The sequence below is a fragment of the Rhinatrema bivittatum genome, chromosome 8 (genome assembly GCF_901001135.1).
Source record: "Rhinatrema bivittatum chromosome 8, aRhiBiv1.1, whole genome shotgun sequence".
In the NCBI taxonomy this organism is placed as follows: domain Eukaryota; kingdom Metazoa; phylum Chordata; class Amphibia; order Gymnophiona; family Rhinatrematidae; genus Rhinatrema; species Rhinatrema bivittatum.
In genome coordinates, this window is record NC_042622.1 from 273,054,115 (window position 1) to 273,341,744 (window position 287,630).

The 287,630-nt window shown below is 45.0% G+C and overlaps 1 protein-coding gene and 1 long non-coding RNA gene across 3 annotated transcripts; one reads left to right on the forward strand and one right to left on the reverse strand.

Moving 5' to 3' along the window:
• Positions 1 to 3,980: 3,980 nt before the first annotated feature.
• On the reverse strand, positions 3,981 to 202,641 carry MLLT1 (MLLT1 super elongation complex subunit). Of its 2 annotated transcripts, none has more exons than XM_029610916.1 (12): positions 202,502 to 202,641; positions 167,223 to 167,403; positions 139,201 to 139,283; positions 122,849 to 122,992; positions 102,768 to 102,893; positions 97,123 to 97,668; positions 75,469 to 75,550; positions 38,776 to 38,887; positions 38,252 to 38,351; positions 30,185 to 30,256; positions 29,916 to 29,987; positions 3,981 to 6,466 (listed from the first exon to the last, which is right to left on the reverse strand). In XM_029610916.1, exons 1-12 carry the CDS (start codon positions 202,511 to 202,513, stop codon positions 6,338 to 6,340), a joined length of 1,659 nt encoding a protein of 552 aa, XP_029466776.1. In that variant the 5' UTR covers positions 202,514 to 202,641; the 3' UTR covers positions 3,981 to 6,337. The 2 variants fall into 2 exon arrangements, with proteins under 2 accessions (XP_029466776.1, XP_029466775.1); XM_029610915.1 differs by having other exon boundaries at positions 75,469 to 75,559.
• Positions 202,642 to 203,151: 510 nt separating this feature from the next.
• Positions 203,152 to 223,518, forward strand: LOC115096709. Its single transcript, XR_003858129.1, has 3 exons — positions 203,152 to 203,204; positions 219,812 to 219,902; positions 223,392 to 223,518. It is a non-coding gene; the product is annotated as an uncharacterized LOC115096709 (long non-coding RNA).
• Positions 223,519 to 287,630: the final 64,112 nt, after the last annotated feature.

Consider the following 287,630-nt stretch of genomic DNA (forward strand, 5'->3'; position numbering starts at 1 on the left):
ATCCCCAGCAGGTGGTGTATTAGTGTTCTAGGGCTTGGTATAATATTTGCATTGCTTCCATGCCATAGATAAGGCTGCTGTTGTTTTGAGTTTTGAGGGGTAGGCATTCTTTCTTGAAGGATTTGGCAGTTACCGAGGTGTGTGTGGAAGAGGAGAACAGAGTGTGCATAAAAGTCTGGGGAGTAAGAGAGGAATGAGATTTGTATGTTTGTGAGAATGAGCATGTGTGAAAGAGTAAATATCCAAAGAAACAAACCGGAAACCGATCCAATATTGCAAATAGCGACCACACGAAGAAGTTCGGTAAACACCAAGGAGTTTATTAATATTTCGTAGTAAAATGGTTAGATTACGAATATACAAATTGAAACTTTAGAATTGAAATTGAATACTATCTTATTTTTTCTTATTTGGATACATTTCTGATTCTGTAAATGAATGTATCAAATTCTCATATCAAATTTTTGAAAATTTTTTTTTTCAGATTTGTAAATTCAAAAATGATCAAGAATGAAAAAAGAAACATATCAAACCCCTGTTTTATGCTTTAATAGCTCAAAGATACACAAACTACATGATTATTAATCGATTCTATACTCTTACCAACCCCTGTTCTTTCATAATATGACCACCAGTTTACTTTCTCTCTCAATCATAGGCAAAGTCTGAATCAATTCTGTACCTTTCGTCTGACCATAACTATTAATTTGATGGGTACCATTTATGTGTTTTCCTTTGTTTAGTCTTATCCAGTACTGTTTGCATAAGTTTTGATTTTTTAAATCTTATTATGTTTATACATTTGCATATTTGTTTCATTTGTGTCTATGTAACCCCTGAAGCAGCTCAATAGAGCGAAACGGCCTGAGTCGGGCTTTTTACTATGAAATATTAATAAACTCTTTGGGGTTTACTGATCTTCTTCTTCTTGAAAGAGTGAATATGCAAGTGTGTATATACGAGTGTGTGCAGCTGCTGCCAATGTTCCCTCTAAGGATTGGGGTGCTGTGTGCATAAAATTGATAAGACTTTTTGCAGCAAGTAATTTAGTGCTCAAGGTAATGAAACCAAAATTTTTTGCTCACCAGCATACAGCAACCCAATCCTTAGAGGGATCATTGCCGACCACCACCAAACATATGACCAGCCAGGTCAGGAATTTCAGGTCACAGGAGTGCAATGGCTCAGAGAGCTTTCATTAGCCAGGACAGTACCCATGCTGATGTCGTAAGATAACTAGAAGCCCAATAGAAGGCTTCAAAAGAAGTAGACTCGGCATAAAACAGACTATCAAAAGCTATACAGAGGTCTATCTTCTACATACCCATGAAAGGCACCAACTGCACTGAGATGAGTTTAATAAGTTGGCCCTGAGGCTAGACTCAGATAAATGTATGGAATAGGAGAAAGGATCTAGGGACTTTTGTTCACACAAGGCAAACTTTCTCCATTTAAGTTCATAGGACTTTCTAGTAGCATCCTCTCTTGGAACATCCTATCAGGTCAAGTGGTTGCAAATTCAACCTCAATATCCAGGGAGTGAGCCAGGGACCTGATGTAGGGATGGCAGAAACTGCCTTATTCCTGAGTGATGCCAGCTGGGGAAATACGCAGTCTGATAGACTTCTCCCTGAGTAACAGGAACCAAATCTGTCTTGGAGAAAATAGGATTTTGAGTATCATGATCCTGTCCTTTCAGCTTCATGATTAGTGGGATCAGAGAATAAGCAGACAGTAAAACCTGGCCATAACTAAAGGCAAAAGTGTTTGAGGCTAGGTTGCTCTGTGTCCATTTCCTACATCGGAAGAACGAAGCCTTCCTGTTATGAGGGGACTCAAAACAGATCCACTGCGGGCATGCACCACTTGTGGAATATCGGATTTGCTACCTCCACCCAGGCCCAGGGACCATTTGTGGGCTTTCCAAGAACAGACTCAACCTGTCCACCAGAACATTCTCATGTATAACACGTGGCCCTGAGAGAGAGAGAGTAACCAGTAGGATCCCATGCCTCCCTGTTTGTTGTCCATTTGGACCAGGACAAACAGAGATTTGGCTAGCCAATCTCTGAAAGCCTTTAGAGCATATTAGGACACTCTTAGCTTTAGGAAGTTTATTTGATGAAGCTTTTCCGAAGCAGATCAAAGACCCTGGGTGCAGAGCCCATCTACTTGAGCTCCAAATCCCAAGTTGGACGCATCCATGTTGAGGGCAATTTAGATTGGAAACATTTGAAAGGGTATACTCACGGACAGATTGGAGCAGTCGTGCGACATGAATGCTGTTGCGCAGACTGAATGGATGCAGGGGTATAGTGGCATGTTGGGCATGCTCAGCAAGGCACACAATTCTAGCTCTATTTAATGTCGCCCACATGTAAGGATTACCATCTTGCTTGTCTTCTGAGAACACAGGAATACTGTTGGGATCACATTTTAACAAGGATTAAAAATGTGGTCTCCTGAAACACTTGCAAATAGAATCCAAAAATAAGAAGTCCCTTCAATGCTCCTTTGCTCCCACAGGGAAGAGGGTGTGCGCCAATAAGTGTTATTAGTTTAGGCGGTAGATTTACAGATTCTTGAAGGGTTATCAATGACCAAACAGGTTTTAAACACCATCAGAACTTCCAAAATGAAAAAAATCCTGAAGTCTTACCTTATCAGGAGAACGAGTTTTCTTCTAACATCTCCACATTTCAGTATATACTGTTTCCACATCAGGTGGTCTAACTTTCTTGCTGGCCAGTGCTCTTGGCTATCAAAGACATCGATGAGAATATGGCTGCAGCCAAATCTATTTGCCCCATGGTAAGATTAATAGTGCAACTGCCAGCAGCACTGCCACTCTCAACTCTTGTATGTACCAATGTGTAGGTACAGGACCAGCAAATAAACAGTTACCGATGTTTGCAATGGCACAGGTTTTTGCCACTTCCATGAAGAGTCTATTGTAGAAAACAGTTCTGACTATAGTGAATTTGGATTCTGGGAAACTTACAGAAACGGGGTCCTCTGAAAACCCCCACCCTGCCAATGTACGTTTAACATCTGCAAGGGAGAAGCATGAGGAGACATCTTCTCAAGAATCTCACAGAAGAGGTGGCAGGGTGTTTTTTTTACCTGTATACATCAAGGTGGCCATGAACTCAATGGCTCTCTTCTATATCTTGTAGTAGGGAAGAGGAACAAAGTACTTTGAAACAGCAAGATAAAAGCAGCCAGATCAATCCTCTGGGGAACCACAGGGATCCTGGGCACCTAAAACTGGAAGCCTGACATTTGGAAGGCACCCGCAAGAAAAGAAAAACACGAGCAACGATAAGCAAAATTAAAAACTCATTCCTAAGGTAGTCAAGCTAAATCTAAAAAAAATAAATAAATAAAATAAAAAAATATAGCCTCCCAAATGAGGTTATAATAGGGATCTGAGAAAGAGCAGCTCAACAAGCAAGCCTAGGTGTCAGTCAAACTGACAGTGGTGATATAGTACAAAGGATATTCCTATTTGAAGGTTTTGAATGCTCAAGCTGGAAACTCATGAGAAAAAAGTCACCTGCAAAAAACCAGACTTAAAATGTGCACATTTCGGTGACTGCGACTACCAAGCTTCCAAGCAATAGCAAAGGTCTTGATCAAGTTGTTACAGCACCTGCAGGTTTTTTCCTACGCTGTGCTGCAGCCAGGCCGTGGCACAGTCACTCTCTGATGACTAACTGGCATCGGGGTCACTGTGACCCAATTTCTGAAATAGCAAATCCAAAACATGCAACCACATGTATTACAAGGTCGGGACAGATCAAACAAAATGGAACAGAAATCCAGGTTAATGTAACCCAGCTTAAGTGAGTTCTTTGCTACAAGTACTGCAAATTCTCAACTGTTATCACATCACCAAGATGAAGCAAAAGAGCAATCAATTTAACACTGAAAAAGACATTTGAATACTAGAATTTAAAATTTGTTTGTATGAGTTTGTGTTTGTATTTTTTTTTATTTGTTTATATATATATATTTATTTTTTTTTTACACTTTCTTCAGTTCAAAACTTGGAACTGAATTAACACAGAAGCTAAAGAAAATCATGTATGTGTTTCATTTAGCAAGGTTTTCCATCTTCCCCCGTTGGCAGCACTATGCTAGCAAATTTGGCAAAAACTATTTTTCTCATTTTTATATATTTAAATAAAGCCAAATTTGATTTTTTTTTTTTTTTTTTTAAAAAGCTGAATTTGAGAAAGGAAGTAGCAATATTTAAAAACTGCAGTAGTGGCAGGCTATAAATAAAACAGTGCTTTCAAAACAGTTAACCACAAGAGCACATATTAGTGTTTGTGGCTCCTTGACCTCTACTTGAAAGTATTTGCTAAAATCTGACTGGTGAAGTAAGTCACTAAACATTATGCTTTTGGGTCATCTGTGTGTGCCTGCCCACTGACCTTAGCTTGTATACTGACACTGGTTTTGCTTTGAACCGATGTAGTAAGGCCATGGGCTGCTATGTGGGAGGTTCAGGGTCATGATCCGAGCTTGGGTAGAAGAAGGTTGAATGTTCCCAGATGAGGCTTTGGGAGACTATCCTGGCCAGGGGTCACAGTCCGACATCCTAGGGAGGTTTGGATTTGTGCCTGTGCTCAAGCCAAACTTTGAGAGGGAGCCCCGAATTTATAGCCCCAGGTATTAGGCATCTTCATCAAGGAAGAAGTGGGGGAGGCATCCTGGATAAAGGCCTCATGATTGTAAGAGGTGGTGTCTTGGTCTGCGGTCCCTCTACAAGCCTCAAGTGGTGGGGGCAGAGGGGTCAGGTCAGATCACTTCCCCATTTAAAGCAAGAGAGTACAGACTGAAGAATGTGAGGAGAAAATAAAAATTGGAATTGTTTGCACTACAAGAAATAGTTTATGGTGGGTCCCCCAAGCTGTGATCCTTCTTGCTATGGACATTGAGCAATAAAGAACGTTTGATGTCACAAGATGTCCCACAGCTTGAGATTCATAGGGGCTTTTCCCATCAGGTCATGAAATGAAAGTATGTACACAGTAAACACTACCAGGAAGTCAAAGAGCAAGCACAGATACCTCACCCCCAGAGTGAGCAGAATGACAGTACCCTTCTTCCTACGCCTTTCATGAGGTTTCTCAGGTATGTCCACTTAAAACTATTTTAAAATACAGTATACATATAACAATCACCTGCTTTCTACTTTCCCTTAGTGTATCGCCACTATTATAGGGGCTACAGGGGAAAATTTAAGAACAGGTAAATTCAGGGGAAAAAAAAAAAAGACAGGTTTTGGCAAAGGTATTCAAACACTGAGGAATAAAAGCCATAACAGGCAACCCATCCCATAGAAAAAAATGCTTTGACTATCACTGCTCACCTTTCTACCCTCCCCCAACAGCATTAAAAAAAATGAAACAAATGTCCCCTGCACTCAGAGTCTTCAGCCCAACAAGGCCCTCTCTCATACATAAAACAGTACATACATATATATAATATATATATATAAAATATACAGCTTACAGTTTTATAGTCCTATTACAGTTTAAAGCAGATGGGGATAAAAAGATGAGCTAGGGCTTGCACGGCAAAGGAGTCCATTCAATTCCCCAGCTGATTCTTGAGGTACCTTCAAGGTTCCTGGCAACTAGCAGCTCAGTCCCAGACTTTGCTGCCATGCAGTATAAGGCCTTTAGCGCCCTGAAGGAGGAAGAGTGCCCTCGAGAGATCATATTGTACCAGGAAGCCACTGTGCTGTCTCCATTCTCTTCCGATTGGCAACTGGAGTTGAAATGCGTTCAAGAGAGGGGTTGATTTTTTCACCCTCTAGAAAAAAAAAAAAAAAAAGCTACTCTGCTTACAGGTCACAGAAAAAAGAAAAAGAACCAGCGGGTTTGTTGAGGGGAAACCGCTGCTGCTTGGACTCCCTTACCGTCAGCAAGAGGTGTCGCCAGAACTCCCTGCACAAAGAGCTCAGTAAAAAGAGGAGTGATCTCCAACGCAGAAAGCCACTTCTTAAAACAAAAGTCGCTTCTGGCATCACTCAGTCTCTCTTCTGCTCGTACCTTCCTGTTTTGGTTTGCGGGAACATAAAAAGAGAAGACAGACTAACTTGAGCAAGATGAGAACTGTTCTGAAGCCGATGAAGAACGTGTGCATTCGCCGAGCACAGCTCTTCTCTAAGGCAGTGTCTTTTGGGTGAATTAGGAGTTTAAAAAAAAGGAGGAAGGAGAGGGAAAAAAAGGCCTAGTTCCATGGGTTGGTTTCCCCGATACCTGGACACAGGATTTTTGGGTCTCAAAAGCAAAAAAAACACACACTCCATTTAGGCCATGGGTCATGTTGCCACCGCTTCCAGGTAACTCTGCAGTTTACGGACGGTCGTTTCATCCAAGGAGAAAAGGTCAAAGTCAAAGGTTGTGTTGGTAACATTAAAGTGACCCGTTTCCTCAATGAGGTTTACAATCTGGAAGAACAAGGACAACTATCAATAACATAACACAGACCACAACATTTAGGAGGTATAATGTTTGCTATGGAAACAAGCCACTTGTTTCAGTTTTATTATGAAATGTACTGATTAGTTTCAGAAGATTACCCCTTCCTCCCTGCTTTTTGACTCGGCTCTCTGTTGTGCTCCATCTACCTCCTCGCCCCACTGCTCAACCCAAAATACTTAGCCACATTCTCAAAAATCTGCCAACAGCAAGACAGCTCAAACACACACAGATGTGGCGAGGCACCAGTCAGATGGATACTAAAACTCAGTATTTAAGCAGAATTAGGCAGCTAAACACAGACAAAGGGGAACAGCTTAGAGGTGTGGCCCTGCCACTGTACACAACTGATTCATTCCCGTGTCACCTGATATCTAACATTCTCGCTCACTGCTGCACCAAGTATTTAGGTTTAATCCTTTAGTTCATATTCTGCTTGTCAAACACTTCAGAGAGGATTCCATTCAGATACTGTTGGTTTTTCCCTATTCCTAGAGGGCTTACAATCTAACAGGCCAATATAGAGCGTTGCGCTCGGCCGAGCGCACCGTTAGCCCCCGTCTGGACGTGTTTTCTACGCACTATTATTACCCCTTATACAGTAAGGGGAAATCGTGCAAGGAAAACACGTGTCCAACCCCCCAAAAACTAATAGCGTGCTCAACATACAAATGCATGTTGATGGCCCTATTAGTTATTCCCGCGCCATACAGAAAGTAAAATGTGCAGCCAAGCCTCACATTTTACTTTCAGATATTAATGCCTGCCCAAAGGCAGAAGTTAATTTCGGTCGGCACTGGGAAAGTGCACAGAAAAGCAGAAAAAAAATGCTTTTCTGTGCACCCTCCAACTTAATATCATAGCGATATTAAGTCGGAGGCCCCCCCAAAAAAATCAGCCCATGGCTCACGAGTTGGAAGACAGACGCCCAGTTTTACCGGAGTCTGTTTTCTGAACCCGTGGCTGTCAGCGGGTTCGACAACCGACATCGGTAAAATTAAGCGTCGGTTGTCGGACCCACTGACAGCCGTCGCTTCTGCCAATAAGGAGGCCTAGGGAAGTGCTAGTGTCCCTAGCGCCTCCCTATTACTGCGGGCCCTCACCTCGAAGTGCCGGCTCTCCCGCGCATTTTACTGCATTGGCCTGTTTGCTTGTACTTGAAGCAGAGGAAGGTGACGTGACTTGTCCAAGGTCACAAGAAGTGTCAGTGAGAGATCTGAACCCTGGCTTTCCTGCTGCTCTAACCAGCACCCCCTCCACCCCAGTAACCAATCTGAATATCAGACAATTTCAGTTGCCCTACATGAATCAAAACTTTGCACAAGCTTACGCTCAAAACCTATGTGCTTCAATACCTTCTAGGTGCCCAACAGTTTGCCCGCAGCACTTTTATATTAATTCTTTTCTGTTGGTGAGGGGGCATAGGGAGAAGGAAGATAAATATATTCTGGAAGCTAGAATATGTACAATGAGACACCATTAGTGCATCATGAAGCTCTAACCAATGGTAAGACAGCTCAATGTCTACTCATATCACAATGTGCTACAGCTGCACAGAAATTTCAACTCACAGTTCGATGGAAAACAGAAAACAGATTTTTGTGCAAATTGGAAAAAAAAACAACATATGGACAAATTTAACTTACCTGATAATTTCCTTTCCTTGAATTCTGCTAAACCAGTCCAGACATGTGGATTTACTCCCCCTACTAACAGTAACAGAGGACATCTTTTTCTGTGACATCACCACTGGATATTACCATGGTGCAGCTCCAGCAAAAACCAGTATTATTCCAAAGTCATAAAGGATAAAAAATTGACTGAAAAATAAACCGTAGAACATGAACTACAACAAAAAAGTATCTTCCAAAGTTATTTTGGTTAATAAGGAACAAGAAAAGGTAAAACAACAAGTGAACCTTGGGTGGTCCTCTAGACAAGATCAATTTCTGTAAGAGATACACAAATTGCACAGGCCCAACTTTCCAAGAGGGTCCTGGACTGGTGTAGCAGAATTCCAGGAAAAGGAAATTAAATGCAATCCCAGGCGACAACAAGGCTTCGACATCAGAGACCACCACATAACGAGTCAATATATGTGCTCCCCTAAAAGCACTATCGGAACAGACACCTCTCACCGAGAACAAATTAGTCGGGCACTGGGTGGGAAATACAGCAGAACCACCACAAACCAGATGACCCTTCCAGTCTCAGAACCATTAATCAGATCTTAGTTGTCTCACACTCCATAAGGGATATTCAAGGATCCCACAACATGACCTCCCCAAACCAACTAAAGAATAGCCCATCAACCATCAAGCCACAACACATCAGGAAAAGAAACCTAGTAAATATACCAAAGACAATGTAAAAAACATGATTCTTCTATTTCTACTCATTAACACTCAACCGTTAACAAAAAAATTTGCGCTAATCTCAGATATATTGCATGACCAAAAACCAGACTTTATTGTAATCACCAAAACCTGGTTTAAAAAAACTGACACTAACAAACCAAATGTCCAATGACCTATATATCTTCTCCATACCCAGGGCAGCACATTGAGGAGGCGGACTAATACTAATAATAAAAAAAAATTTGCTATGAAATTAATTCCACACACACTCCCTCTACAGTATGAAGTAGCTCTGTTCGGCTCATCCGAGCTACAAATCTACCTAGTCTACTGCCCTCCTGGAAAACAATATTTCTGCTCTCATTGAATTCTCTCTCTCAACATCAACATTGAGGAAACCCGCAATTATCCTAGGAGACTTCACCCTTCACACGAGATCCCTCCATCCCACACAAGCCAAACTCTCACTGATTGAAAATGACCCAACCCATAAATCAGGTCACACCCTCGACTTAGTTTTTACTAATAATCGCTTTCTCAACAACCCAAAAATATTCTGCTCCCAGTACCATGGTCCGATCACTATCTACTTCACTGCCTGACTACTCTTGATACTAAAAACAGGCCAGATGAACCTAACACTCCCAGCTTCAAATATAGACCACCATTCCCTATAGATACACTACAACAAGAACTTGAAGCACATCTAATATTGACCTTTCAAATATCAACAATGCCTCTCAATCTTGGCTCCAAATCACGTCCGAAGTCGCTAATTCTATTAACCCTGAAAAACCTAAATGAATGGACAACACTAGAACTCCTATCCATGGTACAACAAACAACTGAGAGATACCAAACACATACTGAGAAGAAAAGAAAAAGCATGGCGCAAAAAAAAAAAAAAAAAGCCCCTTAACATTAGCAAACTATCACATCTATTTAGCATACTATAAAAATGTTAAATCAAAACGAGTCTACAGCAAAAAAAAAATCAAATGTTTTCACACAATCCAAAAACACTATTCAATATTGTGAATAATCTAATAGCTGATAACCCCACAACCAACACAAACAACAATCTGAGCCAAGACCTGACTAAATTTTTCAAAAATAAAATTAACAAAATAACCGAAAAGTTAAACAAAACCCCTCAACAATAAGTTAACTTAATCAGCAGAGACGTAACACCATGGACAACATTTGAAACTGTTTCAACAATCGAAATTGAAAGCCTCATCAAGTCCTTAAATCCAGCTAATCACGAACTTGACAAGATCCCAGCAAGCACCTTAAAAGAAATAACACAGACCATTTCACCAGTCATCACATAGAAACATAGAAATGACGGCAGAAGAAGACCAAACGGCCCATCCAGTCTGCCCAGCAAGCTTCACACATTTTTTCTCATACTTATCTGTTTCTCTTAGCTCTTTGGTTCTATTTCCCTTCCACCCCCACCATTAATGTAGAGAGAAGTGATGGAGCTGCATCCAAGTGAAATATCAAGCTTGATTAGTTAGGGGTAGTAGGGGAAGTAACCGCCACAATAAGCAAGCTACACCCATGCTTATTTGTTTTACCCAGACTATGTTATTCAGCCCTTATTGGTTGTTTTTCTTCTCCCCTGCCGTTGAAGCAGGGAGCTATGCTGGATATGCGTGAAGTATCAGTTTTTCTTCTCCCCTGCCGTTAAAGCAGAGAGCTATGCTGGAAATGCATTGAAAGTGAAGTATCAGGCTTATTTGGTTTGGGGTAGTAACCGCCGTAACAAGCCAGCTACTCCCCGCTTTGTGAGTGCGAATCCTTTTTTCCGCATTTCCTCTTGCTGTTGTAGCTTAGAGCGAAGTTGGAGTCACAGTAACCATGTGTATGTTTATTGAATAAGGGTATTATCTCCAGGCAGTAGCCGTCATTCTGGCGAGCCACCCACTCTTTATTGACGGCCTCTTGATTTTATGGATCCACAGTGTTTATCCCATGCCCCTTTGAAGTCCTTCACAGTTCTGGTCTTCACCACTTCCTCCGGAAGGGCATTCCAGGCATCCACCACCCTCTCCGTGAAGAAATACTTCCTGACATTGGTTCTGAATCTTCCTCCCTGGAGCTTCAAATCGTGACCCCTGGTTCTGCTGATTTTTTTCCTACGGAAAAGGTTTGTCGTTGTCTTTGGATCATTAAAACCTTTCAAGTATCTGAAAGTCTGTATCATATCACCTCTGCTCCTCCTTTCCTCCAGGGTGTACATATTTAGATTCTTCAATCTCTCCTCATAAGTCATTTGATGAAGACCTTCCACATTTTTGGTCGCCCTTCTCTGGACCGCCTCCATCTTGTCTCTGTCTCTTCGGAGATACTGTCTCCAGAACTGAACACAATACTCCAGGTGAGGTCTCACCAAGGACCTGTACAAGGGGATAATCACTTCCAATTTTCTTACTCGATATTCCTCTCTATGCAGCCCAGTATTCTTCTGGCTTTAGCTATCGCCTTGTCACATTGTTTCGCCGACTTCAGATTAGACACCATATCACAAATATCATCAATAAATCTCTAGGAGGAGGAGTACTACCAGACATCCTAAAAATGGCCATAATTAAACCCATCATTAAAAAAAAGAATCTAGATCCAGCAGACCTAAATAACTACCGCCCCATCTCTAACCTATCCTTTCTCACTGAACTAACCGAAAAAGTAGTTCTCAAACAACTTAATGACCCCTTAGACAGGAACAATATTCTCTACCCAACGCAACATGGATTCCGGAAACACTTCAGCATGGAGACTACTTCTCACCCTATCCAACAACTCTGAAAGGTTCTTCTCATCTTACTCGACTTATCTGCAGCATTTGACACAGTCAATCACAAGTCTTATATTTAGACTATCCGAAATAGGTCTCACTAGTACAACTTTGAACTAGTTCACCTCATTTTTTCACAACAGATCGTTCCAGGTTAACATTAACAACTCCAAATCTGCAACAATTTCACTAGAAACTGGTGACCCACAAGGATCAACCTTATCAGCTACCCTTTTTAACATATACCTTCTCCCGCTATGCTAACTACTCTCTGGTCTCGGCATCACCTACTTTATGTATGCAGACGACATTCAATTAATCATTCCAATCACAGACTCAGTAGAAAAAGCACCCAAACTCACTGACATGTATCTGAATGCCATAAACCAACTACTAACTCACCTAAGACTCTGTCTTAACATGGATAAAACCAAATATATTCTACTCGAAAGAAAATCAATAATCAATCCAAATAATTCCACTCAAATCAACAATTCAATTATTAAACTAGGTGATAAAGTGAAGGACCTTGGTATATGGATAGATCCAGAACTGAACTTTAGAAAACACATTTCTATGAAAATAAAAGAAGGCTTCAAACTACTAATACTCAAATGCTTAAAACCACTCCTAAAACAAGACTTCAGAACCATACTACAATCTTTAATTTTTAAGAGTTTTGATTACTGTAACTCTTTACTATTAGGCCTACCCAAATCCACTACATGACCACTCCAAAATGCAGCAGCCAGAATTCTAACAGGTCTTAAAAAAATGGACCACATCACACCTCTCCTAAAAGCACTGCACTGGTTACCCATTAACAAAAGGATCGAGTTAAAAGTTCTCTCCATACTACACAAAACAATATACGGCAAGGAAATCGAATGGCTAAATGCAGTAATCCGTATCCACACACCAGAACGTAACATGAGATCAGCGAATAAGGCCTTGTTATCAATACCCCCAGTCGCATCAGCCAGACTTACTACAGTATGGGAGAGAGCAATTTCATTAGCTTGCCCGAACCTGTGGACACAAAACAAACTTTTCAGAAAACTCCTCAACATGGCTATTCGAACAAACATATAGAGATGGCATTGGATAAGCTGCATCCACAACTCCATCACCCACTTCATCAAATCACTCTGCTGCCCATGACCACCCTCTTATAAGCATAAATTGAACTAATAATTAACCACCTGACTAACTAATCCTCAACTCCGTTTAATCTTATGTTCTAAGTACCCTCCTGTTAATTCGTTCAATTATCTAACATGTTTAATCTTAAGCTTGACTTTCTCATGTTATTATGTATTATCTTTCTACAGTTCAATGTATTAAGAATGTTATTTCAGTAAGTTACCTGTTCCTATCTTACTGACTAATCTTATGTTTTTATGTTACCTGTAAACCGTTGTGAAGGCTAGCACCAAACAACGGTATATAAAAATCCAAATATATACAAATCAACAAATAAGTTACATTTCTCCTTCCCTATCTTGTTACACACCAGTACAGACAAGTGCAAAGTATCCAAGCTCAATTAATCTGGGAGGAAAGAACTTAAGGCAGACTTGAGAACAGCAGCTCCAAAAGCATCCTGTCCTGCATGTACATCTAGTCTGTAATGCTTATTGAATGTGCACAAACATGACCAGGTGGACACTTTGAAAATATCTACTGGGGAAAGATGTCAACTCTATGCAGGAAGATACTTGAGTTCTTGTTGAGAGAGCCCGAAGGACTTCTGCCTGATGGCCTTTAAACAGGCAAGCTGAAGCAACTGTTTCTTTAATCCACCTAGCCCAAAGAAGCCTTGTAAGCTGCTTCACCTTTACATGACCTGTAAACAATACAATTTTAAATTTCTGGAACAAATTGGTAACTTCCAAAGATCTAATAATCACGTGGACATCCAACAACTGGTGAGTTCTATTTATTCCATGAAATGCTCCTGCGAGAATACTGAGAGAAATTGATTGGTTTAAGTGAAACTAAGAACACTTTCAGTTAAAAGAAAGGGACTAGATGAAGAGAAACACAACCTGAGGGAAAAACAAGAAAGATCTCTACACAACAAAGCTTACAACTGAGATCCATCTGGTAGAACACAGTCTACCAGTAGACTACGTACAGATCATTTAGAGAAGCTCTTTTAAGAGGTTTGAATAGAGAACCTGCTGAAGGGAAGGATCTTGGAAAACATGAGAAGGGATCTAGCAAAGCTTGAGGAATGGTCCAGAGTTTGGCAGTTAAGAATTAATTCTAAAGAAGGGCGGAGTAATGCATTTAGGCTGTAAAAACCCAAGGGAGAGGTACAGTATGGGAGGTGAAATTCTTACAAGCACAAAAGAATGGGATCTGGGGACCTGGGGCCAAACAGGTGGATAAGACAATGACAAAACCCAGAAAGATACATAGCTACATAGGGAGAGGAACGGTCAGCAGAAAAGGAGGCAACATTGCCCCTGTATAGGTACTTGGTGAGACCGCATTTGGAATAGTATGTACAATTCTGGAGACCACATCTTCAAAAGGATATAAACCAGCTGGAATCTGTCCAGAGGGTAGCTACTAAAATGATCAGTGGTTTTCATTCTTAATTGTACACAGTATTCAAGGTGTGGCCTCACCATGGAGCGATACAGAGGCATTATGACATTTTCCGTTCTATTAACCATTCCCTTCCTAATAATTCTTAACATACTGATTGCTTTTTTGACTGCTGCAGCACACTGACCCGACGATTTTAAAGTATTATCCACTATGATGTCTAGATCTTTTTCCTGGGTGGTAGCTCCTAATATGGAACCTAACATTGTTAGGTTCCTAATATGGAACCTAACATTGTTAGGTTCCATATTAGGTTCCATATTAGGTTCCGTTATGGAGACTGCACCTTCATAAAGGATATAAACTGGTTGGAGTTGGTCCAGAGAATGGCTACTAAAATGGTCAGAGGTCTTCATTCTAACACATATGGGGATAGACACAGATCTAAACATGTATACCTAGAAGAAAGGCAAAACAGGGGAGATTTGATAGAGATATTTAAATATATCAAAGGTTTCCATGCACAGGAGACAGACCTTTCATTGAAAGGAGACTCTAGAATGAGGGGGTAGGTGGGGGGAAGTTGGAGGACTAAACTAAGAACATATTTCTTTACAAAGAGGATAATTGATGCACAGAACAGCCTCCCTTTAGACGTGGTAGAAACAAGAACAGTATCTGAATTGAAGAAAGCATGGGTTAAGAACATAAGAACATAAGAAAATGCCATACTGGGTCAGACCAAGGGTCCATCAAGCCCAGCATCCTGTTTCCAACAGTGGCCAATCCAGGCCATAAGAACCTGGCAAGTACCCAAAAACTAAGTCTATTCCATGTAACCATTGCTAATGGCAGTGGCTATTCTCTAAGTGAACTTAATAGCAGGTAATGGACTTCTCCTCCAAGGTTAAACACAGGGAACCTCTGAGGAGGTGGTAGGGATTGTAAAGCTCAATTAGTTGGTGTGGATGGACAGACTAGATAGGTCATTATAGTATTTTTCTGCTGGCATGTTTCTATGAAAAACGGGAGATGCAAAGATCAGTCACTCCCTTGAAGTCAAGATTGGGCCTGAAGGATCCGTGCTTTATTTGAACCACAAAGTAAATGCAATACTGACTGTGATAGGCTTCAAGTAAAACTAGACCCACTGCTTTCAAGAGTTAAAACAAAAAACTTTTCTTTTTGATAGTAGCCTGAACTACCACCTTTCTGACAGGAGAAACCATAAAGGCATCAGAAACTGGAATAGCAAGTTCTAGGGCATAGCTGTTTGACTCGCATTCGAAACCCACTTATCAGAAGGTATGTGGGTTCATGTCTGGTAAAAAAGCTGAAGACAACCACCCACAGGTATCTGCAAGGACAGGTCCTGCCAGCTTTCATTGTGAAGAATGGGAGATCCCCACAGAACCAAGTGACTCTCCCCCCTTCTGGACTTTTTGGCTCCCCGAAAGGACCAATTTCATCCTTTAAACCTGAACTGGGAAGATGACTGCTTCCCTGGTCTATACTTCCTGGAATCCCTAAATTAACCATGGCCTCTCGTCTTTAAAGGCTTGCCAGAGAATAAAATTCACCAAGCCTCGACCAGCTTGTCTAGATCACTACCAAAAATTATTTTCCTTTAAAGGAAGGATATTTCATCTTTGCAAAAGAGACTAAAACTGAAGAAAACCTGGGCCACTTTGCTGTTGCATGTGCCACCTGGGAGAAAAAAAAAAAATCACCAAAACTAGGTAGCAACACCTGCAAGACAATATTATCTTGAGTCAGAAATGGAGCGTCCCAAGCGTGCAGAGTAGGAGAAGACTGTAGGGGTAAGCCAGTGACTCTAAAGAGATTGTGAAATTGAACCAAACCTTAGCAACAGAGTCTGAACTAAAGTGCAAAACTAAGCAACACCAAAGATGGAGTTCCAGTCACATGATGGTCCTGCAGTTTTGATGACAGAGAACTGGACAAAGTAGAAGCTGCCATTGTTCTTCATATCAGCATCTGTCTTCACTTTATATTTCTGCTGAACACGAACTGCTAAGCCATGAAGCAAGCAATGCTCAAGAGACATTTTCTAATGCACCTCAAGTCACATCAGAAATCCACCAATCCTATGCCAATGGATTGCAACATCCAATCAAGATCAATATTCGGACCCTACACATATGCATGAAGTTCTGTAGCAAGAAAAGTCTGACTTTAGACCGACTCTTTCTATCCCATAGCTGCCGTTCACGTAAGCTTCATAACCATAAATCTGGCATCTGAGTCTTTTCACGATGCTCAGCTTTGCTACATTAACTGTGGAGAACTTCCCTTAACCCTGGCAAGCCCATCCATCTCTGACTGTCCCTGCCTGAATAACTTACAGAGGTATCTGAATTTTGTTTCGAAACTATAGCATTAACCTGTCATTTACCTGCCAGCGGTACAGCTGGCTGCACTCCATCTTGACAAGAGGATTCCTGATTCTCCAGAAGAGCAACTACTGCAGCAAAGGGTGAAAAAATGGCCTTACTACTTTAGGTGGGGTAATTTAATTGGCATTGCATTTGACGAGTGCAAGTTAACAGCTAAATTTGTGGGTTTTCATAACTTTTGTGACAACAGTACTTTGCTCTGTTAAACCAGAAATTTAAAACAATGTCTACCATATAAACCATTGTATGCTTCTGCAGCTACAATAAAATGTATTCTCAACCTCAAGAAAGGTGTATATGTTCTGCTTTCTTTACATGAACATGGACCTTATTTTACCTGAATTAATGTCACATTTATCAGGGGTGGGCAAACATTTTGAAACAGAGCCATATTACTGGTGCTCACTGGAACTGGGGGCCGGGGTCCTCTTGGAACTCCATGAGTGGAGGGATTCAGTAGCAAATATACCCCACAGTGAGAGGACCAAAGCAGCAACCATACCAATAAAGAGAATAATTCAAAACAGTTAACGAATAGATCAAATATTTTCAAAATATATTTCAAAACAGACACAAATACCCAATAATTAAAACCAATGAGAAATTACTACTTACCTGATAAGGTGGATAGATGGATTCAGGACAAGTGGGTTATGCACCTCTACCAGCAGATGGAAACTGAGCAAGCTGATGTCACAGCAGGACTATATGTACTGTGACATCAGCTTGCCAGCATTCTCTGTACTCAACCAACAAGAAACACTGAACTCGGGCAAGAACATATGCATACTAGTCTAGGGACTGGATGAACACTTAGCAGTAATCTCCTGGAAGATGTAACCATACAGGAGGACACATCACACAATCATCCAGCAGCCAACGGCAGGAAGCTGAAGCCATTTATCCACTTTAAGGAAAAGGAAGTTATCAGGTAAGTAGTAATTTCTCATTTCCTAGCATATGGATAGATGGATTCAGGACCAGTGGGATGTTCCCAAGCTGCTCCCAAATAGGGTGGGAGGTTGCCCACAGTCCAGACAACATTAGAACATAAGAAATTGCCATGCTGGGTCAGACCAAGGGTCCATCAAGCCCAGCATCCTGTTTCCAACAGTGGCCAATCCAGGCCATAAGAACCTGGCAATTACCCAAACACTAAGAAGATCCCATGCTACTGATGCAATTAATAGCAGTGGCTATTCCCTAAGTAAACTTGATTAATAGCCGTTAATGGACTTCTCCTCCAAGAACTTATCCAAACCTTTTTTGAACCCAGCTACACTAACTGCACTAACCACATCCTCTGGCAACAAATTCCAGAGCTGTATTGTGCATTGAGTGAAAAAGAATTTTCTCCGATTAATCTTAAATGTGCCCCATGCTAACTTCATGGAATGTCCCCTAGTCCTTCTATTATTCGAAAGTGTAAATAACAGATTCACATCTACTCTTTCAAGACATCTCATGATCTTAAAGACCTCTATCATATCCCCCCTCAGCCGTCTCTTCTCCTAGCTGAACAGCCCTAACCTCTTCAGCCTTTCCTCATAGGGGAGCTGTTCCAGCCCCTTTATTTTGGTTGCCCTTCTCTGTACCTTCTCCATCGCAAATATATCTTTTTTGAGATGCAGCGACCAGAATTGTACACAGTATTCAAGGTGTTGTCTCACCAAGAAGCGATAGAGGCATTATGACATTTTCCGTTCTATTAACCATTCCCTTCCTAATAATTCCTAACATTCTGCTTGCTTTTTTGACTGCTGCAGCACACTGAACCTACAATTTCAATGTATTATCCACTATGATGCCTAGATCTTTTTCCTGGGTGGTAGCTCCTATTATGGAACCTAACATCATGTAACTACAGCATGGGTTATTTTTTCCCTATATGCATCACCTTGCACTTGTCCACATTAAATTTCATCTGCCATTTGGGTGCCCAATCTTCCAGTCTTGCAAGGTCCTCCTGTAATGTATCACAGTCCACTTATGATTTAACTAATTCTGAATAATTGTGTCATCCGCAAATTTGATAACCTCACTCGTCGTATTCTTTTCCAGATCATATATATATGATCTGGAAAAGCACCGGTCCAAGTACAGATCCCTGAGGCATGTGCAAAAGCTGCATCCTCCCGGATGCCTGGAAAAGGTATTTAAGAAGGACCATGTCACAGCTCGGCAAATGTCGACCGGAAACAATCTAACCTCTACCCTTGACATTGCTTGAGCCCTAGCGGAATGAGCCCTAGCGGAATGAGCCCTAGCCTGACTAGGCAAGGCTTTTCAGCCACCACATATATGTGGTCGTGACCAGCTCCTTAATCCAGCGAGCTATTGTAGCTCGTGAAGATGGTGCACCATGTTTTCTTCCACTATGAAGGACAAACAGGCAATCCGTCTTTCGAAAAGGTTTAGAAACCTCCAGATACCTCACGTCTCAACCTCCAAGGGTTGCAACAGGCAATATTCTTCCACATCTCTTTCCTTATTGAAGGACGGCAAGTGAAAATCCGAAACCACTTTAGGCAAGAATGAAGGAACAGTCACAGCTGTTCCTGAAGTCATCCAAAGGAACGGTTCCTGGCAAGACAAGGCCTGCAGCTCAGAAACTTGACATGTAGAACAAATCACCACCAGAAATACTGTTTTCAAGGTCAGTAACCGCAAGGAAAGGCTATGCAAAGGCTGAAACACAGGACCCACCAAGAAATCCAACACCATATTAAGACTCCACAAGGGTACCGATAACCGCAAGGGAGGACGAGGATGTTTCCCTCCACTTAAGAAATGGGCCACATCTGGATGAGCCGATAAGGATTCACTATTCACCTAGCCCCTGAAACAGGCAAGAGTTGCTACCTGTACCTTCAAGGAATTAAGGGCCAACCCTTTATTCAACCCATCCTGCAAAAATTCCAAAAACTGAAAAAGGAAGTACTCCTCGATCTTCACATCAAGCCTCAGACACACGCCAAACCCACACATAGGCTAAGGAAGTGAAGAATTTTTGTGATGGTAGCAAGGTGGCAATCACTGCAGTAGAATATCCATGCTTCAGCAAGCGAGTCTTCAAGGGCCATACTGTAAGATAAAACAGTCAAATCTTTTTGAAGGACAGGTCCATGCTGCAACAGATTCCTGTGCACCGGAAGGCGCGGGGGGAGATGTCTACCAGGAGCCTTCGCAGATCTGCATACCATGGTCTCCTGGGCCACCACCAAAAGCACCATCCCTCAGACTCGACACTCCAAACCATTCTGCCCAACTATGGGCCACAGGGGAAAGGCATAAAGCTACATGTCATCCAGCCAGACCTGCATGAGAGCATTGATACCCAAGGACTTCAGATCGCTCCTGTGACTGAAGAATCTAGGTACCTTTACATTGCGAGAAGTCACCAGCAGGTCTAGAAACAGAAGGCCCCAGCGATCCACTATCAGCTGAAATGCCTTATCCGACAATACCCATTCTCCTGGGTCCAGACTCTCCCTGCTGAGAAAGCTTGCTTTTACATTGTCTTTTCCTGCAATGTGCAAAGCTGAGATCTCCTGAAGATGTACTTCCGCCCATTCTATAAATTGATCTATTTCCTGCGACACGTGCTAGCTCTTGGTTCCTCCCTGCTGATTGATGTAAACCACAGTAGTTGCGCTGTCCGACATTATCTGGACTGCATGACCCTGCAGCCTGCCACTGAACTGCAAGCATGCCAACCAAGCTGCCCGGGCTTCCAGTCGACTGATGTTCCAGAGAGAATCTTCTGTTTTCCAGCGCCGTTGCGCAGTTAGTTCTGACAACTAGCTCCTCAACCCTGAAGGCTCACATCTGTCGTGAGTACCAACCAGTCCAGCAACGTCAGGGAAACTCCCTTTCTCAGATGAGCCACTTGGCAACCACCACTGGAGGTGAGAGCAGACTTCCATCGGCCAGTGGAGCCAAATCGAATAGTTCAGAAACTGCGGGTTCCAACGAGAGTGGAGGGAGCGCTGAGAATGCATATGCGCTCTCGCCACAGCACCACTTACAGGGTTGCCACCAAAGTACGTGCAGATAGGACCACATCGTCTGGCATATAGTATTCATCAAGAGACATCTGTGTTAATTTCTGAATACGAGCTTCTGGCAGGAAAACCTTGCCCTGCTTTGTGTCAAACAGAATACCCAGATACTCCAATGACTGAGATGGCTGAAGACTGCTCTTGGCTAGGTTCACCACCTAACCAAGCTCCTATAACAGATCAGCTTTCGGGTCACCATGCAGCTCTTTTCTGGAGACTTGGCCCAAATCAGCCAGTCATCCAAATATGGGTGTACCAGAATTCCATCCTCTCTCAACTCTGCTGCCGCCACCACCATAATCTTGGAAAAAGTTCTGGGAATGGTGGCCAGACCAAAAGGCACCCCAATACTGCAAAATGCAGAGAACATTGGTATTCCAATCAGATGGGAATATGGAGGTATGTCTCTGACAGATCCAAGGTGGTGAGAATTTCCCGCCTAAACGGCCATCATCTCTGAACGCAAAGTTTCCATGTGAAAATGAGTCACCCGCAAATGACTGTTGACCCCTTTGAGATCCAGGATGGGGCAAAAGGAGCCCTCCTTCTTGAGCACAACAAAATAAATAGAATATTGACCCGTATTGTCTTGAGATGGGGGTACTGGAACCACAGCCCTCAGACCGAGGAGCCTTGACAGAGTTCACGCCACTGCCTGCTTCTTCTGCGGTAAGTGGCAGGGAGACATTATGAACACATCCCGAGGAAGACTGCGAAACTCCAGCACATATCCTTCTCGTATCGCCTCCAGGACCCACTGATCAGATATGATTTTTACCCACCTCTGTTAAGGCAGAGATATCCCCCTGTCTCCTGTTCCTGGGGTGGGTCGGCACACCTTCATTGGGAGGCTCGGTAGGTTCCACTACCTAAGCCCATGCCCCACTTACGCTGTCTGGGATGAAAGGACAAACCTACCGAGAGGAGAGTCCTCTGAAAGGTCACCCCTCTAGGGACAAAACCCCTTGGAACCCTAGAGAACCTCTCATACCAAAGGGGCATGGAAACTGCTTCTTATTCTCTGGCAACAGATGAACCAGTGATTCACCCCGCTTACTCGCCAGTTTCTCCAACTCGCTCCCAAATAAGAGCGAGCCTTTAAAAGGCAATTTCTTAAGATTAGCTTTGGAGTCCTCATCGGCAGACCAATTTTTCAGCCATAACAGACTCCTGGCCGCTATTATTGAAGCCACTCCTCTGGCCAAGGTGCAGACCAAATCACAGCCCGCATCTGCAGAAATGGCAGCTGCAGGCTCCACACCAGAGTCATCAACCTCCTGATAGAGAAGCAAACAAAAGCAAGCCACCAGGGAACAACAAGAAGCTATCTGCAAGGTCACTGCCACTGCTTCAAATGCTTGCTTAAGGATGGCCTCAATCCTCCTATCATGCACATTCTTCAAGGCTGCTCCTCCCTACACAGGGATTTGTCCATTTAGAGACAGCACAGACAAGCGCATCCATTTTCTGAAAATGCAGATGCTCTCGCACCACTGGATCCAGGGGGTACAAGCCTTCCAAGTTCTGGCCCCCTCTGAAATTTGCCTCCGGGGTGTCCATAACAGGAAAAAAAAACTCCAAGAGGCTTTATGCAAAGAAACCAAAATGGGATTTTTCTTTGGCTCAGACATGGAATCTGCCCCAGGTACTCCCAGCGTCTTCAACATCTGGGAATTCAAGGCAGGCAGTTCATCTCTGTGAAAGAACTGCAACATAGTCCTATACGGTTCCAGACCCGAAGGAATTTCCCCATCCTCCAGAGTCAGGATCTGCCTCATCATCAGTGCCATCAGGATTCCTATCGGGAGTACCTGCAGTCAATTGAGGTGCACTTTGGCACTTAACAGTAGTACCGGAAGAGGGAGAGGCCACCACCTGAGAATCTGACAGGATTGGACAGGGCTGAGAACTGCACCTGAAGAAAGGATTGAAAAAAATTCTACCTAAGAAAAGGCAGAAGAATCCATTCCAATTTCAGAAGGCACTTGTGCAGCGCCTACTGAGCTGCAGTCCCCTGCTGAGGAACCAGTCAAGGGAGTTCCAAAGTCAGGCACCCCTCCTGCTATTAAGTTGACTTAGAGAATAGCCACTGCCATTAGCAGTGGTAACATGGACTTAGTTTTTGGGTACTTGCCAGGTTCTTATGGCCTGGATTGGCCACTGTTGGAAACAGGATGCTGGGTTTGATGGACCCTTGGTCTGACCCAGTATGGCATTTTCTTATGTTCTTATGTCCTTAACCAGCCATCATCAGGCAGGGAAAAACCAGGCTTAGTAAAATCAGGAACTAATTCTCCTTGAGCCTCTAACAAGCGTCAGCACAAGTTAGAGGGCACTCCAGGCTGAGATGCCAGAACATGACAGCCAGCACAGAGGGAAAAGCGCTAAGGTTTCTTAGCCACAGGCACCATTAGTTTGTCAGTATGCTTAACAGGCAACTAAGATGTGCATCCAGGTGAAGTCACGCTAAAAAATTTAGGGGCACAAAATGTAGGCATCCCAAGGCTATGCACAAAAAAACTAAGCACACTGTCACCATGCCAGTTCTGAGTGCACAACCAATATGTTCCAGAATGTATGCACAGGCAATGCGCCCAGAAGAAACTGGGCGCATAATTCAGACACACAGCCGGACGCACTTGCAGATACCGACGGTCCTGCAGAAGGCAGCTGAACGTGCAGAAAGCGCATGCGAAAATGCTGCTGTGGCTTACAAACCACAGGGCCTAGCCTACACTGCCAGCCTTGTCCAGGGTCCCTTAATCCCCACGGGAGCGGGAATGAACGTCGGAACGGTGCGCCAAAGACTGAGACTGGAGGTAGTCCTACAACAACCCCTCTAGTCTGTCTGACTTTTTTTTTCTCTAACTTACCTGAGCTCAGCCTTTCCCAGCCGAGTACAGAGATTGTCTCCATCTGCAGGGAGGAGAGGGCCTATACCATCACCGCCGTGCTCGGCTTCCTGCACCCACTGCCTTTAAGCTGTATGATCAGCTAAGTCCATGCCAGGTGAATATCCAGCCACCGGACCAAGGCACTCATCTGAGGGACCACTGAAAACCACCTCAGGAATTCTCAACTGAGGGAGGGACCATTAGGCATCACCGCAGGAGAGCAGGGCAACTCAAAGCTCCTATTAAATCTCCTCTAAATTTTGAAGCAATCTTCAGCAGGGACATGCACGTCCATCTACTGGAGACAGAATCCTGGCAGGCTGATGTCACAGCAGGACTTTATATACTGTGATGTCAGCTTGCTCAGTCTCCACGTGCTGGTACATAACCCAATGGTCCTGGATCCATCTATCCACAAGCAAGGAAATAAGGATTTAAAATATTCCCCACTCAATACCAGGGAACTGAATTTCCAGATGCCCCGAGATTGTCATGAATTAGCAGGCAGCGATGAATTTGGGGGGGGGGGGGGGGGGGGGGGGGGGTTGTTGTTGCATAAACACAGGCGCTCATGCTCTCTCTCACCTACCCCCACACATGCATGCTCTCAGCCACCCATCCAACCACACCTTCTTTCACTCACTTTTCTCTCCGCTTGAAGCTGCAGCAGTCTCTGTATTCAGCCCACGCAGCCTACAGAATATTTTGAGCCATGGGGGACCCAACTGACCTTGAGAGAGAGCCATGCCATGCTGCTCTTCCTAACATAAGGCCCAGCTGCCAAGCTGCTGCTCCTCTTTCCCGACTCTGGCAGGCTGCGATGCTCCTCCTCAACTCTGGTGGAGCTGCAATGCTTCTCGTCAAAATCCCGCTGGTCATGCTGTGGATTTTGGCAGGGCTGCGCTGCTCTGCCTATGCTAGATTTGCCGCTGAGAGGAGAACGTCACCGCTAGCCGCTGACACCCAGCTCGATGTTATCAACAAAGGCCTGCAATAACAGGCGGCAGTGGGCTGGAGACAAATGGGCAAATGGACTTGGCAGGAGGGCCAGAAAAGGCCTGTCACTGGGATGGGTTTGGCCCGCAACTTTAGCTTGCCCACCCGAGACAAACCATTTAAGATTAAAATTCCTTACAAGATGGCAGCAAAAAGAAATTCTGGACTTCAAAATAGCAGCCATTCCCGCTGAAATGGCCAAAGCTGAGATAAATTGAGAAAAACTGTTGCAGTGCTTAAGGCTAACACCAAGGACTCATCATCGGTGCCGGCCAAAATAGGTTTTTGTTTTTGAGGTGTCCTCCTGTAAAATTTAGTCTGACAAACTGAACAGGATAGGCCAGCAATGCTGCTACAGCACCGGCTCACAAGCTGAATAGCACCAACCATGTTCTCTAGACATCACCCGTAGTTTAAAAAAATACACCCCAGACTACAGGAGGGAGAGGATCTCAAACACCCTGAAATTACAACCCCCAGTCCCAGGGAGGGGGGGGGGGGAACTTACCCCTTTCCAGAGGATTAAATCAGCAATTGTCAATCGGGCCAATACAGAAAAACCCGTGGGAGAGCCGGCGAGCGCCCAGGCCACTCTCCTAGTGCACTATTCAGTGTAAAAAAAAAAATATATATATGCTAATGAGGGCCTAGGTAAAAGGAGGGCCTAGGTAAAAGAAGGCACTAGGGACACTAGAGCGCCCCTAGCGCCTGTTTTTTGACAGAAACGGCAGCTGTCAGCGGGTTTGACAGCCGACGCTCAATTTACCGGTGTCGGTTCTCGAACCCGCTGACAGCCACAGGTTCAGAAAAGGACGCAGACTAAACTGAGCGTCCGTCTTCCAACCCGCAGGCCGATTTTTAATTTTTTATTTTTGGGGTGTTCAGAAAAGCAGTTTTTACTGCTTTTCTATACACTTTCCCAGTGCCGGACGAAATTAAAATGTGAGGCTTGGCAGCACATTTTGCTTTCTGGATCGCGCGGGAATAACTAATAGTCCCATCAATATGCATTTGCATGTGGCGGGCGCTATTAGTTTCCGGGAGGGGGGGGGGGGGTTGGCTGTGCGTTTTCGACGCGCTATTACCCCTTACTGTATAAGAGGTAAAAAAATAGCGCGTCGAAAACGTGCGGCCAAACGTGGGCTAACAGTGCACTCCACCAGAGCGCACTTTACTGTATTGGCCCGAATGAAAGCTGCTCAGCACACTTAAGCATTTATTAATTTTAAGAGAAAAATTAGAGAGGCAGGGAGGGTGAAAATTTTCTCTCCTTTATCCTTCAAAAGGTATAAACAGATATCTCACCCTCTCAACTCTACCTCTGGGGCTGCTAGGAGGCTCATGGAAGGGCTCGCTGAACTAGTGATGAAAGCCAACAGTTTGGCCCATAGAGCTGGAAAAACACAACTCTACATAACCCACCAGGCAGAAAATAAAGCCAAATCTAGGAGACAATTTCCTGCTGCACCAAAAATGTACATCCTGCCATTTGCTGAAGACAGAATACCGACTTTTACTGGAGCTGCACAGCACGGAAGCAACCACAGAAAAAGGCAGGGGGAATGAACCTACTTCACCTGGAGCAGGATAAGAAAACGTCATTTTGCCCAAGGACATTTTATATATAAAAAAAAAACCATGACAAGTTTGTTTTCGGATAAAATCAGTTCATTGGGCACCGACTCGTACAACCACTATGCTTCCATGTTAACCTGTATTCCACCTATATACATACCAGAGATCTGGGTTTGATTCCCAAGCCTGTCAGCTAGTTCAGAGGCAGTGCTTGCATTAGGACACCTTTTAAGTAGACTCAAGGCACAGGTTTTGGCCTCATACCAAAGACCATCTCTGTAATGATTGGGCTACAAAGCAAGCAATGGAGAAGTTACTTGCCCGATACTTTCATTTTCCTTAGGGTAGACAGATGGACTCTGAACCAGTGGGTTTATGCTCCCCTGCCAGCAGATGGAGACTGAGAAAGCCGACGTCACAGTAAATATAACCCTGCAGTGACCCCCAGCCTGCCAGTATTTCCTTCAAAAGCAACTGAACAGATTAGCAAAAAACCTGATTAAAATGATTAAAAACAGGTAGCCAGAACTGTACTCAACCAACATGAAACACTGAACTCACGTAAAACTCTAGGTACCCCAAGCTAGGGACTGGATGAACCCTTACCAGTAATCCCTGGGAACCCAGAGTTCCACAGGAAGACTGACACTCAAGCGGCAGCCGAGGGCAGGAAGCGGAGTCCATCTGTCTACACTAAGGAAAACAAAACTATCAGGTAAGTGATTTCTCCATTTCCTAGCGTGTAGACAGATGGAAACAGGACCAATGGGATGTACCAAAGCTACTCCCCAACAGGGTGGGAGGCTGACATGGTCCAGTCAATGCAAGTGCAAAGGCTGCATCCTCCCAGGCCTGCACATCCAGATAATAAAACCTGGAAAAAAAGTGTGTAAGGAGGACCACATCGCAGCTCAGCAGATATCAATGGGAGACAACAAAATAACCTCCGCTCGTGACACTGCCTGAGCCCTAACCTGGAGTAGGCAATGGCTTTTCAGCGTCCCTTTTCAAGGATCACAAGCAGATTGTGATACATTACAGGAGGACCTTGTGAGACTGGAAGATTGGGCATCCAAATGGCAGATGAAATTTAATGTGGATAAGTGCAAGGTGATGCATATAGGGAAAAATAACCCTTGCTGTAGTTACATGATGTTAGGTTCCATATTAGGAGCTACTACCCAGGAAAAAGATCTAGGCATCATAGTGGATAATACTTTAAAATCGTCAGCTCAGTGTGCTGCGGCAGTCAAAAAAGCAAACAGATTGTTGGGAATTATTAGAAAGGGAATGGTGAATAAAACGGAAAATGTCATAATGCCTCTGTATCGCTCCATGGTGAGACCGCACCTTGAATACTGTGTACAATTCTGGTCGCCGCATCTCAAAAAAGATATAATTGCGATGGAGAAGGTACAGAGAAGGGCAACCAAAATGATAAGGGAAATGGAACAACTCCCCTATGAGGAAAGACTAAAGAGGTTAGGACTTTTCAGCTTGGAGAAGAGACGGCTGAGGGGGGATATGATAGAGTTGTTTAAAATCATGAGAGGTCTAGAACGGGTAGATGTGAATCGGTTATTTACACTTTTGAATAATAGAAGGACTAGGGGGCACTCCATGAAGTTAGCAAGTAGCACATTTAAAACTAATCGGAGAAAATTCTCACACAATGCGCAATTAAGCTCGGGAATTTGTTGCTAGAGAATGTGGTTAGTGCAGACTCAACCTCCTGAGAGAAGCAGTCAAGAACACGCCACTAGGGCACAAAAGGAAGCAATCTGTAAAGTCATAACCACTGCCTTAAAGGCTTGCTTAAGAATAGCCTCAATCCTTCTATCATGTACATCCTTCAAGGCCGTTCCTTCCACTAAGGGAATAGTCATCCACTTAGTCACGGCACGTACCAGAGCATCTACTTTGGGAAACGCAAATGCTCTCTCACAGCCAGTTCCAGGGGGTGCAACAGGCCTTCCAATGTCTGACTCCCTTTGAAATTTGCCTCTGGAGTGTCCCATTCTAGATCAATCAATTCCTCGATGGCAACCATCACTGGGAAAACTCAAGAGACTTTACATAAGGAAACCAGCTCCAACATGGCATTCGAACCAGAGACAGAGGTTCATCTCTATGAAAGAACTAACATGGTTTGATACGGTTCCAGTCCTGGAGGAAATTTCCCCATCTTCCAGGGAATCAGGATCATCCTCATCAGTGCCATCCAGATTCCTGTTGGGAACATCTGCAGGGAGCCGAGGCAAGCTTTGGCGCTTAAGCATAGGACTGGAAGAGGGAGGAGCCACTGGCTGAGGGTCCAACTGGACAGGCATGGGGGAAGCGGACGACTGTGCCTGAAGAAAAGCTTGTAAGCCTTGAAAAAAATTCCACCCAAGAAAAAGCAGCTGGACCCAGAACAAGCCCAGAAAGAACTGCAGCTAGTACCACAGAACTGCCCTCTCCTGCAGAGGAGTCAGTCAAGGGAGGAGAGAGGTCTGGCATCCCTCCAAGTCAAGGCCATGACCAACCCAATATCAGAATGGGAGGCACCTAGCTTAGCAAAATCCAAGAAAGTCAACTCTCCCTGAGCAGCTCTGACAGGTTATAAGCAGGTCAGGCTGAGAAGCCCTAATACAACAAGCAACACAAATAGGAAGTTTTTAGCCTTCTTGTTTACCAGCACCATCACCAGTAATCGTGCATTTGAACGGCTCGTGTTCAAAAAAGCTATGCTCATAAAAAATAAGCGCCACAGGAGGAAGCGCAGTAAGGCGCACGCACAACTTGTGTGCTTAGCTAAGATTGCGAACAGTCTAAAACTTGTACGTGCAAAAGGCGCACCCAAAACTGAGCGCACAACACATGCGCAAAGCCAATGCACTGCGCACTCCAACAGTCTGTAGAGGGCAGCAGAGGATGCAAAGGAGTGTGCGAAAAATGCCGCCACAGCCTACCATGCGGTGTGCAAGAAAAAAAGCTCAACTGTGAGGCCTAGCCCACTAGGGGCCACTCACCCCACCAGGCTGCCCAGGTCCCCAACCCCAATGGGAGCGGGAGCGATTGCTGGGACGGTGCGCCAAGCATGGAGATCGGAGGAAGTCCTGAAACCCCTCTGTTTCAAAAGTAAAACTTCTCTTTTCTTTTTTAAACCTTACCTGAGCTCAGCGCTTACCGGCTAAGTACAGAGAAGGTCTCCAGCTGCAGGGCGCGAAGGCATCTGCACTCTGCCTCCTGCACCCATTGCCTTTCAGCTGAACTAGCAGCTAAGTCCACCCCAGGAAACCCAGCTACCGACCAAGGCACAGGGACCATGGAAATCACCTCAGGAATTCTCAGCTGGGGGCGGGACCTTTTGCTATCACTGCAGGAGAGCGGGGGTTTTTTTTCCCCTGAATTTAGATTTGAAAATTCTCCTTCCAAAAAGCTTGAAGCAATCCCCATAGGGAGATGCACATCCACCATCTGCTGGAGACAGAGAATACTGGCAGGTTAGGGTCACTGCAGAGTTATATATAATGTGATATCAGCTTGCTCCATCTCCATCTGCTGGCAGGGGAGCATAAACCCATTGGTCCTGAGTCCATCTATCTACATGCTAGAAAAAGAGGGTTAAAAAAAACGTGACACTACACCAGGGTAGCACCGAGTAAAGGCTCATGGCGCTGTAGCCCAGCAGAAACCAGTTCTCAGAGCTGGAAGCCCAAATGAGCAGGAGGAAAGGTCAACAAAACAAAAAAAAAAGAAGAAGAAAATGCATTCTACCTGCTGTAACACATTGCGTTCTCGGAGTGCCATTAATCGTCTGTGCAGTTCCACCAGCTCATCTGTGTACGCCTAAGAAGAGTGCAGACATTTCAATGATCTGGCAATGCTGAAGGCTCACATCAACTAATATCTACTTCCACTTAACATTATCAGTAAATATATGAAAGCTCCCCTGGTGCTAAAGGGCTTACTCTTATCACTCACCCCCTTCTGGTGCTAGAGTGTTATAACCTGTATAGCCTGGCTCCTCCTGTCTTAGTCTTTACCTTGTCATAGGTTCCCTTCTTTAGGATTTTCTCTGGCTTGCTACAAGGTTCAGGACTTTTCCTTCCAGCGGTCTGCAACAGGGAGGAAATGCATTCACTTACAATCATAAAAATCACACAGTCATACCTATTCAAGTCAGTCCTTCTAAACTCTGCCCCTCAAGGCATCCAGACAGGTTATGAAAACAGCAATTGATATTCCAGAAATGTGTGTATGCATTAGTGTTCACATGTTGGTTAGCATGAAAAGCAGGACCATTTAGGAGTCTTGAGCAACAGTGAGCGACTTCAGACAGGACCAGAAAGCTGACAAGACTGAGAAAGCTGTTGTCGGCAGACTCCTGGTCTACATATTTTGCATATAGATTTCCCTCAAAGCACACGCTACATGGCTGAAAGTCATTCTGTGAATTGTGATACTGGGCAATCACTTACTTCTTTGCAACAATTACAATGGGTTGTATGGCTCTGCGGACATAGTCATTGAAAATCAGCTTCTAATCCAGTGAGATCTTAAGGAAGAATGTAATGTGAGCTCCATCAGAAGCATCCGTAAAGAAGCAACAAGAAAGTCTCATCCATAGAAAACAACACAGTCAACCAGGAAGTGCCAGGTGGGACAGAGCCAGAGCCCAAAACCACTTTTTCACCAATTACCTTACAGTACTGCTGAAATACTTCGAAGTTTAAGTCAGTTTCTGGTCTGATCACTATTTTCAGCACGTAAAGAGGCTGATGCAATAAAGTACGTGCTTGGAGTTAAACCCGCTAAAACATTAAAATGTGCGTACGGCACAGGCCAAACGCACATTTTAAGTCAGGAAAGGAGAGGGGGGACTGTCTGACAGACTATCCCATAAGTGCCAGCCGCCAGATAGATACTGATTTACCCATCTGGCTAGCAGTGGGAAGCAGCCGCCAGATAGATACTGATTTACCCTACCCATCTGGCTAGCAGCGGGAAGCAGCCGCCAGATAGATACTGATTTACCCATCTGGCTAGCAGCGGGAAGCAGCCGCCAGATAGATACTGATTTACCCATCTGGCTAGCAGCGGGAAGCAGCCGCCAGATAGATACTGATTTACCCATCTGGCTAGCAGTGGGAAGCAGCCGCCAGATAGATACTGATTTACCCTACCCATCTGGCTAGCAGTGGGAAGCAGCCGCCAGATAGATACTGATTTACCCATCTGGCTAGCAGCGGGAAGCAGCCGCCAGATAGATACTGATTTACCCTACCCATCTGGCTAGCAGTGGGAAGCAGCCGCCAGATAGATACTGATTTACCCTACCCATCTGGCTAGCAGTGGGAAGCAGCCGCCAGATAGATACTGATTTACCCATCTGGCTAGCAGTGGGAAGCAGCCGCCAGATAGATACTGATTTACCCATCTGGCTAGCAGCGGGAAGCAGCCGCCAGATAGATACTGATTTACCCATCTGGCTAGCAGTGGGAAGCAGCCGCCAGATAGATACTGATTTACCCTACCCATCTGGCTAGCAGTGGGAAGCAGCCGCCAGATAGATACTGATTTACCCATCGCAGTGGGAAGCAGCCGCCAGATAGATACTGATTTACCCATCGCAGTGGGAAGCAGCCGCCAGATAGATACTGATTTACCCATCTGGCTAGCAGCGGGAAGCAGCCGCCAGATAGATACTGATTTACCCATCTGGCTAGCAGCGGGAAGCAGCCGCCAGATAGATACTGATTTACCCATCTAGCTAGCAGCGGGAAGCAGCCGCCAGATAGATACTGATTTACCCATCTAGCTAGCAGCGGGAAGCAGCCGCCAGATAGATACTGATTTACCCATCTGGCTAGCAGTGGGAAGCAGCCGCCAGATAGATACTGATTTACCCTACCCATCTGGCTAGCAGTGGGAAGCAGCCGCCAGATAGATACTGATTTACCCATCTGGCTAGCAGCGGGAAGCAGCCGCCAGATAGATACTGATTTACCCATCTGGCTAGCAGTGGGAAGCAGCCGCCAGATAGATACTGATTTACCCTACCCATCTGGCTAGCAGTGGGAAGCAGCCGCCAGATAGATACTGATTTACCCATCTGGCTAGCAGCGGGAAGCAGCCGCCAGATAGATACTGATTTACCCATCTAGTTAGCAGCGGGAAGCAGCCGCCAGATAGATACTGATTTACCCATCTAGCTAGCAGCGGGAAGCAGCCGCCAGATATATACTGATTTACCCATCTGGCTAGCAGTGGGAAGCAGCCGCCAGATAGATACTGATTTACCCATCTGGCTAGCAGTGGGAAGCAGCCGCCAGATAGATACTGATTTACCCTACCCATCTGGCTAGCAGTGGGAAGCAGCCGCCAGATAGATACTGATTTACCCTACCCATCTGGCTAGCAGTGGGAAGCAGCCGCCAGATAGATACTGATTTACCCATCTAGCTAGCAGCGGGAAGCAGCCGCCAGATAGATACTGATTTACCCATCTAGCTAGCAGCGGGAAGCAGCCGCCAGATAGATACTGATTTACCCATCTAGCTAGCAGCGGGAAGCAGCTGCCAGATAGCCTATCTGGTGCAGGTCACTTCTTTTTAGCTAGATAAGTGGTAGTGACCAGCGCCAGATAGCAGGATAAGTCAACCTATCTGGCAGATGCTTCCTGCTATCAGATAGACAAGTCTGTATTTATCCAGCTAAGTGGTGGCTGCCGTCACTTACCTGTATAATCAGTACTTGTGCAGTTAAGTGCCAGCAGCCGCCAGCACTTATCCAGATGTCAGGAACTATCTGGTTAAGTGGCAGCAGCTGCTGGCACTTAAAAAGAAAAATCAGAAGCCTGTAAGAGAGTGCAGTGGCCAGATGCAGTTTCTCTGCATTAAGTAGTACTACTTAATACTCTCGTTTTCACGGGGATTTCCATGCAAAGGCGCCAAGCAATACTCCCATTAAGGAACACACATTTTCTGCATGCAAAACTTCTTGCTGCATTGGGAGTAAGCTTTGGGCCCAGGAAACGCCTGCTCAAGTGCAGGCAAAAAGGTGCCTTCCACTGAACATCAGCCTGTAAGATACTTTTAACAGAGCCAGCAGCCAAGTTTCTGGACCATTCACAGGAACCTACTCAGAAGCTGTTACAGGGTTGAAAAATCACACACAGTTCCAAATGTTTAGGCATCAGAAGTTATATGCTGGGCCGATTTGGTTGACTTGTGTCCAATTTCAGAGGAACGCTGCAGAATCTAAACCTCAGTGTTGCCAAGACTACACCTTCTGAAAAAAATATTCTTCTTCCAGCTCAGAAACTGTTTTCCCACAATGAGATGGGTTATGAAAAAAACAATTTCCCCATAAATCCATAGAAGAGCACAGGCAGCACCAGATACACACGCACACACACGATATGATAGTAGGTAATACCCATTAGGCACATCTAGTCTGCCCAATTTCCCAGTGCAATGCCACAAATCCCAGTTAATCTTGGCTTTCCCCTCATTTATTTTAACTGTGCTTATCATTACCATTTTTGACTCTACCACTTCCCAAGGGAGGCTCTATCCCATGTATCCGCCCTCCCTTCCAATGAACATATTTTCTGATGGTGCTCCCAAGTCTGAGCCTCATATTGTAACTCTTGTTCTAAAGCATTCTATCCTCTAAAGGACTGCTTCTTGTGTATTTATACCTTCTGAGGAATTTGAATGTCTCTAATATTACTCAGTCTCTCCTCTTAGGTATATATACTCAGGACCTTAAGTCTTATCTCTCATAGCTTTTGGTGCAGATCCTGCACCATGTTGGTAGCCTCTTTCTGGTTTATGTCATCCCTTATATATCGTTTCAGAGGTATAGCCTCCAGAATTAAAGAGTTGGCCACCTCCCCGGTAAGCACAACCATGGCCAGCTCCCTCGCCAGATGCGACCGCGATACCAGCAGGCCCCGACTCCACTTCCACGGCAGGCCCTCCCTCACGGCACGCACCAACCCGACCTACCTCCATGCTAGGCCGCGCCAGGAAGCCAGCCCCCTGGCCTGCAGGAGGAAGGATCCCAGACTGGAAACCCGCCCACCAACGCACCCTAGGCAGCGACGAGGGACCCGAACACTTTAAAAGAAAAGCGGGCGCGCCTCTGGCGCCGCGCGCCTAAGGAGCACAACAAAGGGGCATGCCCCTTGGCGCGTCCCACTAGAAAACATCAAGAAATCACAACCCGACTGAAACTAGACTAGCTAACTCCCTCAAGTCAGCTATAATACCAATCTTTACGAACAAACCCACCAGATGTAACTCCATCACATCCACTTCAGCACACAAATAAATCCCCCAAATCTGAAAGCTGAAAGAAAACCACACACAACGCCAACTCCATTTCATACAAAGATGGCCTCAACTCCCAACACAAGCCCTCTGAAAAGACACAGATACCTGATCAATATCCCCCTCAAGAAATCTATAAAAAACATGATCTCAATTTCTTCCTCATAAACGCTCAGGCCCTAACCAAAAAATTCATGCTCATATCAGACATACAAGAGAAAAAAAACCCCGACTTCATCGCTGTAACCGAACCCTGGTTTATAAATACCGACCATGTAATCACAAACCAACTAATCAACAATGCATACGACCTATTCTCAATTCCCCGGAAATCCCGCAGAGGAGGTGGATTACTATTAATCATAAAAAAATATTTGACAACGAAACCGATTCCACAATCACTCCCGCAACAATATGAAGTAACCATCTTAGACTCAGAAAATCTGCAAATTTGCTTAGTATACTCCCCTCCCAAACTTCTGGACAACAAAATATCCCCTCTCTTAGAATTCTTAACAAACATCAGTATGAAGAAACCCATAATTTTACTTGGAGATTTCAACCTCCACATGGATTCCACTCCCCAATCTCAAAAAACTGCCAAGTCACGCTTGATGTGCTATCCACTTTAAATCTCAACCAACAGGTGAACAACCCAACACACAAAGCGGGTCACACACTGGATCTGATATTCACGAACCACCTTTTCTCAGATACATCAATATCATATACTCCAGTCCCATGGTCTAATCACTATCTCCTACACTGCAAGACACAAGCAAACAACAACACGACTAAAACAAACGAATCATTCTCCTTCAAATATCCACCACCCCAAATATCAACCTAACATTCTCCAGCAAGAACTCTGAAAACAACTAATAAATCTGGATCTCTCCAACATAAACGCCATACAATCATGGTTCCAACTGTCAACGGACACTGCCAACAACATAAACCCGGAAAGAAAAAACCAGATAAAGAACAAAAGAGATAAAAACAACCCCTGGTTCAACACTCAGCTAAGAGAGACAAAATCCACCCTAAGGAAAAAAGAAAAAGAATGGCAAAAAAATAAATGCCCCTTGACACTGGAAAGGTACTGCACACAACTCACTACATATAAAAAAAATGATTAACACCAAACAAGACTACTATAGTAAAAAAATCAAACACTCCACTAACAACTCCAAATCCCTATACAACACAGTAAACAACAATCCCACATCACAAACCAAAAATTTAACCCAAGACCTTGCTCTGTTTTTCAAAAACAAAATCAGCAAAATAATAGGAAACATCAATAAATCCACTATCCTAGATGACCAGATAACCGTCAAACATATAATACCATGGTCTAATTTCAATCCAATATCCAATACTGAAACAGAGAAACTTTTAAGAAAACTCAACCCAGCCCGTCATGAGCTAGACACAATCCCAACACGTGATCTAAAGGAAATAGCACAAGCCATTGCTCCAACCACCGCGGCAATCATAAATAAATCTCTCAAAGGTGAGCTACCAGACAAATTAAAAACTGCAACAATCAAACCAATAATAAAAAAAAAAAGAACCTCAATCCAGATGATTTAAACTACCGCCCAATCTCAAATCTACCTCTCCTCGCTAAAATGACGGAGAAAGCGGCCTTGAAGCAACTCAACGAACATCTCGAAACCAACAACATCTTACAACCTGCCCAACACGGTTTCAGGAAAAATCACAGCTCTGAAACCCTACTACTCAACCTATCAAACACTATAATAAGAGGATTTGACAACATAAGATACATCCTCATACTACTAGACCTCTCCGCTGCATCTGACACGGTGGATCACAAAAGCCGAATCTCCAGACTAGCCAATATCGGTCTCTACGGCAAAACTCTCGATTGGTTTACATCCTTCCTCAAAAACAGATACTTCAAAGTCAACATCAACAACCACTCCTCAGAAGCCATTCCTCTTGAAACCGGAGTACCCCAAGGGTCCGCACCTTTGGCCACACTCTTCAATATATACCTACTACCCCTCTGCCAACTCCTGACAATTCTTGGTGTCACATACTACATATACGCAGACGATATCCAATTATTTATACCAGTAACTACCACCATCGAAGATACAATGAAACTCTGCCTCCTACCTCAAAAACCATAAGAAACATGCTAAACCACATGAAGCTATGTCTAAACATGAACAAGACCAATTGTATATGGCTACAGAGAAAAAAAATCAGGATTAAACATGAACCACTCCATACAATCGACAACACATACATCAAACTAAAGGACAACGTGAAAGACCTCGGAATATGGGTAGACCCAGAACTCAACTACAAAAAGGCACATCACAATGAAAATCAAAGAAAGCTTCCACAAACTACAAATCCTTAAACAACTAAAACCACTACTGTACCACCACGATTTCAGAGCCGTTTTACAATCACTTATATTCACCAGCTTCGACTATTGCAACTCACTTCTGACAGGACTGCCCAAAACGACCTTACGACCACTCCAATTACTGCAGAACGCCTCAGCCAGAATCCTCACTGGTCAGAAAATCTGACCACATCACCCCTGTGCTAAACAATCTTCGCTGGTTATCTGTAGAAAAAAGAATAGAATACAAAACCCTAACCATCTTACACAACACAATATACAACAATGAAAGCACTTCCCCAAACATTATACAGAAACACAGATCCCAACGCAATACAAGGACCACCAGCAAATTACAACTAGACATACCATCAATCTCAATCGTCAAACTATCCAACGTTAGAAACAGAGCCATCTCCATAGCAGGACTTAAACTCTGGAATTCATTACCAGAGGACCTAAGTTCACAAAACACCAAAACATTTAAAAAAGAACTCAAAACATGGCTCTTCAGGCAAGCCTTCAAAGATGGAATCGGTTAAATACACACACCATAAATAACCCAAGACAGTTAAATAAGTTTACTGATAATTATAAGACTGATGACTGTAAACTCTTTACTACTATTTAAATGTTGGATATATAATGTTAGTTTTTTACTTTGCATCGATTCATGAAGTTGGCTATAAACAACTTGCTTCCGGTGTCACAACCCGACTATATTTATTACCTTACCTGTTACACTGTTTTACCTGCTGTTCCTTAACTTGTAATATGTTATATCAGTTGTTTCTCAACTTGTAAGGTGTTGTTCTACCTGTAAACCGGAGTGAAGGCCGCTAGCTAAACCTCGGTATATAAAAGCTTATAAATAAATAACAAACAATATTCTAGGTAAGGTCTCACCCACGGCTTATAGACAGGTATTATAGACATCCTTTTTCTACTGGTTATACCTCTCCCTATGCACCTTAGCATCCCTCCAGCTCTGGTCACCATTTAGTCTCACCGATTCCTTACCTCTATATATCAACCACGACTGATGTTTCTTGGTTATGCACATGAGAATTTGCTCCACCACAAAACAGGTATAACATGGGCAGCAGCAGTGAACGTTCTCACACTGGCCTGCCAGAGTGCCTCAACCCAGACCATAAAATTCAACCCCTATGCCTCATTAATCTTTGGCATCTCTGTTGAGAATGAAAGTGCCAGTTTGGCTTTAGGGAGACCAACATTTGGTCACTAGTAACCTGAGCTGGATTTGAATCTGTGACCTGGAAGTAAAAAGGCTCTATAACCTAGTGCCTTGAGTCCTCCAGTCACCCAACAAGGAAGACTCTGTTACAAGGACAAGAAAACTGAAATTTTTCCTGCAGATGCTGCACCTTGTTGTTTGCCAGGGGCACTTTTGGAGGCAGAGGTGGCTCTCGACTAGGCTGACAGGAATCTTCGCTGCTGTCACTCTCACTGTCACTGAGGCTCAATCTGAAATAAAAAAAAGGAACTGGGAGATTAAGGATCACTACAGAGGAAAAACCTGGGAAAAAATAATCTCTTTAGATTAGCTGCCTGTGGTTACACTGACTGCCTTGGCTCACTAATTAAAGTGCTGTCATGACTCAATATCAGTACAGAGAAGGAAAACTTTGATTAATGCTTTAGAATAGCTGTTTGACTCCTTGCTCAGATCTCAGGTTAAAATCATGTTGGGCCAGCTCTACCCTGCTCAGCTTCAGAGATCTGATGACATCCAGTTTATATGATGCATTAGTTTATGTGAATCAGTTCAGGGCTAATGGACAAGTGCTCCGCTTGCTGCACTTAATACTAGTCTAATTGTTCATTTACAAGAGCCTTACTGGACTCTCAGATCACGGGTGCTTACAGCGGGATGAGTTTGTACAGTTACCTAGCATCTCTGCTGACTGGATTGGTTTTCACTCTTGCCTCTTCTCCCGAAGAGCTGTCATCATCATCTGATTCCTCTGACTGCAGATCCTCCACCATGGAACGCAGGGGACCTGGGAAGAGGAAGAGTGAAATCGAAGTACACCCAACACAAATTTAACACTCAGATTTAAGGAGTGGGACAAAATCCCTGTTTGTTCCATTTTTTTTTTCCATATAGCTGTGTGTGCAAGTGCAGCAATATACATTTTTGCTTGTCACCAATTTTATGTCTTGTTCTGAATTTGCCGCTTAAAAAAAAAAAGCGGTAAGAAAATGCCTTAAGGAATCTGTGTGGATCTGTCTGCATGTGTGTTGCATGATAGTGAAAACTACACAAGCTTTTGTAAAAGCCTAAAATCTGGCACAAATGCAATGACTCATTAAATACTTGCCATTATGCTTTATTTTTTAAATACAAATTTTTTTGGAATGTGAAACAAAATGTGAACAGAGAGTTGTATAATTACCCTGTAGGATTCTTAGTGTTCTGTTTCTTATTATTTCCGCACCATCCTTATATCTGGCCTTCAAATACATTTATCTGATATATTTTTCATAGTCCATAACTAACTCCAGTAGCTAGGAATTCCCAGTGCTACCCATGTACAGTAAAAGGGGTCCCCCTTTCCCAGCAGATTGCACTAGCTTTTCACATGATCTCAAAGCCACTACATAGAGGTGGTGCAGAATTCTCATGGCAGAGCACGTTTGGGGAGGAAATCTTCCTCTAGCTACCTGTCCCTAAATGTAAAAGGACAGAAGGAAGACAAGACAAACAGACCTGTGCCCTAGACAGAAAAATCAATCGATGCAACTTCTAGGAAACAAAGAGGCCCAACTTCCCAGGAAGGTCCTGGACTGGTGTAGCAGGATTCATGGAAAGAAAATTAACAGGCAAAAATTTACCCTTCCATTTCATCCTGCTACACCAGTCCAGTCCTTCCAGGTGGGAAGTACCAAAGCCCCACACTAAGAAGGGAGGGAGGAACTAAGGACTGCCCTGTGAACTCCAGCTCTAAAAGCTGTGTCCTCCTTAGCAAAAACATGTAATATGTAGTGTTTCATAAAGGAATGCAGGGATGACGCATACTATTGTCTTCCAAATATCCTCTGGTGCCACTGCAATCACTTCCATCCAAGAAGCAGATTGTGCTTTAGGGGCCTGCTGGCCCTTGAGAAAATAGCAGAGTTGCTTGCCTTAACAGGTGTTCTCCCAGGACAGCAGGATGTAGTCCTCAGCTATGGGTGACGTCATCAGGCGGAGCCCTGTTACAGAACACTTTTGGCACACTGAGCCTGCCATGATCCCTGTGTCCACAGGGGTCTCCCTTCAGTCTTGTTTGTAGCAAAAAGCGCGAGTGAAAAAATAAAATAAACATAAGCGGACCCAACTCCGCGGGGTGACGGGTGGCTTTCGTGAGGACATCATCCTGCTGGCCTGGGAGAACACCTGTTACAGGTAAGCAACTGCTTTCTCCCAGGACAAGCAGGATGATAGTCCTCACATGTGGGTGATTAGCAAGCTACAGGCTGACTCATATTACAACAGGCCAATAGCAGACATCTCGTGCAGCAGGCACAATAATTGGGATGCTATTGGCAATGATGAGGCAGCCTGAAATCACAGCAGGTGGTTGGGGATTTTACTGGACCAAAGTTTTGCAAGATAGATTGGCCAAAGGCAGAGTCTTGACGGACTTCCTTATCTAAGCAGTAGAGGGCTGCGAATGTGTGAGAGCGCTCCATGTCGCAGCCTAGCAGATGTCGGCAATTGGTACTGAACGATAGTGTGCTACCGATGTTGCCATGGCCCTTACAAAATGTGCCTGCACTCACTCACCCCTGGAGAGGAAGGCCTGCTTCCTCGTAGCAGAATTCGATACAGTCTGCTCTCCAGTTGGAGAGAGTTTGCTTCCCACTGGCATTCGCAGCTTGTCTTTGTCAAAGAAGGAAAAAGGTGGGTGGATTTCCTATGGAGTGCAGTGCCTTCTAGATAGAATGAAAGTGCACGCTTACAGTCCAAGGTGAGCAAACCCCTCTCGCCCTGGTGAGAGTGAGGCCTTGGGAAAGAGTGGGCAGACTATAGACTGAGTAAGGGGAGAGGCTGTGTCCACCTCAGGAAGAAATTTAGGGTGAGTATGGAGGACCACTCGGTCATGGAGGAACCTAGTGTCGGGTGAGTATGTAACAAGGGCTTGTAGCTCACTGACCCTTTTAGCAGCGGTGATGACTACAAGGAAAAGAATTTTCCATGTTAGAATTTTAATGTTATAGGAATGCAAAGGCTCGAACGGGGAACGCATGAGCCTTGTAAGCACTACATTTAGGCCCCATTCCCTAACCAGTGATCGTAGAGGAGGCTTAAGTTGTAGAAAACACTTAAGCCAATTCATAAGGGGTTGAGCCATTAACAGGGCATCCCCTACTCCCTGGTGGTACTCTGAGATGGACCTGAGGTGTACCCATGCGGAGGGTGTCTGGGGACCAGAATCTGAAAGGTATCCTAGATAGCCTAATAGAGATGGAATGGGGCAGGAAAAAGGGGCCAATACCTTTTTGTGCACGCCATTTGGTAAATCTTGCCGATTTCGAATGGTAAGATTTACGTGTAGAAGGTTTTCGTGAAGCTACCAGTACCAGAGAATATCAGTGAGTCTGTGTTATGAGGCTGACCTGTGGGCAGGCGAATTGATTCCTGGAGTGATAGGTTGAGAAGTATGGGGAAGCATACTTGTCGAGGCCAGTATGGGATTATGAGAATCATTGAAAATCTGTCCTGCAGTAGCTTCATGAGAGTTTTGGCTATGAGCGGTATTGGAAGGGGCAAACAAAGGCGCCCATGGCTAACGCATTTCGATGCTTTTGTAGGGAGCAGAATCTGTCCACTCTGTGGTTCGATTCTGACGTAAGAGGTCGATGGTTGGTTGACCTCAGCACTAGAAGACTTTGCTCGCTACACATGGATTCAGAGACCACTTGTGGGAATGGAGACATCGATTGAGATGGTCTGTTAGTATGTTCAGTATGCATGTTAGATAAGTGTGAAGGATTTAAAGGGGCATGGGATAAACACTATGGATCCATAAAGTCTTGAGGATGTGAATGAAGAGAAGAGGCATGGGGGTGGCTTGCGGGAATGTCGGCTACTACCTGGTGATTAATACCTTTACTCAATAACCATACACACGGTTAATGCGACTCCAACATTGCTCTATGCTTCAATGGCAAGAGGAAATGTGAGAAAAAGGATTTACATTCACAAATAAGCGTGGGAGTAGCTTGCTTGTTGCGGCGGTTACTATCCCAAACCAAATAAGCCTGATACTTCGCTTTCAATGCATATCCAGCATAGCTCTCTGCTTCAATGGCAGGGGGAAATGAAGGTAAGAGGATTTACAGTCAGACAACTATCAACAAGGACTGAATTGCATAGTCTGGGTAAGTAAATAAGTGTGGGAGTAGCTTGCTTATTGCGGCAATTACTACCCCTAACCAATTAGGCTTGATACTTCACTTTGATGCAGCTCCAGCACTGCTCTCTACATCAATGGCGGGGATGGAAGGAAAATAGAACAAAAAAGTTACCAATAAGGGCCCTGACCACAGCGGTCAGAGTAACAGATAAGTATGAGAAAAATGCTTGCAGGGCAGACTGGATGGGCCATTTGTTCTTCTGCCGCCATTTCTATGTTTCTATGTAAGTGGCCCGGAGATGCATGGAGTATGCAAGGGCCCAGGACCAGAACTGCGTGGCTTCCTGGCAGAGCAGATAAGAGCCTGTGTGTGTCCCTGTTAGTGGCAATGTGGTGCTCGAACAATGTCGTCTGTCTGTATCCACAAAGTTTTGTGTGAGAGGTAGTGTTTGAAGGCATAAAGGGCATAATGCATGACTCAAAGCTCCAGGAGGTTGATCTGAGACTTTTCATGGAGTGGAGTAGACGCATTTTGGGTTTGGAGGGTGTTGATACGAGCTCTCCAACCCAAGTTGGATGAGAGTGGCCAAGATCATCTGAGGATTTGGTACTGGATCGGTGATATGGATCAGAGACGAAAGCAGTTGAACGGCTTAGAGCCACTGAAATTTTAAAATCCACCGAGTTTTTCTCATGGCTATCTGGTCATAGGAGTGATGTGGATCATGGAAACCATGTGGCCCAGCAATGAAAGAATTGATGGGCTGAGGCTATGTTGCATGCGCGCAGAGATGTGGACAATTTGATAGGATGTCTGCACGGTTGTTGGGCAGGAAGGCCGTTGTGACTGTAGTGCTCAGATCTGCTCCATATGGAATTTATGATAGTTGATCAGAAATCCCAGCCAAATTTAGTAGATTTATAGTGAGTCTTAAGAGAATTTAGAGTTCCTTGTTTGGATTGACTCCTTATTAGGCAGTCGTCCAGGTAAGGAAACGCATGAATGCTGTTCTTTGTTGATGAGCAGCAGTCACTGCCAGGCATTTGGTGAAATACACAAGTTGTCGAAGCTAGTTCGAATGGCAGAACTTGGTATTGAAAATGTTGTTGACTCACTATGAAGTGTATAGAAAGTCCAGAGAATAGAGGCAACCCCCTTGTTGTAGTAAGGGAAGCATGGTGTCGAGACACACCATTCTGAACTTTTCTTTCTGAAGAAATTTGTTGAGATTTCTGAGGTCCAGGATGGGCAGAGGTCACCTGTTTTCTCTGAAAGTAGGAAATAGCGGGATTAAAATCCTCTGCCTTGTTGCATCCGGGGAACAGTATCCAGAGCCCTGGGTCCTCCATGGGATGGCCATTCTGCTATCTTGCAAGGTTGAAAAATCCAGAAGCCTGCCCAACTGGCGGAGCTGGTGTGATCTGGATAACAGTTGGTTTCACGCAGGAGCATGAACGGTAAAAGATCCTTCTATCATCCCTCTTTGCTGTGCAAGAAGCGTAGAGAGCTGTCGCAGGGTCTTGCGGTGGTCTTGCAATTGAGCCACTGTCTGCTGGATCTTGTGCACGAAGAGATTATCTGCGGTGCATGGCAGATCAGCTAGTTTATCTTGGACTTCTGGCCGTAAATCAGGGGCCGTAAGCCAGGTTACCATCTAGTACAGAGTCCTGTTGCTGGCAACAGGAGGACGTTTCAAAGGAATCACATGTTGCTCAAATTTCATGTGGATGGCAGAGAGGTTCCCTTGGTGTTGTGTCAAACATAGCTGGTAAATAGCAATATGTAACACCAATATGGTTCTTGGAAGATGTTACGACCTAGAACCTCCTGAAAACATCTGGTCCTTTTTACTGACCAGGTCGAAAGGGATGGTTTCAGACAAGTTTTTTACTTAGGTCTCGAAGGGATCATTGCTAAAGTGGGATTAGAGTGCCCATCACCCTTCGAGGATCCCGGGATAGGTATAGGGGTCCGTGGAGGCTCGGAAGGACAAGTCGGCGATGACTTCGGCTGTCGTTGGTAGGTGCCACAACGGTGCGAATATCAATGGCTCCAGTGTTAGTAGATTTCGGAAGGCATAGAGGACAACCTGATGGACGAGGACGTCCAACTCCTCCCTGGAAGCTGGTATAGGTAGCGCAGCTACAGGGGAAGACAGGCTAGGCGTTACTGGCACTTCCACATGAATCTGTGGTGGCTCAGTACCCAGCACCGGTGTCTGTAGGGAACGCCTCGGGTGCAGAAGAGCATAGAGACTCGTACCCGGGCCCGTTTCGCAACTGGCTCAATGGACATTAATGCCAGTGCGGTATCAGTGCCGGCACCGAACGCGGAATCACATCAGTGCCGGCGACGATGTTTCCCTTGGTGCTCAGCCCGGTCATTTTCCAATACAGAAGATGCTGCCACCGATGTCCACAATGGTGTCTGTAACAGACGGTTACCATGGTAGTAATGTTTCCCCTCGGTGCTCGGCCCGGTCATTCCCCAGCAGCGAGGAAGATGTCCTCGTTGTCCTGGGTGGCACTGGTGACGGACGGTCACCGTGCCTCTACTGCTCCTGGTATTGTTTCTCGCCCAAGGCTTGCACGGGGCTCTGGTTTAGAACCCGGAATATGGAGCATTTTCTTCAGTCGACTTCCTCGACGGGGCATCAAATGAGGCCCTGGCGGCATAGACTGCGACCGCAATGGGAACCGTGGACATCCCAATCCCTCTAGCCCCAATGGACCCGGTGGGAGATCGCAGCAACGACACTCGCAGGCATCGTGGGGTGGACTGAGGGTGATAGACATAGGGAGAAAGAGGGCCACAATTCGGTTGGTAACCCGGGGGAACCAATAGTGAGGTGACAGGAACCGACCGGAGAACAGGGTATAGTACTCACTGAGCTTCGATGAAATGTAAGTGAAGGGAGACCCGTGTAGGGAAATCATTTGTGAAGTAAAACTTCAAGTGTTTCCGTAAGGAAAAGTTGTGAGAAAAATTTCAGAGCTCCTAATCGCGAGGTAAACTGCAGCGTGGAAAAAGACTGAAGGGAGACCCCTGTGGACACAGGGATCATGGCATGCTCAGTGTGCCAGTCAAAGTTTCTAGAAACTTTGACAAAAGTGTTCCGTAATAGGGCTCCGCCTGATGACGTCACCCATATGTGAGGACTACCATCTTGTTTGTCCTGGGAGAAATGCTGATACAATCGTGTCTGATCCAGCTAACCAAGGTAACTTTGGAGGCTGGAGAACCTTACAGAAAGAATTAGTTACCACTAAGTACCAGCTTTGCACCCAAGCATCCAGGTATCTGAGCAACTTGCTACCACTGCTACACTTTTCTTTCGATAAAGCTGGCAAGGAAACAGACCGATTAATATGGAATGCAGACATGACCTTCAGAAGGAAGGAAGGTACAGGCCAGAAGACACAAAGTTGGAAGCAATGATGAGAAAGGAGTCTCTACAGGACAAAGACTGAATTTCTGAAATACAGTGAGCTGTATAGCTAGTTACTAGAAATGCCACTTTCGAGGAAAGAAATTTTTTTTCAGGGGATCAAAGGGAGGCAACATCAATGCCTTAAGATCAACTGATTAAGGTTCCACTGAGGAACAAATGCCTAAAGGGAGGCCGCAGTCTTTTTACTGAAATACATCTGGGTGAGCTTCTTCTGAAATGCCTCTAATAGTAGATTGCCGCAACCTGAACCATCCAAGAATTCAAGGCTAAACCCTTATCAAAACCTTTCTGAAGGCAGACCAAAATACAACACCAACAAGTCTTATGAACTTTAAGCAAAGTAGAAATTAGCAAGGAAGACCCCTTTTTCCCGCAAACATTTCTTAAAAGCCAAGCAGTAAAAAGGAATGGAAATGGGTCTTCCATAATGATGTGACTCTGTACCAACAACCCCAGAGCATCTGGGAGCCAAAGAGGATTGTCGATCTGAAATATTACCAGATCTGCATACCAGTGTCTCAGAGGCTAATCTGGAACACTACTATAACACTATTGTTCTCAAACTCTATCCTGTGTAAAAACCTGCTTGAGGAAAAATCTTTTTCGTTTCACAGGGCACACGAATATTTAAACATACATCGTTTCTATGATTCAAAAACAAATAAGTGACAAACTTACAGAAATATGTATCGTAAACATGCAACATACCCTCAAATTCCAATCCTATCCTCCCCCTTTCTGATATCCCTCCCCTGCCACTCTACAGAGGGCATACAGGTTTCATATAGTTTGAAGAATTTATCATCATACTACAAAGTTGAGCAGTCAATGAGTTAAGAAATGGACGCCAGATCTTCAAAAACTGTTGCCTATGTTTAACAGCACTTTTCAGCACAGTCATTTTTTCCATTATCAACAGGTTGTTTATTTGATTTTGCCACAGCTCTAACATAGGGGAGACTCTGCCACTAGCCATTGCAACATTTAAAAAAAAATGTATTAACTGTATGGCAAGATTTCCACACAAACAATGAAATTCCTTTTCTTTAGGTTAGATAGATGAATCCAGAACCACTGGGTTATAAACATCTACCAGCTGACAGATGGAACAAAGCTGACATCACAATACATATTCCTCCTGCAGTGACATCAGTCTGCCAGTATTCTCGGCAAGCACAAACTATGGACAGACTAACAAAATCTCATTCAACAAGAAACACTGAACTCAAAGAACGTATTAACACTCATCTAGGGACTGGATTAAAACTTATCAGTAACCCCTGGAACACAGCCACACAGGACCACAGCACAATTATTCAGCAGCCAAAGGCAAGAAGCTGGATTCATCTGTCAATCTTAAAGAAAAGGAAATTATCAGGTTAGTAGTAATTTCTCATTTCTTAGTGTCTACAGATAAATCCAGAACCAGTGGAATGTACCCAAGCTACTCCTGAATAAGGCGGGAGGCTGCCCGCAATCCAGTCAACCCTGCATGTACTAAAACTGGGTTCTCCTGGACCTATTCATCCAGATAATACCTGGAAAAGATGTTTAAGGAGGACCATGGTGCAGCTTGGCAAATGTTGATGGGCAATAGTCTAAACTCTGCCCATGATACTCCCTGAGCCCGAGTGGAATGAGCCCTAACCTGACTAGGCAACAAATGCTCAGCATCCACATACGCAGCTGTGACTACCTCCTTAATCCAGTGAGCTATTGTAGCACACGATGCTGGCTCACCCTGTTTACCTCTCCCATCAAGGACAAAACAGGAGATCTGTCTTCTTGAGAGGTTTAGAAACCTCCAGATAACTCACGATATGTCTCAAGATCCAAGGATCACAACAAGCGATATTCTTCTGCATCTCTCTATCCAAAGACTGCAGGAAAATGGACAGATTCAAGTGAAAATCTGAGACCACTTTTGGCAAATAGGAAGGAACAGTACGCAGCTGTGTTGCCCCTGGAGTCACTCTCGAAGGAACAGCTCCTGGCAAGACTAGGCCTGCAGCTCTGATATTCTACACGCAGAACAAATCACCACAAGAAACACGATTTTCAAGATCAGTAATCGCAAGGAAAGGTTAGACATTGGACAAAACGTAGGGCCCGCTAAGAAATCCAAAACCAGATTGAGACGCCACGAGTGCACCAGTAATCGCAAGGGAGGATGATGTTTCACTCCTTTCAAGAAATGGGCCACATCTGGATGAGCCAACAAGAGTCCACTATTGACATTAATGTTGAAATAGGCAAGAGCAGCTACCTGTATCTTTAATGAATTAAGGGCCAATCCTTTATTCAAACCATCCTGCAAAGATTCCAAAGTGAGTGGGATTTTAACCGAAAGAGGGGAAACCCCTCATCTTCACAACAAGCCTCAAACACTAGTCAACTTGCACATAGGCTAAGGAAGTGGAGAACTCTGCCATCTTGCTATGAGCTAGAATCACCGCAGTATAATATGCATGCTTCAAGAAGTACGCCCTCTCAAGGGCCATACCATAAGACAAAATAGAGTCGGATCTTCAAGAACAGGCCCCTGCCACAACAGATCACCTTGCGCGAGACCTGGAGGCTCTCTTCCAGACTCTTGGCCCGAATCATCCAAATATGGATGAACCAGGATCCCATCCTCTCTTAACTCTGCCGCCACCACTACCATAACCTTATAAAAAGTTCTGGGCGCAGTGGGAAAACCAAAAGGGAAGCGCTCAAGATTGATGCCCCAAAACCACGAATCACAGAAATAGTTGACGCTCTAGTCAGATGGGAATATGCAGGTATGCCTTGGACAAATCCAAAGATGTCAGGAACTTCCCTGAGTGTACTGCCATTATCACTGAACGCAAGGTTTTCATGTGAAAATGAGTCACATACAAATGACTGTTGACTTCATTGAGATCCAGGAAGGGACGAAACGAGCCTTCCTTCTTGGGTACAATGAAATAAATGGAATACCAGCCCATATTTTCTTGAGATGTGGGAACTGGAACCATAGCCTTCAGGCTGCAGAGTCTGGACAATGTACACTCCACTGCCTGTCTCTTCTGCAGAGAGACACCATGAACATGTCTCGAGGAATGTTGCAAAACTCCAGTGCATAGCCATCTCATTATCACCTCCAGAACTCACTGGTCTGTATTGATCTCGACCCACTTCTGATAAAGGTGGTGATCTATCTCCTGTTCTCTGAAGTGGGTTGACACACCTTTATTGGGAGGCTCGGGGTGCTCCACTTCCCAAGCCTGCTGCTCCCTGTCTGGGCCAAAAGGACTGAGATCTACCCAAAGGTAGAGTACTCTGAAAGGCTGCTCTCCCCTAGTACAACCTCTCGAGCTGAAGGAATACGGCGCTTGTTTTTTATTCACTGCCAATCAAGGAACTGGGGACTCACCCCACTTACTAGCCATTTTCTCCAGCTCACTCACAAACAAGCGTGAGCCTTTAAAAGGCAACGTCGTAAGATTAGACGTCAAGGTTGAATCAGCCAACCAATTTCTCAGCCATAGCTGACTTAGCCACAACTACTGAAGCCACTCCTCTGGCTGAAGTGCAGACCAAATCACAGCTCACATCTGCCAAAAAGGTTGTTACTGGTTCCATCACTGCCCTGGAATTTATACCAGACTCACTGACCACTTGAGAGGGCAGCAAACAAGAGCAAGCCACCAGGGAACAAGAAATAGTTATCTGCAAGGCCATTGCCTCAAAGGCCTGCTTAAGGATAACCTCAATTCTTCTATCCTGCGCATCTTTCAAAGACACTTTCCCTTCAACAGGAATAGTTGTCCACTTGGTAATGGCACAGACAAATGCATCCACCTTTGTAAAACGCAATTGCTCTCTCGCAACCAGATCCAGGGGGTACAGACCATCCAAGATTTGTCCCCCTTTAAAATCTGCTTCCGGGGCGCCCCACCGAAGATCAATTCTTGTTTAGCCTCCATAATAATAGGATGGAAAAATGATGCTTTATGCAAGGAAATCAGAATGAGATTTTTCTTGGGTTCAGCCATGGATTCAGCCAGGTAATCCCAGTATCTTCAATGTCTAGGAAATGAGATCTAGTAAATCATCTCTATAAAAAGAATCTTAACATAGTTCTATAAGGTTCCAATCCCGGAGGAATCTCCCCCATCTTCCAGGGAGTAAGGATCGGTCTCATCTACGCCATCTGGACCCCTATCTCGCAGACTGTCACTGCAGGAGTATATGTACTGTGATGTCATCTTTGCTCTGTCTCCATCTGCTGGTAGAGATGCATAACCCACTGGTTCTAGATTCATCTGTCTAGACGCTAAGAACCAAGTATTTATCAAACATTATAATCATCCAATCATCAAGCAACTCCACTGCAGTTTAGCGACACCATGGCTTCTGCCCAAGTTGAAATATGAAAAAACCTACTTCCAGATTTACTGTATCACTGAACAGGTCCATAAATAATGTACTAGCATACCTGCCATAGATCCACATTTAGGACAGTTCTCATTCAGAATTATCCAAAAACAGTTTTGCCCTTAGTGGGGAATAATACAGTCTATGCATAATCTTAAATTGCATTTCTCGCAGATTGGCACTGGCCAAAAGGCCGCACATACCCTCTATAGAAAACCTTGGATCATCCTCTAAGGTCAAGCCCAAATCCTTATTAATGGATCTACATGACATTTGCATACCATAGTGCGATACATACAGGATCCCTGACTTTGGGGCAGATCACACAATTTTTTGTCCAAATTTCCGTGCCTGAAAAGCATGTGTGACTGTATCAAGGATTCAATATGACAATTGCAAATATGCAAAAAATTCTTTATTATCTAAGTCATATTTTTCTTTTAATGTTTGAAAAATAAGGACCCCTTGTCTGGTGTCCAACAGCATTTGACCAACCATCATGAGTCTTCTCTTCCCATTTATTTATTTATTTATTTAATGGTTTCTTATATACCGAGGCACGTTTGCAAAACATCACCTCGGTTCACAATGTAACATAACTTAGCAAAAAGCTTTACAATAATAATAATAATAATAATAATAATAATAATAACTTAGGAACAAGCTTTACAATAATAACAATAACATTAACATTAATAATAACATTCCCATGTAGAAAAAGTGTTCTAATCCAGGTGTGAAATTTACATTTCCCTTAATAGGTAAAAATACAGATAACATTGGCAGGGGACCATATTTACATATTACCCATCGCCAAGCTCTCATAATAGGTATATAAGTGACTGCCACAACAATAAAGATACGTCCACATATTTTCCATGAAGGAGGTATGTCACTGCTGAATGAGATATTAAACTTTCCTAACAATAGATCAGTCACAGTACCTGTTCCACATAACCAATCTCTAAAAGTACAAAGCAAACAAGCCACGTCATACTGTCATATGTCTGGAAGATTTATGACCCCATCTTCCAGATGCCTTTGAAGCCATGTAATACTCATACAGGCTTTTTTGTTTTGCCAAATTTTTATCCCCAAATAAGCAAAAATCTCTATTTGCCCATTACAAGAGGAAAGGGCCTCTCCAATTAGTTTGCAACTGCTCAGTTATATCCAATGCTGATGGCCTTCCCAAATGTATCTGGAGACCTGATATTGATGCAAAATCCTGCAGGATCTGCATCAGTCTTATAAAAGAATCTCTCTGATGAAAGTTCCACCAACAGATCAGCAGCAAAAAGTGCCACCTTGACCTCTACTGTCCCTCACTTAATTCCCACTATCATTTCATCTGCTAACAGATGCCTGGCAAGAGGCTCCATGACTAAAATAAAAACTGAGAAAGGGGCAGCCTTGGTGCATACCTTGTTCAAGAGGGAAAAACTCAGAAATCAGACCACTGGCTACAATTGTTCCTTTGGGAGAAGCATACAAGATTTTCAACACTGCTACATAATCTTCACCAAACCCATATCTCTAATACAGTAAACAAATATTCCCATGAGAAGTGGTCCAATGCATTTTCTATATCAAGTGACCAGTAGAGGATCAGTATTGTTCTGGAAACTGCATGCCAAACTTGCCAATAACCTCCACACATTTATGGCTGCCATAAAGCCTTTAACAGACCCTACCTGTTCCAGGGAAATTAATTTAGGTAATAAACCCAGCAACCTGTTAGCTAGGACCTTAGCATATATTTTCACATCCATATTAAGGAGAGCTATGGGTCTGTAAAAGGCAGGTAATTCAAAGTTCTTGCCTTTTTTGGAATGACAGTTATAAAAGCTTCTGTCATTGAACTCGGCAAGGTCCCTGGTTTAATACTTTCAACAAAGAGCAATTCTAACAGACCAATGCCTGTAATTGCAGAATCTTGAGAAACTTTGCCGTAAAACCATCAGGGCCTGGAGTTTTGAGATTCAGAAGATTTTTAATGACAGAATTTCCTCTCTAGTAACAGGTTGGCTACGTTTTTCCTGCTGAGCTTCCCCCACTTTAGGAAAATGGAGTCCACCACAAAAGGATGGTTGATCCAGTGTTGTGTATTTCTTTAGAGCAGTGGTTCTCAACCAGTGTATCGCGACACACCAGTGTGTCGCCAAGCACACGCAGGTGTGTCGCCACACTTCCCGGTCCCCTGCTGACCCAGCTGCTCCCCCTACCCAAGCAAGACAGGTCCTACACCCGGGCTTAAAACGCTGAAAGCCCAGGCGGAATGCAGGAGTGCTGGAGTCAGCGGTATCGGCATGGTCTCTTCTTCGCGCCTCCCGGAAGAGAAAGTGATCAGCGGGTGCGTGCACAGGAAGAAGAGACCAGGCTAGTGCAGGCAGCGTCGGCCCGAGAAAAAGAGGAGAACGTAGTCAACCCCTGCAGCCGATGGGACTCCTTGCTCCGCGAGAGCTGAAAAATGAAGTAGGTTGCTGCTGCCTTTAGGGTTAGAAGTGGAAGAGGCTGCTGCTAGTTTGGGGGAGGGGGGGGGGAAGTGAGTGAATGAGCAAGCATGTGTGTTTGAGATCCTGTGTGAGTGAGAGCATGTATGTGAATGATTGAGAGCCTGTACATGTGAAAGAAAGTATGTGTGTGATTGAGAGCTAGTTTAGGTGAGGGAGTATGTGATTGAGAGCATATGTTTGTAAGTATATGAATGAGTGTGTGAGAGAAAAGGACAGCATGTATATGTGTGATTGAAAGTGTGTGTGTGTGTGTGTGTGTAAACCTGAAAAGAGACAGCATGTATGTAAATGTGTAATTAAGAGCCTATACAAGTGAGAGAGAAAAAGCATGTGTATATGTGAGCGATTGTGAGCCAGTGTGAGAGAGAGAAGAAAGTTCCAAGCAAACCATCCCTCCCTCTTGCTAATTCAAAACAATCTCAGGGCACCTGGATATCAAACGTTCCCAGGTATGCAGAGCAAAACTTTTTTTGTATCATTTTTCATTACTGAGTCTTTGTGTCTGCTATTTTGAAATATTTTATTGATATCTAGAAATTTTTGATATGTTTTTAATTATTGGATATTCCATTCATCCGCTGTTTTTAAATAATCTGTTCTTTTTGTTAGGATGGTTTTACTGCTACTGATTTTATATTTCTTGATTTGTTTTATAAGGATGGGGGATGTTTCTTTTTTTCCTTTGTTGCACTGCATACAGAGACTCTGGCTTGTGGCGGTTTCCAATTCAGTTTGTGTCTGCGTACTTCTAATTATGCGTTTTGGTCTCTTTATTCTTTGTTAGGTGAGGGTCTGCGCATGTGACTAAGGTTAGATTCTTTGCTGGCATGTAGTTTCTGTGTAGGGCTCTATAGCAGCCTGGCTTGGTGTCTTAAGGCCTGGTGTAATATTTTCAGTGTTGCCTTTTCTTAGGTAAGGTGGTTACTGTTAGGTGCTGGAAATTGGTGCTGTTTTGGTGTGGGATGTTTACCGTTTATGCAATTTCTGTTCAGACAGAATATGTATCTTTTCCTTGTATCATTAACAATAAAAATAATACTGGACCTTTATTTTTTATTTCCGCCGTAAATTGTAATGAGTAGTGTGTCACACATGTGAGTGTGGTCTGTTAGGGATGGGAAAAAGGCTGAGAACCACTGCTTTAGAGTACAGCTGGATATAAAACTGATGATATAATAAGGTGTTGGTAGTTTGTTGGTGTATTAAGATATTCATTTGCCCTTGTAGGCTAAAGAAGTGTGCTCAGCCAGTTTCTGTCTGGCTTGTTCCAAGAATCTCTGCAGGTTAACTCACTTATTTGCTTTTTTTTTTTTGTGACTCGCATAGGAAATTGTCACCATGCAGTACAGCTTTTGCCATCTCCAACTATAACTGTGGGGTGTCAAGGTGCTGCACATTATATCATGCATAACCTGCCCATTTTTCCTGTAGAAAAATTACTCATCTTCAACCAAATATGCCGGAAAGCACTATCTATACGTCCTGTCCCATCTACTGAAAGTGTAATCCATCAGTATCGGAGAATGATTAGATATAGCGAAAGGCCCAATAGTAACAGATTGAACAATGGCTAATATACATTCCGACACCAGAAGATAGTCTAATCTGCTCTGGCACAAATGTGCTCTAGACACGTGTGAATTCTTTAGTTCCTGGGTTCAGGAGGCACCAGGTATCCACAAGGCCCACGTGCTCACACAGAAAAGGGATCCCTCTGTTAAGGCCTAGCTCTTTTCCTCACTACACTGTCTATTCAGGAGATTATCAGCTGTACAATTAAAATCTCCTCCCATACTTAACAAAAGCTCTAAGTCTTTCATTACTGAGATAAGAGTGGGAGGGAAAAAAGAGATCTATGATCATACACATTAGGAGCATAAGTCTATCAAATTCCCATGTGCTCCCCAAATATTTTACCTACCCCAAAAATATATCTACCATTAATATCTTATCACCTTTTCTTACATAGAAACATAGAAATGATGGCAGAAGAAGACCAAACGGCCCATCCAGTCTGCCCAGCAAGCTTCGCACTTTTTTTTCCTCATACTTATCTGTTTCTCTTGGCTCTTAGTTCTGTAACTGCCAAAGATTTATGCAACAGGATAACTGCTCCGGCTTCCCTAGGGATTGGAGCTTATGTAGCATAACATTCCCCAACCCATTCTCTCCAATTTACTATGCTCCCCTTCCGATAAGTGGGTTTCCTGTAACAATGCTATGCCAGTATCCTGTTTATGCAAGGCGTTTAATATTTTTTTCTGGTTAATTGGAGATCCTATGCCAGCAACATTCCAAGTGATTATTTTATTAGCCATCAAGCTAAAAAACCATCAAGCTGTGTTCCCCAGCTTAAAACACACCTCCTCCAGTTTAATGAGACTGTTTCAACCATGTTAAACCTGCCCTATTCCTTCCCTCCCCACAACACCCCAAACCATTCCCATCTCCTCCTTTCACCATAACCTTCCTCAACTGCCTGTACAAGGACCCCTGACCATGCAGAAACCACATACATCACAGCAATCGGGTGCCACCCTCCATTCACTACCCCCCCCCCCCCCCCCCACTCAAACATCCACACCACAGTTCCAAATTCAAGTTTTCCCTTCCTCCAAAAGAAAACATTTTCCTCACAATAGAACAAAAGAAAAAAACATGTCAGAATATTTAACTACTGAAGGGCTGAGAAAACGTTGGGAAACCACCAACACATCAGTCTACGTGATAACTCGCAAACACATTGACTAATCCAGGGCTCCGTCCACAATCTCAATAGAATGCCAATATTGTAGTGATGATCTGTCATATCATCCAACAGCAGGAATAACTTTTTCCAACTGAGCAGGATACTGGGATTGCACCTTCACTGATCAAGGTTCCGCCAACACAACGAGACAGGTCTTTTGGTGCGAAGTCTTCTCTTCCTGTGGAACTTAGTACTGTAAGCATACAGAGCCCATTGGGAAACAATAATGCAAACTCCTCCTGAGAATATGGAAATGCTAAGAATATGGAGCGAAGCACAGTAAAATTCTCTGTACTGCTGAAAAATTGCTCCTGGATTTGCAGCATTCGCAGAGTAAAACCCTTTTTCACTGGAAAGGGAGCATAGCTGGGAAAGATAACGAAGCATACCTTTGTCACCAGATAGGAACAAAATGACCGTTTCATGCCTTTTAGCCATCACTAAAGATAAACACCTGGGCTCCTTCATATTTTAACTCTGCCAGGCTTCAAAAAGCTTTCAAAATTCTCTCATTAAAGTTCCAATACCCGTGCCATAACAGGCCTTGTCCTATCAGTCGCATCTCCTTGAGATCCCACCTGATGCATATGCTCAAAGCATATCACTGGTAGAGTATTTTCCAACTGCAGCACAGATATCAGCCAAGTGTGCAATAACTGAGTCAACCCAGAATCAGATACATTTTCTGTAATGCCAATCTATTTTAAATTTCTGCAGCTGAGATTCTCCAAATTGTCAATCTTGTCCTGAACCATGATGAGACAGCACTCCAGACCTGCCACTTGTAGTTTCAAGGTCTGCACTTTGATATCGACTTCATGTACACCGCTTCGATTTCTGAGAAACATCGGGCAAATTCAGATAGTTTTGCATCGATCACTTTTACTGAGACATTTAGTGGTTCCAGCTTACCTTAACATCCATAGTTACACCTGCAGCAGACGTAAAGTCTCGTATAACCTCCATTGAATCAGTGTCAGGCTGTTCTGGAGCAGGAGATGTCATTTTACCATCGAATGGTTTGTATTTTGTCGCCTCGCTATCTTTTCTGTTAAAATCCTATTTTTTGGAACCTTCAACAAACCATCCTAACTTTTTGGCACATCAAGTCCAGCGATTTTTCCAATATTAATGCAGCAACATGGGGTGGCACCTACAGTCGATCAGACTCATCAGTGCAGCTCAGAAACCTGCTTAGAATTATCAGAGACCAAGAAGGGAAGACAAAAAGAAGCTCCATTACTGGCTATGGCTGAACTACAGCATCTATGGCCCCAGATCTGCGCTCCCTGTGAAGGCTGAAAAACCAATGAACTCTGGCGTTCCTGCACACCACCATTAGGTCCCACGTGTGGCAGACCCCACTTGGACACTTTCTGCTGAAAAACAAACTCCTGGCTTAGCCCCATTCACAGGATCCAGAAGATTCCTACTCAGATAATTGGCTTGAACAATCTCCTGTCCCACAACACAAGCCGCTGACAAGAGCTACAGATTCCGCCCTGACCAAGGAAAAAGAAGATTCACCATCTCTAGCACTAAGACTTTTGGTGCTACTTTGCCTATTCACATATGCCACTGCTGTCTGTTAACACTCTGATCCCTTTCCCTCTGAGCAAGGGGAGAAAGTGATTATAGAGCCAATTTGACCGCCCTGGTTTCCAGTTTGTTGATGGATCAAGTGTTATCCTCCTGAGTCCATAGGCCCTGAACCACTTGACCCAGACAATAAGCCACCCAGCTTAAGAGACTTGCATTTGTTGTGACCAAAATCCAGGAGTCATCGAGAGACTAACCTCTCGTAAAAGGCAGAGGGACCATCCATTCATGAAGACTGTTCTTCAGACACTGGCAAAGGAAGCTGGACCTTATAATCCTGGACTGAGGTAGCCGAGACAGAGGCCTCATGTGAGCTCTGGCCTATGGAACTAGGTCCAGGGTGGCTGCCATGGAACAGAGAAACTGAAGATAATCCCAAGCTCTCAGGGATGCAAAAGCAGCAAATTTCCGCACCTGCTGAATCAGTTTGACCACCCTGTCCTGCAGAGACAAACATGGCCTGACAGTCGAAATGTGCTCACAGATAATCCAGAGACAGACATGAGCGAAACTTGCTCTTCACAAAGTTAACCATCCAACCTAAGTCTTCTAAAACTTTGACCACTCTTTCAGACGCTTGAACTCCTTCCTGGAAAGACATGGCCCTGATAAACCAATAGTCCAGATAAGGATGAACCTGCCCCCTTCTAGTCTCAGGAATGCTGCCCTTTCCGAAGGGATGGGCTCCACCTTAACTAGGTTGGAACCAAGATGCTGGCGCTAACCTTTAAAAAGGACATTGCGGGAGACCAGGCTGCTGGGCCCCCCTTCCAGGACCGGAACAGCCCTGCCATACCCGGACTTGAGTGGGAGGAGCCGCGAGCATTTACATCGCCGCGGCGGCGTTCGGAGAGCGGAGACCAGGCTGCTGGGCCCCCCTTCCAGGACCGGAACAGCCCTGCCATACCCGGACGTGAGTGGGAGGAGCCGCGAGCATTTACATCGCAGCGGCAGCGGCGCACCACCGCCGCCGGCGCGCCACCAAAGCCGTGCGCACCTAAGGGGTGCGCACCTAAGGGGAGCGCACCTAAGGGGTGCGCACCTAAGGGGTGCGCACCTAAGGGGTGCGCACCTAAGGGGTGCGCACCTAAGGGGTGCGCACCTAAGGGGTGCGCACCTAAGGGGTGCGCACCTAAGGGGTGCGCACGGCTTTGTCCGGCTTAGTCCGGACTAGACGGACTAGAGGAAGGAACCATAACATCTTGGACTCTATGACTGAGAACATAGGAAAATAGGTACCAATTTAAAACTTTCTGCTTACTGGTTCTTGGAAAATTTCTAAAAAGTTTCGAGTATGCCTGCGAAAAGAAAAGGGAGGGTAAGGGTTTTTCCCTCAGAACCCTTACCTCCCCTTCTACAACTAGAAATAGATCGTTTTATGACACAGCTACAAAAGGAGGAACCCAATGAATCCTTTAGAGGCCTCTCGGAGGGAGAACGAGGGGCCCCTCAGGAAGAGGCATCCCTCAGTCCTGACTACCGACCGTCTCCATTCCAACGTGGAACAAACGGAGGAGCTGCAACTTTACCCACCGAAGAGGTGGAATTAAAGGATGCAATTGAGGGAGCAAGCCCCGTTTTGAATTCAGGAATGAGAGGAGTTGAGGGAATATCTCCCATAGTAGGAGAGACCTCAACAAGTGTTGAAAGAGCACAACTAAGATCCCTCCAACCTGATACTCCCGAGGAAATACGCCCAATTACACCTAGGCCGGAAACGGTCACTTTGGGGGCCATCTGGGACTTGGTGAGTGGCTTGAATGCCACCGTGAACAGACTCGAAGGGAAAATTGATAACGTCTCCTCTAATCTACAACAGGTTTCTAATACACAAACCCAAGTAATCGGACTTACTGCTAGAGTTGATGAAATAGAGAGGAATGTAAATACTGTTCAATCTGTTAGTAATAAGATGATTAGAGATTATTTAATTTGTTCTAAACGCCTAGAAATGCTTGAAAATAATGCTAGACATTTAAATGTAAGGATTATAAATTTCCCAAAAATCATAGGTGAAACTGTATATGTTTCCTTAAAGAGATTTTTGACTGAGATACTTGGTTTCTTGGAAAGTGATATTCCCTCTGTTAATTCTTGTTTCTTTGTAAAGAAAAGATCTTCAGACCCGGTAGTAACTATTCCAGAGAACCTTACAGGCTTTCTGGAAGATTCTACTTTACAAGTTCTTGATAGAAACACCTTGATAGTATCATTTATAACCACCAGTGATATTGCTAAATTAATGAAGAGTTACTTTCAAAAATTTCCGGTTTCATATATGGGACAAAATGTAAAAATTTTTCCAGACCTTGCACCAATTACTCGCAGTAAACGCCGAGAATTCCTGGTTTTAAAGCCCAGAGTTACAGCCCTGGGTTTTTCTTTTCTTTTAAAATACCCATGTCGTTGTATAATTAAGAGGGGGAATGAGCTTTTTAGTTTTACTTTGGTTGAACAATTGAGCCAGTTCATTGTGGCTAGAGAACCAATTACCTCTTCCCCAGTAATACCCTAAGAAGCCAGGCAAATATAATTAAAACTGTGAAGTGGTACCTATTTCTAGAAAAATTTCACCTTTCTATTTTCTCCATTTATCCGCCCTAATGATTCTCAGGTGTAGTATTTAATACTCCTAAGGAAAAATTTCAACTAATTAATAATGATGGAAATTTCAACAAAAGATTGAGTTATATGAACTATTTGTATTTTTTTTTTCTTTTTTTCTTTTTTGTTGAAATGAAGAATTTACATTACATATCAAATGATTTGAGTGTAAATTACTATGTTAATAAATGAAAATTATAAATAAAGAAGTTAAAAAGGACATTGCTCTAGTTTAAAAGCTGTTCTAAGGGGAAAGCAGATGGCCTCAGCAGCGCATGGTTCGGAGGGAGGTATCTTCAAAGGATACTGAAGACACATTAGAATTAAGGCATCCCGACAGTGAGGTTCCATTAAAAAGAAAAGTAATCCAAATGACTGTAATTAAAAACTACCAGGAGCTAAAAGATTCCAATTTATCCCTATCAATTAGAAAGCAGAATGAAAATACAAACAAAACACTTTGAAATGTTTGTATGCTAATGCCAGAAGTCTAAGTAGTAAGATGGAAGAATTTTGTGAAGAAAACTTCAAGTTTTTCCATGACGAAAAATAGTGAGAAAATTCTCAGAGCTCCTAACTGCGAGGCAAACTGAAGCACGGGGGGGGGGGGGGAAGAGACTGAAGGGAGACCCCTGTGGCTACAGGGATTATGGTATGCTGGGCATGCTCAGTATATGCCAGAAAAAAGTTCTAGCAACTTTGACAGAAAGGTTTTCCGTGAAAGGGCTCCGTCTGCTGATGTCACCCACATGTGAGGACTACCATTCTGCTTGTCCTGGGAGAAGGCAAAACAATTACCGGCATGGTTAAAAGGTGTGGTGAAAGGCTATTTTAGCCAAAAGATTTCCATTCAAAAACTGGAAGGATCCAACAGAAGAAAATAGGATAAAGCATAAGCACTGGCAAGTTAAATGTAAGACATTGATAAGACAGGATAAGAAAGAATTTGAAAAGAAGTTGGCAGGAGAGGTAAAAACTCACAGTAAAAACTGTTTTAAATATATCCGAAGCAGAAAGCCTGTGAGGGAGTCCGTTGGACCGTTAGATGATCGAGGGGTTAAAGGGGCACTTAGAGAAGATAAGGCCATCGTGGAAAAATTAAATGATTTCTTTGCTTCGGTGTTTACTGAAGAGGATGTTGGGGAGGTACACGTACTGGAGAAGGTTTTCATGGGTAATGATTCAGATGGACTGAATCAAATCATGGTGAACCTAGAAGATGTGGTAGACCTGATTGACAAACTGAAGAGTAGTAAATCACCTGGACCAGATGGTATACACCCCAGAGTTCTGAAGGAACTAAAAAATGAAATTTCAGACCTATTAGTAAAAATTTGTAACCTATCATTAAAATCATCCATTGTACCTGAAGACTGGCTAATGTAATCCCAATATTTAAAAAAGGCTCCAGGGAAACTACAGACAGGTTAGCCTGACTTCAGTGCCAGGGACAAATAGTGGAAAGTGTTCTAAATATCAAAATCACAGAACATTTAGAAAGACATGGTTTAATGGAACAAAGTCAGCATGGCTTTACCCAGGGCAAGTCTTGCCTCACAAATCTGCTACACTTTTTTGAAAGAGTTAATAAACATGTGGATAAAGGTGAACCGGTAGATGTAGTATACTTGGATTTTCAGAAGGCGTTTGACAAAGTTCCTCATGAGAGGCCTCTAAGAAAAGTGAAAAGTAATGAGATAGGTGGCGATGACGTTTCATGGATTACAAACTGGTTTAAAAACACAGAGGAAACAGTAGGATTAAATGGACAATTTTCTCAGTGGATTGCCTCAAGAATCTGTACTAGGACCCATGCTTTTCAATATATTTATAAATGATCTGGAAAGGAATACGATGAGTGAGGCAATCAAATTTGCAGATACAAAATTGTTCAGAGTAGTTAAATCACAAGCAGATTGTGATAAATTGCAGGAGGACCTTGTGAGACTGGAAAATTGGGCATCCAAATGGCAGATGAAGTTTAATGTGGATAAGTGCAAGGTGTTGCATATAGGGAAAAATAACCCATGCTATAGTTACACAATGTTAGGTTACATATTAGGAGCTACCACCCAGGAAAACGATCTAGGCATCATAGTGGATAATACTTCGAAATAGTCGGCTCAGTGTGCTGCGGCAGTCAAAAAAAGCAAGCAATGTTAGAAATTATTAGGAAGGGAACGGTGAATAAAATGGATATCGTCTTAATGCTTCTCTATCGCTCCATGGCGAGACCGCACCTTGAATACTTGTACAATTCTGGTCACAGCATCTCAAGAAAGATATAGTTGCAATGGAGAAGATACAGAGAAGGGTGACCAAAATGATAAAGAGATGGAACTGCTCCCCTGTGAGGAAAGACTAACGAGGTTAGGAATGTTCAGCTTGGAGAAGGGGGGATATGATAGAGGTCTTTAACGGGTAAATGTGAATCTGTTATTTACTCTTTCAGATAATAGAAGGACTAGGGGGTACTCAATGAAGTTAGCATGTAGCACATTTAAAACTAATTGGAGAAAATTCTCACTCAACACAGAATTAAACTCTGGAATTTATTGCCAGGGGGTGTGGTTAGTGCAGCTGGGTTTAAAAAAAGGTTTGGATAAGTTCTTGGAGGAGAAGTCTATTACCTGCTATAAATCAAGTTGACTTAGAAAATAGCCACTGCTATTACTAGCATCATTAGCGAGGGATATACTTAGTGTTTGGGTACTTGCCAGGTACTTTTAGCCTGGATGCTGGGCATGATGGACTCTTGGTCTGACCCAGTATGGCAATTTCTTATGTTCTAACCATTACCTTGGTAAGGTTTGAGGAGCTGTTGCCAACCCAAAGGAGAGCACCCTGAACTGGAAATGTTCCTACAGAATACAAAATAAACCAAAGGTACTTTTGATCTTCTTTCCTAATGTGAATATGAAAATAAGGCTCTGCGAAGTCTAAGGATGATAAATACTCCCCATTTCGGATCATCATGGAGCAAACAGTCTCCATTTTGAAATTAGAAATTTGGTGACTTCCGTTTACTCCCTTCAGATCAAGAATAGGCCTGAAGGCTCCATCTTTGTTTGGGGACCACAAAATAGATTAAATAATAGCCTAAACCATTCTTGGGAAAGGGAACATAAAATACCTCCGACAAAAACTGAAGCCTCACTAGAGTTTCTTGGACTATCTTGTCAGTCAGTAAAGCCAAGGGAGAGATCATAAGGGTATCACGAATGGGTACAACGAACTACATCTAACACCCACTATTCGGATGTTATCTGGGCCCACTACTAGCAAAGCTACTGAAAATGCCTGCCTACCAGAACCTGGAAGATCTATAGTGTGAACAAGTCTAGTCCTCAGGGAGTTTCTGCGGCTTAGGATCCCCAGATTCTGAATTGCTCCAAATGCTCGTAAAATATAAGCGTGCCCAAATGAGAATCAGACCAAGAATCCACAGCACAATTATGAAGTCAATCTTCTGGACACCTCGACTGAAGCCATTTACTGCAAACAAATCCAAAGATGATCATATAAGACATCAGCCAAATGCTACCACAAACTCCATCCTAGGTCACATCTTCACCTTCCGGGAGCTGCTGAATCCAGTGAAAACATACCCAAACCACAAAGCTACCACAAATAGAAATTTAGACTGCTAGGGCAGTCAAAAGGAGCTCATACTTTCTATCCTGAGGATCTTTAAGCAAAGTACTGCCTTCTACTAGGATAGTAACAGCAGTAACCAGAGCATGCATCCACAGAATCTGAAACAGTCGCTGAATCATCATGGAAGGAAGAGGATACAACTTAAGATTTTTAACCCCCTTAAAACAACTTTCTGGGGTCTCCCATTCAGCTAACACTATCTCCTCAACCTCTGAATGCAAAGGGATAGCTTATGTGGACAAGCAGGATGTTAGTCCTCACACATGGATGAATCCCTAGCTACAGGCTGTCCCCTAACATAAAAAGGGGACCAACAAAAACTCAAAATAGGTGCCAATGAGCACAAGGGTTTTGTTGGTAACAAGGGGCACAGCCTGAACACAAACAGACCCTAGGTGGGAACAGAGTAGGGCTCTACACCTCAAACAAGTTCTGAAGGACAGATTAGCCAAACTTACTATCGCATCAGCCATCCCTATCCAAGCAATAGTGAGATGTGAATGCATGAAGAGAACTCCACATCGCAGCCTTGCAGATCTCCACCATGGGGACTGCTCACAAGTGAGCAACTGAAACCCCCATAACTCAGAGTGAGCCTTGACATGGGCCTCAAGATACAGTCCCACCTGGGCATAACAGAAGAAGATGCAGTCTGCAAGTCAATTACAGCATATTTGGCAACAGCAATGCCCAACTTATTCCTGTCAAAAGAAAAAAGTTGGGTGGACTGCTATGGGCTTCTGTCCGCTCCAGATAGAAGGCTAAGGCTCTTTTGCAGTCTAAGCTGTGCAAGGCTTGTTCATCTTGGTGCGAATGGGGCCTGGGAAAGAATGTTGGTAGTATGATGGACTGGTTAAGATGGAAGTCAGTCACCACCTTAGGCAGGAACTTAGGGTGCATATGCAAGACCACCCTGTCATGAAAGAACTTAGTTTAAGATGGATAAGTCACTAAGGCCTGGAGCTTGCTGACCCTGAGTGCTGAAGTGACCACTATCAAAAATAAGACCTTCCAGGTCAGGTACTTCAGGTCACAGAAGCAGTGTGGTTCAAAAGGAGCTTTCATCAGGTAATACCACACTGAGGTCCCAAGACAAGAGGCGGCCTTAGGGGAGGGCTTCAACTGAATCAGGCCCCACAAGAAGCATACAACTATAGGCTGTACAGAGATAGTTTAGATGGTGCTCCCATGGTGGTATGCGCCAGTTGCAATCAGATGAACTAACTTGAGTTGGTCAAGGAAGCCTCAGATAAGCGTAGAAGGTAATCAGTTTTTGTATGGGTCAGGAGAAAGTATCTAGGGCCTTCTGCTCACACCACATGGAAAACCTCCACTTCAGTCCATAGGACTTTCTAGAAGCCACCAGGACCAGACACACATCCTCAGATCACTTGGTTGCAGAATCTACCTCTCAATATCCAGGCTGCGAGCAACAGGGCCTGAAGGTTGGGATGTCGCAACCTGCTTAGATTCTGCGTGATTAGATCTGGGGAAGTCCCCAGACTGATCTGTCTCTGCATGGATAACTGGTAGGAGTGGAAACCAGACCTGTCTTGGCCAGTGAGGGGGTATGAGGATCATTTCTTTATTTCAAACTTTTCTATACCTACGTTCAAGTGAATATCACATCGGTTTACAATAACTTTAGGAAATAAGAAACTACATGTAAAGAAAGGGAGCTAAGAAAGGGAGCTAGAACTGAGGAGAGAAAGGGCTGGAGTAGCAAAGTCGGGTGCATGCAAAGTATGGTAACAAAATCGAGTGTTAACACTTGTTTACGCTGAAAATTGTCCTTAGTCCCTTTGTCCTTGCAAAGCTTCAAGACAGTCTTCACTACCAGTGGAGTCAGGATACACATACAGAAGACCCATGCCCCAATGTCAGGCGAGGGCATCTGAGGCTGGTTTGTTGCGTGCCTGTACAGGGAATAGAACTGAGGAGACTTCCTGTTCCAAGGCGCTGCAAATACATCCACCTCTGGTTTTTTGACCCCACAGACCATTCATGAGATCTCACATCTGTCTTAACATATTCTCCATACCAGCCAGGTACATGGCCCTGAGCACTATTCCAAGAGAGGGCCCAGGTCCATATCTGAACCCTTTCCTGACATAGGAGGTCCAATCCTGTATGTGGTATGTCAAGGAGGGATATATCTATATATCTATCTCTCTATCTATCTATCCCTCCTTGACATACCACATCGCTACTTGGTAGTCAGTTTGATTCAGGACAACTTTGTTGGACAGCCAATCTCTGAAAGCCCACAGCACATACCTGATTGTCCGGTGCTCCAGGAAACTGATTTGGCAACAATGTTCCTGGGTAGAACAGATACCCCGTGTGCTGATCCCATCTACATGAACTCCCTAACTAATGGTGGATGAATCCATGGTTAGGACAATTATAGTAGGGAGCCTTTGAAAAGAGATACCCCGTTCCAGATTTGAAATTACTTGCCACCAGGACAAAGTCCTGAGGGGCAAGGTGACTCAGATGTGGTCCTGGAGGCTCTGCATGGAATGACACCACTGCAACCTTGGGGTCAACTGGCTCTTTCGTATGTATAAGTGTGCCAAGGGAGTGACGTGAACCGTTTTGGCCATGTGGCCCAACAACCTCAACATGTGCAAAGCTGACACCTGCTGGCTTTGTTGAATTTTTGCCGCATTTGTAGATAAAGTTGATAGCCCTTTGTCGGGGCAGAAAGGCCTTAGTCTGACGCTTGTCAAGCAGGGCTCCTATGAAGTCCAATTGAAGTGACTGACGGAGATTGAACTTTGGGTAGTTTATGATGAACATTAGTGACTTCAACATCTGGACAGTCAAGTGCATGGACCCGACAGCCCCTACCCGATTCACCCACAGTCTTGCCATTCTCCAGGCACAGACAGTCCATGCCATTTCAAAAATGTCATAGGTCATGCGGAGGAACATGTCCTGCTGAGGCAACTGCTTGACCACTTCCTGTACTTGCTTTCAGATGTCCAGAGAGTACTAGTTCATGCAGAGCTGGTAGGAAGCTATGCAGGCAATAAGCATATCTCCCTGAAAAACCTGCCTCCCAAGAGCACCCATCCCTCTGTGATCCTTCCCTGGGGGTGCTGAGGTATGGATCCTGGAATGCTTTGCTCTTTTGACAGCAGACTAGCACCACTGATTGGTGGGGCAACTGTCGTTTGTCGAAGCCGAGAGCCTTCTTGTTCACGGGAGGCACTGTGAGGGGGTGTTCCCACATCCTCAACAGCAGCTCCTTAAGGATCTCATACTGGGACTGCCACAATTTCCTTAAGAGGCTCTACAAATTAGAGGATTTCAAGCATTTTGTGCCTGGCATCCTGCTCAGTCAATAACTGAATGGGGATGGCCTCAGCCATCAAACTAACAAAACCTGCAAAGGAGAGGCCCTCAGGCAGGGACTTTGTTCACTCCCCCGGAGGAGAGGGGGTCCAAGGGGAGACCAGAGGCATCGGATACCTCTGTCGAGTCATCCCCCAGGGGCCATAAGTATCCTCATCCCCATTGTCTCTGACCATGGATGGGAGTGGCACTCTGCCTTCGTCTAGCGGTTCAGGCACAAACTGAACTGGATAGGGGGCTGCAAGCCTCTGTTTCAGCTGGCTTGAGTGGAGCTTCCTCCTCCGAGAAACCGGTCATGACATCATCAGTATGGGGATGTGTCTGTGCCCCAACGGGCATTGATGCCATCCCAGGAACAAACACCAACTGGATCGGTAACATGCTGATGAGCCAGTGTAGAGACTAACAGCGGCTCCAAAAGCAAAGTTCCAAGCATTGGTGCCATGGCACAGATGCTCTGCATCACCTCTCTCAATCGCCAGTTGCACTCACCTCTCACGTTCCTCCTCAAACAATGCTGATGCCAGAACCAACTGGGACAGAGGAAATGTGACCAGATTCTCTTTGGAACAGAGAGGAGAATCGTTGGCTGGCACCAGGACCAATGGAGTCTATGGCACACCCTCAGCATCGATAGAGGACCATCTTTCCAATCCATGGGGTTGCTTCTGGGACATCACAGCATGAGCTGGCGATCCCCGTGCCCAGCACAGTTTGACAACAACTGATGTTGCTGCTTCTTTTGCTTTCCTCGTTGCTCAATAGTTCATCCCTGGTGCAGAGGCAGATGACCAGGAACCCAATTGTCCTCAGCCTGGAGGAGTTAGATGGTTGGTCTCTGGCACCATCGAAGGGAACAGACGGCTCCGCCTATGTCGATGACTCCGTAGACTCTATGCTGATGCCTCCAATACAGATGGCACGGGCTTCTCAGACCTGAAGAGGTGCTCAATCAGATGCTCCCAAATGACCTCCATGACTATCTATCATGGAGGTCCATGATAGATAGTCATTGTGCACGGGGGCATCGCGTAAAAACAACGGGACAAAAAAAGGATGCAATGTTAAAATCGATGGTGACAGGTGTCAATGGCCAGCGGGCATTGACTGTATCGCTGCCCTAGGAGAGTCTAGACGAAATTTACCAGAATCAGCAAAAACTATCTAGGGAGCTAGAGGGGAGGAACTGAAGGGGACCTGGCACAGACTGTACGAGCCAGAGAAGAAATATATAAATAAAGGGGAAAAAAAGTGAAGTTTTCCACCACAGGCCAAGTAGGCTCAAAAGGGTGAGGCTAACTCAACTGTGAAGTTGCAGGCTCTGTGGAAAACAAAAGACTGAAGGGGACCGCGTGTGGACGCATGCTATAATGTATACTGAGTGTGCTCAATGAGTGCTACAATGCATGCTGAGCATGCTCAATGAGTCAAATTTCTAGAAACTGACATTTTCTGTGCCAGGCATCATCTGATGATGTCACCCAGAGGTGAGGACTACCATCCTGTTTGTCTTCTGAGAAGACTGGATCATTCTGTGCAGCACCACACCTTAAGTAGTGGTGATGTCATGTGAAAATCCAGTGTACTCTGTCTCCATCCTCTGGTACAGGGAAATAATCCACCTCTAGGGGCACTAAGGGAAGATAATGCCATCGCAGAAAGACTAAATTCATTCTTTGCTTTGGTGTTTACTGAGGAGGATGTTGGGAAGATACCCTTTTTCAAGGGTGACGATTCAGATGAACTGACCCAAATCACAATGAACCTGGAAGATGTAGTAGGCCAGATTGATAAAGTTAGAAGTAGAAAATCACCTGGACCAGATTGGTTTACATCCCAGGGTTATGAAAGAAGTAAAAAATGAAATTTCAAAGCTATTACAAGTAATTTGTAACCTATCATTAAAGTAATCTGTTGTATCTAAGGCTAGAAGGTTGAAAACGTAATGCTGATATATAAAAAAGGCTCCAAAGGTGATCTGAGAAACTACAGACCAGTGAGCCTGACGTCAGTGCCAGGAAAAATAGTGGAAACTATTATAAAGAATAAAATCACAGAATGTATAGACAGACATGATTTAATGGGACACAGCCAAGATGGATTTACCAAAGGGAAGTCTTGCCTCACAAATCTGCTCATTTTTTTTTTTTGAAGGCATGAATAAACATGTGGATAAAATTGAACTGGTAGATGTGTTTTTGGATTTTCAGAAGGAGACTGACGAAGTCCCTCATGAGAGGCTTCTAAGAAAACTAAAAAGTTATGGGATCGGAGATGTCCTTTTGTGAATTGTAAACTGTTTAAAAGACAGGAAAGAGTAGGATTAAATGGTCTGTTTTCACAGTGGAAAAAGGTAAACAGTGGAGTGCCTCAGGGATCTGTAATTAGACAGGTGCTGTATAGTTATAAATGATCTGGAAAGAGGCATAACAAGTGAGGTGATCAAATTTGCAGATGACAAGATTATTCAGAGCAGTTAAATCACAAGTAGATTGTGATAAATTGCAGTAGGACCTTGTGAGACTGGAAGATTGGGTTTCCATATGCCAGATGAAATGTAATGTGGACAAGTGCAAGATGATGCATATAGGGAAAAATTACCCAAGCTGTAGTTAAAGTTCTGAGCGTCATAGTTGATATTACATTGAAATAATCAGCTCAGTGTGCTGTGGCGGTCAAAAAAAATAAGCAAACAAGGTTAGGAATTAAGAAGGGAATGGCAAATGGAGACTGTCATAATACCTCTATCGCTCAATAGTTAGACTGCATCTTGAACACTGTGCAATTCTGGTTGCTGCATCTCAAAAAAAGATATAGTTGCACTGGAGAAAGTACAGAGAAGGGAAACCAAAATGATAAAGGGAATGGAATGGCTCCCCTATGAGGATTAGAGCCATTCAGCTTGGAGAAGAGATGACTGAGGGGATATGACAGAGGTCTATAAAATCATGAGGAGTAGAACAGGTAAATGTGAAACCATTATTTACTCTTTCAGATAATGAGCTTTCTCCTGCACTCAGCCCTCCGTTGGACCCTCTCCTCCTCCTCCACCTCGTGGCTGTTAACCCCTCCCCCAGCTGGAAGCCTGCCCTGCAACTAACGAATCCACCTCTAAATCTCTGTGCTGGATGTTAAGTCTCATATTGATGACATCATTGATGTGCGACAAAGAAAAGTGTCAACTATAAAAGGCAAACTAGGCTAGGCGTCACGCGCCGAGCGTCACGCGTCGAAGGAGCGCGACAAAGGGGCCTGCCCCTTTGAGCGCCCCTTCCAGCAGCCCTTCAGACAGCCCAGCAGACCGTCGCTATTGCTCCTTTACAGCAGACCCATGTCTCAATAAGGTTGTAAGTTGCAAGTTTCCTTTTATCTTTCCCTCTATTAAGGATACCAATGTAACTCGCATGACTAGCCACATACTAGGCTAGTTACACAGCACTGCTACATTGCGCTTCATACGCAGGTAGATCCCACCTACCTGTACACCCTACACAGCCCCATCGACTTCGCTAATCAGCAAATGACTAGAATAAGATAGGATGTGACTATCCAAGTAGGCAATTATCACACCAAGAATAATATACCACTCATTCAGCAAGCAACCACCCAGCGCTCTATCAGCCTCCAACCACCCAGCGCTCTATCAGCAATCAACCACCCATCGCTCAATCAGCAAGTACGATTACGTACCCAAACATCAGCATGATTGTCTCCCACATTCCAGTTCTAAAATACTCGAACTTCACTTCCAATATAATTAGATTGAAGACAGTCAATCCATGCTACGGTTCTCTCATTCCCATCATGACTTCCCCATTGACACAAATCATGGGTCTAATGACATTCTCCATACTCCTTTTGAACACACAATCTCTTCTAAAAAAAGCCATTCTACTAGGGGACATCATGACAGATGAGGCTCCTGACATTTGTGCCATTACAGAGACATGGCTTAAAAGCACGGACGTCTCAATAACTAACCAACTACCTACAGAGTCATACGATATATTCTCTATTCCAAGATCCAAAAAGAAAGGAGGGGGACTTCTATTAGCAGCAAAGAAGTCTTTTAAACTCACCCTACAACCCTGCCATCCACCCTACAAGATGGAAATTGGCCTTTTTAAATCAAAGAACCTCCAAATCTGTTTAATTTATGCTCCCCCAGGCATACTAGAAAAAAACCCATCCTCTCTTACCGAATATATTGCGAAATATATCAACTTCAACATACCCACCATTATATTAGGTGACCTGAACCTTCACTTCGACCGCACCCCCCTTACCTCAGCTTGTGAAGCAACACTAGCTTCTTTGAATGCAATGGGATTTAAACAAGCGGTTACAGGCCCAACGCATAAAGCAGGCCATACTCTGGATGTAATTTTCACGAACTCCCTAATAATATCAGATCCACCTCAATGCACTCCCATACCATGGTCGGACCACTTCAGAGTTGACACTAGATGTACCGTGAACAATAATCTTAGCCAGACATACCTGAAACACAAAACTATTGAATTCAGGAAGAAATGTAAAATGGAAGACATTATAGAAGCTATAACGGATGAGAGCAACAAATTAGATCTCTCGAACGCCAACTCAGCATGTATGACTTGGCATCAAATCACCAGTGAAATCGTCTTTGTCCGCTTATAACTAAAGAGATCAACTCTGAGAAGAAAGACAAGAAACCTTGGTACACAACTGAACTCAGAAAGATGAAACAAGAGCTTCGTAAATTGGAAAAAAAAATGGATCAAAAACCATGACTCGATTCAGCAACAAAAATTCAAAGCACTACTCCACAAGTACCGTAAATCAACCGATGAAGCTAAAAAAAAAACTATTACTCAACAAAAATTCATCAATACCAGTTTAATCCACGTGCCCTTTTCCGATACGTTTCTAATATAATCTCCCCCACAACTAACATCTACCCCGAAGATGAGACCAAAAATAAATGTGAGAAATTAGCCGCCTATTTCCAGGACAAGATATCAAATATCATGGCTCGTTTTACATCTCCATATCGGCCAACAATTCCAGCACTAACAAGCTCCCAAAATGATTCACCCACACTCTCAAATTTTGAATTATCTACTGTATCGGAGACCGAAGCAATTCTAAAAAGAATCAAACCAGCATTACACCCCGTTGACATTATGCCAACAAAAACGCTCCTAGCCATTCTTACTAGAATAGCCCCGGCGATCTCCAACATCATTAACACCTCTATAACAGAGGGAGTCTTTCCCACACAACTCAAACATGCTATAATAAAGCCTACCCTTAAAAAAGCAGACCTGGATCCATCTGAACCGGCTAATTATCGACCAGTTTCGAACCTCCCGTTATTATCAAAAATACTAGAAAAGGTCATAAACAAACAACTGACTATCTAGAGGAAAATCATTTACTCTTCCCGTCGCAATATGGATTTAGGAAGAACCATAGCACCGAAACACTACTAGTGTCCCTTTCAGACTCCATACTAAAATCCCTTGATACTGGTAACTCTTATATTCTGGCCCTTCTGGATATCTCCTCAGCATTTGACACGGTGAACCACAATACACTCCTCTCTCTCCTTTCACAAATTGGCATCACCAGCACTGCCTTATCCTGGATACAATCATTCCTGAAAGATAGGACTTACAGTGTCAAAGTGGGACACCATACGTCAAAACCTAGAAATCTGTCACAAGGTGTCCCTCAAGGATCCTCACTTTCCTCAACTCTTTTCAATGTATATCTATCTCCACTCTGTAAACTACTGAAGAAATTGGATCTCCGGCATTTCATATACGCCGATGACGTCCAGATCATTATTCCAATCAAGGATTCACTTGCTAAGGCCATGGAAACCTGGGAATCAGCACTTACTGAAATAAAAAATCTACTCATGGAAAACTTTCTTGCAATCAACACCAACAAGACTAAACTACTCATAACACCACACAAGAACACCTCAACCAACACGCAACATGATCCTTCCTCAACAACAGACCATACCAAGCTAAAGCAGGTCCGCAGCCTTGGGGTCATTATTGATAATCACCTTACTTTGAACAATTTCATCTCAACCACAATCAAGAGTGGCTTCTTCAAGTTACATACATTGAAAAGAATTAAACCGTTATTACATCCTCAGGACTTCCGGACTGTGTTACAAGCCACAATTCTACCAAAGATTGACTATTGTAATGCTCTACTACTGGGTCTCCCTAAAAGCACAATTCAACCTCTTCAGATGTTGCAGAATGCCGCTGCTCGTTTAATTACTAATACGCGACGGCATGAACATATTACTCCAGCACTCATGTTCCTACATTGGCTACACGTATCCTTCAGAATTACTTTTAAAGTTCTCTCACTCATCCACAAATCAATTCACAACCAAGAGATGCAATGGTTCTCTGATCAGCTCATTTTTCGCACCTCCAACAGACCAATTAGAAATATTCACCAAGCGAAATTAGCTGTCCATCCACTAAAACACATCAAACACGTTTCCACCATAGACCGATCATTCTCCATAGCGGGTATCAAAATCTGGAACAACATGCCGTTGGACCTGCGTCTTGAATCCTGTCACAAAACCTTCAAACAAAACCTTAAAACATGGTTGTTTGAACAAGCATTCACTCTATGAATCTCATCTAACCTAAAAATTCAGCTATCCCTTATTATTCCTCACTGACTCCAAGTTCTTTTCCTCGCATTTTGTATTTACATTCTGCTATTCCATACCCCCCACTGTTACTCAATTTAGGCTATTGTATTCAATGTGACATTGGTCTCGCTGCTGACAGTTAATTTGCTCCTGCGAATACATGGTTATTTATATTTTGTTTGATATTTAATGATGTATGCATATTATCTTTAAAACCCTTGTTTCTGTAAAGCCTGTTGCTGTTAAATGTTTTACTGTTTTTTAAACTGTTACATGTAAAGCCTGTTGCTAATTTGTTTCACTGTAAACCGAGGTGATGTATGTCTATACGTACCGCGGTATAAAAGAATCTATAAATAAATAAATAAAAGGACTTGAGGGCACTCTATGAAGTTAGCAAGTAGCACGTTTAAAACTAAATGGAGAAAATTCTCTCATTCACACAATTAAGCTGAAATTCATTGCCAGAGGATGTGGTTAAGGTAGTTAGTATATCACTTTCTGGGGTTATAAAAGGTTTGGATAAGTTCCCGAAGTCCATAAACTGCTATTATTCAATAGATAATAGCCACTGCTTGTTGCCGGCATTAGTAGCATGGCATTTATTTAATGTTTGGGTACTTGCCAGGTACTTTTGCCTTGGATTGGCCACTGTTGGAGACAGGATAACAGCTTGATGGACCTTTGGTTTGACCCAGTATGGCATATCTTATATTCTTAGTAAGAACTGGACTGGTCTGGTGTAGCAGGATGAAATGAAATTTGGATTTGCTAGCAGACAATCTGGCTCTGGTTAGCTGGTAGTGTTATTTTGTATTTTTCTAGAAAACTCCTAACTTTGAATTTGAGATCCTTCTCCTGGATTTTGGGGAAATAACTTCATTGCTTTCCTATAGGACAGATCTTCGTTCACAAGAAGTTAGACATGTAATGTGATGTTTAGGGAAACCAGAAATGAAAGTCAGCAGTCTTCAAAAGGTATCCTACAGTGCTAGATTATGCTAGCCTGGTGCTTTGGTTTTCTTGAAAGCATGGAACTGTAGGCCGGCTTAGTGGCTCCGAGGCAAGTGTTGAGCAGAAGACCTGGGTTAGATTTCAAGGCCTCAATTCTGCTGCCTAGGCCAGATGACGGGGAGGCAGTGCTCATAGCCTCTGGCTGGGAGCATGTAGGAAAGTGATCTCATTTGCTGCTTAATGGTGACACTACTGGGTGCACGTTATGGGTTCTGGAAGGTGCCATGGATTGTGACCTATGGACAAGGACAGTCATTTCAATGGCTGGGCTAGCTAGGGGTTATATAAATAGGGGGAAAAATCTCCAGGCAATTACAAATGAAGATTCATAGCAATGTACCCCAGTAGAGGCTCATTCCAATTGAGCTGGAAGCCCAAAGAAGCAGGAAGAAATTTCTGGCATCCCTCCCCTAGATAAAGGGACAACATGATCCAGTCATCCACCGTTATCACTGCTTTACTAGATAGTACGAGTGCTATTAATAGAACTACTGCTCCTGTAACCAATATTGATGCTTTAAAGCATCTTAGCTGAGATGTAAGTGTGCATAAAGGCAACAAGCTTATCTGCAAAATAAAAACAACGGTTGAATGCAGGATATAATCAATACAAAAAGACGTAATGTCCACCTTCTAACCTGTTCTAGCCATGAAGTGCACATAAATCATGACCAGAGCAAAGTTGTTGTGCACACAGCTTGCAGCCTGACTACCAAGCCTGCAGCTGGAAGGAGATGCAGTCTTACCATTGTTTATAAGATACAGATGTATTGAAAATATGGAAGACAACACACAGCTAGGTGTGCAGTTATTGTTACACACCAATACGATAATGTTCCCGTAATTGAAAAGAAAAAAAACATTTAATATACAGAGTGCTGTCTATCAACCTTGTAACAATTTGTCATCTGTCAATTCTCTTATTTTTATCTTACTATCCCCTTCTACCTCTCCCAACTACAAATTTCTTGATAAAACATCAAAAGTAACAGCACTGTCACGCTCCTATCCAACTACTGGACTAGCTGGGAAAAAAGGTTTGCATCAGTTGCTCTTTCTGTGCTACTGCTAAGCGCTCACTGCTGCTTTGGGAGACAATACTGCTGGAGTGGATGAAGTCTGATCTGGCTCCTAGTCTGGCAATTCTTACACAAGCTGCTCCTTGAAATCACAGTGAAAATGAGATGTTCTGGGGAGAGCAGACGACTTACCCTGACTGTGGTTCTGTGATGGCTCAAAATCCGAATCTGAGCTGGAGTCAGAGCTGGAGTTGGAAGCGCTGGACTGAGCGGACTTTCCCCCCAACAGAGCAGAAAGAGAAGGAAGGAGATATAAACAGGCAGAGTACAACACTAGGACGCCTTTGTTATCTTTCCGGTTTATTTGCATTTCAACTTAACACTAAGTCGGGCAACTAGATCTGAGTCAAATTTTATTTCGAGCTCACTTTTTCAGCCTTTGGATTCTAGCATTCCTCAGTATAAAGTTTCTGAAACTTTTGGAGCCCTGGCAGTGGAAAGTATGTTGACCATGGAAGAGCTGAAGTTTGGGTCTCGTGTTGCTAGTATACTATAAGCAGTTTCCCAGTGTTAACATATTAATGTGTTTCTCTATAGAGAAATTTCTTCTTACCTGATAATTTCCACATGAATGGGTTATGCTCTCTAACCAGCAGATGGAGACAGACTAAGGTTCTCATATATATAGGATCCCATACTGCCCTCAGCCTGCCAGTATTCAATGTAACAACCTAAGATAAAACCAACACACCCCCTCCCAAGTTAAAAAAAAAATAGCACAAATTGATCAAACTTTAAGAATAAGTATCACTAACCACACTGTACCGTGGCTACAAGTACTCTTTAAACATTTGTATACCGCCATATACGTAGGCCCAAAGATGGTTACAACACATTAAAATAAAACAGTAATAAAATTTAAATAAAACACTAAAATGAGAGCACATAAGCAGAATCATAAGCAGTAAGATAACAAAAAGCATATCAATTAAAGAATCACTTGAACAGAAAGATGAGCTGACCTTTGGCAGAATAGGGAGGGTCCTAGACTGGTCTGACTGGACTCAAAAATAGAAAACCATCAGGTAAGAATAATTTCTCTTTCCTCTTCATACACCATATGGGATGCACCCAAGCTATTCCTCTACCGGATAGGATAGGTTTCTTCCCCAGCTCAAACATCCAGGCAATGTTGTTTCAAAGATGAACGTAATGAAGACCTCAGCACCACTCTTCCTATCTCCAGTAGCAGCATTAGGTGGAGTGCACCTGCACACTCCGGGGCAATGGTAATCCCTTGGCTATGTAAGCTGTACCTCTCTCTAAACCTCTGAAGCCACTTCAGCCTACCTGGGTCCACTGAACAAAAAGTTCTGACTTTCTAAACCCATTAACCTTCAAATTGCAGGAGAACCTTTACATCTAAGCAGTGAATCCGTCTATACTTTTCCTGATAACTCTCTCCAAAAGGAAGGAAAACAGAGGAGGCTGGAAACTACAGGTCAGTTAGCCTCATCTCTGTGGTGGGAAAATTAATGGAGACTCTCGCATAGTGAACTATTTACAAGCCAGTACCAGAGAAACCTGAATACCTGAAACTCTGAAATTTGACTGGTGGAACAGATTGCCACTAAGAACTGCCTTAAGCACAAGAGGCTTCATTGAAATCTCCCTCAAGGGCTCATAAGGAAAACCCATCAGGAATGCCAAGACCAAATTCAGATTCCAAGAAAGAACAGATTCTCTCACCGTAGGCCAAACATTCTTCACTCCATTTAGGAAACAAGATACCTGGATAGGATGATAGAGACCATTTAATGGGTAGACCTTTAACAGGTAATGACCATCACCTGTACCTTTAACAATTAGGGGCCAAGCATTTAGTCAAATCTTCTTGCAGACAGATAATCAGAATTAAAGCCCCTCCCGTAGGGTTGCCCTTCAAGGCAAGAGATATCAGGAATGCTCAGAAAAGACATACAAGAGTGATTGAGCAACATTTTCAGCATCATTCTCATATGACTATCTTAAATTTTGACCAGCATTCCTGATGCAGGAAATCTAAACATGTTTGTGTTGAGTACTGGTGTGGATTACAAGTGAAGGGAAGTGACTTGATTTTATAAAAGAAAAAAGTATAAAAGTATTTTTGATTTATACATAAAGGAGATGAGTTCACAATAAAAAGTTTGAAACTAATTACAAGGGTGTGGTTTTCTCCGCAGGCAAAGTCCACCGAGTTCCCTCCCCCCCCCCCCCCCCCCCCAAGTATGACTGTCCCTTAGAGAAATACGTTTTGCTTAGCTAGTTTTTCTGATCTTTATATTTTACTAACTAATTGAGAAAGTGTGAGAGGCAGATACACATGCCAGAAGTCATATTTAAAGATGATGATTCAGAGAAACAAACTACTCACTGAAACTGGAAGATATAGTAGGTCAAATTGACAAATTAAAGAGTAGCAAACTCCCTGGACCAGATAGTATAATTGTAGAATGCTAAAAAAACTGAAAAATGAAATTGCAGACCTGCATTTGGTAATTTGTAAAACTATCATTAAAATCTATGGTATCTGAAGACTGGAGAGTTGCTATTGTAAAGCAGAGTTGCTTACCTCTAATAGGTTTGTCCCAGGACAGCAGGATGTAGTCCTCACATATGGGTGATGTCATTGGACGGAGCCCAGCGCGGGAAATCTGTCAAAGTTTCTAGAACTTTTGACTGGCACACTGAGCATGCCCAGCCTGCCATGATCCCTGTGTCCACAGGTGTCTCACTTCAGTCTCGTTTGTAGCAAAAGATGCAAGCGAAAAAATAATAATAAAACTGATTCAGACCCAACTCTGTAGGGTGGCAGGTGGGTTTCATGAGGACTAAATCTTGCTGGCCTGGGAGAACACTTGTTACAGGTAAGCAACTCTGCTTTCTCCCAGGACAAGCAGGATGGTAATCCTCACATATGGGTGATTAGCAAGCTATAGGTTGACTCATATTTGTGTGGACCAACAGCGTACAACTTGTGCAACAGACACAACCACTGGTGTACTGTTGGGAAAAATGAGACAGCCTGAAAACCACAGTAGTTGGATGAGGAAGGAGTTGGATTATACTGGAAATAAGTTCTTCAAGACGGATTGCCCAAAGGCACAGTCTTGGCATCCCCTCCTTGTCCAGGCAGTAATGAGCTGCAAATGTGTGAAGAGAGGTCCATATTGCAGCTTTACAGATCTCAGCAATCGGTACTGAACGATAGTGTGCTACTGAGGTTGCCATGGCTCTTACTGAGTGCACCTTCACTCGTCCCTGGAGAGGAAGGCCCGCTTTGTCATAGTAGAATTTGATACAGTTTGTTAGACAATTGGAGAGAGTTTGTTTGCCCACTGCCGCTCCCGGTTTGTTTTTATCGAAAGAAACAGAGTTGGTTATATTTCCTATGGACTGCAGTGCAGTCTAGGTAAAATGCAAGTGCACGTTTACAGTCTAAGGTATGTAAAACCCTCTCGCCTTGGTGAGAATGAGGCCTTGGGAAAAATGTGGGCAAGACTATAGACAAGTGCTTGTAACTCACTATCCCTTCGACCAGATGTAATGGCTCCTAGGAAAAGAATTTTCAATGAAAGAAACTTACTATCGCAGGAATGCAAAGGCTCAAATGGGGAGCACATGAGCCTTGTAAGTACTACGTTTAGGTCCCATTTGGTAACTGGTGACCATAGAGGGTGCTTAAGTTGTAGTAGGCCCTTCAAACTGACTTACAAACAGTTGCGCTGTTACCGGGGCATCCCCCACCCCCACTCAGGTGTACCCTCACAGAGGAAGACTGGAGACCAGAGTCTGAAAGGTGCCAGAGATAGTCTAAAAGAGATGGAGTGGGGCAGGAAAAAAGGGTCTATACCTTTTTGCGTGCACCATATGATAAATCTATTCCACTTAGAACGATAGGATTTTCGTGTGGAAGGCTTTCGTGAAGCTAAAAGCACTTGATAGACATCAGTTGAAAAGCTGAGCGGTTGCAGGATCAAGCTTTCAACATCCAGGCTGTGAGGGACAGGGTCTGAAGGTTGGGAGGGTGTAACATGCCTTGGTTCTGAGTTATGAGAGTGGGTGCTGTGCCCAGGCGAATTGGTTCTCGGATGGAGAGGTCGAGAAGCATGGGAAACCATACTTGTCGAGGCCAATACGGGGCTATGAGTGTCATTGACCCTTTGTCGATATCGGGGGATACGCGTATCCCCCGATACCGCTGATAGCCTGTGTTCCGGGGCAAGCAAAGGTGTCCCTGTCTAACTTGTTTTGTTGTCTGTGCAGGGAGCAGAATCTGTCCACTTTGTGATTCAGTTCGGATGCAAAGAGGTCTATTGTTGGTTGACCCTAGCATTGGAAGATTCTGGTCATTACCACAGGATCCAGAGACGACTCGTGGGGATGGAATAGACGACTGAGGTGATCTGCTGTACGCCTGCTAGATAGGTGGCCCGGAGGTGCATGGAGTGTGCAAGGGCCCAGCCCCAGATCTGTGCGGCTTCTTGGCAGAGGAGATAAGAGCCTGTGCTGCCCTGCTTGTTCAAGTACCACATTGCAACTGTGTTGTCTGTTTATATGAGAACAGACTTGTTGGAAAGGAAGTCCTTGAACGCATATAGAGCATAACATATAGCTCAAAGCTCTAGGAAGTTGATCTGAAACGTTGCTTCGAGTTGTGTCCAAGTACCTTGAGTTTGAAAATTGTTCAGACAAGCTCCCCAACCTAAATTGGATGAGTCTGTGGTTAACATTACTTGTGGAATCGGTTGCTGGAAGGGTAGACCTGTTAGCAAGTTGGCTTTGTTCATCCACCAGAGAAGCGATAACTGTAGCTGGTGGGTTACATAAATCTGGGATGCTGAGTTGCTTGGAGCCACTGAGATTTCAGTCCATGAGTTATTCTCATGGCTAGTCTGGCCATAGGAGTGACATGGACCGTGGAAGCCATGTGGCCCAGCAAAGTTAGGAATTGATGGGCTGAGGCTGTTACTTTTTTGAGTAGAGACCAAGCTAGCTTCGAGAGTACAACTGTGCGGAAGGCCTTTGCGACTGTGGTGTCTAAATCTGCTCCGATGAAATTAAGGAGGTGAGATGGAGTCAGGTGGGATTTCTGGTAGTTGATGAGAAATCCCAAAGTGTAGCAGAATGACAGTGAGCTTGACAGCGTTGAGAGCCCCTTGCTTGGAATGGCTTTTGATCAGCCAATCGTCCAGCTAAGGAAATACATGTATGCTGTTCTTTCGTAGATGGGCCACCGCCACTGCTAGGCACTTTGTAAATACACGGGGTGCCGAGGCAAGTCCAAAAGGCAGAACCCGGTACTGATAATGCTGTTGTCCCACTATGAAACGCAGATATTTGCGGTGATGTGGGAATATTGGAATGTGAGCGTACACGTCCTGAAGATCCAGAGAACAGAGCCAATCTCCTGTTTGCAGAAGTGGAAGCATGGTGCCCAGGAACACTATCCTGAATTTTTCTTTTTGTAGAAATTTGTTGAGATTGCGGACGTCTAGGATGGGGCGGAGACCAGCTGATTTCTCTGGAATGAGAAAATAGTGGGAGTAGAACCCTCTGCCCTGCGGTGCCCGCGGAACAGCTTCCACAGCCCTGGCGCTCAGAAGGGTGGACAGTTCTGACTCTAGAAGACTTGTGTGACCTTTGTGTATCCACAGTGGATTGGGCAGTGAATCCTGGGGTAGCATGAGGAAGTTTAGATGAAATCCCTGGGTTATAATGGATATAACCCATTGGTCTGTGGTAATGCTGAGCCAGGTGGTTATGAAGTGGTGAATTTGACTTCTTACTGGCAAGTCCGGTCTTTGATTTATGGAATGGCTGCTGTTCTTTGGATAGTTTTCAAAATCCAGAGGCCTGGCCGAGACCTGGATGGCTTGGGCTGTCGAGGATGTCCTCTGAGACGGCTTGTTTGTGCTCATGCGAAATGTGGGTGGGTATCATCTGTGTGGGTGATAAAATGGTTTTCTAGGGTCCCTTCTCATGGGTCTTCTTACAGAGGAAGTGGCCTCAGTAGTAATCGTGGACAATTGACACAGGGTCTCGTTATGGTCTTTCAGTTGAGCCAGTGCGTCCTGTATCTTGTCCCCGAATCAATTGTTACCGGTACATAGCAAGTCAGCAAGTTTGTCTTGGACTTCAGGTCTCAAGTCAGATGCTTTTAGCCAGGCCCATCTCCTGGCACTGATTCCCGTTGCCGACAAGCAAGAAGCAGTTTCAAAGGAGTCGTAAGCAGCTCAAACCTCATGTTTCCCAGCCTCAAGGCCTTTCTGTATTATGGCGTTGAGACTAATCTTGTTGTTGTTGGGGGAAGAGAGTCAGCTATTCCCTGAACCTGCTTCCAGAGATTCCTTTGATACTGTGTCATGTAAAGTTGGTATGAAGCTATGCTTGACTCTACCATAGAGCCCTGAAACATCTTGTGACCCAAAATATCCAAGAATTTCTGGTCTTTTCCAGGAGGTGCTGAAGAGTGAGGGCGCAGACACCTGGATTTTTTCTGTGTGGATTCAACTACCATTGACTGATGGGATAGTTGTGGCTTTTGGAATCTAGGAATATGTTAGACCAGATAAGTTGCATCTGTCTTCTTATTCACTGGTTGGACAGTACAAGGATGCTCCCAGAGACTATGTTGGCGATCCCGAGCACCTCATGGACAGGGATAGCCATAACTTTTTGGGGCATCACAAATTGGAGAACTTCCAAAGTTTTATGGCGTGTGTTGTCCTCTAATCAGGTCAAAGAGGTTTGTCTGACATATCCTTTACAAAATTTGCAAGGGAGAGGTCTTCTGGTGGAGATTTTCTCCTTTCTTCCCGAGGAGATGGTTCTGATAAGATGTCCTCCAAGAATGTGTCTGTGTCAACATCTTCCCATGTGTGAAAGGGTCTCTAGCCGAGTTCCTGAAGGAGAGAAGAAGGTTAGTACTGTAGGACATGTTGGCACTGATGGATCCTTCGATGGCCTTGATGGCACGGAGGGGAAACGTGGGCATCTTGGTCCCGAGAACCCCAATGGACCAGGCATCTGTTCTGGCATCGGTGTAATCAGTGTTGAGAGAGGACTGGAGTCCGTGCCTTCATCTTCTGAGGACCCCAGAATGGGTATCGGGGCTTTCAGAAACTTTGCGGGTTGCTTTGGCATCGGTGGCCTATGTTGTGTATCCAACCAGCTTAGCAATGGTGTAAACATCCATGGCTCCGATGTCTGTGCCGGTATGGGGGCCAGCATCGATGGCTGTAAGTCTCAGAGAGCATCAAGCACTGCCTAGCAGATGAGACCGTCCAGTTCCTCCCTGAAAGCTGGTGTAGATATCGCAGCTACAGGGGGAGGCAGGCTAGGCGCTACTGGCACCTCCACAGGAATTTGTAGGGGCTCAGTACCCGGTACCGATATCGGTGGGGATCGCCTTGGTTTCTCGGGTGGAGAGAGGGTTGGAGGCTCCTCTACCCGTGTCCTCTTCGCAATAGACTCGATAGCTATCGAGGCCGATGCAGTGTCTGTTTCTCCGGCACAGAGGAAGATGATGCGGATGCCTTAGATGGAGTCGGTGACGGATGGTCACTGCTGCCCTGGTGCTCCCGGCGAGGTTTGACAAGTTTCTTCGATGTTCCTGCCGGTGACGACTGGGTGGACGCCGATGGAGTCAACTTGATTTTAAAAAAAGGGACTCCATCTTGTCGAGATGAGCTGCCTACCCTTCGGGGTCATCTGGGCACAACTTGGGCAGTGAGAAACATCATGTGATAAGCCGAGGCACAACACACAGACATCATGTGGGTTGGTAAATGACATGGTATGGGGACACTCCGGGCATTTTCTAAAACCTGTTGCCATGATAGAAAAAGGGGAGGCCCGAAAACAATCGATGGCCTGGGGACACCGAATAAAGGGGAGGCAGGAATCGACCGACAACGGTAGAATACACTCACCAAGCGACAAAAACCGATGTCGCGATGGGAGACCCGTGTGAGGGAAGTTTTTGGAGAAGTAAACTTCAAGTATTCTGTGAGGAAAAATTTGTGAGAAAAATCTCAGAGCTCCTAATCGCGAGGCAAACTGCAGCACGGAAAAAAAAAAAAAAGGAGACTGAAGGGAGACCCCTGTGGCTACAGGGATTATGGCATGCTGGGCATACTCAGCATGCCAGTCAAATGTTCTAGAAACTTTGACACAAAAGTTTTTCGTGATAGGGCTCCGTCCAGTGACGTCACCCAGATGTGAGGACTACCATTCTGCTTGTTCTGGGAGAACACCAATTTTTAAAAAGGGATCAAGGGGTGATCCAGGAAATTGCACACCAGTGAGTGACATCTGTGCCAGGCAAACTGGTAGAAACTATCCTAAAGATCAAAATTACTGAACAAATAGATAGGCTGGGGAAAAGCCAACATGGATTTAGCCAAGTCTCAATCTGCTACAATTTTTTTGAGTGTGTAAACAAACATGTGGATACAGGTAAGCCAGTTGATCTAGTGTATCAGGATTTCCAGAAAGCATTTGATAAAGTCCCTCATGAGAGACTTCTTAGGAAATTAAAGTCATGGGATAGGGAGCAGTATTCTATTGTGGACTGGAAACTGGTTAAAAAATAGAAAGCAAAGTATAGGGCTAAATGATAAATTTTCTCAGAGAAAGTGAATAGTGGCATGTCCCTGGGATCTGCTCCAAGACCAGTTTTTTGGGGGTTTTTTTTGGTTTTTTTTTTGTTTTAACAAATTTATAAACAACCTGGAAATGGGCTTGATGGACCTTTGGTCTGATCCAGTATGGCAATCTTAACTGACCTACTCTGGCTATAGCTGCCTCTTTCCCAGGCCAACTTCGCCTGATCAACCACTTGTCCAGATATGGAGCATTAAAATCCGCTTGAAGTATAACTGGCGCTACCACCACAAAGTCCTAGGAAAATGTCCTTGAAGTTGCTAACCCAAGGAAAGGGCCCAAAACGAAAACCATTGCAAAGCAAAGATACTTCTGATGTCCCTCCTTTATGGGAACATGCAGATACACCTCCAGATGCCAAGGAGTATTCAGAGCAGAAGATTTCGCTGGTGGCTGAAGAGGATCCTTGAGTATTTCTTAATTGTTAATGGAACTTAAAAATCTGCGGAGAGGTGAAATTATGGAATAAATTCATCTCTAGTGTGTGACCTGATAAAATTCTAGAAGAGGTAGGTAATTTCTGTGAGTACCTTGAATATAAAAAAAATAAAACAAAGGGGCTAGGAAAGGTAGGTAGTTTTTCCCTCCCACCAACCCTTAAAGCTCATTCTTTGATTTATACTCTTATCCCATATATAAGAGGACAAGAGATTTTCACAACAAAAATCAATCAAGGAGTCCTCTTAAATAAGGGAGTGACCCAGCCCTTAACAATTAGATTAAAAGCCCCCCTGCAAGTCAATGGCAAGTTACCATTAAATATACCACAAATTTAAAAGTACTCCAATTTACACATCCCTATTCCCATAGCAACCTAAATTAACTAAGAACTCAATATTAAGATGCAGTCCAGCAGCGAGATAGGGCCTTCCAATCTTTTGCAGAGTGCCAACATGTATGATTATGTACCAGTTTGCGATACATTGTATGTGTATGCCCGATACAAAGAGCTCCTAGCTCTCAAAGAATGAATGCAATCTCTGAAGACTAGAGCAACAGACCCAGAGGAGCTGAGATATATAGAGGAGACCTTCAGGGCCTTAAAAGAAAATTATTACTTACCTGCTAATTTTCGTTCCTGTAGTACCATGGATCAGTCCAGACCGTGGGTTATGTCCCCAATCCAGCAGATGGAGTCAGCACAAGCTTTGAGGGGGCGTCACCATATATGCTACTACCCCCTCTGCAGGAGTTCAGTATCGAGTATATCAAAGCCCGAGTAGAAAACAAAACCCCCGTAATGGATCAAGTTTATAAGAACCGGCAACCATAAGCCGAGTAACATGAGTAACTAACTGCAAGCGTCCTATCAACGGGTAGGAAGCTGCGAAACAGCCAGCCAACTTGTAGGGAGCTGTGAAAACAGTGAAAAACTGAAACGTCGTGAGAGACATACAGCACTACCGTACTTTAGAGAAAAACTGAGCAGGATCAGAAAACCCAAACGCGGTGGGCGTCTGGACTGATCCATGGTACTACAGGAACGAAAATTAGCAGGTAAGTAATAATTTTCTTTTCCCTGTACGTACCTGGATCAGTCCAGACCGTGGGATGTACCCAAGCTTCCCTAAATCGGGTGGGGTCCTGCGAGGCCTGCTCAGAGAACCTGCTCGCCAAAGTGTCCAGAGACCGACGAGGCGAGGTGCAGACGATAGTGCTCCGAGAATGTGTGTAAAGACTTCCAAGTGGTCGCTCTACAGACTCGTGAGAGGAGACCGAGCGAGCCTCCGCCCAGGAAGCCGCCTGAGAACGTGTAGAATGCGCTACAATGCGGAGTCCAGCCCGACCCAATGTAGGAAGCGGCAACGCCGGCCTTCAGTCATCTGGCAATGGTCGTCTTCGAGGCCTGAGATGGACAGAAATCCGGAACTCATTTGTAGCCTCCAGATAGAGGCGCAGGGCGTGCTTGACATCCAAGAGCCGGAGAGACCTCGGCTCAGAGGCAGCGAAGGACGGCAGCTCCACCGTCTGGTTCACGTGGAATGCAGACCCTACCTTCGGAAGAAAGGAGGGAACGGTGCGGAGCGAGACTCCGGAATCGGAGAAACGAAGATAGGGCTCCCTGCACGACAGTGCCTGCAGCTCCGAAATGCGTCGCGTGGAACAGATGGCCCCCAGGAAGACAGCCTTGAGGGTGAGGTCCTTGATCGTTGCCCTGCGCAGTGGCTCGAAAGGAGGTCCCGCCAGGGAGCAAAGTACCAGGTTGAGACTGGGTCCCTTAACGGAGGCCACAAATGCTTGACGCCCTTGAGGAACCGAGCGATGTTCGGGTGCTGCAGGAGAAAGCCCCCATCGCGCAACAGCGAGTCAAGGGCGGCCACTTGGACCCGCAGTGAATTATAGACGAGTCCCTTGTCCGCCCCCGCTTGTAGAAACTGAAGGATCTGGGGAACAGAAGCCTTTGCGGGTCTCGTGGCCTGTGTGGAACCCCACAGCTCGAAAACCTTCCAGACCCGAGCGTAGGTCACCGACGTCGACGTCTTTCGCGCTCGCAGCAGGGTGGAAACTACCGCCTCCGAGTGAGTGTCTATTCTGCGGAGCCGTTGAGAGTGGACACCATCAGATCCAGCCGTTGAGAGCGGACGCCATCAGATCCAGGTGGGGGGCCCCCCACCGAAGGACGAGAAGTTGCATCGCGTCGGAGAGAGAGACCACTCTCCGGGGTCCAGCAGCCGACGACTGAGGAAGTCCGCCTGGACGTTGTCCACCCCGGCGATGTGCGAGGCCGCTAGCCGGACGAGATGACGCTCCGCCCATTGCAGCAGCAGCGCCGCCTCGAGCGCCACCTGCGGGCTGCGCGTGCCCCCTTGGCGGTGGATGTAGGCCACTGTGGTAGCGTTGTCCGATAGGACTCTGACCTCCTGGTTCCGAAGAAGAGTCAGGAAATGTCGCAGTGCTAGTCTGACTGCTCTGGTCTCCAGACGGTTGATGGACCACTTCGCCTCCGCCTCGGACCACGTCCCCTGCGTGGTGCTTCGATCGCAGACTGCCCCCCCCCAGCCTACTAAACTGGCATCGGTGGTTACCACCACCCAATTCGGCAAATCGAGGGACACGCCGCGGGCCAGGTTCTACGGATCCAACCACCAGTTCAGACTGTCCCTGGCCATCTGAGGGAGCGGGAGGACCATCTGGTAGTCCTGCGAAATTGGGTTCCAACGGGAGAGGAGCGCCCTCTGCAAGGGCCGGAGATGCGCCAACGCCCAAGGTACCATATCGATGGTGGAACCCAGCACTCCCAGGAGCTGCAGGTAGTCCCAGGAGGTGGGATCTGGCAACGCAGAGAACCGCCGTATGCTATCCCGCAAGGAGTGCACCTTGTCCCGACGTAGAAAAACTTTGCCTAGTCGTGTGTCGAAGGTCGCCCCCAAAAAGTCCAAGCGCTGCGAGGGCTCGAGGGAGCTCTTGGAGAAATTCACCACCCATCCCAGGGAACGCAGGAACTGTACTACCCTGGCCACCGTTGCTCGGCTGTGGGAGAAAAACTTCGCTCGGATGAGCCAATCGTCCAGACAAGGATGGACCAGAATACCCTCCTTCCGAAGGGCGGCCGCTACGACCACCATGATCTTGGTAAAGGCGCGCGGCGCCGTCGCCAAGCCTAACGGAAGAGCGATGAACTGGAAGAGCTGGTCCAGAATCTTGAACTGGAGGAGACGGTGATGGTCCGGTCGGATGGGGATATGCAGGTAGGCCTCCGTCAGATCCAGGGAGGCAAGGAACTCCCCCCGGTGTACCGCAGCAATCACAGACCGCAGCGTTTCCATGCGAAACCGAACAGTTCGGAGGGACCTGTTGACCTCCTTGAGGTCCAGAAAGGTCCGGAAGGATCCATCCTTCTTTGGCACTACGAAGTAGATGGAACAGTGACCCAAGCTCACCTCTCCGAAGGGCACGGGCGCAATAGCGCCTATCTCCTGAAGGCTGGCCAGGGTCGACTGCACCGCTCGCCGCTTGGGGGCGGATCCGCAGGGGGAGAAGATGAACTTTCCCTTCGGAGGGCGGACAAATTCCAATGCGTAGCCTTGTTCAATGGTGTCTAAGACCCACTGGTCCGAGGTGATCTGCGCCCACTCCTTGTAGAAAAAGCGCCAACCGACCCCCAATCCTGGGAGTGGCGGAGTGGGCGAGCCTGACATCATTGGGAAACCTTAGGAGAGGGGTTACCCGCTCCGGAGGCGGCGCATGCGGGCCTACGACCTCGACAGGAACGCGACCAGGGCTGGGTCCTGGAGGAGGAGGGCCGGGAACCCGACGGCCTGTAGCTCCTGTAGCGCCGTCGTGCCCTGGCTCTGGTCCGGGAGGAGGCATACCCCCTGGAGGGACGATATCTGTCCTCCGGCAGACGATGAACGGCGTTTTCCCCCAGAGACTTGAGGATCTGGTCCAGATCTTCCCTGAAGAGGAACTTACCCCTGAAAGGCAGGGAACCTAGACTCGACTTCGAGGACGTATCCGTCGCCCAGTTGCGAAGCCACAGCAGTCTTCGTGCCGCCACTACCGAGACCATGGATCTTACCAGGACCCGAAACAGGGCGTACGAGGCATCAGCCCCGTACGCCACCGCAGCTTCCAGCCTATCCGCCTGGGCGGCCTCATCGGCTGGCAGAGCCTGCGATGTGAGGAGTTGTTGCACCCAGAGAAGACTCGTCCTCTGGGCAAGTGAACTGCACATCACTGAGCGCATCCCCAGTGCGGAAACCTTGAAGACCCTCTTAAGGAAAAACTTCCAACTTGCGATCTTGCGTGTCCCTTAGGGCCGCTCCTCCCATCACTGGTATCGTCGTCCTCTTCGTGACTGCAGACACCGCGGAGTCCACCTTTGGCACTTTTATGAGATCCAGGAAATCCTCCGGTAGTGGATAAAGCTTTTCCATGGCCCGGCCGACCTTCAGGGAGGTCTCCGGGGTATCCCATTCCCTAGTGAGAAGCTGTAGGAAGGATTCGTGGATGGGAAAAGCTCGGGCCCTCGGTCGAAGGGCTGCAAGGACCGGATCCCCCTTCTTCGAGGAAGCGACGACCGCGGGCGCTACTGGGGCGGGCGGGTCCGGCGGCGGGTCCAAGTCCAGTTCCTGAAATAACAGTGGGATCAGGTCATCCAGCTCTTCCCTCTGGAAGCGAGGCAGGGTGCGAGGGTCGTCTCCCTCCGCCGGAGTCCCCTTGGCTCGAGTCTGGAAGATCAGGTCCAGGATCTGCTGGGCCTGGTCCCGCTCCCAGAGACCCGGAGGAGGGCCGGGGTCGAGCTTGCGGCTGTGAGGGAGGAGCCCCCACTCCCGCCGGGGCGGGGGGGGGCCTGTGAGGGGGCCGACGTCCGAGGAATCTTGGCAGGGGGAGGTCCCGCAGGAGCGTCCAACCCCTGGGTATGCAGTGTGCATAAGTAGAAAAACTCCGGGGAGAATCCCGGTCTGCCCGAGGGGGCTCCAAGGACGGGAGAAGCCGTTGGTCCCTGCCCCTGAGGGCCTTGCTCCGGCAGCAAAGTCGGGGGGGGGGAACCTCCGCAGAATCCCTGTCTTCCAGCGCTGCCTGAGTCCTCTCAGGGCGCAGGGAATTTAAAATGACCGCCGTTCCCGCCAGGAATGGGGGAGGGGCCGGCCCGCGCCTCCCGGGCAAACACGGAAAGAAGGAAAACTCTGCGAGGGACTGCGAGGTGCCTTCCCCCCCGGGAAGGCACCGTGCGCAGATGCCCTCGCGGGAAATCCTAGACCCCGGCTCGCCGCAGGCCGCGCAACGCGACGGCCGCGGCATCGGCTCCACGAGGGAGAGCAACGAAACTAAGAAGAATCAAGCCTTGGGAGGGGGCCGCGGGAAAAACCGCCGCTGCAGGGGGGCCCTGTCGGCCTGCACTGCCCGCCGAAGAAAGTGCCGCGGGGGGGCCGCCGCTGCGGGGGGGCCCTGTCGGCCTGCACTGCCCGCCGAAGAAAATGCCGCAGGGGGGCCGCCGCTGCGGGGGGGGCCCTGTCGGCCTGCACTGCCCGCCGAAGAAAGTGCCGCGGGGGGGCCCTCCCGGCCGCACAACCCGCCAAAGGAGTCCTGCCTGAGCCCTAGCAGCCCACATGGAGCTACAAGATGGCCGCTAACGCGGAGAGGCCGGCACCACCGGCATCCGCGAGGCACCGGCTGTGAAGCTGTAAAAGAAAATACAGGAGCAAAAGAACAAACTTACCCAGCGCCAAGTCACAGCACAAAGAGAGGAAAACAGCACAGGAGGAAGCCACGCCTCCACAAACCGAAAAACCTTTTTTTTTTAAGAATAAAAACTTGATCCAGAAACAAACTTGATCCAGAAACAAATGCCTTCCTACTTTTAGGAAAAGACTTAAAACGTGGCTATTCATGAAAGCTTTTCCTGAACTAAACTGAACTTATTACATTATCAACCAGTCGCCCAGACTTTGCCTTAATCATGGTAATTAACATCCCTACCTCATAAGGGCAATTCATCAATGCTATAAGCACATTGACTGGCATATATATTCTGTTAATTTAAACCCCTGCATTCTTTTCTCAGATCCAAGTTATTTTATTCCCTTGTTTTATTGTAACTGCATTCCTTAGCCTTCTCTTGATCTATGTTTTTTACTACTATTATTATTATTATTTATTACTAAATGTTATTTTTTGATTTTGTTCCTATCCACTTGTTAATTGTGAACCGACATGATGCGATATTTATCGCGAATGCCGGTATAGAAAAACTTAAAATAAATAAATAAATAAATAGGCAGAAGCCCAAGATAAAGGGAGCAAGGCAGAAAGCCCAAGCACAAAGAAAGCAAGGAAAAAGGCTATCCTACAGAAACAAACTGGGAGAAACCCTGATTCCCCTACTCGCATCTGCTGGAGTCAGAAGATACTGAACTCCTGCAGAGGGGGTAGTAGCATATATGGTGACGCCCCCTCAAAGCTTGTGCTGACTCCATCTGCTGGATTGGGGACATAACCCACGGTCTGGACTGATCCAGGTACGTACAGGGAATAACCAAGTCCCAACTTCAGCAGCTCCCGTGCTGCTTTGGAGAAGCAAGGTCACTTGGTCAGACAGCATTACCTTGTGGTAAGAGGAAGTAATCCTGTAGCAAGGACCTGCTCTCCAATTGATGCATTATCCTCTTGCAATGAGGATGAGTCTCCAAGGGCTAGTGCTCAGGAGGGAAGGGTTAGGTCAGCCTTCATAGCTGGCGATTCAGTTATTAGCAGTGTAGATACCTGTATGGCTGGTGAACATGAGGATAGTTTGGGAACTTGCCTTCCTAGTGTGAAGGTGGCAGATCTCATGCATGACGTAAATAGGATTTTAGACCATCATTGGTGCCTATAGGTACCAGTCGGCTCCTCCCCAGCACTTAGGAAGGTGTGGGAAGGAGATTCTGGGAGTCAAATGTAGGCTCTTAGGTAGAAAGCTGAAAACCAGAACCTCCAGGCTAGCATTCTCTGATATGCTCCCTGTTCTACATGCAGGAGCCCAAAGGAAGGCAGAGCTCTGGAGTCTCAATATGTGGATGAGACAATAATAGTGCAGGGAACAAGGCTTTAGTTTTGTTAGAACTAGGAAATATGTGGGGAAGGGGAAGCCTATTCCAAAAGGATATGCTCCAGCGTAACTAGGGTGGAACCAAGCTGCTAGCACTAATCTTCAAAAAAGAGACAGAGCAGCTTTTAAACTAAAACATGGGGGAAATCTAACAGTCACCCAGCAGCGGGTGATTTGGATGGAGGTATCTGAAGGATACTAAAACAGAGTTAGAGTATCCTGATAGAGAGGTTCCAATAAAAGCAAAAGTAGCCCATGTGTCTAAAGAACCACCTGAGTTAAGAGATTCTAAATTACCTCCCCATCAACAGAAATCACACTGATACGTTTGTATGCGAATGCCAGAAGTCTAAAAAGTAAGATAGGAGAGTTAGAATGTATAGCTCCAAATGAAGACGTAGACCGTTGACAGAGATCTGGTGGAAAGCGAATAACCAAATGGTAGGGACCTTAGTTTTTATTTTATTTTTCCTGTGAATTTTATTAGTGTTTGTTACAATAAAAATATTTACCCAGAAAAATAACTTATTTTTTACATTCCTCTTGATAAATAAATAAAATAAACTGAAAATGAAGGTCCTTACCAATGGGACTGTGCTATACCAAGGTATAAATTAAATTGCAATGATGGGGTGGATCAACTTGGTATGGTGGTGGTGCTTTATGTTAGGGATAGCAATGTCCAACAACAAAGATACTGCAGGAGACTAAATGCACAGTAGAATTTTTGAGTGAAAAAAATTCCATGTGTGATGGGAGGGAGGGTGGTGGTGGTAAACTACTGACCACCTGGCCAAAAAAGTAAAACATTTGGCAGCACAGTAATAATGGAAAATTACATTTTCCCAGTCAATAATGGGATAACTGAATCACCACGACATGCTAGGGAGGTACAGTTTCTAGATGAAATGACTGCTGTTCCCAGACAAAGGGGGGGAGCCATTTTAGAGCTAATTCTTAGTAGAAAGTAGGATTTGGTGCAAGAGGTAACAGTTGCAGGGACACTTGGCAACACCACAGTGCGATCAAATCTGATTTAATGACTGGAGGGAGGACCTTATGTAAGTCTACAGCTCTAGCATAAGACAATAGAATGAGAAATTGGGAAAAAAACCTGAAAGGATATGAGTTGATATCAGGTATAGTCATTGTTTAAAAATACCATCCTGGAAGCCCAGTGCAGATGTATTCCACACATTAAAAGTGGAAAACAAAACAAGTTTCCTCCCCCCATACTGATTTTATGTTTTTATCTTAAGTCTTATATTTTTTATAAGTGTTTGTAATTTTATTGTTCATTTGTATTTTTCTTATCCATTTTATTGTGTATGTTTGGAATATAAGTCGCTAGACGGGCTTCGGTAATAGCAGCCAATAAATTGCCAGTGTGTCTAAAAAGTGAAATGAAAGAAGCTATTTTAGCCCAAAGAACTTTCAGAAATTGGAAAAAAGGATCCATCAGAAGAAAAGAAGAAAAAAAGCACTGACAAGTTAGGTGTAAGACTGATAAGGCTGGCCACCGTTAAAATCATCCATTGTACTCGAAGATTGAAGGGTGGCCAATGTAACCTCGATCTTTAAAAAGGGCTCCAAAGGGGATCTGGGAAATTACAGACTGGTGAGTGACTTCAGTGCCAGAGAAAAATCATGAAAGTTACTCTAACAAACAAAATCACAGAAAATATAAAAAGGCATGGTTTAATGGGACACAGCCAGCATGGTTTAACAAGGGAAATCTTGCCTCATCAATCTGCTACATTTTTGGTAGAGGTTAACAAAACATGTGGATAATGGTGAGCCGGTCGGCGCATGTGGAGTTTCAGAAGATATTTGGCAAACTGCCCCATGAGAGACTCCTGAAAAAGTCCATGCTACATTGTGGACTGCAAACTGGTTAAGATTAGGAAACAGTAGGACCAAATGGTCCATTTTCTTAGTGGAGAAGGTAAACAATGGAAGTGCTCAGGGATTTGCTGGGGGGACTAGTACTTTTTAATATTTATAAATAATCTGGTACGGGGAACAAATGAGGTGATCAAATCTGCAGACGATATCAAATTCTGAGCTGTTAAATCACAAGCAGACTGTGAAAAATTGCAGATGAAATTGCAGATGAAATTTAATGTGAACAAGTGAAAACTGATGCACATGGGGAAAAGTAACCTACATTGTAGTTATAAAGCTCCGTATAAGGAGTTACCAACCAAGAAAAGGATCCGGGCAGCCTAGTGGACAAACTTTGAAATCTTTGGCTCAGTGTGCAAACGGCAGTCCAAAAAAAGCAAACCAAGTTAGGAATTTTAGGAAAGGAATGGAGAATAAAAGAATGTCTTCATGCCTCTATCACTCCATAGTGTGGTCGCACCTAGAGTACGGTGTACAGTTCTGGTCACAGCATCTCAAAAAGATATAGCTGCATTGGAAAAAGTACAGAGAACGGCAACCAAAATGATAAAGGGGATGGAATGGATCTCCTGTGAAGAAAGGCTAAAGAGGTTACAACTGTCCACCTTTGAGAACAGATGGCTGAGGAGGAATATGACAAAGGTCTATAAAATCATGAGTGGGATATAACAGGTGAATGTAAATCAGTTATACACTTTCAAAAAATACAAACACTAAGGGACACTCCTTTAAGTTAGTAAGTAGCACCTTCAAAACAATCAGAAAAATTCTCACACAATTAAGCTCTGGAATTCACTGCTGGAGGATGTGGTTAAGGCAGTTAGTGTAACTGGGTTTAAAAAAAGGTTTGGTCAAGTTCCTGGAGGAGAAAAGGACCATAAATTATTAACCAAGGAGACAGAGAATACACACTATTTATCACTGCACAATAGCAGCATGGGATTTATTTACAGTTTAGGATCTTGCCAGGTACTTATGACCTGGATTGACCACTGTTGGAAACAGGATACTGGGCTTGATGGACCTTCAGCCTGTCCCAGAATAGCAATTATGTTAAAGACATTATGTAATCCCCTTGTCACACTTCTACTATAACCATCTGCAGAGTTTCCATCCTGAAGTGCACTACCTTCAGAGCTCTATTGACCTATTTCAGTCTAGAATACGGCAAAGATCTCTTCCTTCTTGCGACCTACAAAATACATTAAATACCAACCCTGAGTGTACTCAGATGGCCTCTTCCTCCTGGATGGAATAAGGGAAAACCTAAAAAAAGTGTCTTGAAACAGGGCATACTTGTCCCAGACATCTAAAACCCACTGCTCTGAAGTAATGTGGACCCATGAAGTTAGCACATAGTTAAGTTCTGGAATTCATTGCCAGAGGATGTGGTTACAGCAGTTAGTGTAACTGGGTTTAAAAAAAGGTTTGGATAAGTTCCTAGAATTAAAATCCATAAACTATTAATTAGTAAGGAATAGTAACTTGAAAGCTATTTAATATTTGGGTAATTGCCAGGTTCTTATGGCCTGGATTGGCCACTGTTGGAAACAGGATGCTGGGCTTGATGGACCCTGACCCAGTATGGCAGCTTATGTTCACCTCTGGAAAAGGCCGTCTATCTTCTATTCCACAGAATGGGCCCTATACCTTTGAGAACTCTGGGAGGTCATAGCACCACCCGAATTTCCATCCTTACCACCTCTCAATTCCAAAAGGACTAGGCAGCTAATCACCTGAAGACTTCCCCAGCTTAGTCCTGAAACCAACTTTAGACAGAACTGGCTGCAAAACCCTTTTTGGATTATCTTCCAGCAGCCTGTAATCCTTAATTCCTCCCAAAGCTTAACCAATTTAGAGAGCTTCACCAAACAAAAAAAAGATTCCTTTTACAGATATATTTGGTCAACCTAGTCCTGGAAAATGGAATTGGCCAACAGTTCTGCAGCCACAGTAAACTTTTGGCTGCTACAAGAGAAGCCATACTGCTAGCCAGGTCCAGCCCAAGGAGGCGGCCCTCACCAGAAAGGCCACTGTCTAGGAGAGTCCCACCACCTTTCTTGGCTACGCCGAGACAAACACAAACCTGCCCTGGCTACAGTGCAGCAGCATGCCGGTGAGAAGAGGCTGACCAAATGACCCAGGGGCAATAATCGCCATGTGCCACACACCTCCTCTCCTTCCCACAATCTGAAGAGGCATCCTGCTCCCCCCCTCGCCATCCTGTGCTCCAAAGGAGCTGCTATAGCTCCCCCCTCCCCCTCCTACTTAACCCCCACTGCCATACTGCCTAAATTCAGGGAATCCGCACAGAACCCCATTTTACTCCAAGGCGATGCACAGATTCTCTTGTCCGTCTTCGCTCCAACAGGCAACCAAGCTACACAGGAGTAAGGAAGCCCTAATCCCTCTTTTTATAACCGAGGAGGAAACAAATGAAGTAGGGGATGGGGGAAGGGGAGGCAATTTCCCAGCCTAAAAAGCCCTGCTGCAGAAAATGAAAGCTCCCTGGATCGCAGGCACCAGACTTTCACCCCAGTGCAATTCCTTCAGCTAGCCTAACCATCCCTCAGCTCACTGCATGGCATTCTCGCCTACCGTTTGCTGGAGACAAAGAATACTGGCAGCCTGAGGAGGGGCAGGATCTCATGACGGGACATTGAACCTGTTAGTTTGTCTCCATCTGCTGGTTGGGAAGCATAGCCCATGCATCCAAACGAGTCTGGATGGATAGAGAGGAAGCTCTTATTACAATTTGTGTATCTGGCATGTCAAGAGAGCAATTTAGTACAAAACAAAATGATTTAACCCCAGGAGCAGCTAAACACACAGGGCTTCCCCCCAGAGGCTAAACAGAAACGACTTGTCACTTTCAAGGTAAAACCTTACTCCCACCAAGTAATAAAGTCATGAAACATGCTTCAGGAGTGAGGGCTATACCCATGGACACCAGAAAGACTCCTGCCGGAAAAGATCATTCTGTACGGATGATCCACTTAGGTTTTAGGTATAAAAAGGAGAAACATTCACTGGGTTTTTTTCCCCCATTTCACTTCTTAAATTGGGCTTTTATGCTTGTGGTCCATTTCTGTCTTTGTACAAAAACGTTTTCTGTGCAGATCACCCCACTGACTAAGCTCCCCATGAGTATGACCCTCCATCACAATGCCCCTCTAGCATAATACAAGACAACTAACAGTCAGCTTCCGTAAGTTTCTCTGTCTGTTGTGTTGGTGCCATGGCTATCCTCATTCCAGTTTGCAGGAAAGAAGGACAGCCGAATACTGGAAGATAGAAGAAACAAGCAAGAGGAGGACCTGAAGAAGCTATGTGAGGAAAGAAGGAAGGGAGAAACAGGAAACAATAGAAAATACTGCTCACTAACAGACCACGAGCTCTCCCTTCCTAATCACACGTATCCTCAGCGTTTACTGCAACACTATTCCCAACCTCCTCCTGTCACAGATCAGAAGGCTAAGGCAAGAATGAAATTTGGATCTCCTCCCCAGGAACTCAGAGCACTCATTGGGCCCTCAAGCTGGATTCGGGAATGTCATTCTGTTTTCATGCATACTGCACTGGCCTTGATGTTGGATTATAAAACTTTAACATGATCTAAAGAGCAATCTCATGCATAAGAATATAGTTTCCAATTCCATGCACACCCAAGCTCGTTGACCGAAGGAGGATCTCGTTCTTACCTCAGACTTTGAGGAAGCCTCATCCTCAGAATTGGATTCTTCCACCTCCACCGATTTCTTCACCTCCTTGACTTCGCTTTCGCACTTCACTTTCTCCACTTTGGTGTTCACTTTCTCCTTGGGCTGCCTTTTCTCTGGGTAGGAGGAAGACGAAGTGCGGGGGGAGGTGGCAGGCAAGGTTTTCGCGCCTTTGGAGCTGCTCTTTTTCTGCTTTTTGGTGCTGGGCTTTGGCGAGTCCACATTGGATGGCCGCTTGCCTGAAGACTTGGCTTCAGGTGGGGGCCCCCCTTTGGGAGACATGCTCTCCAGCTTCACTTCCTTTAAAGCCAGTTTTGGTTCCTTGAAAGCTGCTTTGGGAGGTGCCTTCTCTTCCTTGGGCAGTTTATTCTCACCTGGTTTCCGGGATGAGTCCTTTGAAGTTTTGCTTTGTTCTCGCTCAGCATCTTTGGAGGATGTTTTGCTCTCAGAATCTTTCCTTGGTCTCTCTCTGTGCTCCTTGGTTACTTTGTGGGGTTTGGATATTTTATTACTATCTTTACCTGCATCCTAAGAACAAAGACGACAATATTTAACATTTTACAAGGGTTGGCCATTTAGTGATAGTCATTGCGATTTAATGAGACCTTTGGGTTGCCAGAATGTGACTCTTCTATGACGCATTGAGAGATTACAATCAGGAAAAGCAAAAAAAAAAAAAAACTGCCACAGACAGAGAACCTCAAGGTATCATCTTAATGGCTTTTAATGATTACATGCCAGAACTGGAAAAATAACCAGTAACCAAGAAGTGAAAGGACCTCTGTTGCCCTTTGCCCGCCTGCAAAGCTATTCAGCACTAGAGATGAAAGATTTTGCAACCTTCTGCAGTGCCCCAAGCCATCTACTCCCACCTAATACTGCCGTATTTGATTTCTCTTTTTGGGCCACATAATGCCCAGTCATATAGAGATTGTTTTGGGACAGTCCCAAAGTGGGACACTATTTATTCACTTTTTTTTTATGCATTCTCACAAATAATTACAAGAAGCACCTTGTATAATTGAGGTGTACAGAAAAAACAAAAGGAAAAAAGATTTACAAATCATCCTAGGAATAGGTATACAACCCCAAATATTTCAAGGAAAAAAAAAAAGTGTGTGTGTGTGTGGGGGGGGGGGGGTGCAATAGGAAATCGAGCGGTATATAATTAAGGTAAGAAAAATAAGAAAACGCTGAGATAGACCCGGCATATATAAGTTGTAGCTGGGGGTTATTTACAATGGAGTATCCAAAAGCGCCCTAAGTTGATCTGTTAAAGAAAAAAAAACCCAGTTAGCATTATTATACCTTACCAGACATTTGCAAGTGTAATGTAACATGAAATACACATCCCCTCCCTTAGATTGTACCTCGGAACGGTTTTTCCCGTTGGGACTGAGTAGTCTTCATAAGATCTGGGTAAACCCAAATCTTTAGACCATAAAATAATAAAAGAGTGACATCGAAAAAAAGAAACCTAGAACATTTGCTTTTTCTTCGGATAGAGACAATGTTACTAACAGCACCCCTGGATGTGTAATTTCAACCTCTTGGGAGTTTTGAAGGAAATCAGTCAAATCCAGCATCGTTCCAGAAGGAGGATTATCACCAGGTATTTCTTCAGACTGAGCTTGAGGCAGGAAATAAGCCTCAGTAATTACAGGCATACAAGTAGCCGGGATTTTTAGGATCTGGGAAACAATTCTTAAACAGTTCAACTGGAGCCAACTGTTTAATGATGGGAAAATTAAGTATCCTCAAATTTAAAGAGTGTAAAGCATTCTCAATCTTTGAAGAGTATAATACTTCAGTGAGTTAAATGCTGCTGAATTTTTTCCACCACATTTCATCGAGAGTCTAAATTTGAAATCTTACCCCTCCTGATTAGTTAATATAGTAGAATTCAGCTTGAAAGCATTGTTAAGTCTCCATAACCACATTTGTTAGCGTTGAGATAGATGTTTCCAGACTGACTAATGCATTCCACAGCACATCTAGGGTGAGGATAGCAGGTTTGGTTATTTTGAATTTACCAACCTGGGCATTCAAGTCGTCTCTATCGACTGAACCCAGGAGAGAGGGGTAAGCTCGAATCAACAGGCATGGAAGAGATTATTCCAAGGCCCCCTAGAACAGGAGCCTTCCCCACTGCCTGTGCTCCCATCTGACATTGCTGGTGAAAAAGCAAATCTCTCCTCCTCTTGCTGCACTCCCTGCTCCCTCAGGGAAAGTCCAGTCCCCAGAGGAGAAGGTATCACCGGCACTCCTGGGCTAAAGGAGATCATCAGCCTGCGGCAAGGGCTTCCGCTCCAGGTCGTCGTTCGCAGCGCCCATCACATCAGGAGCCAAAACTGGGGACGCGCCAAAGTACTCCTCGATCTCGGTATGGAAGAGCTAGACACACTTTCCGTGAGTCTAGCCTTACGTTTTTGTAGGAGGCATTTTCAGCTAGCAGGAAAACAAATTAAGGAAACGCCAAGGAGAGCTTGCTGGCATGCTTCTCAGTGTGCGGCCATCTTATTCACATTTTTTAATATGATTTATAATCCGCCTATACTGACATCCTGGTCTGTGAACATAAAACATACACAATAAAACTAGCGGTGCCCCTGAAGACCCCACGGTGGGAAACAGATGTGTCAGCGCACCCCAATGATATCATGCAACTGGGTATAAGAGTCCCAGCCGTGCTCCCTAAGATCGCCTCAGCAACAGATCCTCCTGCTTCCAGTACTGCATGTTGCTCCAGCATTCCTGAGTCTGCCCCATCCTGGTCCCTAGATGAGGAGGCCGGGTCTAGAGTGCTAATGGAGCGCTGTTGAAGAGTTGCACAGTGTTCCTGGATCCGTGCGACCACCTCCTTCACCTTATCACTGAAGAGATTCTCTCCTGTACATGGCATGTCAACAAGTTGTCCCTGAACTTCTAGATGAAGATCTGAGGCCCAGAGCCAGATGAGTCTGCAGGTGCTAATCCCCATAGCAGAAACTCTCGATTCCATCTTGAAAACATTGAAGGTCAAGTGGACCATGTGTTTTCCACAGCCCAGGCACTTCTCCACTATTAACAAGAAAGCATCTTGCTGCATTTCAGCTACCTCTTGCACCTGCTTCTCTCTTTCTCCCCTATGTATAAGCCCATGAAGAGCTAGGAGGCGGCTATTGAATATAGGAAGGAATTCTAGTCCTCTTGGCCTCCCTTAGGGGGCTCCACGAACTGAAGGATGTCCAGCATCTTATTTCTGGTCTCTCCTCAGTCTGTAAAATAAATGGAATGGACTTTGCCATTCTCCTGACCAATCCTGTGAAAGAGGTCCTTGGGAGGGAACCACCTTCTCTCTGGCAGAAGGGTAGGATGGGAGACCAGTGGATGACTTCCTTTAGAAGGGTCACCGGAATCATAACCAAACCTCCATGTGTACTCCGATTACCCATGGTATGCTGGGGGAAGGACTTGAGGCACTAGGTTCTCATCCAAGCTCCCTATGAGAGGTATTTGGGCCTGGATTCCGAAGTGTTGACAGTCCGGAGAAGCTTTCTCCCTCGAGTAGCTAGAAAACTATGGGGCAGTGAGCATTGATCCCAATACCCCTTCAGGAACCGGCATAGATGCCGCCAATGCCTCAATGCCAGGCAGCTGATAGGAATCTAGCAGTGGCTGAAAAATTAGCAGGGTTGCCCCAGTGCCCTTGATCTTTTCCAATTCCTCCTCAATGATTATAAATATCAACACAGACTGGGAGACACGAGGGATGGTCATGTCTTCCTTGGAACTGAGGTGGTATCTGTGGCCCACACAAAGGTCGTTGAAGGCTGTTGAGAGTCCCATAAATTTCTGGAAAGATGAGACTCTCCTGACTGTAGGTCCGCTTTTATTGGGGGGGGGGGGGGGGGGAACAGATGCCGATGGATAGATGGCTTCCTTCGATGCCAGTATGAAGAGGTGGAATCCCATGCCTTCAAGTGGGTAGAGCCAAACCAGTCTTTGCATTCCCTGATGGACACCAGCACTAAAGGGACAGTCCCTCTAATGTCAATGATACTATCTCCATGGTCTCACCATGTCGAAGGCTCAGTCTTCCGGTGCTCAAAATGTTTCCATTAGTTTTAAATAAGATTGGCATCCGTGAGTCGATGTCGCACATCTGCAACTCCCATAAGACGTCATGCAATGCCTCCTGAACAGAATACATCTATCACGGGGGCCTTTGATAGATCTAGTCCTGCTGCACTAGGGGCATTGCTAGAATATGCTACACAGGTCTGTCTGAAAAAGAACTGAAGCAAAAATCAGACTTGACTGCAGTGTTGGACCAATGCCCACTGGGCACCAGCAGTGCACCACTACAAAACTGAGAGAAAACTTACAAAAACACTCAAAAAACCTACTTGGGGAATTACTGGGAAACACTGCGGGCCCCACAGTGATTAATCCTGCAGCCAGAAAACTCCAGAGGCCTAGATTTAGGCGGAGTGAAGTAAAAACACGACTTAGGGGCTCTGCAGAGCAAGACAGACTGAAGGGCCCCCACGTTGATGCGTGGCATAATAGCATGCATGGGCATGTGCAGCGAGGCACAGTCAAAGTTCTAGAAACATTGATATAAGTTTTTGAGCCATGCTCCAGATATCACCCTACATGTGAGGGCTGCCATCCTGCTTGACAATTCGTTCATTCGAGCTGGTATTGTCTGTGTAGGATTAATGTAATCTAGGTACTTTTTAACCTGATTTTAAAAGTCAAAACAGTTTTTCTAAGAAAGTCACAATGTTCCTGGAAAACACACACAAATGAAAGGTCAAATGTTTCTTGTATTGAAATCTGGTTGGAGATTTGTGGGAAAAAAATTAAATAAAATATCTGCGATATCCTGAGTGATGACAGCTGGCAAAAGCTAGGAAGACAGACCAGTTACGATTAACATCAAACCATCATATTTCCCTCTGTCTCTATAAATTCATTTCCAAAAGGGCCAAAGGCAAACCTCACATCAATGCACATGGCCATGTGTGGTTTGAATAGTGTCTGAAGGGCAGAGATGGGACCTTGAAGGACAGAGCAGGGCTATCTTTTTTTTTAATTTTGGTCCTGTAGTTTCTCTTACTCCTTACAAACAACAGAAATCAGGGTTGGGATCTGGTGCTATGAGCCCTAATTCGCAACTACCCAGGAATTTGTCCCCTGTTTTAAGCCATCCACACTGTTCTGAACCTGGTTATTGCAGCAATGGTGCTGAGGTCAGAGGTCGTGCAGAAGGGTTCTTTCTGGAAGCCTCTATCATAGGCTGTAAAATCTGAGCACCGAGTGTTGCGCTTAATGACCACCACACCCTCACAGGAGCTGCAAACGCTACCTCTGCAGCATTCACAGTCGACCCAGGGGTGCTCCTGAGCTTTTTTTTTTTTTTTTTTTTTAAACAGTCAAGCATGCAATACAGTCTTCCAGCAAACATGGTATAAATGCATTCACACAGAGTCTGAACATATTTCTTTGAAGAATGAGGTTTCACAATCATTTGAGTTATAAAGGTAGTACCCAGCACCTCACTAGAAATCACTCTTTTTTATTATTATTATTATTATTATTATTATTATTATTATTATTAAAGATGCCTTAACCCCACTGACCTTTGAACCATGAGATGGTTTGGTTTTCTTCGGATCAGAGAAGGCAGAAAGTGGGATTGTGGGTAACATTGGATAGTCTGGGCTGGGCCTGGATACAGTTTCTGCTCCTTCCGGCATTACCATTACCTGGAACCGAAACCCAAGCAGAGATCAGAGAAGGTGAATGTAGTAAAACAAAAACGAGTCACTGAAGCCTGCAGAGATGTGGACAGAAATGTGAACTAGACATGCAGCGCTACACACTTGTTGGATAAATCTTAAGACTATCCATCCTCTACCCCTGTAGCTCAATAACCCCACACTTTGTTTGTGCTTCTTGCTTTTGGGAAATTTTTCAAAATTTAAGAAACTGCCTCCTTGAAAACAGGGCCACCAACAGATAAAATCTGATTTTCCAGGCTTGCAATAGTGACAATAGTTCAGAGCCAATTTCCTGAGGCACCTAAGGGGTAAATTTAGCAGCAGCTGTGGTATATTTGCATGAATTTGCAAAAAGGTTTATGTAACATGTAAAGCCAATATTAGGAAGATAAATTCTAATGTCTGTGTCTGGATTATTTTTAAAAAATGTATTTTACTTTTTTTATTCTCTCCCAATTCAGCATTTACATTTTTTTTCCTCTTGATTTACATTGCTTTCCTTCTCCACTGTCATCTTCTCTTTCCTCATACCTTCTGTCACTACAGCCCAAGCACAGGACTGCTTCTATGGCCAAGTCCATAAGCAAAGCACATCAGGGAGAAATTACTAATCTGATAATTCCCTTTTCTTTAATGAAGACAGGTTAATCCATGACCAGAGAGCTATGCACTTCTAGGAGCAGATGGAGATTATATATATATATATATATATATACATACACACCCCTGCAGTCACATCAGCCCACTGGTATTCTCTGCCAAAGTTAACTGTGGACAACTAAACAATACATGTTTTATCCTATGTATGTTACAATTTGTAAACCGTTGATAGAGGTGTTTAAAATCAAGAGAGGTCTAGAACAGGTTAATGTCAGTTATTTACTCTTTCGGATAGTAGAAAGACTAGGGGGCACTCCATGAAGTTAGCATGGGGCACATTTAAAACTAATCGGAGAAAGTTCTTTTTTACTCAACGCACAATTAAACTCTGGAATTTGTTGCCAGAGGATGTGGTTAGTGCAGTTAGTATAGCTGTGTTTAAAAAAGGATTGGATAAGTTCTTGGAGGAGAAGTCCATTACTTGCTATTAAGTTCACTTAGAGAATAGCCACTGCCATTAGCAATGGTTACATGGAATAGACTTAGTTTTTGGGTACTTGCCAGGTTCTTATGGCCTGGATTGGCCACTGTTGGAAACAGGATGCTGGGCTTCATGGACCCTTGGTCTGACCCAGTATGGCATGTTCTTATGTTATGTTTTAACGATGGAATAGAAACATTTGATAAATAAATGATCATAACTATTTTCATTTCATTTATTAAAATTTGACCGCCTTTCACAAATGGTCAAGACGATTTACAAAAAAAATACATGCATAAAAATAATTAAAGGACACAAAACATACCATGAATTTCATGTAGATAATTGAGAACATTGATCAGTGTGAACAAACATTACTCATATTCAAACATGTAAGCAATTGTTAAAAACAATCCTCAATATCCACAAACATCAGTCATATTCAAAATCAGAGATGCACTTACTCTATATGCAATAATCACAAGCTTCCATAAAAAAGTAATTAACAGATATCATAAGCATGATGGAGCAAGACGTCTTTCAGTGAACGTCTGAATTTGTTTGATTATCAATGACACTGAGTTCAAAAGGAAGGAGATTCCACACCACTGGGGCAGCTACAGAAAAGGATGTATCTCTGGTGGTAGATAAATGCGCTAGATGCACAGATGGTACCTCGCGTAGACAATTTTGCGAAGATCTGCCTCAGTTAGGAGTTCAGTTTAAGTGTGTTTAATTCATAAAGCTATTTTTAATGATAAAAACAAATGATTTAATGCCTCATTTCGGCTACAGATGAAGAGAGCAAAGTACCAAGGACAACTAGCAATTCCATCACCAAAATTAGCACACCCAAAAAAAGTACGAGGACGAGCGCCGTCACTGGCCAGTCCTTGTATGTGGAATGAGCTACCAAGCGATCTGAGATTAGAGCCAATTTTTTCAAGTTTTAAAAAAATTACACACATTTATTTAATCTTGCATTTGGAGAACAAAATGTCAAAGGAGAACAAGGAAAATGAACGGTAAACTAGTCCTTTCCTTTAGATTTCCTTGTTCTCCTTTGACATTTTGTTCCCGATGCTATTTTTTATTTTTTTAAATTAATGTATATTAGATTTGAATATTTTATGAATACTGTTTTAATTTTTGATGTATCTTATTGTTTTAGAATGCAATTTACTGTTTTAGAATGTAAACTGGTATGATATTTTGAATACCGGTATATAAATTGAAAAAAAATAATAAAAAACAGGAAAACATTGAGTTCATACAAGGAGTGCAATATCACCGAACTGGATCTGACATATCAGTAATCCCTGGAAACACAGCCACTCAGGAGGAGGACAATAGCACCACCATCTGGCAGCCAAGGGCAGGAAGGGGGATTAATCTGTCTTCATTAAAGAAAACAAAATTATTTATTTTATTTTTTTATTTAGAAACTTTTATAGATAAATAGTAATTTTTCCTTTCCTAGCATTCAGACAGGTTTATTCCACGACCACTGGGATGTACCAAAGCTACTCCCGAACAGGGTAGAGGCTGCGTGTGGTCCGATCAACACCACACGTGTGAAGGCTGTGTCCTCCCGGGACTGCACCCGATCCCATATCATATCCAATATAAGACTGTGTCCTCCCGGGACTGCTCCCGATCCCATATCATATCCAATATAAGACTTTCACCCTCATATACAAAACCTTACACAACAAGAATATGCATTGGCTCAATAACTCACTCACTTTCCGCAGCTGCAACAGACCCACCAGATCTCACTATCTGGCAACCCTACACACACCCTCTCCTAAGCTCACTCACCATATCTCTACGAAAGAGCATGCATTATCCATTGCAGGACCACCATTACGGAATACTATGCCTTTTGACCTACGCCAAGAACATGGTTCACAAAAACTAAAAACCTGGCTGTCTCCTGAACCACTCCCATTCGCACGCTCAGCAAGAACCCCTGCCTCTCTACACTCCTGTCCTCCGCACCAGCCTCCCCCCTCCTTCAAAGCATTTCGCAACCTCACCGTATCCACAATATATCCCTGAGCAGCTATTTGCTCTCACCCAACTTCCTTGTAAATATGTTCTCTACTATATTGTATATTACTGTACCTCTAGCACCGATTTATTTACGCAGTTCATCCCATTTTTAATCTCTCCCTCCCATTATGTTGAAATGCAGTTTTGTAAAGCCAATTCGCTGCAATTCATGTTACTTGTAAACCGATATGTTCCCAACGAATGTCGGTCTAGAAAAACTTTAAATAAATTAAATAAATAAAAGGCGTGAAAGGAAGACCACATCACAGCTTTGCAAATCAACAGGAGACAATCTAATCTCCACCCATGATACTGCCTGAGCCCTAGTGGAATGAGCCCTAACCTGACTAGGCAAAAGCAGCTCGGTATCCACATCAGCGGCCATGACAACCTCCTTAATCGAGCGGGCTATTGTAGTCTGTGATGCTGGCTCACCCTGTTTACCCTGACCTTGGAGTATAAAATAGCCGGTCCATCTTCCTGAGGGGTTTAGAAACCTCCAAACACCTCAAGATATGCCGCCTGACATCCAAGGTCCATAACAGACTGTATTCATCCACTTCTCTCCCTGTCCAGCGTCGGCAGGGAAATTGATTAAATTGAAAATCCGAGACCACCTTCAGAAAAGGAGATGGAACAGTTCGCAGCAGGACCGCCCCCAGAGTCACTCACAGGAATGGTTCCAGCAAGACAGAGCCCACAATTCGGACCTCTATGCGCATAACACTGTTCTCTAATAACCTCAAGGAGAGACTATGCAGTGGTCAAAAGGTGGGACCCGCCAGAAAATCCAGAACCAGATTAAAACTCCACAAGGGCACCGGCAATCACAAGGGGGGATGAAGATGCTTCACCCCTTTCAAGACCCAGGCCACATCCAGATGGGCAGACAAGGGTTCACCATTCACGTGACCTCGAAAACAGGCAAGAATAACCACCTGTATCTTTAAGGAATTAAGAGCAAAACCCTTAAACAACCCTTCCTGCAAAAAAATCTAAACTGAAAGGGATTTTAACTAAATGAGGATGAACCCCTTGCTCCTCACCTGAAGCTTAAAAACCTCGCCAAACTCGAGCATAGGCTAAGGAAGTGGAGAACCTTTGCACTCAAAGCAAAGTGGAAATCACAGCAGTGGACTATCCATGCTTCTGCAACTGAGCCCCATCAAGGCACAAGTCAAAAATCAAGGCTGATCTTCAAGAAGATTAGGCCCCTGCCATAACAGATCCCTGTGGACTGGTAACCTGAGAGGAGAGTCGACCACAAGCTTCTGCAGATCTGCATACCACAGCCCTCCCGGGCCAATCTGATGCCACCAGAAGCACCAATCCTGTGTGTCTCTTGAACCACTGAATCATTCTGTCCAACAAGGGCCATGGGGAAAAGGCATATAGATTCTTGCCTTCTGGCCATGCCTACACGAGGGCCTCAATGCCCAAACACTTCAGATCTTTCCTGTGACTGAAGAAGCGAGGAACCTTCACATTGTGTGTTGCCGGCAAGCCTAGAAACAGGAGGACCCCAGTGGCCCATTATGAACTGGAATGCTTCTTTGACAATTCCCATTCTGTATTCAGACTGTCTGCTGAGAAAGTCTGCACTTACACTGTCTTTTTCTGCAATGTGTGAGGCTGAGATCTCCTGAAGATGTACTTCCGCCCATTCCATGAGTTGGGCTATTTCCTGCGACACTTGCTGGCTCTTTGTTCCTCCCTAGCAATTGATGTAAGCCACTATTGTCACACTGTCCAACATTCGGACTGCTCAACCCTGCAGTGGGTCAATGATTTGCAAGCATGCCAACCGATCACAGGCTTCCAGCCAACTGATGCTCCAGAGATACTCCTCTGTACTCCAGCACCCCTGCACTGTCAACTCCTGACAATGAGCCCCCCAACCCTGGAGGCTCGCACCCATCACGAGTACTAGCCAGTCCGGTGGTCGTAAGGAGGAGGGGGGGGGGAGAACATCCTTTGTTAGATCTACTTGCAACCATCACTGCAGCTGGATGCTGATCTGCACTGGAAACTGAAGCAGAATCAAGTACTCCTGAGACAATGGACGCCAATGTGCAAGCACTGTATGCTGAAGAGGACATATGCGCCCTTACACATGGAACCAGCCATCAACCTGAGCACCCTAAGATAAGACCATACTGTAGGGCATATTGTTTGTCGACAGTCTCACCTGTGCCATCAGTTTCTGAATGCAAATCTCCGGCAGGAATCAGCACCCGGCACACTTAGCATTCTCAGTGTACAGGAGATCAGAGCCAGCAACATTGTTCTATATGGTTTCAACCCCGGAGGAATTTCCCCAGAAGTAAGGATCGCCTTCATCCTCTGCCATCTGGGCCCTTATCAGCGTGACCTGCAGCAAGTCTAGACATACTCAGACACTCAGCCACAGCACCAGGCCTGCAGGGATTCACAGTCTGCAATTCTGAACTCTTAGGTTTGGCTGGCTCCACGGACTGTGCCTGAAGAAAGGACTGCAGCCCTTGAAAAAAATTCCACCCAAGAAAGGGTAGAAGGATCCGTACCAAAACCATGGGACATTGGTCCTGTGCCCACTGAGAAGTTGGCGCCTGCTAAGAAGTTAGGGAAGCCCCAAAACCAAGTGAAACATCTGACAGGTCCCCCTCCGGTCCCATTCCTGCATAATAGAAACATAGAAATGACGGCAGAAGAAGAATAAACGGCCCATCCAGTATGCCCAGCAAGTTTCGCACTTTTTGTTTCTCATACTTATCTGTTACTCTTGGCTCTTAGTAACCTTTTGGTTGTATTTCCCTTCCACCCCCACCATTAATGAGCGCGCAGTGTTGGAACTGCATCTAAGTGAAATATCTAGCTTAGTTAGGGGTAGTAACCGCCGCAATAAGCAAGCTACACCCATGCCTATTTGTTTACCCAGACTAAACAACTCAGTCCTTGTTGGTTGTTGTCTGCATATAGATCCACCTTTCTTCATTCCCCCTGCCATTGAAGCAGAGAGTTATGCTGGATATGCATTGAAAGTGAAGTATCAGGCTTATTTGGTTTGGGGTAGTAGCTGCCGTAACTAGCAAGCTACTCCCCCGCTTTTTTGTGAATACAAATCCTTTTTTCCACATTTCCTCTTGCCATTGAAGCTTAGAGCAATGTTCGAGTCGCATTAACCATGTGTATGTTTATTGAATACGGGTATTATCTCCAGGTAGTAGCCGTCATTCTCGCGAGCCACCCACTCTTCATTCACGTCCTCGACTTTATGGATCCACAGTGTTTATCCCACGCCCCTTTGAAGTCCTTCACAGTTCTGGTCTTCACCACTTCCTCTGGAAGGGCATTCCAGGCATCCACCACCCTCTCTGTGAAGAAATACTTCCTGACATTGGTTCTGAGTCTTCCTCCCTGGAGCTTCAAATCGTGACCCCTGGTTCTGCTGATTTTTTTCCCCTGACGGAAAAGGTTTGTCGTCGTCTTTGGATCATTAAAACCTTTCAAGTATCTGAAAGTCTGTATCATATCACCTCTGCTCCTCCTTTCCTCCAGGGTGTACATATTTAGATTCTTCAATCTCTCCTAAGTCATTCGATGAAGACCATCCACCTTTTTGGTCGCCCTTCTCTGGACCGCCTCCATCTTGTCTCTGTCTTTTTGGAGGTATGGTCTCCAGAACTGAACCCAGTACTCCAGGTGAGGGCCAGGCTCAGCAAAGTCAGCTGGAGATAGCACTCCCTGAGCCTCCAAGCAGCACTGACAACTTACAAGGGATGCCAGACTGAGATGTTCGAATATGGCAAGCACAAAGCGTAAGGTGCTTAGGCTTCTTTGCTACTGGTGCCATGCATAAACACCCACTAGTAGCACACTCCCAAAGATGTGACAATTGTGCGCCCAACTGCACAAGCAAGCCTGGATAGGGCACCCAAAAAACAAGCTGTCCAATAAGTGCATGCTACGGACACCCAAAATTTAGGTGCCCATTACGCAGTCCAGGTAAGGCGCCCACCTGAGCGCACAAGCACAAACTGTCAGACATTTTTGTGGCAGACTTGCATGTAGAAAAGCACATGAACACTTCCATGGCCTACCATGTGGCGACTGAGTAAAACCTGAGAGCAGGGTCTAGCCAAAAGACTGCTCAACCCGCCAAACTGCTACAAATCCCCAAGCTCCCTCGGAGGCAGGAATGAACGTCATATCGACGTGCCAAGGTTCAGAGACCAGAAGGGGAAAGGGATTCTTCCCCTGCTCCCCCCCCCCACACACACACACTACTTGAGCTTAGCCCATCCTGGCCAAGTATGGAGTCTGTCTCCGGCTGTGGGGGGAGAGGGCAAAGGCCTTCACTACTACATTCAGCTTCATGCACTCACTAGCCTCTCAGCTTCTCTTTCTACAGCTAAGTCCACGCCAGAAAACCAGCTACCAGACCAAGGCAGTCTACTGAGGGAGGGATCCACAGATATCACCTCAGGGAAACTCAACTAAGGGAGGGACCATATAGTATCACCACAGGAGAACGAGAAATTAAATTTCCTCCTTTTTTCCTTTAAAAAAATGTTTTTAAGCAATCCCCAGTGGGGAGATGCATGTCCACCATCTGCTGGAGACAGAATACTGGTGGGTTGATGTCAGTACAGCTCAGTCTCCATCTGCTGGTAGAGATGCATAACCAGTCCTCGTGGATTACGTACAGGGAACAGTAAATTTATAGATCATCATGGCATAGGGATAACTGCATGGAGTGACAGTTTCTACCCTTGAGAAACAAGGGGTAACCTGCACAGCAGATACTACCATAAGAAGCTTGCTGGGCAACTTGGATGGGCCATTTGGTTCTTTACTTCCATCATTACTATATATGTAAATTTGTCCTCTCTTCTCTTGCCTGCCTCCATCTCTGACATTCCCTCTTTCCCTTTCAGCAGTTTTTTCTCCTTCCAGTATCTCAGGCCTTTCTCTCACAGTCAAGGTTCCTAACTCCCAAAACGTTTTACTGAGAGTCTGACAGATTGTGATTTTTCAAGGACTGGCTACCCTGCTTACTTGTCTAGCAGATTTCATTTTAGCTACTCTATTTGTGTTGGTGGTGGGGGTGTCTTGTCCAAGGGAGATCACCTGCCTGCTTGACCTCTACCCTTGAAGCATCCTCTTCTTGCCCAATGGCTACTGTCACTTGTCAACTGAACACAGCAGACACATGAATTCCAGCTCCTATGACACCAGAGGGGAATGAAAGACATGTGGTTGAGCCATGGCTGCAGGGAAAGATGACAGATTTACAGCCAGCCTAACTAAATTACAGGCAGAGCCATGTGTTTTCTTTTTCTTTAAGGGGCAGTTGGCAACCCTGCTCCCAGTTCCACTCCCTGCCTTTCCTCTCAATGAATCACCACCACACAACCTCTCATTCCTCCAGCAATCCCCTCTATTTCTTTTTCCTTCCCTTCAACCCTGGATCTTTAACCCCCTCTGTCCTATCCCCTTCATATCTTCTTTTCCTTGTTACCTCCCCCATTCTTTCTATCCTGCTCCATCTACCCCGTCCAACCACTTCCCCCATCTCTCCTCTATTTTTGATTCTGATTACCCTCCATTTTCCCTAAATCGATCTTCTCTCCTTCTTCCCTCCCCCCATCCAAGGTCAATACTCTCCTTTCCCTCCCCCTCCCAAACCCAAGGCTAATGCTTTCTTCTAACCTATAGGAGAATAGTGGAACTTCATGCTGTATGTCTCCTGCTGACAAGGCTAGACACATGCTTTAGCCACAGTACAATATAGTGCCATGAACTTCAATGTGCTAGTCAGGCCTGCATAGCAGGAAACAGCAGAGGCACCATGAAGCGTCACCGCTCAGCTGGATTGCAGAACAGACCCAGTGTCTTCCACTGTGTGGAAGACACTGGGCCCTAACCATATTTCTCCTTGACTGAATGTACTACTAATCATTTTATAGTGCTACTAGATATGTGCAATACTAAGAATATGAGTTTTCCTTACCAAGCAGAGCAGGATCTTGAAGGGGTATGGGGACAGAGGTAAGTGAAAAAGGCATTATATACCCTAAGGGTAGAGCATGCCAAAAACATGGCCTGAGTCACTGACTGGTGTGTGGGGTGGGTGGGAACTATTGCCAGATCATAAGTTGCTAGCTGCCATGTACACCTCAAGTGAGAAATGTGGAGGCCCCTTTTGAGCATAGGTCCAAAGATGGTCATCCTCATTACACCTTAAGGCCACCCTGTTAACATGGAACCAAGCCTAAAGGATGGTACAGATGCCACTAGGATGAAACAAAAAAAAGAAAGCATGGCTGCCCCTCAGCCAGGCAGAAGTAGAAAAGCAATAAAGCAGGTTTGCTTACCATAAACAGTATTCTCTGTAGACAGCAGGATGAATTAGTCATGACACATATGGATGATGTCATCGGATGAACCCATCTCTGAAGCTCAGTAGAGCTTTTGCTACTGAGCACATGCACAAGTTCCCACACATTGACTCGCAAGCCCCTCATCCGATATTAGAACTAAATCTAGCTAGGTAGTTGACTCTCCAGGGAGTATAATAAGCATGGCTAATTCACCCTGTCTACAGAGAACACTGTTTGTGGTAAGCAAGTTTGCTTTCTCCATTGACAAGCAGGGCTGAATTAGCCATGACATGTGGGGAATCCCAACATGAGGGTTGCAGCACAGCAATTACTGGAAAGCAACCCAGATCCCACCATGGAGAGCAGATGACTGCCAAACAGGTTATACCAGACTGCTTGTATACAAAGGATCTCTCCATGTGCCTCCTAACAAAACTTCACACCACACCGCAACCAAAGAACGAGCATTCTTGATAGCAGGACCCACTATTTGGAACAATTTACCTCCTGACCTCAGACAGGAACCCTGCCTACAAACATTTCGAAAAAAACTTAAAACCTGGCTATTTAGCCAAGCTTTTCCTTAATCTATTCAATTTCGGAACTCTACATCTCAAGCCTACCTGTCATCTTACATAGCGAATTCCGTTAATCACAATGGTTATCCCTCTCTACTTCTCTTTCTTCTATTCCCAAGTTTGATCTCCTTGTTATATGTAACTTTATACCTCCTCTGATTATTCTACTGTTAAATGGTTGATAAAATGTTTACCCCTTATTTCATGTAAACCGATTTGATATGACCCCTGTCATGAAGGTCGGTATATAAAAAGAATTAAATAAATAAAAGTACTCTCTTCTGTACAAGTTGTCCAGACAGTAGTGGAAAGTACATGTGACCAAGTCACACCTTTACAGATGACTGCAATGGAGACAATTCTCAGGAGAGGAACAAAAGTGTAAGGCTCTGACTCGAGCATTGACAAAGTCTAACCAGAAGGCCAGTGAATACATGGCAGTGTGAGATACAGCCCATTAGCCAGCTGGACAAGAAACAAAATGGTCACAGCTACCCAGAGAGTTGCTTACCTGTAACAGGTGTTTTCAGAGGACAGCAGATGTCGGTCCTCACACATGGGTGACATCCAATGGAGCTTGGCACGGAAACGTTTCTAGAACTATGACTGAGCCTCTCTGAGCATGCCCAAATGTGCATTGTACCATATCTCCACACGGGGTCCCTTCAGTCTAACAGAATTAAAACACACATAGTGGAGAGCCAAACCCATGGGAGGTGGGCAGGTCTCATGAGGACAGACATCCTGCTACAGGTAAGCAACTCTGCCTTCTCCGAGGACAAGCAAGATGACAGTCCTCACACATGGGGGAGCCCCTAGCTACAGGCTGCCCCCAACAAAAGTGGGGACCAACACCACAAAGTGCTAATAAGCATAACAATGTTTTGTTGGGAACAGGGGGCAGCTTGAACAAAAACCAATGGGAACAGAGTTGGGTTCTACCCTCAAACAAGTTCCAAAGGACAGACTGGGCAAACTTATTGTCATGTCAGCCATCCCTGTCTAAACAGTAATGTGATGTGAACGAATGAATGGAACTCCACGTTGCAGCCTTGCAGATCTCCTCCATGGAGGCTGCTCACAAGTGGGCCACCAACACTGCCATGGCTCGGACAGAGTGAGCCTTGACATAACTCACAAGATAAAATCCCATCTAGGCATAACAAAAGGAGATGCAGTCTGCTAGCAACTGGATATTGTCTGTGGCAACGGTGATCTCCAGATTGCTCTGATCAAAAGAAGAAAAAAAGCTGGGTGGATTGTCTTATGGGCTTCTGTCCACTCCAGACAGAAGGCTAAGGCTTTTGCAGTCCAAATTGTGAGGGACTTGCTCACTTTGGTGAGCATGAGGTCTGGGAAAAAATGTTAGGACCACTGACTGATTAAGAAGGAAGAGTGACAACACCTTAGGCAAGAATTAGTATGTGTGGACAAGACCATCCTATTGTGAACAAACTTAGTGTTAGGGATACGTTACTAAGGCCTAGAGCTCACTGACCCTGTGCGCTAAAGTGACTGCTACCAAAAATACAACCTTCCAATTCAGGTACTTCAGGTCACAGGAATGCAACAGTTCAAAAAGAGCTTTTGCATTCCTGTTGCGCGTGCCGAGCCTATGTTGCATAGGCTGCCGGCGAGCGCAAAGCCCCGGGACGTGCTTAAGTCCTGGGGCTTTCCTGGGGGGGGGGGGGGGGCGTGTCGTGGCCGGTGCGTCATCGGGGGTGTTCCGGGGGCGGGGCCGCAGCCTCCGGACCAGCCCCCGGACAGGAACATGGGGCGCTGGCAGCCGGCCCGGAGCAGGCAGGCGTAACTTTTTGAACAAAGTAGGGGGGGGGGGGGGGGGGGGTGGAAGGAAAGTTCCCTCCGAGGCCGCTCCGATTTCGGAGCAGCCTCGGAGGGAACGGAGGCAGGCTGTGCGCCGACCCGGATTTTAAGAGATACAAGCGGCTACTCGCGTATCTGTTGAAATCCGGCGTATTTTTGTTTGCACTGGTCACGCGAACAGAAGTGCGCACGGGCATAATTTTTTAAAATCTGCCCCTTAGTGTAGCTTGGTTCAGAAAAGGTTTGGATAAGTTCTTGGAGGAGAAGTCCATTAATGGCTATTAATCAAGTTTACTTAGGGAACAGCCACTGCTATTAATTGCATCAGTAGCTTGGAATCTTCTTAGTGTTTGGGTAATTGTCTGGTTCTTGTGGCCTGGTTTGGCCTCTGTTGGAAACAGGATGCTGGGCTTGATGGACCCTTGGTCTGACCCAGCATGGCAATTTCTTATGTTCTTTCATCAACTCAGTTAACACCATTTTGAGGGCCCAGAACACATTGGGAGGCCATAAGGGAAGTTTCAAAAGAAGCATCCCCACCCAGCATGAACTGTGCAACTATAGGCTGCCTTCTACACTGTGGTGATATGCGTCAATTGCATTAAGATGAACTCTTAATGGAGTTGGTCTTGATACCAGCAGAGACATATAGAAGGTAGTCAAGCAGCAGAAAAGGTCTAGGGCCCTTTGCTCACACCACATGGAACACCTTCTCCACTTCAGCCCAAAGACTCTGGTGGAAGGCTTTCTGTAAGATACGAAGGCACGAGACATCCTCAGAGGTTGAGGGGTTGCAGGATCAACCAATTATGATGGAAACAACCAAACAGACTTCAGAGCACAAGCATTCCAATTACAGCTGCCATCTACTAAAGCTTACCGACACACTATGTTTCAAAACTCTTCTGTACAAGTTGTCCAGACAGCAGTGGAAAGTACATGCGACCAAGTCACACCTTTACAGACGAGTGCAAGATAGATATATATCCCTAAAATATGGAATGAATTGCTATTGGAGATTAGAGAGGAAAGTGAGCTGATAAAGTTTCAAAAGAAATTAAAAATGTGGCTAATGATTAGTGATGGTTAAGTTGGAAGAATTATGTGATGGGCTGAAATGGGGATTAAGGATTTTATGGTATTTATATTTATGTTTCATGGTTGCAGACTGTTATGATTTATGATTTTGTATAGTGCTTCAGGCAATCCAAACTGTATCTGTAACACAATTAATACATTTTAATAATTAAATTAAATAATTCTCTCAAGCTGTGAGCCTAGAGGGCCTGGAGGTTGGGATGCCACAACCTGCCTTGATCCTGAATGATGAGAACTGGGGAAGTCCAAGTCTGATTGATTTCCGGCTGGATAATTCCAGGAGAAGTGGAAACCAAATCTGTCTCGGCCAGTGGGAGCTATGAGAATCATACTCTCCTTGTACTTCCTGAGCTTCAAAGTCTTCGCTACCAGTGGAAGCAGAAGATATGCATATAAGATGACCCTGGCCCCAATGGAGGGCAAAAGCATCTGAGGCTACTTTGCTGTGTCCCCTCTATATGAAACAGAAGAGAAGGACCTTCCTATTTCAAGGGATTCTGAACAGATCCACCTCCAGGAGTCCCCCAGAGATGGAAGATCTGATTCACTATTCCTTGGTCCAGGGACCAATCATAGGATCTGAAGGATGAACTTTGTCTATCTGCTACCCCATTCTCCAGACCAGCCAGATGTGTGACCCTGAGAACCATCCTGTGAGAGAGGGCCCTCGACCAAATCTGGACCGCTTTGTGACACAGGAACTAAGAGCTTGTACATCGCCACTTGATTGTCCACCTGGAACACCTTAATTTTGTTGGACAGCCAATCTCTGGAAGTCCATAGTTCGTACTGCATCACCCAGAGCTCCAGGAAATTGATTTGAAACCTATGTTCCTGGGCGGACCAAAGACCCTGAGTGCTGAGCCCATCTACAAGCACTTTCCATCCCAGGGTGGATGCATTGGTTGTCAGAACAATTTGCACCAGAGGAATTTGAAAATCACCCAGATCAAATTGGAAATCTCACCACCAGGACAAAAAGAGTCCAGGAATGACTTTGATGCAGTCCCAAAGAGCTGAGTGGCCTGAGGCCCCTGGACCTTCTCATGAACAGGTGTGCTATGGCAGTAACATTTACAGTTGCAGTTTTGTGGCCCAACTGCCTCAACACATACCAAGCTGATATCTGCTGGCTTGCTTGGATCTTTGCCACAATGGCCATTATGGTGATCGGCCTCTTCTGCATCAGGAATGTCTTGGCTTAAGCCGTGTTTAGCAGAGCTCCAATGAATTCCAAATGAGGTGACAGGCTGAAATGGGACTTAGGGTAGTTGATGATAAACCGTAGTGACTCCAGCACCCAGATGGTCGCGTGCATGGATTCCTCAGCCCCTTCCAGAAAAGAGCTCTTGATTAGCCAATTGTCCAGAAAAGGAAACATGCACACCCAAGTTTGCGAAGATGCACTGCCATCATGGCCATTTTGTGAAGGCCAACAGGGAGGATGCTAGTCCAAATGGCATTTTAGGTCATATAGTGGACTTAAAAAAGTTGAGATATCACCAACTTTAGTAGCTTGACCACGAGGTCACAACACAGGTAGCTTCAAAACTGGAGGATTTAGGAGCCAACAAAATCTCCATAAATTGTGATATCCAATGATGTGAGAACAGTATTTCTTGTACTTGGAAGAAGCAAGTCGCAGCAGCATTGATAAAGCATTGAGATTTGCTGGTGCAAGAGAAGTACTGATGTAGATCCTTGGTAGAAAAGAAGGGAAAGAGGGCCCACCTGGTACTTGGATGAAAATATCCAACACCTAAATCCATACAGCCTCCTCATCAAATAGAAGATGCTATGATCTCCCTTGCCATTAGATTGAGCAAGGGAAGATTCATAAAGTATGACAACCTTTCCCCTTGTGGTAGGAGTGAGTTTGACACGGAAGAATCAGCAGGAGGATCAACTACTGGATGAGATATCTGGAAAGGGGGGGGGGGGGGGGAGAGAAACACACCTTGAGTGAGTCATGCTATGGACAATGAGGAAAAGCTAGCCCAAACCTAAGAACTTTCTGAAGGGTTCTTGCCACCACGAAAGTCACAGATGATAGGTATGCCTTCCACGTTAGCCAAAAATGGGCCAGATCGGATCTGTTCGCTCTGTAGGATGCCAACTATTCAGCTTTGACACTTTTCAGCTTAAGAAGAAAGAAGGATGACTGACAAGGGCCTGAAAGGACAACTCATCTAATAGGTTGTAAGGTTAGTCACTAACAAGTCACTCTGGGAAGGTCTGTTCCATGAAGGAAGGCCTTACAACCAAGAGCTCATACTTAATCTGTTGAGCTTTGGCTGAAGGTCACAGACCCTGTGCCTCCTTACTTACATAAACTACAATTTCTATTGGTTTGGATCAACCATTCCATCCCTTGCATGAGTGTACCTGTAGTGCAAAGCAGAATGGTTCTCACCTCCAAGAGGTTTATCGGGAAAAAACCTGTTCCCATAATATTTATTTAGAGAAGGAACCAGCGACACCGGATACAAGAGAAACTGGAAGGAGGTGCATTCCCCAGTCCAACAGATTTAGCTATGCATGAAGAACCATGTTTATCACAGAGAAAATCATACAAAACATGTAACAGATATAATGTGACTGAATCCAGTGAGCTGATGGAGAGCTCTCAGGTTTAGAATACATAAGAGGACTAAAAGCCCTGCTGTACCATATGGCTCAAGACACATAATTGACTTGAACTAATGGGAAAAATGTGCTTTCCTTCATCAAAACTATCCACATCCTGAAGCAACATTTAAGAACTGAAAACGTTTAACAGACCTTGACACCAGCCTTTCATTTAGGCATGGGCAAATACAAGTTCCTCTGTAGTCTAAGTATGTTACTAGCACTATCAAATTAGTACAGACTTTCAAGCAACCAAACAGCCAGATTTTAGCATTCCATCAGCTTCTGAGCATTCATCCACCTCCCTGTTTTGAAACATGTCATGGTGGAGTGAGGGGTGCTCATCTTTAACTTCTCCAGGAACACCACCCTGAATAGCCTTTGTAAAATGGGCGGGGGGGGGGGGGGGGGGTGTAGAACTCAACTGCTCTGTATCCTGAAAGATTAGAAGGATAATGGGAGTAGAACCACACTCTTCAGGAGAAAGAAGCAATAAAGTCCACTGGGAAAGGTACTACTTTGATTGGGTTATCAAAGGTGGTCCAAATAGGAGACTAAACAATGGTGATTTACCAGAAGATGAAGGAAGCATTAACAGTATCCACTTTCTGTAACCCTGAGGACTCAATCTTTTGTGACCTTTCTGCAAGGAATGGCAGAATATTCTCCATGGATAAAGACTGCTGTGCTTCAAAACCCTTCAAAAACTGGGGTAGGGTGCTGCTCTTTAGTCTCCAAAACAGAATATCATCAGAAACAGGGATATCAGTCCACCTACTATTGCCATGTGAACATTGGACCATATGAAGCTGATGAGCTGCCATTCGAGTATTCAACAAAAGTTTCTGGAGGACTTAGCCCATTGTAGTATGGCAGACATCATAATTGTAAAGTCCCTTCTTTCTTCAAAAGGCATTAAGGGACAAAGATAATCAGTCAACCACAGCATCGGTTATCACTGCTTTTAAAAAAAAAAAATCCTCAAAATGGCTACAATTATCTTCATCCAGAATTCTGAAAGGAAAGGAGAGGTCTATTGACAAGGACAGGAAACAAATGTGTCTCCTTAGAACTTAAGACCAGGGAGACCATGGCCATGAATACAATGGTAAGCAAGGTACGAGTCCTGCTGATGTTTGAGAAAGAAAAAAAAAAAGGAACTTCCCTGGAAACCTGCATCCTGTAGTATCTCTAGCCCTTTGAATGAGGATGCCATTGATGCAGAGTGTAATGAGACTTCCCACCGCGTAGGGCTCCCTTCTATTGTGATGAACTTCTGCACCCTTCTTGAATAAGATCCACTTGAAACGCTTGTACTGGGCTCCATGGAAGAGATCCCAGCTGGACTACTTGAGTCAGTAAATGAGCTCCGGGGTTTTCTGATGTAGACAGGCAATCTCGAATCGGGAGCCACAGCTTCTGTGTCAACACCTGGAGCCTTTTGCATGGACTATGCAGAGTACATAGAGAAAATCAATAATGCAGGGGCATAGAGTGTGCCAATGATAGAGATGACCTGATGGCAGAGATACATCAATGATGCAGGAGCATGAAGGGCACTGAAATTACAGACACCCCGCTGGTGCAGATGCGTCAATGCCTTCAAGTTCACCGATAGTGTAGATGCATCACTGAAGCCAATGCACAGACTGCGCAGAAGCATCAAGTGCCACATGTATCAATTGCACTGGTAGAGATGGTGCCGATGCATAAAACTGGTGTAGAGACCAATCATGTCAGGAGGCTACGGCAGTCAATAGCGCTTTCTGTGTTGACTACACCAGACAATCCTGCGTAGATAGCAGCGAGTGGCCCTACAAAGGAAGGTGCCAAATTGACAGTATATCTTCTCTGCTCAATCCGGAGCCTACAGCATAACAGGAATCTGGCAATGCATGGGGGGGAGCCTAGTGTGAGAATCCTGCTTGACTTATTTATGATAGGAGAGTGACAGACAAATCCCAGACCTGTGGAAAAGAAAACAGTTATATATTTACTTTCGTAGGTTTTTTTTTTCTTTTTCTAAAGGCATTTATTTATTTTATTTGTTTATTCATTTTTATATACCGTCATTTGGTTCAGCCATCATAACGGTTTACAAAGTCAAACAAAAACAGATAAATTATACATAGTTACAAAAAAGTAACAAGGGGGGGAATGGAAGGAAGGGGAAGATGGTGGGGTGAAAAAGGGAGGAAAAGGCAAAAAAGGGAAGTAACAGTAATAGTATTAATTTATCATAAAGGAGGGATTCTATCATTACTTCTTATAAGTTCTGAATTGTAATGAATATGGTTGATGCTAGTTGTAGATACTTTTTCTTTCGTGCCTGGGTTTGGTTGGTTGAGTTGATTGTAGATGGATTGTTGATATAGATGATCATTAATGTAGACTGTATGAAAAAGGAAAGTTTTTAGATCTTTCTTGAACTTTTTGATATTGGTTTGAGTTCTCAAATAAAGTGGTAGAGAGTTCCATTTTTTTGGACAAACAATGGAGAAAGCTCTATTTCTAGTGGATGATAGTCGAGCATCTTTGATGGGAGGAATATTTAGACAAGAAGTGTTATTAGATCAAAGATTTTTTTTGGTAATTTGTGGAGTGACTTTTAAACCAGTATGTTTATGGTGATCAGCATTCACTAATTTGTGAATGATGGTCAGGATCTTATAATCAATTCGAGATTTAATAGGAAGCCAGTGAAGTGACACTAGTATTGGGGTGATGTGATCATATTTTTTTGTTCCAGCTAAAATTCTAGCTGCTGCATTCTGAAGAATCTGCAGAGGTTTGATGCTAATGAATGGAAGACCAATCAGAAGGGAATTACAATAGTCTATTGTTGAGAAAATTAAGAGTTGTAAGACAGTTCTGAAATCCAATGAATTTAGGAAAGGTTTTAAATGTCTGAGAACTAGGAGCTTGTGGTATCCTTCTTTGATTTTAGTAGTTATGTGCATATTGTAGGTAAGGTTTTTATCCATGATAACTCCAAGGTTTCTGGTGTGATTGACAGGGGATATAAAATTGATTTGATTGTTAGCAATGAATTGAGGTGGTGGAATTAAGTTGGATTTTTTGTTCATGATAATTATTTCTGTTTTATCAATATTGATTATTAGTTTTAAATTTGATAGGAGTTGTTTTATTGAGTCAAGTATCATGGAGGTATCTTTGTATGTTTCATCAATGGAGTTTTTTATGGGAATAAGAAGTTGTATATCATCTGCATAGAGGTAGTATGTTATTTGTAGATCATCTAGTAGTTGGCAGATTGGTAAAAGATAAATATTAAATAGAGTGGCAGACAATGCAGATCCTTGTGGAACTCCAGTTTTGAGGTCAATTTTCTTAGATACGTTATTATTGAAAGAAACTTGGTAGCTTCTGTTGGTAAGAAATGATGTGAACCATTGTAGAGTTTTTTCAGCAAGACCAATTTCTGACAGTCGATCTAGAAGTATTTGATGATTTATTGTATCGAATGCTGCAGAGAGGTAAAGTAGTACAAGTAAGTATTGTTTTCCATTATCGAAGCCTCTTAGAATAGTATCATTTAAAGAAAGAAGGAGAGTCTCAGTATTGAGATTTTTTCTAAAACCATATTGGTTTAGAGATAAGATATTGTTGAATCAAGGTATTCATCAGGTTGTGAATGAACAACTTTTTCGATTTTTTTGGCTATGAAGGGTAGGTTTGAAATTGGACAGTAATTTGATAGGTCATTTGGGTCAAGATTGCTCTTTTTTAGAATAGGTTTTATTATAGCTGATTTAAGACAATTTGGATAGGTACCTTCAAGTAAGAGATAGGTTGATAATCTTTGTAATTATTTTTGTAATAGTAGATTCAATATTCTTTAGGCTTGTAATATGGATGCTATCTAGAGGGTGGTTGGCTGGGTTCATTTTTTTGATAATTGATTGGACTTGGATAGTGGAAGAGGTATCAAAGAGAGACCATTTTGATTTAACTTTTGTTTTCAGAGAAAGGCATTAAATATTAATGTAGAAAGGTAGTGATAAAAATGTGAAAAAAAAAATGAGCCTGTCAATATAGAACAATTTCATGAGAGGGTTCACGTTTGTGCTGCAACATTGACAAGGCAACACGCATACACACCCACACATGCTCGCTAGCAAAAGAGAATGGTCAGCCCAGTGGCATTGGATGACATCACCCATGTGTCATGGCTAATTCAGCCCTGCTGGTCAATGAAGAAAGAAAAATGAAAGAGTAAATAGAAAGCACACTAAATATGGCTCTCTGGAATAAACCCCGGCTCCAACACCACTATGAAAGGCCGGCACTCACCCCTCCTGCCTTTAGCAGCTTCCGTCGGAATTCCTTAGTGGGGTTATTGAAGGTCAGTTTCTCACAGCGCAAGTGGTTCACAGGAGGGTTGCCCTCCAGGTTCAGGAACAGGTCATATGTGAAACAAACCTTCTTCGGTTCTTCCTGCAAGTGAGAGAAGAAAAGAGCATCACAGCAGGGAAGTGAGGGAACTGTTCAACTGGTACCACTATTTCAGTCTTAGTCCTTCCTGGGCTATAAAAATAGTGTAATTGGAATATTTTAAGATATTGTACTGTGTCCCAGATATTTCATAGAACAGATGTTATAGGAACATTTAACCATCTCCAGTCTTTTTCCTCAATGTGTGGGTTCTAAACATCACTGGGACAGAGGAATACAAACACTTTTTGGGTAACTTCCTGCACCAGTCTTGGCACTGTGCTATATCTGCAGTGTTGTAACCTGCACACGGAAGACACAAAGTGGATTTAGGTGCCCCAGAAGATAAATTTAGAAATGTAATCAGCCCTGGCAAAACAAAAAAAACCCCATCTCTATCCAACTACTTTGAGTTCTGTTTAATAAAGTTGAAGGGAGAGAGTACTGAAACTAGTCCACACCAATGATAAAATTAGGCTCTAGGTAACGTTCAAAGTTAGCAGGCTCTAAGCAAAGTGCAACATTTTTAAATATGCAGGACACCTCATTTACTGCACACACCTGAAGTGGAGAGAAAACAGAAAATGAAAAACGAGAAACAAGAGGCACTTGAAAATGATAGCTGAAGAAAACAGGAAGACAGAGGGTGGGAAAATACTGTGTCCCTACATAGTACAGTTTTAATCTTCCCACTTAACCTGACCCTCTGTTTTGGTATTTATCAGATTGTAATCTGCAAGTAGAATTGGTTCTGTGCTATCTTGCTAGTATATGCTTGATATGGATGTCTCAGAGATCTGCTATATCTTTAATTTAATATCTACCTTACACCATTATGTATATTTACAGCTGGTTGGGGCACAAATTAAGCGCAGTTGCTTACCCGTAACAGGTGTTCTGCTAGGACAGCAGGATGTTAGTCTTCACATATGGAGGACATCAGATTGAGCCCAGCATGGAAAACTTTTGTCAAAGTTTCTAGAAGCTTTGACTGGCACACTAAGCATGCCCACGCGAGGTCCCCTTTCAGTCTCGTAACAGCAAAATTCTAGCGAAAAATAAGAGAAATGAAGGAGAAAACCAACTCTGCGGGGTGGTGGGCGGGTTTCCTGAGGACTAACATCCTGCTGTCCTAGGAGAACACCTGTTACAGGTAAGCAACTGCACATTATCCTAGGACAAGCAGGATGGTAGTCCTCACAGATGGGTGAATATCAAGCTCCAGGCTGATCCTGGCAACAACGAAGACCAACAAATACAGAACAAGGTGCCAACAGGCACAAAAACAACTGAGGTACTATTGGACGATAGGGAGACAGCATGGTCTCAACTAGGGGGCCCTGGGTAGGAAGAGTTGGCTTTAAAGTCTGGAAGAGATTGCATAGGACAGATTGACCGAATCTACCAATCTTGTCGACCCATCCTTGTCCAAACAGTAATGAGTGGCAAACGTGTGTAAGGAGCTCCACATCTCAGCCCTGCAGATTTTGGCAACAGGGACCACTTGTAAGTGGGCCACCGATGCCACCACAGCCCTCACAGAACGGGCTTTAACTCTGCCTTCTAGCTAAAGGCCCAACTGCGCATAGCAGAATGAGATGCAAGCTGCTAGCCAGTTGGATACGGTCTGTTTACCCAACGCGACCCCTATTCTGTTCTTATCGAAAGATATGAATAGTTGGGTGAATTGTCTATGGCCTGCTGAGCGTTCTAAGTAGAAGGCCAGAGTTCTCTTGCAATCCAGGTATGCAAAGCCTGTTTCCCTTGATGGGAATGGAGTCTTGGAAAAGATGGCAACACAATGATGTGAAAATCAGTCATGACCTTTTTTAGGTGGTGTACACAGGACCACACAATTATGACAGAACTGTGTTGGGTGGATATGTAACCAAGGCTAGCAGCTCACTTATCCTAGGAGCCAAAGTAACTGCCACCAAGAACAGGACCTTCCAGGTGAGGAATTTCAGGTCCCAGGTGTGCATAGGCCAACACACCGCTGAGATCCCAGGACACAACAGAGGCCGCAGAGAGGGCTTTAGCTGAAGCAGGCCCCGCATAAAGCACCCTACTATAGGCTGAACAGAGATAGGCACGCCAGCAACACCCTGATGTAAGCACTAACCGCACTCAGATGAACTTTGAACAAGGTGGTTTTAAGCCCAGCCTCTGAAAGATGCCACAAGTAATCCAAGAACCAGGGAAGAGGGCACATAAATGGATCTAATCCATGTCCCTCATACCAAACAGAGAACCTTCCACTTCAACCTGTAAGACTTCCTGATGGAAGGCTTTCTGGAAGCACCTGGGAGGCATTTTGAGAGATCCAGGGGCTGAAGGACTAGGCACTCAGCCAGGCCATCAAGGTCAATGCCCGCAAGTTCGAATGGCGCAGAATATCCTGATTGCGTTATCAGATCTGGTGCAATTCCCAGGTTGATGGGATCCCTGATTGATAGGTCCTGAAGAAGAGGGTACCAGACCTGCGTGTAGAAGTAGGGTGGCCATGAGGATCATGGTGCCCTGGTCCTGCTGGAGCTTCAGGAGTGTTTTCAGAAGTGGGAGAGAGTATCCATACTGGAAACCCACACCCCAATGAAGATTGAAGGCATTGAGGTTGGACAGCTGTCTGTTCTGAATAAGGAGCAAAAATTGCTCACCTTGCAATTGAACAGGGAGGCGAAGAGGTCCACATCCGGATGGAAAATCCGGGCTGCCACCTTCGGGTTCAGTGACCACTTGTATGGCTGAAAAGAGTGGCTTAGACAGTCTGCCAGCATGTTCAGTGTCCCGGGCAGGTCCATCGCTTGCTGAGAGATCCCGTGATAGAGCCCAGGACCTGATCTGCACAGCCTCTTGACAGAGGATGAATGACAATGTGCCCCCTTGCTTGTTGATGTACCACAAAGCCACTTGATTGTCCATTCGAATCAGGGCTGCTTTGGGAGACAAGCGGCCTCAGAATGTCCAAAGTGTAACGAATTGCCCGAAGCTCCAAGAAGTTTACCTGGCATACAGCTTCCTGAGAGATCCACTGACCCTGCGTGTGGAGGTTGTCCACATGGGCTCCCCAGCCCTGGGGAGCAGCATCGGTAGTAAGTACAATTTGAGGCGGGGCAGCCTGGAAAAGGATCCCCCACTCCTGATTGGAGAGATTTTCAAACCAGGACAGAGACTCTCAAGAGGTTGCGTGATGGAGACACATGCCTTTAGGTCCTGAAATGCCTGCTGCCATTGCGACCGCAACGTCCATTGCACTCTGCGCATGCAGAGGTGGGCTAATGGATAACATGAACAGAGGCTGCCATGTGGCCTAACATGTGAAGCAGTAGACAGGCATTTACGCACTGACTATTGCGCACCAAGGTTGACAGCAAAGATAGGGCAAGGGCCCGATAGCATGGCAAGAACGCTTTTGCCTGAGCAGTGTCCAGCCTGGCTCCTATAAAGTCCAGCTTGGGGGATGGATAGAGGTGGGACTGCAGGTAGTTGATAAAACCCAGAGATTGCAGTGTCCACGTCAGGGCCAAAGCGTTTAGCACTCCTGCTTGGGAATCGCTTTTGACAAGCCAGTTTTCTAGATAAAGCAAATGTTGCTTACCTGTAACAGGTGTTCTCACAGGACAGCAGGATGTTAGTCCTCACATATGGGTGACATCATCAGAATGGACACCAATCACAGAAAACTTCTGTCAAAGTTTCCAGAACTTTGACTGGCACCTATTGGGCATCCCCAGCATGGCACTAACCCTGCAGCCAGCAGGGGTCCCCCTTCAGTCTTATTTGAAAGCTACAGGCAGTGCCGAAAAATAAAACAAAATGTTACGAACCCAACACCGCGGGGCAGCAGGCAGGTTTCACAAGGACTAACATCCTGCTGTCCTGTGAGAACACCTGTTACAGGTAAGCAACACTTGCTTTCTCACAGGACAAGCAGAATGGTAGTCCTCACATATGGGTGAGTACCGAGCTGAGGATGTCCGAACATGCACCAAATGTACCCAACGGCGTGCAACAGGCACAACAACTGGGGTGGAATTTGGTAGAGGGCATCCTGAACCCCACCGGGCAGGTGGAAGGGTGTAGGTACATCTCGTTATAAATAAGTTGCGAAGGACAGACTGGCCGAAGATAGAATCTGGTCTTTCAGCTTTGTCCAAGCAATAATGGGCTGCAAAGGTGTGGAGAGAACTCCAGGTTGCAGCTCTGCAAATGTCAGGAAGTGGCACCGATCGTAGGTGTGCTACTGAAGTCGCCATGGCCCTCAGAGTGTGCTTTAACACTGTCTTGGAATGGAATGTCCGCCTGCTGATAGCAAAAGGATATGCAGTCCGCCAACCAGAATAAGAGAGTCTGCTTACCCACAGGCTTTCCCAACTTGTTAGGGTGGAAAGAGACGAACAGTTGAGTGCTTTCCCTGCGGGCAGCTGTACAGTCTATGTAAAACGCTAGAGCCCGTTTACAGTCAAGAGTATGCAGAGCCTGTTCTCCTGGGTTGGCATGGGGCCTGGGAAAAAAGGTGGTTAGTATGATGGATTGGTTTAGATGAAATTCCGAGACTACCTTAGGTAAGAATTTAGGGTGAGTGTGGAGTACTGCCCGGTCCTGCAGAGGTTTAGTGTAAGGCGGATAGGTAACTAGAGCCTGCAATTCACTAACTCAGTGAGCTGAAGAGATTGCCAAAAGGAAAATCACTTTCCATGTGAGATATCAAAGTTCACAAGAGTGAAGAGGCTCGAAAGGTGGTTTCATGAGCCGACTGAGAACCAGATTAAGGTCCCAAGAAGGGGCCGAAGGATGTAATGGAGGCTTGATGTGGAGCAAGCCTTTTAAAAAGCATGTTACAAGGGGTTGTACTGATAAAGAGACATCCCCGATCCCTTTATGGAAGGTGGCTACCTCACTGACATGCATTCTAACGGAAGAGGTCTTTAGACCTGATTCTGACAAATGCCAAAGAGAGTCCAGAAACTTTGGAATTGGACAGAAAAAGGGGTCAAGGGACTGAGAAGAGCACCATGACGTGAACCTTTTCCATTTGTAAGAGTAAGATTTTCTCATGGAGGGCTTTTGTGAAGCAATCAAGACACAGAAAACCTGAACTGAAAGGTTAAGTAGTTGAAGGATTAACCTTTCAACATCCATGCCATCAGGAACAAGGCTTGAAGATTGGGATGGTGTAGGCACCTGTCATTTTGAGTGATTAGGGGCGGGTCCTTTCCTAAGGGAATGTGCCTGCGGATAGAGATATCCTGAAGTATTGGAAACCACACTTGGCGTGGCCAGTGAGGTGCTATCAGGATCATGGTTCCCTTGTCCTGATGTAACTTCACGAGAGTCTTCGAGATAAGAGGAAGTGGAGGGAATGCATAGAGTAGATCAGTTGCCCATGAGAGGGAGAATGCGTCTCTGGGCTGAGAGTGTTCGCTGCGAATGAGGGAGCAGTAGTTGTCCACTTTGTGGTTCTGAGTTGATGCAAAGAGGTCTATCTGAGGATATCCCCATTCTTGGAAGATGGAGTTCACTACCGAGGGGTTGAGTGACCACTCGTGCGGTTGAAAGACGTGACTCAGCTTGTCTGCCAGCACATTGTCCACTCCCGGCAAGTAGGTGGCCCTGAGGTACATCGAATGGGAGCGGGCTTCCGCCCATATCTGCGCAGCTTCCTGATACAGAAGGAAGGAGCCTGTGCCTTCCTGCTTGTTGATGTACCACATGGCCATCTGGTTGTCCATCTGAATTAGGATGACCTAATTTGACAGGCGATCCTGAAAGGTCCTGAGAACATATCTTATTGCTCGAAGCTCCAGGAAATTTGGTGTTTGGCTTCCTCTGGAGACCAAGAGCCTTATGTCTGTAGATCGGCTACGTGGGCTCCCCACCCAAGGTTGGAAGCGGTGGTGAGAATGATTTGAGGATTCGGAACCTGGAAGGGCAATCCCTGGAGGAGATTGGTCTGATTTTTCCACCAGGCGAGGGACAGAGTGAGTTGGTGACGTGGACAATGGTTGACAGAGGCTAAGTAGCTTGAATCCATTGAGACCTCAGAGTCTAGTGCATGAGCCTCATGGCCAAGCGGGCCATTGGTGTGACATGGACTGAGGATGCCATGTGTCCCAGGACGACGAGAAATTGGCGAGTGGTCGCAGCATACTGAGACTGCAGCTGGTGAACGAGAGACACGAGAGTTAGTGCTCATTATCGAGGCAGGAAAGCCTTTGCTTGCAAGGTGTCCAATCTGCCCCAATGAACGACAAGGTTTGAGATGGGACTAAATAGGATTTCTCATCAATTACAAAAAATCCTAATGAAACTAGAGTGTGTAGGGTTAGATTGAGGGACAACAGACCAGCTTCCTGAGTTGGAGCCCTGATTAACCAGTCGTCCAGATAGGGGTAGACGTGAACACCTTGTTTCTTAAGGAAAGCTGCAACGACTACGAGGCATTTTGTAAAGACCCGTGGTGCAGATGCTAGGCCGAATAGAAGCACTCTGTATTGATATTGCTTGGGGCCTACTAAAAACCTCAGGTACTTGGGATGAGCTGGAGTTATCGCAATATGGGTGTATACGTCCTGGAGGTTCAGACAGCAGAGCCAGTCTCCTCTTTGTAGAAGAGGTAGAAGCGATCCCAAGGTTACCATCTTGAACTTTTCCCGCTGGAGGTACTTGTTGAGAGAACGTAGGTCCAGAATTGAACGAACACCCCCCCCCCCCCCCCCGATTTTTTGGGGATTAGAAAGTACCGGGAATAGAACCCTAGGCCTTGCTGAGTGTGTGGAACGGGTTCTATTGCTCTTGACTGGAGAAGGAGTGAGACCTCTTGATCCAGAAGAATGGAGTGATCGGATATTCTCCACGTCTGTAGAGGTGGGGAGTCCAGTGGTAGGACGAGAAAGTTCAGATGTTAATCCTGAGCAATGATTGCCAATACCCATTGGTTGGATGTGATTGAATGCCACATGTTGTGAAAGTGGCAGTGTCGACCTCCCACTGGTATGTGCAACAGGAATCTGGCTGCTGCTCTCCAAGCGGAAGTCAAAAACCTAAAGCAGGCCCTGGCTGGGGAGCTGCTTGTGGTTTTTGTTTTCGGGTTTGGCGAGACTGATGTTTTTGATAAGTCTCAGAGCACGGGATCTGGCTGGTGGCGGGTAGGACTTCCTTGGACAGTAGAACATCTTATTTATTTATTTAGAATTTTTTTATATACCGACAACCGTTTGCACATCGTATCGGTTTACATATAACTTGGAACTTTGACAGCATAGCGTATCATTTAGGCATAGCCTTTACATGGAACAAGAACAATATGATAACATGGAACGAAAACTATATGATAGCATTTAAGTCAAAATAACTAGGTACAAGTAGACTAGGTCAAGGGTATTAACATTGTAGGTACAGGGTTGTAGAAATGTAAACAGAATCACTAGGTACAATATTTAGAATATAAGTTAAATTAATATACGATGATTTTGGGTAGGGAAATGGAGAGGGGAGTAAGGAGGAGGCTTGGTTCTTGTTATCCTTTCTGAAGGGCTGCTTTGAGGAGAAGTCAGAAAGCATTGAAGAGAGCTGTTTTAGGGTCTCATGATGGTCTTTTAATTCAGCCACCGTCTGTTGGATCTGTTCACTGAACAGATTATCTCCTACACACGGTAGGTTGGACAACCGGTCTTGCACTTCTGGGCGAAGGTCAGAAGACTTGAGCCAGGCCCACTGTCTTACCGAAATAGCAGCTGCAGACACTCTGGTAGAGGTGTCAAAAATGTCATAAGATGTTCTGATCTCATGCTTGCCTGCCTCAAAGCCTTTGCTTACAAGGGTTTGTAGTTGGTCTTGGAATTGCTGAGGCAGGGAGTCTGAGAAGTCCTGTATCTGCTTAAGATGACCCTGTTATATTGGGTCATATAAAGCTGATAGGCAGCAATTCGGGAGACGAGCATGGCCCCTTGGAATACTCGACCAATGTTATCTAGGAATTTTTGTTCCTTACCAGGAGGGGTAGACAAGTGAGGTTTTGACCGTTTTGCCCTCTTTTGTGCAGATCTACCACAACTGAGTGGTGATCAAGCTGTGATTTTTGAAAGCCTTTGGCTGACTGAACTAAATAATTGGTGTCAGCCTTTCTGTGTCCAGGAGCAACTGATCCAGGATTTTCCCAGTTCTTTTTGAGATTGAGAAGGACCTGATGGATGGGAATAGAGGTGATCACTTGGGGGCATCCAGGAATTGGAGTAACTCCATCATCTGGTGCCTATCATCCTGTTCCGTCTGTAGTTGAAAAGGAACCAATTCAGACATTTACTTCACAATTTATAAATGAGAGGTCCTCTGGAGAACACTTTCTACTCTCAGTGGGTGAAGGTGGTGAAAGTAAGTCATCGATGTCTGATGAGGTTTCATCACCCCAAGTATCATAAGGATCAGCAGACTTCCCTCTAGGAAGTAGAGGGGATTGGATACCTGAGGGTCCCGGTCTAGGCTCCGAAGGAATCTGAGGAATTACCGGAGGCACCGATGATGACATTGAAGGCACCGTATCGGCACCGATGGATGAATGGGTGGCGAGAGACGTATCGGCATCGATGGCTGAGGCAAAACTCCCGATGGAGGGATGTGAAATGGGGTTTTCCTCCCGATGATGCTGTCCGTGGGGACGGCATCGGAGACCCGGGGATCCAGTGGAAAGGCGGCCATCAGCACCTCCATTCTGGATAGCAGCGGTGCCAGCGCTGCCAGAATCGGGTCAATGGTGGGTTCCACAGTCGGTGCCAGAGGAACCTGAAGACGTTGCATCGCCTTGTCGATGGCCTCCTGAATCAGCCGGTCCAGTTCTTCTCGGAGACCTGGAGCAAGCAACCTCGGAACAGAAGAAGGAGGTGGCGGCATAGCCGGAGGGACCACCGTTAAAGGCAGAGTCGTGGCTCCTGAACCCTGATCGGATAAGGGTTACCTTGGTGACCCAGTCGCAGGAATGGATACAACTTGTGAAAAACAGTATATGTATAGTTATAAAAAAATGGAACAGCAACAGTAGGACAGGCAAGAAAGAAGAGACAGGAAAGTTCAAAAGGAAAATGATAAAGGAGCAGTTGAGCAGATAAAAGAGATACTAAGCACTACTTCCATACCTACTTCTATCCTTGGAGAGGGGAGAAAGCTGTACCCCCCCCCCCCCCCCCCCCCCCTCACTAATCTGTTTTCACCTCTGAACCCCAAACCCTCATGGTCATGTTAAGGCTCCTTAAAGGTGCCAGACATGTAACTGATAAAAACACAAGAGATAATGTACCCTTCCCACACTGCCATGCCAACATACCAAGAACATAAGATATGCCATACTGGGTCAGACCAAGGGTCCATCAAGCCCAGTATCCTGTTTCCAACAGAGGCCAAACCAGGCCACAAGAACCTGGCAAGGACCCAATCATTAGATAGATCACGAGCTACTACTGCTTATTAATTACTGTCATAGCAGTTTATGGATTTATCCTCTGGGAACTAATCCAAACCTTGCTAAACTCAGTTACACTAACTGTTGTAACCACATCCTCTGGCAGTGAATTCCAGAGCTTTATTGTGCGTTGAGTGAAAGAGAAGTTTCTCCGATTTGTTTTAAATGAACTACTTGCTAACTTCATGGAATGCTCCCTAGTCCTATTATCTAAGAGCATAAATAACAGATTTACATTAACTTGTTAAAATCCTTGCTCATATCCCCCCCCACACCCAGTCGTCTTCCCCAGACTGAACAGCCTAACTTCTTTAGTCTTTCCTCATAGGGCAGCCGTTCCATGCCCCTTATTTTGGTTGCCCTTCTCTGCACTCTCCCCAGTGCATATATCCTTTTTGAGATGCGGTGACCAGAACTACTCACAGCATTCAAGGTGCGGTCTCACCATGGAGTGATACAGAAGCATAACATTCATTTTATTTTCTATTCCCTTCTTAATTCCTAACATTGTTTGCTTTTTTTGACCGCCACAGAACACTGGGCTAACGATTTCAATGTGTTATCCACTATGACACCTAGATCTCTTTCTTGGGTTGTAGCACCTAATATGGAACCCAACATTGTGTAATTATAGCATGGGTTATTTTTCCCTATATGCATCACCTTGCACTTATCCACATTAAATTTCATCTGCCATTTGGAAGCCCAATCTTCCAGTCTCACAAGGTCTTCCTGCAATTTATCACAATCTGCTTGTGATTTAACTACTCTGCATAATTTTGTGTCGTCCGCAAATTTGATCACCTCACTCATTGTACCCCTTTCCAGATCATTTATAAATATATTAAAAAGCACTGGTTTAAGTACAGATCCCTGAGGCACTCCATTTACCTTTTCCACTGTGAAAACTGACCATTTAATTCTACTCTGTTTCCTGTCAATTTGCAATCCACAAAAGGACATCACCTATCCCATGACCTTTTAGTTTTCTTAGAAGCCTCATGTGGGACTTTGTCGAACTTCTTCCAAAAATCCAAATACATCACATCTACTGGTTCAGCTTTGTCCACATTTATTTACCCCTTCAAAAAAAAAAGGTAGGAGATTTGAGAGACACTTCCCTTGGGTAAATCCATGCTGACTGCGTCCCAAACCATGTTTATCTAAGTGTTTTGTGATTTTATTCTTTATAATAGTTTCCGTGATTTTTCCTGGCACTTAAGTCAGGCTCACTAGTCTATAGTTTCCAGGATCACCATTGGATCCCTTTTTAAATATAGAGATTACACTGGCCATCTTCCAATCTTCAGGTACATCGGATGATTTTAATGATAGGTTACAAATTTTTTTACTAATAGGTCTGAAATTTAATTTAGTTCTTTCCAAACCCTGGGGTGTATACCATCTGGTCCAGGTGATTTACTACTCTTCAGTTTGTCAAATCAGTCCTACCACATCTTCCAGGTTCACTTGATTTGAATCATCACCCATGAAAACCTTCTCTGGAACAGGTATCTCTCCAACATCCTCTTCATTAAACACTGAAGCAAAGAAATCATTTAATCTTTCCATGATGGCCTTATCTTCTCTAAGTGCCCCTTTAACCCTTTGATCATCTAACAGTCCAACTCCCCTGCTGGCTTTCTGCTTCGGACATATTTTTAAAACTTTATTGTGAGTTTTTGCCTCGGCCAACTTCTTTTCAAAGTTTCTCTTAGCCTGTCTTACCAATGTCTTACATTTAACTTGCCAATGCTCATGCTTTATCCTATTTTCTTCTGATGGATCTTTCTTCCAATTTTTGAATGAAGATCTTTAGGATAAGACAGCCTCTCTCACCTCATCATTTAACCATGCTGGTAATAGTTTTGCCTTCCTTCCAACTTTTTTAATTTTGTGGAATACATCTGGTCTGTGCTTCTAGGATTTTTATTTATTTGTTTTTTAAACAATGTCCACACCTATTGTAAACTTTTTATCTTTGTAGTTGCACCTTTCAGTTTTTTTCTATTTCTCATTTTATCAGTTTCCCTTTTGAAAGTTTAGCACTAGAGCCGTGGATTTACATACTATCCCCCCTGCCAGTCTAATTCAAATTTAATCATATTACGATCACTATTGCCAAGCACCACCACCATTACCTCTCACAAAAAAAAAAAAAAAAAGACTATTTAAGGAAAAAGGATTATTCAGTTTCCACACGATTTCATAGCATCACAGGCCAAAGTCAAACACTCCCTATCCCAGGGCAGGAAAAAAAAACACACACTCTTCTAACCTGCCTCCAGTGACAGGTTTTGCCACTTTCCAAGTTAACATGTTCCAGTGTTGGACTACCCTCAGTTAGAAACCCAATTTAGTTAACCTGTTGTAGGTCAATACCTAGCCTTCCGATTTTGCTGTCCTCTGCGTTTTGCTCAGTTTTTGCATATCCCTCAAAGTGTGGGCTTAAAACTGACCAAGCATTCCAGCATTATCTCAGTCTTTGGCACTTCTGCTGAAGAGGCCAACAAGAGTATCAACAAGGACCACTTTTGATGGTGGATTTTGTTTAAGCCATGTGGACATTTGTCTGCTGGGAAAAAGATGAAGACTGCAGACATTTCACACAGGTGATCAGATAGCTTTCAATCCCTACCAGCCTGAGCTCCATGTGACCCAAGTACCTAGAATTTCTAGACTCTGCATCTCTATTAACCCACCAAGCCTTCTATCCTCAGTTCCCGCTTCAAAAGCAGAGAATCAAAATAACCAGCTGTTATTATACCAGTTGAAGCTCATAATAAAAGGCTCCTTAGCAGTTAACTTCATCAGTTTCAACACATCATGTGCCAAGAAGGGTGTTTACTAACATTCTCGTCTGTGGATAGCCAAATTCAAGAACACTAAACACATGAAGAATGGATACAGCTCAAATCTACCATATTTTACAAAAATCAAAACAGAAGTCTCCACAACAGCTGCAGAATTTAGTAAGAAAGATTTTGAACAAAGCTGCTTTATGATGCTATAAGTACAGGAGCTGCAATGTTCCCTGGATCATCTCCAGTCCCAGCAGGGGATTTTAAGGCAGCAAGTTTTGTGAACTTCGGATAAAAAGCCTCTCAGAATGGTTACAAAACTGCCTTTACATTTATGTAGTCCTCCAGGCAGACAGCACACATTTTAGTGCTCTGTGTCCTCTGGTAGCCCTTCCTGGGCTGAATTTTCAGAGCCACTGAAGCTCATAAATGTATTCTTACCCATTTCCTTTCCTTGAAGGAAGACAGCCCAGTGCAGATGGATTATGTCCATTGAGCAGCAGATGGAGACCCTTATAGCAAGGGTGGGCAAACAAACAAAAAAGGCGACACTGCTTATCAGGACCGGGGCCCAGGTCCACCTTCGAACTCCATGAGCCCGGGGAGGGGGAGGGCAATCAGACTGGCAGTGAGGACCAAAGCAGCAACCATACCAACAACATTAATACAAACCAGTTAAATAGAAAATCTGGATAGCTCAGAACTCATAAAAATGCTCCAAACACCTATAAAATATTTCAACACAGACATCAACTAAAACTAGTAAGGGTTTCTAAAACTTCCCAACTCTCCATACCTGGGAACTTTTGATTTCCAGATGCCCTGAGATGGTTATGGATTAGCTGCGCAGACAGAGGAAGGAGGAATTGTTGCATACATACAATGCTCATCCCCACACTCCCACGTACACCTCTTTTCTCCTCCGTCTAGCAGCAAGAAACGCACCTCTAAGGCCCCGCATGCCGCGCGGTCAGTTTTACTAGGGGCACGACGCTGCTCTTCCCGCTGCAATGCTCCGCTAATGCTGAAGGGCAGGTCACTGCTGGCAGCCAATACTCAGGTCCACGTCAAAGGCCTGCAATGTCAGGCCACTGACGCCGAAATCGATGCAAGGGGCCAGAGGGCTGATTACAATGGGAAATTTCCTAGAAAGGAGGGCTGGAAAAAAAATCTGTCATCAGGGAGGGTTTGGCCCGCGGGCCTGCCTTATAGGCATCTGTCAATCTCAGTCTGCCAGTATTACCTGTAACAAAATAACTTCAAAAAAGCTGAAGTATCTTACAATCAAGAGGGCGTCCAAGAATAAAACTGAAAACTATATTTAGCATACCCATTCATCATACACAGCTCAAAAATTAGCTTTGTCCACTTTAAAAAGGTGAAAGAAAGGTTTATTTGGCAAAATAAAGGGCAGGTTCTAGACAGGTCTGTGACCAATTTCCTTTCCTTGAATTTAATCTGATAAGAATACATGTTACCTTCCTCTTCATACAGTCACAGCAGTCCAGACAAATGGGATGTGCTATTTTATTCCTATTCCACTTTTCAGGCACTTCAAAAGCAGATTACATTCGGGTACTATAGGAATTTCCCTAAGTTTGTATCTGAGGCAGTGGAAGATGAAGTGACGTCTACTACTAAACATTTCTATAGCACCACACGGCATGCGCAGCACTTGCCCAAAGTTGCAAGGAGCGGCAGTGGGATTTGAACCCTGGCTTCTGATTCGTAGCCTGCTGCTCTAACTATTAGGCTACTTCTGAACAGGGCAGGACACCGCCAACCCTGCTATTAAAAACCTCTTCAGGAAAGGCGGCCTGCTCTTTAGCTCTCACATCCAAGCTCTAAAGATGCAAAACAGGAATACAAAGATGAACAAATTGCAGCGGGGAAGCCAAACTGCCCACAAAGCTGCTTGTGCACTTGTAGCATGGGCTCAGATTTGTTTAGGTAAGGGTCTACCCTCAATGGAAGCCAATGCAATGACCTTTTATCCAGGGCACAATGGAAGCCTTGCTAGCTGCATCACCATTCATCTATTTATTTATTTTAAGCTCCAGTGATCACACAAAGATGATCTGATTTCTGAAACTTCAGATATCTGTAAGGAACTCTCCCCCTGCATCCATAACCCTTCCCTTCATCACGCTTACTAAAAGACGGTAAGCAGACTGGTTCACTTTCAGGAGACAGGAAAGTGCCCTATCCTCGGATTTGCCTGCAGGGAAGTGCTTGTAACTCAGAAGCACCTTCCTGTGCTCTGCAGTGGTTGCCATAACTTCCCTGCCCCACTGAGACCCTGCTGCTGCCATAGATAGTCAGGGATTTAGGAGGAGCAGTGGAGGACTGTGATCCTGCTCCTTTCAGTCCTTCAGGCTTCCACTACTGTTAATTGCCTCATCCTTTCCTCCCTTCTTTGTATGGGTCTTTCCCCCCCCCCCCCCCCCCAAAACTTAATCAGACACCATGACTGAGGCTCTTTTCATTTTACAGAGCAGCAGGAGAACCACCAGACTAAACGCTAGCCCAATCTGGTAGCCCCCGTGGCCCTGTTCAACTGCGGGAGTGTTGTCTTTGTGCTGGAAGTCTTACCCCTAATCAGAGGCGGCGTAAACTTTAATCTATGGGTAGAAGCTGGAGTTCCAGTGCGAGGATCTGTACTCAGTATTTTATGTGCAGAAAACGTTTTTTCACTGAATGTTTATGTGCACAAAAAAAAGCTCTCACTGAAAGCCATTTTCTGCACAAATCATACTTTCAGTGGAAAATATATTTTGTGCACATACGTTTTCTGCGCATGCCATGTTTTGCTGTGTGTTAAACTCCCAATGCATTACAAAGTTTATTTATTTTTTTTAAAAGTATTTATATACCGCTTTATAAAAAATAAATTTGTCAAAACGGTTTACATTAATTAAAATAAAATTTTAAAAGAACAATCAAATTAAAATAAATTAAAATATACAAAAATTAGTCAATAGCTAGAAAATTCTGGCTTGAAAATAAATCAAATTAATTACTCAAAAATAAAAAATAAAGATTTGTTGCCATAGGGCTTGCTATTACAGGAAAAGAGGGGAGGGGAAAAGGGGGGCATGAAAAAAAATGGAGACGTAACTAATATAGGAGGAATGAGGAAGTGGTAACGGGGATGGAGGAGGATGGGGGGGAAAGAGTGAAGTGAAAATGATGAATGTGGCCATAGGGTTAATGAGTATTATATTTGGTTTTGAGTAAGTGTTTGAAATGCGAGTTGGAACAAATGAGTTTTAAGTGATTTTTTGAAATGAGAAGGATTTGAAATTGATCGAAGAGGGTTTGGGAGTGAATTCCAAAGGATAGGACCGGCTACTGAGAAAGCTCTCTTTCTGGTGACATCTAATCTGGCTTGTTTGGGTGAGGGAATATCTAGGAGATTTTGGGTAAGTGATCTTCGGTGTCTTGTAGGTTTGTAAATCCGTAATAATGAGCAGAGCCAGGTGGAAGTTGGATTGTGAATTAAACCATGAATAGTGGAAAGAATTTTATATTTTATCCTGAACTTTATGGGAAGCCAATGTAATGATTGAAGAATTGGAGTAATGTGAGGGTGTAAAGGAGTTCTAGTTAGTATTCGGGCTTGTGTGTTAAAACTGTGCGCTGAAAGTCAGTGCACAGGTTTGGGGGGGGTTTTTTGTTTTCTTTTTTTAAATACTCATTTTTAAATCTGCCACTTGGTAGCTAATATAATCAGGGTATAACAGTTCCACATGCCATGAAGAAAAGATAAACAAACAGAGCCAAATGCAAAATATGACATATTCCACCTAATCAGGCTTCATCTCCATCAGCTACTTCAAGTCCAACTATTGCTTTCCAGTTTGCCCAACTTAAAAATGTTATTTGATTTCAGACGTGCTATTTGCAAGTCATCATGCAATGAGCTGATCCATTTTGCTGCACGAGGGCACTAGTACCTTATTTTTGAAGTAGACCTCGATAGGCATAATGAAACCAGCATATCCAGACTCTTCCACTTTGTAAGGGGGTTCCTTGCACACTGAAAGAGAAAAACAAAAGAGAGTAGTATTATAATTAAGATGCTATGGAGCTGACAAGTGAGAAGCATTTCCAGGTTATCTACAGTGCCAGATGGAAGAGCCCAGGCCAGAGAGATCCTCATGTTACTTTCACCCATAAAGGAATAGAAATCTAGTGGCTATCGGGATCTTGGGGAAAAGTGACTGAGAACAGAGGTAAAATGCACAGGGGTTTACAAGATCACATTTGGAGAAAGGACTTGTAGTCTTCCAACAGTTCAGGATGATCATCTTTTTCATAGCTTGGTATACTTGATTCTTTTTATTTGGACAAGAAACCAAGCAGATTGGAATAAGCACTTTAAGAGCAGAAGTCTTCAGCTTCACTCATTACTCACTCCCCCCATCAAATCTTTCAGATCTTAAGACCGTGGGGCCACACTAGGGTGTCACGAAGTCCTGGGAGCAGAAGGCTGCTCTTTCCTCACTCTGACAGGAAGCTGCTCTCGCTTCCTTTCTCTTCCTGGCCCAGTGGAGAGGTTGCTCCTTCCTCCTTCACCCACATCACAGCAAGATATCACAGAGTCCTGTTCATATGGGCCCAGGAGGCCACCAACTTTATCTTCCCCTGCCTCACCACCTGGCAGCGAGGCTGCTGATGCTCTTCACCCCAGGAGAAGGAGGGAGAGAGGTGTGTGCTGTATAAATCCACTGCCTCATGTTCTTCCTCTCCTCAACCGCTGCCGGTATAGAGGGAGGGGAGACCGAAGTGCTGGCTGGGAGTCAGGAGAAGGGGAAATGTGCTGGGAAGAGAGGGAGGTTGGGGTTCCTGAGTAGGGAATGTTGGACAGGGATATCAGCAGGTGAAAAGACGACTGAATAGTCGGGAGAAGTGAGGGGTGACGGGGCATGGAGGGGAGTGACTGGGTACAAGAGAGTCATACTATGTCACTTTTGAGAATATGCACTTTGCTTAGTGAAGGAGGAAATATTTGTTTCTAGTTCTTCGGTTTTGCACTGCATGCAGATGGTCTTCTTGGGGGTTTCCATTCCAGATTTTGTTTCCACATTTATAATTTGTGGACTTTTAGTCTATATTTGGTGTATATGACTGAGATGAGATACAAATCCCTACGTGCTAGTAAAGGATCAGCCTTATTTGTTGGACTCTCTCAATATGATATTGCACTGGTAGTGAACACTGCTGCTTTTTCATGGGTAGGGCTGCTGCAGTATGGCAGGTACAGAGTGGGGTTTGTATTATTTTACAATGCACCTGGTAGCAGAGGGAGTTTGTGATGCTGTTATTGAGACCAGAATCTTTTTGCATGGCGAGTTGTACAGGGAAATGTCTTAGCTCTGCTCTGCACCCATTGTTAGGAAGCTGGGGATTCCTGTAGATGCAGAGTATATGCTTATATTCTCCCATGACGGTCATGTGCTCAGTGTCATGCATGTGAGCATCATATCTCAGGTGTGTCCTGATAGAAAAAAAAGGTTGAGAACTATTGTCTTAAGTTATGGGAGCTCCTGACTAGCACCATGACCATCATAGCCTGCACTGCTCTAACACCTCTGTGTAGCCACTGAAAAAAGAGCTCATCAAATTCATTTTGAGAGATTCAATGCAAACTGGCAATCATAAGCAAATATATTGTTTTGTCTGCACCAAGATGGAAATAAGGTAATTTAGCAGGCTGAAAACAAACACCTATAATTGCTGTTGTCTCAAAACTGCATATTTATGTAATTCACACGAACTTTCACACTTTCCCCAAGTTTAGATTCCTGGAGCTTAGAACCTGGCTGTGCTTGAGCGTGCTACCATTCACCATCTGTTCACACCAAGTGTCTAGGTCACTTTTTACCTAAGAGCTAGTGGAGTGAATCCATGGAAATACTACCATCCAAGAACAAACTACAGCTAGTTTTTCAAATATGTATTTTCCATGGATTCATACTGAAGGACGGAGACTGAGCTAACTGACATCAAAGTCCATATACCCCTGCCGTGATATCAGCCTGCCAGTATCTGCTGCAAAAGCAACTGTAGACAGACTAGAAAAATTAATTAAAAACAGATAACCATTTCAATATTCAGGCAATTCTGAGCTCAGACAATCTATAAACAAATCTAGGCACTGGATTAAACACTTACCAATACTCCCTGTAACACACAGTCACACAAGAGGACAATAATGCAATCATTCAGCAGCCATGGGAGGGAAGTTGGATTCATCTGACTGTCTTAAAGAAAAGGAAATTATCAGTTAAGTAGTAATTTCTCAATTCTTAGCATTCAGTTTGATGAATCCAGAACAAGTGGGATGTACCCAAGCTACTCCCGAGGGCGAGAGACTGCCCGCAATCCAGTCAAGCTATTGCAGCCTGCGAGGGCCGGCTCTCTCTGTCTAGTACCACCGTGAAGAACAAACAGGCTGACTTCCAGAAAGGTTTAGAAACCACCAGATACCTATGTCTCTTGACATCCAAGGGTCACAAGAAACCATACTCCTCTGCATATCTGTCCAGAGAGGTAGGGAGATGGACAGAGTGAAACTCCGTGATCATCGTCAGTAAAAAGGAAGGAACAGCATGTAGCTGTACCACTTCAAGAGTCACCTGAAGGAAAGGCTCACTGCAAGACATGGCTTGGAGTTCAGAAACCCTTCGCACAGAGCAAATTGCCACAAGGAACAGAGTTTGAGGTCAGTAACCTCAGTGGTCCAAACGTAGGGCCTGCTAAGAAATCCAATTCCAAAATTAAGACTCCAAAGGGGCACCAGAAACCGCAAGAAAGGACAAAGATGGTTCACTCCTTTCAGAAAATGGGCCACATCAGGATGAGTTGACAAGGAGCCACCATTTACCTGGACCCCTGAAACAGGCGAGAGCTGCTACTTGCTCCTTCAAGGGCCATACCGTAAGATATCAGTTAGATCTTCATGAAGGACAGGTCTCTGCCACAACAAGGACCTGTGCACCGGAAGTCAAAGAAGCGAATCCACCAGGAGCCTCTGCAGATCTGCATACCATGGTCTCCTGGGCTAGTCTGGAGCTGCCAAAGGGCAGCACCTGAAACTGAAAGTGGCATCCCAGAACTGCAGGAAGTGTTGATATTCTAGTCAGATGGGAGAGTGGAGATGTGCCTCTGACAGATCCAAAGAGGCCAAATTCCCAACTGCTTGCAGATGACAGTCGATGCCTTTGAGGTCCTGGATGGGACAAAAATAGCCCTCCTTTGGCACAACAAAATAAATGGAATATCACCTTGCATTTACTTGAGATATGGGCACTGAGAAGCCTTGTCAATGTACCCTCCACCACCTGCTTCTGCGAGGAGTGGCAGGGAGACTCCATGAATACATCCCGAGGAACACTGTGAAACTCTTATTGTATTATTCTTCTCGTATCACCTCCAGGACCAACTGATCAGATATGATCTCAACCCACCTCTGATAAGTGTCCCCCCCCTCTTTCCTGCTCCCGGGGGAGGTGGGTCAGCAAGCCTTCATTGGAATGCTCAGGAGGTTGCACTAGCCAAGCCTACTCCTCTTCTGGGGGGTCAGGAAGAAAAGGACCGAGACCAACTGAAGGGTTGAGTCCTCTGAAAGGTCGCTCCTCTATAGGGTCAAAAATGCTTGAATCCTCTAGCATGACCTCTCATGTTAAAAGAGCACTGCCTCTGCTTCTTATCCTCTGACACATGAGGAACCGGAGATTCATCCCCACTTACTGGCCAAACAAAAGTGACCCGTTAAAGGGCAATTTGGTGAGGTTAGCCTTTGAGATTGCATGGTTGACCCATTTCTCAACCATAACCGACTCCTTGCTGCTCCTATCGAAACCACGCCTCTGGCTGAAGAGCGGACCAAATCGCAGCCTGCATCTGCCAAGAAGGCAGCAGCTGATTCCATAACTGCCTTGGAGTTTACCCCAGAGTCAACCTCCTGGGAGAGAAGCAAACAAGAGTGAGCCACCAAGGAACAACAAGAAGCAATCTGCAAAGTCATTGCCACCTCTTCAAATGCTTGCTTAAGGATAGTCTCAATCTTTTTAACCAAGAGCATCCCTCAAAGCTGCTCCTTCTTCCATGGGAATAGTGGTCCACTTGGAGACTGCACACACACAAGTGCATCTACCTTCAGAAAACAAAGCACTCTTACCACTGGATCCAGAGGGTATAGGCTGTCCAAAACATGACCCCTTTTGAAATTAGCCTCTTGAACATCCCACTCAAGATCAATCAATTCTTGAATGGCCTCCATCACAGGGAAACAAGAGGCTTTACCGCAAGGAAACCAAAATGGAATTCCTCTTAGAATCAGAAAATCTGCCCCAGGAACTTCAAGCATTTTCAAGTTCTGCGAAATCAGACCTAGCAGTCCATCTCTATGAAGAACCGTAACAGTTCTATATGGTTCTAATCTGGGGGGGAGGAGAGGAATTTCACCATCCTCAAGAGAGTCGGGATCAGCATCATCTGTGCCATCTGGAGGTCCTGCTGCTGCTCTAGGAGTATGCTGGCAGTTGACAGAAGGTCCAGGCAAGGATCCTACCTGCACCTCTGCTCTGGACAGGGCTGAGGACTGTGCCTGAAGAAAGGCTTGCAATCCCTAGAAAAATTATCCAGACCAGGAGGTACCTGAGGTATACTCACTGAGCTACTTTCCCCTGCTGAAGAACCAGTTAAGAAGTTGCCATACTGGGTCAGACCAAGGGTCCATCAAGCCCAGCATCCTGTTTCCAACAGTGGCCAATCCAGGCCACAAGAACCTGGCAAGTACCCAAACGCCAAGTAGATCCCATGCTACTGATGTCAGTAATAGCAGTGGCTATTCCCTATTAATAGCAGTTTATGGACTTCTCCTCGAACTTATCCAAAACTTTTTTAAACCCAGATAACTAGCTGTCTTAACCACATCCTCCAGAGCTTAATTGTGCCATGAGTGAAAAAAGTCTCCAATTTGTTTTAAAATATTCTACTTGCTAACTTCATGGATTGCCCCCTAGTCCTATCTGAAAGAGTAAATAACCAATTCACATTTACCCATTCAAGTCCTTTAATGATTTTATAGACTTCTATCATATCCCCTCAATTATCTCTTCTCCAAACTGAACAACCCTAGCCTCTTCAGCCTTTCCTCATAGGGGAGCTTTTCCATCCCCTTTATCATTTTGGTTGCCCTTCTCTGCACTTTCTCCAGTGCAACTATATCTTTTTTTGAGATGCAGTTACCAGAATTGTACACAGTATTCAAGATGCGGTCTCACGATGGAGCGATACAGAGGCACCATGACATTCTCAGACCTACTCACCATTCCCTTCCCAACAATTCCCAACGTTCTGTTTGCTCTTTTTGACTGCCGCAGCACACTGAGCAGACGATTTCAGAGTATTATCCACTATGATGCCTAGATCTTTTTCCTGGGAGGTAGCTCCTAAGATGGAACCAAAATCAGTTCCAAAATCAGACGCCCCACCTGAGTCATCTTTACCCGGACCCACATCCAGCTGCAAAGATCCAGGCTTAGTGAAATCAGTGGAAGACAGTTCTGAGCCTCCAAACATCACTGGCATAAATTAGTGGGCACTCCTGGCTGAGACACCCAAATATGACAAGCAGTGCAAAGAGAGACACTTAGGCTTCTTAGGTATAGGCACCATTGTGGCTGACAGTGCAGCTGGAGCATGGGTCTTTTTATGAGCGCTCAACCTAAGCGCCCAAAAATTATGCGTTCAACACTTAGGTAGGTGCCTAGGTGTGTGATACCTTAGGTGCCCAAAAATCTTAAGCGCACAGTACTACTGGTGCGCAGAGGAAGGTGAGCGGCCCCTATGGAGTTGCTTAACATGGATGTACAGCCTATAAGGCCCGACTGTGCGCCCAAAAATTGGACGCTCAACCTGGGCACACAGCTAGACACACACGTGGACAATCCTGTAGAGGGCAGCCTTAGAAAGCATGCAAAATGCCGATGCAGCCTACCACACAGCATGTAGCAAAAAGCCTCGGAGCGGGGCCTAGCCTAAGGAGGCTGCCAACGTCCCTCAACCTCCCTCAGAGCAGGCAGAATGTCAGACCGGCACGCCAAGCACAGAGACCGGGAAAAGGAGGAAGCCCTACATAAAAACCTCCTTCTAGGTCTCTGTATAGGTTTTAATTTGTTTTTTTAATTTTTTTTTAAACTTACCAGAGCTCTGCCTTACCTGGCTGAGTACAGAGACTGTCTCCAGCTATGGGGGGAGAGGGCATGTGCCGTCACCTCTGTGCTAGGCTTCCTGCACCCACTGCCTTTCAGCTGTTCAAGCAGCTAAGTCCACGCCAGCTGAAACCAGCTACTGTAATAAGGCACTTGGCTGAGGGACCACAGAAATCACCTCAGGAATTCTCAACTGTGGAGAGGGACCATTTGGTATCACTGCAGGAGAGCGGAGAGAATTTCCTTAATTCTCCTTTTCTTTAAAATGAAGCAATCCCCAGTGGGGAGATGCACATCCACCATCTGCAGGAGACAGAAAATACTGTCAGGATGATGTTACTGCAGGAGCATAATGTACTGTGATGTCAGTCTGCTATCTGCTAGTAGAAGTGCATAACCCACATGTTCTGGATTCATCTGATTGGATACTAAGAAAGTTTGTAGGAACTAAAGACTCCCCCCCTGGTCTGTGTTCTTATTTTCCTTTGATTATTCCTACTTTTTGCTCTACACCCTTCCTCAAATCTCTTTTCATGTAGATAAGCAGATGAATTAGCCATGCTGTCTGGGTGTATGTATATATATATATATATATATATATACACATACATACACATATACACATACATATACACACACACTCTTTTCTACATTGCCCCTGCAGTTGAAGCAGAGAGCTATGCTGAATATGCATTGAAAGTGAAGTATCAGACTTTCTCCCCTGCCGTTGAAGCAGAGAGCTATGCTGGATATGCATTGAAAGTGAAGTATCAGACTTTCTCCCCTGCCGTTGAAGCAGAGAGCTATGCTGGACATGCATTGAAAGTAAAGTATCAGGCTTATTTGGTCTGGGGGTAGTAACCGCCGTAACAAGCAAGCTATACCCCACTTTTTTACCGTTGAAGCTTAGAGCAATGTTGGAGTCGCATTAACCGTGTGTATGTTTATTGAATAAGGGTATTATCTCCAGGCAGTAGCTGTCATTCCTGTGAGCCACCCCCTCTTCATTCACGTCCTCTAGACTTGATGGATCCAGTGTTTATCCCACGCCCCTTTGAAGTCCTTCACAGTTCTGGTCTTCACCACTTCCTCCAGAAGGGCATTCCAGGCATCCACCACCCTCTCCGTGAAGAAATACTTCCTGACATTGGTTCTGAGTCTTCCTCCCTGGAGCTTCAAATCATGACCCCTAGTTCTGTTGATTTTTTTTTTTGACGGAAAAGGTTTGTCATTGTCTTTGGATCGTTAAAACCTTTCAAGTATCTGAAAGTTTGAATCATATCACCCCTGCTCCTCCTTTCCTCCAGGGAGTACATATTTAGATTGTTCAATCTCTCCTCGTATGTCATCCGATGAAGACCATCCACCTTTCTGGTCGCCCTTCTCTGTACCGCTTCCATCTTGTCTTTGTCTCTTTGTAGATACGGTCTCCAGAACTGAACACAGTACTCCAGGTGAGGCCTCACCAAGGACCTGTACAAGGGTATAATCACTTCCCTTTTCTTACTCTATATTCCTCTCGCTATGCAGCCCAGCATTCTTCTGGCTTTTGCTATCGCCTTGTCACATTGTTTCGCCGACTTCAGATCATTAGACACTATCACCCCAAGGTCTCTCTCCTGCTCAGTGCACATCAGCCTTCCCCCCCCCCCCCCACCATCGAATACAGTTCATTCGGATTTCTACTCCCCATATGCATGACTTTGCACTTCTTGGCATTGAATCTCAGCTGCCATATCTTCAACCACTCTTCCAGCTTCCTTAAATCCCGTCTCATTCTCTCCACTCCTTCTGGCGTGTCCACTCTGTTGCAGGTCTTAGTGTCATCCGCAAAAAGACAAACCTTACCTTCTATCCCGTCCGCAATGTCGCTCACAAAGATATTGAACAGGACCGGTCCCAACACCGATCCTTGCGGTACCCCGCTTAAAACCGCTCTCTCTTCAGAATGAGTTCCATTTACCACCACATATTGTCTTCTGTCTGTCAACCAGTTTGCAATCCAGGCCACCACCTCAGCACTCACTCCTAAGCTTCTCATTTTATTCACCAGTCTCCTATGCGGAACCGTATCAAAAGCTTTGCTGAAATCCAAGTAGATGACATCGAGTGCTCTTCCTTGATCCAATTCCTTGGTTACCCAGGCAAAAAAGTCAATCAGATTTGTCTGACAGGATCTTCCCCTGGTGAATCCTTGCTGCCTCTGGTCCAGCAATTCTCCAGATTGTAGATAGTTCACTATTCTCTCTTTAAACAGTGACTCCATTACTTTTCCCACCACTGAAGTGAGGCTAACTGCTCTGTAGTTACCAGCCTCTTCTCTGTTATATAGAAACGACGGCCCATCCAGTCTGCCCAGCAAGCCTCACACTTCTTTTTTTCTCATACTTATCTGTTTCTCTTGGCTCCTAGTAACCTTTGGTTCTATTTCCCTTTCACACCCACCATTAATGCAGAGAGCATTGATGGAGCTGCATCCAAATGAAATATCAAGCTTGATTAGTTAGGGGTAGTAACCACCGCAATAAGCAAGCTACACCCATGCTTATTTGTTTTACCCAGACTATGTTATTCAGCCCTTATTGGTTGTTTTTCTTCTCCCCTTCCATTGTAGCAGAGAGCTATGCTGGATACGCGTGTACTATTAGTTTTACTTCTCCCCTGCCGTTGAAGCAGAGAGCAATGCTGGATATGCGTGAAGTATTAGTTTTTCTCCTCCCCTGCTGTTGAAGCAGAGAGCTATGTTGGATATGTATTGAAAGTGAAGTATGCATTGAAAGCCACATTATCTATCAACAAATATTGAATAAGTCTAATAATTGGTAGTACCTATAGCTTATGAACTCTTCGTTAATTATACATACTCTTGCCCACCCGTTTTTTTTTTTTGGTTTTTTTTTTTTTTTAAATATGGAGATGGCAGGCCTCCATCCTTCCGCTCCGTGAAGGTGGAACACCAACCACTGGCATCCCGCTCCTTGAATGCCTCTGTGGCTTCTGCCGCTCCGTGCAGTGTTTTGCTGCCTCCTCTTTATACACTTTCTCTAGACCTGATGGATCCACAGTATTTATCCCACGCCCCTTTGAAGTCCTTCACAGTTTTGGACTTCACCACTTCCTCCAGAAGGGCAATCCAGGCATCCACCACTCTCTCCGTGAAGAAATATTTCCTGACATTGGTTCTTAGTCTTCCTCCCTGGAGTTCTCTTCACAAGAGTTCCCACTCTTGTGAAGCGGGACCACCACCGCTCTTCTCCAATCACTCGGCACCACTCCCGTTTCTAGGGATCTATTGAACAGGTCACACAGTGGACCTGCCAGCACATCTCTGAGCTCCCTCAGTATCCTGGGATGAACCTCATCAGGTCCCATGGCTTTGTCCACTTTCAGATTCTTCAGCTCTTCCCATACATTTTCTACTGTTAATGGATTTTCATCTACGCCACTCCTCTCTGGTTTCTTGTTAAGTAGAGATGGTCCTTCTCCAGGGTCTTCTTTAGTGAACACAGAACTGAAGTATTCGTTTAATATTTCTGCCATTTCTTCCAGAGACTTCTGCACTCCAGTGCCCTTGCACTGTAAGTTCCTGACAGTGAGGGCTCCCCAAGCCTAGAGAGACTTACATCTGTCTTGAGTACCAGCCACTCTGGTGATTTTAGGGAAACCTCCTTTCCGAGATGATCCGCTGAAACCACCTCTGTAGTTGACAGCAAACATCCACTGGCAGGTGGAGCCAAATGAAATAATCCTGAGATTGGGCTCCGAGACAGCAGGGAGCACTGAAGAGGACGCCATGTGCGCCCTTGCCCATGGCACCACTTCCAGGATCACTGCCATCAAACCGAGCACCTGTAGATTGAAACACAATATGCCTGACCCTGTGCCAACAGCTTCTGAATATGCCCCTCCAGCAGGAAAACCCTACCCTGCTTTGTGTTGAACCAAACAGATACTCTAGCGACTAGGATGGCTGAAGACAACTCTTGGCCAGGTTCACCACCAAACCAAGCTCCTGCAACAAGGGGATCACTTTGTGCATCGCCAAGCAGCTCTTCCAGAGACTTGTACCAAACCAGCTAGTGTCCAAGTACAGGTGTACCAGGATTCCATCCTCTCTCGACTCCACCACCATAACCTTGGAAAAGCTTCTGGGTGCAGCAGCCAAGCCAAAAAGTAGTGCTCGTAACTGATAATGGCCCAAAACACTGAATCGCAGAAAACATTGGTGCTCTAGCCGGATGGGAATATGCAAGCAAGCCTCTGACAGATCCAAGGAGGTCAGAAATTCTGCCAACTGCACAGCCATTATCACAGAGTGCAATGTTTCCATGCAAAAATGAGTCACCTGCAAATAATGTTTGACCCCTTTGAGATCCAGGATGGGACAAAAAGCCCTCCTATCTGGGCACAAAAAATAAAATGTATGGCCTGTATTTTCTTGAGATGTGGGCAGTGGAACCACAGCCCTCAGACTGAGGAGCCTTGGCAATGTACACTCCACCGCCTGCCTCTTCTGAAAGGAGTGGCAAGAAGACACCATGAATACGTCAAGGAATACTGCAAAACTCCAGAGCATATCTATCTCATATCACCTCAAAGACCAGTGGTCTGACATGATTTTGACCCCCTACCTCCTGTTCCCAGGGGTGGGTTGGCACACCTTCATTGGGAGGCTTGGGAGGTTCCACTATCCGAGACTGCACCCTGTCTGTGCCGAGAAAACTGAGACCTACTGAAAGGTTGAGTCCTCTAAAACGGTTGCTGTCCTCTGTAGAGTCGAAAACACTTAGATCCCCTAGTTCGACCTCATGCTAAAGGAGAATAGCATCTGCTTCTTATCCTTCTGCAAACAGAAGAACCGGGGATGCCCTCCACTTATTGGCCATTTTCTTCAACTTACTCCCAAACAAGAGCGAGCCTTTAAAAAGGCAATTCTGTAAGGCTAGCCTTGGCGGTTAAATCAGCTGACCAATTTTTCAGCCATAACTGACATTGGGCTGCTATTTGCAAGCCATCCCTCTAGCTGAGATGAGGACCAAATTGCAACCTGCATCTGCCAAAAAAGGAAGCTTCTGGCTCCATAACTTCCCTGGAATTCACTCCAGATTTTATTTTTTTTATTATTTAAGGTTTTTATATACCGGCAATCATGAGCACATATCTTGCTGGTTTACATGAAACGGGAGTGCATTAAATACATCAACTAGAACTGTGGTGATCGAAGGAGCAGTTACAAATAACAAGGGTAGCAGAACTTGGATAAGAAGGAAGAGATAGGAAAGAATAAACGGTTGAACGGTATACAAATAAATTAAATGCTATGTAAAAATGGCATGATTAATGGCTGAATATTTGAAGTCCTTGGTTTGTATCTATGACGTGATATTAGATTGTGTCTGGGAAAGCTTGCTTGAATAACCAAGTCTTAAGTCCTTTCCTAAAAGTTAAGAGGCAGGGTTCCTGTCTGAGATCTGTGGGAATGGAATTCCACAGAGAAGGGCCAGCAGTGGAGGTGGCACGATCTCTTAGAGTGATGTGTTTGGTCATTTTCGCAGGGGGAACTTTGAGGGCGCCTCGGTAGACATTTCTGGTAGGTCTTGTCGAGTTGTATACTTGGAGGGGGATTTGTAGATCGAGGGAGAGACGTTGATGAATAGTTTTGAAGACGACACAAATGGCTTTGTACATTCAAATTCAAATCAACTTCCTGAGAGAAGTAAACAGGAGTGAGCCCACCAGGGAACAACAAGAAGCTATTTGCAAGGTCACTGCCACAGCTTCAAATGCTTGCTTAAGGATGACCTCAATCCTTTCATACACATCCTTCAAGGCTGCTCTTCCCTCCACCGGGTTAGTCGTCGGCTTGGAGATGGCCCACACAAGTGTGTCCACATTTGGAAAACGCAACTGCTCTCACCACTGGATCCAGGGAGTACAGGCCTTCCAAGATTCAACCCCCTTTGATATTAGCCACCGAGGCACCCCACTCAAAAATCAATTCTTGAATGGCCTCCATAACAGGGAAGGGAAAAAAAAAAAGGCTTTGCACAAAGAAACCAAAATGGGATTTTCTTTGGCTCAGACATGGATTCAGCCCCAGGTACGCCCAACATCTTTAAAGTCTGGGAAATCAGAGCCGGTATCTCATCTCTATGAAAGAACCGCAACATAGTCCCATACGGTTCCAGTCCCGGAGGAATTTCCCCATCCTCCAGAGAGTAAGGATCAGCTTCATCATCCGTGCCATCTGGATCTCTATCAAGACGACTGGCTGCCGTTCTAGGTGTTCTTTGGTGCTTAACAGTAGCACCAGGCATGTGAGAGGTCACCACCTGCAACTGATCTGGCAAGATTGGTAGAGGCCAAGGACTGCACCTGAAGTAAGGATTGCAATCCTTGAAAAAAATTCATCCAAGAGGTGGCAAAAGGATCCATGGCAAAACCAGAATGCACCTGTCCTGTGCTCACTGAGCTACCTTCCCCCCGCTGACAAACCAGTTAAGGGAGTCCAAGGTCAGGCACCACTTCTGATATGTCTTTACCCAGGCCATCAGGCTGGGAAGAACTGGGCTTAGTAAAAATCACAAAAAGTTAATTATCCCTGAGCTGGCACAAGTTAAGAGGAACGCTGGACTGAGATGCATGAATATGACACGCAGCACAGAGGGAAAGGTGCTTAGGTTTCTCAGCTCTAGGTGCCAGTCAGTACGCTTAACAGGCAACTGAAAGATGTGTCCCCAGCTGAATTCATGCTGTAAAATATTATGCATCCCAAACTTAGGCATCCAACCCTGTGCTTCATGAGGAGCCCCCACCCACAAAAAAAAAAAAAAAATAAGGCACCACCCCCTCAATGCAGCTCAGATAGGCACAAGCTTCCCTGTGTGCACAAACACAGATGCTGCTACAACCTGGACGCCCAAGCAGATGTGCAACTAAGCGTCCAAAAACTGGATGCACAATCTAAACACAGAGCGCATAAAAGGCACCAACACACCGCCACGGCCTACTACGTGATGCAAAGAGAAAAGGCCTAAGAAGGGACTAGCTCAAAAGAGCTGCTCAAGCCACCAGGCTACCCACTTCCCTTAACCTCCCTTGGGGGCAGGAACGAGTGTCAGAGCAGTACACCAAGCAGAGACCGTAGGCAGCCCTATATAAAAAAAAACCTCTCCTTAAGTTTTACCTGAGCTCAGCCCTTCCCGGTTGAGTACAGAGACTGTTTCTGGCTGCGGGAGGAGAGGGCATATACTGCCACCGCCATGCTCTGCTTCCTGCATCCACTGCCTAAGTCCATGCCAGCTGAAGAAAAAAAACAAAAACTGGACCAAAGGACTCAGAGGGACCATGGAAGTCCCCTCAAGAATTCTCAACTGGGGTGGAACCATTTGGTATCACCACAGGAGAGTAGGGCTAATTAGATTTTCTTCTCTTTCTCCTTCTAAATCTTGAAGCAATCCCCATAGGGAGATGCATGTCCACCATCTGCTGGAGATGGAGAATACTGGCAGGCTGATGTCCCTGCAGGAGTATATATACTGTAATGTCAGCTTTCCTCTTTCTCTATCTGCTGGTAGTGAGCATAACCCCCTAGTTCTGAAGTCATCTGTCTGGATGCTGAGAAATACTATATTTTACCAATTCTTACACAACTTCAAATCATATCATTTATAACAGCCTGGCAGATGTTTGGCCATGAGACCTTCCATGTACCTTAACAGAGGATGATATTTATGACTGTGATGCACTTGTAAGGTGTGCAATAAAGTGTGAAATTCTGGGAGACATTTCAAAATCATGCATAGGATATTTTGGCCAAGCAGAGCTTATGTGGCTAAGTAACTCAGATAAGTGTCTTAAATGCTCCCAGATTTCAGCAACATTTATGTACCATCCATGGGAGTACGTAGTTCAGTTCTGAGAGCAAGTGCAGATGTATTTTGCATCTATAAATATTTCTGTATCTCAATGATCAGTGGCTTTCTGATGCTGACCTATGTGGAGCTGGGTTCGGTAGACAAGTTGTGCAGATTAAAAGTTGCCTTTTTGGCTCGTATTTTGACTAATTGGAAAACACTTTGTTAGATCTGTTTCTATTGGACAGAACAGCAAGGGGGAAGGGGATTTAAGATAATACAACACTCTACAAATCTGGATGCTTTTTTGAAGTTGCTATCTCTAGAACAAAGTCAAATTTGCTGCCTAATTGTGTTTGATGGTGCTACTGGTTTAACTGGAATGCAAGCATGGGATGAGGACAGTTGGGTGCAGGAGTTCTTGCAGTATGGATAGGAGGCTCCAGTTACATTGAGCATATCACTAATGAGTGTACTCTGTCAATTATGTGCTCTGTTGTATTGCCCAGTTTTGTTCAGATGTTTGCTTGCACCTTCCTGAGGAAACACACACACCACTCTCCTACACCCCCCTATTGCTTTGCACTGCCCAGTGGAAACTGAAAGTGGCTTCCCAGCTCAACCTTCTACTCTGACCATGGCAAGGAAAGGAGATAGAATAGCACTCAACAACCCTCCCAAAAGAGGGAAGAAGGTCAAGTAACATGGCACATGAAAGCTAGCTGCAATGGTAGCTTTATATGCAAGAACATGCCATGCTGGGTCAGACCAAGGGTCCATCAAGCCCAGCATCCTGTTTCCAACAGTGGCCAATCCAGGCCACAAGAACCTGGCAAGTACCCAAAAACTAAGTCTATTCCATGTTACTGTTGCTAGTAATAGCAGTGGCTATTTTCTAAGTCAACTTAATAGCAGGTAATGGGCTTCTCCTCCAAGAACTTATCCAAACCTTTTTTAAACACAGCTACACTAACTGCAGTAACCACATCCTCTGGCAACAAATCCCAGAGTTTAATTGTGCGTTGAGTAAAAAAGAACTTTCTCCGATTAGTTTTAAATGTGCCCCATGCTAACTTCATGGAGTGCCCCCTAGTCTTTCTACTATCCGAAAGAGTAAATAACCGATTCACATCTACCCGTTCTAGACTTCTCATGATTTTAAACAGCTCTATCATATCTCCCCCTCAGCCATCTCTTCTCCAAGCTGAACAGCCCTAACCCTCTTCAGCCTTTCCTCATAGGGGAGCAGCTCCATCCCCTTTATCAAATATATCAAAATCACAGAACATATAGAAAGACATGGTTTAATGGAACAAAGTCAGCATGGCTTTACCCAAGGCAAGTCTTGCCTCACAAATCTGCTTCACTTTTTTTGAAGGCGTTAATAAACATGTGGATAAAGGTGAACCGGTAGATATAGTATACTTGGATTTTCAGAAGGCGTTTGACAAAGTCCCTCATGAGAGGCTTCTAGGAAAAGTAAAAAGTCATGGAATAGGTGGCGATGTCCTTTCGTGGATTACAAACTGGCTAAAAGACAGGAAACAGAGAGTAGGATTAAATGGACAATTTTCTCAGTGGAAGGGAGTGGACAGTGGAGTGCCTCAGGGATCGGTATTTGGGACCCTTACTTTTCAATATATTTATAAATGATATGGAAAGAAATACGACGAGTGAGATAATCAAATTTGCAGATGATACAAAATTGTTCAGAGTAGTTAAATCACAAGCAGATTGTGATAAATTGCAGGAAGACCTTGTGAAGCTGGAAAATTGGGCATCTAAATGGCAGATGAAATTTAATGTGGATAAGTGCAAGGTGATGCATATAGGGAAAAATAACCCATGCTATAGTTACACAATGTTGGGTTCCATATTAGGTGCTACAACCCAAGAAAGAGATCTAGGCGTCATAGTGGATAACACATTGAAATCGTCGGTGCAGTGTGCTGCAGCAGTCAAAAATGCAAACAGAATGTTGGGAATTATTAGAAAGGGAATGGTGAATAAAACTGAAAATGTCATAATGCCTCTGTATCGCTCCATGGTGAGACCGCACCTTGAATACTGTGTACAATTCTGGTCGCCGCATCTCAAAAAAGATATAATTGCGATGGAGAAGGTACAGAGAAGGGCTACCAAAATGATAAAGGGGATGGAACAGCTCCCCTATGAGGAAAGACTAAAGAGGTTAGGACTTTTCAGCTTGGAGAAGAGACGGCTGAGGGGGGATATGATAGAGGTGTTTAAAATCATGAGAAGTCTAGAACGGGTAGATGTGAATCTGTTATTTACTCTTTCGGATAATAAAAAGACTAGGGGGCACTCCATGAAGTTAGCATGGGGCACATTTAAAACTAATTGGAGAAAGTTCTTTTTTACTCAACGCACAATTAAACTCTGGAATTTGTTGCCAGAGGATGTGGTTCGTGCAGTTAGTATAGCTGTGTTTAAAAAAGGATTGGATAAGTTCTTGGAGGAGAAGTCCATTACCTGCTATTAAGTTCACTTAGAGAATAGCCACTGCCATTAGCAATGGTTACATGGAATGGTCTTAGTTTTTGGGTACTTGCCAGGTTCTTATGGCCTGGATTGGCCACTGTTGGAAACAGGATGCTGGGCTTGATGGACCCTTGGTCTGACCCAGTATGGCATGTTCTTATGCTCTTATTTTGGTCACCCTTCTCTGTACCTTCTCCATCGTAACTATATCTTTTTTTGAGATACGGCAACCAGAATTGTACACAGTATTCAAGGTGTGGTCTCACCATGGAGCGATACAGAGGCATTATGACATTTTCCGTTCTATTAACCATTCCCTTTCTAATAATTCCTAACACTGTTTGCTTTTTTGACTGCCGCAGCACACTGTACTGACGATTTCAATGTGTAATCCACTATGACACCTAGATCTCTTTCTTGGGTTGTAGCACCTAATATGGAACCCAACATTGTGTAATTATAGCATGGGTTATTTTTCCCTATATGCATCACCTTGCACTTATCCACATTAAATTTCATCTGCCATATCGATGGCCAATTTTCCAGTCTCACAAGGTCTTCGTGCAATTTATCACAATCTGCTTGTGACTTAAATACTCTGAATAATTTTGTATCTGCAAATTTGATTACCTCACTCGTCTTATTTCTTTCCATATCATTTATAAATATATTGAAAAGAGATAATGGGAAAAATTGCAATATGTGCTAAAGCTTCTTTGATAAGAGTTACTACAGAAGAAAATGAAGTGACAGGACAGCAGGTAACACTAATGGGTTAACACACTAGATAGGTAAAAAAAAAAAAGCATATTTATGCTTTAAGATCACCAATCCAGGCCACAAAAATAATCATGCTGAATTATACAGTGCAATACACTTGAGAGAGGTAAAAATCTGTTTTTAAAGATTGTTTACCTCTAATTTCAGCAACAGCCCAGCTGGGAATAAGACCTGCCAGAACACTGGACCCAGAACTGCCCTGAAATTATACAGGTAAACATAATTTACATCACCCTTTAGTGTATAGCACATAATCCTCTAGAACTGCTAACTGCAGCTCCATACGGCCAGCTACCAGAAAGGACTATGCTGAACCACCTTAAGACTACTGGAGATCCATTTCTCAGAGAAGAAAAGTGTGGATAATCCTGTACTGGGCCAGAATGCTGAATAGGGACTCTTGTGTAAACCCATACAGGATTATGCACCCCAAGCAGTGCCACAGGAGAAAGATAAACAGTATAAAAGAAAGAAAAAGGCAGCCTCCAGCACACCTTCTACTCCTATCCCCCTTCAGCCACCTCTTCTCCATGCTCTAACCTCTTCAGCCTTTCCTCATAGGGGAGCTGTTTCATGCCCTTTATTTTGGTCACCCTTCGCTGTACTTTCTCCAATACAACCATATATTTGAGATGTGGCAACGAGAATTGTACACAGTATTCAAGGTGCGGTCTCACCATGAAACGATAGAGGCATTATGACATTTTCCGTTTTATTCACCATTCCCTTCCTAATATTGCTTTTTTTGACTGCTGCAGTACACTGAGCTAATTATTTCAGCGTATTATCCATGACGACAGATCTTTTTCCTGGGTGGTAATTCCTAATATGGATCCTAGTACCTTATAACTACAGCATGGTTTATTTTCCTCCCTATATCTATTACCTTGCACTTGTCCACATTATATGGGACTCCCAATCTTCCAGTGTCGCAAGGTCCGCCTGCAATTTTTCACAATCCACTTGTGATTTAATTACCCTCAATTCTGTGTCATCTGCAGGTTTGATCACCTCACTCGCTGAAAGCCTTTCCAGATCATTTAAGTTTGAATGCAATCTGCTTTGAAGTGGCTAAAAGGCAGAATATAAATCTAAAACAAAAAAAGAGAGGAGTCCTGACCTAAACTATAAGCTTTGAGTGGTACTGGAACACAGCTAAACGCCAAAGCCGCATCGGAGCAACATTTACTGCCCATTCTGAGGCTGACATGCAGGGAAACACTAAGGATCTTAGGTAGAAAGCAGAAATCCGAATCTCCAGGGTGGCATTCTCCAAAATGCTTCCTGTTCCACATGCAGGTCCCTAGAGGCAGGCAGAGCTCCGGAGTCTCAATGCGTGGATGAGACGATGGTGCAAGGAAGGGGGAGTCTCTTCCGAAGGGATGGCTCCACCTTAACCAGGGTGAAACCAGACTGCTGGCGCTAACCTTTGAAAAGGAGATAGAGCAGCTTTTAAACTAGAACAAGGGGGAAAGCCGACAGTCACAGAGAGGTTCCATTAAAAGCAAACAGTCCATGTGCCTATAAGAATCACCTGAGCTAAAGATTTCCAAATTATCCCTATCAACTGAAAAGCAGGTAAATAAACAAAACACACTTTGAAATGTCTGTATGCCAATGCCAGAAGTCCAGAAGTAAGATGGGAGAGTTAGAGTGTTTAGCAGCAAATGATGATATAGACATAACTGTCCCATTGGATAAACAATGGGACAGTGCTATATCAGGGTACAAATTATATCGCAATGATAAGGAGGATGAACTTGGTGGGGGTGTAGCACTTTATGTCCGGGAGGGTAGAGAGTCCAACAAGAGACTAAATGCTCAGTAGAATCTATATGGGTAGAAATCCCATGTGTGTTGGGTAAGAGTATAGTGATAGGAGTATACTACCGTCCACCTGGACAAAATGGTCAGACAGATGATGAAATGCTAAGAGAAATCAGGGAAGCTAATCAATTTGGCAGTGCAATAATAATGGGAGATTTCAATTACCCCAATATTGACTGGGTAAATTGTAACATCAGGACTCGCTGGACACATAAAATTCCTGGACGTAATAGATGACTGCTTCATGGAGCAATTGGTTCAGGAACCAACAAGAGAGGGAGCTATTTTAGATTTAATTCTTAGTAGAACACACAATTTGGTGAGAGAAGCAACGGTGGTGGGGCCACTTGGCAACAGTGATTATAACATGATCAAATTTAAACTAATAAATGGAAGGGGGACAATAAGGGAGGAGGAATAGCCTAGTGGTTAGAGCAGTGGACTATGAACCAGGAGACCAGGGTTCGAGTCCTGCTGTCGCTCCTTGTGACCTTGGGCAAGTCACTTTACCCTCCATTGCCTCAGGTACAAAAACTTAGATTGTGAGCCCTCTGGGGATAGAGAAATACCTACAGTACCTGAATGTAAACCAGTGTGATATCTCAATTGAGATCGAATGTCGGTATATAAAAATAAATAAATAAATAAGTAAATCTGCAGCTCTAACACTAAACTTTCAAAAGGGAAACTTTGATAAAATGAGGAAAATAGTTAGGAAAAAAAACTGAAAGGTGCAGCTGCAAAGGTTAAAAGTGTTCAACATGCATGGATATTGTTTAAAAATACAATCCTAGAAGCGCAGTCCCTATGTATTCCACGCATTAAGAAAGGTGGAGGGAAGGCAAAATGATTGACATGGTTAAAAGGTAAGGTGAAAGACTATTTTAGCCAAAAAAAAATCCTTCAAAAATTGGAAGGATCAATCTGAAGAAAATAACTTGACAATGCTTGTGCTTTTTCCTAAGTGTAAAAATTGATAAGACAAACAAAGAATTTGAAATGAAGTTGGCCATAGAGGCAAAAACTCATAATAAAAACTTTTAAAAATGTATCCGAAGCAGAAAGCCTGTGAGGGAGTCAGTTGGACTGTTAGATGACCGAGCAGTTAAAGGGGCTCTTAGGGAAGAAAGCTTTTGCAGGAAGACTAAATTAATTCTTTGCTTCTGTTTTTACTAAATGAGAATGTTGGGGGAGATACCAGTTCCGGAGATGATTTTCAGGGGTGATGAGTCAGATGAACTGAACCAAATCACTGTGAACCTGGAAGATGAAGTAGGCCAGATTGACAAACTAAAGAGTAGCAAATCACCTGGACCGGATGGTATGCATCCTAGGGGTCTGAAGGAACTAAAAAAATGAAATTTCTGATCTATTAGTTAAAATTTGTAACCTGTCATTAAAATCATCCATTGTAACTGGAGGGTGGACAATGAACACCAATATTTAAAAAGAGCTCCAGGAGCGATCCGGGAAGCTATAGACTAGTGAGCCTGACTTCAGTACTAGGAAAAATAGTGGAAACTATTCTAAAGATCAAAATCACAGAACATATAGAAAGGCATGGTTTAATGGAACAAAGTCAGCATGGATTTACCCAGGGCAAGTCTTGTCTCACAAATCTGCTTCATTTTTTTGAAGGGGTTAATAAACATAGAAACATAGAAACATAGAAATGACGGCAGAAGACGACCAAATGGCCCATCCAGTCTGCCCAGCAAGCTTCCCTCATTTCTTCTCCCATACTTATCTGTTTCTCTTAGCTCTTGGTTCTAATTCCCTTCCACCCCCGCCATTAACGTAGAGAGCGGTGGAGGAGCTGCATCCAAGTGAAATATCTAGCTTGATTAGTTAGAGGTAGTAGGAGTAGTAACCGCCGCAATAAGCAAGCTACACCCATGCTTATTTGTTTTTACCCAGATTATGTTATACAGCCCTTATTGGTTGTTTATCTTCTCCCCTGCCGTTGAAGCAGGGAGCTATGCTGGATATGCATCGAAAGTGATGTATCAGGCACATTTGGTTTGGACATGTGGATTAACTTATGCGCACTGTTCTCTGCTTTACTGTAAAGCTTTTAGCTGCATTGCGTTTATTGTGAACCGATGAGATGTTCCCAACGTTCATCAGTATATACGTTTCTAAATAAATAAATGTGGATATAGGTGAACCGGTAGATCTAGTTATTTGGATTTTCAGAAGGCGTTTGACAAAGTCCCTCTTGAGAGGCTTCTAAGAAAACTAAAAAGTCATGGGATAGGAAGAGAGGTCCTTCCGTGGATTACAAACTGCTTAAGAGACAGGAAACAGTAGAATAAAATGGTCAATTTTCTCAGTGGAAAAGGGTAAACAGTGGAGTGCCTCAGGGATCTGTACTTGGACAGGTGCTTTTCAATATATTTATAAATAATCTATTTATTTATTTTAGAAATTTTTATATACCGGTATTAGTTGTGGACATCATATCTGTTTACATTAAACACAAAAGGCTTGGAAATTACATGATAACAGGGGAACAATGAACTGGGAGGGGGTAACAAGGAACAGTTATGAAGAAAACAAACAAAAACAACTGGTACCTCAATATAAGGAATGCATATAACACCATGTAGTGAACATCATGTGGTAAAGTCTATTCTGGCTAGGCTTGTTTGAATAGAAAAGTTTTTAATTTCTTTTTGAATTTGCTCACACAGGGTTCGAGGCGCAGGTTGGGTGGCAGGGTGTTCCAAAGGGCGGGACCAGCAATTGAGAGGGCATGGTCGCTTACAAAAGAGGTGTGGGCTATTTTCAATGAGGGCACAAGAAGGGTACCTTTGTTGGCAGTTCTGGTAGGGTGGGTAGACTGGGGAGCAGTGAAAGGAAGGTCTAACCATTTAGAGTTGTGGACGTGAATGGCTTTATGCACTATGGTCAAGGTTTTATAGTGAATGTGGGAGGGGATGGGGAGCCAGTGTAGGTTTCTGAGGATGGGTGTGATGTGATCGTGTTTGCGGGAATTTGCGATGAGACTTGCAGTGGTGTTTTGTAACATTTGCAGTGGTTTTATCGTGGAATATGGGAGCCCTAGGAGGAGAGCATTACAGTAATCAAGTTTGGAAGAGATGGTGGCTTGGATTACTGTGCGGAAGTCTTGGATGTGTAAGAGGGGTCTAAGTTTTTTTTTTTTTAAGTACGTTGAGTTTGAAGAAGCCAGATTTGAGTATAGAGTTGACATAGTTCTTCATGCTTAATTGATAATCAATGAGAACTCCAAGATCCCTCACAAATGGTTGCTCTAAAAAGGGGATAGAGTGAGGGGAGATAAGCAGGAGTTCCGTTGTTTGTATTGAGGGCAAGATGGAGGTTGGTGAGCAGGGTGTTGATGGCCGTGAGGCAGTTTTCCCAGTGTTCTAGGGCGTCAGAAATGGAGTTGTGTATAGGGATGATAATCTGGACATCATCAGTGTAGAGAAAGAACTTAAGTTTGAGATCAGAGAGGAGTTGGCAGAGGGGGGTGAGGTAGACGTTGAAGAGGGTGGAGGAGAGTGATGAACCTTGGGGGACTCCTTGTTGTAAGGGCTGTGGGGCGGATGTGGAATTACCAATTTGAACGGAGAATTTTCTGTTTGAGAGGTAGGATTTGAACCAGGCCAAGGCAAGGCCTGAAATGTCGATGCTTTCTAGGCATGTTAGTAAGTGCTGGTGGCTAATAGTGTCAAAGGCTGCCGAAATATCGAGGAGGGCGAGGAGGTAGCTGTGGCCTTGGCCCATACCTCTGAGGAGGTGGTCGGATAGGGAGAGGAGTAGCGATTCAGTATTGAAGTGTTTGCAGAAACCAAATTGAGATGTATGGAGGATCGCATGATTTTCAAGATAGTCCATGAGTTTGAGTTAACAACTCTTTCCATCAGCTTGGCAATGAAAGGGAGGGTTTCTTACGGAGGGGTTTGACTACGGTGTGTTTGAGTGTGTCTGGGACAGATCCATGGGCGAGTGAGCAGTTGATTATGTCTGTTATAGCTCTAACTATGGCGTTGGGGATGGCAAGTAAGGCTTTGGAAGGAATGGTGTCATTGGGATGAGTGGAGGGTTTGAGTTTTTTTGAGGATGTTTTCGACTTCTTTGGTGGAGGTAGAGTCGAGGATGGTCATTGTGGGTTGGGAAGGTGTGGGGAGGGCAGTTGGGGTGAGGGGGGGCTGTTAGAAGAGGGGGGAATCTCTGAAGGAGAGTTGTGATTTTGCTGTGGAAGTAGTTGGCCAGTTCTTCACATGTGGATGATGCATCAGAGTCTGGAATGGTGGGAGGGATAGGAGTGGTAAGACTTGAAACATAGGTGAAGAGCACTTTGGGGTTGTATCTATAGTCGTGGATTTTTTTGGCGAAGACGTCACGCTTGTGTTGTTGGGTGGAGAGTCTGTAGCTGTGTAGAGCTGTTTTGTAGATGGAGGCGTGTTGGGGGGGGGGGGAGGGGGGTCAGGTCCCTACACCATTGTCTCTTTTGCCTGAGAGTATTTTTTAGGGTTTTAAGTTCTGGTGTGTACCATGGCTTTGTGGGTTTTGAGGTGGCTCTTATGACTTGCTTGGAGACTGGGCAAAGTCTATTGGCGATGTCTCCTGTAAGGTTGTTCCAGGATGCTAGAGCTGTGTCGGGATCAGAGCAGGTTAGATTGGATAAGGAGGAGGATAGTGCGTTTGCTAGAGCATCACTAGGGCAAGATTTTCTAGATATTATGGTAGTGCAGTGGGTATTGTTGCAGGTGGGGGAGATGCTGATGGACAGAAGGCTTTCTATTAGGTGTGGTCAGACCAGGGGTCTGGGGTGCAAGTGGGGTGGTGGGTGGAAAGGACGTCAGAGTTGATAAACATCATGTCTAATGTGTGTCCAGTTTTGTGTGTGGGAGATGCTATGATTTGCCGGAAGCCTATGGCGAGGAGGGATTCGCATGATGAGGAACGGGGGAGTGAGTCTACGTGGAGATTAAGGTCTCCGAGGATGATAGAGGGGATGTCGGGTTTTATCCAGTCAACGATGAATTCGATTAGGGATGAGGGGTTAGACTCCAGGTAGGTGGGGAGAGCATATATTAGACAAATTTGCAAGGTAGCTGACCTGAAGAGGCCTATTTCTAGCTTAGGAGGAGTAGCTATGTGGATGGGTTTGAGGTTCAGGCATTTCTTGGCTACCAGTAAGAGGCCTCCCCCTCTTTTTTTGGGTCTGTGGGTGGTGAGGATTTCATAGGAGGAAGTGGGGAGTTGGTTAATGAGGACCGTATCTGAATCTTTGAACCAATCTAGAAAGGAATACGACAAGTGAGTTATCAAATTTGCGGATGATACAAAATTATTCAGAGTAATTAAATCACAAGCGGATTGTGATACATTACAGGAGGACCTTGCAAGACTGGAAGATTGGGGATCCAAAAGACAGACGAAATTTAATGTGGACAAGTGCAAGGTATTGCATATAAGGAAAAATAACCCATGCTTGTAGTTACACGATGCTAGCTCCTAATATGGAACCTACCACCCAGGAAAAAGATCTAGGCATCATAGTGGATATTTTTAAATAGCTGACTCAGTGTTCTGTAGCAGTCAAAAAGCAAACAGAACGTTAGGAATTAAGAAGGGAATGGTTAATAAAACGGAAAATGTCATAATGCCTCTGTATGGCTCCATGGTGAGAACGCACCTTGAATACTGTGTACAATTCTGGTCGCCGCATCTCAAAAAAGATATAATTGCGATGGAGAAGGTACAGAGAAGGGCTACCAAAATGATAAGGGGAATGGAACAGCTCCCCTATGAGGAAAGACTAAAGAGGTTAGGGCTGTTTAGCTTGGAGAAGAGACGGCTGAGGCGGGATATGATAGAGGTCTTGAACGAGTAGATATGAATCTGTTATTTACACTTTCAGATAACAGAAGGACTAGGGAGCTTTCCATGAAGTCAGCAAGTAGCACATTTGAGACTAATCGGAGAAATTTCTTTCACTCACATAATTAAGCTCTGGAATTTGTTGCCATGTGATCTTCTTGGTGTTTGGTTACTTGCCAGGTTCTTGTGGCCTGGTATGGCCTCTGTTGGAAACAGGATGCTGGGCTTGATGGACCCTTGGTCTGACCCAGCATGTGAATTTCTTATGTTATGTTCTAAAAGCAGCCTTGGAACAAACAAAGGGCAACCTTAAGGGAACACCCATTCCATGACCAGAACTACTAGCATAACTGGGCAAGGAATCCCTTCCCCAGGAGGATGTTACAACTTGCTACCTACTGGAATTGCTTGGGGGCAGGTGTGGTAACCCACCAACCCTCAATAGCCAGATGAGTAGCTGGAAGTCTCTTAAGTCGACAATCATCATTAACTCCCTTCGAATGGGTATATTCCAGGCTGACATCCCTGAAGTCACTGACTTCTAACAGCCCCCAAGGCTGGCAGACACTATTCTCTGGAAGCCTGGTAATCTGAGACTCAGCTCTCCCAGTGACTCTAAAAGGGAATACTTAAAGATGGGCCTTACAGTTTGAATCTGATGCCCTGTCTTGCAGGCTACAGCAAATGCCAAGGCATCAACCCAGAGAACAAGCAAAAATAAGCCCCTCTTTCTGGAATAAGCTGAAGATGAATGAGCCCTATTAGAAGGCAAATTCTGGCTTTCCAAGGGACTGTCAGTCACCATTCTCCCCTCTCCTGCTGGTCCTAAGGGGAATCCTGTGGAGGAGGCCTCCTGGAAGGCTATGGTTCCACTAGCATGTCTAGGGCAAAAGGTCACTGAACCCCTGCATGGAAGAAGGGCTGTGAAAGATCCACTCAATGTGCTCCTGAGCCCATCCAGGTTTCAGCAGAGACTAGAGGCTCCGTAAGGTGCACCTAGGATTCAGAGGGGAAAAATAAAAATAAATAATCTGGTGCTAAACCAGCTCCATTCCCTGGCGTCTGTGCATCTTATGGAGCAAATTAGAGGAGTGCATAAAAACTTTTTTTGTCCCCATTTTGTTTTCGGGTCTGGGGAGGGCCATTTCAGTCCACTCCCCAGATCAGAAAACTTATCACTCTCTTTCTGTGGGAACCCCCCCCCCCCACCCCCCTCCAAGAGTCCCTGGTGGGCCAGCGGGGGTCCGGGAGCGATCTCCTGCACTTGGGCAGTCTGCTGTCAGTAATCAAAATGGCGCCGACGGCCCTTTGCCCTTTCTATGTCACAGGGGCTACTGGTGCTATTGGTCGGCCTCTGTGACATAGTAAGGGCCGTCAGCGCCATTTTGATTACTGGCAGCTGACGGCCCAAGTGCAGGAGATCGCTCCTGGACCCCCGCTGGGCCACCAGGGACTTTTGGCAAGTCTTTGGGGGGGGGGGGGGGGGAGGTTTGTAGTTAGTTTTTTTATATTCACTCCATAAGACGCACAGACCATTTTCCCCCCACTTTTGGGGGAAAACAAAGTACGTCTTATGGAGTGAAAAATATGGTAAATCAAATAGACCAGGAAGTGGTCCCTCCCACACAAACTGTTTTAAAAGCCTGATCTGAGAAGGTACAGAACTAAAGAGGTCCAAGGAAGGAACAAGCAAGGGCTTTTTGCTTGGGGCCATGGAACTTTTCCATACCAGCAAGGAATGCATGAGAAAAGATGCCCTCTGAAGACGAGCCGAGGGCTGAACATGCAGTCCAACCAGGTTTGCACCACCCGAGCTTCTCTGCCCATGGATAGCCACTCCGTCCCCAGGTCCTTTAGCTGCTCTCAGTACAGGTGCTAACGTGGGCCACAAGGGACACCTCGGCAGCGGCACAGACTGCTGCAGCGGCAGGGCCACTCGCTTCCCTCCAGCTCATGGCCTTTTCTGTGTAAGAGACAAAGGAAAACTCTACATCCCACAGAATGACGGCGGGCCGTGCGGACGACTCCTCAGGGGCTGGGAAGAGGCTGGAAGCATTTTACCTTATAAAGGGCAGACCAAGTGCCAACAGTTGCGGGTCCTGCCACAGTAGCAAATACCTTCTGCCTGCTCAGAGGGTCTCCAGAAAGAAGGCACCTTCCTGGCTGCTTGCAGCTCTGCAGCCCTACCACCGTGGCAACTGCTGAAGGCCAAAGGCTGGCTAGATTAAGCTTCCCCCCCCCACCCACCGATAAAGGAGCTTGATTGCTGTTGCCTAGCCCAACCAATCCAGAAATAAGGGAATTAAACTGGTCCATCTAAGTAACGAAACGCAGTACATCGGAAAGGGTTCCAATTAATCCTGGTGTCCTGATCAGTTGTCCATCAACTGCCCTTGGGATGACCTTGTAATGGACATTACCTTCCTGCCAGTCACGCCATCGCTGCTCTCTCTTCCCTCCACTGGGGCCTAAGGCATGCCCCTGACAAAGGAGCAGAGCTCTCAAAAACCAGTAAGTTACTCCAGTAAGGTGGCCTCAATCCCAACTTAATTTGTTGCCCTTTATTCTATATATCCAGGCATAGGTGCCAGTTCTGTGGCTGCTTGAATAGCCCAGTATTAAGCAAGCTCCATCCCTGGCTCCAGGAAGGAGTAAACATGGAATTCAGCACCCCTAACCCTTTTAAAAACAGTATCCAAGTGGACTTGCAAAGGAACCATGTTACTTTAAATTAAAATCAAACAATCACCATCCATCTAGTCTGTCTCATTTTGCATTTTTACCCAAACATATTTGCTTGCAGCCAGTGGTTCATATTGCTGCTAATAGTCTTATTCTACCCCTTCCTCTAAAAGCAATTTTTTTTTTGCTGATCTGATCTCTTCTTGGTCCAGAGAGTGTTCTTGTAAGAACCCCTTTCTATCACACCCCACTTACCTCGCTTGGGTTTGGGGAAGCTCTCATGGAGTCGAAAAACCACCTTCTCCACAAAGTGCTGGATGTCGCATTGCTCGGGGCCACGGACAAACACCATCCAGTCGTGAGTGAAGCCCTCCGAAGTCGGTTTCTTGCGTAACTGGGCTCTGTGGCCCAGCTCCAGTTTCACTTGTACTGTACACTGTAAGAGAGACAAGGCTCAGTCCAGACCGAGGCAAACGTTAGACAGAGCTCTTTCAGCTGCTGAACACCAGCTGTGTGTGCAGGTCCACTCAGCTTCTTAAAACCTAAATTACTGTCCCCTTTTTGTTAGCACACCACCTTATTTGCTGCAATTATATCCCCCTTTTTCAATATTAGCTCAAAACTGTCACAACAAATAGGGCATCTACTATGCTCCCTCCACCTGCAGCCTCCCCTTACAGTAAAACGCCTGACCAGTCAGTCAATTAAAGCGAATAAAATCTCTGCATTTATTTTTTTTTATGAGAGTTTAGGATCATTTCCTGCATAATCTCGCTGGAATGTCTGAGGAAGGGCTGGCTCTGTCCTGCCTCCTCTCAGCTGGGAGGGCCTGACTTCCCAGCTCTCTAGACAATTCTAGTACCCTCTGCAAAGCAGCAGGAAGCCTCACTGGGCCCCAATGGGGCTGGTTGGCAGAGCAGTAACCTTCTCCCCCATATCATACAGGATGTAAATCTCTACCTAAAGGCCATAAAGAGATCACATCTCAGATCCCAGACAAAAGCAACAATCCAGTTTATTCAATTTGAAGAGGGAACAAAAAAAAAAGTAATACAAAAGAAGAGCTAGAATTGTGCGGTGAGCTCTCCCAGGATTCCTCTGACTCAGAAGAGCATTTTCATTTATCAACCTGTATTCAAGCACAGCAAGAGACTCTGTTCTGTATGCAGGAGCACCTGGACTGACTCATCCCAGCCCTTTACTTCTGCGCACATTTTGCTCTCCTAACGCGACATGATTTAAATGACAGGAAAAACAAGCCCAATCTCACCACAAACATGCCCCAAAGCAAGCCAATATGGTACAACAGGGAATGTAAGAGCAGATACACACATACAGGCCGATGCAATACTGATGTGGCCCCAAACTGGACACACCTTTTTTTTTTTTGTATTTTAAACGTACGCAGTCACCTCTCCTGGGCGCTTGATGCAATAAGCAAATGAGCTGCCATGCTTAAAAAGGACATACTAGGGATAAATTGGGCTTCCCAGGAGAAGTGGCTGAGTGCACAGGACAACGGATACTCAATTTTACACGCTCGTAAATTGAGGCTGTTTGCCTAACTTGACCACCAGCAAGACTTTTGCACATTGCTGCTTTCTGTGATTCCTCCAACTTAACAAACGCCATGATATTAAGTCAGAGGAAACACAGAAAAGCAGTGTTTTCTGTAAACTTTTGTGGTTCCTCGAGACCCAACGCCAGCTCCGGGGCTGGCATTAATTTGAGGGTAAAAAGGTGTACATCAGGTGCACTTTTTTTTTCTTTTTTTACATTTGGGGATACTAGCTAAGCCTCATCAACATGGCATTTATATGTAATGAGTGCTATTAGCTATGCATTGGTCTGGTCACGCGTTTTGAATATGCTAATCCCCTTACTGTGTAAGGGGTTATGGACGGGCGACCAACTGCAGGTCAACCTGTGCGCTAGCCTGAACACTCAGTATTGCATTAGCCTGATAGTGGGGCTAAAATACATACTGGATGCCATTTTCTGAGCCAGAACTACAATTTCATTTGAAGGGGTGAATAAGCCTGTGGATAGAGGTGAACCGGTAGATGTGTTGTATTTAGATTTTCAGAAGGAGTTTGACAAAGTCCCTCATGAGAGGCTTCTAAGAAAAACTAAAAAAGTCATGTGAAAGGAGGCGATGTCCTTTAGTGGATTGTAAACTGGTTAAAAAGACAGGAAACAGCAGGCTTAAATGGTCCATATTCAGTGGAAAAAGCTAAACAGTGGAGTGCCTCAGGGATCTGTACTTGGACCAGTGCTTTTTAAATATATTTATAAATGATCTGAAAAAGGGTACGAAGAGTGAGGTGATCAAATCTGCAGACAAGAGTAGTTAAAATCACAAGCTGACTGATGAAATGCAGGTGCACCTTGTGAGACTGGAAGATTGGGCATCCAAATGGCAGATGAAATTTAATGTGGACAAGTGCAAGGTGTTGCATATAGGGAAAAATAACCCTTGCTGTAGTTACACGATGTTAAGTTCCATATTAGGAGCTACCACCCAGGAAAGAGATCTGGGCATCGTAGTTTATATTACATTGAAATCGGCTCAGTGTCGTGGTGGTCAGAAAAGCAAACTGTGTTAGGAATAATTAGGAAAGGAAGGGCAAATAAAACAGAGGATATCATAATGAGTATCACTATGGTGATACCATACCTTTGAATACTGTGTGCAAGTCTGATAACCACATCTCAAAAGAGATATAGTTGCACTGGAGAAAGTACAGAGAAGGGCAACCAAAATGACTCCCCTATGAGGAAAGGCTGAAGAGTTTAGGGCTGTTCAGCTTGGAGAAGAGACGGCTGAGGGGGGATACGAGAGGTCTACGAAATCATGAAAGGACTTGAATGGGTAAATGTGAATTGCTTATTTACTCTTTCGGATAATATAAAAATTCCATGAAGTTAGCAAGTAGCACATTTAAAGCAAAATCAGAAAGTTCTCACTCAACACATTAAGCTCTGGAATTCATTGGCAGAGGATATGGTTAAGGCAGTTAGTATAGCTGTGTTTAAAAAAGGATTGGATAAGTTCTTGGAGGAGAAGTCCATTAACTGCTATTAATCAAGTTTACTTAGGGAATAGCCACTGCTATTAATTGCATCAGTAGCATGGGATCTTCTTAGTGTTTGGGTACTTGCCAGGTTCTTATGGCCTGGATTGGCCACTGTTGGAAACAGGATGCTGGGCTTGATGGACCCTTGGCCTGACCCAGTATGGCATTTTCTTATGTTCTTAAAGATCTCCCAATGGAACTGCAGAGATTTATGGCTCAGTGGCAGTGTTGCATGCAATCACATGGGAAAACTGGGTCCAGTGCCTAAGCCCCTGGGGCAGGAGGAATCATGTCAGTTGGAGTGCACACACAAGCAGGATCCAGAGGGAGCTACCTGCTGAAGACTGTTGCTGAATTGGGTGGGCTAATTAAGAAAAAAAGGTGGGGGTTAAAATGGGGTCACTATGCCTAGAGACTCATGGTACTATGCGCTAGTACAGGCAATTTCCAGTAGTGCGGAAAGAGCAAACGCACAAAAGGAAGCTTCCAGGCAAAAGACAAACTAAATTAGTCATTCAGGATGACAAGTACAAATTACTTTTCTATAAACCAGAGAATAAAAACCAACACTGCCATATTCTCCAAAACCCGAGATGCTTCCACAAGTATCTGAGACCATCCCAGCTTTTACATTAAAAAGACAAATACCTGACCTCAAGTAAAACTGCTGTTTTAGTAGAGTGGGAAATGGTAAAGGGGTGGAAGGGCCCAGTATTCAAGTCGTTGGAGTTCTTTGCCGAAACATGCCATGAGGTTCCTTTAAACATTTTTATCAAGTCCTTCCAAAAACCGATGTCCTCCTGTAAGCCCTTCCGAGGTTTACATCTGCGGCTGCCTTGCCCGAGAGGATTCTCAAGGTTCTTTGGAAAAGTTGGATGCAATTCCTCTTGTCTGCATTTCAGCTGTGCTTCTTTACCATGCCTCACAAGGTAGGTCTCAGTACAGAGGGTGACGGGACGGATGAATTGTCCAGCAGTTTGAAATGCTGACCCAAATATTAAAGGAAGAAGAAACTGGAGAACACAAGATTATACCCAACAAAGAATACGGAAATCTGCCCAGAATGCAATTTAAAAAGTTCTGCACAGAGGAAACCATTTGTCTCCAACAAGTAAGAAAATACAAGGAGTTGCTAGTACCATCCGGACAATGCCAAACACCCAGCTAAGGCTCCTTGGGCTTTATAGATGGCTGGTAGTCCATCTGCCTGCAACAACCGCTGTGCTCCCGCCACAGCAAGTATCGGTGGCTTGAGGCTCAGAGAGAATAAATGCAGCACCAACCCCAGGATCACTAGTGTGCATGCGACCCTATGTAAACACCACCTGCTGTAACCTCACCTTGCCAAGAGGGAATGCTTTTGAAGGCAAGAGTTATCCTTGGCGTTTCCTGTGATTTTTCTCCTGGGGATTTTTTTTTTTTTTTAAACAGATGTGTTCTCACCTTAACAAAAGCTACAATTATTTCTCAAATGCTGTTCCTGCAACCCACTCATTCGGAGAAAACAAGCATCACCTCCCGTCTAAACTGAAGGAAGAAATTACATGACCACAGGATCTAGTAAGGAGTCAAACTGTGAGGAAAAAGAATTGTACCAAAAAAAAAAAAAAAAGTTTCCAAGACTATCCCAGTTTGCCTGCTTTGCTAGTTAGAAAAAATGGTTTGTTTATTTTTCTTTGCTCGGTGGAGGCAGTGTAGTGAGTACTTAAAGACCATGAAAGTAGAGACAAGAATTGCCCATCAGCAAAATCAGAAATCAAAATAGCTTCTGGAAATCTGCAGCCCGTCCTCATCCAGCATATAAGAAACATGGAAGAAATACCGATACGATGCAACCTTCTAGAGCAGGGGTGCTCAAACCGGTCCTACAGACCCCCCTAAGCCAGTCGGGTTTTCAGGATATCCCTCATGATTAGGCATGAGAAATAGATTGGACACCTAGGAGGGAGTGCATGCAAACGAGTCATCCATATTCATTAGGGATATCCTGAAAACCCAACCTGAGCACCCCTGTTCTATAGAACACCTACTGGGTTGGCTCAGTGTCACTGCAATAACTGAGGGAGGTAAAATGGGAGGGGGACAATATAAACCGGGCCGTTGCTCATGATACCAGATCCCAGTCCACAGTTCCAACTGAGCCAGAATCCCAAAATGAGCACAAGAATACTTGATCAAAAAAATCCCACCCCTCACCATGCACACGCACCAAATGCTAAATCCTGGAGCTCTGCTGTACAAGTCAGATACACAAAACGGCACCTGCTGTAAGGGCAACAAGGACTTGTGGTTAGAAAATGGAAGGGTCTGAACTCCAGGGCCATCCAAGAGACCCGCTGCTCAGAGTCTCCATGGAAATGTGCTTGAGATATCTGGACTAATACACCAGTCCAATAAAAAGGAATTACAGCCCACAAAAAAAAAATCCAGTTTCTGCTACTTTCTTTCCTAAACTGCTCACTAAAGCACCCTGGAATACCAAAGGCACAGGCAGCAGAACCCATCAATATATTTTAATACAGTTCAGTGTACAGCTAGGCAAGAAGCCAAAGTTCATGACAAATACAAATTATGTAACTTGGAACTTAAACGTGGGTGTAACAGGCACAAAATTAATTGTAATTACAAACTGGACACAAAGGGAAGGCAAGGCAAAGCCAAAACTACAGAAAGAGAGGCTGTAGTAAGCTTCTTCCAGTTTCTTTCATGACTGCGCATCCATCTCTCATCAGGAAGCCATCACACAGCCTCTCACTTTAATCCTCTCTCAGGCATCAATGGGTACGGTCCTAGGTTTATCGCTCTTCAGAAAAGCGATCTTTACTCCCGGGGGAATTCCACGCACAAGAACTTAAAATTCTGCAAACTTTACTGTGGTCAAAACAACAAGTTACATGCAGTCTAAGTAATTACATTTTAAATTATTACAGAAAAAGAATTCCCCCAGGACGACGACATCTTGCACAGTCTCTCTCTCCCCTATAAAATGGCCAAGTTCTCTAGTAATCTCACATCACTAAGATCAGGATGCAACCCCAGCAGAACTACTACAGAAGACTAAGTTATGTGCTTTTATATTTTAAAAAGCAAGGTAAGATACTTCTGTTCTGTTCTAATTCATAATGCATCACAGTAATCTCTCTCCATGCCCCCAATTTTGCTTCTCATAGAATTCAGTTGCTGTGTGAACAGCCCACTTATACGATGCCATGCAGCCTGGAGAGAAACGTTGCCCCACTGCTCGCTGCAATCACATGGGTGGCCATGTCTAACAGAGTTAACACCTTGTTGCGTCAACGCTCACGTGCTTCATACTCTGAAGATTGCTAAAACTGGTCTAATAAAGGAGCTGGATAAAGTTTAAAATCCCTGCTGGGAAAACAAAGTGATGCCAGCCACATTCCCTCTCTCTGTTTTCCTTTTACTTTGTATAATAATCAGTTGCTTTTGTGAACGATATAAACATAGGCCCAGACTGTAGGACTTGGGGAACGTTCATGCTCATCTCATCAACTAAGTGTAGTGACAAAAACGGGTGCAGGCAGGGCTCGGTGCCGAGAAACTGGATAAGCTACGCTGAATCCCATGACCGAGCAAGCCACTGAAAAGGCCTGGTGCTGAACAAAAGTCATTCCTTGTCAGGCAGCGATCCTGCCAAAGTGTCCGGCTTAAAGCAGGGCTTCCCAAACCTGTCCCGGGGACCCCACAGTCACACACAAGCTCACCCATAGCTAACAGCGCTCATCACATGTAAACGCCCTACAGAGGCGGCTATTACCCGACCATGCAGAAAATCGCTGCTCTGCCAACGCACCCATCTTAACACGGCAAATTTAACAGCAGCCCCGGAGCTGGCGTCAAGTCAACTGGGAGTCAAGGGCACACGTAATACAGACACCTGTGCCTCCTGCTTGAGATACTAAAATAATGCACTGGACAGCAAGATAATCCGCTGGAATTATACAGCGATTCTGTGGCAATGCAGGACGACAGTGACGATAGTCCAGCTTCTCACCAGCCAAAAAGGACAGGGCCAGAAAACAGACACTCGTACTGCGCACTCTTTTCCCCTAACAGCTGCACAGCCACCACTCCCCCGGGTGCACCATGTTCAGGGCTGGAGGCGCACGATTTCCCCCTAGCGCATCCCTTTTAACTCAGCAGCTAATTAAAAGATACCGTCGCCCGTCCAGGGGAGGTGGTTGTAGGCGCACCAAGGGAAGCAGCTGCTCAGTACGAGCACCCATGTTACTGTGAGAGTTTTATTACTTCAGCCCAGGTCACCGACTGAGGTGGGAGGATTTGAACCCATAGCGATGACGCCCTGCAAGGAACAGGAGTAAGGTATAGTATACCTAGCTTGCTGAGCTTCAGAGGGTGGGTACCAGGAAAGCTGCAAGGAGTCAAGCAGCAGGACTGTGGAAAGACACGGCCCAGAGACTTAACCAGTGTTTCAATTCTGTAGGTAAGCAGAGAGTTCAAGAATGGCCGGTGGCAGAAGCCTGCAACAGTACACGCACACACAAACCCAAATCAAAGCCATGTGGCTACCCTCATTCTCAGGGGAGGCAGCTTTCTTCAAAGGCTGGAGGGGCCACAAGTAATCCAAGCAACTACTGGGTCGGTTCTGTTTCATCAGGCGAGGCAACACATATGTACTGCTGGGTCCCAGAAAGGTGGTGGCAGAAGGCCATTCTGGGTTCTTCTGCCAGAAATTAAGCCCTCAGTAAAAGACAAAAAGGGGCTGAACTAGCATAAGCTTGAGAGGGGTGTGTGTGTGTGTGTGTCTCTCTGTGTGTAGATAAAGTGGCTGTTCTCTTCAGTGTGCTTCAGGCTCCGTCCCCTCGCCTCTTCCATGCACCACTGCTCCCGCTCTGCCTCTTAAGCCTAAGAAGTGCCAGAACCGCAGGCCACCCCGTTCCACCACAAATTAAGCCCTGAAATTTAGTAACCTAGGATCTGCCCAAGTTAACAGAAACCTCCTCACACTATCAAGAGTCTTACAACCACCCCAGACCAAATCTGAATACCTGAACTCAAACTTTAGAGATTATATTCAACTTGCCAGAGCTGCAATTTTTTTTAGCATAATTTCCAAGGGAATGAGCTCTAGGTAGTGTCCAGAGTCCTGACGTAATTAGGCCGTCAATCCCTGCCATTTACACAGATCAGTCTTGCCACACGCAGGGGAAAGCACGTTTGCTTCCCGTAAACATAGTGTTCTCTATAGAAAGGATGGAACAGCCATGACACGGGGTTGATCTTTTTTTTTTTACTACTAAGTATGTGTGGGAGTTCCCACATATGCTGCCCTGTGAACCCCGTACTCAATTGTAGAGCTCTCCAGGGAGGCAGGCGGGCATTAAGCATGGCCAATTCATCCTGCTGTCAATGGAGGACCTGGGTTACAGTACACCAAATTACTTTTTTTTTTTTTATTGATAAGCTTAGCCATGACCATGAGTCCCAAGCTGAGGGTGGCATGGTGAAGCACTTATCAAAAAGCAACCTGGCATGGACTGTGTGAACAAGCCGCACAGAACTGCTTGTCCAAAGTTATTGGACCGTAAGAGTATGAATTTGCAACCCAAGTTGCAGCTATGCAGATATCTTCCAAGGACATGGCTCTTACTCTATGAACTGCGACAGGATCTGATCTGAAGGCCAGCCAAGGTATAGCGACGTGTGATAGTGTCTAGTCAATTGGAGAACATACATTTGACAATAGCTACTCCTAGTGTTAGGACTGGAGACAGTCCTCTTCAGACAACAGGCCAAGACCTCTTTACAGACTAGTGAATGGAAAGCTCTCTCCTCTTTCTGGGCATATCTTATCAAGAACATGGACAAAAACAACAACAGCTTCATAGAAATGAAATGCAGCAATACGGGGGGCGGGGGGGGGGGGGGGCGGGGCGGGACACGACAGCAATGAACCTGTGCTATTGCTGACTTAACTCCACCTTAACCACAGTGGAACCAGGCTGCTAACGCTAACTTTAAAAAAAAAAAAAAAAAAAAAAAAGGTAGATAGAGCACTTTTTTAACTCAGCAGTGCATGGTTCAGGAGGAATGTATCTTTGAAGGATACTAAACAGGAGAGATAGGGCACCCCAACAGAGGTTCCAATAAAAGCAAACGTAGTCCCATGTACCTATATGTAAAAAAATCACCTAAGCTAAAGAATCCCAAGTTATCCCTATCAACTGAAAAGCAGGGGTTAAAACAAACAAAACACACACTGAAATATCTATATGCCAATGCCAGAAGTTTATGTAAGATAGGAGAGAGTGTATACCATTGAATGATGAGATTGACATAATTGGCATCACAGAGACCTGGAGGAAGGAGGATAACCAATGGGACAGTGCTATATCAGAGTACAAATTATATCACAATGATAGAGAGGATCAACTTGGTGGGGGTGTGGCACTTTATGTCCGGGAGGGTATAGAGTCCAACAAGATAAAAATCATACAAGAGAGTAAATGCTCAGTAGAATCTATATGGGTAGAAATCCCATGTGTGTTGGGTAAGAGTATAGTGCAGGGGTCAGGAACCTTTTTGGCTGAGAGAGCCATAATCGCCACATATTTTAAAATGTAATTCCATGAGAGCCATACAATATGTTTAAAACTAAATACAAGTAAATGTGTGCATTTTATGTAAGATCACACTTTTAAAGTACAATAAGTCTCTGAAAATATTATACCAGGCCTTAAGACACCAATACTCCTATTAGGAAAACGGACCAAGTCAGGCTGCTATAGAGTCCTACACAGAAACTACACGCCAGCAGAAAACCTCACCTGAATCACGTGCTGTCCCTCACCTAACATAGAATAAAGAGACCAAAACGCATAACAAGAAGCATGCAGACAAAAACTGAATTGGAAACTGCAACAAGCCAGAGTCTCTGTATGCAGTGTAACAAAGGAAAAAAGAAACATCACACATCCTTATAAAACAAATCAAGAAATATAAAATCATCAGCAGTAAAACTGTACTAACAAAAAGAACATATTTCGAAACAGCTGATGAGTGGAATATCCAATAATTAAAAACTCATATAAAACATTTCCAGATACCAACAAAATATTTCAAAATAGCAGACACAAAGACCCAGTAATGAAAAATAATAAGGATAGAAAATTTTTTTTGCTCTGCATACCTGGGAACGTTTGATATCCAGGTGTCCTGAGATTGTTCTGAATTAGCAGGAGGTGGGGTGGTTTGCTTGGAACTTTCTCCTCTCTCAGTCACATACCAGTGCTCTCTCTCACACTGGCTCTCAATGACACACCTATACACACATGCTCTCAGTACTCACATATACAAATGTTTTTTCTCTCTCACTTATATAGGCTCTTAATTACACATTTACACACATGCTGTCTATCTTTTCACGCTTACACACACAGGCTTTCAATCACAAATACATGCTGTCTTTTTCTCTCACACAGACTCTCATTCACATGCTTACAAACATGTCCTCTCTTTCTCTCATTTACACACAGGCTCTCAATCACATACTCACATGCTCCCTCACCTAAATCAGCTCTCAATCACACACAGACACACATGGTCTCTCTCTCTCATTTAAACACAGGCTCTCAATCACATACTCACATGCTCCATCACCTAAACCAGCTCTCAATCACACACAGACACACATGGTCTCTCTCTCTCATTTAAACACAGGCTCTCAATCACATACTCACATGCTCCATCACCTAAATCAGCTCTCAATCACACACAGACACACATGGTCTCTCTCTCTCATTTAAACACAGGCTCTCAATCACATACTCGCATGCTCCATCACCTAAATCAGCTCTCAATCACACACAGACACACATGGTCTCTCTCTCTCATTTAAACACAGGCTCTCAATCACATACTCGCATGCTCCATCACCTAAATCAGCTCTCAATCACACACAGACACACATGGTCTCTCTCTCTCTCATTTAAACACAGGCTCTCAATCACATACTCACATGCTCCCTCACCTAAATCAGCTCTCAATCACACACAGACACACATGGTCTCTCTCTCTCATTTAAACACAGGCTCTCAATCACATACTCACATGCTCCATCACCTAAACCAGCTGTCAATCAGACACAGACACACATGATCTCTCTCTTACTTATACACACAGGCTCTTAATCATACATACACATGATTTCTCTCACACACAAAGGATCTCAATCATACACACATACTCTTTCACACAAACAGGTTTTCAATCACAAACTTACACATACAGGTTCCCAATGGTAAACTTACATTCATGCTCTCTCTCTCACAGGCAGGCTCTCAATCACAGACATACTCTCTTTCACATATACAGGCTCTCAATCTCACACACACACACAGGCCCCCCCCCCGCGGCCCAGAAGAGGAAGTGGATAGTATCGGGTGCGTGCGCGGCAAGAAGAGGCCACGCTAGTGCGCTCGGCATCGGCCTGAAGAAAGGAAGACTGCAGCGCGGCTCGGAGGAAAATGAAGAGCTTCAACCGCGGCCGATGGGACTCCGCCTCCGCGAGGGCTGAAAATGAAGAGGTTAGCGTTGGGAGGAGGCTGCTGCTGCCGCGAGTTCCCGGGGTGGGGGTGGGGGAGAGAGAGAGTGAATGAGCGAGCAAGCTTTCACTCTCTCTCCCCCACCCCGGGAACTCGCGGCAGCAGCAGCCTCCTCCCAACGCTAACCTCTTCATTTTCAGCCCTCGCGGAGGCGGAGTCCCATCGGCCGCGGTTGAAGCTCTTCATTTTCCTCCGAGCCGCGCTGCAGTCTTCTTTTCTTCGAGCCGATGCCGAGCGCACTAGCGTGGCCTCTTCTTGCCGCGCAGGCACCCGATACTCTCCACTTCCTCTTCCGGGCCGCGGGGGGGTCGGGAAGAAGAGAGCACGCCGGTGCCGCTGACTCCAGCTGTCCTGCCGCGTTCCGCCCGGGCTGACAGCATTTTAAGCCCGGGCGGAGGAGGACCGGGCAGCAGCTGGGTCAGCGGGAAAGTGTGGCGAAACTTGTCTGCGAGCCAGATGCAGCCCTCAAAAGAGCCATATCTGGCTCGAGAGCCATGGGTTCCCGACCCCTGGTATAGTGATAGGAGTATACTACCATCCACCTGGACAAAATGGTCAGGCAGATGATGAAATGCTAAGAGAAATCAGGGAAGCTAACCAATTTGGCAGTGCAGTAATAATGGGAGATTTCAATTACACCAATATTGACTAGGTAAGTAACAGGGCATGTTAAAGAAGTAAACTTTCTGGATGGAATAAATGACTGCTTCATGGAACAATTGGTTCAGGAACCAGCGAGAGCAATATTATAGATCTAATTCTTGGTGGAACTCAGAATTTGTTTAGAGGTAACGGTAGAGGGGCCACTTAGCAATAGTGATCGTAACGATCCAATTTGAATTAATGACTGGAAGGGAGGGCAGTATGTAAATCTACAGCTCTACACTAAATTTTCAAAAGGGAAACAAAAAAAACACACCACGGAAAGGTGCAGCTGCAAAAAAGGTTACGTGCACAACAGATGTGGACATTCTTTAAAAACACCTTAGAAGCGCAGTCCAGATGTATGCATTAAGGTGAAGGAAGGCATAAACAAATACCAGCATGATTAAGAGGTGAAGTGAAAAGCTATTTTAGCCAAAAAACATCCTTCAAAAACGGGAAGGATCCATCTAAAGAAAACTGGAAAGAGAATAAGCATTGTCAAGGCGAAGAGAGAATCTGAAATGAAGTTGGCTGTAGAGGCAAAAAAAAAAAACAACAAAAAACCAACCAACCACAAAATTTAAAATATATCTGAAGCAGCAAACCTGTGAGGGAGTCGGTTGGGTCGTTAGATGACCAAGGCGTTGAGGGGGCTCTTAGGGAAGATAAGGACAATTACAGACAGACTAAATGAATTCTTTATGTCTATGTTTCTTAATGAGGATGTTGGGAGATAGAGATGGTTTTCAAGGGTGATGATTCAGATGAACTGAACCAAAATCACGGTGAAGCTAGAAAATATTGTTAGGATTGTGGACCCTTAGGCTGAAGCGAATGGTAGTGGCCACTGAGGGATTGCCCCCAATGGGTCTCGTCTCCAGAAGCTGGAGCTGGTGAAGACAACCCGACAGGACCTTCACCTATACCAACAGGTTGAGCCCTTGGGTGCAGGTGCCTCAAAGACAATGGTGAAGCTGATGAAGAAGGGTCAGAGGTCTGGGTCTGGGCTGGCAGCAAAGGAGCAGAACAGAGTCCAGGCAGAAGATAGGCTACAGCGAAGTACCAGGCCAAGGGTTGAGACGGGTAGCAGACAAGCCAAAGTCAAACCAGGAGATCAAGCCGAAGACCGGGTCACAGGAGAAGACCGGAGACTGGAATGAAGGACCGGGCAGGAAAGCAGGAACAGGAATGAAGACATCTGGACAGCAACTAGCACTCCGAGGAGATGACCTGTTGCAAAGGCAAAGGACTGCAGGCTGCTGTGGGGTTTAAATACCCCTCCCAAGCGATGTCATCTTCCAGGATCGGGCTGAGTTTTCCCGCCGCGGGTCCTTTAAAGGGCAGGGCCTTCTGCACACGCGCCTAGGGAGAGCCCCCGCCGGACAGATGAGGACGGCATTCGTGGCCATGTGGTAGCTCATGGTCGGCCTGCCGCAGAGCGAGATACACCTCACCGGGCTGTAGCAGAGAAGCAGGTAGAAGGGACCAGCCGGGGCCTGCCGTGGCCAGGGGCCGCAACAGACTGACAAACTAAAGAGTAGTAAATTAGAAGGCCAGACTGACAAACTAAAGAGTAGCAAATCACCTGGACCGGATAGTATGCACCCCAGTGTTCTGAAAATTCAAAACTGAAATTTTAGATCTATTACATTACAAATTTTAACTATTGTACCTGAAGACTGGCCAACGTAACCCATATTTTAAAAGGGTTCCAGGGATGATCCGGAAAGCTATAGACCAGTAAGCCTGACTTCAGTTCTGTGAAAAATAGGAGAAATTCTAAAGATCAAAATCAGAGTATATAGAAAGACATGATTTAATGGAATAGTCAGCATGGATTTACCCAGGAGAAGTCTTGCCTCAAGTCTGCTTCATTTATTTTTTATTTTTTGAAAGGAGTTAATAAAACATGTGGATAAAAGATGAACTGTTAGATGTATTGCATTTGGATTTTCAGGAGGAGTCTGACAAAGTCCCTCATGAGAGGCTTCTAAGGAAAAACTAAAAAAATCATGGAATAGGAGGCTCTGTCCTTGCACGGATTACAAACTTGTTAAAAGACAGGAAAATGTAGGATTAAACGGTCAATCTTCTCAGTGGAAGGGATTGGGCAGTGGAGTGCCTCAGGGGTCTGTACTTGGACTGGAGTGCCTCAGGGGTCTGTACTTGGACTGGTGCTTTTCAATATATTTATAAATAATCTGGAAAGGAATACGAGGAGTGAGTTAATCAAATTTGCAGATTATATAAAGTTATTCACAGTACTTAAAATTACCAAGCAGATTGTGATAAATTGCAGGAGGACCTTGCGAGACTGGAAGATTGGGCATCCAAATGGCAGATGAAATTTAATGTGGACAAGTGCAAGGTGATGCATATAGGGAAAAATAACCCTTGCAGTAGTTACACGATGTAAGGGTCCATATTAGGACCTACCATGCAGGAAAGAAATCTAGGCATCATAGTAGATAATACATTAAAATAGCCAAAAAAGCAAACAAATGTTAGGAATTAGAAAGGGAATGGTGAATAAAACAGAAAAATGTCATAATGCCTCTGTATCATTCCATGGTGAGACCGCACCTTGAATACTGTGTGCAGTTCTGGTCGCCGCATCTCAAAAAAGATATAATTGCGATGGAGAAGGTTCAGAGAAGGGCAACCAAAATGATAAAGGGGATGGAACAGCTCCCCTATGAGGAAAGACTAAAGAGGTTAGGACTTTTCAGCTTGGAGAAGAGACGACTGAGGGGGGATATGATAGAGGTGTATAAAACCATGAGAGGTCTAGAACAGGTAAATGTGAACCTTATTCTTTTGGATAATAGAAGGACTAGGGGGCACACCATGAAGTTAGCAAGTAGCACATTTAAAACTAATTGGAAAAGATTATTTCACTCAACGCACAGTTAGACTCAGGAATTTGTTGCCAAAGGATGCGGTTGGGGCAGTTAGTATAGCTGGGTTTAAAAAAAAGGTTTGGATAAGTTCTTTGATGAGAAGTCCATACACTGCTAATTAATCAAGTTTATTTAGGGAATATCCACTGCTATTACTGGCATCAGTAGCCTGGGATCTATTTAAAGTTTGGGTACTTGCCAGGTTCTTATGGCCTGGATTGGCCACTGTTGGAAACAGGATGCTGGGCTTGATGGACTCTTGGTCTCACCCAGTATGGCAACTTATGTTCTTATGACTTCTAGCCTAAGTGATAGCACCTAGAAAGACTACTTTCCAGGTAAGAGAGACTAGGGAGGCTTCATTAGTTGCATTGAGATCTCATGGCACCAATGGCTTCATGACTAGGTCTTATGCCACAAACCGTTCATGAACTTTGACACCAGATGATGGATGGAGATCAGTTTTCCATCCACTTGAGTGTGGTATGCAGCAATGGCACAGAGATTCTGTTTGTTGGAACAAACTTATGGTAGAGCGATCGAGGTTTTTTGTTTTGCTAAATTATGTATGTAAAATGTTTTATTCACTGCCTGGCTGGTGTTTGACAGGTGGGATATACAATTTAATAAAGGATATGCACTTTGACTGACTACATACCAAGATTTGAAAAGCAGAGGAAGAACAAGTACTGAAGCAGATCTTTTGGAGCACAGGCAAATGGGTTCAGGGAGCATGCCTAAACAAGATGAAATACACTTCCATCTAAAACTCACTCTTCCAATAGACCGTTTCCTGGCCAAAATCAAGAGGAAGAGACTATCGAGCACTGAACATCTATGCCAAGTTGAGGGAGGGGAAGCTTGGATAACTTGTTAGAGCCTAAATCGGATCCCTGGGGGGGGGGGGAATCCATGATCAGTATGAAAGAAAACCTGAGGTGCTAAAAGAACCACACTTGCCTGGATGAATTGCAGTGATAAGGATAAAGAGTGCCTGGTGTTTTAGTACCTTCTGCTCTGTCCTCACCATCAGTGGAATAAGAGGAAAACCATATATATGAGCAGAAAAGCATTTGGAGCAGATCTGAACCTGCTCTGAAGAATGGACAATTTTGTTTTAGTAATTAATTTGTATTCATACTAATCGTTCAATATTCAAAACAAGTACACACAAAGGTGGATAAATATTCATACAAATAAACCAGATTGTCATACACAATCTTACAAAACATTCCGATTATATAAGATTATCCCAGTCTTTATCCAACACATCTATTCACAGTAATAAAAAAATGTGTATACAATATTGTATTATACCCCTCTTGTAGCATAAACCCCCAATACCCCCCTAAAAGAAGGGAAAGGAATGTTTCCAACAAACTTCTCTACATAGAAGGTTTACATGAGCGATACATAATATTGATGATGTAAATCACAACAAACTAAAGCCATCCTTTTAAAAAAATAAATACATAAATAAGTGTTGTCCATCCCTTTAACGACTTTCCTGTTTCTAACATGAAAACGCTGATTGATGGGCAACACAGGAGGTCAAATAGCCTGTGCCACAGCATCATCCAAAAGTCACATGTGGGATGAAAAAAACCTTATGAGATCCTGGAAATGTACCGTATTTCTCTCCATAAGACGCACCTAGGATTCAGAGGGGGAAAAATTAAAAAATGCTAAACCGGCTCTGTTCCTGGGCATCTTATGGAGCAAATTAGGGGAGGGCATAACAATTTTTTTTTGTCCCCATTTTGTTTTTGGGTCTGGGAGGGCCATTTCGGTCCACTCCCCAGATCAGAAAACTTATCCTTCTCTTTCTGTGGGACCCCCCCCCCCCAAAAAAAATACTCCATCCCAACCCTTTAAATTTAAATACAACCCCCCACCCTCCAAGACCTGCCAAAAGTCCCTGGTGGTCCAGCGGGGGTCCAGGAGCGATCTCCTGCACGTGGGCCGTTGGCTGCCAGTAATCAAAATGGCGCCGACGGCCCTTACTATGTCACAGAGGCCGACCAATAGCACCAGTAGCCCCTGTGACATAGAAAGGGCAAAGGGCGTCTGCGCCATTTTGATTACTGGCAGCAGACTGCCCAAGTGCAGGAGATCGCTCCCGGACCCCCAGGGACTTTTGGCAGGTCTTTGGGGGGGGGGGGGGGGTTGTAGTTCGTTTTTTAATTTTCTTTTTTTATATTCGCTCCATAAGACGCACATTTTCCCCCTACTTTTGGGGGGGGGGGGGGGGGGGGTGTCTTATGGAGCGAAAAATACGGTAAGATACTTGGAGGAAAGATCTGCTATTGAGAGCCCATTGCAAGTTCATATATTTCTTGCAGAGGGTCCAAGATCCTGTGCCCCCTTGTTTGTTCATGTAGAACATTACCACTTGGTTATCAGTTTGGATCAGAATTTTCTCCTTATAGTTGTGAGAAGACACTGCATGTTGAATGGCTCACAACTCCAAGAGGTTTATTTGGAGCAGGCATCACTGTCAGCAAAATTCCCTGAGCTCAGGAGTCTGCGTGTGTACGGTCCACGCTCTAATGGATGTATCCATCACCTGATGAAAGAGAACTCAAGGAGGGGCACATATCTTCAGGATCTTTGGATTTAACATAAGAACATGCCATACTGGGTCAGACCAAGGGTCCATCAAGCCCAGCATCCTGTTTCCAACAGTGGCCAATCCAGGCTATAAGTACCTGGCAAGTACCCAAAAACTAAGTCTATTCCATGTTACTGGTGCCAGTAATAGCAGTGGCTATTTTCTAAGTCAACTTAATTATTAGCAGGTAATGGACTTCTCCAAGAACTTATCCAATCCTTTTTTAAACACAGCTACACTAACTGCACTAACCACATCCTCTGGCAACAAATTCCAGAGCTTAATTGTGCACTGAGTGAAAAAGAACTCTCTCAGATTAGTTTTAAATGTGCTACATGCTAATTTCATGGAGTGCCCCCCGATTCACGTTTACCCATTCTAGACCTCTCATGGTTTAGCCTTCAACTGAGGGACCATTTCATTTCTGTGGTTCCCCTTATGGGTACGACAAGGGCAGATGTATTTGATTCTATAAAGCAGCTCTTCTCAACCGGTGTGTCGCGACACCAGCAGGTGTGTCGTGTCTCCTGTTGTTCCACTGCCCCGTTGTACTTTCCTTCTCCCTTTTTCCAGCCCCCACAGGCCAATTGGAAGCCTCCTTTCTTCCTACCCCCACTGCCCAATGGGATGCCTCCTTCATTCTGCCTGCCCCCGAGCAGGCCAATCGGAAGCCTCCTCCCTGCTACCTGCCAGTGGGAGTAGGAAAAAGGGAGGAAGCCTTTGATTGGCTGGTGAGGCAGGCATCGCTTTGCCCGGGGTTGGGGTGGGAGGAATAGTTTCGAACTCCGATGAAGCAAGGCCGCCACGAGAACCTAGTCCTGTGGCGGTGAAGAGAAGCCTGACTGTGACCAAGCAAGACCGCCATGGGACCGTGGCGGCAAAGAGGAAACCTGACCCGACCAAGGCCACCACGGGAGCCCATTCCCATGGCGGCAAAAAAAGGCCCGCCGGAGTAAAGCCGAGGCAGAACTGGAGCCCATCCCTGCAGTGAAGGAAGAAGTAGTTTTTAGTAAGTTTGTGTGTGAATGGGTGCCTGGGTGACAGCGCATGTGTGAGTGATTGAGAGCTTGTATATAAGAGACCATGAGTGTGACTGAGAAAGAGACTGGTCAGGAAGATGACTGGTGTGAGAAAGACTGAGACTGGTCGTGGGGTCTAACTGGGGGTGTGTGTATTTGTGTGTGTGTGACTGGTTGTGGGTGCTAAGGAAGAGGACTGAGGACAGAGCTTCAGCAGCCCTTGCTGCTTCTGGTGAGTGCTATTGGCCTGCAAGGGAAAGGAGTAGGAGAGTTGCTGGAGAGGGTAAGTAAAGGTGGCTTTTTAAGTTCATTGTTCTTGATTGACTGCCATTTTAATTATTGGGTATTATGCGATGTCTGCTGTTTTGAAATATTTATTGATATTTGGACATGTTTTAATAATTTTTATGAGTTTTTAATTGTTGGATATTATTCTGTTCAGCAGCTGTTTTGTAACATTTTTAGTATAGCTTTGCAATTATTTCTGTGTGGGGCGCTATAGCAGCTTGGCTTATTTTGTTTTCTGTTTTCCCAATAGGAAATGTATTAGTGTTTAAGGCCTAGTTTAATAGTTGTGTTTCTTAGATAGGGTTGTTACTGTTGAGTGTGTTCCATAATACAGGTGTAGCTTTGTGCGGGTTAGTTTGTGTGCATTATTGCAAATCCTGAGAGTCTGTTAGGTGCTATCTTTCTCTTTCCATTTCTCCAGGTTCGCACTGCATGCAGAGTGGCTTTTTTGGTTTTCCATTTCAGTTTCTATCTCCATATTTATAATTTGTGGTTTTTCTGTACTTGGTGAAGGGTGTGTGACTAAGGAGAGGTATTTTACTAACATGTAGGCATTTGTATCAATCTTATTTGTTGTGTTTTCTCAATAGGATATGCATTAGTGGTAAATTACTGTCTTTTCATAAGAAAGGCTGAAAAACTGGGTTAAAAAAGTCATTAACGACGGTTACTTTAAATTACAGAGCCTTAAAAGATTAAAACCCTATTCCCTAAAGATTTCAGAACAGTTTTATAGGCACTGGTTTTGTCTAAACTGGACTACTGTAGTTCTTTATTCTTCGGTCTCCCAACAAGTACAACAAGACCATTGCAACTGCTGCAGAACTCAGCAGCTAGACTTCTGACAGGATCCAGACGATCAGATCATATAACCCCAATATTAAAGGACCTTCACTGGTTGCCTATTAAATACAGGGCCCAACATAAAACTCTTACCCTAATTCATAAAATGCTATACAATGATAAAATTGAATGGCTACCATCCTCCCTTAAGAAATAGTAGATCAACAGATACAGGAATGTTACCCATTCCGTCACCCCAAATTGCTCATCTAAATGGTGTCAGAGAGCCATTTCTATTGCTGGACCCCAACTATGGAACTCTATACCAAAGGAACTACGATTGGAACCGGACATCAAATTTAAAAAGGGCATCAAAACCTGGCTTTTCAAACAAGCCTTCCAAGAACTATTAATGTTTTATGAATACTGGACATATATCAAGATAAATTTAAAAGTATGCATTATTATCTCTGCACTCACTATCCTGCCTCTCTAATAACAAACTTTAATTAGTTTAATTTACTAATTAGTATTTTAGTCTAATTATATTATGAAACCAAGTATTTACTTCCTTTTCTTTTTTGAAATGCAAACATTAAATGAATATTTGTTACCTACTGTAAACCGGTTTGATATGTTCGCATGAAAAATTCAGTATAAAGAATTAATAAATAAATAAAATAGCTGTGCCTGGTAGTAAAGGGAGTTTGTTTTGCTTTCCTGGGGTGTCATCAGAACCAGAATATCTTTTTTATATGGCAAGTTGTATAGGGTAATGCCCTAGATCTGCTCTGCACTCATTGCTGGGGGTTGAGGAGATTCCTGTGGATGCAGAGTGCATGTTTACATTTAGCCCCGTGATGTCACATGTTCAGTGTGTCACGCATGTGAGAACCATCTGTCAGATGTGTCCCGGCCAAACAAAAGTTGAAAACCACTGCTATAGAGCATGAAGGCCCTTCTGGACAACCCATGTTGAGGCTTATCACAGGCAACCATATACAATATTGCCACATGTCCGAGCCGGTACTAATCCAACTCCAGCAAGTTCTTGACCAGAGCTTGAAGACAAGAAGTCTAATCCAACAGAAAGAATACTTTCTCCTCCAATGGTCTAACCATGCCCTAATTATCTTGATTCTCTAGGTATGGATAAAGGTTCAACAAGGTCCTGTTATAAGCCAGGCTTCCAGGAAAGGCAAATCCAACCAACGATCAAGGTGTGCCACTGCTAGGCATTTCATGAAGACCCACAGGGAAACAAGAGTCCAAAAGGGGAGCCTTGTACTGGTAGTGAGAAGAATCTACCATGAATCTGAGATACTTCCAAAAAGTGACAGTTATGAGCATGTATGTCTTTCAGATCCAGGGTGTACATCCAGTCTTCCCCTCAAATAAAGGGTAGGATGGTGATGAGGGTGTATTACAGGATAGGTCTTAATCCTGCTCACTCCTTGGGGATACAGAAATGTGAACAGAACCCCCCACAGCATGGTCTTTGGAGGAGACAGGTTCCACCACCAACTGACTGAAAAGCAACGCCACCTCAAGATGGAATTAGGTCAAGTGAGACCGATCTGGATTGAAGGCCAAACAGTGATGTAGATCTGGGGAACAGGAGAAGCACAAATATTACCCAGATTCCACAATTTTGAGGATCCAACAGCAGTTTGTGACCTTCTGTCACTTTGATAAACAGGTGAAGTCTGGGCCCGGACTTAGGCTGGGTTTGTTGTGGCATCATAGACCAATGTCTTACACGCTGAAGAGACTACTGGAGCAGAAAGGTGAAGAGCGATACTGCTGAAACTGGTGGGAAAAGGAGCACTTAAGCAAGAGTAAGGATGTCTAGTGGAAGGTGGCTGAATAGCTGCATGCTGCTCCTTTAACTCTGGGCCTCTGTTTCCCTGACTTGTGAGGGTCAAATGATTCATCGCTCAACTGAAGATGGCGGCAGCTGCACTCGTCCACATCCAGAAGAGCTTCCTCTCTGTCCAGAGACTCTACAAGAGGCTTCAGCTTGTTGACAGAGTCATGTAAGTATTGTCCCATATACAGGTGATTATCTGCAATGTGGGCACTGAGTACTGAATACAGGAAAGATTTCTTCTTGAAATTATGCAATAACCTGGATTCCCAGGAAAGAGTATGTTGGAAAAAACTCTGGTCATTAAGCTTATTTAAAGCAGACACCACAACCACTGACTGGTGCGGTAGCTGAACTACCCCAAATCCAGAGGAGAGAGTTGAACTGTTTAAAAAAAGGTCCAACTTCCTGGCTACTCAAGTGGGGGCAGGATTCCAGGTTCTTCCATATTCTCATTTGTCAATTCCATAGAATTTGATGGCCCAGGATCATTGCCAGATCTGAAGGCACTTCCGGAATCTGAGACAGTCTAAAGACTTCAGTGCAAGAATCCTTGTCTTTATGAATGTCAATTACGATTACCTTACCCAGCCTGTCGAGGAATTTGTTTTATAAAACATCGAATGGCAGGATCTTTCCATTGAAACAGACATGCTCTATAAGAAATAGGCCTCAAGAACTTTGAGGAATTTAGAGTACAAGAGATCTCCTGTGGAGATGAATGCTCAGGCAGGTCAGGTAAGAGGTCTGAGGGAAGCCCCATAGGCCCTGCCCTCAGAACAGAGGTGAAGGTACACTAACAAAGTGGTTCTCAACTGGTGTGTCAAGGCACACTAGTGTGTTGCAAAGCACCGGCAGGTGTGCCACGCACCCGCTGCTCTTCACCCCCTTTCACCTCAGCTAGGTAAGCACTGCTGCCGTTCCTGCCTGGGCTATCAGCACATTCAAGCCCCGAGGGGGAACGGCAGCAGGGTTTGTGGAAGCCGGCAACAGGAACATGACCTTTTCTTCTTCCCGCCCCTGTGGCCCGAAGAGGAAGTGATGTTTACCGGGCATACGGGAAGAACAAAAGGCCATGCATGCTGCTGCAGAAATCGCATCCCAAGGCTCCCCCAGGGCCCACTACACTCAGCAGGGGTTAATAAACATGTGGATAAAGGTGAACCGGTAGATGTAGTGTATTTGGATTTTCAGAAGGTGTTTGATAAAGTCCCTCATGAGAGGCTTCTACGTAAACTAAAAAGTCATGGGATAGGAGGCGATGTCCTTTCGTGGATTACAAACTGGTTAAAGGACAGGAAACAGAGAGTAGGATTAAATGGACAATTTTCTCAGTGGAAAAGGGTAAACAGTGGAATACCTCAGGGATCTGTACTTGGACCGGTGCTTTTCAATATATTTATAAATGATCTGGAAAGGAATACGACGAGTGAGGTTATCAAATTTGTGGATGATACAAAATTATTCAGAGCAGTTAAATCACAAGCGGATTGTAATACATTACAGGAGGACCTTGCAAGACTGGAAGATTGGGCATCCAAATGGCAGATGAAATTTAATGTGGACAAGGGCAAGGTGTTGCACATAGGGAAAAATAACCCTTGCTGTAGTTACACAATGTTGGGTTCCATATTAGGAGCTACTACCCAGGAAAAAGATCTAGGCATCATAGTGGATAATACTTTAAAATCGGTTCAGTGTGCAGCAGCAGTCAAAAAAGCAAACAGAATATTAGGAATTATTAGGAAGGGAATGGTTAATACAACGGAAAATGTCATAATGCCTCTGTATCGCTCCATGGTGAGACTGCACCTTGAATACTGTGTGCAATTCTGGTCACTGCATCTCAAAAAAGATATAATTGCGATGGAGAAGGTACAGAGAAGGGCAACCAAAATGATAACGGGGATGGAACAGCTCCCCTATGAGAAAAAGCTGAAGAGGTTAGGGCTGTTCAGCTTGGAGAAGAGACGGCTGAGGGGGGATATGATAGAGGTCTTTAAGATCATGAGAGGTCTTAAACGAGTAGATGTGAATCTGTTATTTACACTTTCGGATAATAGAAGGACTAGGGGACATTCCATGAAGTTAGCAAGTAGCACATTTAAGACTAATCGGAGAAAATTCTCTCACTGAACGCACAATAAAGCTCTGGAATTTGTTGCCAGAGGATGTGGTTAGTGCAGTTAGTGTACTGGGTTTAAAAAAGGTTTGGATAAGTTCTTGGAGGAAAAGTCCATTAATGGCTATTAATCAAGTTTACTTAGGGAATAGCCACTGCTATTAATTGCATCAGTAGCATGGGATTTTCTTGGTGTTTGGGTAATTGCCAGGTTCTTGTGGCCTGGTTTTGGCCTCTGTTGGAAACAGGATGCTGGGCTTGATGGACCCTTGGGTCTGACTCAGCATGGCAATTTCTTATGTTCTTATGCCTGTGCTGCGATCATCGTGGCACAGAGTAGTCAGCTGAGAATGTGGTTGCTGGGATTTCCTGCTGCACAGCTGTTGGGGAAAGCTATCCATCAGCTGCCTGGACCAGGAGCTGAAGATCGATGCTGGCTGGTCATTTTTGCTAGGGGCTGCAGGAGTACGGTGCCGGTGCCACTGCCCTCCCCTTCTCTCGCCAGTGCAACACCAGCAAGAAAAGAAAAATAATTATCAAACTGCAAAAAAAAATAAAAGGCTAGGGTGGGGAGAGGAAAAAGCATAGAACTACATTCTAGGCTGACTGCTCTGTGCCATGATAGCAGCACAAGCAATCAGCTTAGTGCTGCCTTCTTACCACTGCGGGGCGGTCATTCCTGCTGCAGTGTCTAGGTGGTCAGGACTCTGCTTTTTATAGCAGCATATCTGCTACCTTGTGCTATAGCTGCCATGTGTGAGTGAGTGAGTGAGAGTGAGCCAGCATGTGTGTGTGTGTATGTAAGTAAGAGAAAACGTGTGAGAGCAAGATACTACTCAGGAAAGTCACCGGTGTGTGTGAGACAAATAGTGGTCAGGAAGGTGGACTGGTGTGTGTGTGAGACAGACAAGTCATGGGCCCTAAGGAAGAAGAGCGTGAGGCCAGAGCTTCAGCAGCCCTTGCTGCTTCTGGTGAATGTTATTGGCCTACAAGGGAAAGGAGTAGGAGAGTTGCTGGAGAGGGTAAGCAAAGGTGGCTTTTTAAAGTGTATTGTTCTTGATTGACTGCCATTTTAATTATTGGATATTGTGATGTGTCTTCTGTTAGAAATATTGTATTGGTGTTTGGAGAATTTTTAATAATGTTGAAAATTTAATGATTGGATGTTATTCCATTTATCAGTTGTTTTGAAACATTTATTATATTCTAGTTTTAGAATTATTTTATATTTCTCGAGGAATGTATAAATAGAAATGTGTAGACAAAAACTGAACTGGAAACAGCGAGAAGCCAAACTCTGTATGCAGTGCAACAATGCAGACACATTAGCTTTATGGTCACTTTATTCTGTTTTTGGTGAGGGTCTGTGTGTTCTGCGTGTGTGACCCAGCTAAGGGTGTTCTGCGAGCTTGCAGTTTCTTGGTAGGGATCTATAGCAGCTTGGCCTTGTGCTGTTTTCCTAATAGGAGGTGTATTGGTGTTTAGGGCCTGGTGTAAATTTTTGCAGTGCTACCTTTTCATAGGTAGGGTTGTTACTGTTTGAGATCAATAATGCAGGTGTAACTTTGTCCAACTTATTGCAGATCCTGGAAGTCTGTTAGGTGCTATATTTCTGTTTTGCACAGAATGCAAAGTGGCTTTTTTGGGTTTCCATTCCAGTTTCTGTTTCCGTATTTGTAATTTGTGGTCTTTCTGTACTTGGTGAAGGTCAATTCTGTGTGTGTGATCGATGTGAAAAATTTTACTAGCATGTAGGCATTTGTATCAATATTTGTTGTGTTTTCTCAATAGAACCTGCATTGGTGGTAAATTACTGTTTTTTCATAAGGAGGGCTATTACACCTGGTAGGAGAGAGTGTTTATGTTGCTGTTACTGAGATAACACCAGAAATCTCTCTTTTGTATGGTAAATTGAACGGGGAATGTCCTAGTTCTGTTCTGTAGCCATTGTTGGGGGATCAGGATGGATCCTGTAGATACAGAGTATATTGTTACATTTAGCCCCGTGACGATCATGTGTTAAGTGTGTCACGCATGTGAGAACCATCTGTCAGGTGTGTCCCAACAGAAAAAAAAGATTGAGAACCACTGCACTAACCTATGACCTCAATGAAGATGGCAATCAGGGTGGACACCATGGAAGAAAATACTGCCAGGACATGCTCCAAATGGCAGTATCCCATACTTCACCTTCAGAATGCTGGCTGGACTTCTCTGCAAAAAGCAATGGCCTGCCCAACTGATGTGGGCTAGTTTCCACCATTGGGACCTCTGATGGGAACTCCTAAGGCATGGAGGTGAAAGAATAAATTCAACACTCTGGACAGGAGAGGCTGAAGAGTGCTTCCTTGTTGCTGGCCATCAAAGTAAAGTAAGTCTTCAATTCAGACAGGCTGTTCTGGCCTTTGGCCTGCAGTAGAAGAGACATTCTCCTCTAAAACCAGCACTGGGTTATCCTCTTGCGAAGCAGGTTCTGGACTCCAGCAGGAGGCTCCCTCTTGGGGTAACTATGCTGATAGTCACATACAGACCAGAGGCACAATGAACATAGGTTCTGGTATCTCCAGATGTATCCCACAGGTAGATACAGAAGGGGTCCTGATAGGTCTGGGATTCGGGAAGAGGTGGTAAGATGAGATAAGCGCACCCACATGGTTGAAGGTAACTGCAAGGAGTCTCCTCCAGGTTCCTTTGAGGCTTGTTCCTGCACCCATGTGCAGATTTCAGCACAGACTGTTTTGGTATGGCCAACCACTCCACCAGCTGACAAATGGTGCTTCTGTGCTAACAAGTCTGCTAGCTCAGCACCTGAATTGCAGCAGATATGCAGCCCAGGGCTGCAGTTGGGGGAGCCTTGCCCAAGGATCTCCTGTTTGACTGTGCGGACGGAGCCTGAGGAGGCCTCACTCAGAGGACAAACAGCTTAAAGACTTTGTGCTGACCTTTGAAGTTCTTCCATCGTCCTAGCCCTGTTCTTCTGGTATATGGAGGACATCCAACCAAAACCATAGCAGTTCGTTGGGTCTTGATTGAGTTTTGCACACCTCTAACATATCTTTGCTGTCAGTGATGGACATCTTGCAGCCACAAACAGTAGTCTAAGCCACTGAGAAGGGCCTTCCTGGAGCTGGACATCTAATTATTTTTAAGGAAGCCAAGAAAAGTGCTGTTGAGGAGCTGCCAAGGCAACAAACAAATGGTTTGAAGAAAATTGCAGTTACAAGAAAAAAAATTAAAGAAAGCACAAGAGAACACATCCGTGCAAAAGATCTGCCAAAAAAATAAAACACACTAAGGAGCTCCTGAGGCACCACGTGCACAGGATCTCCTGCACATGATCAGCAGTAAGCTTTACAGAGTTGTGGAGATGGGTCTGTTTGGCAGCGGATGACATCATAGCTAATTCAGCCCTGCTTGTCAGAGAAACAATGGATGACAAGTATATTGTTAAAGCAGAGAATTGAAATTAATGTATCTTGCCACTTTTTGCCAGAGTTTGAGTACTAGGGCACAAGAACACCAAATATAAAATGTGGGAGCCCTCCATAATGCATCCTCTATCAGTCAATATCTGTTGGTGGATCAGGTTTCAGGAAAAACACTGTAAACTGCAGGTGCTGTATAGCAACTGTACACAGTTTTCCTTCCATAGCATATTGAGACACTACATTAGTCCAAATATCACAAAATCTGCTCTTCAGACACTAAGATCCAACTCTTTACTTCACACATCCATTAGCAATTCAGAAGCAGCAGAACCAAATTTCTTAAATATCATTCCGTGGTATAATCCTGAATGTTTTGACCAGGAGTAAAAAGAGTAATAGTGTACCTATCCTGTTGTCAGGTCTATACAGTACACAGCTATTCTTTAATAAAAGAAGTCTAACAGCACTAATATGGGATTACAAACCACCCTCCTTCCAAGAAAAAGAGGCATGGAAGGTTCTCCTACATCACTGAAAGGTGCTTTTAGCATATCACTGAGTTCACAGCGGGACATGACCCTGGAACACACGCAGTTTACCTCTCCCCACCCTGTGTCACAGCCCACTCCACTGGAGACAGAAGAGGTATGGTGTCTGAGCATATCTCAGATAGAAGGCAGTTCTCTGGACCGCCCAACCTGTCGAAGCAGCCACCAGCCCTGCAGGTTGGGCCCTTGAGTGCAAGCATCTGCCAGGACTTCTGAGGCAGAACTAGGAAGGAGATAAGGACTGAGGCCAGAGCAGGAAGCAGGATACAGCAGAATCAGGACTTGCAGGAAATAAGCCAGGCAATCTCTCCATGGTTGGACTGCTTGACTAGTAACGGTGTCAGGCTACAGCTCCTTAAATATAGCTGCAATTTGGGACACCATATCGCTGGTCCAATAGTGAGCCTTTGGAGGTGGGTCTCCCTAACTTTGCTTAGAAAATTCCCTGCCCCCCCCCACACACATGACTCTTGCTGAGACAGGGTCTCTGGGTCTTGGACACCCGGGACCATGGACTCAATCCTCACCATCTGTCACCCTGTAGCCGCGAGAAAAGTGCCAGCACCATAATTATAGCAGTATGAAGCTGGAGCACAGCAATGCGTCTATCATATTTGCTGCTACAGTGCCCAAGTTAGCACTGCAGCTGGATCCAGGACTTGGGTGCGCTTATCTCATCTTCCCACCTCTTCCCGAATCCCAGACCTATCAAGACCCCTTCTGTAATCTACCTATGGGATCCATCCGGAGATACCAGAACCTATGTTCATTGTGTCCTTGGGCAAGTCACTTCACCCTCTACTGCTTCAGGTAGAAGCCTAGATTGTAAGGCCTCTGGGGACAGAAATATCTTCTGTATCTGAATGTAACCCTCCTTGAGCTAACAGGGAAATGTCAAGCTAAATATAAGCAAATAGATCTGCATTCAAAAAAGTTATATAGTGCTTAAGACCCAAGATAATGGCTGTGGACATTATCAAAAAACTGGAAAGGCAATACCCGTTACAAATGGTCAAAGCAGGGCTGTTGAGTCTGAGAACACTTACAAGGAATTTGTATTTGATGGTACTTCCCCTTTAAAAAGGGCAGAGGGTTGAACCAGTTCAGACAAATACCAATATGGATATAGGATAAACATGAAAAGCAACACCAGGGTAAGACTTTTTTAAGTGACTAAAAAAAAAAAAAGTCTCAATACTAAAAGAAAAAAGAAAGCCACCACCGAGGTTGGAATGAAGCACATTAACACGGAGGAATCCTGAAAGCACAATTACTGTAATCACTTTCCTCCATTCTTCCTAAAAGTCAATTTGTAAAAATTAAACGTTATGGCTGCCAATGCACAACTGCTCTACGATTTTCCACTATCATTCCAATTTACCAACTGGATAAAGTAACGAGGTTGCCTTGCTTAAATCCGTGGAACAGAATAATCCAGAAGTGTGATGTTAAACGATCAAGTTCTTCAATGCTAAACATAAACATGCAAGACTGTTGGGATTTAAACTCGCTAATGGTCAATTTTATGCCCCGTTGCCTTCTCTGTACCACATCTCCCGTGTAGCCGCTGCCCATTCACACCAGCACTGTAATGCAGTCTATAAATCATTTGCAGGTACACATTTTTTGCTCTGATCTGCTCATTTTCTTTTGATCCGAGGAAGGGAATGTTAACTTTATTGGACTAGCTTCAGAGAGTATCACTTTTTTTTTTTTTAACTGACTTATTTCCAAGTAGTTTATAAATTAAAAAATTTCTAAAGCAGTGGCACCTCCTGTTTCCTGCAAAATCAAAATCCACACAGAGTGAAGGACCGAGGGAGGATAGAAATTGAATAAACTTCTCCTGGTGACTCTTAAAAGCAGACTAACAGCTACAAATGGAGCTCCATTTCATCAACAATTAAATAAGACTCCTTAATAAAAGTAAAAATCCACAGAGCAGGGAAATGGATGCATTTTGTGTCCCCTGACCCTAAGCAAATATGACTTCAGCAGCAAGGAGGTGGTCTTCAGCTCAGACAAACTGAAAATGCCAGACAAACCGGGGGATGAATCCTCTCCCCAATCCGTTGATATGAAGTAATGCCTTGATTCAAACTCTTACTACCCAATTGTCTGTTTGAGCCGCAATCACATACTGCGTTTTCTATTCTATTCTCTCTGGGAAGAGGGGTGTAGGTCTCCAAATGCAGGGCCCATGCTTATTTTTAAACTTTTCAGAATCCCCTCCCCAAAGCAATGTACAGTTATATTTGCAGCTGAAGCTCCTTACAACAGTATCATTCAGCCAGAGGCTCAGGAGCAACCTGTCTTTGCAGGGTACCAAGTGCAAGTCTTCCACTTTACAGAATAAAAAAAAAATAAAAAGAATAATTACATTTCCAAGGTTTAACAAGACGCACTTTGTATGAAGCACGCTAATCCCTTTCCAAGTCCTGCTGGGAGAACTGAACCTGTGACCCTCTGGCTCAGAAGCAGAAAGCGTTACCAACGACAGGAACTCTTACAAAAAGGGCTGAGGAGTTGATCAGAAGGAGGGAAACACATGCCACAGACCAAATCCATACTATCAGAACTTCCCTCCTGCATAGCTCAGATGAAGAGGGAATCCTCCTCAAAATTATAGGTCCATCCTCCTTTCTTAACTCCTTCCAGCAAAATACCAGCATGACAGCAGGCTGGGAGCGGTCTGACAGGTTTTGTGGGTTTACAAGTCACAAAGTGAGCTAAAGACATGAGGATAAGAACATAAGAAATTGCCATGCTGGGTCAGACCAAGGGTCCATCAAGCCCAGCATCCTGTTTCCAACAGCGGCCAATCCAGGCCATAAGAACCTGGCAAGTACCCAAACATTAAATAGATCCCAGTAATAGCAGTGGCTATTCCCTAAATCAACTTGATTAATAGCAGTGTATGGACTTCTCCTCAAGGAACTAATCCAAACCTTTTTTTTTTTTTTTTTTTTAAAGCCAACTACACTGACTTCCCCAACTACATCCTCCAGCAATGAATTCCAGAGCTTAACTGTGCACCAAGCAAAAAATAATTTTCTCTGATTTGGTTTTAAGTGTGTTATTTGCTAACTTAATGGAGTGCCCCTAGTCCTATTATCTGAAAAAGTAAATAACCAATTCACATGTCCTGGTTCAAGACCCCGCTCATGATCTTAAACACCTCTATCATATCCCCCCTCAGCCGTCTCTTCTCCAAGCTGAAAAGTCCTAACCTCTTCAGCCTTTCCTCATAGAGGAGCTGTTCCATACCCCTTTATCATTTTGGTTGCCCTTCTGTGGACCTTCTCCATTGCAACTATATCTTTTTTGAGATGCGGCGACCAGTACTCAAGGTGCGTATTTCTAAAGTTCCCAGGCAAGCTGTGCCAAAACGGCATAAGAATACATAAAGAGAAAAACTGACTGAGGCTATCAGATGATTCCATTCCAGCAATCTAACAAAAAGTGTACCTGCTATCCAGAATCCTTCTGGGACTGCAGATAAAACATTCGCCATATAATCCACCAAGATGCTGCCGGGAAAGCAGACAGCAATATTAAGCCACTAGAAGGCTCCACAAAGAAGTGTTTGGAAATAATGCCTGGGCTTAATATCTTCTGCTGCAGTTCACAAGCGAGGAGAGATTAAGGTAATAAGGTGGAAACAGTCTGAAAGCCCGCAGAGCCTATCATTGAGAATATATCACGCACTGAAAAATATCCTTCAGACACAAAGTAGAGCCCTGGTTTGCAAAACAAAAGAATGGGCAGAAGAACAGCAAAACGAAGCCCCATCACACTAGTGAAGAAACGAGGTAACTAAACCACGTCTTCCAAGAAGTACACATTTTAATCAGATGGGCTCTAAGGGGGTTGTATTCAGCCACTCTGGAAGTTTGTTTATTTAATACAGCCTTTTCCCCTTAATCACAATTTGAGTGAATTTAGTACTAAAGAAAAGTGCTAGACTGACAGCATAAAAAATCCCATTGATCTGGAAAGCAGGCGCAGTGTAGGCAAATCAAGAATTCCCAAACATTGTTCCAACCAACCATATATTGGGGGGGGGGGGGGGGGGGGGGTACCCCTTGGGTTACAGGGCAGTTAGGTTTTGTGGCCCATTAGACCATTATGCAGCTGCACAATGTTAGATTGAAGAGTCCAAAGGTCAAAGTCCAATCTTCTCCTATGCAGCCAACAACCTTGCCTAGGTAATTGATAATTCAGAGGAAGGTGGGGGAAAAAAATCCTTCATGACCCAATACACCGCAATCAGATTAAGTCTTTGGAACAGCACTTTTTTTTTTCAAGTGACTAGATCAGAGCCAAAGATTTTTCTCCAAAATATCCAGTTTTCTCCTGGCAAATATTTCAGGGATTTCACCTCTGGATAAAGAATCCCTTCCTTCAATCTATGAGGAAGTCTAATTCCCCTTAGCACACGTCCCCTTGTTTTATTAGTTGCTCCTGAGATAAAAAGATTATCTGCAAGATCCTTGTAAAGCACAGGGACAAATGTGTAAAGTATTAAATCCTCTTCAATCATTCTTCTGAGGATAACAGACCCAGCATAAAAAGATACCAACATGCATGCCCTTTTGGCTCCTTTATTAGTTTAGTGACTCTTTCCTGCGATTTTGAACATGAAGGCACAAAACTGAGCCCAGGGAGGAATAAAAAAAAAGGAAGAACACTCAGGCACCAATCTAAGCTCCTAATTCTTAGGAGGGATAGGGATTTCTCCCATTACATTTTCCTTTTTTTAGTCTGTTTTGTTTCTTCTCATTAAGTTTGATTTTCCTTTTCCTCCCCTCTAGGTACCATCCTTACCTCTCCCACTTCCATTCTGTCCCCCTGGCACTAGCCTCCATCATCTTCCCATCCCTTCAGTCTCTATCCTGAAAGGCAGGACGGCATCTCTGTCAGGGCTGGGGACTCTCCAACAGCAGCCACATCTCTTTGTGCTTTGCTTCCTGCTCCAGCGCTGGGGGACATTTTAGGTACCCATGATTTTTTAACAGCCTTAACCTCGTCCAAATTCCAAGTGGGGCTGTCAAAAGACTTCTATAATGGAAGAATTATGTCCATGCTCTCACCCCTGCAGCTACGCAGGCAAACCTGCCTATTTGGCCCCTGCTGACTTTTGAACCCTCATTCCTGATTTTTCTCTTCGCCGGGATTAACAGGTGGTGTTTCATGCAAAGCACACTGCACCTGGGCTTTAGACTCCAGTGCATGCCACAGTCCCTGGTTCATGTTAAAAATCACATCCAAAACATCTGCCCTGTCTCTCCAATCTGAAACAGGACAATAGGATGCCAATCATGACAACTGTATGGGGTATTTTTTCAGTGATGTTCATACCCTGTCCTCTCAGAAATGGGAAGAGACCAAAATGACATGTAGGCTAGAAAATAAGACAAAAAAAAAAAAACAGTAGGTCACAACGAGCAGAACAGATGCGTTCAGCAGCACACTGCCAGTCTTAAAGTCAAAGACACTAATCCCACAAACCACCCAATATAGAATGACTGAAGTTTCCTGAGAAACAGAAAAGTAATCAATATAACCTATTAAAAAAAAAAAAAGCCTATCAGGAAGTTAACCATAGCGGTTATGTGTAATGCAGACTGCTAAAGGGCAAGAGGTGACAAGTAGTAGGATAGGGTCAGTGTAGCTGACAGTGTTTAAGCAAATCACAAAGTATCTGTGCTCAAACATACAAGGTAACATGCATTCCTCAAGTGAACTTTGTGCATGTGAAAGATTTCAACTTGACAGCACTGGAAACCAAAATCAATCAGTTTATCTACTGGTTCTGCACAAGCAGCAGTACAAGCTTCCCTCACGTGAACATGTGCAGCATGGGCAACTACAAGCTTCCATCACATTCTGTCCAGCCAATGTATCTCAACCTGCTCTGACAGATCCACCTTGAGAGACCAGTACAACTTAACCCCCTTTAGAACAGGTAAGGGGATTATTAAAAACAGAAAACAGTTTCTAACAGTCTCTATTCCCACCCTAAGAGGTTAACCATAACAAAAGAGTCCAGAATTTGCTATTAGCAAAGAAAAAAAAACACAGTTCTTAACCCAACTGCTTTCTTACAACAGGCTACCTTTTTTAGAAAAAAAAGTCTTAACTAAGGGGAAACAAAATAAGATAGAATGCCTCATCTGCAAATACTAGCTAGCACTATTACAGAAAGCTCCAGGATTTGAAACAACCAAGCGCTGGGGAAGGACATTTAACATCTATAATATTCAAGTAGATGGACTTTGAGAGAGACAGGGTAGAATCAGTTTAATAAAACTCTGCTTCAAATTCTGGTCCATACCATAGCCTGTGAGCTCTGAGGCTGGCCTGTTCATTGCATTATGTATGTAAGAAGGCTCATTCCCCTCTTTTCTGCTTAAGATTTTCTATTTCTTCCCAGAACTTTATCCATCACTATGCTTTTCATCATAAGCAAATGCTTTAGCTACATCACTGCCTTCTACGTCTCTATCCTTCCACACACAAATGCTTTTCCTCAGTAATTTACAGATCCTGATCATGGATAACATTTTGATGTTAGTTCATGATTTCCCTTCTGTTGAAGTTATATTTATATACACAATCTAGCTGTTTCCCCTTTTCATTCTTATTTTTTAAAAGTCATTACTCAGAGGATACTTATGCTTTAAATTTCAAAAAGCATTTCTGCTTAGCTACTCTCAACACCAACCAAGATAAATAAATCAGGGCACTGCGCCCGCTGAGTGCATATAGCAGTATGATTGATAGCAAAGTATGAAAACACAAACAACTGAAAACGAACTCAAGAAGTAGGGGCTTTTTGGTTAAGGGGTGGAGGTTAATCAGAGGGGATGTGAGCATAATAAAACATCAATGCCTCAATAAAAAGTACCAAGAAACTAAGAAGTGCTTAAGACCAAAACAAAGGAGGGGCCAAGACTCAGACAAGTTAATAAGTCTAATCATCATAGACAATACTGATACCTCCCCACTATATTGCACTACAGTAGTCCAAGTTTGTCAGTGATCTAAGGTAATAAGCAGTGAGGTGTAAAAGTATTAAAAAAAAAAGAGACGGATTCTTTCAGCTAAGCCCCAGTGCCAGAAGATAAAGGGGGTCCCCCATCCCACTCTGTACCTACGAGATAAAAGCTTCGTGCATCTGGCGGTGGGGGGGGGGGGGGGGGGGGGGGGGAAGGGAAACACAGGACCTTCCCGACACCTTTCGAAATCTGCCTCTCCCCTCCCCCAGCTCCCCTGACAATGATACATGGGAATGAATGAACTTTCCTCAAAGCAAAGAGCACGCACACACACACAGAAAACGCATTTCTAAGCCCCTCGAGCAAGTTAAGTGCCAGGCTGCCCCGGAATCTGCAAAAGTGCTGGGGTTTGAGGGGAAAGGGGGAGCGGGGTCATGGCCAAACCTGAACCTGCCGGGGAGGAGTAGAGGAAGGGGATGGGGGGGGGGGGGGGATTACAAGAGAAAGGTAAGAAAGGCTCCAGGGTAACAAAGGAAAGGGGGGGGGGAGAGATAGAGACAACCACCACCTACCGCCGCAATGAACTTTCCCGTCTGGTGACACCGCCCCTGGCCCTCCCGACCCGGGCGGCCCTCTCCTCAGGTTGGTTTTTTTTTTTACCTGATTGTCCATGGCTGGAGGACCCCGCGCCACCTCCTCCTCCGGGCCTGGGGGGAGGAATGTCCAAGGCTCCTCCCCGGCTCACGGCCCCGCCGCCGCCACCGCCGCCGTCGTAAACGTCCTCTCGCCGCTCATCGTGCTTTCCCCGCCCCCACCCCTCTCCGCCTGCCGCCGTCGTCGCTTCCCCCTCCCCCCCACCCCACTTTTTCCCAAAAAAAAAAAAAAAAAAGTCGCGCGCGTGCACGCGCTCACACACACACACACACACACAAGGAAACCGGAAGCGGAGCGCTGAAGCGGTTGGAGAGACACCAAGTACACAGGCAGGCAAACAACAAAAAAAATAAAAATAATAATAATCAGCCCGAGCCCCCTCCAACCGAACCTAGGCCGCAGCCTGTCCCACCCCTCCCCCTCAACTTCTCGCTCGCTCGCGAAGGCGGCGCTGCTGCTGCTGCTGCTGCCACGGCTGCGGCCAATCACGGGGCCGAGCGAGCGCCCGGAGTTACGGCTCGAATCCCACCAATCAAGGGCGGCGGCGGGGAGGCGGGACTTCCGCTCCCGCTGGAGGGGGGCGTGGCGAAGGCGGACAGGAAAAAAAAAAAGACTTAAGGTGGGAGTGACGTGCGAACGGACCAATTGGAGTAATCGGGAGACTGGGCTCGCGCGTTGCCCTGGTAAAGTTAATGTCTCCGGCCTAGGTGTGAGTTGAGGGCTTTATGGTTGGGGGGAATGGCTTGGGACCCATCTGGCTTTGGGTGGGGGGGAGAGAGGTTTGCTGGAGGTAGATTTTGTTTCATTTCAAAGCATTTTTTTTTGCTTTCACTGATTTCTTTAACTTCTCCAAACGAGCCCCCAGGTTTGAACTTTGCCCTGGCATTTGTGAAGCCTGCCTTTCGCACGTGGCTACGATGTGGCCTGTTCTTCCAGTACCCGAGGGGCCCCTCAGCCTGAGTCGCCCACAATCATTTACCAGAGTGGACAGAGATGGTTTTATTTAATTTTTGTTTCAAAACTTTTAACTGGGAAATGGCATACATGTTAATCAGAACTCAACACCGAGCTATACAAAAAAAACCCAAAACTATAAAGATTAAGGAGTGCGCCAGCAGTTGCCATTTTATTAACTTTCGGAGTTTTGCTATAGATTTTTTTTTTCCCCAGACATTTGGTAGAAATAATATTGTAACATTAGTAAATGACAGCAAGTCAAAACCAAAGAAAGTACATCGGGTCTGCGAGCAAGGTGCAAGGTCCTGCAAGCCGCTCTGACTCCTGGTTTAGGGTTATAACTGCTGCTCCATGCAGGTACCGCCTGTTATCCTGATTGTTCATTTCCTTCCTCTTGCCACTAGGGATCCTCTTTGTTTAGCAATCTCATGCCCTTTGGAATTTGGTTACTGTTCTTATTTATTTATTTATTTATTTTAAGTTTTTCTATACCGCCATTCGCGATAAAAATCTCATCATGTCGGTTTACAATTAACAAGTGGATAGGGAACAGAAAGGTAAAAAATAACATTGATCCTAATAATAATAATAATAATAATAAATAACTGTGGGAAAACTATTTCCTGTCGCTGTGCCAGAGGCTACCCGTTAGAGCTCCCTATCATGACCTCTAGGTTTAATTCCTTTCAAGTAGTTAAAAGACTGCATCATTCCCTACAGTCTTGGGGCATGGATGAGATCCCTGTTATTTAAATCCTCGTCAGATGCTGGGCTTAGCAGAAAGAAATAACTGATCTTAAACAAAATCTAGCCCTTAGGGGTTATTTTCGGCTGTGGTCGTTGGTGCGTTAGTGTTATAATCTAGTGTACACTGTTTTCATGGTTAGGGAACGTGGTCAGTTGTTGGTCTTCTACACTTATTTCATATTCAGCTCGATACAGTATCGTCTGGTCGAAGATTGCCCGTCTGTAACGTGCTGGGAGCGCACAATACAGACGAGTAAGGCCATCCAGCGATACAGTCTCCAGTTTCACGCGTCCTTAGCGCTTTGTAAAATAGACACATTACCCTTTCCGCACCCAGCATGTAAATGAACGAAAAAGCTGTATAATGAAGGAATTAGCTATTCCCCTCCGATACTGTAACGGGCGCTGATATTATCTCCTTAGGAACCCGCTGTTTTGCCGCGGCCTTAACGTGCTAGTTTACCGCCTCCCCCTAGTAGGAGTTAGGACTGTGAAACAAATCCATCGACACCGCTTAAGATACTCAAACACAATAAAACAATAAGCCTGGCACCCTCCTTGATGTAGTACGTCCCGGATGCCCCCCCCTCCCCAGCGCGCCCGCCACTACCCCTTTCATCAGCTGCATCCACCCATTATGCCCCTCACGGGCATGTCCCGCTTCACAGAGCGCTCCCACTCAAATCCGTTCATGGGTATATACCCTTTCGCCCCCCTCACAGCACCATGCTACCACTGCGACCCGGCAGTCCCGTGAGGCCTACAAAAAAAAAAAAATCCCCGGCTCCCGCGCCCCCGCACTGGCTCGCCGACTCTACCCCCCTCCTTCCGATCGGGCGGGTAGGCGGCGGCGAAAAGCAAAAAAAACCAAAATCAATTTTTTTTTTTTTCAAAAAGCGACATCACACAATGCATAAAATAATTTCTCCAGCCTTAAAGCGACAATTTTGTTTTTTTCCAAAAGCGACTTACTTTTGGGATCTGTCAAGATCCCAAAAGTAAGTCGCAAAAGTAACTTACTTTTCTGAAGCCATCAGGAACACGATCTTAGCTCCTCCGGACGAAGACGAAGATGGCCGCCTGCACGGGGAAAGCGTGCAATTGGCAGCTGAAGACGTGACGTCACGACGTTTGGCGTCACGAGATGTGACGTCACGTCTTCAGCGGCCAATTGCACGCTTTCCCCCGTGCAGGCGGCCATCTTCGTCTTGAGCTACGATCGTGATGGCTTCAGAAAAGTAAGTTACTTTTGCGACTTACTTGACAGATCCCAAAAGTAAGTCGCTTTAAGGCTGGAGAAATTATTTTATGCATTGTGTGATGTCGCTTTTTGAAAAAAAAAAAATTGCTTTGGTTTTCGCCGCCGCCTACCCGCCCGATCGGGAGGAGGGGGTAGAGTCGGCGGGCCAGTGCGGGGGCGCGGGAGCCGGGGATTTTTTTTTTTGTAGGCCTCACGGGACTGCCGGGTCGCAGTGGATGCAGCTGATGAAAGGGGTAGTGGCGGGCGCGCTGGGGAGGGGGGGGGGGCATCCGGGACGTACTACATCAAGGAGGGTGCCAGGCTTACCGAACCGCTGCTATTGCCTCTGCTCGCAGGTCTATTTCGCCGGCTTGCTGCACGCTTTCGCTTTGCTCGGCTCTGCTCGGCTCTGCTTTTTCTCCTCTCCCGTCTGTCTTCGCCGCTGTGCCTCACCTCCTTCCGGAGCAAGGCTGCTTTCGCGCCCTGCTCCGGGAGGAGGAGAGACACAGCGACGAAGCAACAAAGACTTTTTGTGTTTTTTACACTTCCTGGTACCTGTCATTCCAAATGTCATTTGAAATGACAGGTACCAGCGCACCCAGGTTACTGTATAGGCGCTGTATTAAGCGCCTATACAGTAAAATGGGTTACGCGGGCATAACCTTTCCCTAACGCTTTAAAGCCGCGGCATGCATTTGCATGCAATTAGAAGAGAGTATCGGGGAGTTAGTGAAGAGAACTGTGCGTGCGGGGAGCCTGACACTGCCGCACTGTTTCTACCGCGGTCTTACTGTATCGACCTGATTGTTACAGATCCTAAACTGTGTTGAGTGTATGGGAAGTGCATGAATATGATTGTAGATATGAGTTGTGGGCATGGAAAACTGGGAAAAGGAGTAATGTCTTGAGCCTGTTGTTGTTTGCATGGACTCAAACTGTATACAAGTAATGTATTTTCGTACATTGGTATGTTGAGTTGTATTGGTTCAAATATTTAAAAAAAAAATCAGTATCATAGGCTCCTGTCCCTCCTCTCCCCTACGATATACAGTACATATGTAGGTCCTCAAATCTCATCTCCTATGTCTTTTTTGTTGCAGACCCCACACCACAATTTTGGTTGCCTTTTTCATGCCCATTTCTAACCTATCTGTCTTTTCTGAGATACTGCCTCCAGAACTGAACACAGTACTCTAGGTGAGGCCTCTTCAATGACCACAACAATGGTATTTTGTCACCTTTTTCCTGCTAGTTATTCCTCTCTCTCTGCAGCTTAGTATTCCTCTTGCCCTAGCCCCAACTGATCACATTGTTTTGCTCCCTTCAAATCATTAAACACTATCATTCCGTGATCTATCTCCCAGTCAGTGCACATCAGTCTTGTCCCCCCATTAAGTACAGCCTCTTGAATTTCTACCTAATCACCCATCTCTTCTCAAAGTGAGTTCCATTTACCACTACTTCTGCTGTCTATTAGTCAACCAGTTTCCAATCAGTTGTACCATCTTGGAACCCTCTCCCAGGCTGTTCTTTTATTCATGAGCCTCCAATGCAGGATTGTATCAAAGCTTTGCTGAAATCCAAGTAAATCACATTAAATGCCTGCCCTTGATCTAATACCCTAGACACCCAATCAAAAAATCTATCAGATTGGTTTGACACAACCTTCCTCTGGTAAAAATTGTGTACCTCGGATCCTGCAACCCACTGGATTGTAGATACTTCCATTAATTTTCCCACCACTAAGATTTGCTTTTTACAGTCTTTTCTCTGCTATCAATTTTGTGAAGCAGGACCACAACCGCCCCTCTCCAATCTTGCAGCCCCACTCCCATCTATTGGATAGGTCCTTCAGGGGGACCCATTAGCAAGTGCGGGGGTGCACATTGGCACATTTGCATTGACCCACGCCCAGGGACGCGGGCATTTTATAACTTGCAAACATATATCTGCACATGTTATAAAATAACCTGGATGTGTGCACATGTGCGCCTAATTTAAATGGGTGTGCAAATCCAACTTCTACCACGTAAGTCGGATTTTAAAAGGGGTGCACACCCCCACCATTCCCAGTTTACTAGTTTGTCCACCAATTCGCCCAGTTAACAGCTAGGTCCTCCAACTCCCCCACCCCGGTTTGATAGCCTACACTCCCCCCAGTTACCCTAGACCCTTTAAGCCCCTCCAAAATGGCTAGATCCTTTTATTTTATAACTTAAATGTCATCTATAGCAGAAGCAAAGTTACACAGCAGAGGAGCTCCAGACATGCCGGGGCATGTAAGCATTTATGGTTCCATCTCTTGGCCAGGCCCTGAAACCCCCACACCCCACCCAGACCATGCCAATGGCACACCCCTTTTTGGAAACTTTTGAGATGTGCGCACAGTGGGATTGGTGCGCTTATTTGGGTGCTCTTTAAAATACGGACGGTGCGTGTCAGCCTGACGTCTTTGCACATTCCCTAATTGATGCACTCACTTTTCAGTGTTCTGGGATGTATCTCATCTGGTCCCGTGGCCTTGTCCGCTTTCAGTTTTGCCAGTTCCACCCAAACACTCTCCTCTGTAAATGGGGTGGTATCTACCCCACATCCATCCATTATTCTTGCCAACCAGCTACGATCCTCTTCCGAGTTCTTTAGTGAGCCCAGAACTGAAGTATTTGTTTAATATTTATGCTTTTTCTTCGTCTCTCTACACACATCATTGCTTATCACCTTTAAGTCTTATAATTCCACCTTTGGCCTTCCTTTCTCTGACAAAACTGAAAGAATGTTTTGTGTTCTTGCTTTACCTCCTTCGCCATCCTTGCTTTCATGTAAGCTGTTGCCAGCCTGCTTATTTTCCTTGTCTCTTTCAGCTTCACCAGGTACTCTTGCCTGTGCTGTTCTTTTTAAGATCCTTTTTCTTTTTGGAATGCCGCTCTTTTTGTCTTTATTTTATCGACCACCTCCTTGGAGAATCATATGTTTCCTTTTCCTCTTAGTTTTATTACTTGCATAAATGTTACCATTATTATAGCTCCTTTTGGTCAGACCCACTGTTGTTCCACTTCATCTATCTTCTCCCAGCCTTCCAACTCCTCTTCAAGGTACTTCCTGATTTTAGCTAAGTCAAGACCTTATTTACTAACAGGTCAATACAGTAAAGTGCGGCCGCGGTTACCCCGCTCCTAACCCGCTTTCTACTCACTTTCCGGCCGCGTTAGCCCTTCCTGCGATCCACAATCCCCTTTAACCTACTCTTACCGCGTCCTTAAATCCCCGGGTAACCCCTTCTGCCCGCGGCATGTATATTAGATGTAAACGATCGAATTAGCTATTCCCTCCCATACAGTAACGCGCGCCCCGACTATCGCTTTTTTACCCTGCCGTTTTGCCGCGCATTTAACCTGCTAACTTACCGCTTACCCTTACCCCTGCGTTAGAGGCAGGGGTAAGGGTAGGCGGCAAACTTACCCCCAGTCCCCGCTCACCTGCCCTGGCCGCGTCAATGGGTGCTGGTCTCCGGGGCAGCCCCAGTCCTCTCCCCCCTCCTCCCGAAGCAACAAAAGCGGAAAAAATCTAAATCGAAAAAGCCAAAAAAAAAAAAAAAAAGTAGCAACGAAGTGGACGGTTCTCCTACGCTCGGGATTGCCAGTTCTCTCTCCCCTCCTCCCGGAGCAAGGCGCGTAAAGCAGCCTTGCTTCGGGAGGAGGGGAGAGAGGACTGGCAGTGTAAAGCAACGACTTACTTTTTTCGCAGCCCTCCTCCGGAGACGGACATCAGCGGAAACGGATCACGGCTCCCCTGCCTCCCGGAGGCGAAGATGGATGCCTGCACGGGCAAAAGCGGCCCCTGTGCGTGCAATTGGGCCGCTCAAGGTGTGACGTCATGACGTTTGTCGTCACGACATGTGGCATCACGTCTTGAGCGGCCCAATTGCACACACAGGGGCTGCTTTCGCCCGTGCAGGCATCCATCTTCGCCGGGAGGCAGGGGAGCCGCGGTCCGCCGATGTCAGTCTCCGGAGGAGGGCTGCAAAAAAAGTAAGTCGCTTTACACTGCCAGTCCTCTCTCCCCTCCTCCCGAAGCAAGGCGCAATCCCGAGCGTAGGAGAACCATCCACTTCGTTGCTACTTTTTTTTTTTTGGATTTTTCAATTTTTTAGATTTTTTACGCTTTCGTTGCTTCGGGAGGAGGGGAGAGAGGATTGGCAATCTCGAGCGTAGGAGAACCGTCCACTTCCTGGTACCTGTCATTTCAAATGTCATTTGAAATGACAGGTACCAGCGTGTCCGTGAAGCGTTAGGCCAGCGCACCCAGGATACTGTATAGCGCTCTATACAGTAAAATGGGTTGCGCGGGCCTTCACGGACGCTTCTTGGACGTGGCTTGCATTTGCAAGCTATTTACTTACAGTATCAAGCGGTAGGTGAGCCTGACTGTGCGTGTGGCAACCGCGGGTGCGCCCGGCACTAACGCAGCTCTTCCTACCGCTCCTTACTATATCGGCCTGTAAGCATTTTTCCTAGCAACACAAAATGGGAGAAATCCTTAGTAAACCATGCCCTGAGTATTTTTAAAATCCAGGACTTTGTTTCTTGTGAGTTCTTTCTCCCTTGGCTGCTCTATCAAGCCATATCTAATGATTACTGGTGTTCAGATGGGCACCTACTGGACATTTGTGAGGACCAGGTCCAGTATCACCCCTTCCCCTGTGGGTACCAGTAACATTTGTTTCAGCTGAATCCCTTGAAGGGCATCCTCAATCTCTCGACTCTGCAGAAGGGATACTCCACTCATGCATACAGACATTGGATGGGTGCTTGAGTGTCAGACATCATACCGATGCAAAATGATTGAAGTAAACCTTTAGATTCCAGCAGGTATTGGTGAACAATAACGCACGATATAGCAGCTGGCAATGTCTTTTCGTTTTCAGCAGGAAGTTGAATCCTTCCACTTAATGGTCATAACAACATCATGTCCCCAATGAGGTTGTGTTGCAGGGTGTAATTTCCCCCTTCATATTGTACAGATTCTCAAACTCAGCCAAAAGGTGGAGAAGGGACCATGCTCAAGTCCTAGATCAGACCATGTGCTTGGATCTTAGCCAAAAGGCTGAGAAGCAGGAGATCAATACCACTTCATCTGAGCATAGGTGCGGAAAATAATGGAGACACTTGCAAAAATAGACTCGAATGTAAATGGAATTTCTAAATTAGAGGGATTTTGTAATTTTAGGGAGACTCTGAACTTTCAGCATGTTTACTAGTATAATTACCCAAAAGTCAATGGAGGCAAATGGTGCTAGAAAGAGGGTGACTTCCTCAAAATGAAGGTGGATCTTTGAAGTGGGGGAGGAGGTTTGGGAGAGGGAGGGATCTACCAAGTCAGATACCTTGCAGTCCGCTGAGTTACTACTGAGAAAGATTTTCTTTTTTTTTTCCCCATACATAGACATTACATGGCCATAATGAGCAGGGAATAAAAGATTAATAGACCAAAAAAAAAAAAAAAAAACCCAAAGTAATACCTTTTTAATTGGACTAACTCCCAAAAGCTAGTCTGATAAAAAAATATCACCTTACGTTTTTGTTTGCTAATCTTGATTTCCATGCATAAAATAGACTAACATGGCTACCACAGTACAGTCACGACCAATCAATTTCAAGTGTGTCGTTGAGTCAAATAATGTAAAGAGGGTGATTCACTCTTTAAAAAAAATGAGAAAGCATGGGATAAGTTACAGCAGTAATAGGATGGCTGTGGGTGAAGATCCGTAAGAAGCAGAGTGCATGGGAAGGATGCAGCGTGAAAAGGGCCCTGAACAATGGCAGCTGCAGAAAATGTGTACGAGGGGAGGCACAGGGAATTTCAAGGTGAGCAGGCACCAGGGACCTCTCAGACCCATCAAAGTGGTCCAGCTAGTGGAGTGGAAGGGGGGGCGAGCTCCTTGTCAGGGAGGCCACCCCTAAGCCTTAAATAGAAAGGGGGAAGGGGAAGAGCAAGAAAACAAAAATGCAGAATAGGACTGCTGGCTTCCAAATCCACAACTGCTGAACCATCCCCTGGCTGCTGAACAGGAGAAATTAACTTTTCTTTTTTTGCCCTCTAAACCGCTCTTTCACAAGATGAGAGGCAGTGCTGTGTTGGAACTTCAGAAGAAAACCAAAATAAGAAGCAGATATTTTTTTGCTTCCTAGGGCTATTTCCCAAGAGATGTTCCATCTTGCTTCAGAAAAAGTTTACCCCGCAGTACACACTAAATATGTTGGCATCGAACAGAGAGACAGACAGAGGGAGCACGGCTGGACTGGAAGTCCCAGCCCCCTAAGCACAAGTTTGAAAGAAGCAGACTTTGGCAGCTCTCCATGGAAAGACGGTTAGGGCTATGTAGACACAGGCAGACGTGGTAAGGTGAACTCTCGTCAGCCTTGTCTCCAGATATGCAACAGAAAAGAAACACATTGTCTGTATTTTTAAACGTTTTCTTTGCCCCAAGGAAAATGTTGTTTTGTTCTATATGCACTGTGATTCAAGGAAATGATTGCTTTATGATTAGCAGAGAGGAGGCTGGAAACTACAGGCCGGTTAGCCTCACCTCTGTGGTGGGAAAAGTATTGGAATCGCTGCTGAAGGAAAGAAAAGTGAACTATCTACAAACAGCAGAATTGCTGGACCAGAGGCAGCATGGTTTCACCAAGGGAAGATCCTGTCAGACGAATCTGATCGACATTTTTGATTGAGTGACTAAGGAATTGGATAGAGGAAGAGCGCTCGATGTCATCTACTTGGATCTTAGCAAAGCTTTTGATACGGTTCCGCACAAGAGGCTTGTGAATAAAATGAGAAGCTTGGGAGTGAGTGCCAAGGTGGTAGCCTGGATAGCAAACTGGTTGAAGGACAGAGGACAATGTGTGATGGTAAATGGAACTTACTCGGAAGAGAGATCAATTGTCAGCGGAGTGCCGCAAGGCTCGGTGTTGGGACCGGTCCTATTCAATATCTTTGTGAGCGACATCGCGGAAGGGATAGTGTTATGTTTAAGCGGTGCTTGGGTGGATTCTCGGGTACTGTGGCAGATGACCATGCCCACGGTGAGGAGCCCCGTGAGGCGCCACAGTACTGGGCTAAACGCAGGACTCACAAACACAGAGTTAGTTCTTTATTATACAGCTTGGAGTATACCACCAGAGGTGGCAGTAGTGAGGTAGTCTGGATGTAGCAGTCTCAGGACCCTCGGTAGAGGGGACCCTTCTCACCCCGTAGGGATTCCGGTGTAGGTTTCCCAGTAAGGCAGTACTGTGGATGAGAGAGACTGAGAGTTAGATTACTCTCTAGATGGTTGCTGTAGGTATGCGATTCCACCAGGTTGAAGAAGATAGTACAGGCACCGAGGCAGGGAGAGCAGGCCCTCGAGGAGCGAGTACCTGATCCTTGTAAGGCACCTGAAATAAAGCAGAGGGCCCCCAAGGAGTGGGTACCCAGGTTAGCAATTACCCCGAAGGGCAGAGAGAGAGCTTCCAGCGGTAGCACGGAAGCGGCAGAGTAGCTTAGACCGGCCAAGACCAAGTCCTTGCTAACTCAATGAGCTAGCAACATAGTACAGGCTACATACCCGGATGGCGTGACGACAGTAGAGGGGAACGCCCCGAGGTTCGCGCCATTGCTGGAATAAAAACATGGGTGACGTGCGCGCGCACACTAGTAGGCCCTAGGGAGGAGCATGGCAGGAGGCAGCACCATAGCCGTTCTGGGGACTCCAGAGAGGGCGGCTTGTAGACACGGCAGCAGCAGCCATTTTCTCTAGGGATGTGGGAGGAGCCGTGAACAAGGTGAGGCACACAGGGCGAAGCCGTCTAGCACCGACGGACGCAACAGATAGAAGGTAAGGTTTGTCTTTTTGCGGATGGTACTAAGATCTGCAACAGAGTGGACATGCCGGAAAGAGTGGAGAGAATGAGACGGGATTTAAGGAAGCTGGAAGACTGGTCGAAGATATGGCAGCTGAGATTCAATGCCAAAAAGTGCAGACTCATGCATATGGGGTGTGGAAATCCGAAGGAAATGTATTCGATGGGGGGTGAAGGGCTGATGTGCACGGAGCAGGAGAGAGACCTTGGGCTGATAGTGTCTAACGATCTGAAGTAGGCGAAACAATGTGACAAGGCGATAGCTAAAACCAGAAGAATGCTGGGCTGCATAGAGAGAAGAATATCGAGTAAGAAAAGGGAAGTGATTATCCCCTTGTACAGGTCCTTGGTGAGGCCTCACTTGGAGAACTGTGCTCAGTTCTGGAGACCATATCTCCAAATGGACAGAGACAGGATGGAGGCGGTCCAGAGAAGGATGACCAAAAAGGTGGATGTTCTTCATCGAATGACTTATGAGGAGAAATTGAAGAATCTAAATATGTACACCCTGGAGGAAAGGAGGAGCAGAGGTGATATGATACAGACTTTCAGATACTTGAAAGGTTTTAATGATCCAAAGACAGCGACAAACCTTCTCCATTGGAAAAAAATCAGCAGAACAAGGGGTCATGATTTAAAGCTCCAGGGAGGAAGACTCAGAACCAATGTCAAGAAGTATTTCTTCACAGAGAGGGTGGTGGATGCCTGGAATGCCCTTCCGTGGGAAGTGGTGAAGACCAAAACTGTGAAGGATTTCAAAGGGGCGTGGGATAAACACTGTGGATCCATAAAGTCTAGAGGATGTGAATGAAGAGAAGATGCGTGGGGGTGGCTTGCGGGAATGACAGCGACTACCTGGAGATTAATACCCTTATTCAATAAACATACACATGCAACTCCAACACTGCTCTATGCTTCAACGGCAAGAGAAAATGTGGAAAAAAGGATTTGCATTCACAAAAAAGCGGGGGACTAGCTTGCTTGTTGCGGCAGTTACTACCCCAAATCAAATAAGCCTGATACTTCACTTTCAATGCATATCCAGCATAGCTCTCTGCTTCAACAGCAGGGGGGGAGAATGAAGAAAAGATGATTTATATTCAGACGACAACCAACAAGGACTGAATTACATAGTCTGGGTAAACAAATAAGCATGGGTGTAGCTTGCTTATTGCGGCAGTTACTACCCCTAACCAAATTAACAGGTCGATACTCTAAGGCCGCGGTAGAAAGAGTGCGGCAGTGCCGGGCGCACCCTCATTCCCCGCACGCACAGTTCTCTTCACATACCGCTCGATACTCTATTCAAATTGCTTGCAAATGCAAGCCGCGTCCAACCCGTGCTCAACGCGCGTCCATGAAGCGAAACCCCTTTTACTGTATAGGCGGTATATTCAGCGCCAATACAGTATCCCGGGGTGCGCTGGTACCTGTCATTTCAAGTGACATTTGAAATGATAGGTACCAGGAAGTGGATGGTTCCCCCCCTCCCGAAGCAAAGCGCAGGGCGAAAATTAAAACAAAAGGGAATAAAGTGTAAAAAAAAAAGTAAACTTACTGGCGGGAGCCGGCGGGCGCGCGTTCGATCAGGCGGCGGCGGGAGCCGGCAGGCAGGTGGGCACCCATTCATCCAGGCGGAGGGAGCCGGCGGCGAAAGCGGCCTCCGGCAGCCCCCACCGGCAGTGAATGAATGCGCGCCTGTGCGACCCGTGCGATTTCGGCGCTCAAAGCGACGTCAATCGTCGTGACGTCACACCTTGAGCGCCGAAATCGAACGGGTCGCACAGGCGCGCCGAAATCGAACGGGTCGCACAGGCACGCATTCATTCAGGCGGAGGGAGCCGGCAGCGACAGCGGCGTCAAGCGTCGTGACGTCACACCTTAGGCGCCAAAATAGCACGGGTCGCACAGGCGCGCCGAAATCGCACGGGTCGCACAGGCGCGCATTCATTCATTGCCAGCGGGGGCTGCCGGAGGCCGCTTTCGCCACCGGCTCCCTCCGCCTGGATGAATGCACGTCCACCGGCTCCCGGATAAATGCGCGCCCACCCTCCCGCCGCCGCCTGGATCGAACGCGCGCCCACCCTCCCGCCGCTGCCGCCTGGATAAACGCGCACCCACCCTCCCGCCGCCGCCTGGATCGAACGCGTGCCCACCCGCCCGCCGCTGCCTGGATGAATGCATGCCCACCCGCCCGCCGGCTCCCAGATAAACGCGCGCCCACCCTCCCGCCGCAGCCTGGATCAAACGCGCGCCCGCCCGCCAGCTCCCGCCGCCGCCGCCTGGATGAACGGGCGCCCACCCGCGCGCCGGCTCCCGCCGCCGCCGCCTCGATGACCGCCCGCCCGTGTGGAGATGGGGGATTCAGAAAGTGACAAGGTATTTATATATATATATATAAACAACTTTAGCATTTTATGAGAACTGTAATTTTTTTTGTAAGCCGCTGTCAGCTCCCATACGGAACATGTGGGATGAAATAATTTTTTTACACAAATAACTAATGCAATCGGAGTTCCGTGCAGCATCGTTCATGCAAAAAGAAGGGCTGAATGCAGTTTGAAAGCGGGTTAGTATATATGGAGGTCCTCCATGGTGCAGGACTAACACCAGGTAGAGGGTAGGCGGTAAACTAACAGGCTAAGGACGCGGCAAAATAGTGGGTTACAAAGGAGATAATCGGAGCGCGCGTCACAGTATCGGGAGGGAATAGCTAATTCCTTCACTAAATAGCTAATTCGTTCATTTACATATCATATACATGCTGGGTGCGGAAAGGGTTATGCGTTGGTTTCAAGAAGCGCTAAGGGCGAGTGAAACTGGAGACTGTATCGCAGGATCGCTTTACGCGTCCCAATTGTGCGCCCACAGCGAGTTGCAGACGAAGAATCTCCAACCGCGCTTTACAGTATAGACCTGTAAGCTAGATACTTCACTTAGATGCAGCTCCAGCACTGCTCTCTACATCAGTGGTGGGGGTGGAAGGTAAAGAGAACCAAAAAGTTACTAATAAGGGCCAAGAGTAAAAGATAAGTATGAGAAAAAAAAAAAAGTGTGACAGCTTGCTGGGCAGACTGGATGGGCCGTTTGGTCTTCTTCCGCAGTCATTTCTATGTTTCTATGTATTCCCTCTATGGAGTTACACAGCCCTTCCGGCCCCTCTATTAACCTGTGTTACCTCCCCCGAGATTCTAGGCCTTCCAAGGGCAGCGGCAGCTGTGATTGAACACTACTGCAGAGGAACATGAGATTCAGATTGGGACAGGCAAAGGCAGTGGAACTCTTTCCCCCTCCCCCCCCAAAAAAAAATAGAGCAGCCAAGGAAGCATTGATTTTATATATTTTTCATACATTAAGCACCCATTAAATAAATGCACCTTCAACTTCTGAAATGACCTATCAGAGCATTTCTTTCCTGAACAGCCTGCTGCTGAGTCTGGCAATGTATCTCCTGCAGTTCCTCCTGACTCAGGTCATGTGCCACCTCATTCTCTTATCCAGATGATATTCTAATCTCTCTGGAGGAGGCAGGGCCCTGGTTTTGGCTAGATCTAAGACATGCAGCATGCTAGAAAGATCTCACAGACCTTAGTGACGTTGTAGAGAAGACATCCCCCAGATCGGTCCAGGCAGCGGAAATGTGTTTTGAGTAGACCAGAGGCTCTCTCAATGATTGTCCTGGTCTGCCAATGGGTTCTGTTGTAGTGTACATCTTCAGAGTTTTATGGGTTAGCTTGCAAGATCATGATCCAGGTTTTCAGTGGACATCCTCTGTCATCTGAAGGGAAGATCACAGAGGAGAACAGAGTTAGATAGCCCTTAGTGGTGTACAGTGGGATAGTTCACTGGTTGAGGTTGGAACAGCCCTCTTGGGCCAGTGCTATCCCTTTATTTAGGTATCAGGGAAAGAGAAATATTAGTTGCTGTGTAGTGATAGTGATAAGGACATTCCTGCCTAGAAGCCAATCCTCAGTGATGTGCCCTTCCTGGAAGCAGGCATGTATTCCTGATTGCGAGAAGATTTAGGCATCATGACTGGATCCCGGAAACCTGGCCACGACATCCATGATAATCCCTTTGGCATAGCAGACCATCTGTATAGTAAGCTCTTGCAATTGCGATAAGTGTCCTTATAGGGTCATGAGTGCAATCGATAGCCCCCAAGGTAAAAGGAAAGTGTGCAGAGTGGTAGAAATTGCTCATCATTTGCTGCTGTTGCTGTCTGCTCCAAGGGAACAATATATAGTACTATGTTTTCCCAAGAAATGCAATCAGGAACTGCTTAGTACATCTGGAGGTGGCAGTCTGGCTTATTCCAGCCTAGACCCCTAGAGGTGGCTGGAAGCTGCCGGTGGCCAAAAATGTCAGGATGGTAGTGATCTTGCTGTGTACTGACAAGGTATGGCCCCTGTGGGTGGAAGGGTGCAGGTCCTACTCTAACTGCTGGCATAGACATAGTATTGTTAAATATGAACCTGCACAAGACTTGCTTCTTTGATAGAGATCCAAAAACTGCCCTAGTTCTGTATACTCTGCCAGGGGTAGCTCTTCCACCTCTGTTCTCTCTCCTTCCTCAACCATTGTGCTATAAGTATCCATAAGCCTATTGAAATCATTTTTAAGTTAGAATCTACACCACTCACTCCCCACTCCCAATATAGTCTGTCCCAGGTACACTCACAACCCCTATATGTCCCAGTTATACTCACACCCCCCCCGTATAGCCTAGTATGTCCTGGTTACAACTCAGTATGGCCCAGTCTGTCCCAGTTACACTCACCCCCCCTCCCAGTATAGCCCAGTATGTCTCAGGTGCACTCATTCGTACCTCCTGACCTGTTGCTGTGTCCACCCACCCATAAAAGCCAGCCCATCAAACACCAAGTTGAAAAATATCATGAAAGTTTGAATTTGGCTTGTAAACGAGCAGTAGTAAATCTTGCTCAATGTTGCATTCACACACTTTTAAAATACAACAACTTATGTACACACATGTAAACCATGTCCCTACATGCCCATTTTTTTCATGCATATTTTTACTAAAGGGTAAATATATGCATATATGACGGTATATAAAATACAGAATATGCGTGGATGCTTCACATATGCACGTATGCTCATTTTTCTGCATACAACCTTTTGAAAATTCACCCCTAATTGGATTTCATATATAATACAAAGAACATTTACATTTTGTAATTATTTCTCTGTAATTATGGGGAGAGACAGTTGTTTGTTTTTTGGTTTGTTTTTTTTTTAAACTGCTCTCTAGATTCAATATCATCCAATTCTGAAAAATATAATTTCTGGAAAAAATCATGCAGCACACTACTTATTTCTTTATTGGAAGGATGCAGCATCCTATCTTTATCTTTAATTTTTGTTATATATTTAGTATTTCTTTGAGCCTTAATTAAACAAGCTAATAATCTGCCACACTTGTTACCAAATCTATAGAATATATGCTTTTAATATAAACAGTGAAAATTGTGCTCTTTGCTGCAATAAAGTATTAAAGGTAGTTTGAACTGCCAAAAATTCCTCTTTATTGTCCTTAGAACCATTCTTTGCTAAATTGTCTTTAGTCTTACATAATTGTTTTTCCAAGTCCAAAATCTTTTTATTAATAACATATTTTCATCTCTCTGTAAAGGCAACAATTTCACTTTGCATTACTGCTTTAAAGATTTCCCAGAACAGAATAAGATCTGTAGTATGTGCTGTACTAAATTCTGCAAATTCATTCCATTTGGTAATTAAAACGTCCTTAAAGATTGGATAATAGGGAAATCACCACATTTTTTTTTTATCATCTCTGCAGGACACATCAGTCAACACTGAAGTATGATCAGAGATGGCTAAAGGGCCAAGCTCAGCATTACTTATTCTGGAAATAAAACCATGAAGAGACAAATATAATCTACTCTAGGTTGTGTCGTGTGTGCTCTAGAGAGATGTGTAAAATCTTTCAATTGGATGCAGTCCCGCCAAGCTTCTACTATTCATAAATTGTCACATAGAAATGAATACCTCTTACTATTATTAACACTATTTGCATGTCTTGCCCGATCTATCCATTGCCTGGTCTGTTACACAGTTAAAATCCCCTCCCATCACCAATGGAATATCATCTTTAAAAGCTATTTTTTCCAATAAACTAGAAAAAAAAATAAAATAAGTATTAGGAGCATAATAATTGCACAGTATCAGCTTTTCTCCAAATATTTTCCCAATTACAATAGTAATGTTGTGTTTGGGGCATTGTGGACCCTTGGTCGCGGTGGAGATGACTCCTCCCACGGGGAGGGGCCCCGTGAGGAGCCACAGCGATAGGCTGGTCTCAGAAAGCAAATATGGGAGATGGAAAGCTTTATTGTCCTGCTGTAATTAGATGCAGGAAGGTAAGGCACTGATGTCCGCAATGTTCAACTCTGATTTTTTTTTATTATTATTTTTAATTTTCTAATTCCTTAGGAGGGTCTTGTCAGCACAAAAGCACATGCAGATTTCTCATCGTCACTGGATGACACACTCCGCAAAACTTACTCCCCCAAGTATTTATCAGGTCCGTATAATTTTCATAGCATTAGCTGATTCCGATCCTGCTGTTTCTCTGCCTCTGGTTGTATTTTTATTTTATTGTACTTTCACAAGCACAATTTAAATGTTGTGAAACCATATAAAGACTTTATATAAACATCTCCTTTACATTTAAAGTGAAAAAGAGCAAACTGTATGCTTAACAAGTGTCAAAAATCTTTACAAAGTATTCAAACTTCAACGCCCAATTCCTAAAACAAAAACCACACCTCCTCCATGATATTTTAACTGATTCCAAACCAGAAATTTTCGCAGTAACCGAAACCTGGTTCAAACCCTGCGACACCCCCCTCATTAACCAACTTCCCTCTGAAACCTACGACTTCTTCTCTATTCTCCGTAAAAAGAAAAGAGGAGGTGTCCTTCTCCTCATAGCTAAAAAAGAACTCAAGCTTACCTCACAAACCTGCAATATTCCCAATCAATACGAAGTAGGCCTTTTCAAATCGCAATCTCTACAAATCTGCCTTATCTATACCCCTCCTGGTCTACTAGACAAAGACCCCTCCCCCCTCATTGAATTCCTCACCATCTCCCTCTCTCCCGACATACCCACAATACTCCTGGGCGACTTTAACCTCCACGTCGACTCCATCCCACAATCCCCACCATGCGAAGCAGTTATCTCTTCCTTAGAAGCAATGGGCCTTACCCAACTTATCCACTCCCCAACCCACAAAGCCGGTCACACACTTGACCTTATCTTCACAAACTCACTTATCAACGTCATACACGCCCCCACATGCCTCCCTGTCCCCTGGTCCGACCACTCCATCATCAACACAACCCTCTCTCTACAAACCCCATCTCCATCCCCTCCCTCTCAGTCAAAATTCTTCCAATTTCGTAAAACCTGCCCCCTAGACACCCTTGCTACGGCTTGCTCCAACATCCCAAATCACATTGACCTGGAGACAGCAGATAGTGCAATCTCCTCCTGGACAGAAACTACCCAAAAAATCGCTAACAAGTTATGCCCAGTCATTCAAAAAACTATCACACAAACCAAATCATCCAAAAAAACCCTGGTATACCCAGACACTCAAACCCAAATACCCAGCTTAAAGCAGCAGAAAGACATTGGCGCAAACATCCCACTCCTGCCTCAAAAACCAACTATTACCAACTGATGCATGCATACAGAAACGCCATTCAAACAACAAAAAAAGAATACTATGCTAAAAAAATTCACCACCTCCAATTCAACCCAAAGGCACTATTTACACTAGTTTCAAATCTCACCAAACCCAATGCGTCTACACCCCAAGTCCCCTCCTCACAGACACGATGTAATGAAATTGCCCTCTTTTTTAAGAACAAAATATCCAACATCACCGCCAAGTTTAACCCTAACACCAAGAATTCCCCCACTACCAATAGTATAATCCCTCCCACCCCACACTCTCCCACCTCTCTCTCTTCCTTCGAACCCTCCTCCACTCTAGAAATAGAAAACATTTAAAAAAAGATGAGACCCTCCTCCCACCCCTCAGAAACTATCCCTACTAAATTACTACTCGCTATTCCCAAAACAATAGCCTCCTCCCTCTCCAAAATCGTGAACTGTTCCCTGGAACATGGCCTGGTCCCTATCTCCCTGAAACAAGCCGTGGTCAAACCCATCCTAAAAAAACCCTCCCTTGATCCCTCCAACCTATCCAACCTCCATCCCATTTCCAATCTCCCTTTCCTCTCCAAAATCATTGAGAAACTAGTTAACTCCCGTCTCTCTGACCACCTAGAAAAATCCAACTTACTCCTACCTACACAATATGGCTTCCGAAAACACCTCAGTACGGAATCCCTTCTCCTCTCCCTTACTGACACCATCATCAAAGGTATGGCTCTGGGTAACTCCTATCTCATCGCCATGCTCGACATTTCCGCCGCCTTTGATACTGTAAATCATAACATCCTTATCAACACCCTCATCAACATAGGAATCACAGGTACCGCTCTGTCTTGGATTAAGTCCTTCCTACAAAACCGTACCTACACAGTCCTCACTGACAATTTTACATCCCCCCCTGTTAATCTTGATTGTGGCGTCCCCCAAGGTTCCTCCCTTTCCTCCACCCTATTTAACATACTCCCCCTCACAAACTTCCTCTCCAACCTTGGTATTACACACTTCATCTACGCAGATGATGTGCAAATACTCATACCCTTCACTAATTCTGTACTCACTGCTCTCCAAAAATGGAACACCATCCTCGCCTCCATAAACCAACTCCTCTCTGACATGCACCTAGCCCTTAATCCGCAAAAAACTGAACTCCTCCTCATCTCCTCCAAACATGCATCCATACCTCTTCCCTCCACCCTCCTAACTTTCTCTCTGACACAAGAAACCTTGGGGTTATACTTGATAACCAACTTACCTTCAAACCATACATCAAATCTATTCTTAGCAGCTGCTACTTCAAACTACAAACCCTCAAAAAACTTAAACCCCTTCTCTACTTCTCTGATTTCCGCACAGTACTTCAATCTATAATTTTCTCAAAGATTGATTACTGTAACGGACTCCTACTTGGTCTCCCTGCTTCCCACATCAAACCTCTACAACTCCTTCAAAATGCCACTGCACGCATCCTCACTAATGCCAATAAGAAAGACCACATCACTCCCACCCTCATTAATCTCCACTGGCTACCCATTCACTCACGAATTATTTACAAGACCCTTACCCTCATCCACAAAAGTATTACTAACGAACATTACAACTGGCTAAACCCTCCCTTCCTCCCACGTACCTCCACCAGACCCACCCGATCCTCGCTCCGTGGAACCCTTATTCCCCCTTCCATAAAATCCACCAGACTCATTTCCACCACCAAAAGGGCCCTCTCCCTAGCAGGCCCTTCCCTTTGGAACTCCATGCCCCTTGACCTTCGTACCGAACCCTCCACACCCACTTTCAAAAAGAAACTCAAACCTGGCTCTTCTTCCAAGCATACCCCCAATCACAATCACCATCATCCCTTACTGACACCCTAATCCAACCACCCACCCTCACCAACACCCCGCCTCAGGACCCACACCCTGCACCCACTCCCCCCAAAGAACTACAAACCTAAAATGTTAGTTATTACAAACGCCTTTCCCCCTCAATCATTGCTCCTCTGCGCTTTTACTACTTTGTATATAATCGATGTGCTTATCACTTTTCCTCAAACCCCTGTACATATCTTTTCCTTATGTATCCTTTGCACCCTCCCCCCGCCCCCTCCTTTGTCTCTTCTACCCTTATCCCTCCCTCCCCTACTTATTTATCTTGTTTATTGCTATGTTACTGAGTTTGTTACAAACTGTTCCTTTTAAAGGCTTTGCCTATATATCCTTGGTTGTAAGTTATCTGTAAACCGGCACGATGTGCAAACGGCTGCCGGTATATAAAATAAAATAACATAAATAAATAAATAAATTTAGCAAGTTTATTTTGTTTTCTCAGTGTTCAGACAAGTGAATCCAGAACTAGTGGGTTATGCACCTCTACCAGCAGATGAAGACTGAGCAAAGCTGACATCACGGTGTATATATACACCCCTGCAGTGACGACAGCCCGCCAGTATGCTCCATCTCCCTACTGCATCTCTCTACTGGGGATTGTTTAAATATAAAAAAAATAATTTTTCAAAGAACAGAAGAATTATTCACCCCGCTCTCCCGTGGTGATAGCTTATGGTCCCTCCCTCAGTTAAGAATTCCTGAGGTGATTTCGTTGGATCCTTCCCTCAGATGAGTGCCTTGGTCTGGTAGCTGGTTTTTCAGCAGACATGGACTTAGCTGTAAAAAAAAAACAAAACAAAAAAAAACAGCTGAAAGGCAAGCGTGTGCAGGAGGCCAAACACTGCGATAAAGGTCTTTACCTTCACCCCCTTCTGCCGGAGACCAACTTTGTACTCAGCTGGGATGGGCTGAGCTCAGGTAAAGGGAGTAATTTAAAAAAAAGAGAGAGAGGAAGGGGAGTTAAGTAGGGATTCCTCTCACCCCCAGTCTTTGTGCTTGGCGTGCCGATCTGACGGTGGTTCTCGCCTCCAGGGAAGCTTAGGGGATGTGGACAGTTTGGTGGGTTGAGCAGCCGTTTTGGCTAGGCCCATTTTTTGGCTTGTCTTGTTTGCCGCATGGTAAGCCGTGGCAGAATTTTCATGCATTTTTTCCCACACACAAGACTGCCCTCTTCAATTCCGTTGATTCGTGCTTGTGCGCTCGGCTGGTGCGTCCTGGTTATGTACCTAGTTGGGCACCTGGTTAGGTACATAGGAGCACATATGGGGCACATACACACACACGCTTATTTGTGCATAGTATCTGAGCATCCTTATCAAGGCACAGTGTTGAGCACCTAATTTCTGGGCACCTAAATGTTGAGTACCTAGTTTTTTTGCAGTGTGAACACAGCTGGGCACACTATTGTCAGATGCCTGTTAGGGCGCATTGCAGAATGGCGCCATTGCAAAGAAGTCTAAGCGCCTTACCCTAGGAGTTGCTTGTCATATTCGGACATCCCAACCTGGTGTTCCTTCTAACTTGTGTCAGCACGGTTTGGAGGCTCAGGGAAAATTGCCTCCGTCTGATTTTACTAAGCCTGGTTCTTCCCAGCCTGGTGTGGGAATGGAGAAAGAGCTGCCAGAGGTGTCGCCTAATTTCGAGACTCCCCTAAGTGGTTTGGCAGCAGGGGAAAGAAGTTCAGGAGGTACAGTTCCAATGCCCCTGTTTTTGGCATGGATCCCTCTGCCTTTCCTTTGGTAGAATTTTTTCAAAGACTGCAGTCCTTCTTCAGGCACAGTCCCCGGTCCCAGCCAATCTTGACAAGCCAGGATCGCAGGCTGCGGCTTCCCGCATGCTTGGTGCTGTGGGAAAGCATCAGAGTAAGCCTAGATCTGCTGCAGGCCTCCCCGACAGAGACCCAGATGATGAAGCCGATCTTTCCTCCCTGGAAGATGGGGAAATTCTTCCAGGTTTGCAGCCATATAGAACTATGTTGCGTTTCTTTCATAGAGTTGAATTACCGGCTCTGATTTCCCAGACATTGAAGATTCTAGGAGTTCTAGGGGCTAAATCTATGAGCCAAAGAAAGATCCCATTTTGATTTCTTTGCGTAAAGCCTCTTGTTGAATGGGGTGCCCTGGAAGCTAATTTTAAAGGAGGGCAAGTCTTGAAAGGATTGTACCTCTTGGATCCAGCAATTGAGAGAGCAATTGCATTTTCCAAAGGTGGATGCGCTTGTATGTGCCATTTCCAAGTAGACAACAATCCCCATAGAAGGGGAAGCAGCCTTGAAGGATGCACAGGATAGAATTGAGACTATCCGCCTTTGAAGCAATGGCTATGAATTTGCAGCTAGCTTCTGGTTGTTCCCTGGTGGCACGCTCTTTTTTTCTTCTCTCTCAAGTGGTTGATGAATCTGGAGTGAATTCCAGAGCAGTGATGGAACTGACAGCTGTCTTTTTTTGGCAGATGCAGGCTGTGATTTGGTCTGTACTTTGACCAGAGTGGTAGCTTGGTAATAGTGGCTAGGCGTCAGCTATGGCTGAGAAATTGGTCGGCCAATACAACCTCAAAGTCTAACCTTATGAAATTGCCCTTTAAAGGTTCACTCGTTTGGGAGTGAGCTGGAGAAAATGGCCAATAAGTGGGATGAGCCCCACGTTCCTTGATTTCCAGAGAATAAGAAACTGGCGCCGCACTCCTTCTGCACGAGAGCTTGCACTAGGGGGTTCAGATGTTTTTGACCCTACAGAGGAGTGGCTTTTCAGAGGACTCGACCTTTGGATAGGTCTCAGTCCTTTCATCCCAGACAGAGCGCAGGCTCGGGTAGTGGAGCACCTCCGGGAACAGGAGATAGGAGGTCTCCTCTCTCTTTTTTATCAGAGGTGGGTTGAGATCACATCAGTCAAGTGGATTCTGGAGGTGATAAGAGAGGCTATGTGCTGGAGTTTCAAAGTGTTCCTTGAGATGAGTTCATGGTGTTGTTGTGTTTGGGGCATTGTGGACCCTTGGTCGCTGTGGAGATAACTCCTCCCATGACGAGGGGCCCCGTGGGGAACCACAGCGATAGGCTGATCTCAGCAAACACATGAGATGGAAAGCTTTTATTGTACTGCTGTAGATAGGTGAGAGGATGCAGGAAGATAAGGCACTGATGTCCACAAGGTGCCTATACGTTCAATAGTCTCAGATGTAGAAGTCTCACCCAGATGTTCTAGATAGCTAGCAACCCGTGGTTCGGACAACGCCAAGCCTGGTGGGTGGAGTTTGTGCACTGGATCGTAGAGGTACTCTTAGGAGCTGTTGTAGATCTGCTCCCCAGAGGGGAGGAGTTAGCAATCTGTTATCAATCCCTGCTGCTAGGTGTAGCAATCTGCTGTAAATCCGCCAGAGGGTTAGCAATCTGTTATGGATCACCCTGCCAAGGGGAAGAGCTAACAATTGTAATACTCCGTAGGCGGAGTTAATGATCCGTGGTGGATTGGCTTCCCACAGAGTGGCAGTCGTATAATATCGCTCTAGTAGTGTAAGGGATGACACTTGAGGTAAATTAGTGAATCCCTGGGCCGATGGCAGATGACAGCGCCCTCAGGAGGATATCCTGAGAGGGACCACAGGCTAGGCTGGAGTATGGAGACAAACACAGATAGTTCTTTATTAGACAGGAAGTAGAACCACCAGAGGTGGCAGTAGTGAGCTGATGTGCCCGGAAGGGCTGAAGTCCCTTCGATACTGGAATTGCGGACTCTGGGTTGCTGAGCTGTAGAGAGAGAGACTATAAGTAGTGAGTAGACAGGGTATGCTGGAGACATAACCAGTAGTAGATGATACACTCACAATTGTAGATATCTGTAATGGCTTCTATGCAACAGAGTCTTCAGTATATTCAGGAACAGGAGCCGTAGGCGAGTGCTGGTTCCTATATACCATCTGGAATGAGAACTCACAATATCTGTGTATGAGATGGCTTATAGAATAGAAAAGAGTCTTTGGAGAGTTTTAGGAACATAAGCCCTCGTGGAGCGAGTACCAGTTCCTATCTGCAATCTATAATAGTAATGCACAAGATAAAGGTATATAATAGCTTCTGATGTAGAAGAGAGTTGAGGAGGGATTTAGGAACATGGGCCCTCGTGGAGCAAGTACCGGTTCCTATCTGTAATAGAACTCACTGTGTTCATGTCTGCGATCACTTCCAGGTAGTAAGGAGTCTTCTGAGCATTCAGGGACGTAGGCCCTCGTGGAGCTAGTACCGGATCCCGTCTTAGCAATCTGAAATCAAGAAGAGAGAGCAGGGCCCCCGAGGAGCGGGTACCCCTGGGTAAGGTGGTGGAGGCAGAGCAGCGGAGAAAGAATTCTCCGAGTGCAAGTAGTCTTGGACAGCCGAAGCTAGTCCAGCAGAGTCCCTTGCTAACTCGATTCGAAATAGCAAGCAAAGACCTTTTAAGGTGGAAGTGGATGACGACACTACGGGGGGACGCCCCCGAGGTTCGCGCCCTTGTTGGTACAAACTCTGGAGCGCGTGCATGCGCGCCCTTACGTCATCAGGAGCATGGCGGAGCCGCAGCGTCAGACCAGCCCGGGGATTCCAGGAAGTACGGCGAGGAGAAGCCGCGGCAGCATCTGTCCTTCAGACCCAAAGGGAGTCGCCATTAAGGTAGAGAGGGTGGAGCGAGGGCGAGAACAGGCACGAACACAACAGGAGCGTAGTGTAGGCATCTTCCTGGTGATGATGATGGTGGGACCGAAGATCCGAGGTGCAGGATACACAGACCGGTAGGCCCTCAAGGAGCTAGTACCTGATAGTCCAATCCTGGAAGGAGAAGAAAAGAAAGACCCCCGAGGAGCAGTTGTCTTAGTTAGAAAGAAAACCCCCGAAGGGAAGTAGGAAGCGAGAGACCCCCGAGGAGCCGGGTGTCTAGAACTTCGTGAGCAGGCGAGATTCCCCGGAGGGCACCAAGGCGTCTAAGCGAGCAACTTAGAGTGGTCTGGTGAGCCGAATCATCAAAGACAGACTTAAAAAGCTTAAGAAATTCTAATAGGTCATTCAGGATAGGATCTTCACGTTCCCATAATGGTGAAGCCCAAGCCAAGGCTCATCCTTCTAGAAATGACCCAAATGGTGTTGTTTCCATTGGACTGTGGTAGGTTGCTATATGTGTCCAGGGTTCATCCGGCGATGGTAGAGGTTGAAACAAACCCCAAGGACGCCTGGCTGGAGGATTCTGCTTGGCACAGACAGCACAGGAACCCACATAAGCTTGTACATCCTTTTTCATGGTTGGCCACCAATAGTACCATTGTAACATAGCTAGGGTACGACTCTGTCCCGGATGGCCTGCCAGACGGGGGTCGTGCGCCCATTTCAACAGCTTTTTCCTTAGATTTCTGGCCACCACCGTCTTCCCGGCGGGTACCATATGAGTGGCTACAAGAACCACTCTGCCGGGGTCAATGATGTGACGGGGTTCATCTGGCACATCCTGAGGGGAGAAGAATCGAGAGAAGGCATCAGCCCGAGTGTTCTTCTCTCCCGGACAATATTTCAGCAGGAAATCGAATCTGTTAAAGAACAGGGACCATCTTGCTTGACGGTGATTGAGTCGTTGAGCATGTGTGAGGTACTCCAAATTTTTGTGATCTGTGTACACTACTATTTGGTGTTGTGCGCCTTCCAGCCAAGGACGCCATTCTTCGAAGGCCAACTTGATTGCGAGTAGCTCTTTGTCCCAGATTCCATAATTTCTTTCAGCAGGTGAGAACCGCCTTGAAAAGAAGGAGCAAGGATGGAGCACATTAGATTCGCTATACTGGCTTAAAACCGCTCCCACACCAACATCTGATGTGTCGACCTCGACGATGAATGGACAATGTGGGTCAGGATGGCGGAGGCACGGCTTCTTTTGAAAAGCCTCTTTGAGCGTCAGAAAGGCTGATATGGCTTCTGGAGACCAATTGGCGGGATTGGCTCCCTTCTTGGTCATAGCAGTTAGAGGGACTGTCAATGAAGAGTAGTTTTTAATGAAGGATCGATAGTAATTGGTGAAGCCCAAAAAGCGGTGCAGAGCCTTCAGACCCGTAGGTTGGAGCCAGTCCCGGATACTTTCTAATTTCTTGGGGTCCATCTGAAACCCATTCTTAGAAACAATGTACCCCAGGAAGGGTACAGACTCCTTGTGGAATTCGCACTTTTCAAGCTTTGCGTATAGGTGGTACTCATGCAGACATCTTAAAAATTTCTTGACAGCCTCCTGATGAGTTTGCAGATCTTGAGAGAAGATCAATATATCATCGAGATATACCACTACACATTGATAAAATAAGTACCATTAAAATACATTCCAGCTGTTTAATCAGTACTTTGGGCCAGCTTTGTCTTTTTCTCAAGCTAGACAAACAGGCTAAATTCAATCTTTTATTCATCAGCCAGTTACTAGAACTTTGCTCTGAGTTAACTGAATTAATAAATGAATACTTTACCAGGAGACCTTAATATGCATACCGATAAAATGTCTAAATTTATTGAACCCAATTTTTCTCAGGAATGGCTGATCCTGTTCTGACGCAGAGGTTTCATAAGCCCACCCACAAGGATGGGCACACATCAGAGCATATTACCCTGTTAGAACAAGCCATTAAATGTACCCCATTTGTTTGGAGTGATCCTCATGATGATCTTTTCTTTGTTTTGTAATGGTTCCCATATGTTAAACCTCCCAAACTCAGTTTCAGCAATAACTGCTGATCCAGTTAACCTTGTGGAAAGTGTTAATTCCTTTACCTGAAAGCAAAGGTTTTGTCTTGGAACAAGACTCAAAAAAACAGTTGATGATCAGATAGCTCCTATTTTGTGTTGTACTCAGAAACCCGTGGACTGAGTTCCCTGATACCATTCAGGGCTAAGGCTATTGAAAAAACAGACAAGGTATTATGAAAGGAAGTGATGGAAAAATAAAACAGACAAAAATAAGTTCTTATTAAAAAGTAATATTCATCATTATTTACAGAGATCAAATGATCCAAAAGAGATTTCTTTAAGAAGGCCCTTAATAAAGGTGAAAACGGACCCAAGCAACTTTCTAAGTTTGTTACTTAAACAACAGGAATCCAATCTGGATCCTGTTCAGTTTCTAGTAAACTCTCAGCAGAAGACCTTGCCTCTGCTTTTGAAGAAAAAATAGACTATTTAGTCTTAATTTGTGGATGTTACTCAGGATTCCTTCCTAGAACAAGAGGTTACAAATATTGTCTCTGCTGATTTCCTTACAGTTGTTATGAATACGTTTTCGGCATTTAACAAAATTACTCCAGCTAGTTTACAATTATTCTTAAAACAGATGAATTCCAACTTCCTCTCCTCAGGATGCATTTGTTTAAATTTTTAAAGAATTCTGATCCAGGTCTCCTTCCTTACTTGGAAGGAATGTTACAGCTAACATTGTTAACACTAGCCTCAAGCAGGAATCATTTCCTGAGATCAAGCTGCAAAGGTTCGTCCCATTTTGAAGAAACCAAATTTAGAACCAATTTCCAGTCTTTCAACCCTATCTAAAGTTATTGAGAAAGTAGTTCTTATTCAATTTACAGTTTCTTAGAGAAAATCTCAGTGCTTCATCTAAAACAGTCTGGTTACAGTACTGAAACTGCATTGATAGCCTTGCTGACTGAAATAAGACGATAAGGAGAAGGAAATTCTTGTTGTTTTCTTGAATATGAGTGCAGTGTTTGACACTATTGACCATCATCTTCTTGTTAGGTGCTTAAATGACATAGCTTTCCTCGACACTCCATTACATTTCTCAGCAATAGAACCTTTCAAGTAAATTCGAATTCCATGCTGTTAAATCATCATTTCTTAATATGCAGTGCTTCACAGGATTCAATCCTTTCTCCTACTTTGGCCACATTAATTCAAAGTCTGGGTTATAGTTGCTTTAGCTATGCAGATGGTATTCAATGTTGGTTAGTTTCAATCCAAATTCTTCTGAATCCCTGATGAAATTCAAGGACTGCTTAACAGAAGTGGCCAAATGGCTCTCTGATTCCATGCTAAAGATGAACCTGAAGAAGCCTGAAGCCAAATGGTTAGACAGGAAGGGAGATAATCAGGAATTCCTGATTCTAAAGACGGCAGGATGGTAGTCCTCACATATGGGTGACATCATCAGATGGAGACCAGCATGGAAACTTACATCAAAGTTTCTAGAAACTTTGACTGGCACATTGAGCAGGCGCAGCATGCCACTATCCACGCGGGTTCCCTCTCCAGTCTCTTCTTTTCTGCAGAGCTGTCGTCTCGTGGTTGTGGAGTTCATGCTCTTTTCTGTGCTGGAAAGCTTTTCCCAGTCGATTCATTGACTTTCCTGCGCTGGATCCCTCTCCATTCCCCCAGCTTAGTTAGTTGGGCAGTATGGTAAGTTTTTCTTTCTGTGCAGTTGATTCCCGGTGGTGTTTCCCTTGGTACCCGCTGGTCAATATCGCTTGCTGGGCTTTTTGATTATGGCATCATTGGGTTTTTGTCAGTGCCACAGTGCCCCTCACAGATCTGCATGATGTGTGTATCCTTTGCCTGGGGGCATCACACGACATTCAGGGGTGTTGTTTTTGCAACCAGATGACCCCCAAGGGCCGGTGCGCCTGACTGGATAAAATGGAGAAGCTCTTCAGTTTGAAGAAATTGAAACCCTCAACTCTGGTGTCGTGGGCATTGATGCCAAGAGGCCGAGGGGACCCAATGAACACTGAGCCTTCACTGTCCATTCCTCCACCGGAGCCCTCGATGGAGAGAGGTGCCAGGGATCGGCTGTTGGTATCTTCACACTGCAGGACGTCGGGATCATCTCCATCCTCCTCAGCACCAGGGAAATACCAGGCCAAGCACCATAGGAAGTCCAGGAAACATCGCCACCGGTCTCCATCCTTGCACAGTACTGGGCTCAGGTCGGCACTAGTCCCTGCTGTAATGCTCCCGGAGCGACCCTGCAGAGAGGATGCATCACCCTCCATTGAACCCGTGAGTCCCAGGCATTCCCCCACCAATACCGGTGCAAGGCATCAATCCCCATCGGGGATCCAAGGGAGATCTGGTAATGCCTCCTCCTCCTCCTCCATCTGTCCTGTGTTCGGCAGATTTCCAGGAGGAGTTGGAACGCAGGATGCAATTGGTAGTCGTATGAGCCCTGCAGGGCATCGAGCCGCTGGCCTCACCGGTATTTCTACCAGTGCTGGAGCCACACCCTCAATGTTGGCATCGCTGCTGGAGCGTCTTGATGTCCTTCTTGGCATCCTCCCTACACAGCCACTGCCAGTGCCTGGGGGTCCATCCATGCCTTGATGGCCACCGTTGCCTCCTCCGTCCAGTGCAATCCATGTTGTGGGTTCCTCCTCCGAGGAAGACCCGTCGCAGCCATAGCCCTTGGTGCCGCAGGTGGCATTGCCCAGTCCAGTCCCAAGTCTTTTGGATGCCTCGATGCCCTCATTGCCCAAGTCAAGGGGTTCTGGGCATCCGGGTGATCTTAGTGAGGAAGACACCCCATATAACCCATGGGGGGATGATTCCTCTGTGTCTTCGTCCGATGACTTGAGGGATCTTCCCTCAAACCCATCTCCTCCAGATGAGCGGCGTCTGTTTCCGCCTGAGGACCTGACCTTTGCAGGGTTCGTCCGGGCCACGGCAGAAACCATTCCATTTCAGCTTCTGACAGAAGAGGATGCCAGGCATATGTTGCTGAGGGTTCTCCAGTTTGTCGATGCCCCGAAGAAGGTGGTGGCTGTTCCCGTCCATGAGATCTTCAGGGAGTTACTCCTTAGGATTTGGGAAAATCCCATCTTCGAAGAGCAAGCTGGAATTAGGGCCGGCGGCAATCAAGAAGCGATGGCAAGACCAGGCTGAGGTCTGGATGAGGAGAGAGGTCGGTAGAGTAGTCAGACAATGCAGAGGTCTGGGCTTGGAGAGAGTCAATGGCATAGTCAGGCAATGCAGGGGTCCGGGCTTGGAGAGAGTCAATGGCATAGTCAGGCGAGTGCAGAGGTCTGGGCTTGGAGAGAGTCAATGGCGTAGTCAGGCGAAGCAGAGGTCCGGGCTTGGAGAGAGTCAATGGCGTAGTCAGGCATTGCAGAAGTCGTGTCCAAGAAAGCAATCCAATGAAAGGTTAGAAATCATGAACGCAGGAACGAAGGAGAACAGGAACCTGTGAGGATCAGGAACCAGGAACCCAAGAGAGTCATCAGGAGGCAACGAGTACACGACCAGCGTGGAGACCTGTTGCAAAGGCAATCATTGGAAGCCAAACCCGGCCTTAAGTACCGGAGGTCTGGCGATGTCATCATCCGGGGCCGGGGCCAAGTTCCCGCCGCGGGCCCTTCATAAGAGTCAGTGACGCGCGCGGCACTGGACGGCAGCATCTCTCCGCGGGCAGGCCCGACACGGAGCACAGGAGTCTGTAGCTGAAACTGAGGCACTGGGGGCGGCCCGAGGACGGAGCCTGCGGCCCACCGCTACCAGGGATGAGGAACCAAGCACTGGATTCGCCAGAGAGAGGTGAGGGGGCCGGGCCGCGGGACTGCTGTGGCCGGCACATGTAACACTTATACATACTGGGCCAGATTTTTAAACCTACGCCCGATTTTATAACATGCGCGCGTAGCTGCATGCATGTTATAAAATCTGGGATCGGCGCGCGCAAGGGGGTGCACACTTGTGCACCTTGCGCGTGCCGAGCCCTAGGGGAGCCCCGATGGCTTTCCCTGTTCCCTTCGCCCCCCCCTCCCACCTTCCCCTACCTAACCTGCCCCCCAGCCCTATCTAAACCCCCCCCACCCCGACCTTTGTTGACGAAATTGCGCCTGCCTCTGGAAAGGCGTAGGTTGCGAGCCCCCGGCACAACCGCTGTGCCGGAGGCCTCAGTCCCGCCCCGCCCACTCCCCGCCCATTATTTCAAGTCCCGGGACATACGCGCGTCCTGGGGCTTGCGCGTCGCCGGGCCTACGCAAAATAGGCTCGGCGAGCGCAGGAGCAGGTTTTCGGGGTTACACGTGTAATATACGCGCATGACCCTTTCAAAATCCGCCCCACTGTTTCCAGCATTAAAACACCTAGCAGGAATGAAGGGGACCTTGTAGACCTTATGTTCAGTACAATGAAATCCTCAGCTCAGTGTGCGGCAGCAATCAAAAAAAACCAAATCAAATGTTAGGACTGATCCAAAAAGGAATGGAGAATAAATCAGAAGATATCATGTGTCTCTGTATCGATCCATGGTGCAACTGCAGTTTTGGTTGGCCCCTCTCAGAAAAGACACAGCGGAATTAGAAAAGGTGCAGTGGGTTACAAAAATAATAAAGGGGATGGAATAGCTCCCCTGTGTTGAGAGACTTCACAAGTTAGGGCTCTTCAGCTTGGAAAAGAGATGGCTGAGAGGGGACGTGATAGACGTTTATAAAATCATGAGGGGGGTGGAACAGGTAAACAAAGGATGGTTATTCACCCTTTCAGATAATACTAAAACAATGGGACACTCCATGAAACTAACAACCAGCAGATGTAAAACAAATTTTAGAAAGTACATTTCACTCCACACACAATCAAACTGTGGAATTTGTGCTCAGAAGACATGGTTAGGATGACAACCGTGTTTCCCCGAAAATAAGACAGTGTCTTATATTAATTTTTGCTACCAAAGATGCACTAGGCCTTATTTTCAGGGGATGTCTTATTTTTCCATGAAGAAGAATTCACATATATTGTTGAACAAAAAAATGAACATTTATCATATTCTGAATAGTTGTCTGGTTATGCTGGTTTGTGATGACAACTAACTGTGAATCCTGCAGGGTAAAAAAATCACAGCTGCATGCTCTGGTGTTCTGTACGACGGGCATGCTCCCAAATAAAAACTTTGCTAGGTCTTACTTTCGGGGGAGGTCTTATATTTAGCAATTCCGCAAAACCTCTACTAGGTCTTATTTTCGGGGGATGTCTTATTTTTGGGGAAACAGGGTAGTATGGCGGGGTTTAAAAGAAATTTGAACATTCCTGGAGGAAAAATCTATAAAATATTATTTGCAAGTAGACTAAGTATTGTGCAGGTATCCCTGGGAGTGAGTATCAAGAAAGAAATCTACTTTTTGGATGCGTGATCTGGACTGGCCTCTGTCAGAGACAGGATGCTGGGCTTCGATGGACCTTGGTCTGACCCGGCATGGCATTTTCTTATGTTCTTATCTGCTGAGTCTTCTTTTGAATTGACTGAAGTGAAGGGAACTTTGCACCAGGGCTTGATTCTCAGAGATCAACATGCCTTACTGAATTTCCTGCGTGTGGCGACTATTAATGAGCCTTCTACTCGTATGGCAGCCCAGCAGTATTGTCACCACGGTTAATAACGATGTCTGGGTGCATGGCATCTCAATTGCAAGGATTCTGACATTGTGCACCCCAGTGGTGTTCTGTCTGCCTGTGGTATGGCAGCACACAGAAACAGAGAAAATATGTTGGCAGATGAGGACTGCTAGGCCCGTCTAGTCTGCCCGTTCCTGAGATAATAGGGGAAGAGCCTGTATCAGGCTTTACCTTCACGTTCTCAGAATCAAGGATCTGTGCTTACTCCATGCTTTTGTTAATTCCCTTACTATTTTGGCCTTCACAGTCTCCAAGAGAACAAAAAAAAAAAAAAAGAGGTGTCTAGCCAAATTAATTTAACTTTTATTACCACTGTTAAAATATACCCTCCCAGGTTTGAGAGGTTACTAGTAAGAAATTTGCTGCTGTCTCTGAATGCTCTTATGATGGGTTAGTATCGCTTTTTTGGTCTTCAAGTCAATAATGCTTTCAAAATAAAACAATTTGTTTTATTTTTATACCATGTGCCACTCTAAATATATAATTCTATGACAACGGTGTGTGATTTCTCTGATCTGTGCTCTTCCTTTCGGAGCACAAGGAAAACGGCCATCAAGCCAGCTAAAGGAGCTGCGAGCTGCCCCTGCTTGCACTGTGCACATTTTTTCAGCATCCTGTAGTGAGGGACTGGAAACCGGTGATAATTTTTTTTTAATGGGCTAGGTTGCCTAGCAATGAGGTCATTTCTGAGAGCAATGGCCCCCCTGAGGGAATGGGAGAAAATACTAGAGAGTTCACATGAAAGCCGCCTTGCACTTTTGAACTTGCTCTTGGTTTAATAAGTAGGAGCATCGGGGACAATTTTGATCAAGCTGCAGAGAGGCTGTGTTGATTTTGGTAAATGAACCAAAAGTTATTGATAGGCATTGGTGCAAAGAATACAAGCGATGGAATGGGGGAGGTGCCAAGAAAGAGAGTGCAAAGCAAACAGACCAGAGATTTAACAGAAACCACCTTAGACTTGGAAAATTTCAGATGATTAAAAAATATATTTGCTGGGCCCGCCCAGTGATATCTTCAGTTGAGTCAAGGTAAAAGATGGTTTAGTTCAAGAGATTTTTTTCACGTCTTCATTTATAAAGACAACCAAGCCAACTACACACGAAATAAGCATCAACAAATACAAAAAAAAGGAAAGAAAAAGAGCAAGGTAGCCTGGCAAAGTAGATCTAGAAATGAAAACGGAATCATGTCCAAAGCCTCTGAAGCCTCATTTGTGGGCCGAGACCAGTATCTCCCCCAGATGGAACTGTGTTTCTTACGCTCTCTGTTCACTTCAGAACTGGGTTTTCACATAAAAGCAGTCTCAGCTACACACCTTTTGCAAAAGTCCACCTAGGGCAAAGTCTTTCAACAGATAGGCAATAGTGAGCCGTGTTGTGTGAACCAGGTGGCCAACCTTTTTCTTTTTTTCAGTTGGGAGGAAATTGTAAGGCCACCCATACTATGAAGAAGGGAGCTCCACAGGCTTGAAAGCCCCAAAACAGATAGCACATCTCACAAAGAAACGTAGCATTCCTGCACACATGGAAGGTTTAGAGCCTTTGAAAACATATACATTATGCTTTTTCTACGAGAGATGCCTCAGTTAGACTGGGTTGTAGACTGTTCCACAGCCTTATTTATTTATTTATTTTTAATTTTTATATACCGACATTCTTGCATTAAATGCAAATCATGCCGGTTTACAGTGAAACAGAAAAAGCAGGAAAAAATTCCTTAGTCGAATACAATGAAACAGCTTAGTTAACAAAGGAAACATAAAAATACATTTTTACATATACACAAAGGTTTGCACGAAGGGGTGCACAAAGGGGAGAGCCCCTTTGTCGCGCCCCTTCGGCGCACGGCGCCTGGTGTTGAGGCTGTTTTAACTGTCCAATGTTAGTGATGCCATGGGGGGGGCGGGTCTAATGATCGCAGCACTTACATCGCTGCTTCTTTCCAGTTCCAGGTGAAGATCAAGCTGTTTCCTTCTCTTCCCCTCCCATGACTGTGGGGTGAGAAGCGCTGCAGGGTGCCCCTTGATGTTATCTGGCTTCCCACATGCGACGCCTGGTGTTGAGGCTGTCTTACCACTGAGCTATTAAAAAATGGGTTCTTTTCTCAACTTTAAAGTAAATTTAGCCTTAGTTTCAACCTTTGCACTCGGCTCCTGGCATTCACATACCTCAGATAGTCTTCTATAAATGTAGTCGTGCGCTTCTTAAATACGTTTTTTCCATAATGAACTTCCCTAGGCTTTCTATTTGTTGTTGACATTATCAATCTCTGTTGTTCTTTATAACCTTTGTTGCTGCCTCCCCCCAGTTCTACTCTTTATAATCTACCCCCCACCCTCTACCCCATATGTATGCCCAGGAGAGACTGCCCTTGAGAACTAGAAGGAAGATTCCTTTGAGCCTAATCCTCAGTGCTATTCCAATGCCGGAGGATGAGTCGGGGACACCAAAGTAGAGGCAGACATATTCTCTCCCTCTCTGTGCACAAATATATCCCTTCCATTGAGTCTCTTGCCCAATACTGCTACAACCTGGGCACTAAGACTAATTCTAATTGTTTTTCTTTTTTCATTTTTGACCCAGCTATTCCTTCCTGATACTTGGTCTTCCAGCTCAGTCTTAGACTCACAACTCCCCAGAGATGTCTGTCCCCCCCACACCCCCCTTTTATAACCTGCCAACTCACTTAGCCCAGTCTTTGCAGCCAGGGGCCAAGCACTAGTGCCCTTTCTGAAATTCTGCAATTCTGGGCCTTAAACCCAGCCACTAGGGGTTGCTACTGATCTGTGACAGGGCAGATGTGAACCCTACCTCCACAGCATCCATGGCCCAAGCTGATCCAGGAAGTGGAAGTCCCGACCCGGGATTTGAACCAAGGTCTTTCACATAGCAATGCACAGGGCTGAGTTGTTGGTTGTTCTTCGAAAATATAGTATTACAAAAGCAGATAGTAAGAACAAAAATGGGAAAACTTGCATGTCTAAGACTCTTTGAAGCTCTGTCACAGCAGATAAGTAGGAACCTTTGTTTTCAGTTATTTTATTTGGGAATTTCAATGTTATAGCAAAAAAGTTAGTGTAAAAATGACTTTGATATATTTTATTTATTTATTTAAAAGTATTTATATACCGCTTTTTAAAATAAAATTTTATCAAAACGGTTTACAACATGTTAAAATAAAGTAAAAAATAAAATATAACTAAAATAAACTTAAAATACATAAATTTAACTAAATAGCTAGATAAATGTTAGCTAAAACAAATTATTAAAAAACAAAATAATAATAATGGTAACATGCCATGGGTAAAGAGTAGGGAGGGTAAAAGGGATGGAGGGGGGGGAGGAGGGGGGGGTAGCAACTTATCGAATTGTAATGTCCTAGAAGGAACACGGATGGGATAATAGAAGATATAACCCCTTGGAGCAAAATTGGTGGAAAAATCATTTTTCCACTGCTTTCTTTTTTGTTCTAACATTGAAATTCCCAGGCACAATAAAATAAAAACTGAAAGCGAAGGTCTGCACAGCTAACATATCTGTGCTGTTCTGGACAGGCTCCTGGGGACGTTTTGGCTTCATCCATTGTACGATAACAGAGAGTCTCACTGAGTGGAGCCTCTCATTAAGAAATCTGCAGCATGACGCTGTGTAGAAAGTATTAAAATAACGTGCAAACAAACATTGAAATTCTCATTTAGATATAATAACTCACCATATTTGAACCTGAGCATCTATATCAAATAAATTTCCCTTCCCGTCCCTTCCCTTCCCTTCCCCCCTGCATATGAAGTTTCTCTACCGTTTTAGCCCATATTGCTCTAAGTACAGCCCTTGAGCGAAGTTAATGTACCCGTTGTACCAGTTTGGGCCAAGTCCCGTTACCTCCACATTGGCATCGCCTACGAGCGAAGTTTTCTACTGTTCTTTTTATCCATTGTTATCTACTGTTCTTGTTTCCATTGTTATCTTGTTCCACGTATAGCCCATGAGCAATGTTCTATGTACAGCTCATGAGCAAAGTTTTTCCGTTCACTGTAAACCGAGGTGATTTGTATCTCAGACAGGAACCCCGGTATATAAAAACCAAATAAATAAATAAAATAAATTAATACAAATGCTATCTAAAAGGTGTGATCTAATGTCTTCTTTCCTATGCTACCAATATAAAATCCTGCATTTTCTCTATCTCACAGAATAAAAAGGCCCAGTCCAGCTCAAGAGTTTGTGATGGTATAGTCAGCTGGAGGTGTGAACCCAAATCCAAGAGTGGTCAATATAATGGCAAAGCGAGTCTGTGGGTTCCAACTGGAACGGCAGCAGGGCATCTTCTGCCTGCAATGGCCACCTTCACCTTGGGTGAAGGTGGCCATTGATGATGGACAGGACAGGAAGTCAAGGGTCTTAACATATTCCTTTGAGTGGTCTGTTTGATGCCCTTTTCACACCAAAATTAAAAAATTCATAAATTAAAACTTTAAGAATTTATATTTGAGTATTTACATGCGAAGTGATCTGACAAACATCTTTGTGTACGGCAATTGTTTTATGTGAAGCTAGACATCAGCAAGTTTGTGATAAAACAATATAAAATTATTTAGCAACTACTTTATTAGAACATAAGGACATAAGAAATTGCCATGCTGGGTCAGACCAAGGGTCCATCAAGCCCAGCATCCTGTTTCCAACAGAGGCCAATCCAGGCCATAAGAACCTGGCAATTACCCAAACACTAAGAAGATCCCATGCTACTGATGCAATTAATAGCAGTGGCTATTACCTAAGTAAACTTGATTAATAGCAGGTAATGGACTTCGCCTCCAAGAACTTATCCAAACCTTTTTTGAACCCAACTACACTAACTGCACTGACCACATCCTCTGGCAACAAATTCCAGAGCTTTATTGTGCGTTGAGTGAAAAAGAATTTTCTCCGATTAATCTTAAATGTGCTACTTGCTACCTTCATGGAATGCCCCCTAGTCCTTCTATTATTCGAAAGTGAAAATAACCGAGTCACATCTACTCTTAGACTTAGACATTTAGACACATCTACTCTTAGAACTTAGACATTTAAAGCGGGAACTTAGAAACAAAGAACTAATCTGGAGAAAAAACCCGACTTTAGAAAACAACTCAGCCTTCAAAACCATCATGCACCAATACAGGATCTCCATCCTACAGAAAAAAAAAGATTTCCACTCTCGAAAAATCCACCACTTCATCTATGATCCAAAAGCCCTTTTCTCCCTGGTCTCATCCCTCACTAAACCACCCACATTCATCATCCCAGATGAAAAATCTGCAAGCAAAGCCGAAGAACTTGCTATCTTCTTCAAGGAGAAAATATCCAACCTACTTAAACCACTCCTTGATCAGAAAAAAACTTCCCCCCAACCTCCTCTCTCAACTTCCAATCCTCTTCAGACTTCAAGCCTTGAAGCCTTTGAGCCAGCATCCACTATAGAGATTGAAAATATTCTAAAAAAAACTTAAACCTGCTTCCCACCCGCTTGATTCGATCCCTGCTAATATGCTCATTGCTGGCGCAAAAGCTATTGCTAAGCCCATTGCTCAAATCATTAATACCTCCCTTACACAGGGCTTAGTGCCAACCCCACTCAAACTCGCTATACTAAAACCCCTTCTAAAAAAGCCTAACCTCTCTCCGGAAAATCCAGCCAACTTTCGGCCAATAGCCAATCTCTCATTTATAGCTAAAATCCTAGAAAGATTAGTCAACCATCAACTCTGCGAATTCCTGGACGATAACAACATTCTCGCCTCAACACAATTTGGATTCCGCAAATCCCGAAGCACTGAATCCCTTCTCATTTCTCTAACCGACAATATTCTCTTAAACCAAGAAAAAAAACACCCCTGCCTATTGATCCTCCTTGATCTCTCAGCAGCGTTTGACACTGTAAACCACAAGATCCTCTTAGACCGACTAGCAGAGATTGGTATCAAAAACTCAACACTCAACTGGTTTAAATCCTTCCTACAAGACAGGTTCTATAAAGTTAAGATAAACAACTATGAATCTCAACCGATCAGTTCTAATCTTGGCGTCCCTCAAGGATCCTCTTTATCCCCGACCTTATTCAACATTTACCTGCTCCCACTCTGTAACCTACTCTCTAAGCTAAATCTAACCCACTACCTGTATGCGGACGACGTCCAAATACTTATTCCTATCACCAAATCCTTGCAAGAAACTCTTCACTTTTGGAATTCATGCTTCCTCTCCATATCCAATCTCCTTGCTGATCTCTGTCTAGTTCTGAATACCAACAAAACGGAATACCTCCTAATCACCCAAGAAGGCAACTACCAACTCTCCAACACTCATCCTCCGGCACCACCTCCTCTATCTACCCAGGTCAGAAACCTTGGAGTCACTATGGATAACCTACTGAATTTCAAAAGTTTTATCAATAACACAGTGAAAGAATGCTTCTTCAAACTCCAGGTTCTAAAAAGACTCAGACCTTTATTGCACCCACAGGATTTCAGATCAGTTCTGCAAGCAATCATATTTTCTAAAATTGATTACTGCAACTCCCTTTGACTTGGACTCCCAGATATCTCCCTAAAACCGCTACAAATGCTCCAAAATGCCACTGCCAGGATCTTAACTAAAGCAAAAAAAAGAGACCACATAACACCAATATTAAAAAATCTCCATTGGCTCCCTATAAAACACAAAATCACCTACAAAACCCTTTCATCCATTCATAAATCCATTTACAAAGCCTCATACTTAGACCTCAGGATCCCATTCCAGCTACATACTTCCTCCCATCCACTGAGATCTGCGCAAAAAGGCTCTCTGAAAACCCCTCCACTCAAAATTTCATCAAACAAAAGAGCCTTCTCCACTGCAGGTCCGACCCACTGGAACTCTCTACCATCAGATCTCAGGCTTGAACAATACCCCCTCACTTTTAAAAAAAGACTTAAAACTTGGCTTTTCTCTCAAGCCTACGATTGAGTACTATTCACAAAGCCCTCCTCCAGATCTAGGCAATATAATACCTCTTAGATCAACAACTAAAGAATTAATCTTCCAATCCCTCTTGTCCATTTTGCAGATACCTAATTCATAATTGATTTATTTTAATTTGCCTGTATATATCTTTTCTATTACTACTGTTGTTGTTTTATTGTTCATTGTTATTAGTATTTATTCAATTTTCTCCAAGTTCATTTTCCTGTTCCATGTAAGACACACTTGTTAAGTCACTCCAATGTTATATGTAAACCGAAGTGATTAGCAACATTGTTGCTAGAACTTCGGTATATAAAAAATGTTAAATAAATAAATAAATACTCGTTCAAGACCTCTCATGATCTTAAACACCTCTATCATATCCCCCCTCAGCCGTCTCTTTTCCAAGCTGAAAAGTCCTAACCTCTTTAGTCTTTCCTCATAGGGGAGCTGTTCCATTCCCCTTATCATTTTGGTTGCCCTTCTCTGTACCTTCTCCATCGCAACTATATCTTTTTTGAGATGCGGTGACCAGAATTGCACACAGTATTCAAGGTGTGGTCTCACCATGGAGCGATACAGAGGCATTATGACATTTTCCGTTTTATTCACCATTCCCTTCCTAATAATTCCTAACATTCTGTTTGCTTTTTTGACTGCTGCAGCACACTGAGCCGACGATTTCAATGTGTTATCCACTATGATGCCTAGATCTTTTTCCTAGGTGGTAGCTCCTAATATGGAACCTAACATCGTGTAACTACAGCAAGGGTTATTTTTCCCTATATGCATCACCTTGCCTGTTCAAAGGTTTGCATCCCCTTAGTTCTTAATATCGTGCATTGCCCCCTTCTGCATCAGTGACAGCTTGTAGACTTTTGTGGTAGTTGTGAATGAGGCCCTTTATTTTCTCATGTGGTAAAGCTGCCCATTCCTTTTGGCAAAAAGCCTCCAGATCCTGTAAATTCTTTTGTTGTCCAGCATACACTGCATGTTTGAGTTCTCCCCAGAGTGGCTCAATGATGTTGAGGTCAGGAGACTATGAAGGCCGCTCCAGAACCTTCACTTTCTTCTGCTGCAGCTCCTGAAAGGTCGATTTGGCCTTATGTTTCAGATCATTGTCACGTTGGAAAGTCCAAGTGCGCCCCATGCTCAGCTTCCTAGCTGACGAATGCAAATTCTCCTCCAGTATTTTCTGATAAGATGCTCCACTCATCCTGCCACCAATTTTGACAACATTCCCTGCACTGCTGTAGCTCACCCACCCCCCCCCCCCCCCCCACCCCCAAAACAGCAGAGATCCACCTCCATGCTTCACGGTAGGGATAGTGTTGACTCCTCCTCAAACACAGCATTTATGGTTGTTACCATAAAGATTTTGGTTCAAATTATTTTGCTCCAAAAGTTTTGAGGCTTCTCCTGGCGCTGTCTGACACATTGTAAGTGAGATGTTTTGTGGCGTTGGTGCAGCAATGGCTTTTTTATGGCAACTCTACCATGCAGCCCATTTTTGTTCAAGTATCTCCTCATTGTGCCTGCTGAAACACCCACACCACTTTGTTTCAGAGAAGCCTGTATTTCAGTAGAAGTTGCTTTTGGGTTTTTCTTTGCATCCCAACAAAATTTCCTGGTAATTGTGTCTGAAATCTTTCTCAGTCTGTCTTGTTATTAACTGAACCCATAATTTTCCACTTCTTGATCAGAATTTGAACATTACTGATTGGCATTTTCAAATCTTTGGATATCTTTTTATATCCTTTCCTTGATTTATAAAGTTGAACTATTTTTGCTCGCAGATCCTTTGAAAGTTCTTTTGCTTTCCCCATGCTTCAGTAATCACCAGTCAGTGCAGCCCTGGATGAAATGCATAAGGGTTTCTCAAGAGCTAAGAAAGTCATTGACTATTTATACACAGACACTAATTACAATCAAACAAGGCACAGGTGTGGATACCTACCCTTCATTGCCATCTCAACCTGTGTGCGTCAACTTGAGTGTATATTATCAGCCCAAACATTCAAGGGTATGCAAACTTTTGAACAAGACCATTTTATTATTTCCTTTAAAGCTATAGTTTATTTAATGATTGTGAAGAATATAATATTTTTGTGTTTCAAAAATTAAACTATCAGACATGTTTTGTCTAATCATTCATGTTTTCTTAAAATGCTACATATCTTACAAATTCTGCCAGGGGTATGTAAAATTATGAGGATGTCATAACGCCTCTGTGTTGCTCAATGGGTAGACCTCACCATGAATACTGTGTTCAATTTTGGTCACCACAACTCAGAAAAGATATAGTTGCACTACAGAAAGTACAGAGAAGGACGACCAAAATGATAAAGGGCATGGAATGGCTGCACTATTAGGAAAGGTTAAATGGATTAGTGCAGTTCAGCGTGGAGAAGAGACGGCTGAGGGGGGATATAATAGAGATCTACAAAATCATGAAAGGACTTGAAGGCATAAATGTGAAACGGTTATTTACCCTTTCAGATAATACAAGGACTAGGGGGAACTGCATGAAGTTAGCAAGTAGCACATTTAAAACAAATTGGAGAAAATTCTTTTTCACTCAGTGCACAATTAAGCTCTGGAATTTGTTGCCATAGGATGTGATTAAAGCAGTTAATGTAGCTGGGTTTAAAAAGGGGTTGGTTAGGTTCCTGGAGAAGTCTATAAATTACTATTAATCAATAGGGAATATTACTGATTGTTGCTGGCATTAGTAACATGGGATTTATTAAATGTTTGGGTACTTGCCAGATAACTGTGACTTGGATTGGCCACTGTTGGAGACAAGATACTGGGCTTGATGAACCCTTGGTCTGACTCAGGATGGCATGTTCTTATGTTCTTCTGAGCACAACTGTACATGTGTAATTCCTTTGAAAATTCACTTGTAAGGGAGCAAATTTTGAACAGTCTGTTTTGGTAAAATGTCCACAGGTATTTATTACCCACTGGCTTTACACCAAATATCAAAGGGACAATTGTTGAGGGAATGTCCTTTGTACGTGATTTTTGTGCAGAGTGAATTTTTATGGAAAATAATGCACACAGATTTGAAAAGACAAATCTATGTGTGTAATTATCTGAGGCTACCCAAGCACGCCCTCAAGAATATCTCCCCCAAATGCAGCTAAAAGTATTCATTGTTGAACTCCACCTGCACCTTTTGTGAAACTGAAGGCAGGCAATGCTTCAGCCAGCCACTCGTGGATTAGAGGAAATTGTCCCTTAGCAGTAAAAATGCAGTAAAGGAATAATGTACATCGCTCTCCAAGTGCCCTGAACTTTCTGCTAATTCAAGGAGGGGGTGTGTTATTCTCTGCAGACATAGTTATATTTCTCCACCCCCACCCCACCCCCTAAGACATTTGTAAGGCTGCTCAAGCATGTGTTCCATTCCTTCTCGCACCGTTTCCATTCTTCCCTCTTCACTCCACGGCCCTGTTTTTCCAATAGCCTTTTCCACATCCAGCTATCTTCGACAGCCCATCTCCCCTTTTCTGAGGAGGTTTAGCACCAAAACCTTGTTAAGATCCCTTCACTGGCTCCCAATAAAGCAGAGGATTACGTTCAAAATTACGTTCAAAATTTAAAACCTCTTACCCGGACGGGGCCTCCGCCGACAGCGCGACCAAAGGAAACACCGCTCCAGGCCCGCTCCCCTCGCGGCCGAAGCCCGCCCCCCACCGAGAACCGGCCAACCAGCAGACGGCTGCAAGGCAACCAATCACACCAAGACTAGTAGACTATCAGCACCTTTAAATCTCAGTCATCTCAGGCGCCGCGCGCCGAGCGTCGCGCGCCGAAGGAGCACGACAAAGGGGCTTGCCCCTTTGTCTCGCCCCTTCGGCGCAGCCCCTGAGGGAGCCCCGAATCTACCCCAGGATCCTCGGTTTCTCATCAGCCAACTATCTATTTCAACTCTATCAGCACAACAGTATCTTCAGCAACCTTACAAATCCTTAGACCTCATACATCAAAATTCAACCACATCTACCCTCAAGCTCGATCCACTAGATACAGTTCCTCTCAATCCACTTCTAGATAGCTCCACCCAATTCCTACTCTACACCTGCGCTAATCACATCAGCTTCACCTGAGAATCCGTGGAATAGCCAGAGTCTTCATCAAATTCTACAGAGGAAGTTCACTAATTTGATTCTATAAAAGAAAAGTTTTATTTACATTCACCCAGCTTTTTCTTCTATCTGCATTCTACCTGGATTGTCCAGCTTTCTTTTAATTTACAACATCCCCAGCTTCTAATCTCTACAACCAATCTCATGCATACCTATAATATCCCAATCATTCAATACCAAAGGAGAAGCTCCATAATTATCTCCACCCACAACATACAAAAAAGAATTATTCCAATCATGACCTCACCTCTAAATCAACTACTAGGCCTCACACTACTTTCAGTAACCCTTTTCAATGCTCAATCCTTAACAAAAAAATCACACATCCTCAACGATTATCTCCAAGATTCAAATCCAGATATCTGTGCTATTACAGAGACCTGGCTAAAAGATACTGATACTGCTCTAATCAATCAACTTCCTACTCATAGCTATGACATCTTCTCCTTCTACAGACACAAAAAAAGAGGAGGTGGCCTTCTCTTAGCCACCAAAAAAGAACTCAAACTATCCACTCATTCCATCAAGTCTGAGTCTAAATTAGAATTGGGACTAGTCAAATCAAAACATCTACAAATTCTACTAGTCTACGCTCCTCCTGGAGTTTTAGAAATGGACCCTTCATCACTTATAGAATCCATTGTGAAACATATCAATTTAGACCCCCCATCTATTATCTTAGGCGACTTCAATCTTCATACTGATGTTATACCTCGCTCCTCAAACTGCGAAGCGCTCCTCACCTCTCTCAGTGCTATGGGATTCACGCAGATCATTAATAGCCCTACGCATAAAGCAGGTCACACTCTGGACTTAATTTTCATTAATTCTAATTTCTCCTGCACTTCAGTACCATCTTGTACACCAATCCCCTGGTCAGACCATTTCTTGATAGAATCCTCCTTTTCCATAGATAAAAAGATTCACACTTCTCATCTCCTTTCTACTATTCGATTCAGGAAACCTTGCCCTTCGGAAATACTTAGTGATCAGCTGTCTAAGGAACTCACCAACCTAGACCTTTCGAATCCTGACTCAGCCCTAACTTCCTGGCACAAGATCACTGAGACGGTTGCTAACAAATGGTGTCCAACAGTCTCTAAAACAATCAATCCTACAAAAAAAGGTAATCAACCCTGGTTTACCACTAAACTAAAACAGATGAAACAGGAGCTTCGCCACAGAGAAAATATTTGGCGAAAAACACCCAACTCAACTACCTTATCTAAGTACAAAGGCTTTCTACATCATTACAGGACCTCTATTCTTCTAACAAAAAGAGAATTCTACGCCAATAAAATTCATCATTTTCAATATGATGCCCAAGCCCTGTTCGCATACGTCACTCAAATCACAAAATCAAATCCTCCTTCCATTCCAGATGATCAAGCTCTATCTAAGGCTAATGAACTTGCTTTATTCTTTCAACAAAAGATCCTGAATACGCTCGCCCTTCTTCCACCAAATACTCTACCTCTTACCTCAGACAAGAATCTTCAATCAAGCAAGGGAGCCAAACTAGAAAGCTTCGAATCAATTTCTATTAAAGAGATTGAATCCCTTCTAAAAAGACAAAAACCATCTAGCCATCCTGCAGATAATATTCCTTCAAAGCTCCTACTTCTCATTCCAAACACGATCGCAAAACCTTTAACAAGTATCATAAATTGCTTTTTAACCCAAGGAAGTTACCCTGACAGCCTAAAAACTGCCTCACTCAAACCCCTTCTCAAGAAACACAATCTTGACCCTAATTTACCTGCCAATTTTAGACCCATCTCTAATTTGCCATTTTTAGCCAAAATAACAGAAAAGCTGGTAAACACCCAGCTTTCAGAATACCTGGAAGATCAAAATATTCTACACCCCTCACAATATGGCTTCCGCAAAGCACGCAGCACGGAAACCCTCCTTATCTCACTTACAGATCATATTATAATGGGTCTTGACAAAGGCTACTCCTTTTTATTAATCCTGTTAGACATCTCCGCGGCGTTTGACACCGTCAACCATTCCATTCTTCTGGATCGCCTAACAGACATTGGTATCTCAGGATCTGCCCATAATTGGTTCAGATCTTTCCTTTATAATAGATCCTTCAAAGTTAAAATCAACAACAAAGAATCGCCATTAACAAAATCCAATCTAGGAGTACCTCAAGGATCTTCCCTTTCCCCAACCCTTTTTAATATTTACCTCCTACCCCTTTGCCAATTGCTATCCGACCTTAATTTAATTCATTATCTGTATGCAGATGATGTACAGATTCTTATTCCTATTACAGAATCTATTTCAAAAGCACTTTCCCATTGGAATAACTGCCTTACATCTATCACTAACCTCCTCAATAGATTAAATCTGGTCTTTAACTCTTCAAAGACGGAGCTCTTCCTCATCTCTGCAAATGAAGAAAATACTCCCATACCATACCCTCACAACGCATTCATCACTCATAAGCAGGTGAGAGATCTAGGAGTAATTCTGGATAATAGACTAAACCTTAAAAAAATGGTCAATACCACATCCAAAGACTGTTTTTACAGACTCCAGGTTCTGAAACGACTCAAGCCACTTCTTTTTTTCAAAGATTTCAGAACAGTACTCCAGGCGTTGTTATTCTCTAAGATAGACTATTGCAGTGCTCTTCTCCTTGGCCTACCCAAAGCGACCACTAAGCCACTTCAGATGATTCAAAACGCTGCAGCAAGATTACTGACTAACACCAGCCGAGGAAATCACATCTCACCCATCCTCAGAAACCTACATTGGCTACCAGTAAATTTTAGAATCCTTTATAAAGCAATCACCTTAATACATAAGTCCATCCATCATCAACTCCAACTCGACTTTGAAATCCCCTTCAAAATTCATTCCTCCAATAGGCCTATTAGAGACAATCATAAAGGTACTTTGAATTACCCCCCAACCAAAGCCTCACGACTTTCCTCGACCAAAGACCGAGCTTTTTCTATAGCAGGTCCATCTATTTGGAACAACATTCCTTCAAGCCTCCGACTGGAACCCTGTCTCATTACGTTCAGAAAAAAACTTAAGACGTGGCTATTCCACCAAGCCTTTGATGAGCCTCCAGACAACCCTTAGTCTTCTTTTTCCTCACTTGGATTTAGAAGATGAAAGCCCTACAACCTTTCAGACGAAGAACTCTGGCACTCACCGATTAAAGCATCTTTTTGCTCTATTCCAAATTCCTTTGGATAATGCTTCTTCAATTATTTTTGACCTTTAACTTCCTTCCAGCTCTTAAGCTTCCCAAGTTTTTACTCCTTGTTAAATGTAACTTTTATCTTATTCTCTTCTCTTGTTAATTACTTTTATTTATTGCTTCTGTTATACCCTTGTTTTATGTAAACCGATCCGATATGGTTTAATTTACTATGAAGGTCGGTATAAAAAACTGTTAAATAAATAATAAATAATGACATTAATGATTAGAGCTATGCGGAAGACAGGGACTCCAGGGAGCAACTTATCTACAGAAGTTGGTTAAGAACTATGTCCCAAAGAATAACGTCCGGTTTGCTTATGGGGTGTTGGTTCGGTTGCCATCTGTCCGGGAAATCCATAAGTTGTCTCATCATAAAGGAGCATTTTCAGTTTGTGGGCCAGAAATTTGGAACTCTGCTCTGCTTGGTATCAGACAGGAGGCAGCAAAACCCTGCACGGAGCAGCAGTAGCCACAGAGACATTCACGGAGCGGGATGCCAGTGGTTGGTGTTCCACCTTCACGGAGCGGAAGGATGGAGGGCTGCCATCTCCAAAAAAACAGCAACAAAAAACAGGGGTGGGTAAGAGTATGGGGCAGGGGTGTGGCCTGCTTGTTTGCAGCGGTTGCTACCCCTAATTGAGCTGGATGTTCACTTGGATGCAGATCCGGCGCTGCTCTCTACATTGGTGGTGGGGTGGAGGGGAATTAGGGCTGGAGGGTACTGGAAGCCAATAGTAACAGGTGGGAGAGAGAAAAAGGAAAAAAAAAAAGGATAAAGTGCGTAGCTTGCTGGGCAGACTGGATGGGCCGTTTGGTCTTCTTCTGCCGTCATTTCTATGTTTCTATGTTTCTATAATTAGGCTTTTTGTAAAAAGGTAAAGGCTTGGCTCTTCCCATGTGGGTTTAATCAATGGCATCAGGCTTTGTTCATATGGATTGAATTATAATGCAATCAGAATTATTATTTGTATATATTCATGTTTTAATTGGATTATGTTTATTGTTTTATTTTTGTTGCATACCGCACTGTTCAGATTTCTGGAGTGTGGTATGTAAGCTTTTATTTATTTATTTATTTATGGATTTATATACCGGGAGTTCCTGTATACAATACATATCACTCCGGTTCACAGTTAAACGGTAATAACTACTGCCGTGTGGCAGTTTACATGGAACACATTTTTAGAAATATATATAAATAAATAATATATATATATATATATATATAAATATATATATAAATAAATAATATTTTCAATGGCGTCTCCTTATCTTCTTATTCTTTCTCCCTTCTCCCTCCAGACTCCCTTCCCTCATCAGTTCTTAAGAACTGTAGATAGCAGACCGCAAGCTGGCACTCGCCAACAACTCTGGTTGCACTGAACAAAGTTTGAAGAACTTGTATCTCTCTTTTCTTGTACAATGAAATTATGCCCTCTAGTGTTTCTTTTTATTTCTCCAACAGTTGTCGTGCACATCAAATACAAAACCTAGGAACAACATACTAATTGACCTAGGAGTGACAACCTTACAATTCCGGGTCTAATAGAACAGACAATTCTATCTTCTTTTCTTTTTTTTTTTTTTTTTTTAACTAGTCTTCCAAAATATTTTTATATTGAGAAACTTTCAGAAGGTTTTGAAACAGGAGACAAATAAACCAGATTGCCTTGCCTGTTCCTTATGACCTGGAGTTAGGCGCTCACCCTATGTGTGTGATACGATTTTTTAATGCTGGAGAGCCTGTTTACCAGGGCTGCCGATAAGAGAATGCCGCACAACCATTTTACCATTTTTTGCATCTATGGTTCAAAGAGGCTGCTGAGAAAATAGCACTGTGGCCTATTTTCTTGAGCCTACAGAAATAAGAACACAGCCATGTACTAAGGACAATGCTTAGAAAGTATACTGTCCCTGACAAGCAGTCAAAAATGACAGCACTATCTTAAGGAACTATATCTGATGATAGTAACTTTGGATAGGATGTCTTGGTTTTGAAAGTGAGAAAACAGATTTCCTTTTAGGAAATACGTATTATAACGTAAGCTAACGTAAATAGTTATAAACATTGTAAGAAAATAATGCTATTTTCTCTGGATCAATTAATGAGAGGACTGGGAGGGAACTTCTCTATACCCCTATCTAATCTTTCTACCTTTTCCCCTCTCTTCCTCAACCCCTAACCCCTTCCTAGCTACTCAAGTTTGTTTTTTTTGTTTCATTACCTGCTGCTGCTACAGAGCAGAAGTAAACTCCAGGGCAGCGTCTAATGGCGCTGTCCTGCCCCACTCCTTTTAGCTGGCCCGGTACTTTGCGTATTGGAGGTTACACGTGTGGCCAGGCCCTTTTGAAAACGCGCGCAGCATGTGCAGGGCCCGGCCACACGCTTAACCCCTGAATTTTAGGTGCACAGGCCATTGAAAATTTGGGCTTAAGTGGGCAAGCACCAATGATGGAACCTGCTGCGAGAGACACTGAAGGCTGAAGGAGTATCCAGGATTTATATTTGGAAATACTTTTTTTGGACACAGTGTAGAGTTGTTTTTAGATCCCCCCTCCCTACAGGGATTGCAGTGCTGATATAGCCTGATCCCACTCTGACTTTTCCCTAAGAGAAGTCCCCAGAAATGTCACCTAAGGACGAAACAATAAGATTAGGAAACCCCAACCGGGTCTCCACCCAAGGCACCACAACAAGCTGGGAGTCCAGAAAGGAGATGGAATAAGGTAGGATTTTTGCTGTGAAGTGGGGATCCTTCACATAGGATTCCCGGGTTGGCTCTGAGTGAGCTTTGTATAAGTAAAATCACCATGGTAGCTTCACTCAGATGCCTTAATAAAAGACCCCTACCTACAGTGAAAATTATTCATGTATCAACAGTCAGATGGAACTTCACTATGTATGGACAAATGGACTTTTATATAAATTATTATCAAATCAGAAAACTTTAACATCCAAGCCTGGTTCTGTTGATCTGTCTCAGCGTCTCACGCCATGGGATGCAGTTACACTCTAACTACACTCCAACGCACTGGAAGCAAGACACCAAGTGAGAGCTTGCCCCATAAAATGAATCCCAGCAGGATTAAGAGTTGAGCATGGGATGTAAATTGCTAGCTGGAGCAGCCCCGAATAAATATGTTTATGTGCCCTCAGGATTAAAAACCCTGGTAAGGGTTACAACTGCAAAATCTTGAGCATTAAAAATTCCAGAGTGCCAAAAATAAGTGCTGTTAAACCAGGACAATAAAATTAAATAACATAACAACACACATAGGACACAAGTCACTAAAGCTTTTCTCCCAGTCTGTATCTATGGGAAAAAGCTTTAAGAGGTGAATTTTAAAAGCCTGGGCCGCAAGGACACGTGCGAGTCCACCCAATTTTTAAAGCTGCCTACGTGCGCACACATCTCCCGCTACGCGAGTATCTCACTTTGTATGAAAAAGGGGCGTGGTGTGCATGAGGGGGTGGGCATTCCAGGGCAGGGCCAAGAGTTGTATGCGCTAGTGCCTATGTATGTGGGTGCGGGCCCAGGTCCAGTGCTATGTAAGTTTACTTCTGCTATGGAGGAGGTGTAATCTAAAAAAACAACAAAAAAAACAAAAAAAATGGGCATCCCTGAGGGGTTAGGGAACTAGGGGGAGAGCAGGCTAAAGAACGAGAGGGGCTTGCAGGAACTAGCTCTAGATTGTGCGAACTAGTGGACAATCTAGTCATGGCATAGATGTGCATGTATTATAAAATTCCCCCACTTGCAGGGCTCAAACCTGACTTTGCGTGATTTCTGAATAAGTTGTCTTGTTTTGTATTATCCTCTGTTTACCTTTACCTTTCTCTCGGCTTTATTTGTGTGTTTGTCAAGTGTGTTTATTTTTTTTTTGTGGAGGAAGAGTGTGTTGCGTCCGTCGGTCTCAGACGGCTTCGACCCTTGTGCCTCACCCTTTTTCTGCTCTCCCCGCTAGCCTTGGGAAGATGGCTGCCGCCCGTCTTCATGCCGCGTTCTCTGGCGTCCCAGGAACGGCTATGGCTAAGCCTCACGCCATGTTTCTCCTAAGGGCCTCCTAGGGTGCGCGTGCGCACGCCACCCACGTCTTTATCATAGAAACATAGAAACATAGAAATGACGGCAGAAGAAGACCAAATGGCCCATCCAGTCTGCCCAGCAAGCTTCACACATTTTTTCTCTCATACTTATCTGTTTCTCTTAGCTCTTGGTTCTATTTCCCTTCCACCCCCACCATTAATGTAGAGAGCGATGATGGAGCTGCATCCAAGTGAAATATCTAGCTGATTAGTTAGGGGTAGTAGGGGAAGTAACCGCCGCAATAAGCAAGCTACACCCATGCTTATTTGTTTTTACCCAGATTATGTTATTCAGCCCTTATTGGTTGTTTATCTTCTCCCCTGCCGTTGAAGCAGGGAGCTATGCTGGATATGCGTGAGGTATCAGTTTTTTTCTTCTCCCCTGCCGTTGAAGCAGAGAGCTATGCTGGAAATGCATCGAAAGTGAATTATCAGGCACATTTGGTTTGGGGTAGTAACCGCCGTAACAAGCCAGCTACTCCCCGCTTTGTGAGTGTGAATCCTTTTTTCTTCTCCCCTGCCGTTGAAGTTATCCATGTCATGGCGGGAACCTCGGGGGTGTCCCCCTCGAGTGAAGTCACACCGTCCGGGTATTTAGCCTACGCTTGTTTGCTAGCTCGTTGAGTTAGCAAGGATTGGACTCGTCCTGTCTAAGCTACTCTGCCGCTTCCGTGCTGCCGCTGGAAGCTCTCTCTGCCCTTCGGGGTATTCTATAACCTGGGTACCTGCTCCTCGGGGGCCCTTTGCTTTCTTTCAGGTGCCTTACTGGGATCAGGTACTCGCTCCTCGAGGGTCTGCTCTCCCTGCCTCGGTGCCCGTTACCATCTACTTCTGCCTGGTGGAATCATCAACATTACAGCTACCATCTAGTAAGTAATCTAACTCTCAGTCTGTCTCATCTACAGCTCTGCCGTGCTGGGAAACCTACACCTGGATATCCCTATACCATCTTGGTGAGACGGGTTGCCTCTGCCGAGGGTCCCTGGACTGCTACCTCTGGATCACCTCACTACTGCCACCTCTGGTGGTATACATCAGCTGTACAATAAAAGACAAAACTCTGTGTTTGTGCATCCTGAGTCTAGCCCAGTACTGTAGCTCCCCATGGGGCTCCTCCCTGTGGGCGTGGTCATCTTCCACAGTACCCAAGAATCCACTCAAAACACCTCGAAACCATAACAGATTGCTAACTCCATGGATTCGGCTCAGCTCACCGCATTGCAGGCCATTCCAGGCCTGGCCCAGTGAATCTCTGAACAGGAGAATGCGCTGGAGAATTTGACTGCTGCATTTAACCAGCTGCACGCACAGATGAATTCACCAACCACCACAGGTAAAGAAGTTACACCGCCAGAAGTGACGGTCAAGACCATTGTACCTCTATCTGCTCCAACACGCTTCTCAGGGGAAGTTTGGAAATGTAGAGGATTTATCAACCAATGTTGCATGCACTGTTCCCTGCAACCTAATCATTTTCCTACAGCCTATGCCAAGACCACCTACATCTTGTCTTATCTGGACGGAAGAGCGTTGGCTTGGGCCTCTTTGCTGTGGGAGCGCGATTATCCTATTCTACATGATCTTGCTGGGTTCCTTGAACTGTTCAGAGTAGTTTTTGATGACCCTGCCTGGCACACAATTGCAGGATATTCGTTGGTTCACCTGAAGCAAGGTAATAAACCTTTATCAAATTTCGCCATAGAATTCAAGACACTGGCATCTGAATTACATTGGGACCCTAAATGCCTGAGGACCCTCTTCTTTGAGGGACTGAACTCTTGTTTGAAAGATGAGCTGGCAGCTCGCGAGATGCCTGAGACCTTGGCTGAACTGGTGAAGTTGGCAACAAGGATTGCTAGCCGACTTCATGACAAGGTTCAAGAGACCAAGACTCTCAGAAGACCCTTTCAGGGCGAAACTCTAGTTAAGACTATACCCAGGGCCCAAATCCACTATTTGAATAGGCAGCTACAAACCATAGAAGTGCTCAATGCCATAGCAACTGTTAGCATGGGTAAATCCCCAGGACCGGATGGGTTCTCTTATGATTTTTATAAAATACTCCGTTCACAGATCGTGGACCCCCTTACCAACTTTTACCAAGATGGTCTCACAAATCACAGATTTCCCAACGATTTCAATTTGGCACACATTACGGTTCTTCCAAAACCAGGCAAGGACCTACTTCTTCCAGGCTCGTATAGGCCCATCTCCTTATTAAACTGTGATTTAAAACTACTTGCAAAGGTATTGGCTGACCGTCTAAATGTCATTCTACCACACTTAATTGCTCCTTACCAAGTAGGATTTGTCAAGGGTCGTAAAGCCAATTCCAACATGCTTCAACTCCTGACGGCCTTGCAATTTTGTAGTTCGCAGGGTACCCCAGCGTTGGCGGTTGGATTTGACTCCGAAAAAGCTTTCGACCGAGTTTCTTGGAACTATATGTTTTTTGCACTCCGTAGACTAGGCTTTGAGGGAGCATTCTTAGATTACATCTCCCTTCTGTACTTTAATCCGATATCTCGCATTATAGCTAATAAACATGTCTCTGGCGATGTGCGGATTGGTAGGGGAGTACGGCAGGGGTGTCCACTGTCCCCTCTGTTTTATATCTTATCTATAGATCCGCTACTGAGAAAAATAGCTGAGAGCCCATCCATAACAGGGTTTGGTGGACCAGGTAACATTTTTACAGTTGCGGCTTTTGCGGATGATATTCTAGTCTTCCTACTTAATCCCTTAGAATCCCTTCCTGAAGTGCTCCGCCTGCAACTCTGGTTCGGCACTTTTGCGGGGTTAAAAATTAATCAGGAAAAATCAGAGGCCATAGACGTCACTGGCAATTTACAGGCTAAGTGGCCTGGGGAGTTCCCATTACGATGGGTTACATCACATTTAAAATATCTAGGTATCAAAATCCCAACTCAGATAGCAAACCTCTATAGAGAAAACATACAACCATTACTAATGACCACCATTGACACCTTAGAACACTGGAAGAACCTACCTCTTTCCTTAGTAGGCAGGATACAAATCTTTAAAATGATCATTTTACCAAAATGGTTATATATATTCCAGATGATACCCATATGGCTAAACCGCCAGGATGTTAAGAATGTTACAACTGCAATCCGCAAATTTTTGTGGCGGAATAAAAAAGCCAGATTATCCATGGACACCCTATATAAACCAATCCTGCTGGGGGCCTTGGATGTCCGAACTTAGTCTGGTACAACATGGCTTGTAATATGCGATTAATTAGAGATTGGATATGTGGCACATCCGCTTTTGTTCCCTGCAAGAGTATAGCCCAATGGTATCGAGTGCCAAATCTGAACCCTTTATTACAAGTGGATTATGTACATATATCAGAGGATATCCGAGCACATCTCCTTTTACAAACCTGTCGAAGAACATGGTCCTACCTTGGGAAGTGCCTACACATAGCACACCGCCAAACCCCGTTACTCACGATCACCTCTAACCCACATTTTCCACCAGGTCACTCACACTCAGTGTTTCACCAGTGGCAAGACCACGGCCTTAAGTATATCCACCAGCTGTATGACACCCAGATGCAACAATTATACGATTTTCAGGCCTTGAGAATTAAATATGAGCTGTCCGATTCAGATTTCTTTTTTTATTTACAATTGCGACATTATATCAAGCACAACGAGAGCTGCTTTTCTCCTACATCTAATCTAACAAAGCTCTGGGAAATCTTTTGCCACTCTTCAAATCCACGTCCAAACATCACCTGGTACTATAAGCTACTGGCTAAGGGTGGTACAGCGGACCATATAGTACGTTTATATGAAAAATGGGCTGATTGGCGAAAGTTTCATGTTTCACTAGAAGACTTCAAACAGTTGTTTGTTACACTATTAGACGTTTCCGAAAACGTACTGCTTAGAGAAACCAATTACAAATTTCTCTGGCGTCTGTATATCTCCCCAGTACAGGCACACAAATTCAAGCCGACTCCTTCAGCAACCTGTGCAAAATGCCAAGCAGCTATAGGTACTTATGAACACTGCTTTTGGGACTGTCCCAAGATTTCTTACTTCTGGCAAAAAGTCACGGGTGGTTGTTCCCAACTGTTCGGCACCCACTTACCTATAGACCCGAATCTGTGGCTGTTTGGATCCCCAAGCTCCTTAAATGCGGAGCCCACAAAACAGGCCCTGTTGTTCATCCAAAGAGCTGGACTACTAGGGAAAAAAGTTATTCTTACGCACTGGTTGGATGAGAACCCACCGGCTGTAGAGTTTTGGTTTAAGCAATTAATAAATCTCAGTGCTATGGAGTATGCAGTGGCAAAGAGTACTTCATCAAAGAAGAAAGCGGTGGTGGCAGGCATTTGGGAACCACTTCTTACTTATCTAACACCAAGAACATTTTAGTATCTAATATATCTCTGTTTGAGCTGTGACTACACACAGGCCTTGGTACGTGGCTGCTTGCCTTGGAGAGGTTCATCTAGATGCTAGAGGATAGACCAGACCAAGAGCCATTTGCTTTTCTCCTTTTGTCCTTCTTGCCACTTAAGACCATAACTTAATGTTCTCCGGGCTTCCTGTCTGCTCCAAAGGGGTGTGCCCCGGATTCTGTATAGGGCTCCCGCTGGAGTTGTTCTTATTGTTAGCATCACCAAATCATGGGAGATCTTACAGTTACACCAGCGGCAGCTGCATATGATTAACTGATTTAGCAATAAGAATTACTACTTAGGATTAGTATTTATTTATGCGGAACTGCATAGGTTGTATAAGCTGTACTGGTTGTTTTGGTTGCTGTGAGTATTCAAAGTGATTCAACATTCCAAATATGGAAATCATCAACCTCAGTGATGAAGGGAATAAAGGGGAGGGGGGGTTCAAGAAAGGGTGGGAGGGAGTTGAACAAAAAGGGGGGAACTTCACTCTTACTCCTAAGTTGAGCGCTATATCTAGTGCCTATGATATCCTCACCTAACTGTTATTGATTGTATGCTTGTTGCTTAACACATTATTGAACCTTAAGGAAGGATGGGGGATAATGTCCACTGTGCTCTTCTTATGTATCGTGTTGATAACTGTTAATGTTTGCAAAACCCAATAAAAATCATTAAAAAAAAAAAAAAAAAAAAGACTATACCCAGGCCTGTTCCTTCGGGTCCAGTTGCGGGCGAAGAAGAACCAATGCAATTAGGCCTCAGTCTCTGCTCCTTTGCTCTCCGCTCCCTTGCTCTCTGCTCCTTCGCTCTCTGTTCCCTTGCTCTCTGCTCCCTCGCTCTCTGTTCCCTCGCTCTCTGTTCCCTTGCTCCCTCTTTTGTGTTTTTGTGTTGTCGGTCGCGCGGTCACCGTTCGCTCGGTCGCTGCTCGCTCGGTCCCGTGTTCCCTCGGTCTCGTGTTCTTGGTCTCTCGTTGTGTCTCTTGTGTTTGTGTGGTGTGTTCTGTTTTGTCTTGTTCTTGTCTGGTTTCCTGTGGTTTGTCTTCTATGTTTCTGCTGCTTTGCTTTGGTTTGTTCATGCTGTCCCCGGAGTTACCAGCTTCCATTTTTTTTTGGGACCCTTGAATACCTCCATCCGGTATGGACTGATACCCTTATCCTTGAGCTGCTGACAGGAGGCTTGAGGAAGGGGGGGCTTTGAGGAGGGGGTACTGTTATGAACGCTGCCCGCGGGTGTTCCCCGCGAGCAGGCTCACTGACTTACCCATGCTGCCTTCTTCGCCGACACGGCAGGACACCGCCGGCCTGCCCACGCGGCCCGGAGGCCGCCCGTGCGTCCAGTCTTCACCGCGGCCGGATCCGCGGACTTTTCCACCCTCTTCGGGGCTGGGAGTGCCCCCGACGTCATCTGCCTCTTCGCGGCACTAGGCCGCAAGCCCCGGTGCCATCCGGCGGCTGGAGCCGCCCTCGGGGCTCCCCGCAGCGGCTGGAGCCTCTGCCGATGTCAGGGCCTGCTCCTCAGGCCCTGCTCTCCATCCTACGCGACTACGTTGGTGCAGGCCGCTGTCCGCGGTCCTGCACAGTTCCTGCACTCTCTTAGGCATGCGGCCGCGTCTTCTCTCAGCATTTAAAGGGCCAGACACAGGAAGTGTTTGGGCCCCACCTTGATGACTATTTCCTGTATCAGCCTTATAAAGGGCTGCTCCATTAGTTCTTCAGGGCCTTGCATCATTGTGAGTCTTCGCTCTGGAGGCTCCGGCCTGCCAGAGTCCATGTAAGGTCTTCCAGTTTTTAAGGAGCTCCTTGTTTCGTCCAGCTGTTCCATGTCAAGTCTTCGTGCCTGAGGTCCATGTCCAGGTGTCTTAGTCATCTCCTTTGTCCTGGTGTTCCTGCCTTCCGTGATGTTCTTCCCTACGCCACGCCTTGTCTTTGCTCTCGAGCCTTCTGGTACCGGTAGGCCGGGGGTCCCTCAGATGCAGTACTCCTGAGTGGACTAGCCTGCCGGTGGACGGTTGTCCTGTGCTCCTGAGCCGTCATGTCCCGGATGTGTGTTCCTGTGCTGTCCCGCTCCCGTCGTGGTCCGTGACCAGTCTGCAAGGGCTGTGTAGGGCGCGTAACGGACAGGGTGGTCTGCAACTCAGTCCCGCGGGTGGCCTGAGTAGGGAGCCCTGAGAGACAGTGCCAATGTCCATGCCTCGTGTTGCCTTTGTGGATGTCAAGAGTCTCGCCCCTGGATGCCGTTGCATCAGCCATGTGTCTTCGTCCCCGGATGCCGTTGCATCAGCCATGTGTCTTCGTCCCCGGATGCCGTTGCATCAGCCATGTGCCTTCGTCCCTGGATGCCGTTGCATCAGCCATGTGCCTTCGTCCCTGGATGGCATTGCATCAGTCATGAGTCTTCATCCCTGGATGCCGTTGCATCAGCCATGTGTCTTCTTATGGATGCCGTCACATCACTCCATAGTCATGTCTTCATGTCTAGGCCCGACTGCCCTCAACCTCAGGCCAGGCCTGTTGCTCCAGGCTGCTCGCAGCAGGTCCGAAAGGGCCCGGAATGGTCGGAGGACCATTCACCTTCCAACATCCTCGGATGTTGGCCGTGGGAGCTTGCCGGCCTGGCGGAGGGTAGATCGTTCAGCCATGTGGAGCCACCATCAACCCTTGGCGCAGCCCTGAAGGTCTGGGTCGGGCTGAGGCCCATGGGCACACGAAAAACACCGTTCTCAACATTGGTGAATTTGATTTGGCAGTTAAATTTTAAGCATATAGAGGTTACTTTTTAATTTTGTAATATTTGTACTGTTAACAACATCCAGTCGTACGGCAGTATTAAAATAATAGCAACAAAGTTGTTTTTAGAGGATAGTATTTTTATGGCATGTAATTGTACCTGCTTGACGTGTAGCCCTTACAGCCATACTGAACGTAGTGTTTTGGAGTACAGTGAATAATTATAGATATTGTTTTCATTTCTGTTTTATTCTCTAAATAATCAAATAGTTGTCAACACATCTATAAGCGGGAACGTAGGAAAACCAGTACCTATACTTATATGCTTAGATTGTGAAGCAAAGTGAATTGCCCGCGTAACTAAGGTAAATAACTTTAGTCCGTTCTTTTTTGCCATTGGTTTAATAGAGATAGTAAGTTTTAAGTTACATAAGAATTTTAAGTTAAGAATTTTTTTGATCTTTTAAGGGGTCCTAATATATATAAACCTCTTATTAGAGCATATTCTCATGGCAGATATAAAAGACATAATACCCTTCCGTTTTCTGTTATGTGACACAAAACTCTTGGTTCTGTTAAATTGTGGAGTGTTTAGATACACGATGTAGTTAAGTCTCAGTTACAGTCTGTCTAATTATGTACAACTAGCCGTTAAGCCCGTAACAATGGGCTACATTACCTTTTTTTTTTCGGTCCATTTCCTTACCCCTCATTCTCCTCCTCCCCCCCCCATTATCCCTTCCCCTCTAGTCTCCCTCCCCCCTCCCCTCATTCTCCCTCTAATCTCCCTCCCCCCAGTCACTCCCCCTCTCAGCTCATTCACAACCCCTTCGGATGGCGCAGACGGAAGATCTCCGGGGGAGGTCCCTCCCTCCCTCGTGCGCGCGCCGCCGCTACTGCTCCTCGCCGCGCCAGAGGTCCCTCCCTCCCTCGCGCGTGTGTGTGCCGCCGCTACTGCTCCTCGCCGCGCCAGAGGTCCCTCCCTCCCTCGCGCATGTGTGCCGCCGCTACTGCTACTGCTCCTCGCCGCGCCAGAGGTCCCTCCCTCCCTCGCGCGCGCCGCCGCTGTCGCTACTGCTCCTCGCCGCGCCATTTTTGTTACAGGCAAGCTCTGACCGACGTGCTGCCCACGCATACGCGGTAGAGTTGCTCTCTACTGCGCATTTGCGGCACGTCGGTCAAGCTTTATTTATCTAGTAGATTCCATTGTAGACTAAAACTTGACTTGCCTCTATATCACTACATAAAAGCATGTTTATGTAGTTTTTCAATCATCAGAAGCTACGTGAGTTAAAAATCTTTTTCAAGTTTTGAAATTATACATATGGTTTTGTATTTTTATTGTTTGGTTTAAAAATGTTTTTATTTTTTTATGTTTTTAGCCCCTGATGCAGCCTTAATTGGCGAAACTCGGCCGGAGTCGGGCTCTCTAATAGAATATATTAATAAAATCTTTCCACGGCATAAGGTTGTCCCTTTGTTGTTTTTTGCCCTCTCTCTCATATACACACATACATGCATGGTGAGAGACAGAGGAAGCATTTGTGTTTGTGAGAGACACACACACACACTCTTTCTCTGTACCTCTCTCAACACATGGACCAAGAAAGCAGGAGGGTAGGCTATCTAAGAAGGCCGTGAAGGCAACAAAGTGGATTAAACGCCAAGTGATATCAGATTAGAAATTTTTATTGGTGGAGATGTATTCTTTATAAAATAAGCCCAACTCAGACCGAGTTTCGCCCCCTCAATGGGGCTGCCTCAGGGGCTGTATATGTAGTAAATCTGTCATTTGTAAGAGTACAATCATCCATCAATTGATTCCTGAAAGTTTTTTATGTGCAAAGGAACCACATATATCATATCCCTTCTAATCAGACCTCACTTGGTGTCTAATCCTCTCTCAACACAGACATGCTTCCTCCATCTCTCTTTCACACACGTACACGCTTCCTCTCTCTCTCTCGCATGCACACATGCACATAAAAACTGATCCGGAAACCACAAGCCAGATTCTGTATGCAGTGCAATAATGGAAGCGCAGAAAATCATACAATACAATCAAGAAATCTAAATCAATCAGAATAGTTAAACCATACTAAAAAATATACATTTTAAAACTGATGAATAGAATAATATTCAATAATTAGAAGCTCCTGCATAAATTTTTTAAAATGTCCTAAACATCGATAAAATATTTCAAAACAGCAGACATCAATTAACACCCAGTATTTAAAATTAATAAGGATTTTAAAAATTCCCCATTCCCCATACCTGTCACCCCGATATTGTCGTGAACTGGGAGTACACACACATGCACACAAGTGCTTCACTTTTTTGAAGGAGTTAATAAACATATGGATAAAGGTGAACCGGTAGATGTAGTGTACTCGGATTTTCAGAAGGCGTTTGATAAAGTTCCTCATGGGATGCTTCTAGGAAAAGTAAAAAGTCATGGGATAGGTGGCGATGTCCTTTCGTGGATTGCAAACTGGCTAAAAGACAGGAAACAGAGAGTAGGATTAAATGGACAATTTTCTCGGTGGGAGGGAGTGGGCCAGTGGAGTGCCTCAGGGATCTGTATTGGGACCCTTACTTTTCAATATATTTATAAATGATCTGGAAAGAAATACGACGAGTGAGGTAATCAAATTTGCAGATGATACAAAATTGTTCAGAGTAGTTCATTCACAAGCAGATTGTGATAAATTGCAGGAAATCCATGTGAGACTGGAAAATTGGGCATTGAAATGGCAGATGAAATTTAATGTGGATAAGTGCAAGGTGATGCATATAGGGAAAAATAACCCATGCTATAATTACACAATGTTGGGTTCCATATTAGGTGCTACCACCCAAGAAAGAGATATAGGCGTCATAGTGGATAACACATTGAAATCGTCGGTTCAGTGTACTGCAGCAGTCAAAAAAACAAACAGAATGTTGGGAATTATTAGAAAGGGAATGGAGAATAAAACGGAAAATGTCATAATGCCTCTGTATCAATCCATGGTGAGACCGCACCTTGAATACTGTGTACAATTCTGGTCACCGCATCTCAAAAAAGATATAATTGCAATGGAGAAGGTACAGAGCAGGGCAACCAAAATGATAAAGGGGATGGAATAGCTCCCCTATGAGGAAAGACTAAAGAGGTTAGGACTTTTCAGCATGGAGAAGAGACGGCTGAGGGGGGATATGATAGAGGTGTTTATGTTATGATAGTGGACCCTTGACCCGGGACGAAAAGAACACCCACCTGAGGTACCAAGGTGAACTTCGCCTCCGGAAGGTGGAAATCCCGTAGTACAGCCAACCACACGGTGACCTCAGTCCAGATACCCAGCACGGGTCAAGGCCGGCGGCAGGCAACTCAGCAAGGTCCAAAGTCCAATCCGGGGTCTAGGCAAGGAGGCAGGCAAACAGCAAGGTCCAAAGTCCAATCCGGGGTCGAGGCAAGGCAGCAGGCAAACAGCAAGGTCCAAACACAGTCCAAGGATCAAACCAGGAACACAGGAGAGCAAAGGAATACACCAAACACAGAGACCTGTTGTGAAGGCGTCCAAACCTTCACTGAGGGAGTTTAAATCCCCCTCCCCGATGACGTCATCTTCCGGGGCCAGCCTCGATTCTGTGACCCGGCCCCTTTAAGAGGCGGGGCCAGCCGCGGCTTCCTTGACGCTGCTCTCTGACGGCTAGCTGCTGTCGCGCCGCGGCCCGTGCTCCGCGGACCGCCGAGATGAGGACCCCGTCCAGCCTGCGTGGAGAAGGTAGGGGGGTCCAGTCGCATGTGGTCGTGATCGGACCTCACAACAGTACCCCCCTCTTATGCCCCCTCCTGGACGGACCCGGTTTATCAGGATGCGTAAAGTGAAAGTGGTGAAGTAAAGACTTATCCAATATATTTGCCGCAGGTTCCCAGAAGTTTTCCTCCGGACCAAACCCCTCCCAGGCGATCAAATACTCCCATCGTCTATGGTGGCGACGAATGTCCAGAATCTCCCGAACTTGATAGATGGCGTCTTCCTCAGATTCGACGGTTGAAGGTGGACGTGGGGCCTCATGAAATGAAGAAGAAATCAGAGGTTTAAGCAGAGAAACGTGAAAGGAATTGTGAATCCAAAGACTAGTGGGAAGACGCAGTCGATAGGTTACCGGACCCAGATGTCTACTGATGAGGAAAGGCCCGAAGTACCTAGGAGCAAGTCGTATGGAAGGGACCCAGAGTCGTAAATGACGGGTGGAGAGCCAAACCCGATCTCCCGCATTGAATTGTGGAGCGGGCCGGCGATGCTTGTCAGACATACGTTTTGCGGTCTCAGCCGCCCGGCGAAGCCGAGCATTGGTGACTTCCCAAAGTTCATGGAGCCGCTGTGCCAATAGTTGAGTTGCTGGCGAAGCCACGGTAAGCGGTAGAGGTAGAGGAGGTCATGGCTGTTTACCAAAAACAATCTAAAAAGGAGATTGTCCAGTGGCCGAGTGTACATGGGAGTTATGAGAGAATTCGGCCCAGGATAGTCATCTTGGCAATGGTTCACAAAAAAGCGTAAGAACAACTTTAACCCTCTATTGACTCGTTCCGCCTGACCATTCCTAAGATCCCTAAAAAATACCCTTAGGCAGCGAGAGAGAAGCTGGCGTAAAGCCCCCTCACCTCAACTCGCCTCAAGTTTCAAAACTACCCTTCACCAATATAGAATAACCACCCTCAAAACAAAAAGAGACTACTTTTCAGCTAAGATCCACCAATACATGTACAACCCGAAAGCCCTTTTCAATTATGTTGCCAACCTCACCAAATCCTCTCAGCCCACTATCCCTGAGAATGATGCCTCCACTAAGAGCGAAGAAATCGCCCAGTATTTCCTCACAAAAATCACCAACATCCTCCGCAGATTTCAACACCCTTCTCCATCTACCTCCCCTTCCCCCTCCCTCCAACCTTCCCCCACTTCACCCACCCTCCAAACCCTTGACCTGACTTCCGCTAAAGAAGTGGAATCTATTCTCAGAAAACTCAAACCAGCTTCCCACCCTTCAGACACCATTCCCACAAAATCCCTCCTCTCCATCCCGAATACTATATCCAAACCCATCGCAGACATCATAAACTCCTCCCTCTCTTCAGGCTCTGTCCCAGATGCTCTCAAACAAGCTATTGTCAAGCCCCTCCTAAAAAAACCAACACTAGACCCTAAAGACCCCGCTAACTTCCGCCCTATCTCTAACCTGCCCTTCCTATCCAAAATTATGGAAAAGATTGTAAACATCCAACTTACAGAATATCTAGAAAGCAACAACATTCTGCATCCAGCCCAATACGGCTTCCGTAAATACCTCAATACAGAAACCCTCCTGCTCTCCCTCACGGACCACTTACTCATAGGCATGGACCGAGGCAACTGTTACCTCCTCGCCCTACTCGACATCTCAGCTGCCTTTGATACCATCAACCACAACCTCCTCATCAACCGGCTATCCGAAATAGGCATCTCAGGCCTAACCCTACTATGGTTTAAATCCTATTTATCTAACAGAAAGTTCTCCGTCAAGATAGGAAACGCCAACTCCACACTCTACCCCTTGTCTCAAGGTGTCCCACAAGGCTCCTCCCTCTCCTCCACCCTTTTCAACATTTATCTCACACCTCTTTGTCAGCTCCTCACAGACCTCGGCCTCAAATTCTACCTCTATGCAGATGACGTTCAAATCGTCATTCCCATTCACAACTCTCTCTCAGATGCCCTTGCCTTCTGGAACACATGTCTTGCCAACATAAATGACTTCCTCACCAACATCCACCTCGCTCTAAACTCCTCCAAAACAGAGCTGCTCCTTATCTCTCCTCACCTCCCTCCCAAACCACCAATCTCCAACGATCCAGCTTTCAACGTCATAACACCCCAACCCACAGTAAGAGACCTTGGGGTTATCATAGATCAACAACTCAATCTCAAAAAACAGATCAACTCCATCCTCAAAGAAGGTTTCTTCAAGCTTCACATCCTGAAGAAACTCAGACCCCTCCTCCACTATCATGACTTCCGCACCGTCGTCCAAGCCACCCTTTCCTCAAAGCTGGACTACTGTAATGCCCTCTTCCTCGGCCTACCCTCCTCCACCACCAAGCCCTTACAAATGCTCCAGAATGCCATCGCCAGGGTCATCACCAACTCAAGGAAAGCTGATCACATTACCCCTATACTCAAAGAACTCCACTGGCTCCCCATCGCATCCCGAATTCTCTTCAAAATTCTAACCATAGTGCACAAGTCCATCCACTCGCACAATTCCAATTGGTTGGATGAACCCTTTCGTCCTATACGCACTGAACGACCCACTCGCACTGTCAACAAAGGCACCCTCTCCATTCCCCCTTTGAAAAAAGCCCACCTCTCCTCTACTAGGGACCGTGCACTATCCATTGCAGGCCCTAAACAATGGAACGCCCTCCCTACCACTCTCAGGCTAGAGCCATGTTACGCCAAGTTCAGAAAAAAACTTAAAACATGGCTCTTCCGACAAGCCTACCCTGATTAAATACACTGACTTCCGCAAGTATCTTGCCTACGCCTTGTATATTCCTGTAAATAGTCCGTTGCAGTTTTATTTATTGCTTTAATTCCTCCTCCTCCTGCTCTTTGTATACTCCTCCTTGTTCGCCCTCCCTGTTCATTGTAATTTCTGCCTTTTAAGTTACATTGTAACCCGGTATGATGTATGCATACTAATACCGGTATATAAAAGTTTTTAAATAAATAAATAAATTCCCTTGCGGGTGGAAAGCTGTAGTAAAGTCTAGTTGTATGCCAAACTTCTTGCAAAGCGCGCTCCAGTATTTGGCCGTGAATTGAGGCCCTCTATCTGAGGTAATGTGAAGCGGAAGTCCATGGAAACGGAAAATATGTGAAGAGAATAGGTCCGCCAATTCAGGAGCAGAGGGCAACTTGGGTAAAGGCACGAAGTGGGCCATCTTCGAGAACCGGTCGACTACGACCCATATTACCTGATTCCCGCCAGATAGTGGAAGGTCAACTATGAAGTCTGTGGAAATATGGGTCCAAGGTTCTTGAGGAGGCGGAAGGGGTTGGAGGAGGCCCCAGGGTTGACCAGGTAAAGGTTTCTGCTGTGCGCACTTTGGGCATGAAGAAACATAAGCCCGCACATCTCCCTTCATCTGAGGCCACCAATAGTAGCGAGATAGTAGCTCCCAGGTTCGTGCTCTCCCCGGGTGTCCTGCAGAAAGGGAGTCATGTGCTCAGGAAAGCACCTTGGGACGAAGTCTAAGTGGTACTATAGTCTTCCCAGGGGGTACAGTTTCAGTGACCGCAAGCATCAGCTTGGCAGGATCTATAATGTAATTAAGAGTCTCAGGGGAGTCCTCTGTTTCATAAGACCTGGAAAGAGCGTTCGCGCGACTATTCTTGGCCGCTGGATGATATCGAAGTATAAAATCAAATCGCGAAAAAAATAATGACCAGCGGGCTTGGCGAGGATTGAGCCGTTGAGCTCTGTTGAGATATTCTAAATTCTTGTGATCGGTGTAAACTGTGATGGTGTGTTGTGCCCCTTCTAGCCATTGTCTCCATTCTTCAAAGGCCATCTTGATAGCCAATAGCTCTTTATCGCCGATTCCATAGTTCTTCTCAGCGGGCAAAAATTTCCGGGAGAAGAAAGAGCAGGGGAATAACACCCCTCGGTCCAAATTCTGACTGAGGATTGCTCCGACTGCCACTTCAGATGCGTCTACCTCCACTATGAATGGTCGATTAGGGTCTGGGTGATGAAGGCACGGCTCTTGTAGAAAAGCGGTCTTGATATCCTTGAATGCTTGTACAGCTTCATGAGACCATTTCTTGGTGTCCACCCCCTTCCTGGTCAGCGCAGTAATTGGTGCTATAATGTGGGAGTAATGTGGGATAAAACTTCGATAAAAATTGGAGAGCCAAGAAATCGCTGGATAGCCCGAAGTCCCATAGGTTGTGGCCAGTCTCGAATACTGGCCACCTTCTCTGGATCCATCTGAAACCCAGTGGTAGATACAATAAATCCTAAAAAGGGTATAGATTGTCTTTCGAAGAGACATTTCTCCAGTTTCACGAATAACTGGTGTTCTCTTAGCCGTTGTAGAACTTGTCTAACGTCCTTGCGATGAGTAGCCAGATCCTTCGAGTAGATAAGGATATCGTCCAGATAAATGATCACTTGTTTATACAACATGTCCCGAAACACCTCGTTCATAAGATTCTGGAAGACCGCAGGTGCATTACACAGGCCAAAAGGCATAACAAGGTATTCATAATGGCCATTACGGGTATTAAAAGCGGTCTTCCACTCATCTCCGGGCTTAATTCGGACCAGGTTATAGGCTCCACGTAAATCGAGTTTTGAGAAGACTCTAGCTCCGTGCAACTGGTCTAGTAATTCTGGTATCAGAGGAAGAGGGTAACGATCCTTGTGGGTGATGGCGTTGAGCCCCCTGTAGTCTATGCACGGTCTTAAAGACCCATCCTTCTTTGGTACGAAGAAAAACCCCACCCCAGCAGGGGATGTGGAGGGACGGATGAACCCCCGTGCGAGGTTTTCCTTAATGTAATCCGACATGGCCTGTGACTCAGGGCCCAAGAATGGGTAAATCCGCCCCCTGAGTGGAATGGAGTTGGGGAGCAAGTTGATCGCACAATCAAACTTACGATGACAAGGCAGGATCTCTGCCTTTTCTTTAGAGAAGACGTCAATGAAGTCGGAGTATTGAGGTGGTACGGTTATTCTGGTAGTTGTCACCGGTATCACAGGTTGGTGTGTCCATTGGATACAGGTTCCCTGACAGTTTGGACCCCATGCCGCAATCTGGAGGGTTCCCCAGTCAATAGTAAGAGAATGTCTTTGTAACCAGAGCAGGCCCAGTACAACTGGGTGAACAGCTTTTTCCAAGACAAAAAAGGTAATCTCTTCATGGTGCAGAACTCCAGTGAGGAGTGATATGGGAGCAGTACAAGAGGTAATCCGTCCAGGGAGGCTCTCACCTTGGATGGAAGAAATGAACAATGGCGTCTTGCGAGGGTATATTGGAAGCTGTAGCTGATGGACGAGTTCAGCCAAGATAAAGTTCCCTCCAGCTCCGGAATCAACCAGAGCCTGGGTGGTGAAAGACCCTTGATCACATTGTAGCGTCACAGGAACCACGAGTTGAGGAGCTAGATTGCTCCCTAGGGTCTGCTCCTTGGAGACGCCTAGGACCGGTAGTTTCCCGGGCGCTCGGGACACTGAGTGAGAAGATGTCCTCTGTTGCCGCAATATAAACACAACCCCATCCTTCTTCGGCGTTGTTTTTCCTCCACAGTCAACCAACTTCTTCCTAACTGCATGGGTTCTTCTTTGGTCTCTGCCGGAGCTTCAGTAGTACTGGGAGCCAGTAGTGGCTCCCAGTAGTACTGGGAGCCACCAAAGGACGGGAGAAGTTAGGAGCCAAGGGAACCAGTTGACGAGGGGGTCTTGCTTCTTTGGCACACTGCTGAATCCGGTCAATACGGCCTGCCAGGTCGATAAGCGCATCCAGGTCCTCCGGAAGGTCTCGGCCCGCAAGTTCGTCCTTGATGCGGGGAGATAAGCCTTCTAGAAAAATGCCCCGTAGGCAGTCTGGTCGCCATCCTACTTCTGAGGCCAAGGTGCGAAAATCAATCACAAAGTCTGCCAACGTGCGGGAACCTTGACGTAGGTTAAGAAGTTCTGAAGAAGCTGTAGCAAGCCGTCCTAGTTCATCGAACACCTGGCAGAATGTTGCAACGAATTTGGTTAAATCATTCAGTATCGGGTCCCCTCTCTCCCAGAGGGGAGACACCCAAGCCATGGCCTTCCCATTGAGCAAAGAGATGATGAAGGAAGTCTTTGTCTGGTCGTTAGGGAATTGCTGTCCTTGTAATGAAAATCTGATGAAGCATTGATTTAGGAACCCTCGACATACTTTGGCATTTCCGGAAAAACGAGGTGGTGCAGGCAAGTGAGAGACCGAGGCAGAGGTACTCGGAAGGGGAGGTGCTGGAGCAGCGGCCTAGGTTCCATGGGCTGAATCCAGACGCCGGACCAATTGATCCACAGTGGCCGTTAGTGCCTCCAGACTCAGTTGCTGTTGCTGCTGCTGCTGACGTTGCTGCATCAACTGCTGGGCGAGGCCTGGAATAGCCTGAAGACCGGACAGATCCACCGGGTCCATGGCCTTCACAATCTGTTATGATAGTGGACCCTTGACCCGGGACGAAAAGAACACCCACCTGAGGTACCAAGGTGAACTTCGCCTCCGGAAGGTGGAAATCCCGTAGTACAGCCAACCACACGGTGACCTCAGTCCAGATACCCGGCATGGGTCAAGGCCGGCGGCAGGCAACTCAGCAAGGTCCAAAGTCCAATCCGGGTTCGAGGCAAGGCGGCAGGCAAGCAGCAAGGTCCAAAGTCCAATCCGGGGTCGAGGCAAGGCGGCAGGCAAACAGCAAGGTCCAAAGTCCAATCTGGGGTCGAGGCAAGGCGGCAGGCAAACAGCAAGGTCCAAACACAGTCCAAGGATCAAACCAGGAAATTAGGAGAGCAAAGGAATACACCAAACTGTTATGACTGCTGTTCAGGTTAGTGGAACCACAGTTGTAGACCGCTTACCTTTTGTAGGAGGAAGCAGGAACAGGAGTAATACAGCGTAATCCGAAAGGCAGTCCAGGTAAGGGCAGGCAGCAGGCAATCAGGAACCAAGGCAGATAATCCAGTAGGCAGGTGGCAAGCAGGGTAATCCAGTAAGCAGTCCGAGACGGGGCAGGCAGCAGGCAATCAGGAACCAAGACAGATAATCCAGTAGGCAGGTGGCAAGCAGGGTAATCCAGTAAGCAGTCCGAGTCGGGGCAGGCAGCAGGCAATCAGGAACCAAGGCAGATAATCCAGTAGGCAGGTGACAAGCAGGGTAATCCAGTAAGCAGTCCGAGTCGGGGCAGGCAGCAGGCAATCAGGAACCAAGACAGATAATCCAGTAGGCAGGTGGCAAGCAGGGTAATCCAGTAAGCAGTCCGAGTCGGGGCAGGCAGCAGGCAATCAGGAACCAAGACAGATAATCCAGTAGGCAGGTGACAAGCAGGGTAATCCAGTAAGCAGTCCGAGTCGGGGCAGGCAGCAGGCAATCAGGAACCAAGGCAGACCGGGTCAGGGCAGACAAAAAGCAACTAAGTCCAATGCGAAAACTCCCAAAAGCACTCGTGGCCGAAGCAGAGAGCAGAGAAAAAGGCTCTCTTTAAATAGGCTGTTTCCCGCGCAGACTCACCCTCCGTCGGCGTCTGACGTCAAGAGGGGCGTGTCCTAGCTCCGAATCGCATGGGACCAGCTGCCGACGTCAGCGCGGAAACGCTGGCTTCAGCGCAGGAGGGGATGCCCCGAAGTGCACGGGACCGCGCCGCCAACGCCGCCCTGCCACTCCCAGGACCACGGGCGATCCCTCCTGCGCGGCACCCCGTGGCAAAGGTAACAGTACCCCCCCTGCAAGGCCCCCTTCTCCTCCCTCCAGGTCCGGGCTTGGAAGGAAAGCGAAGATGAAAATTCTTAAGTAACCGAGGAGCCTGTATATTATATGAAGGCTCCCAAGTATTCTCCTCCGGCCCAAAGTTTTTCCAAGAGATTAGATATTGAAGTTGCCCCTTAACGCGTCTGGAATCCAAGATCTCCCGTACTTCATAGTGATCATCATCTGGTACTATGGGTATATTGGTCCTCCGTCTCCGCTGAGGCCAGGACATGACGGCAGGTTTGAGTAAGGAGATATGGAATGCGTTATGAATCCGCAAGGAGGACGGCAAACAGTTTATACGTGACCCCGTTGATCCGCTGCTTGACAGGAAAGGGCCCAATGAAGCGAGGAGCAAATTTCGTGGACGGTAATCGCAAGCGAAGATGGCGGGTACTTAACCAGACAAGGTCACCACATTGGAGGTGAGGAGCCGGACTCCGTCTCTTATCCGCCTGGGCCTTCATGGAGGCGGAGTGTTTGATCAACAAGGCACGCGTCTCTGTCCATAATCTGGTCATGGAAGCAACGGTGGCGTCTACCGTAGGGCAATTGGAGGAGGTACCGACGGGCAAAGGAAAATGCGGATGCCTGCCAAACACCAGGAAAAAAGGAGATATGCCAGTAGCCTGATGCACATGATTGTTATGGGACATCTCTGCCCAGACCAGCAGGGAAGCCCAATCATCCTGTCGTTGATTGACATACGCTCGAAGAAATGTCTTTACGGACTGATTCGTCCGTTCAGTGAGGCCGTTGGACTGAGGATGATAGGCTGATCAAAATTCAAGTTTAACACGTAGAAGTTTGCAAAGATTGGTCCAGAACTGCGCCGTAAACTGTACTCTTCTATCGGACACAATGCTGAGCGGAAGCCCATGGAGACGAAAGATATGATGCAGAAAAAGATGAGCTAGGTCAGCAGCAGAGGGTAATCCAGGTAGGGGAATAAAATGCACCATCCGGGAAAAACGATCCACCACCACCCAGATAACGGTATTACCATCGGAAGCCGGAAGATCCATAATAAAGTCGGTGGCAATATGAGTCCACGGAGACGTGGGAATGGACAGCGGCTGTAACAATCCAAGGGGTTTTCGCCGTGGCGTTTTCTGGGCCGCACAGACTGGACAAGAGTCCACATAGTTCTTGACATCCCTCTCCCATCTTGGCCACCAATAATGTCTGGAGATAAGTTCCTTAGTACGAGCCACCCCGGGGTGTCCTGCCAGCTGATCATTGTGGGACCAGCGAAGTACCTTTAAGCGTAATCGTTTAGGAATGACAGTTTTCCCTATCGGAACCGTGAAGGTGGCAGCCAGCTGGATTTGAGCGGGATCAATGATGTATCGAGGGGGATCTGGAGCATCAAGGTCAAAACTACGGGAAAGAGCATCCGCCCTCACGTTCTTCTGGGCAGGCCGAAAATGCAGAATAAAATTAAACCTGCTGAAAAAAAGAGCCCATCGGGCCTGCCGCGGATTCAATCGCTGGGCTGTCGCCAAGTATGCAAGATTTTTGTGATTCGTATAAACTGTGACAATATGTCGAGCGCCCTCCAGGAGGTGGCGCCACTCCACAAAGGCCAGTTTTATCACCAAAAGTTCTCGGTCGCCAATGGTGTAGTTCCTTTCTGCGGGCGTAAATTTCTTGGAAAAGAAGGCACACGTCACCCATTGCCCCTCCTCCGACCTCTGTAGAAGAACTGCCCCTACCCCTACTGCTGAGGCGTCAACCTCGAGAGTAAAAGGTTTGGAAGGATCAGGCCGTCGGAGACATAAATCCTTGGTAAACTCCTCTTTCAAGCGTTGAAAAGCCAATACCGCGTTCCTCGGCCAAGACTTTACGGATGCTCCTTTCTTTGTGAGAGCTGTGAGTGGTGCCACTAAGGAAGAGAAATTGGGAATAAACTGTCTATAATAATTGGAGAATCCCAAAAATCTTTGTAAGGCTTTTAACCCCACAGGTTGAGGCCAATTTAGAATGGCATTGAGTTTGTCCGGATCCATGGATAATCCTTTGTTGGAAACAATATACCCGAGAAATGGTAATTGGTGTTTGTGAAAGACACATTTTTCCAACTTGGCTAACAATTTGTGTTCCCGAAGATGTTGTAAGACTTGACGTACATGAATCAGATGTTGTGGCAGGGTATGTGAAAAAATTAATATATCGTTCAGGTAAACAATAACATGCGAGTAGAGGATATCACGAAAAATATCGTTAATCATGTCCTGAAAAACCGCAGGAGCATTACAAAGCCCAAAGGGCATAACTCGGTATTCATAATGTCCATCGTGGGTATTGTACGCAGTCTTCCACTCGTCTCCCTCTCGAATTCTTATCAAATTGTAAGCTCCCCGTAAGTCCAATTTAGTAAAAATTTGTGCTCCTTTTAACCGGTCAAATAATTCCGAGATGAGAGGAATGGGGTATTTGTTTTTTCTGGTGATATTGTTAAGTCCACGGTAGTCGATACAAGGTCTTAAAGACCCATCTTTCTTTTTGACAAAAAAGAAACCTGCTCCCGCGGGAGAAGTAGAGGGTCGGATAAAACCGTGAGCTAAATTTTCTTCAATGTATTGACGTAACGCTGCGGATTCCGGCTCTGATAAGGTGTAAATTCATCCCTTGGGCAGATTTTTTCCAGGAAGAAGTTCAATAGCGCAATCATATTGCCGGTGGGGTGGTAAGGATTCCGCATGTTGTTTGCTGAAAACATCCGCAAATTCTGTATACGGAGCCAGAATGCCAGAAGAGAGCTGCGTGGAGTGAAGCGAAATCTCCAGAAGACCTTTAAGACAGTTCTGAAAACAGAATGGACTCCAAGCCGTGAGATGTAAAGAAGCCCAATCTAGGTGAGGCTGATGGATCCGCAGCCAAGGCAAGCCCAATATAATCTGATTGACTGAGGAAGGAAGGACATAGAGCTGAATGTGTTCCTGGTGAAGAAGGCCGGTGCTGAGCAACAAGGGTTTGGTGATATAAGAAATACGCATCCCCACGGACTGTCCTGAAACTGATGTTACTGAAAGAGGAATGGGTAAAGAATCCACCGGAATCTGATATTTCTGCACCAGATGTTCCTGAATGAAATTTCCAGCCGCCCCTGAGTCTATGAAGGCCTGGAAGTGCAAAGGTTCATGGTTCAACCAAATAGTTGTAGGCAATAAGAGTTGAGGAGAGGGAATGGTGGGACCCAGGGAGGCCTCTCCCACCCGTCCTAGGTCCGGGAGTTTCCCGATTTGTTGGGGCATTTATTGATAAAATGACCTCTGCTCCTGCACAATATAAGCAGAGATTCCGTACTCTTCTGCGATTCCGTTCCTCTGGAGTCAAGCGAAATCTGTCGATTTGCATCGGTTCCTCCGTTTCCCTGATGCCGGGGTGGTCTGTGGGACGACCATAGGTTGCTGAAATGTAGGAGACAGACGAAAATTTCTTCGAGTAGCTACTCGTTCTCGCATCCTTTCTTGAAAACCTAAATCCAGTCAGATGGCTAGTCGGATTAATTCTTCTAAGGTCTCCGGAGAATCTCTGCCAGCCAATTGATCCTTTATATTTTCAGCAAGGCCCTGTCGAAAGATGGCCGTGAGACTATCCTCTCCCCATGCGAGTTCTGCTGCTAAGGTGCGAAACTGAATGGCATATTCTCCTACCGATCGTGAACCTTGTTTAATCTGGAGCAGATCATTGGCTGCTGAGGTGGAACGTCCTGGCTCATCGAAGATCAGACGAAATTCCTTCAGGAACCGATCCAGGGTATTGAGAATAGGGTCCTCTCTCTCCCATAAGGGGGAGGCCCATGCCAACGCTGGTCCCTCCAATAATGACAGGATGAAAGTAGTCTTAGCTGCGGTTCCATTGAAGCGGGGTGGAGGAGGTACCCTGATGGGTGCAGGAGTAACCATCGTATTGGGTACTGGCCCCGTCGGAATATGGGCTAAGGCATCCATTCGGGCGACCAATCGATCCAAGACCCCAGTTACTTGGTCCAATACCCCCTGTTGTTGCTGTATTTTATTAGCCATCCCGGGGATGGCTTGCAAAGCGGTCAAATCAACTGGTTCCATGGCTTCGGCCAACTGTTATGACTGCTGTTCAGGTTAGTGGAACCACAGTTGTAGACCGCTTACCTTTTGTAGGAGGAAGCAGGAACAGGAGTGATACAGCGTAATCCGAAAGGCAGTCCAGGTCAGGGCTGGCGGCAGGCAATCAGGAACCAAGGCAGATAATCCAGTAGGCAGGTGGCAAGCAGGGTAATCCAGTAAGCAGTCCGAGACGGGGCAGGCAGCAGGCAATCAGGAACCAAGACAGATAATCCAGTAGGCAGGTGGCAAGCAGGGTAATCCAGTAAGCAGTCCGAGTCGGGGCAGGCAACAGGCAATCAGGAACCAAGACAGATAATCCAGTAGGCAGGTGGCAAGCAGGGTAATCCAGTAAGCAGTCCGAGTCGGGGCAGGCAGCAGGCAATCAGGAACCAAGGCAGACCGGGTCAGGGCAGACAAAAAGCAACTAAGTCCAACGCGATAACTCCCAAAAGCACTTGTGGCTGAAGCAGAGAGCAGAGAAAAAGGCTCTCTTTAAATAGGCTGTTTCCCACGCAGACTGACCCTCCGTCGGCGTCTGACGTCAAGAGGGGCGTGTCCTAGCTCCGAATCACACGGGACCAGCTGCCGACAGCGCGGAAACGCTGGCTTCAGCGCCAGAGGGGATGCCCCGAAGTGCACGGGACCGCGCCGCCCTGCCGCTCCCAGGACCACGGGCGATCCCTCCCGCGCGGCACCCCGCTGTCGACCCCCGCGGCAAAGGTAACACAAATACAGAGACCTGTTGTGAAGGCGTCCAAACCTTCACTGAGGGAGTTTAAATCTCCCTCCCCGATGACGTCATCTTCCGGGGCCGGCCTCGATTCTGCGACCCGGCCCCTTTAAGAGGTGGGGGCCAGCCGCAGCTTCCTTGACACTGCTCTCTGACGGCTAGCTGCCGTTGCGCCGCAGCCCGTGCGCCGCGGCCCGTGCACCGCGGACCGCCGAGATGAGGACCCGTCCAGCCTGCGTGGAAAAGGTAGGGGGGTCCAGTCGCATGTGGTCGCGATCGGACCTCACAACAGTTAAAATCATGAGAGATCTAGAACGGCAGTTATTTAGTCTTTCAGATAATAGAAAGACTAGGGGGAATTCCATGAATTAAGCATGTGGCACATTTAAAACTAATCGAAGAAAGTTCTTCACTCAACGCACAATTAAACTCTGGAATTTGTTGCCAGAGGATGTGGTTAGTGCAGTTAGTGTAGCTGTGTTTAAAAAAGGATTGGATAAGTTCTTGGAGGAGAAGTCCATTACCTGTTATTAAGTTGACTTAGAAAATAGCCACTGCTCTACTAGTACTAGCAACGGTAACATGGAATAGACTTAGTTTTTGGGTACTTGCCAGGTTCTTATGGCCTGGATTGGCCACTGTTGGAAACAGGATGCTGGGCTTGATGGACCCTTGGTCTGACCCAGTATGGCATGTTCTTATGTTCTTAAAATATGCTGTGTGTGAGAGTCAGAGGGAGCTTGTGTGTGTGTGTGAAAGAGACAGGCACACATTTCCTCCATCTCACACATACATGCTTCCTCTTTATCTCTCACACACATAGCGTCCAACAGGATAAAGATCATCCAAGAGTTAAATGCACAGTAGAATCTATATGGGTAGAAATCCCGTGTGTGTGGGTAAGAGTATAGTGATAGGAGTATACTACCATCCATCTGGCCAAAATGATCAGAGAGATGTTGAAATGCTGAGAGAAATCAGGGAAGCTAACCAATTTGGCAGTGCAATAAGAATGGGAGATTTCAATTACCAGCAAAAACGGTGCAAGAACACACTTAGGCAATCCACCTTCAAATATAAATAGTCTTTAATAGAAAGTCTGTCATTCAATGTAATCGGCAACTCCACATAAGCTTGCAAACATAATTTAGATTGGTCCCCCGACACGGGTCCGTGTTTCGCTTTGTCGCTGCATCGGGAGGGGCCACAGATATAAATATCAATCTACAATAGAAAGAGTAACAACTGGTGGATCGCTAGAAATATAAAGGCTACATAGCTTATAACATGCATAAAGTCAGTACATACCTCTCAAACCAATCCAGGAGCGCAAAGTGCCCCCGGTGGAAGACGCTTTTAAAGAGCAGAATTTGGCGCCAAACCTCCATGACATCGCGAGACTGCCTAGCCAATCAGGACAAAGAATACATTAACTAAATAAATGCCATTCTATTTCCCTATTAAGACCCTTAGGGGTAATAGTATCCAAGGTGAAAATCCACCTCTGTTCTCGTCTTCCAAGCATCCCAGGATAGTCTCCCCCTCTCGGATGTCGGGGGACCACCTCCAGGACCAAGAAAGAGAGATCAGAGATGGCATGATTATATTGTGCCCAGTGGCTAACCAGAGGTTCATCTATTCTTGACAAACGGATATTCGAACAATGTTCAATGATTCTGGTTTTTACCATGCGGGTCGTTTTGCCCACATATACCAGAGGGCAAGGGCATTGGACAGCATATATAACCCCTCTAGAAGTACAATCAGAATGTGTACGTAGTGGGAAAACTTGACCAGAGATAAGGTGAATATACTCAGACCGGACCGAAGTGTGGGTACACATCAAACAATGACCACATGGACCATGCCCCCTAGCCGCCCCAAAGTCCGTATCGGAGCAAGTAAAAGATGCATGAACCAAATGGTCCCGCAGATTTCTTGCCCGCCTAAAAATAAAGCGCAATGAGCCATGAAGTAAATTAGAAAGTGCAAGAGCTTGCCAGTGCCTCCGGATTAACAGACGTACCTTATGACTAATAGTTGAAAAAGGTAATATACAGTTATGACTCACATCATCTTGGTGAGACGAGGGCAAAAATAACCACTCTCGTTGGGAGTATAAAGCTCGTTTAAAAGCCTTTTTTACCACTCTCAACGGGTACCCCCTCTCCAAAAAGCGATTTGTCATATCATGTGATTGTTGTAAAAAATCTGCCCGTGAGGAATAGAGACGCCGGAGCCGTAAAAATTGACCTATAGGAATATTGTCTCTTAAGGGACGGGGATGAAAACTAGTGTATGACAACAGGGTCATTGAACATTGTTCGAATATCCGTCTGTCAAGAATAGATGAACCTCTGGTTAGCCACTGGGCACAATATAATCATGCCATCTTGATGAAAACTAGTGTATGAAACCAGAATCATTGAACATTGTTCGAATATCCGTCTGTCAAGAATAGATGAACCTCTGGTTAGCCACTGGGCACAATATAATCATGCCATCTCTGATCTCTCTTTCTTGGTCCTGGAGGTGGTCCCCCGACATCCGAGAGGGGGAGACTATCCTGGGATGCTTGGAAGACGAGAACAGAGGTGGATTTTCACCTTGGATACTATTACCCCTAAGGGTCTTAATAGGGAAATAGAATGGCATTTATTTAGTTAATGTATTCTTTGTCCTGATTGGCTAGGCAGTCTCGCGATGTCATGGAGGTTTGGCGCCAAATTCTGCTCTTTAAAAGCGTCTTCCACCGGGGGCGCTTTGCGCTCCTGGATTGGTTTGAGAGGTATGTACTGACTTTATGCATGTTATAAGCTATGTAGCCTTTATATTTCTAGCGATCCACCAGTTGTTACTCTTTCTATTGTAGATTGATATTTATATCTGTGGCCCCTCCCGATGCAGCGACAAAGCGAAACACGGACCCGTGTCGGGGGACCAATCTAAATTATGTTTGCAAGCTTATGTGGAGTTGCCGATTACATTGAATGACAGACTTTCTATTAAAGACTATTTATATTTGAAGGTGGATTGCCTAAGTGTGTTCTTGCACCGTTTTTGCTGATACTTGCTTATGTGCAAGGTTTGCTTCTGTTTTGGAAGATTTCAATTACCCCAATATTGAATGGGTAAATGTAACATCAGGACTTGCTAGAGACATAAAATTCCTGGATGGAATAAAGAACTGCTTCATGGAGCAATTGGTTCAGGAACCAAAGAGAGAGGGAGCTATTTTAGATTTAATTCTTAGTGGAACACAGGTTTTGGTGAGAAAGGTAATGGTGGTGGGGCCACTTGGCAATAGTGATCATAATATGATCAAATTTAAACTAATAACTGGAAGGGGACAATAAGTAAATCTGCAGCTCTAACACTAAATTTTCAAAAGGGAAACTTTGATAAAATGAGTAAAATAGGAAAAACTGAAAGGTGCAACTGCAAAGGTTAAAATAGTACAATAGACGTGGACATTGTTTAAAAATACAAGCTTAGAAGTGCAGTACAGATGTATTCCACGCATTAAGAAAGGTGGAAGGAAGGCAAAATGATTACCAGCCCAGTTAAAAAGTGAAGTAAAGAGATCACGTGATGTGGTGGGCTTAGTAGGCTGCTGTCTGCTGAGCTCCGGCTGCCCCCAAGCAAAATCGGCAGTTTTTGCAAGTAGAATACCGACGTTTTTTGCTCCAACTACAGCTCTGTGAGTGTCTGAGTGAGCAGTATCGGCGGATTACCTTACTTTTGCGATCCACATGGCGACACGCTCGCACCGTAAGGGGGAGAAGGAGAGACTGAAAGCGCCCGAAGACAAAATGGCGCTCATGGCGGACTCTGATGAGTTCCCAGAAGAAATGACTTTGGAGGACAAGATTTCCCAAGCTGTCGTTGCTGCATTGGATGTGCGGTTACATCAACTGTCTGAACAAATTGCAGACGTTCGAGCCTCCCTTACAGAAATAGACTCGCGCACAGACCGCCTCGAGGGTCGCGTTGGCCTCGTGGAAGACGATGTGGGGGCCCTGGAGCGGAAGATGGCGGCGTTAGAAAAGTCTGCAAAGGCCAGCGAAGACAAACTCGACGATCTTGAGAATAGATCGCGTCGGAACAATTTAAGATTTATTGGCATCCCGGAAGACCTGCCCGAAGGCGAATTACCAAGACTCCTGGAAGCCTGGCTCCTGCGCATTGTGCCGTCCCTGGCCTCTCCGTCTGGGGGCCTCTTGGAGCGTGCTCATCGCCTGGGGCGGCGGCCAGAGGGGAATACCGCAGGGAGACCGAGAGTAGTGATTGCACGATTTCTACATTTTGTGCACCGATCGCTAGTTCTGCAGCACTACCGTAAGGCTCGTGAGTTCCATTATGAGGCGCAGTGGATTCTCGTTTTCCAGGACTTCTCGTCGAGAGTCACATCGCAACGGAAGGCCTTCAACACCATTTGCTCGGAGCTTGTGAACAAAAACATTCGTTTTGCTCTCCTTTTTCCAGCGAAACTGAAGATTACTCACCTAGGGCAAGTTCGGTTTTTTGATTCGGCCGCAGAAGCACATACTTATGTTGGGGGTCTGGTAGGCTCCTCGACGACTGCTGACCCTTGACTGGCGGGCCGAGTACCGGAGCTCGCTGCTGTATATTGATGATAGCTGCAAGTTTGTTTGCCACTCCGTCGAGCTGTGTGATATGTTGAATATATGTGCTTAGTGATTTTCTCTTTTATTTTGCTTTGCTGGGGGGCAGCCGAGCACATTGGTCCCATCTCTGATCTCCATCCCGTTAGGGGCCTCACCTGCGTGAGAACCCTATATCGGGTGAGACCTGACCCACACTCGGGTCTCAAGATGTTCGTATATTTTGTTGTGGGGGGGGAAGGGGGGGAGATACCTGTAGAGAACCTTAATTATACAATATGTAATACATTTTGTGTTTTAAATGAGTTTTGTGGTTGTGCTATGGCCTGCTCAGCTAAATTTTTTTTTTTTTGGGAAAAATTTTCGGGCCTGGAGAAGAAAGGGGCACTGGGCAAATATGGCACTCACATGGGAAGCATGGAGGGGCTCACCCATTGGCCCAAATCTCTTAAATGTTCACCATGGCGATGGACATAATTACCTGGAATGTAGCGGGCTTGGGAACCCCGATAAAACGGGAAAAGGTATTTGCTCGCCTTCAGCGATTGAAAGCTAAAATCATATTTTTACAAGAAACCCACATGCTTCCTAGTGAAATTCAGAAGCTCAAGAAAAAATGGGTCTCCCAAATTTACTATGCAACAGGGTCCTCAAAAAGTAGAGGGGTGGCACTTCTGATTCATCAATCGGTTCCTTTTCAGATGCAAACTTGTGTTCAGGACCCACAAGGGCGATATATTTTGGTTAAGGGTCTACTACTAGGCACCCCCATTCTTTTAGCTTCAGTTTATGCTCCCAACTGTTATGAGCATGGGTTTTATACAACTCTTATTGCAGAAATTTCTAGATTAGGAAACCTTCCATTGATTTTGGGTGGGGATTTTAATTTTGTAATAGACCCTCAGTTAGATAGATCACCGGCAAGGGGGGGGGGCATTTGCCCAGTGTTCATAAAGGACCTAATTATCTGTGCCAACACCTACAATTAATCGATTTATGGCGCTCCCTACATCCAGGTGACCGGGAATATACTCACTTAGCCAGGGCTCACAATACTCAAACGAGGATAGATTATTTGTTCATCTCTGAATTATTGTTTTCTAAATTCACGGCTTCTTCCATTGAAGCTTTAGTCATCTCTAACCATAGCCCGGTAAAAGGGACTTTTCATTGTGGTGGGCCAGCTCCGGGTACTCAATGGCGTTTACCAGCTTTCTTGTCGGGAGATCCGGAGTTCCCAGTTTTCCTTAAACGGAAATGGTCTGAATTCTTGCTTAATAATTCGCAACATGTTACCCAACCTACCCTTCTGTGGGAGACTGCTAAATGCGTACTTCGGGGCGACATAATTAGTTATGCCTCTTATAAGAAACGCAAAATGGATAAGGATATCCTGACTTTAGAAAAGAGGTTACAAGCTCTGAAAAGACAACTTAACCAGCATCCCAGTGAGGTAGCCAGACTAACAACTTATCGAGAGATACAGGTGGCCCTCAATACCCTGTTGCATGAGAGAGCAGCTAACGTGCTGCGCCACAGATAATACACTTTTTTTCACCATGGTAACAAGGCTGGGCGTTTGTTAGCCCGCCTTCTCAGGGCACAAGATCAGTCTAAATATATCCCTAACTTGAAAAACGCTCAGGGAGATGTAAAATCCGGGTCTGCGGACATAGCATCTATATTTTCTGAATACTATCAGACTTTATATGCTGCAGATCGGGTGGATGAGGCAGCAATAGATGAATTCTTGCACAAATTGTCCTTACCTAGTGTGACCCCTCTTCAACTGGCTCAATTGCAGCGTTCTATTGATACTACGGAGGTGAGGGAGGCTATTCAAGCTTTACCCAATCAAAAAGCTCCGGGGCCTGATGGCTTGACCTCGATTTTTTATGTCTATGCCTGAAGAACTAGCCCCCGTATTACGGGAGGCCTTTGAGCAGATGGTGGACCAGAAGTGCATGCCTCTCACAATGCGGGCGGCTACGATAGTCGTTCTCCCTAAACCTGGCAGGGATCCACTTCTGGCTTCTTCTTATCGGCCGATATCGCTATTGAACCTTGACATAAAGTTATATGCCAAAATTATGGCAAATAGGCTGAAGTTTATTATGCCTAGTCTCATTTCCTCTGATCAGGTGGGCTTTGTGGTGGGGAGGCGATCCACTGTAAACATCCACAGAGTAATGGTGGCTTTGGAGAGGTGCCATTTGAAAGAAGTCCATGATCCTCTATTAGTTACTTGTGACGCGGAAAAAGCGTTCGATAGAGTCGCCTGGCCCTTCTTATATCGAGTGCTTCATAAAATGGGCCTTGTGGGTAGGATTTTTGATTATATTACTCTATTATATACTAATCCCACGGCTAGAATTTTGGTAAATGGGGACCTTTCGGCAGAATTTAGTCTCCAAAGGGGCACACGCCAAGGCTGCCCACTGTCGCCCCTTCTCTTTATTATGACCGTGGAACCATTGGTGGCGGCCCTGAAAGCGTCCAAGGGGGTTACGGGAATATCGATAGGCAACAGATGTTTATTGACCCTTCTTTTTGCAGACGATATTCTACTGTTATTATCTAACGCAAAGACGGCACTCCCAGCTGCTATACAGATTTTCAGTCAGTATCAACTTCTGTCAGGGTTCAAACTGAACCTGGATAAGACCAAGGCCTTAGATATTTCTGGATCACTTAGAGCCGCCTGGCCTGACTTCCCGGTGAAGTGGGCTCAGTCTACCATCAAATATCTGGGAATTATAATTCATGCAGATCCGAAATTGTGGTACGGATTGAATGTCCCGACCACGATTAGTAAAATGTGTGCGAAACTGGCCAGCTGGCAATCTCTTCCACTAACTATCCATGGGCGTATAGCAGTCTTAAAAATGGTGATTGCGCCCCAATTAATATATAAGCTGCTTATGCTGCCGGTTTTACTCAAGGTGAAAGACAGGCGAGTGTTACAAAAAGCCATACGGAGTTTTATATGGCGGAACAAAAAAGCTAGGCTGTCATATGTTACGATGATGGCCCCAAAAGCTCAGGGAGGCTACGGTCTTCCCAACTTTCAACTTTATGCTTTAGCGGCAAACCTTCGTTTTTTGGGCGACTGGTTTTTTGGTTCCTCTGATTACACTGATCCACAGCTGATCCACTTCATCTGCGCCCCCTTTGACCCTAGCTATGTTTTACATGTCCCGGGAGCTGCTTTCACAACCCTGAACTCACCCTCTATCCTAATAAAAACAATGCGGAAGGTGTGGCGGGTTACCAGGCGGCTTCTAGATCTTTCACCTCAGGTCTCCTATCACTACCCGTTGAGAGGATCTTCGAGGATCTCATTGTCAGTACTCCCTATACATCCCCATCCTGCAGTGGGTGGGAGATGGCCTTTGGGGAGGGTGCTGGATTCTTCTACTGGGCAGATACCATCTGTGGATCAGTGGCGGGAACTTTTGGAGTTAGGTCCACAACACTTTTTAATTGTTGGGTATCTGAAAGCACAATGTAGGGTCCTTTTACAAAAGGCGCAAGGGCCCATAAATAATACCAGATATGAAGAGCTCATTGCATGTCTACAGCTTCACAAAGGTTCTCTGTCATGTCTTTATGCCTTTTACAATTGTAATATGTCTTTCTCTGTATATAAACAGTTGCTTTCATCCTGGTCCAGGGACTGCCGAGAAGAGCTGGATGAGCGTGCGCTTAAGTACTCTTATGACTCTATTTTTACAATTACTAACAATGTGGCACTACGCGAACTCCAGCAACGTATCTTTCATCGTATTGTATACTCACCTGCTCACGCATATCGCATGAGAGCCATATCATCAGCCTCATGTCTCAAGTGCCCTGAGGAAGAAGCCACCCTAATACATTGTCTATGGGATTGCCCTATCATTAGGGTCTTCTGGGACTCCATTCAGTTTCGTCTCTCGGCAATTATGCGGACTACATTAACTTGGTCTTGTTCCTTTTGTCTTCTTAATAATGACAGTGGGGAACACAGCTTGAATGTCGATAATACTGGCTTTCTTTCTAAGGCTTGTTTAATCGCTAAAAAGTGTATATTACTTAAGTGGCTGGAGCCCCATCCACCTACTCAAGAGATGTGGACCGCTCTCATGTCTGAGCTTTATCAATTGGAGTACGGTTCTAGGTATAAAAAGTTTACTCCAAAGAAAAAGCGGGTGTTTCAGGAAATTTGGACTGACTTTTACAAATCTCTTTCACCATTGGTTCAACAGCTTGCTCCTTTGGACGTGTGAACAGGATTGATTGATATGGCATATCCTTCTGTACTGGAGTATCTGACTCGTTCTTATCTAATGACTGCTATGGTTTCACAGTTCCTGTTTGCATCTGCTAGATGCTGTGAAGGTTGATTATTAGTATACTCGGCTGTTAACTGTTAATATTGAATTATAAGCTGATATGTGCTTGCTATGTGCACAAATACGACACTAAACTCAACGTTTTGGTTCTCTACAGGGCGGGGGGTGGGAGGGTGGAGGGGGGGGGAGTGTGTAAGTATTCGTATTTGAAAAACAAAACTGGGCTTGTCATGCTGCCGTTGCTGTATTCTGTGTTTGATGTTATTATACTGGTGACTGTTCCCAATAAAATATGGTTTAAAAAAAAAAAAAAGTGAAGTAAAAAAGACTATTTTAGCCAAGAAAGATCCATCTGAAGAAAATAGAAATAAGCAAAAGCATTGTCAAGTTAAGTGAAAAACACTGATAAGGTAGGCTAAGAGAGAATTTGACATGAAATTGGCCGTAGAATCAAAAACTCATAATCAAAACTTTTAAAAATATATCTGAAGCAAGAAACCTGTGAGAACATAAGAACATAAGAAAATGCCATACTGGGTCAGACCAAGGGTCCATCAAGCCCAGCATCCTGTTTCCAACAGTGGCCAATCCAGGCCATAAGAACCTGGCAAGTACTCAAAAACTAAGTCTATTCCATGTAACCATTGCTAACGGCAGTGGCTATTCTCTAAGTGAACTTAATAGCAGGTAATGGACTTCTCCTCCAAGAACTTATCCAATCCTTTTTTAAACACAGCTATACTAACTGCTCGAACCACATTCTCTGGCAACAAATTCCAGAGTTTAATTGTGCGTTGAGTAAAAAAGAACTTTCTCTGATTAGTTTTAAATGTGCCCCATGCTAACTTCATGGAGTGTCCCCTAGTCCTTCTACTATCCGAAAGAGTAAATAACCGATTCACATCTACCCGTTCTAGACCTCTCATGATTTTAAACACCTCTATCATATCCCCCCTCAGTCGTCTCTTCTCCAAGCTGAAAAGTCCTAACCTCTTTAGTCTTTCCTCATAGGGGAGTTGTTCCATTCCCCTTATCATTTTGGTAGCCCTTCTCTGTACCTTCTCCATCGCAATTATATCTTTTTTGAGATGCGGCGACCAGAATTGTACACAGTATTCAAGGTGAGGGAGTCGGTTGGACCATTCGATGACTGAGGGGTTAAAGGGGCTCTTAGGGAAGCTAAGGCCTTTGCAGAAAGACTACATGAATTCTTTGCTTCTGTGTTTGCTAATGAGGATGTTGGGGAGATACCCTTTCCAGAGATGGTTTTCAAGGGTGATGAGTCAGATGAACTAACAGAAATCACTGTGAACCTGGAAGATGTAGTAGGCCACATTGACAAACTAGAGAGTAGCAAATC

Excerpts from the sequence above, each read along its gene's own strand:
- MLLT1 (XM_029610915.1), bottom strand. Across the intron at positions 102,894-122,848 it reads AGCTGCTAAAGGCAGGAGGG|GTAATGGTAATGCCGGAAGG; the intron begins GTGAGTGCCGGC and ends TTTCGGTTCCAG. Across the intron at positions 97,669-102,767 it reads AACCATCTCATGGTTCAAAG|GATGCAGGTAAAGATAGTAA; the intron begins GTCAGTGGGGTT and ends CTTTGTTCTTAG.